Consider the following 288,358-nt stretch of genomic DNA (forward strand, 5'->3'; position numbering starts at 1 on the left):
CTGGGGATTTATCAATCTTAATGTTTTTAAGAAGATCCAGCACTTCTTCGTCCTTAATCTCCACATTGTCCAGCACACAGGCCCACTCTACTTCGACCTCATCCTGATCAAGATCCTTTTCACTTGTGAATACTGAAGCAAAGTATTCATTTAGGACCTCCCCAACCTCCAGGCACATGTTGCCCTCTTTATCCTTTAGTGGTCCCACCTTCATTCTCATCATCCTCCTATTCTTCACATACGCATAGAACGCCTTGGGGTTCTCCTTAATCCTACATGTCAAGGCCTTCTCATGCCCCCTTCAAGCTCTCCTAAGTCCTTTCTTTAGCTCCTTCCTGGCTACCCTATTTTTCTCATAAGCCCCTCCTACTTCCTGCTTCTTCTATCTAACATATGCTTCCTTTTTCCTCTTGACGAGTTGCCTCACGAGTTTCATCAGCCACGGCTTCCTTTCCCTACCATTTTTTCCTTGCCTCAGTGGGACAAACCTATCCTGAACCCAGCTCAAGTGGTTCCTAAACTTCTCCTACATTACTTCTGTGCTTTCCCCTTTGAACATCTGTTTCCAATTTACTCTCGCTAGTTCCTGCCTCATCCCTTCAAAGTTAGCCCTTCCCCAGTTAGGCACTTTACCATTTTGTCTGATTTTATCCCTTTCCATAGCTATGCTGAAGCTAAGGGAGTTGTGGTCACTCTCACCAAAATGCTCCCCCACCAAGAGGTCTGTCACCTGACCAGGTTCATTACCCAGAACTAGATCCAGTATAGCCTCTCCTCTTGTCGGCCGGTCCACATATTGTGTCAGGAATCCTTCTTGAACACACCTGACAAATTCAGCCCCATCTATCCCCTTGCACTCAGGAGGTGCCAGTCAATATGAGAGAAGTTGAAATCACCCATAACTACTACCCTGTATTTCCTGCACCATTCTAAAATCTGCTTGCTTATCTGCTCCTCGGTGTCCCGAGGGCTATTTGGGGGCCTATAGACTACTCCCAGCACAGTGATTAATCCCTTCCTGTTTCTGACTTCCACCCAGACTGACTCCGTGGACACTCCTTCTGCAGTGTCCTCCCTTTATATAGCCATGATACTATCCCTGACCAGCAATGTCACTCCCCCCCCCCCTTTTCTACCTCCCATCCTATTCCTTTTAAAACACCTGAACCCCAGGACCTGCATCATCCAATCCTGCCCTTCCTCCAACCAAGTTTCAGTAATGGCCACATTGTAGTTCCATGTACTAATCCATGCTCTAAGTTCATCCTCCTTGTTCCTAATACTCCTAGCATTGAAATAGACACATTTCAACCCCTTTAACTGGCTACAATTATGTTCTGTCCCCTGCCTGTCCTTCCTCATCAACTCAGAACTCTAAGCATCATGCCCTTGTCCTTCTACCTTAATCCCTGCACTCACATTCTGATTCCCACCCCCTTGCCAAACTAGTTTAAACCCTCCTCAACAGCTCTATCAAACCTGCCCACCAGAATATTGGTCCCCCTGGGATTCAAGTGCAACCCGTCCTTTTTGTACAGGTCACACCCACCCCAAAAGAGGTTCCAATGATCCAGAAATCTGAATCCCTGCCCCCTGCTCCAATCCCTCAGCCACGCATTTATCCTCCACCTCACTCTATTCCTATTCTCACTGTCGCGTGGCACAGGCAGTAATCCCGAGATTAGTACCTTTGAGGTCCTGCTTTTCAACTTCCTTCCTAACTCCTTGTAGTCTTCTTTCAGGACCTCTTCCCTTTTCCCACCTATGTCATTGGTACCAATATGTACCACGACCTCTAGCTGTTTTCCCGCCCACCGCAGGATATCTTGGATGCGATCAGTAACATCCCAGACCCTGGCACCTGGGAGGCAAACTACCATCCAAGTTTCTTTCCTGCGTCCACAGAATCACCTGTCTGAACCCCTGACTACACAGTCCCCTATCACTACTGCCTTCCTCTTCCTTTCCCTACCCTTCTGAGCCACAGGGCCAGACTCTGTGCCAGAGGCACGACCACTGTCGCTTCCCCCAGGTAGGCTGTCCTGCCCCCGCCCTCCCCCCAACAGTACTCAAACAGGAGTACTTATTGTCAAGGGGTACAGCCACAGGGGTACTCTTGGAAGAGTACCTGACTCTTCCCCTTCCCCCTCCTGACTGTGACCCACTTGTCTGTCTCCTGTGGCCCTGTTGTGACCACCTGTCTGTAACTCCTCTCTATCACCTCCTCACTCTCTCTGACCAGATGAAGGTCATCGAGCTGCAGCTCCAGTTCCCTAACACGGTCCCTTAGAAGTTGCATCTCGATGCACCTGGTGCAGATATGGCCGTCCGGGATGCCGGGAGACTCCAGGACCTCCCACATCTGACACCGACCACAGAAAACTGGCCTCACACAAATACTACCTCCTTTAGCAATCAACAACTGCCTCACCTCGTCCCGTTCCTGCCGAAGCCCGTGGAGCCAAAGCTGCCCGCTGGATATGGCTGCCTTCTTTTTAAACTGGCTGATGTCATGTGCCTGCACAGTCTGTCCTCTCTCTTCCCCTGAGAACTCAAAATGTCTTCCCGCTGGAAATCCTTAGGTACTCTCCCGCTGCCTTCTTGTTCTGAATCCTAGTGGATGTAGTGGGTAGTGGATGTAATTTACTTGGATTTTCAGAAGGCGTTTGATAAGGTGCCACACAAGGCTGATTAACAAGATAAAATCCAATGGTGTTACAGGAATGATACTGGCATGGACAGAGGAATAGCGAATGGGAATAAAAGGGGTCTTTTCTGATTGGCTGCCAATGACTAGTGGTGTTCCTCAGGGAACAATATTGGGACCGCTACTTTTCATATTGTTTGTCAATGATTTAAAATTGATGGCTTTGTGCCAAAGTTTGGGGTAGGTAGTGCTAAGGAAGCAATGCATTTGCAGCAGGACTTAGACAAATTGGAAGGGACAAAAAAGTGGCAGATGGAATACAGTGTTTGGTAATGTACAACAGCGCATTTTGGTAAAAGGAAAAATAGTGCAGACTATTATGTCAATGGGGAGAAGGTTCAAACATCAGAGGTGCAGAAACACTTAGGAATCCTCATGCAAGAGCACCCAGAAGGTTGGTTTACAGGTTGAGAAGGCAAGTGCAATGTTGGCACTTAGTTCAAGGGGAATAGAATATAAAAGCAAAGAGATAATGCTGAGCCTTTATAAGACACTAGTCAGTCTGCACTTGGAGTATTGTCAACAGTTTTGGGCCCCATATCTCAGAAGGGATGTGTTGTGTTGGAGAGAGTCCAGAGGAGGTTCACAAGGATGATTCTGGGAATGAAGGGGTAAACATATGGGGAGCGTTTGGCAGCTTTGGGCCTGTACTCACTGGAATTTAGAAGAATGCAGGCAGGATCTTATTGAAAGTCACTAAATATTGAAAGGACTAGATAGGGTTGAGGTGGAGATGATGTTTCCTATGATAGGGGTATCCAGAACGAGAGGGCACAGCCTTAAAATTGAGGGGCGACCTTTTAGAACAGCATTAAGGAGGATTTTTTTTTTTAGCCAGAGTAGTGAATCTGTAGAACGCTTTGCCACAGACTGTGGCGGAGGCCAAGTCTGTGGGTATACTTAAGGTGAAGATTGATTGTTTCATGATTGGTCAGGGCATGAAAGGATATGGAAGAAGGGAGATGTATGGGGTTGAGTGGGATCCAGGATCAGCCATGATGGAATGGCAGAGCAGACTTGATGGGCTGAATGGCCTCATTCTGCTCCTATATCTTGTGGTTTTATGGACTTAACTGTACCCTAAAGGATTTTCAGTGACTGGAAATTTTCTTGTATCCATGGCCTGACTTATGTTTTTCAATAACCTTTTTGCAGAATTTGTTCATTTGTCCTCATGGTGTAGTTTTTGCCAGGATACTGACTCACCAGCAGATGGACCTTCCAGATACCAGTGCATTTTTACTGCAATCCATTGAAACACTTTGAATGCACACAGGTCTCCAAAAACAGATGTCTATTTAACTAATTATGTGATTTCTAAAACCAATTGACCGCACCAGTGATCATTTGGTACATCATATTAAAGTTGGGGGCTGGAGTGAATACTTATGCAATCAATTATTTTGTGTTTTATATTTGTAATTAATTCAATTGCTTTGTAGGGATCTGTTTTCAATTTGACATGAGTCTTTTTCTGTTGATCAGTGTCGAAAAAGCTGAATTCAATCCACTGTGATTCAATGTTGTAAAATAATAAAACATGAAAACTTTCAAGGGAGGTGAATACTTTTTTATAGGCACTGTATATTTGAAGAGAGGCTGGTTTCTGCAGTTTACAGTTTCAGCCAGAGCAGTTACCACACCAAGCCTTGATAGGATGCTTTTTCTGGTGTATTGAATAAAAAATGGGGAAGTTCTTTAGCCTCCTGAGGAAGTAGAGGCTCAAGTGAACTTTCTTGGCTGTGGCATCTACACAGTTGGACCAGGACAGACTGTTGATGGTGTTCATTTTTAGGAACTTGAAGCTTTCAACCCTCAAGTATATACGGAGTAGAATATGGGGCTAAGGATATGGCAGATATTCGTGGCAGGGTTACGACTGCCCATTTTTACAGATTCTGGTCTGTTCAAAGTCAGAGTTGAATTTACTGCCATATGCACTAAATTGCCATAGGTGCAATGAAATGCTTACCTGCAGCATCATGACAGGCCCAATGCATCATATAAGCTGCATTCACACAATTTTTTCAAGTAAGCACAATTAGAACAAATAAAACCAAAGTCCATTTTAGTACAAATTGGTCATGGTGTTTCTAAACTGCAGTAATTAAGGTTTTATCCTTGGTTCAAGAACCAAATGATTTAAGGGAAATAACTATTCTTTTACCTGGTGCTATGGGCCTCAGACTTCTGTACCTCCTGCCCAATGGCAGCTGCAAAAAGATGGCATGGTCCAGATGGTGGGAATTGTTGATGATAGATGTTGTTTTCTTCAGGCAGTACCTCCTGTAGACATTACCAGTGGTGGGGAGAGTGGTATCCACGATGCATTAGGCAAAGTACACTATTCCCTGCAATTCTTACATTTCTCCACATTCGAATTGCTGTAACAGACCATAATGCAACTAGTCAGGATACTTTCAACAATCCGTCTGTAGAAGTTTGTTCATGTTGGATGACAAGCTGAACCTCCTTAACCTCCTAAGAAAGTAAACACACTGGTGCATTTATGATTGATGATTGCATCCATATGCTAAGCACAGGACAGATTAGCTAATATGTTTTCACCATGAATTTAAAGTTGCTAACTCTCTCCACACTGATCCCCCAATGTACATTGGTGAATGTTTACCCTCCTCTTCCTTCCTAAGGTTTACAATTAGCTGATTCAGGAAATCAAGGATTGCAAAGAGAGGTATTGAGTCCCAACTCTAGGAGTTTGCTTGGACATAGTATTGAAGGCAAAGTTATCATCAATAAACACTAATCTATCGTGGGTGCTTTTACTGTCCAGATGGTGTATGCCATGGCACGTTTATTAAAAATGATTTATAGATTTTTGATTTTGATTATTAGCAGAATGAAATTTCAAATATATATTCAGATAAATATTAGAAATTTGATTTCTATACTGAAGTTCTGATTGTAAATTAGAGAAATCTACATGAAACTGGTTTGAACACTTATTGAACAGTTCTCTGCCTTTCCTGCCATCTAATGGCAGCTAACATTATTGCTTAGAACACAGAAACTACAAAGCATTTGCTATTGACAATAGAGTCACAAGAGACTTCTGATTCTAAACATGGAGTGAAAACCTGCTGGATGAACTCAGCAGGTCAGTCAGCATCCACGGAGGCAGGGGAATGGTAAAGACAATGCATCAGGACTGAGAATGCAGAGAGGAGATAGAGAAGAAAGAGGTGAGAGGGAGTAATGAAGCAGGAACTGGCAAGTAATACATGGAATCAGGTGAGGAGGGGTGATGATGAGTGGATGGAGCCTGGTGGGGGTAGGAGAAGGGTGGAATTGGAAGATGGGTAGCTAGGGGATAGGCAGCAACAAATAAGGAAAATAAAGCTAGCTGAGGAGAGGAGAGTGTGGAGGTAGAGACAAAAGCTGGAAGGTGATCTGAAACAAGAGGTTGCAGATACTAGAAATAAGTAAGGAAGTTGATAAGTGAAAACACCATCTTCCTTGCACTATGTTCAGCTCTTGGTCTCCTTGACAATATGAATACATCTAACAGGATGTTATTCATCAATTTAATGTCAGTTTTCAAAATCATAATACACAATAAGCTCATCTCTGAACTCTTGGGCTTGGAGCCCCCATCCACAACTGGCTTCTACACTTCCTGACAAGCAGAATTGGTCATAATCTTATCTCCACCTAGACACCTGCGGTCCCTGGGGTTGCATCCTTACTCCCTGTACGTCACTACTGTGTGGCCAGATACAATGCCAACTTGATCTTTAAGTTCACCACAGATCAACAACAATGATATGGAATACACGAATACAGAGTACATGAACCTGTGCCATGGTGTTAGAACAACTAGTCTTTGACATCAGCTGGACATTAACAGCTGGTTATTGGGCTAAGAAGTGGGGTGTGATGGGGGGAGGGGGATGAACACAATCTTTTCCTCAACTTTGGAGCTGCTGTAGAGTTTGTCAACAGCTTCAAGTTCTGAGGCACCCATATCATCAGCAACCTTAACTTCGAAGCTGGCATAGTGTATTTTTCCAGTCAATCACCGATGCATCACTTCCTACCATTTACCCTGTAAATTTTCAGAGGGCATTGCTTCAGAAGAGCTCATAGTATTGTTCAGGATGTCCGTCACAGGCCGTTCTGTCCCTCCTCTGCCTCCTGGGTGAAGAAACAGGAATTGGAAAGCCTCGACTTAAGAACTGCTTCTTCCCCTCTGCTATCAGATTTCCAAACAAATCACCTCTTTCATGCTGCCATGTTCTCAGACTCTTAACCCTATCTCTCTGTTATTTCATTATTGTCAAATCAAGTCAAATCACATGAAATTTATTGTCATCTGCACAGGTACAGGACAATTAAAAACAGAGTATACATATAAAAGACAGTGAAGAGAGAGAAAAAGTCTGCAAAAACAAGCAGGGCAAGTGCATGATAGTGCAAGAGGTGGTCAGCATGTTTCCTGAAATTAGCCTTGTAGGATTTCAGGCTTCTGAACCTCCTGCCAGAAGAAGCAAGAGAAGAGGACATGGGCCAGATGGTGGGGATCCTTGCTGATAGATGCTGCCTTTTTGAGGCAGTGCCTCTTGTCGATGTTGTCAATGGTGGTAAGGGGCTCTGTCTATAATGGACTGGGTGTGTCCACTACTCTGCAGCCTGTTGTAGGAGTTGCCTCATTGGGCCATGGCGGAACTGGTCAGGCCTCTCAACGGTGCATCTTTAGTGTTGTCACTTTAGCATTTTTCCTTGCAATTACCTCAGACTGTACGAGAATTTGTGCACTATTTTGTTGATTTGCACTCATCACTGTATTTATTATTACCATATATACTGTTTACTGTATACTGGGGAGGGAGATCGGTACCACTGGTTAATCCAGCTCAGACCCCACTGTGGAGGGAAAATTAAAAATTAAATCCCAGAGTGGAGTTTACATAATTCCTGAACACAATGCTAAGTGCTCGATGAGGCACTATTCCTCAACCTTACATTGGACTTAAATTGGAAAAGTTTGGAAAGACAAATCGAGAAGTCAAAATTGAACTGGAATTAAAGTAACAGGCAAATGGAAATGAAGGCCACTCATGCAGACTGAAGACAGGTGCTCTGCAATGTGGTTACCCAACTGAGTTTGCTCTTTCCAATAGAGAAAAGAACACATTGCAAACACTAAATGCAGCACATTAAATTGGAAAAAGTGTGATTGAACCAGTGCTTCAACTGGAAGGCAAACAAAAGAATATCTCTAGATTTTCTCATGTTTGTGATTTAACTGTATAACCATATAACAATTACAGCACAGAAACAGGCCATCTCGGCCCTTCTAGTCTGTGCCCACACTTACACTCACCTAGTTCCACTGGCCCGCACTCAGCCCATAACCCTTCATTCCTTTCCTGTCCATATACCTATCCAATTTTACTTTAAATGACAATACCGAACTCGCCTCTACCACTTCTACTGGAAGCTTGTTCCACACAGCTAATACTCTCTAAGTAAAGAAGTTCCCCCTCATGTTACCCCTAAACTTTTGCCCCCTAACTCTCAACTCATGTCCTCTTGTTTGAATCTCCCCTACTCTCAATGGAAAAAGCCTATCCACGTCTACTCTATCTATCCCCCTCATAATTTTAAATACCTCTATCAAGTCCCCCCTCAGCCTTCTACGCTCCAAAGAATAAATACCTAACTTGTTCAACCTTCCTCTGTAACTTAGGTGCTGAAACCCAGATAATATTCTAGTAAATCTTCTCTGTACCCTCTCTATTTTGTTGACATCTTTCCTATAATTCGGTGACCAGAACTGTACACAATACCCCAAATTTGGCCTCACCAATGCCTTGTACAATTTTAACATTACATCCCAACTCCTATACTCAATGCTCTGATTTATAAAGGCCAGCATACCAAAAGCTTTCTTCACCACCCTATCCACATGAGATTCCACCTTCAGGGAACTATGCACCATTATTCCTAGATCACTCTGTTCTACTGCATTCCTCAGTGCCCTACCATTTACCATGTATGTCGTATTTTGATTAGTCCTACTAAAATGTAGCACCTCACACTTATCAGCATTAAACTCCATCTGCCATCCTTCAGCCCACTCTTCTAACTGGCCTAAATCTCTCTGCAAGCTTTGAAAACCTACTTCATTATCCACAATGCCACCTATCTTAGTATCATCTGCATATCTACTAATCCAATTTACCACCCCATCATCCAGATCATTAATGTATATGACAAACATTGGACCCAGTACAGATCTCTGAGGCACACCACTAGTCACCGGCCTCCAACCTGACAAACAGTTATATTCTGTGAAGTCTCTTCCATGGATGCCTACCCTGAAGAAGTTTAAATTTTCCTGTCCTGCCAAAGAGTTTTGGTCCGAAATGTGGGCTGTACTTTTTTCCATATATGCTGCCTGGCCTACTGAGTTCCTTTAGCATTTTATGTGTGTGCTTCAATTGGAAGGACTGTTTATCCTGTTGGATGGTGGAAAGGGTTAAGATGAATATGTATACTGGCAGCACAACCAGCACTGTAGTCCAGTAGTTAGCGTAACACTTTACAGTGCCAGCAATCCGAAGATCAGGGTTTAATTCCCACAGCTCCCTTTAACAAATTTATACTTTTCCCCCCATGTCCAATGTGGGTTTTCTTGGGTGTTCCGCTTTCCTCCCACATTCCAAATGACATATTGGTTGGGGTTGCTAAGTCGTGGGCATGTTATATTGGCGTGAAAGCATAGCAACACTTTTGGGCCTTCCCCAGCATTTCCTCGGATAGTGTTGGTTGTTGACACAAGCAATTCAATTCACTTTATGTTTTGATGTACATTTAACAAATAAAGCTAATCTATAATCTGTGAGTTTCATTTGAGCAAGGTATTTCACTGCAACCTAGAGCATATGACATTAGACTAATTTGAATCTGATGGGCAGATGGAATGACTTGAGGGTAGGGATAGACACAATAGAGGAAATGCGTGGATGGGTAGCAGATGAAGCAGGTAGGCGTGCAGAACAAAACTGGGCAATGGGGGTGTATTGGAGTTGGGTCGTAAGAGAACCTGGCTAAAGAGAAAGAGAGAAAGGAACACCTGAAATTGAAATATTCGGTGTTCACACCATTCTTTTGTTTGCTATCCAGGTGGAACATGAGGTGGCAGTGCGGAGCTTATAGAAGACCAATCGTTGGGTTCCGGTGATGTCATCGTCCAGAATGGCAGCTTAAATCAAGAGCTCCTCTGGAAAAACGCATATTTTGCCCCGTTAATCCATCAAGTATAAGATCTTTCGAAAATACCTGAATTGATAAGGGGGACAAGAATGGAGATAAAAAAAGCATCACTGCAGAGCCTATGGAAGAGAGGGGTACAACGTGCGGCTCGTCTACCTGTGCACGTGGTGGTGAGGCTGACGCTGGGCCTCGTTCAGGCGAAGCGGCAAATATGATAAGGATTTTGGAAGAGATAAGGGAAATCCAAAAAGATATAAAACAGCAACTCAATGATATAAATTCAGAGCTCGCCAACACCAGTCAGAAAATAGTGGTGGCAGAGACATGAATTGAGAAGGTGGAAGATAGCATTCAAAACGTGGAACAGATACTAAGTAAGACAATAAAAATAAAAAATCAACAGGAAAGTAAATAGTTTGACCAAGAGGGAAGATTGCGACGGAAAAATATTAGATTTATAATGTTCCTGAAGGAGCGGAGGGGTTGTCGATGATGGAGTTTGCAGAAAAGTTGCTGCAGGAAGCGCTGGAGATTCCCTCAACTATGGAAATTGAAATTGAGAGGGTGCATCATGCACTCGTCCCGAGGCCTACCGGAGACAGAGAAAGTAAGCCGCACTCAATAGTGCTTAGATTCCTTTGATTCAAAAGTGAGGTGGAGATTTCATGAAGAAGAAGAGGGTGTTTTGGAACGGGAAGTTAATATACTTCCATCAAGATTACCCGCCGGCGGTCCTACAGAAACAGAAGGAATATTCCGAAGCGAAACGAGTTTTAAAGCGAGAAAAGATTAAATTCCAAACCCTGTACCCTGCTAAACTGAGGATGTTTTACGAAGAAGGCATACAGCTATATCAGATGGTGGAAGAAGCGACTGCAGACATGAACAACAGAGGATTGCCCGTTAGCATGGTCAGACCGAGGGAAAGCTTGGCTGAGCAGTTATCCCGATCTTCCTGGGAAATAGTAAGAGAATCGAGAAAGGATTCAGGGGACAGGAGGAGGGCGAGAGAAGGATATTAGGAAGAGACTGTGAGTTCTCTGATGACAGCCCTTAACGCCTCCAGAAGAGCCATAAGGTTTGGCTAACTTTAAAAGTGCTGATAAGCTAAACGGAAGCAAAAATAGACAATGATATACCTATCTCGAGAAATACGTATTATAATGGGGATTTTATATTACTAAATTTTTTTATTCATTCATTCACTCCTTTTTCCCCACCTAAATGAGAATACATATATGGGAGGAATACACAGGGAAATCATTTCTGTGTAATGGGCATAAATCTTTTTACTTACTTTTATAGGTACTGCAGCGGGGGCCCTCAACTCACAGGTAGGAGGGGCTATCCCCCACAGCTAGACATTTCTTCTAGCTCAACCCAGGGTCATCTAGAGACCCCAGCCTTGGAATCACACCTTCGTTACCTTTTTTTCCATTCGCGTTTCTTGGTTTTTATTTGTTCAGGGAGTAGATCGATTAATTTACATACTACAAATTTCAATGATATACTAACAGATAAATACACATGGCTAAGGACAAAGTAAAATTCATTTCTTTTAATGTCAATGGGCTGTTGAATCCAATCAAATGCAGTAAAATTCTATCAAAAATTAAAAAAGAACAAGCCCATGTAGTAGATTTACAGGAAACTCACTTAAGTGATAATGAGCATGGAAAATTAAAGAGAATGGGCTCACTAATTTGTTTTTCTCCTCATATAAATCAGGACATAGAAGAGGAGTTGCTATTCTCATCTCAAGCAAGCTAAATTTTGAAAAAGTATTCAAAATGGGAGATAAGGAGGGCAGATATATTCTGCTAGGGGTAATATAGATGGAAATCCAGTTACTTTATTAAATATAATAAATATAATAACCAGGAAGTGATATTAGTTTCTTCCAGAAAATTACTAATATTATGGTAACGGAAAAAAAAGGTCTCTTAATATGTGGGGGAGACTTAAATTTGCAATTACAACCAAAGCTAGACTCTTCCAATAGAAAATCTTATGAAACAAAGTCCTTACATAAGAAAGTTAATACACTTTTTGAGGATGTTGGTTTAATTGATATATGGAGGGACCTTTTCCCTGACAGAAGGGATTACACTCATTATTCTGCCCCCCATTCTGTATATACAAGAATAGACTATTTCATAACATTTGGAAAAGATAAAGACAAAATAATCACCTGTGGAATTGGGACAATAGATGTAAATGATCATGTAAATACTTTGTTGATTTTGACCTACAACCAAAGAATAGTATGTGGAAACTAAATTCAAGTCTACTCAATGATCCCTATTTTAAGGAACAAGTTAAAAAAGAAATTGGTCTTTACTTAGAATTCAATGATAATGGAGAGGTTTCACCTCCCATTTTATGGGATACTCTGAAGGCTGTCTTAAGAGGGAAAATTATAGCGATATCTTCATATCAGAAAAAAATAAGGAATAAAACATTAGAGGAATTACAAAATAAACTGAAGGAACTAGAAGAAAAACACAAATTGAGTTTGGCACAGGATACACTAGAGGAAATTTTAAAAACTAGGAATGAAATTAATAGTTTGGGTACACGAGAAATTAGAAAAAATTTAATGTTTCTGAAACAGAGACACTATGAAAGTGGATCTAAATCTATGAAAATACTGGCGTGGAAACTGAAAAAAAAAGATAGCAGAAAATACAATTCACAGAATTAGGGATCCAAGAATAAAAGTGATACAAAAAACCTAAGTGAAATTCAAGAAGCATTTGAAATGTTTTACAAAACTCTATATTTCAAAGTTCCAGGGGGAAGCATAACCCAGATTGACACCTTCCTGAATACTCTAGTTACCCACTTTAAGCAAAGGACAAAATAGAACGATGACTGCTGACATAACTGAAGCTGAACAAAAAACTGCAAATAGTAGGCTTAAATGAAGCAAGTCACCAGGATCAGATGGGTATACGGCAGAGTGGTACAAAGAATTTAAAAATGAGTTAATTCCTGTTCTACTCCCCACACTGAACTGGGCTCTAAAAAAGGCACAAATGCCACCCAGTTGGAAGGAAGCGATAATCTCAGCTATACCGAAAGAAGGCAAGGATAAAATGGAATGTGGGTCATTTAGACCAATATCCGTTCTTAATGTAGATTATAGATTATTTACCTCCATTATGGCCAAACGATTAGAAGAATTTCTACCCACACTGATACATAATGATCAGACAGGTTTTATACAACAACGCCAAACACAAGACAATATATGAAGCACACTTCACATTATGGATCATGTAAAAAAAAATGAAACTGAAGCAATAGTGATAAGCGTGGATGCTGAAAAGGCATTTGATTCCGTTAATTGGAATTTTCTTTACAGAGTTTTACATAGATTTGGTTTCCATGACACAATTATTAAAACTATACAGACACTGTATGACAATCCTACTACTAGGATTAAAATCAATGGATATTTATCAAATAGTTTTACCCTAGAAAGGGGCACGAGATAGGGTTGTGCATGGTCACCACTACTCTTCGCGTTATATCTGGAACCATTAGCTCAATACACCAGACAAAATGAAGATATCAGGCTGATTACTATTAAAGGGACAGAGCATAAATTGGCCTGTTATGCGGATGACATTTTGATCTATCTAGGGCAACCAACATACTCTTTACCTAAATTGATGCAATCCTTTGAACAATATGGTCGATTATCAGGATACAAGATCAACAAAGATAAAACCCAATTACTTTCATGTAACTATAGCCCACCAAGAGAAATTGAAAGTAGATACCCCTGGGCATGGCACACAGAATCTTTCAAATATTTGGGCATCATTATGCCAAAAGATTTAGCAAAATTATCAGAATGCAATTATCAGCCTATATATAAAAAAATAAGGAAGATTTAACAAGATGGAACCTAATTCTTTTTCTTGGTCTCAGTTCAAGTATTGAACCTATTAAAATGAATATACTGCCCAGACTAGGTCTCTTTCAGACCCTACCAACAGAGATTAACCAAAATTAATGTAATAAATGGAACAAGATGCTATCAAGATATATGTCAAGGTAAAAGGCCTAGAGTTCATCTCAAAACTTTGCAATTAGCCAAAGAAAAGAGGGAATGGGGCCTACCTTCTCTTAGAGATTATTATTTTGCAGCATGGTTGAGAGCTGTGATATGCTGGTATAACCCATCATATGATGCTCAATGGAAAAACATTGAGGAGAGGATACTTTCCATCCCCTACAGGCAATTTTGGCTGATAACAACCTACAAAGGTACATAAATACTATTGATAACCCGTGAGTGAAATGGACTCTTAAAGTATGGAAAACTATTATAAAATATAAACTATAGAGAGACATTGCAATTCTTAAATGGTGTGCATGTGACTCAGATTTTACACCGAATAAACTGGATGCCAGATTTAAGGACTGGACAGCTAAAGGAATAACAGCTATTTACAATATAATGAAAGAAGGAACACTGTTCAGTTTTGAAATGCTTAAAGAGAAACACTTATTAGAAAAACAAGACTTTTATCGGTATTTACAGATGCAACAATATGTTAATAGGACAGTTAAAAATGTAACCGAGGCAAGTACATGTCTGATAGAGCTATTTAGAAAAGCATATAATTCAGACAATGGTAGTAGAATCATTTCAAGCGTGTATAAGGGTTTGTCAAATCTTAAAACACATTCGACTTCATACATTAAAACAAAATGGGAGAAGGAAGGAGGGATAATTATATCTGAGGAAGAATGGACAATAATATGGAGGTATCAATGGAAGTGTACCAGTTCACAGAAATGGAGGGAGTTCGGGTGGAAAAACTTGATAAGATTTTTTATTACACCCTCTCAGAAATCTCGTTATGATAGTAACATCCCTGTTTGCTGGAGAAGTTGTGGAAATCAAAATACAAACCATTATCATATTTTCTGGGAATGCCCCGTTATCAAAGACTGTTGGAGTGGGATATGTAATACCCTACAAGACATCCTTAAATGTGAAATACCCTTAGAGAGTAAGACCATATATTTTGGGTATATACCTCAAGAATGGTTGAAAAGAGATAAGTATTTAATGAATATACTGCTGGTGGCTGGTAAAAAGGCACTTACCAGGAAATGGTTATCACAGGAGAGCCCAACTTTAAATGTACGGATGGAAATTACAATGGACATTTACAAAATGGAGAAGATAACAGCATCTGTTAGTCATAAGTTGGAACAATTTGCTTCACACTGGGAAAAATGGTTTAACTACATAACACCTCATAGGCCTGATCTTATTCTCACAAATCAATGAATATGTTGTAAAAGAAAATCACTCCCAACTTTGTACAGTTTTCTCCTTTCGTTTGTTCTCTTTCCTCTCTTTTCTATAAGTGTATACTTCAGATAAATATTATGTGGAGATTTGTGGCATATATGACTATATGATATAAGTACAATACCTGAAATACATCTTATGGAAATGTTTGTTTGATAACGAACTTCAATAAAAAATAAATTACATAAAAAATGAAAAATAGAGGGCTAAGCATTAGGGAAATTCTAGGCAATTTCTAGAGTAGGTTCACACAAAATACTCTGCAGATGCTGGGGTCAAAGCAACTTGCACAACACGCTGGATGAACTCAGCAGGTCGGGCAGCATCCATGGAAATGAACAGTCAATGTTTCGGGCCAAGACCCTTCGTCAGGACTGAAGAGGGAGGGGGCAGGGGCCCTATAAAGAAGGTGGGGGGAGGAGAAGGCTGGTAGGTGCCAGGTGAAAAGCCAGTAAGGGGAAAGATCAAGGGGTGGGGGAGGAGAAGCAGGCAGGAAAGGTGAAGAAGGAATGTAAGGGGAAAGCACTATGGGTAGTAGAAGGAAGTGGAACCATGAGGGAGGTGATAGGCAGCTGGAGGAGGAGGCAGAGTGGAACTGGGATGGGGGAAGGGAGGGGGAGGGAACTACTGGAAGTTAGAGAATTCCATGTTCATGCCAAGGGGCTGGAGACTACCCAGACAGTATATGAGGTGTTGCATAATGGAGGGCTTTGAGGCTTTCTTGAAGGGGAATTGAAGTGTATAAGGACTGGACATCCATAGTGAAAATGAAGCGGTTGGGCCTGGGGAACTGGAAGTTATTGAAGAGGTGGAGGGCATAGGATGTACCCTGGATGTAGGTGGGGAGGGACTGAACTATGGGTCTACCGGGACAGTCAGGCTTGTGGATCTTGGGGAGGAGGTAAAACCAAGCAGTGCGGGGTGTGGGAATTATGAGTTTTTTGACTAAGGATGGAAGGTCTCCAGAGTTGATAATGGGATGGTACGGCAGACAATGGTTTGATGTTTTTTGGTGGGATCCTGTTCCAGGGGTAAGTAAGAGGAGGTGTCAGAGAGCTGCCGTTTGGCCTCAGTGAGGTAGAGATCCGTCTGCCAGACGACTACGGCACTACCTTTGTCTGCCAGTTTGATTGTAAGGTTACATGGTTGGCACAACATTGTGTGCCGAAGGGCCTGTAATGTGCTGTAGATTTCTATGTTCTTTATCAGGTTATACTGTGGGGAGAGAAGGAAGCTGGTGTTTTGGATCAGGTACTACAGTAGGGAGAGGAACAAACTTATGTTTCAGATGGGATATTACTGTGGGGAGAGAAGCAAGCTGGTGTTTTGGATCCAATAGACCTGCAAACTGAGAAACAAACTCAACTTTCAGGTCAGACAATACAGTGGGGAAAGATACAAGCTGATGTCTCAGGTGAGGTAGTACTGCTGGCCGTGAAACAAGCTGATGTCTCAGGTGAGGTAGTACTGCCGGCCGTGAAACAAGCTGATGTCTCAGGTGAGGTAGTACTGCCGGCCGTGAAACAAGCTGATGTCTCAGGTGAGGTAGTACTGTCGGGAGTGAAACAAGCTGATGTTTCAGGTGAGGTAGTACTGTTGGGAGTGAAACAAGCTGTTGTTTCAGGTGAGGTAGTACTGTCGGGAGTGAAACAAGCTGGTGTTTCAGGTGAGGTAGTACTGCCGGCCGTGAAACAAGCTGATGTCTCAGGTGAGGTAGTACTGTCGGGAGTGAAACAAGCTGATGTTTCAGGTGAGGTAGTACTGTCGGGAGTGAAACAAACTGATGATTCAGGTGAGGTAGTACTGTCAGGAGTGAAACAAGCTGATGATTCAGGTGAGGTAGTACTGTCGGGAGTGAAGCAAGCTGATGATTCAGGTGAGGTAGTACTGTTGGGAGTGAAGCAAGCTGATGATTCAGGTCGAAGAGTTCTGAGGGAAAAGAAGCAAGCTGATGATTCAAGTCAGATTGTACTGTGGAGGGAGACATCAGCTGATGATTCAGGTCAGGTAGTTCTGTGGGGAGAGAAACCAGCTGATGTTTCAGGTCAGGTAGTACTGCAGGGAAAGAAACAAGCTGATGTTTCAGGTCAGGTAGACCCACGGGTAGAAAAACCAGTTGATATTTCAGGTTGGTGAGAATGGTGTAACGAAAATCAGCCAAGTTATATGTTTTTCTCTGCACATTTCTAACACCTGCATATATTTACTTGTCTCTGGGTTCAATGAGACTGCACTTGTAGAAAGAAGGGGGTATATTACTTTTATATATATCATTAGTTCTTTAATGAGAATGAAATCCTTTGGACATGTGGACTATGTTATAGGAGGTGGTGTGGAAACAGGCTGAGGCCCAACATATCAAAATTGCCAACCTGAGTTAGTCCCATTTGCCTGGAATGGCCCACATCTTGCTTAACGATTCCTATCTATGTGCCTGACTGAATGCCTTTTAAACATTGTAAAAGTACCTGCGTCCACTACTTTCTCTGACAGCACATTCCATATTCCCATCTCCTGTGTGAAAAACTTGCTCCTGGGTCTCCTTTAAGTCTTTCCCCTCTCTTCCATAATGGAGTGAGTGAGTCACAAAAACTAATCTGCTGGAGCATTTTGTTTAATGCAAGAAGGGGAACCCACTGGACAGTTTCATAGAATAATAGAGCACAGAAACAGGCCCTTCATTCACAATACAAAAGTAAATCCCACTACAGTGTATAGTCATCAAGCAAGACAGCAAGGAAACAAGTCCTCAAACCCACATTGACTATCTTGTATCTATTGATACTAGAATCAGAATCAGGTTTATCATCACCGGTATGTGACATGAAATTTGTTAACTTAGCAGCAGCAGTTCAATACAATACATAATCTAGCAGAGAGAAAAAAAAAAAAAAAAAATATGAACAAGTAAATCAATTACGTATATTGATTAAAACATGCAAAAACAGAAATACTGTACGTTAAAAAAATTGAGATAGTGTCCAAAGATTCAATGTCAATTTTCGGATAGCAGAGGGGAAGAAGCTGTTCCTGAATCGCTGAGTGTGTGTCTTCTGTACCTCCCACCTGATGGTAACAGTGAGAAAAGGGCATGCCCTGCGTGCTGGAGGTCTTTAATAATGGACACAGCCTTTCTGAGATACTGCTCCCTGAAGATATCCTGCCATTTACCAATACTTGGTCTATACTATACTACTCCTTGGTGATTCTAATGCTTGTATTGATACTGAAATGTTGTGGGAGTCCCTCAGCCGTAACACTAGTAATGAGAAAACAGCATGTTCCAGATTGTGAGGGTTCTTGAATGATGGATGCCACCTTCTGGAAGCAATCTGCTATGGTAGGGAGGGTTGGGCCTGTGATGGAGCAAGCCTCTGCCGCCTCTCTCGATCCTGTACATTGGAAACATAGAAAATAGATGCAGGAGTAGGCCATTCAGCCCTTCAAGCCTGCACCGCCATTCAGTATGATCATGGCTGATTATCCAACTCAGAACCCTGTACCTGCCTTCTCTCCATAACCCCTGATCCTTTTAGCCACAAGGGCCATATCTAACTCTCTCTTAAATATAGCCAAAGAACTGGCCTCCACTGTTTCCTGTGGCAGAGAATTCCACAGATTCACCACTCTCTGTGTGAAGAAGTTTTTCCTCATCTCAGTCCTAAAAGGCTTCCCCTTTATCCTTAAACTGTGACCCCTCGTTCTGGACTTCCCCAACATCGGAAACAAACTTCCTGCATCTAGCCTGTCCAATCCCTTTAGAATTCTATACGTTTCAATAAGATCCCCCCTCAATCTTCTAAATTCCAACGAGTATAAGCCTAGTCCATCCAGTCTTTCTTCATATGAAAGTCCTGCCATCCCAGGAATCAATCTGGTGAACCTTCTTTGTACTCCCTCTACGGCACGAATGTCTTTCCTCAGATTAGGGGACCAAAACTGCACACAATACTCCAGGTGTGGTCTCACCAAGGCCTTGTACAACTGCAGTAGAAATTCCCTGCTCCTGTACTTGAATCCTCTTGCTATGAATGCCAACGTAAGGGAGCTAGGGCTTTACTCTTTGGAGAGGAGGAGGATGAGAGGAGTCATGATAGAGGTGTACAAGATATTAAGAGGAATAAACAGAGTGGACAGCCAGCGCCTCTTCCCCAGGGCACCACTGCTCAGTACAAGAGGACATAGCTTTAAGGTAAGGGGAGGGAAGTTCAAGGGGGATATTAGAGGAAGGTTTTTCGCTCAGAGAGTGGTTGGTGCGTGGAATGTACTGCCTGAGTCAGTGGTGGAGGTAGATATACTAGTGAAATTTAAGAGACTACTAGACAGGTATATGGAGGAATTTAAGGTGGGGGGGTTATATGGGAGGCAGGGTTTGAGGGTCGGCACAACATTCTATGTTCTATACCATTTGCCTTTTTCACCGCCTGCTGTACCTGCATGCCCACTTTCAATGACTGGTGTACAATGATACCCAGGTCTCGTTGCACCTCCCCTTTTCCTAATTGGCCACCATTCAGATTTCTGTTTTCCTGTTCTTGCAACCAAAGTGGATAACCTCACATTTATCCACATTAAATTGCATCTGCCATGAATTTGCCCACTCACCTAACCAATCCAAGTCACCCTGCATCCTCCTCACAGCTAACACCGAGATGCTGCATTTAACTCCCTCATCTAAATCATTAATATATATTGTAAACAACTGGGGTCCCAGCACTGAGCCTTGCGGTACCCCACTAGTCACTGCCTGCCATTCTGAAAAGGTCCCATTTATTCCCATCTTTGTTTCCTGTTTGCCAACCAATTCTCTGTCCGCATCAATACCATACCCCCCAATACCATGTGCTTTAAGTTTGCACACTAATCTCCTGTGCGGGACCTTGTCAAAGCCTTTTGAAAATCCAAGTATACCACATCCACTGGCTCTCCCCTATCCACTCTACTAGTTACATCCTCAAAAAAATGCTATAAGATTCGTCAGACAAGATTTTCCTTTAACAAATCCATGCTGACTTTGTCCGATGATTTCACCACTTTCCAAATGTGCTGTTATCACATCTTTGATAACCGACTCCAGCATTTTCCCCACCACCGATGTCAGACTAACCGGTCTATAATTCCCCGGTTTCTCTCTTCCTTCTTTTTTTAAAAAGTGGGGTTACATTAGCCACCCTCCAATCCTCAGGAACTAATCCAGAATCTAAGGAGTTTTGAAAAATTATCACTAATGCATCCACTATTTCTTGGGCTACTTCCTTAAGCACTCTGGGATGCAGACCATCTGGTCCTGGGGATTTATCTGCCTTTAATCCCTTCAATTTACCTAACACCACTTCCCTACTAACATGTCTTTCCCTCAGTTCCTCTATCTCACTAGACCATATATGTCAAACTCAAGGCCCGCGGGCCAAATCCGGCCCGCAGTGGAATTATCTTTGGCCCGCGAGATAATATCTAATTACTATTAAAGCTGGCCCCAGTAATCGAAGCGCCTATGGCGTATGATATGGCTAATGCTGAGTTTATTCAGGTACCAGGTTTTCAGGGTTTTTAGTGTTTATTCAGCAGTCTTCTTCATAAGAAACGGAATTTGTAAAGTGAAACACTTTGTAGTTATAGCAGAGACTGAGACACATGAGAGCAGGCTGAAAAAACAGAGGCAACGAAAGCTGCGTTCGCATGCGTCCGACTGATCCGGCCCGCATGAAGCTGCATTTTGCTCAATCCGGCCCGTGACCTAAAATGAGTTTGACACCCCTGCACTAGACCCTCGGTCCCCTACTATTTCCGGAAGATTACTTATGTCCTCCTTAGTGAAGACAGAACCAATGAAGTTATTCAATTGGTCTGCCATGTCCTTGTTCCCCATGATCAATTCATCTGTTTCTGACTGTAAGGGACCTACATTTGTCTTTTTCCCTTTTCCTAATTAAGCTCTTTGTCCTCCTCTGCTGGACTCTGAATTTCTCCCAGTCCTTAGGTGTGTCGCTTTTTCTGGCTAATTTGTAGGTTTCTTCTTTGGAATTGATACTATCCCTAATTTCCCTTGTCTGCCACGGGTGCACTACCTTCCCTGGTTTATTCTTTTGCCAAACTGGGATGATTAATTGTTGTGGTTCATCCATGCGATCTTTAAATGCTTGCCATTGCATATCCACCGTCAACCCTTTAAGTATCATTTGCCAGTCTATCTTAGCCAATTCACGTCTCATACCTTCAAAGTTACCCTTCTTTAAGTACCTTTGTACCAGGCCCAACCTATGATGGAGTTCATCTTTCGAAATTTGGAACTATTTTTGGTGATATACCCAATTTGCTCAAACTCCTAACGCAGCAGAGCAACTCTTAGTGATTGTTTCTTTGTGTTGAGGCCAAGATATATCCGGAGATGTTAATCCTCAATGTGTGCTCCTCCTGAAGTCTGAAATTAATTCCTTAATCACGCTGACGTTGAGTGTGAGTTTGTTGTTGTCGCATAACTCAATCAGCCGATCTCATTCCTATACGCCTCCTGTTCTGCTTCACAGGGAAGGATTCCCACAGCGCCCTCGCCGCTGATAATTCTGCAAACAACCTGTCTTGGCTCCCTCCGCCCTCATTTACAACAATGCAGAGCGGGCTTTCCCGCTCTCGACACTGTTACAATACGACACACAACTTTGAAGTGGGTTGATAAGATGTACTGCGTGAGGAGCCGGTCTCTCGAATCGACTCCATTTCTCATTCGCATTTCGGATCTACCGCCTTTCCCTGGCGTTGGGCTCTTCTGCCCTCGCTCCACAGCCAATCAGCATACGTCACACCGACCAATCAGAAGACCCCATCATTTTGGGCGTCAGCGCCAATGGCGAGTGGCGTTGGTGCGATGTGGGTGGTGGCGTCTGCAGGAATGGTTGGTAGTTCTGTGTGTGGCGTGGGGCGATGTGGGTTGGGTATTGGGGATGTCCTGGTGATACTTGTATTGCGGTAATGGCTGACAGTCTGCATCGCAACTGAGCGAGGGATTGGCGGCTGCTTCAGGACGTGGTCTGAGTGCCCCATCCCCACTGCTAGTGTATTCTTGCAGCACTCACTCGATGGCATGTCATGTTTAACTGTGGGGAGGTGGGCAGGACATTTAAAGGGAGGAAGGGGCAACGCATTATAGACGGGAAGGTGGGCAAATGCAACTCATTGCGAATGGATACGTGTAAAAGTACAGCACATTACAGGCCCGAAGTCCCAAGGGGCTAGGAAATAATTGCAAGCAGATATCTTAAATAGTATCACTGCAAAAATAGTTTGAGAATTACATTGACATCACAGTTGCCCGGACGTGAATTTATTGAGAGAAAGAAACTTGAAACGTACAGTAAGCCTGAGCCATTTCATGTCCAATTAATTCCCTTATGAAGCTTGGTTATTTTTGAACCACAGGAAGCTAACAAAATCAGAAGTTAATTGTAACAACAAAAATCTCCTGGAAATATTTGCTGGGAAATAAATATCAGTATGGATGCTAGGAGGAATTTGCCTGCTCTTTGGGTTTGTGAATAATTCCTGGAAGTTGGAGAATCTGCTCAGAATAATAATGATGCAACATTTTCTACCCCTACAGAGTAAGAATCTAATGGCTACCAACCACTCCTTGACAGTGTCCGATCACACAGCAGATGAAGCTGTACGGTCCACGTGTGATGATGCAACAGTTTGTAAAAGGTAGGAATTGCAGTGATGCAGGAGGACTGGGACCCTCTGTCTGAAAACTTTGAATATGGAATGTATTCTATTCCTGATACCCTTGGCCATCCAATTCCTAAATAGACATTGAACCCATGTACACTACATCACTCTTATTACAAACGAGAAAATCTCCAGATGCTTGAAGTCCAAGCAAAATACACAAAATGTTGGAGGAACTCAGCAGGCCAGGCAGCATCGATGGTAAAGAGTACTGTCGATGTTTTGAGCCAAGACCCTTCAGCAGGACTGAAGAAAAAAAGATGATTTAAAAGGTGGGGGGAGGGAAATGAGAAACACAAAGTGATAGGTTAAACTGGGAGAGGAAGGGGTGAAGTAAAGTGCTGGGAAGTTAATTCATTAAAGATACAGGGCTGGAGAAGGGGAAAAACAACCTGGAAACTGCCTAAAATTTCCGTACTGCAAAGCCCTCTATTTTCTGACCTCCATGTACCTATCTAAGAATCTTGTAAAACACCCTATTGTATCAGCCTCTACCACTGTTGCTGGCAGTGTATTCCATGCACATACCACACTCTGTGTGAAAAACTTACCCCCAACACCCCCTTGTACCTATTTCCAAGCAGCTTAAAACTATGCCCCCTTGTGTTAGCCATTTCAAGCCCAGAGGAAAAGCCTTTGACTATCCATACAATCAATGTCTCTCATCATCTTGTACACTTCTATCAGGTCACCTCTCATCCTCCATCACTCGGAGTAGAAAAGGCCAAGTTCACTCAACCTATTCTCATAAGGGGCACACTCCAATCCAGGCAAAACCTTTGTAAATCTCTTCTGCACTCTTTCTATAGTATCCCCATCCTTCCTGTAGTGAGGTGACCAGAACAGAGCACAGTACTCCAAGTACTGAACAACTAGACACAGTACTCCATATACTGAACAACTAGACACAGTACTCCATATACTGAACCACTAGACACAGTACTCCATATACTGAACCACTAGACACAGTACTCCATATACTGAACAACTAGACACAGTACTCCATATACTGAACCACTAGACACAGTACTCCATATACTGAACCACTAGACACAGTACTCCATATGCTGAACCACTAGACAAAGTACTCCATATACTGAACCACTAGACACAGTACTCCATATACTGAACCACTAGACACAGTACTCCATATACTGAACCACTAGACACAGTACTCCATATGCTGAACCACTAGACACAGTACTCCATATGCTGAACCACTAGACACAGTACTCCATATACTGAACCACTAGACACAGTACTCCATATACTGAACCACTAAACACAGTACTCCATATACCTAACCACTAGACACAGTACAGTTGGCCCTCCTTATCCGCAAGGAATTGGTTCTAAGATCCCCTGCAGATGCCAAAAAACGCGGATGCTCAAGTCCCTTATTTAACCTGTCTCAGTGCGGTGGAATTTAGGAATCGGCTCAGCTCTGAATCCGCAGGGTTTATGTTAATGAAAATAATCACGATCACGATTGAAAATAAGGTGGAAGTAATAAAGCAATCGGAAAGAAGTGAAATGCCCCCGGTCACTGGAAAAGCATTAGGCTGCAGTTGGTCAACGATCGGAACAATTTTAATGGAGCATGTGAAAGGCCCTGCCCTGATGAAAGCTACAGTTATTACTAAGTAACGCAGTAGTTTAATTATTGAAATACATACATTTCTTAAGTGTTTTATATGCATAGAAAGGTAAAATATATACTATATACTAAGACAAACGTTTGACGAACTGACAGTAAATAATACCGGATGTACCTGTTCTGACTTCAAATCTGACTTAAAGACAGACTCAGGAACGGAAGTCGTTCATAACCCGGGGACTTGCCTGTACTTTTAAATCATCTCTAGATTACTTATAATACCTAATACAATATAAATGCTATGTAAATAGTTGTTATACTGTATTGTTTAGGGAATAATAACAAGAAAAATAATCTGTACATGCTCAAACAATGAGTGCTGGAGAGAGAACCTCCGGGTTTTCCTGATTCACGGTTGGTTGAATCCGTGCATGTGGAACCCGCGGATAAGGAGGGCTGACTGTACTCAATACTGAATCTTCTGAACCACTGAAATCAGACTAACTAGCCTAAATTTTCCTTTTTTCTGCTTCCCTCTCTTTTTGAACAGTGGAATGATATTTGCAATTTTCTAGTCCTCTGGAACCATTCCAGAATCTAGTGATTCTTGAAAGATCATTACAGTTGCCTCCACAATCTCTTCAGCTATCTATTTTGGAATCCTGGTGTGTACACGATCAGGTCCATGTCACTATCTACATTTAGACCTTTCAGTTTCTCAAGCACCTTGGTAATAGCAACTACACTCACTTCTGTCCCTGACCCTCTCAATATTCTGGCACATTGCTAGTGCCTTTCACAGTGAAGACTGATGCAAAATACTCATTAAGTTCATCCACCATTTTTTGCCCCTCATTTCTACCTCTCCAGCATCATTTTCCAGCAGTCCAATATGCACTCTTACCACTCATTTACTCTTTATATATCTGAAAATACTTTTGGTATCCTCTTTTATGTTATTGGCAAGCTTACGTTCATATTTCATGTTTTCTCTTCTTAATTTTTTTAGTTGCCTTCCATTGGTTTTTAAAAGCATCCTAGTCATTTAACTTCTCACTAATTTTTTCAATATTATATGCCCTCATTTTTTCATTTATGTTCTCTGACTTACCTTGTCAGCTATGATAGCCACATCTGCCCTTTAGAATACTACTTCATCTTTGGGAGGTATCTATCCTGTTCCTTTTGAATAGTCCCCAAAAACTCGTAATTGCTGTTCTGCCATCATCCATGATGGTGTCCCCTTCCAGTCAACTTTGACCAGCTCTTCCCTCATGCCTCTGTTATTCCCTTTTCTCTACTGTAATACTGGTAGGGTCAACTCTTCACTGGTTCCTAAGGGTTCTATTACCTTAAGCTTCCTTACCTAATCTAGTTTATTACACAACACCCAATTGAGAATTGTGTTTCCCCTCGTGAACAAAACCGCAAGCTACTCTGAAAAGCCGTCTCATAGGCATTTTACAAATTTCATCTCTTGGGATCCAGCGACAAAATAATTTTCCCAGTCTATCTGTATATTGAAATCCCTCCTTGACATTCGTAATATTGACCTTATTACTTAACTTTTCTATCTCCTGTTCTACTTTATAACCTGCATCCTGGCTACTGTTCAGAAGCCTGTATATAACTCCCATCAGGGTCTTTTTACCCTTGCAGTTTCTTAACTACCCACAAGGATTGCACATCTCCTGATCCTATGTCACTTCTTGAATACTGTTGTATTCAAATTTGACATTTAGATTGGCTGATTTAAATTCAAATCTGGGATACAAGGAAATACATTACAATTCTCTGATTCCCAGAGTTACTTTGACCCTACATGTCCTGTGAGGACTCATTCCATTGTCCTGCTGCTCCCCCACCAGTGCTTGTTTGTTAACCACTTTCCACACATTTTCTTTCACATACCCGACTGTCCCCCAGACCACTTTCCTGAATGAAACCAGCTTCCATATTCAGTGAATCATCCTTTGCCAGTCCAAGCCATTCCAGTACAATGATACTACCAAGTGTGTCATCATCCTCTTTCAACATTGTGTTGAGACTGTTCCCTCTGGGACAGTCTGATTGTCTTTCTCGTCACTGCCAACACCTCCGTCACTTCCCACAGCAACTGGAGGACATGCAGCATATATGTAGCCTAACACAGAAATTTAAAAAACAATATGTTTCAATTGTTCAATCAAGCATCTTGGAGGGAGAAGTAGAATGAAAGAAGGTCATCACCTGAAATGTTATTGTTTTACTCTCTTCATTAAATGCAGTCTCCTACCTTCCCACCATTCAGAGCCCCAAACATATTCAATGTGCTACCATGATCCATATCAGTTCAGCATGCTGTATTGTCTAACCATGGGCAAGCCAATAAATAATTAGATGACGATTTTTCAAAAGAATATCTGTCCCATATTAGAAAGAATATTCCCCTATTGTGTTGCTAACAAATCAGATTAGAGAGAGGAATGGTGTCCTGACTAATTGTCATTAGTCCTTGTGGCATTTCAGAATACAAGGATCTGCAGACATGCATCCAACAAATCTGTGTTTTCTGAGAAGGTTATTAAGAAAATTGCTGAAGGCAGTGTGATAGGCATGGAATACATGGATCTTGGCTATGGTAGGCTGGTCCAGAAATTTAGGGCAAATAGAATTGAAGGCATTTGGCAAACCAGATCCAAAACTGAGACAGAAGGCAGAGGGTTGTGGCGCAAGGTTGTTTTTCTGACTGGATGTCTGTAACCAGTGGTATACCACAGAAATTGCTGCTAGGACCTTTGTCATATCTTGGATGAGAATGTGGCCTGAGAAGTAAGTTTGCAAGGACATGTAAATTGGTGGAATTGCAGACAGTGAAAATGGTTACCTGAGGTTGCAGAGTGATATAGATCAGATAGAAAGTTGGACAGGGCTGTGGAAGATGGAATTTAATCCAGATATGTATGAGATGATTAGTTTTAGGTAGCCTAGTACGAACAAAATTATATAAAGTAAATCACCATGTTGATGTAAAGAGGGACGTTGGGGTTCAAGTTAACCCTCCGAAAATGGCAACACAGGGTAGTGAATAACATGTTCAAGTTTCTTGCAAGATGAGACAAAGTCAGCATGGTTTCCTTAAGGGAAGATTTTGCCTGATGAACCTGTTGGAATTCTTTGAGGAGATTACAAGTAGGATAGATAAAGAGGATGCAGTGGATATTGTATATTTGAACTTTCGGAAGGCCTTTGACAAGGTGTCACACATGAGGCTGCTTACCAAGTTAAGAGCCCATGGTATTACAGGAAAGTTACTGGCATCATTAAAGCATTGGCTGATTGGTAGGAGGCAGTGAGTGTGAATAAAAAAAATCCTTTTCTGGTTGGCTGCCAGTGACTAGCAGTGCTCTGCAGGGGTCAGTGTTGGGACTGCTTTTTATGCTGTATATTACTGATTTAGATGATGGAATAGATGGCTTTGTTGCCGAGTTTGCAGATGATATGAAAGTTGGTGAGAGGCAGGTAGTGTTGAAGAAACAGGTAGGCTGCAGAAGGACTTGGACAGAATAGGAGAATGGGCAAGGAAGTGTCAAATGGATACAGTGTTGGAAAATGCATGACCATACACTTTAGTAGTAGTAATAAATGTGCAGGCTGTTTTCTAAATGGGGAGAAAATCCAAAAAAATTCTGAGATGCAGAGACTTGGGAGTCTCCGTGCGAACACCCTGAAGGTTAACTTGCAGGTTGAGTCGGTGGTGAGGAAGTCAGATGCAATGTTCACATTTGTTTCAGGATGTCTAGAATACAAGAGCAAGGATGTGATCCTGAGGCTTTATAAGGCACTGGTGAGGCCTCACCTTGAGTATTGTGAACAGTTCTGAGTTGCTCATTTAAGAAATGATGTGCTGACATTGGAGAGGGTTCAGAGGAGATTCACAGGAATGATTCCAGGAATGAAAAGGAATGAAAAAGAACTGTCGTATGCGGAATGTTTGATGGCTCTGGGTCTGTACTCGCTGGAATTTACAAGGATGGGGGGGGGGTGGGGGGAATCACATTGAAATCTTTCAAATGTTGAAAGGCCTAGACAGAGTTGATGTGGAAAGGATGCTTCCCATGGTGCGGGCCAAGAAGGCACATCCTCAGGATAGAGGGGCATCCATTTAAAACAGAGATACAGAGAAATTTCTTTAGCCAGACGATGATGAATTTCTGGAATTAATTAGCACAGGCAGCTGTGGAGGCCAGGTTGTTGGGTGTAAAGCAGAGACTGGTAGGATCTTGTTTGGACACGGCATCAAAGGTTATTGGGAGAAGGCCAGGGATAGGGTTTAGAAGAGGGGGAAGGATCAGCCATAATTGAATGGCGGATCAGACTTGATTGGCCAAATGGCCTAATTCTGCTCCTATGTCCTATGTCTTACTGTCTTTTATCAGCAGGAATATTGAGTGTGAGATCTTGGACATCATGCTGTGCTGTACAAGACTTGAGTTCACCATACTTGCAATATTCTATACATAGAAACATAGAAAATAGGTGCAGGAGTAGGCCATTTGGTCCTTGGAGCCTGCACCGCCATTCAGTATGATCATGGCTGATCATCCAACTCAGAACCCTGTACCTGCTTTCTCTCTATACCCCCTGATTCCCTTTAGCCACAAGGGCCATATCTAACCCTCTTAAATATAGCCAATGAACCAGTCTCAACTGTTTCCTGTGGCAGAGAATTCCACAGATTCACCACTCTGTGTGAAGAAGTTTCTTCTCATCTCGGTTCTAAAAGGCTTCCCCTTTATCCTTAAACTGTGACCCCTCGTTCTGGACTTCCCCAAAATCGGAAACAATCTTCCTGCATCTAGCCTGTCCAATCCCTTTAAATTTTATACAGTTCTGGTCACCACATTATACTCAGATGTTGGTCATCTGAGAGAGTTTCACTGGCATGTTGCCTAGAATGGCGAGCTATAATTACAAGCAGATATTGGATTGTTTTCTCTGGACCACAGAAGGTTGAGGATTTTCTAAAACAACGATGGTCTGAGATAGGCCAGAGAGTCAGTCTTTTTCCAATGGTAAAACTAGGAAAGAGGAGAGGAAAGATGAGAGGAAAAAAGTTTAAAGGGGATGTTGGACAGGTGTTTCTACAAGAGGGTGGTGGATATGTGAATGAGGTGCAAAAGAAAGTGCTGGAGGCAGGTGTATTTGTGTGTCTTTTAAAAAAATCATGAAACAGGAATAGGAAGATAACGGATTGATATAGGCCAAATACAGGAAGATGGCCAGTATCTTTGTTGGCATGGGTAATTTGGGCTAAAGGCCCTGTTTCTGTGTTGTATATCTCTGTAATATTGTGAACACTCCACGATACCTATTGCTTCATATAGCACAGAGCAATGGCACATTTCACTAGTTATGTACAGAATCTTTTACACGAAATCTTGAATCTGCATCGAAGCTGCATATAAGATCTGATTTTAATTAAGATAAAGTGTAACGTTTCATTCATGAGTTCTAAATGTATTATTGTTAGTTACTGTTAGTGAAGAGGTAACCTTGAAGTAAGTTTCTGATGGTTCTAATTAAGTGGATTTTCTCATTGATATATCTCTTCTGCTTGTCAGATTTGCAGTGAGTCTGAATTACTGGAAGGATCCATACATACAGTACTTTACAAAGCAACCAAATGAAAGAAAAGCTCCTGAAATAAACAGAGGTAGGACCTTGCATCATTGCTACAATATGCTTGACTTTCCTTCCCATGTGTTGTTCTCATAATTTTTTCTCACGTTTTCTGTACTTTAAATGCATTGGATTCTTGCTGCTGTGCGGTTTCATGCATTGTTGTTTTCTGAGTCCTCTCAGTACTCATTGGTAATCAGATACATTCTATCTCCATCTTGAAAAGGCCAGTTTTACTTTCTCTTCCTCAATTCCAATTTCTTTATTTTGTTTTATATTTTTGGTTATATATCTGACACTTTGTGGTTTAAATTCAGAAACATATTAACAGAGACAGGTTGTGTTGACAAAAAATGTTTTGGGTTGAGAGTTTTTCGAAGGTTGTAATTTTTTTTAATCCCTTGGAAATCCTTTGTAGACAGACTTCCATCCTGCTGGCAGGCTGATATTTTATGTTAACTTTCTGCCTGCTGAGAAGCAGGTTGTTAAGAATCCTGACCACAGGGGAGGAGTAACCCTGGGGATTATAGGAGGGCTGGAGAAACCTTGATAGTAACAGGGTCATGAGAAACAGATATGCAGATTCTGGAAAGGTGTAATAATAACAGGGTTGTTGTGGTGGGAGATTTTCATTTCCCAAATATTGATTAGCATCTCCCTAAAGCAAGGGGTTTAGATGGGGTGCAGTTTGTTAGATGTGCTCAGGAAGGTTTCCTGACACAATATGTAGATATGCCTACAAGAGGAGAGGCTGTACTTGATCCGGTATTGGGAAATGAACCTGTTCAGGTGTCAGATATCTCAGTGGGAGAGCATTTTGGAGATAGTGGTCACAATTCTATCTCCTTTACCATAGAGCAAACACGAGGAAATCTGCAGATGCTGGAAATTCAAACAACACACACAAAATGCTGGTGGAACACAGCAGGCCAGGCAGCATCTATAAGGAGAAGCACTGTCGAAGTTTCGGGCCGAGACCCTTCGTCAGGACTAACTGAAAGGAAAGAACCCTCCGCACCAATCCCAACCTCACTATAAAACCCGCTGATAAGGGGGGAGCTGTTGTTGTCTGGCGTACTGACCTCTACCTGGCCGAGGCACAGCAACAACTCTCTGATACCTCCTCTTATTTACCCCTTGATCATGACGCCACTAAGGAGCACCAGGCCACTGTCTCCTATACCATCACCAACCTTATCAGCTCTGGGGATCTCCCATCCACTGACACCAACCTCATAGTTCCCACACCCCGCACTTCCCGTTTCTACCTCCTACCCAAGTTCCACAAACCTGCCTGTCCAGGTAGACTCATTGTCTCAGCTTGCTCCTGCCCCACCGAACTCATTTCTGCATACCTTGACACTGTTTTATCCCTCCTTGTTCAACCTCTTCCCACCTATGTTTGTGAGACTTCTCACGCTTTGAATTTTTTCAATGATTTTAAGTTCCCTGGCCCCACCGCCTTATTTTCACCATGGACGTCTAGTCCCTATATACCTCCATCCCCCACCAGGAAGGTCTCAAAGCTCTCCGCTTCTTTTTGGATTCCAGACCTAATCAATTCCCCTGTACCACCACTCTCCTCCGTCTAGCGGAATTAGTTCTTACTCTCAATAATTTCTCCTTTGGCTCCTCCCACTTCCTCCAAACCAAGGGTGTAGCCATGGGCACCCGTATGGGTCCCAGTTCTGCCTGCCTTTTTGTCGGCTTTGTGGAACAGTCCATGTTCCAAGTCTATACGGGTATCTGTCCACCTCTTTTCCTTCGCTACATCGATGACTGCATTGGCGCTGCCTCCTGCACACATGCTGAGCTCGTTGACTTCATTAACTTTGCCTCCAACTTTCACCCTGCCCTCAAATTTACTTGGTCCATTTCTGACACCTCCCTCCCCTTTCTTGATCTTCCTGTCTCCATCTCTGGAGACGGCCTAACTACTGATATCTACTATAAGCCTACAGACTCTCACAGCTACCTGGACTATTCCTCTTCCCACCCTGTCTCTTGCAAAAATGCTATCCCCTTCTCACAATTCCTCCGTCTCTGCCGCATCTGCTCTCAGGATGAGGCTTTTCATTCCAGGACGAAGGAGATGTCTTCCTTTTTTTAAAAAAGGGGCTTTCCTTCTTCCACCATCAACTCTGCTCTCAAATGCATCTCTCCCATTTCCCACACATCTGCCCTCACCTCATCCGCCCACCACCCCATTTAGGATAGGGTTCCCCTTGTCCTCACCTACCACCCCACCAACCTCCAGGTCCAACGCTTAATTCTCTATAACTTCTGCCACCTCCAATGGGATCCCACTACCAAGAGCATCTTTCCCTCCTCTCCCCTCTTTCTGCTTTCTGCAGGGATCGCTCCCTACGCGACTCCCTTATCCACTCGTCCACCCCATCCCTTCCCACCGATCTCCCTCCTGGCACTTATCCTTCTAAGTGGAACAAGTGCTACACCTGCCCTTACACTTCGTCCCTCACCACCATTCAGGGCCCCAGACAGTCCTTCCAGGTGAGGCGACACTTCACCTGTGAGTCGGCTGGTGTGGTATACTGCGTCCGGTGCTCCCAGTGTGGCCTTTTATATATTGGTGAGACCCGACGCAGACTGGGAGACCGTCTCGATGAACACCTACGCTCCATCCACCAGAGAAAGCAGGATCTCCCAGTGGCCACACATTTTAATTCCACATCCCATTCCCATTCTGATATGTCTATCCATGGCCTCCTCTACTGTCAAAATGAATCCAAACTCAGGTTGGAGGAACAACACCTTATATACTGGCTGGGTAGCCTCCAACCTGATGGCATGAACATTGACTTCTCTAACTTCTGTTAATGCCCCTCCTCCCCTTCTTACCCCATCCCTGACAATATTTAGTTGTTTGTTTTTTTCCTCTCTCTCTGCCCATCACTCTGCCTGTTCTCCATCTCCCTCTAGTGCTCCCCCCTCCCCCTTTCTTTCTCCCAAGGCCTCCCATCCCATGATCCTTTCCCTTCTCCAGCTCTGTATCATTTTCACCAATCACCTTTCCGGCTCTCAGCTTCACCCCACCCCCTCTGGTCTTCTATCATTTTGCATTTCCCCCTCCCCCCACTACTTTCAAATCTCTTGGTATCTTTCCTTTCAGTTAGTCCTGACAAAGGGTCTCGGCCCGAAACGTCGACGGTGCTTCTCCTTATAGATGCTGCCTGGCCTGCTGTGTTCCACCAGCATTTTGTGTGTGTCCTTTACCATAGCATTGGAGGGGGATAGGAACAGACAAGTTAGGAAGGCGTTTAATTGGAATAAGGGGAAATATGAAGCTATCAGGCAGGAACTTAGAAGCATAAATTGGGAACAGATGTTCTCAGGGAAATGTACGGAAGAAATGTGGCAAATGTTCAGGGGATATTTGCGTGGAGTTCTGCATAGGTATTTTCCATTGAGATAGGGAGAGGATGGTAGGGTACAGGAACCATGGTGTACAAGGGCAGTTGAAAATCTAGTCAATAAGAAGAGAAAAACTTACGAAAGGTTCAAAAAACTAGGTAATGATAGAGATCTAATAGATTATAAGGCTAGCAAGAAGGAGCAGAAGAGCCAGAAGGGGCCATGAGAAGGTCTTGGCGAGCGGGATGAAGGAAAATCCTGCATACTCGCTTTCTACGAGTAATGGAAGAGCAAGGTGTGAGAGAAAAGGACCAATCAAGTGTGACAGTGAACAAGTGTGTATGGAATCGGAGGAGATAACAAAAATGCTTAATGAATACTTTGCTTCAGTATTCACTACGGAAAAGGTTCTTGACGATTGTATTCATTACTTATAGCAGATTGAAAAAGCTTGAATATATAGACATTAGGAAAGATGATGTGCTGGAACTTTTGGAAAGCATCAAGTTGGCTAAATCTCCTGGACCAAATGAGATGTACCCCAGGCTACTATGGGAGGCGAGGGAGGAGATTGCTGAGCCCCTGGCATTGATCTTTGCATCATCAATGGGAACGGGAGAGGTTCCGGAGGATTGGAGGGTTGCAGATGTTGTTTCCTTATTCAAGAAAGGGAGTAGAGATAGCCCAGGAAATTATAAACCAGTGAGCCTTATTTCAGTAGTTGGTAAGTTGATGGAAAAGATCCTGAGAGGCAGGATTTATGAACATTTGGAGAAGCATAAACATTTATAATGATAAACATTTATGATTAGGAATAGTCAGCATGGCTTTGTCAAAGGCATGTCATGCCTGATGAGCCTGATTCAGTTTTTTGAGGATGTGACTAAACACATTGATGAAAGTAGAGCAGTAGATGTAGTGTATGTGGATTTCAGCAAGGTATTTAATAAGGTACCCCATGCAAGGCTTATTGAGAAAGTAAGGAGGCATGGGATCCAAGGGGTCCTTGCCTTGTGCATCCAGAATTGTCTAGCTCACAGAAGGCAAACAGTGGTTGCAGACGGGTTAAATTCTGCATGGAGGTCGGTGACCACTGGTGTGCCTCGGGAATCTGTTCAGGGACCCCTTGTCTTCATGATTTTTATAAATGACCTTGATGAGGAAGTGCAAACACGAGGAAATCTACAGATGCTGGAAATTCAAACAACACACAAAATGCTGGTGGAACACAGCAGGCCAGGCAGCATCTATAAGGAGAAGCACTGTCGACGTTTCGGGCCGAGACCCTTCATCAGGACTAACTGAAAGGAAAGATAATAAGAGATTTGAAAGTAGTGGGGGGAGGGGGAAATGCGAAATGATAGGAGAAGACCGGAGGGGGTGGGATGAAGCTAAGAGCTGGAAAGGTGATTGGCGAAAGTGATACAGAGCTGGAGAAGGGAAAGGATCATGGGACGGGAGGCCTTGGGAGAAAGAAAGGGGGAGGGGGGAAGCACCAGAGGGAGATGGAGAACAGGCAAATAACTAAATATGTCAGGGATGGGGTAAGAATGGGAGGAGGGGTATTAACGGAAGTTAGAGAAGTCAATGTTCATGCCATCAGGTTGGAGGCTATCCAGCAGGTATATAAGGTGTTGTTCCTCCAACCTGAGTTTGGATTCATTTTGACAGTAGAGGAGGCCATGGATAGACATATCAGAATGGGAATGGGATGTGGAATTAAAATGTATGGCCACTGGGAGATCCTGCTTTCTCTGGCGGACCGAGGGTAGGTGTTCAGTGAGACGGTCTCCAAGTCTGCGTTGGGTCTCACCAATATATAAAAGGCTACACCGGGAGCACTGGATGCAGCATACCACACCAGCCGACTCACAGGTGAAGTGTCGCCTCACCTGGAAGGACTGTCTGGGGCCCTGAATGGTGGCGAGGGAGGAAGTGTAAGGGCAGGTGTAGCACTTGTTCCGCTTAAGGATAAGTGCCAGGAGGGAGATCGGTGGGAAAGGATGGTGGGGGACAAGTGTACAAGGGAGTCGCGTAGGGAGCGATCCCTGCAGAAAGCAGAAGGGTGGGGGAGGGAAAGATGCGCTTGGTAGTGGGATACACCTGCCCTTGCAAGCGGAACAAGTGCTACACCTGCCCTTGCAACCCACCAATCTCCCTCCTGGCTCTTACCCTTGTAAGCGGAACAAGTGCTACACCTGCCTTTGCACTTCCTCCCTCGCCACCATTCAGGGCCCCAGACAGTCCTTCCAGGTGAGGCGACACTTCACCTGTGAGTCATCTGGTGTGGTATGCTGCATCCAGTGCTCCCGGTGTAGCCTTTTATATATTGGTGAGACCCAACGCAGACTTGGAGACCGTCTCACTGAACACCTATGCTCTGTCCAACAGAGAGAGCAGGATCTCCCAGTGGCCACACATTTTAATTCCACGTCCCATTCCCATTCTGATATGTCTATCCATGGCCTCCTCTACTGTCAAAATAAATCCAAACTCAGGTTGGAGGAACAACACCTTATATACCTGCTGGATAGCCTCCAACCTGATGGCATGAACATTGACTTCTCTAACTTCCGTTAATGTCCCTCCTTCCCTTCTTACCCCATCCCTGACATATTTAGTTTCGCCAATCACCTTTCCAGCTCTTAGCTTCATTCCACCCCCTCCGGTCTTCTCCTATCATTTCGCATTTCCCCCTCTCCCCCACTACTTTCAAATCTCTTCGTATCTTTCCTTTCAGTTAGTCCTGACGAAGGGTCTCGGCCCGAAATGTCGACAGTGCTTCTCCTTATCGATGCTGCCTGGCCTGCTGTGTCCCACCAGCATTTTGTGTGTGTTGATGAGGAAGTGGAGGGATTGGTTAGTAAATTTGCTAGTGACACAATGGGATCTTGGGGTCCAAGTGCATAGGACACTCAAAGTTGCTGTGCAGGTTGACTTTCTGGTTAAGAAGGTGTACAGTGCATTGGCCTTCATCAACCGTGGAATTGAGTTTAAGAGCCGAGAGGTAATGTTACATCTTTATAGGTCCCTGGTCAGGCCCCACTTGGAGTACTGTGTTCAGTTCTGGTCACCTCACTACAGAAAGGATGTGGAAACTATAGTAAAGGTGCAGAGGAGATTTACAAGGATTTACAAGGAGATTGCCTGGATTGGGGAGCATGCCTTATAAGAATAGGTTGAGTGAACTCGGCCTTTTATAACCATATAACAAGTATAGCACGGAAACAGGCCATCTTGTTTACTCTCACCTAGACCCACCAACCTTCACTCAGCCCATAACCTTCCATTCCTTTCCTGTCCATATACCTATCCAATTTTTTTTAAATGACAATGTCAAACCTGCCTCTACCATTTCTATTGGAAGTTCGTTCCACACAGCTACCACTCTCTGAGTAAAGAAGTTCCCCCTCGTGTTACCCCTAAACTTTTGCTCCCTAACTCTCAACTCATGTCCTCTTGTTTGAATCTCCCCTACTCTCAATGGAAAAAGCCTATCCACATCAACTCTATAAAAGCCTATCCTCCTCATAATTTTAAATACCTCTATCAAGTCCCCCCCAACCTTCTACGCTCCAAAGAATAAAAGCCTAACTTGTTCAACCTTTCTCTGTAACTTAGATGCTGAAACCCAGGTAACATTCTAGTAAATCTTCTCTGTACTCTCTCTATTTTGTAGATATCTTTCCTATAATTTGGTGACCAGAACTGTACACAATACTCCAAATTCGGCCTCACCAATGCCTTGTACAATTTTAACATTACATCCCAACTCCTAAACTCAATGAAAAAAATGAAAACACAAAGTGCTGGCAGAACTCAGCAGGCTAGACAGCATCTATGGGAGGAGGTAGTGACGATGTTTTGAGCCAAAACCCTTTATCAGGGTTCATCACCGCAACCCCATACTCAATGCTCTGATTTATAAAGGCCAGCATACCAAAAGCTTTCTTCACCACCCTATCCACATGAGATTCCACCTTCAGGGAACTATGCATCATTATTCCCAGATCACTCTGTTCTACTGCATTCCTCAATGCCCTACCATTTACCATGTATGTCCTATTTGGATTATTCCTACCAAAATGTAGCACCTCACACTTATCAGCATTAAACTCCATCTGCCATCTTTCAGCCCACTCTTCTAACTGGCCTAAATCTCTCTGCAAGCTTTGAAAACCTACATCATTATCCATAACGCCACCTATCTTAGTATCATCTACATACTTACTAATCCAATTTACCACCCCATCATCCAGATCATTAATGTTTATGACAAACAACATTGGACCCAGTACAGATCCCTGAGGCACACCACTAGTCACCGGCCTCCAACTTGACCAACAGTTATCCACCACTACTCTCTGGCATCTCCTATCCAGCCACTGTTGAATCCATTTTACTACTTCAATATTAATACCTAACGATTGAACCTTCCATGTGGAACCTTGTCAAAGGCCTTACTGAAGTCCATATAGACAACATCCACTGCTTTACCCTCATCAACTTTCCTCGTAACCTCTTCAAAAAATTCAATAAGGTTCGTCAAAGGTGACCTTTCACACACAAATCCATGTTGACTGTTCCTAATCAGACCCTGTCTTTAACCCTCGTGTTACCCCTAAACTTTTGCCCCCAACTCTCAACTTGTGTCCTCTTGTTTGAATCTCCCCTACTCTCAATGGAAAAAGCCTATCCACGTCAACTCTATCTATCCCCCTCATAATTTTAAGTACCTCTATCAAGTCCCCCCTCAACCTTCTATGCTCCAAAGAATAAAGACCTAACTTATTCAACCTTTTATATTATATTAGCATATTTTTACAAGAATTGAATGGGGGTACAAGAGTTGTATGGCACATCTGAACTCGTGCGTGAAAAAATTGACACACGGAATGTAAAAGGTTGGCCACCCTACCGGGGGTGGGAACCATAGTGAAGGGACCCAGGATAGGGCAGATGGTAAAAAAGCAAAGACAGAGTGTAACCAGACTGTCACGAAGGGCAGGCAGATGACAGGACAAAATTGCAGCCAGCAGGGTGAGAATCAGTGTATAAGGGATGCAGAATCAAAATGGGTAGCAAATATAGTACTCGGTGTTATATCTTAATTCACAAAGTATAAGAAATAAGGTGGATGATCTTGTTGCACTTTTACAGATTGTCAGATATGTTGTTGTGGCCATCACTGAATCATGGCTGAAGGATGTTTGTAGTTGGGAGCTGAATGCCCAAGGTTACACATTCTATTGGAGGAATAATAGTAGGCAGATGCGAGGATGGCGTGGCTCTGCTGGTAAAGAATGGCATCAAATCAGTAGAAAGATGTGACATAGGATCAGAAGATGCAGAATCCTTGTGGGTTGAGTTAACAAACTACAAGGGTAAAGGGACCCTATTGACAGTTTTTCCAGGCCTCCCAACAGCAGCTGGGATGTGGACCACAGATTACAAAGGGAAATAGAAAAGGCGAGTCAAAATGGGAGATGTCGATTGGGAAAATCAGGTAATGGATTGGTAATGAATCTAAAGAGAGTGAGTTTGTTGAAAGCCTACAAGATGGCTTCTTAGAGCAGTTTGTCGCTGAGCCTACTGGGGATTAGCTATTACGAGGGAATGGATTGGGTGTCATGTAATGAACCGGAGGCGATGAGGGAACTTAAGGTAAAAGAACCATCAGGTTACAGTGATCACAGTATAACCGAATTCAACTTGAAATTTGATAAGAAGAAAGTAAAGCCTGATATTGAAGTATTTCAGTGGAGTAAAGGAAATTACAGTGGTATGACAGAGGAGTTGATCAAAGTAAATTGGAAGGAGATGCTGGCAGGGATGACAGCAGAGCAGCAATGGTGGGAGGGTTTAAGAAGAAAAATAAGGAATGTACAGAATAGATTATTCCAAAATTTAGAAATTCTGAAATGGCAAAATAATACAACCATGGCTGACAAGGGAAGTCAAAGCCAAGTTAAAAGCAAAAGAGAGGGCATACAACGAAGCAAAAATTAGTGGGAAGATAGAGGATTGGGAAGATAGAGGATTGGGAAGCTTTTAAAAGCCACAGAGAGCAACTAAAAGAATCATTAGGAAGGAAAAGATGAAATATGAAAGAAGCCAGCAATCAATATCAAGCTTTTTCAAGCACGTGGAAAATAAAAGAGAAATGAGAGTGGATATAGGACCACTAGAAAATGAGGCTGGAGAAATAATAACGGGACGAGGAGATGGCAGATGAACTAAATGAGTACTTTACACCAGTCTTCACTGTGGAAGACATTAGCAGTGTGCCAGATGTTGAAGGGGTGACAGTTGAGGAGTTGAGGAGGACAAGTGTGAGGTGATGCATTTTGGAAGGACAAACCAGAAGACTGAATACAGGATTAATGGTCGGTTACTTAAGAGTGTGGATGAACAAAGGGACCTTGGGGTTCAAATCCATACATCCGTCAAGGTCGCTGCACAGGTTAATAGGGTAGTTAAGAAGGCCTATGGGATGCTAGGCTTCATTAACGGGGGATTGAGTTCAAGAGTAGAGAGGTCATGTTGCAACTCTACAAATCTCTGGTGAGACCGCACTTAGAGTATTGTGTTCAATTCTGGTCACCTTGTTATAGGAAGGATGTGGAAGCATAGAGAGGGTGCAGAGGAGATTTACCAGGATGTTGCCTGGATTGGAGAACAAGTCATATGAAGCAAGGTTAGCAGAGCTGGGACTTTTCTCTTGGAGTGTAGAAGAATGAGAGGGGACTTGATAGAGGTCTACAAGATTATGAGAGGCATTGATAGGGTGGATAGTTAGTACCTGTTTCCCAGGACACCAATAGCAAACACCAGAGGGCATCTGTACAAAATTAAGGGAGGGAAGTTTAGGGAAGACATCAGGGGTAAGTTTTTACATGGAGGGTTGTGAGTGCCTGAAATGACTTGCCAAGGATGGTGGTGGAGGCTAAAACATTAGGGGTATTTAAGAGCCTCTTGAACAGGCACATGGATGAAAGAAAAATGGAGGGTTATGAGGTAGTGTGGGTTTAGTACTTTTTTAAGGATTATATGGGTCAACACAACATGGAGGGCTGAAGGGCCTGTACTGTGCTGTGGTGTTCTATTGTTCTATGGGTGTGAGGGAAGAGAATGTCTGGGTAGTGCCAGAGGATTGAAAAATTGTAAATGCCACTCCACTTTTCAAGAAAGGACGAAGGCAGTGGAAAGGAGATTTTAGGCCAGTTAACGTAACCTCAGTGGTTGGGAAGATGTTGGAGTCAGTTGTTAAGGATGAGGTTATGGAGTGCATGGTGATACAGGACAAGATAGGACAAAGTGAGCATGGTTTTCTCAAGGGAAGATCTTAAATGACAAACCTGAAGGAATTCTTTGACGAGATTGCAAGCAGGATAGATAAAGAGGATGCAGTAGATATTGTATATTTGGACTTTCAGACAGCCTTAGGCAAAGTGCCACACATGAGGCTGCTTATGAAGTTAAAAGCCTATGGCATTACAGGAAAGTTACTGGCAAGCTTACAACATTGGCTGATTGGTAGGAGTCAGCGAGTGGGAATAAAAGGATCCTTTTCTGGTTGGCTGCCAGTAATTAGTGGTGTTCTGCAGGGGTCAGTGTTGGGACTGCTCCTTATGCTGTATATCAGTGATTTATATGATGAAATAGATGACTTTGTTGCCAAGTTTGCAGATGTTATGAAGATTGGTGGAAGGGAAGGTCGAGTTGAGACGGGTAGGGTGCAGAAGGACTTGGAGAGATTAGGAGAATGGGCAAGAAAATGGCAAACGGAATACAATATTGGAAGTGCATGGTCATGTACTTTGGTAGTAGAAATAAATATGCAGATTATTTTCTAAATTGGGAAAAAATCTAAAAATCGGAGATGCAAGGGGACTTGGGAATCCTTGAACACCCTAATGGTTAACTTGCAGGTAGAGTCGTTGGTGAGGATGGCAAATGCAATGTTAGTATTCATTTCAAAAGGTCAAGAATACAAGAACAGGAATGTGATGCTGAGGTTCTATAAAGCACTGGTGAGGCCTCACCTTAAGTATTATGAACAGTTTTGGGCTCCTTTTCTAAGAAAAGATGTGCTGGCATTAGAGAGGGTTCAGAGGATGTTCACAAGGGTGATTCCGAAAATGAAAGGGTTATCTATCATATGAGGGATGTTTGATAGTTCTGGGTCTATACTCACTGGAATTTAGAAGGATGAGGGAGAATCTCATTGAAGTCTTTTGTTGAAAGGCCTAGACAGAGTAGATGTGGAAAGGATGTTTCCCATGGTGGGGGAGGCTTGGACAAGAGGGCACAGCCTCAGGATAGAATTGAAATGCGAGAAATTTCTTTAGGCAGCCGTTGCAGAATTTGTGAAATTTGTTACCACAGGCAGCAGTGGAGACCCAGGTCATTGGGTGTGTTTAAGGCAGAGCTTGATAGGTTCTTGATTGGGCAGGGCATCAGAGGTTACGGGGAAAGGCTGGGGTAAATGGTTTGACATGGATATTGTGTTGAATGGATTAGTTCTGTGCTGTGTATGTCTGTCTCTGGATGTTCTCTCCTCCAGTGCTATTTACATCATGATGCAACTGGTGTGTTTGCATTGTGTCCCTTCAGGCAATTTGGATATCATTAGTAATGTACTGTGTCAGGTTGTGGAGATATTTGTCATTGCATCTTGCAGATTAAATGTTTGTTTGTATTGCATTTTGCTAGGATATGTTTTTGTTGTGCTTCACTGGTGTGCATCTTTGTGGCATTTTGCAGGAATGAATTTTCAATGCATTTCATTATGGTGCATTTTTTTGTTGCATTCAGAATGAGTGCATTGGGTAGCATGTCTGTCTTGTTTCATGCGTATGCATATCTGCTTGTGTCACATTTTGTTGGGTTATATTTGTTTTATGTTGTGCTAGGACAGGGGTCACCAAACTTTTTTGCACCATGGACCAGTTTAATATTGACAATATTCTTGCGGACTGGCTGACTGGTGTTAATCACGACCGGAATATAGGTGATATGTCAACTATAAGTCACTTATAAGTGGCTAATACACTCAATTTCATTTTTAAAAGGGTTTATCTAACGAATTTAATATTAAGCACACAGCACATATTTTCCTCGCATGAATATAGTGATAAGTCAATTATAACTCACTTATAAGTCAATAGCATCATAACATTTTAAGTAACATTTGGATATTAAACACACAGCGCATATTTTCCTTGTATGAACATATAGAATCATTGCAACACACCAGTGAGAGGACAAGGTAAGGGCCGGAGGTCCCTGTGCCGGGGCCGCAGCAGTCGCAGTCCGGAGAGAGCGACCAACCGAGCAAGGAGTGTGACAGGGTGCCCGCCCCCCCCCCCCCCCCCCCATAGGTAGGTAGGATCGATCGGCTGACAAAAGTTTGGCTCGAGGGATGACTTTCAGTAGATCTCAGCAAGGTAGCTGCTCTACTACTTACGAAACCCTGAGCCCGAATTAGGTCGTCTGCAAATATTTTAGCACCGGGTTCCCCACAAACATTCGTAGTGCTACACAGGTTTAGAGGCGGTGCCCATCTGTCCACACTCCAAGCCAGTAGCAACGGCACTTCTCGGCCGGTTACCCAAGGCCAACCAATGATCCCTGATGCGAGGGTGTCACTACGTTTAGACGACTGATGACTTCGTGTGGGTAATGACTTCACTTGTGTTCAAGTTCAACAGACGGAATGAGGAAAGGTGCAGCTGACTCATATCACTTCATATTGCCAAATCATATCATTTCCTTGGGGACCACTGTGCTAGGTTGTCACAATATTGCTGAGGTGTGCTTACTTCACTTGTCATCAGACACACTGGCATTGTATTTCATTGGATAGTCTTTCATTGGGCCATTTATGAGGCATCACACCAGAGGTTGTTTTGCTGCCATTCCAGCTGGTCATAATATCATTGCAATGCATTGGGGTATGTTTTCTTTGCAATGTGCTGGAAAATGTCTGGTTGTAGGTGGGAATGAATGTGGGGTTAAGTCAGGGAGCATGCATTTCATTGCACTGCTGATTCCATAGTACATACATTGCATTGGGGTACATTTATGCTGCATTACATCACATTGCATTGAGGCATATGCTTTTCCTTTTGTATTGGGACAAGTTCGCATCTTAATGTTTTACAGAGCTTGTGTCTGGTTGCACCAGGCAGTGAGGTTGCATCACATTGTCAGGGTCCATCTGTGTCACATTGCATTGGGATAATGTATCTCATTGCGTCATGTGGCATCCAGTAGTTATATTGCTTTGCATTGAGTGTTTTCATCACATTGTATTGAGGCATTTTTTTGTTGTATTTTGTTGGAATGAGGTGAGTTTACATTGCATTGTTGCATGTTGTGTAGGGGCATGTTTATGTCTTTTGTATCAGGGAACATTTGCACTTTGAGGTGGGAAGCATACCTCAGGAATAATACAGCACTGTGCAAAAGTCTTGGGCACATGTAAAAAAATTCTGTAAAACAGTTTTGTTGCATAATGCTGCAACACATTTGCTTCCATGAGCAATTGCAGCACATTGTATGGACAACAGGAGTGAGTATTGTTGTTTTATGGTGTATTTGCATATGATTACACAGGGGAGTATTTGCTTGATGTTGCTTCAGGTTGCATGGATTACATTTGCATAATATTTGGGGTCTGTTTTTGTTGTGTAACATCAGGACATTGTATCAGGTTGTCTGGGCTATTTCTGTTGAGTTGTAATGCATTATGTTTTCTCTCTTTATATCTGGATGCACTGCTTGTTATATTGCATTGGGATGTGTTTGTTTAAAATTGTTTTGGGGATATTTTGCTTAGGTTATATTATGGTGGATTTGGGTGAGCATACTTTGGGGTCTTTGTGTGGTCATTTTAGTTGGATCACATCAGTGTACCCTTGGGTTGTTAGGGCACATTGTATTAAGTTGTATTGTGGCATGTTTGTGTTGCAGTGCTTGCATATCAGGTTTTATCAGTTCACAATAGGTTCTGGTAATGCCAGGTACATCTACAGTGGAGCAATATGGGGTTCTTGTTGCAAAGTAGCCCTGACAGAGGTTAGCCATAAACTTGAACAAGGTTTAAAGGACTATTGGTCTACTCCTGCTTTTATGTATTACTTCCTTGGTTATATTGTGTACTTGAAAAGTAGTGACCCCTAGAATGTTTGATGGTGGGAAACTCATCTTGGAATTTGTTTTGAAGACCTGCTATTCTGCCTAAGTGACTTATTTTAATATATGCACCTAAGTGGTAATTATCAGATACTGTTTGGCATGTAACACCATAAAGCCAGAATCTCTCTTTGCTGACATTCAATGTAGAAAACCACACCAGATTCTTCTGCCTTTGAGGGTAAACTGAACTGCTGCATTTCTGGAAATCATCTAACACTGGATATTGGTTGTGTTAATTAAGTCTTGGGACAATATTTTTGCTCCTAAACTTCTATTTTTCTTTGCAGGTTATTATGCTCGTGTAAAAGCAGTGAATTTATTACTGGATGCTTTTGTAAAGAAAACCAACTGTGATTGTCAAGTTCTAAACCTGGGTGCAGGCCTGGACACAACTTTTTGGAGACTCAAGGTATTAATGGGCTAGTTATAGTGGTCATAATTTTTACATACATTAGTTAGTGGCTGTGTAGTTTGGGTGAAGTGATCAGTCAAACAACTAGTCAGAAACACTTCTCAAAAGAACTCTGCCCAAATACACCCAAAATGTTTACAATGTAATTCCACCATAATATAACCCAAGCAAAATATCCCCAGAACAATTTTAAACAAACACATCCCAATGCAATATAACAAGCAGTGCATCCAGGGAGGAAAATGTACTGCATTACAGAGGATCTTACTTACTTCTGGTGGACATGTCAAGTTTGAACGTAATCTATGCAATTGTAAACTGCCATGACTCCTTTGTGGGTAGTTCTTTGTATATTAGGACCTATGTACACCATACAGAACAAAAACAAACCCTTTGGCCCACCTTGTGAATGCTCACTATCATATACCAATGTATATTACAGAGAAATGACTTGGAGCAATGGGTCAAACAGTATCTGTGGAGACAAAAGGTTGCATGCTATTTCAGTTCCCCTTGCCATTCCTATATTGATTTGTTCTTGGTCTTCTTAAAGTCACAGGTGATGCCAAATGCAAATTAGATCAAATCTTCATACTCTGCTTGGGTAATTTGCACCCAATGGTCTGAAGATTGTTTTTCCCAATTTCAGGTAACCCACTCTCTCTGTTTCTTTCACACTTCCACCAGCCCACCCAAGTGTTGTCTTTGTTCACCTTTCCCCCCAGCCTCTTCTGCTCTATGAAAAATAAACATAGCCTATCTAAGTCTAATAACTGAAACACTCCAACCCAGAAAACAATGTGAATCTCCTCCAGTGCAATTACATCCTTTCTGGAGTATTGTGATCAGAACTGCATGTAGCTTAACTGATGTTTGATAATTTTGTAGCACGTCTACCAAGCTCTTGTATTCTATGCCCATTTAATCAAGGCAAGTATTCCATATGTATTCTTCATATGTCATCTGCCACTCTTAGGGGTATGCTGGCTTTACACCACATTCCCCCTGTTTTTCACTACTTACCCAGGTCCAGCCATTCAGGTTGTATATAGCAGCTGGCACGTACTAAGATTAAATTCCTTCTTTCATTGCTCCACCTAACTTAACAGCTGAACTGTATAACCCCATAACGTAAGGCTATCTCAGCCACCAATCAGACATACAAGCAGATGTGTAAACTTAAAGTTCCCAGCTTTACAGACTTCCAGTCAGAGGAGCAATACTCTGCAATTACCAATTACAAACCCAATTTAGATCCAATTTGCTAATTTAGCTTGGATTCTATGTGTTTCAATTTTTGATGCTCTCATTAAAATAAGGGTTTGCACCAGATGGCATGTTCGTTAGACAACGTTTTAGCAGTAACCTTAATCTGAGTGAATGAGTGAAAGTAAGAAACAGGGAGTAATCACTTTATTGGGTGCATTCCACACCCACACCCCAATATCAACAGAAACACTGAGATTATGAGGTAGATTTTGGAAAGATGAAAAAATAAAAGGGTTGTTCTTGTGACTTGAACTTCCCTAATATTCATTGGCACACCTCAGTGCAAAAAGTTTAGATGAAACGGAACTTCTTGCATGAATACAGAAAGGATGTTTGACACGGTATGTAGACAGGCTGACTAGAGGAGAGGCCATTGTGGATCTGGTACTAGACAGTGAATCTGGTCAGGTGACAGATCTCTTGGTGGGTGAGCATTTCAGAGACAGTTACCACAGCTCTCTGACATTTGCATAGCCTTGGAGAGAGAGGAGCAGACAGTATTGGAAAATATTTAATTGGGGGAGAGAAAATTATGATGAATTATGAAATTATGAAAAATATGAAAATTAGGTTGGAACTTGGTAATGGATGTACTCAAAGAAATGGACAGTACAGGAATGTATGCACATGATGCACATGGATTTTATTAAGAGCAACACACACAAAATGGTGGAGGAACTCAGCAAGTCAGGCAGCATCTATGGAAATAAATAAACAATTGATGACCCTTGTTCAAGACTGGCGAGGAAGATGTCAGAACAAAAGATGTAGGGGAGGAAGGATAGCTGGAAGATGATTGGTGAAGCCAAGTTGATAGGAAGGACTCTGATAGAAGACCATAGGAGAAAGAGCAAGGAGGAAGTGATTGGCAGGTAACAAGAGGTAAGGAGCCAGAGTGGGAAATAGAAGAAGAGGGGATGGGGAGGATTTTTTTTACTGGAAGGAGAAATCGATGTTCATGCCATCAGGTTGGAGTCTACTCAGATAGATTATAAGGAGTTGCTCATCCACCCTGAGGGTGGCCTCATCATGGTGCAAGAGGAGGCCATAGATTGACATGTAGACAATAGACAATAGGTGCAGAAGTAGACCATTCGGCCCTTCGAGCCTGCACTGCCATTCTGAGATCAATGGCTGATCATCTACGATCAATACCCGGTTCCTGCCTTGTCCCCATATCCCTTGATTCCCCTATCCATAAGATACCTATCTAGCTCCTTCTTGAAAGCATCCAGAGAATTGGCCTCCACTGCCTTCCGAGGCAGTGCATTCCAGACCCCCACAACTCTCTGGGAGAAGAAGTTTTTCCTTAACTCTGTCCTAAATGACCTACCCCTTATTCTCAAACCATGCCCTCTGGTACTGGACTCTTCCAGCATCTGGAACATATTTCCTGCCTCTATCTTGTCCAATCCCTTAATAATCTTATATGTTGCAATCAGATCCCCTCTCAATCTCCTTATTTCCAGCGTGTACAAGCCCAGTCTCTCTAACCCCTCTGCGTAAGACAGTCCGGACATCCCAGGAATTAACCTCGTGGATCTACGCTGCACTTCCTCTATAGCCAGGATGTCCTTCCTTAACCCTGGAGACCAAAACTGTACACAATACTCCAGGTGTGGTCTCACCAGGGCCCTGTACAAATGCAAAAGGATTTCCTTGCTCTTGTACTCAATTCCCTTTGTAATAAAGGCCAACATTCCATTAGCCTTCTTCACTGCCTGCTGCACTTGCTCATTCACCTTCAGTGACTGATGAACAAGGACTCCTAGATCTCTTTGTATTTCTCCCTTACCTAACTACACCATTCAGATAATAATCTGCCTTCCTGTTCTTACTCCCAAAGTGGATAACCTCACACTTATTCACATTAAAAGTCATCTGCCAAGTATCTGCCCACTCACTCAGCCTATCCAAGTCACTCTGAATTCTCCTAACATCCTCATCACATGTCACACTGCCACCCAGCTTAATATCATCAGCAAACTTGCTGATGTTATTCTCAATGCCTTCATCTAAATCGTTGATGTAAATCGTAAACAGCTGTGGTCCCAATACCGAGCCCTGTGCCACCCCACTAGTCACCACCTGCCATTCCGAGAAACACCCATTCACCGTTACCCTTTGTTTTCTATCTGCCAACCAGTTTTCTATCCATGTCAATATCTTCCCCCCAATGCCATGAGCTCTGATTTTACCCACCAATCTCCTATGTGGGACCTTATCAAATGCCTTCTGAAAATCGAGGTACACTACATCCACTGGATCTCCCTTGTCTAACTTCCTGGTTACATCCTCGAAAAACTCCAATAGATTAGTCAAGCATGATTTTCCCTTGGTAAATCCATGCTGGCTTGGCCCAATCCTATCACTGCTATCTAGATATGCCACTATTTCATCTTTAATAATGGACTCTTGCATCTTCCCCACTACTGATGTTAGGCTGACAGGACGATAGTTCTCTGTTTTCTCCCTCCCTCCTTTCTTAAAAAGTGGGATAACATTAGCCATTCTCCAATCCTCAGGAACTGATCCTGAATCTAAGGAACATTGGAAAATGATTACCAATGCATCCGCAATTTCCGGGAAAGGGAATCGGAATTAAAATGCTTGGCCACCCACCAGGAAGTTCTGCTTTGACAGATGGAGCGAGGTGCTTAATGAAGTGGTTCCCCCAATTTACAATGGGTCTCACCAATGTAGAGCAGGCTGCATCGGGAGCAGCAGATTATCCCAGCAGATTTTCAGGTGAAGTATTGCCTCACCTCAAAGGACTTTGTGACCCTGAATGGAGGGGAGAGAGGTGGTGAATAGGTAGGTGTAGTTCTTTGGCTACTTGCAGGGATAAATGCCAGGAGAGTGATTAGTGGGGAGGATCAAATGCACATGGGAATCACGGAGGGAGCAATCCCTGCAGAAAGAGGGGGAGGTGTTTAGTGGTAGGATCCCTTTGGAGATGGTGGACCTTTCAGAGGATGATGTGTTGGATGTGGAGGCTCATGGGGTGGTCAGTAAGGACAAGAGAAGCTCTATCACTGTTAAGGTGGCAGAAAGATACATATGTTCAGGAAATGTAGGAGATGAGGGTGAGGACAACTTCCACATTCAGAAAGTCACAAGGCATGGGATTTAGGAAACATGTCTGCATGGATTCAGAATTGGCTTGCCTAGAGGCGGCAAAGGGTGGTAGTAGATGGAGGGCAGTGTTCCACAGAGATCTGTTCCGGGATGCCTGCTCTATGTAATTTTTATAAATAACTTGGATGGGGAAGTGGAATGGTGAGTTAGTAAATTTTCAGATGATGAGGGTTGGTGGTGGTGTGGATAATGTAGAGGGTTGTAATTTACAATGGAACGTTGATAGGATGCAGAGCTGGGTTGAGAAGTGGCAGATGGTTTAATTATGGAAGAGTGTGAAGCGATTCATTTTGGAAGCTTCAACTTGAAGGTAGAATACAGATTGAATGGCAGGATTCTAGGCAGTGTGGAGGAACAGAGGGATCTTGAGGTTCATATCCATTAATTCCTCAAACTTGCAGTGCAAGTTGATAGTGTGGTTAGAAAGGTATGTGGTATGTTGACATTAATTGAGTCGCGGAATTGAGTACCATCATAGAGCATAGAACAGTACAGCACAGGAACATGCCCTTCAGGCCACAATGTTTCTAAAAAGTAAATCAATCTCACCCCCTAATAAAACTAATGCCTCCTACCTATATGATGTCCATATCCATCCATCTTCCTCACATCTGTGTGTCTATCTAAATGTCTCTTAAAAGCCTCTAATGTATTTGCCTCTACAACCATACCATGCAGCGCATTTCAGGCATCCACCACTTTCTGATTAAAAAAAAATTTACCCCCACATCTCCCTTGAACCTACCCCCTTTCACCTTCAATGCATGCCCTCTGGTATTAGACATTTTGACCCTGGGAAAACGATATTCCCTGTCTACTCTATCAATGCTTCTCATAATCTTATACACCTCCATCAGATCTCCCCTCAGCCTCCACTGATCGAAAGAAAACAACTCAAGTTTGTCCAGCCACTCATATAGCACATGCACTCTAAACCAGGCAGAATCCTGGTAAACCTCTTCTGCACCCTCACCAAAGCCTCAATATCTTTTCTATAGTAGGTGACCAGAGCTGTATGCAATACTCGTGGCCTAACCAGTTATATAAAGTTGCAACATAACATCTTGACTTTTGAACTCAATGCCTCAATTAATAAAAGCAAGCATTTCATAAGCCTTCTTCACCATCTTTCGGCTGGTGTATCCACTTTCATGGAGCTATAAACTTGGACCCCAAGATCTCTCTGCTTAGCAACATTGTTGAAGGTCTTACCCTTAACAGTGTACTATCTCCTTGCATTTGCCCGACCAAGATGCAACACCTCACTTTTATCTAACTTAAACTTCATTTGCCATTTCTCTGTCCATATCTGCGTCTGATCTGTATCACTCTTTATACTTTGCCAGTTTTCTATACTATCCACAATTCCACCAATCTTGATACCATATGCAAACTTACTAACCCACTCATCTACATTTTCATCCAGGTCACTTATATACATCACAAACAGCAGAGGTTCCAGCACAACACTGCTAATTACAAACCTCCAGCTCAAATAAGTACCTTCAACCACTACCTTCTGTCTTCCAGTTCTGAATCCAAAGAGTCAATTTGCTGTGGACCCCATGTATCTTAATCTTCTGCATTAGCTTCCCATGAGGGACTTTGTCAAATGCCTTATTAAAATCCACCTAGCGACCTCCACTGCCATATCTTCATCAATCTATCTTGTCACCTTGTCAAAAAACTCACAATCAAGTCGGTAAGACATGACCTGCCCCACACAAAGCTATACCAGTCCCTAACTATGCCACGAGTTTCCATATATCCCATCCCTAAGAATTTTCTCCAGCAATTTCCCTGCAACTGACATGAGGCTGAACTCTTCTTTGTCCTTGACCTCTAACATATTTGTACACTAAGCGCTGATCTGATCCTTAATGTCCTTTTCCTTGGTAAATACTGAAGCAAAGTACTCTTTAAGTACCTCACTCACATTCTCTGTATCCAAGCAATGTTCCCCTTTTTATCCTTGAGTGGTCCTACCCTCTCCCTAGTTACCCTCTTGCTCTTGATATATGTATAGAATGCCTTTATCCTACTTGCCAAGGAATTTTCATGCCCCCTCCTGGCTTTCCTATTCCCTTTTTAGTTCTTTTCTGGCTTCTTTATAATCCTCATGTGCTCCATTTGATGCTAACTTCAGAAGGTTCACATACTTCCTCTTTTTCTTCTTGACTCAATTCATCACCTCTCTGGACATCCAAGGTTGTCTAATCTTTCCATCTGTTTTCTTCCTTCTAACAGGGACATACAGTACCTTTCCTGTACTCTGTGCAATTGATCTTTAAACGCCCTTCAGATGTCTGATGTGGACTTGCCAGAAAAAAGGTGTTTCCAATTAACTCTTCTTAGTTCCTGCCTAATGCCCTTATACTTTGCCCTACTTTAATTTAAAACTCTCCCGCAAAGGCTATCCTGAAAGTTAAGGAGTTGTGGCCATTGTTCCCTAACTGCTCACTCACTGAAAGATCAGCCACCTGGCCATGTTCATTGCAGCCCCTCCTCTCTTTGGACCATTCACACGTTTATTTAATAAACTCTGTCGGATACACTTAACAAAATCTGTCCTATCTAAACCCCTTGCACTCAGAAGGTCCCAATTTATATTAGGGAAATTCCCCCATGACAACAACCCTGTTATTTTTACAAATTTCCTTAATCTGCTCACATATCTGTTCCTCAATGTTCCAATGGCAATTGGGAGTTCAAAAGTAATGAGGTAATATTGCACCTCTTTAAAAAAAAAACTCTGGTTAGACTACACTTGGAAGTTTTGTGTTCAGTTCTGGTTGCCTCATTATAGGAAGGATGTGGAAGCTTTAGGGAGGGTATAGAGGAGATTTACCATGATGATGACTGGATTAGAGAGCATGTCTTATGAGGATAGTTTGAAATTGCTATATGGTTTTTCTGTTTCAAGAGAAGGTTGACGTGAGGTGACTTGGCAGAGGTGTACCAGATGATAAGAAGCATAAATCTAGTGGATGGCCAGAGACATTTTCCCAAGGTAGAAATAGATAATACAAGGGAGAGGAAAGTATGTGGGGATGTCCAGTAGGGTTTTTTATACAGAGTGGTAGGTGTGTAGATCTCCCTGCCAGGGTTGGTAGTAGAGGTAGATATATAGGGCATATTTAGGAAACTCTTAGATAGGGATAGAGATGAAAGTAAAATGGAGGGCTATATTGGAAGGAAGGTTAGATTGATCTTGGACTGAGTTAAAGGGTCATCACAACATGGTGGGCCAAATGAAAATTGAATTTATTGTTATGGGTGTAACCTGGATTGTATGAGGATAAAATGGCTTTAATATTCTTGCATACATCTGGATTTCTCTCTGAAAGACACCTGATAGTTGATTCAAGCACTTTGCCAATAAGTAGTTGAACCTTATAGTGCTCTTTTAAAAGAGCACTATGTCCCAGGCTACTTCATAGGAATATTCTGCAAATGATTTTGACACTGAGCCAGTGCTTGAAAGTTTGGTCCAAGAGTCCGGATTTAAATGATATTATTATGGTGGAGGAGGAAAGAGGTGGTGAAATCAGGGTAGGGTTCTGTGTGCTTAACAATGGTGAAACATGGAAATTCAGGATTTATCAAGAGGTCTGAAATGAATGTGGATTAGCCTTCAATCTTGATCTGAACATGGGACAGTGCAGCACAGTAGAGGTTCTTCAGCCCATGATATTGTGCTGACTTTATAGCCTACTCCATGATCAATCTAACACTTCACCCTCACAAAGCCCTCCATATTTCCTTTATCCATTTGCCTTTCTAAGAGTCTCTTAAATCTCCCTCATGTATACACCTCTACCACCACCCTGACTATGTGTTCCATCACTCTGTGTATAAAAAAAATCCTTCCTCTGCCATCTCCTCTATATTTTGCTCCAATCACTGCAAAATTATGTCCTCTTGTATTAGCCATTTCCTGGGAAAAAGGCACTGTCTGTCCACACTACCTATGTATCTTATTGTCTTCTGCACCTCTATCATGTCACTTCTCATCCTCCTTTGCTCCAAAAAGAAAAGCCCAAGGTTGTTCAACCCCTCTTCAAAGAAGTGATCACTAATCCAGGCAGCATCCTGGTAAATCTCTTCTGCACTTTTCTAAAGCTTCCATACCATCTGCTGTTATCCCTGTTCAAGGCTATGATAAAGGGCTTTGTTGTCACTGTCTCCAACATGCTCACTCCAACATGGTCCTGCTTTTTACCTTTTCTTTTTCCAATATTTTTATTAGTTTCTACATAGAAGAATACAGAGTACAAGAAAGTGTATATTAAAGGTCAAAAAAGATATTAAAAAACTACCAATTACATTACATCTGTTCATAATAACAATCTCATTACCCCGTATTCACATAAGTTAATCAATAGTTATATTGAAATATACTAATTTATTACAAATAAATCTAACCCCTACCAAGACCGAAGCTGTTCATTAAGGAGAAAAGAAGATAAAATACCTTCTCATATAATAAAAATTAATAATAGCCAACACCTGAGTTTAAACAACGAATTGAAGGTTTTGAAAATAATTCAGAAAAGGTCCCCACAATGTTTGAAAGTCTTGAGATTCAGAAATTGAACAACGAATCTTCTCTAAATCTAAACATGACATAATGTTGCATAACAATTGAGCATGAGTAGGAGGAAAAACATCTTTCCATTTAAACAAAAGCGTCTTCCTAGCTATAAGAGAGATAAAGGCCAAAATATGTAAATCAGATGCCTTCAGCTTAATATCTTGTCCTGCAACAATACCGCATAGGGCTGACAGATGGTTTGGCTTAAAATTGACTTCAAAAAGTAAGGAAAAAGTTTGAAAAACTTCCTTCCAATATTTTTCAAGATTCGGACAAGTCCAAATCATATGAATAAATGAAGCTTCTCCATTATTACATCTGTCACAGTAGGGAGATACATCTGAATAAAAATAAGAATAAGCTTATCCTTAGACATATGAGCTCTACGTACCACCTTAAATGTATGATGAGTGAATGACGAGCACATAGCGATGAAGTATTAACCAGCTTAAAAATTTCATTCCAAGTTTCCTCAGATATTGATGTCTGTAAATCTTGTTCCCAGAGATTCTTAATTTTGTCTGAAGGAACATTCCTCATCTCCAGTAGCGTACCGTAAATATTAGATATTGAACCATTATGAAAAGGTGTCAAACTAAAAATTACGTCCAGTAAGTTCTTATCTGAGCTTATAGGAAATGTACATAATTGAGATCTTAAAAAGTCTCTGATTTGTAAATATCTAAAAAGGTGAGTATTGGGTAAGTTATATTTAGCTGACAATTGCTCAAATGGAAAAAGGTTTCTTCCAACAAACAGATCCCAAAAACATTTAATACCCAACCTGTCCTATTCTTTAAAAAACTATATCAGTCATGGAGGGTTTAAAAAAATTAGAATAAATGGTACTTGAAAGGGAAAATCTCAATAAACCGAAGTGTTTTCCAGATTGTATCCAGATCCTCAGAGTATGTTTAACTATTAAATTATCAGTTACTTTACTTACAGCTGAAGGAAGTGAAAATCCAAGAAGAGAAATAGTAGAAAATTTATTAACAGAGTTAGCTTCTTAAGAACCCATACCGGTCAGTCTACACCATTAGTATAAAATAGCCAAAACGTAAGATATCGTATATTAATTGCCCAGTAATAAAACCTAAAATTAGGTAAGACTAAACCTCTAGACTTTTTAGATTGTTGAAGATGAACTTTATTTAAACGAGGACGTGTATTTTTCCATATATAAGAGGATAAAATAGAATCAAGAGAGTCAAAAAAGGATTTAGGAATAAAAACGGGTAAAGCCTGAAAAAGATATATAAATTTAGGTAGAATATTCATTTTAATAGAATAAATTTGTCCTATCAGCGATATTTTTACATGATTCAATAAAGTAAGAAAGTTTTCTTTAAACAGGTGTTCGTAATTCTTAGTGACTGTTACACCCAAATAAGTAAATTAATTCCTTACAACTTTAAAAGGGAGATTAGTATTAATTGATACCAAATTATTTAAAGGAAATAATTCACTCTTATGTAGGTTCAGTTTATATCCTGAAAACTGGCTAAAATGGGAGAGTAAAGAAACTATGCAAGGTAACGAGGTATCAACATTAGAGATACACAGCAATATGTCATCAGCGTAAAGCGAAATTTTGTGAGTAATACCTCTCCTTAAAATACCACAGATATTAGATTCTTGAAAAGCAGTGGCAAGAGGTTCTAAAACTAGATCAAAGAACAAAGGGCTCAACCGACAGCCTTGTCTAGTTCTGCAATGAAGATTAAATGGTTTGGAATTTTGAAAATTAGTAACAACTCGAGCAGAAGGAGATAGATAAAGCAATTTAATCCACTGAGTAAAATCTGGTCCAAAATTAAATTTTTCTAAGGTTTTAAATATTCATTCAACCCGATTGAAGGCCTTCTCAGCATCTGAGGATATTACACGTTCTGATATCTCCTGGGAGGGAGAATAAATAACATTTAATACATGGCTTATATTAAAATGGGAATGTTGGTTTTTAATAAATCCAGTCTGATCATCAGAAATAATAGAAGGTAGAATATTTTCAATCCTACGAGCCAGAACTTTAGAAAGGATTTTAGTATCAACATTGAGTAATAAAATTGGCTTATATGAAGAGCATTCAGTTGGATCCTTGTTCTTCTTTAGGATAAGGGAAATAGAGGCTTCATGGAAAGATTGAGGCAAGCTACCCAATTTGAAAGAATCCAAAAAGACTAAGGGTAACTGTGGTATAATTAATGGAAAAAAAGCCTTATAAAATTCTCCAGAAAATCCATCTGGACCCAGAGCCTTCCCCGAGTGTAATGAACATATAGCCTTGGCAATTTCCTCATAAGAAATGGGTTGATCCATCTGTTTACAATTATCTGCAGAAAGTGCAGGGATAGTTAATTGATGTAGAAAATTATTCATTACAGTATTTAGGGGAATCAGAACTATAAAAGTTTAGAATAGAATTCTCTAAAGTTATCATTTATTTCAGAGTGATCAGTTGTCCTATCACCATTAGTTTTGCAAATTTCTTTAATTTGCCTTTTAACTACAGAAGTTTTTAATTGGTTGGCCAATACTTAGCCTGATTTATCTCTGTGAATGTAAAATTGAGTTTTATCTTTAAGAAGTTGACTTTCAATTGGATATGTTAACAGAAGATCATATTTAGCTTTAACTTCAACTCATCTTTTATATAAAACAGGATCTGGAGCTATAGCATATTTTTGATCTAATTGTTTCAGTTGATTGGCTAATTCAGTTCTTTATTAGTTTTATTCAACACTCGCAGTATAAGAAATAATTTGTCCTCTAATATAGGCCTTGAAAGTATCCCACACAATAAGATTAGAAGTGGCTTCCCTTTTAGTAAATACGTAAGTACGTCCCTCCTCACAGATCTCCCACCTGGTACTTACCCCTGCAAGCGTAAGTGCTTCACCTGTCCCTATACCTCCTCTCTTAACAACCATTCAGGGCCCCAAACTGTCCTTCCAGATGAGGCAACACTTCACTTGTGAGTCTGTTGGAGTCATCTATTGCTTCCAGTGCGGCCTTCTTTACATCGGCAAGACCCTACGCAGATTGGGGGACCGCTTCGTCAAGCACCTCCGCTCCGTCCGCCACAACAGACAGGATCTCCGGGCTGCCACCCACTTAAACTCTGCTTCACATTCCCATTCGGATATGTCCATACATGGCCTCCTCTACTGCCATGATGAGGCCAAACTCAGGTTGGAGGAGCAACACCTCATATACTGTCTGGGTAGTCTTGGTATGAACATCGAATTCTCCAACTTCCGGTAATTCCCTCCCTCTCCCTTCCCTCATCCCACTTTCACTCTGCCTCTTCTTCTAGCTGCCTATCACCTCTCTCATGATTCTGCCGCCTTCTTCTACCCATAGTAGTGCCTTCCCCTTACATTCCTCCTTCACCTTTCCTGCCTATCCCCTCCCTGCTTCCCCTCCCCCACCCCTTGATCTTCCCTCTGATTGGTTTTTCACCTGGCACCTTCCACCCTCCCCTCCCCCCACCTTCTTTATAGGGCCCCTGCCCTCTCCTCCTTCAGTCCTGACAAAGGGTCTTAGCCTGAAACGTTGACTGCTCATTTCAACGGATGCTGCCCGACTTGCTGAGTTCATCCAGCTTGTTTGTATGTGTTAAATTATTACTGATCTTGGTCTATCTCTGTTAGAAGGTCTAAACACGGGAGACCTGTGAGCTCAATCAATCATAGGCAAAGACCCCAAAATTTATGAATAGTTATTGAATCGTATCACAGACCCCTATTCAAATACCAGTGTTATAATATATTTGGAAAAGTATGATCAGGCTTTTTCATTATTGACTTTAATAGCCATCTTGTTGTTTATTCAATAATATCATTAGCCCAATGTCTTAAGAAATTTCTTTATAGGAACAGAATTAGGCCATTCAGTCCATTGAGTCTGCTCCATCATTTCATCATGACTGATCCATTTTCCTTCTCAACCCCATTTCCTGCCTACTCCCTGTAACCTTTCACACCCTGATTAATCAAGAACTTAACATCCTCCACTGTAAATAAACCCAATGACCTGGCCTCCACATCCACCTGTGGTCGTGAATTCCACGGATTCACCACCCTCTGGCTAATGGAATTCCTTCTTATCGCTGTTCTAAATGTGCATCCCTCTGTTCTGAGATTGTGTCCTCTGGTCGTAGAGTCCCCCACAATAGGAAACATCTTCTCCACATTCACTCTTGCTAGGCCTTTCAACAATGATTTTAATATAGGCACAAAAGAGACTGCAGATGCAGGAATCTGAAACAGAAAACAAACTACCGGACGAACTCAGTGTACAAGTAATCCACACCCTTGTGTTTGCTTCTCTGTTCTGATCCAACCAGGTTCTCTAACCCTAGCAGTTCTAACCCTAGCATATCTCTAAGCAGTAGAGATATGATTTACTAGGTTACTCTCTCTAACCCTCGCTCCTATGTGTCTACCAACCTCTTGCCACAATCAGCCCAGTTTCTTTTTCCTCTGCTGCCTGGATGTACCTGTTTTATCATCCACATATTCATTGCTGTCCCTTCCCTAATCTGCTCATCATCCCTTCTTATCTGGTTCCACTTTACACGTTCCTTGCTAGTCAGATTCTAGAATTTGCAATCCTTTTTTGTCATCTCCCAGCCTCTGTCTGTACCTCCACTCAGTCCATAATCCCCTCCTCACCCACCAGCTCCTGCCTCACACCTCCCACTCACTTCTTTATACTGGCTTCTGCATTCTCAGTCCTGATGCAGGGTTTCAACCTAAATATCAACATAAGACCATGACATAGGAGCAGAATTTCCTTCTGCCTCCAGAAATCCTCCCTAACCTGCTAAGTTTCTTAAGTAGTTTTTTTTTTGCTCCATTACTAGGCTATGTATTACCAGGAAGTTTATTCATCATAATGGTTTGAGTTTTAAAATGGACCTAATTTTGAATGTTAAGCTGACTTTACATTATTACCTGATTTTTATTTTGGTAAGCGTAGTGTGAATGTGTGCATGATGATTCCTGTTATGGAATCTTAATAACTACCGTTGAAGTGGAGCTGGACTCCAGATTAAATAATTATGTCATCTGATTAATATTGCATTATAGAAGTTTTATTGCTGTAGAGTAAATTATTTCTGATTACGTATGTGTCCAACTGGGCAACAAAACTCAATGTCTTTTGAAACAAGCACTTGAGGTCACATGTAACCTCACTTTTTCCAGCTAATTTAAAAAAAAAAATTTTAATTGTAAACTGTAATATTGTCCCAACACAGCTATCACTTTCAGATCCTTCTGTAAATTAATTCTTCTGAATATTTAAGACAATCATTCACATGAGGTACTGGTATTAAATAAAGCACAAAAAGCTGGTATGCAGGTACGGCAAGTATTTGGGGAAACAAACAGTTTCATTGCTAGAGGGAATTGAATAGAATAATTAAGAGGTTCTACTTTAGTTATATCAGACATTGGTGAGACAGCATCTCTTTGGACTGTATAAGAGTTGTTAATTAAGTTAAGATATTGTTTTGTTAGGAGCAGTAGAGATATGATTTACTAGGTTAATACCTGGAATGGGCAGGTTTCCTTAAGCAGGACTAGTTCCAGAGACACTTGCAAGTAACTCACCTTACTGACTTGGAAATATATCACCATTCTTTCATTAACTCTAGTTTAAATCCTGGAACATCCTATCCTTTGAGTATCTTAGATGATTGATTGCTGTGTTGCAAGAGGTTGTTCACCAGCACCTCAAGCACAACTGAGCTTGGTCAAGGAATACTCTCCTTCCGAATGGTGTCACATTCCAAGAAATAAGTAGAGGTAATATTAGTGGCAGAACAGATAAGCTGACAACACTATTATGACAGAACTGAGTACTATCTGGTTATAACTGTATATTTTTGCAATCACATATAATAAAATATGCCCTTTTAAGTTAAGATAAAACTTTATTTATCCTAAAGGAAATTATTGTTGCAAGGTTGCTCAGTCAGAAGTGTGAAAAAGAATACTGTCAAGTACCCATAACGGTTTAAATGAACCAGCAGCAATAGACCACACCTGGAGTCTGGTTTTGATATTAAAACCGCTATCTTTATTTATATCTACTTATTATAGCAACCTAAACAATAATCAAAAGTTAACAGTTTTATGAGTATACATACATTTAAATATAACTCCCAAACTATTGAGCTCGGTGGGGGGGGGGGGGGGGGGAGTGTGCACCAGGCTTAAAATCTTGAGATGGCAGGGTATGAAAATTCAGTTCATCCACAGATTCAATGGTGTGAGAGATATTTGTAATCCAAGGTGAATGTCAAGAAGGCATTTGTGTCGTATTCCACAGGTTCCATGGTGGTAAAAAGGGATAACAATCGCCATAGGTTTTATCCATTGTCGTTCCAAATCCAATTATGAATTATCACAGGGGTACCGTCTTCAAAGGGAACTACCACCCAGGCAAGGCTTAACACATAGGTAGATTCCACAAGATTGCCCCAATCACACAATGTGATAGCCACTTACCGATGTGCTGGGTCGATGCTCAACCCACCCTTGTGAGCACTTGAAAGTTCCAACCAGTGACTCCTTAGTCACTGGCTTCCTTCCATTGTCCGACTCCAAATGTGACTGACTGTGTGTGAGTGAGTGTCCTTGCCTAAAGCAAAACAAGCTGTGGAGTCAAATAGTTCCAACCCCCTCCCTCTCAGGAGCAGAGAAAGCCGGTGGCTGACGTCACTCAAGCACTCTCTCTTAAAAATGACAGTCTATGGCAAGATAAACCTAGGGGTTCGTCACACTTCCCCCCCAAAAAAAGAAAATTTTGACCAACGAGCAAAATTTTAACTACAAACTAAAGAATTTAAAACAATATATATATGATTATCATGTAACACATTGCAGAAGCATATACAAATACCAATTTTTTTTTTCTTGAACTTACCGTAGGATCTGGACAGACTATCTGCAATGATATTGTGTTAGCCTTTCACATGCTTTATTACCATATCATATTCCTGCAAAATCAGACTGTGTGGTTGAACTGGAGTCTGATTAACCATTTTCTTTAACCATGTATATGCAAACATCCATCCTAGGGATAGGGTAAGTATCTGTTTTTGTTACTGCATTTACCTTCCCATAATCAGAACAAAATCTAATGCTATCGTCAGGTTTGGGCACAATAACACAGGGTGAGGCCCAATATGATGTTGACAGCCTGATCATACCATTTTTCAGCATATATTCAATCTCCTGCTCAGCCAATTTACTCTTTTCTACGTTCATGCAATAGGGGTGCTGCTTAGTTGGGTGAGCTTGACCAGCATCTACGTTATGCACAGCGGCTGACATTTATTTGGGTACATTAGGAAACGAATCTTCAAACTTTAGAATTAATTCTTTCAGTTGTTGTCGTAGCTTTGGCTGCAAATGGACCAATTCATTATCAATGTTTTATAAAATAACTGAATTCGTAAGCCTCACTGAGACTATGTTTGGCTTGTTAAAATTCTCAGACGAGTCAGTTATCCCATTCTCAGGCCCTCTAGTTTCACATGTTCCCACAACAACGCTCACAGATCATATTTACATGTACATGTAACACCTGTGTGGGTTTTCTTCGATCGGGTGTTTTAATAACAAAATTCAAAGCATCAGTTTTAGAGATTATTTTGTATGGCCCGCTAAACTTTGCTTGGAGCGGATTTGTCAACATTGGAAATAACACAAAAACTTTGTCTCCCACGTGATATGTCCTTTCTCGAGCTTGCTTATCATACCAAGATTTCATTTTGTTTTGAGAATTCTGTAGGTTTTGTCTTGCAAGGCTACAGACCTGGTGCAATTTATTTTTGAACTCCAAAACATTAGCTTAACGAGCTAACATGCACTTTTTCATCAGTCCACTGTTCCATCAGCAAGGTCAAAGGTTCCCTCATTCTGTGACCAAATACAAGTTCAAATGGACTAAAACCCAGTGATTCCTGCACTGATTCTCCTACGGCAAATAGGAGCAAATGTACCCCCTCATTCCAGTCTTTTCCATTCTCAATACAGTGTGTACGTGTTCTCAGTGTGTCTTAATCATTGTTTTGAGGGTAGAATGAAATCTTTCTAAAGCTCCTTGTGATCCTGGATGGTACACAGACGATGTAATTTGTTTAGCTCCCAGTTCACAAACTACCTGCTGGAATAATCCTGATGTAAAATTACTGCCTTGGCAGATTGAATTTCTTTAGGCAAACTGAACAAAGTAAAAAAAACTTGATGAGAGCCTTCACCACAGTTTTAGCTTTAATATTTCTGAGAGATATTGCCTCTGGGAATCTGGATGCAGTGCACATAATAGTTAACCGATACTGATGGTCAGCTGTTGTATTTGTCAATGGGCCAACACAATCCACTATAACTTTGGAAAAAGGTTCACCGAATGCAGGTATAGGCCGACGTAGGGCCACTGGGATGGCCTGATTAAGTTTACCCACAACTTGGCAAGTGTGACAGGTTCTGCAAAAGGTCACAACATCTTTCCTCAGATTAGGCTGGTAAAATTCTTACCTAATCCTGTTTACAGTTTTATTCACCCCAAAGTGTCCACCTAAAGGCATACTGTGAGCCGAAGTTAAAATTTCAGTCCTGTAGACTTTAGGAACTACAACTTGGTGAACAATTGCCCATTCTTCATTCACAGGTACAGTAGGTGGTCTCCACTTCCTCGTCAAAACCCCATCCTTGAGATAGTACCCTACTGGCACTTTTTTAATCTTATCATCTGAGAGAGCTGTTTCTTTTAAAGCTTCAATCTTAGGATCTGGATTTTGTTCTGCTACAAACTCCTTCCTAGACAAAGATAAACCTTTCTCATCAGACTTACTCCTTGAATCCTGTTGAAACAATGAAGGCAGAAAAGTCCCTGACAAATCATTATCACCTAATTCCCGATTTTGGCTATCCTGGGCATCAGAACTGTGCTGCACAGAACCATCTGGGTTGGCAGACATTTTAATCATGCTTTGTGTTACTGCGTAGGCAGGATAAATATCAGCATCCATCTGTGGGTCATCAGTGGCAAGCTTATTTGTCCATTGCACTGCTGGATAAACTTCACCACCTGCTATGTCATTTCCTAACAACAAAGAAACACCCTTCATCAGTAACTTGGGTTGGATCCCTATCTTGACAGGTCCAGAAGACAATCCAGACTTCAAAATTACCTTATGCAGAGGTACAGAGACAGTACCTTTCCCAATACCTTTAATAAGATTTACCTCATCAGTTTTAGTCTCATTACCAAACTTTAGAAAACTGTCTAATATAAGTGACTAAGAAGCCCTGGTGTCTCGAAAAATTTTCACTGGAACCCGGGGTTGACTCCTCATTCACTGACACCAACCCTTCTGATATAAAAGGATTGAATCCCTTCTTAACTGGGTCAGACCTTAAGTAAGCCTCAGCAGAATGTTCAGAACCCGGTGGGTTTTTAGATGCTTTGGCATACTGAACACAGTCATTTGGGACTGCCTTCTTTTCCTTTTTCCTTCTCTTCTTCAGAACGGAACAGTTAGTCATCATGTGACCAGCTTTCTTACAGAAGTAACAAGTAAGACTGGAAGATTTTTCCTTTGACCGCTTCCCTTCATCCTTACTCTTGTCACTAGTTCCCAATTTAATTTCTGGTTTACCCTGCGGGTTATCCCTGCTACTCTTTTGGAAGCTCTTATTCGGGGTAAACTTAGCCTTGTGGGTTAAAGCAAACTCATCTGATAATCTAGCAGACTCCCATAAAGTGGCAGCATCCTTTTCATTTAAATATCATCAGGGACACACCTTTTGAATTCTTCAATCAAAACCAACTCTTTCAAGCTGTTAAAATCATCATCTACATTCTTAGATGTGCACCAACGATCAAAATACACAAGCTTCTCAAAAACAAATTACACATAAGTCTGGGTCATAGACTTCTTCAAATTTCTAAACCTTTGTCTATAAGCTTCCGGAACCAACTCATAAGCTTTAAGCACGGCCCGTTTCACAGTATCATAATTAGCTGCATTTTCAAATGATAGGGCCGAATAAGCTTGTTGGGTTTTACCCTTAAATACACTTTGTACCAAACAGGCCAGTTTCTTTTTGGCCAATTTTGACTCTGAGCCACCTTTTCAAAATGCAATAAGTATTTATCAATTTCTGCTTCATCAAATGGAGGTACCAATTTAACCTCCCAACTGGCACTAAACCCATCGCCAGGGTCTAGCACTAGACTTCCTTGCTGCAATCTTTCCATCTTTTCCAGCTCAAACCGCCTCTGTCTTTCTGCCTCTGCCCTATGTTTTTCAGCCTTGGGCTGTTGTACTCGTAATTCATACTCGAACTGTTGCTGTCTTCGCCTATCCTCAGCATCCATCTTTAATTTTTCCATCTGATACTGGAGCTCAAGCTCAGCAGGTTTACCCTCTAGAAACAATTCCAACTCTTCAGCTGGAAACACATTCTCGGATACATAATACTCAGCTATTATCCTCTGCATCTGTGCCCTCTTCATAAACGACTTCACCTTAAGGTTTAACTTCTTAGCAATCATCATCAACTCAACCCTCCTGGCATCCTCTAATGCCTCCGCCAGAAATTTTTTAACGTCCATTGCTGCTGATTTTCCCTCACAAACAAATCAAAAGGGATTTCCCCAAACAAATCAATTCCCCAATCAATCAATAAGACCCAAATTCGTCCATATCCCAGACAAGGCTCCAACTTTGTTACGTACCCGTAATGGTTTAAATGAACCAGTGGCAATAGACTATGCCTGGAGTCTGGTTTTGATGTTAAAACCACTATCTTTATTAGTATCTACTTAATATAGCAACTTAAAACAAGAATAATCAAAAGTTAAGTGTTACGAGTATACATGTGTGTAAATATAGCTCCCGAACTATTGAGCTCTGTGGGAGGGTGGGGGGCACCAGGCTTAAAATCTTGAGATGGTAAGGTATGAAAATTCAGTTCATCCACAGATTCAGTGATGTGAGAGAGATATTTGTAATCCAAGGTGAATGTCGAGAAGGCATTTGTGTCGTATTCCACAGGTTCTCTGGTGGTAAAAAGGGATAACAATCGCCATAGGTTTTATCCATCATTCCAAATCCATTTACGAATTATCACCAATAGTAGCTTATCATATCTTCAAAGGGAACTACCACCCAGGCAAGGCTTAACACATAGGTAGATTCCACAAGATTGCCCCAATCACACAACGTGATAGCCACTTATCAATGTGCTGGGTCGATGCTCAACCCACCCTTGTGGGCACTTGAAAGTTCCAACCAGTGACCCCTTAGTCACTGGCTTCCTTCCATTGTCCGACTCCAAATGTGACTGACTGTGTGTGAGTGAGTGTCCTTGCTTAAATCAAAACAAGCTGCAGAGTCAAAGAGAAACATAGAAAACCCTCAGCACAATGCAGGCCCTTCGGCCCACAAAGTTGTACCAAACATGTCCCTACTGTAGAAATTACCAGGATTACCTATATCCCTCAATTTTACTAAACTCCATGTACCTATCTAAAAGTTTCTTAAAAGATCCTATCGCATCCACCTCCACCACCGTTGCTGGCAGCCCATTCCATGCAATCAGCACACTCTGAGTAAAAAGCTTACCCCTGACATCTCCTCTGTACCTACTCCCCAGCACCTTAAACCTGTGTCCTCTTGTGGCAACCATTTCAGCCCTGGGGAAAAAGCCTCTGACTATCTAATGATCAATGATCATTATCTTGTACACCTCTATCAGGTCACCTCTCATCCACCTTCGCTCCAAGGAGAAAAGGCCGAGTTCACTTTACCTATTTTTTTTTGAATTTTTTTTTATTGAAGTTCATCATCAAACAAACATTTCCATAAGATTTATTTCAGACATTGTACAGAAATAACATATAATCATACGTATCACAAATCTCCACAAAGTATTTATCTGAGGTATACACTTATAGAAAAGAATGGAAAGAAAAAACAAGCAAAAGAACTATGTACAAGTAGGGAGTGATTTTTTTTAACAACATATTCATTGATTTGTGAGAATAAAATCAGGCCTATGAGGCATTATGTAGTTAAACCATTTTCTCCAGTATGAATCAAATTGTTCCAACTTGTGATTAACAGATGCTGTTATCTTCTCCATTTTGTAAGTGTCCATTGTAATTTCCATCCATGCATTTAAAGTTGGGCTCTCCTGTGATAACCATTTCCTAGTAAGAGTCTTTTTACCAGCTACCAACAGTATATTCATTAAATATTTCTCTCTTTTTAACCATTCTTGAGGTATATATCCAAAATATATGGTCTTACTCTCTAAAGGTATTTCACATTTAAAGATGTCTTGTAGGGCATTGTGTATCCCCCTCAAATATTTTTTGATAACAGGGCAGTCCCAAAAAATATAATGATTTGCATTTTGAATTCCACAATTTCTCCGGCAAACAGGGAAGTTATTATCATAATGGGATTTCTGAGAGGGTGTAACAAAATATCTTATCAAGTTTTTCCATCCAAACTCCCTCCATTTCTGTGAACTGGTACACTTCCATTGATACCTCCATATTGTTGTCCATTCTTCCTCAGATATAATTATCCCTCCTTCCTTCTCCCATTTTGTTTTAATGTATGAAGTCGAATGTGTTTTAAGATTTGACAATCACTTATACATGCTTGAAATGATTCTACTACCATTATCTGAATTATATGCTTTTCTAAATAGCTCTAACAAGCATGTACTTGCCTTGGTTACATTTTTAAGCGTCTTATTAACATATTGTCGCATCTGTAAGTACCGATAAAAATCTTGTTTTTCTAATAAGTGTTTCTCTTTAAGCATTTCAAAACTGAACAGTGTTCCTTCTTTCATTATATTGCAAAGAACTGTTATTCCTTTAGCTGTCCAGTCCTTAAATCTAGCATCCAATTTATTTGGTGTAAAATCCGAGTCATATGCACACCATTTAAGAATTGCAATATCTCCCTCTAGATTATATTCTTTTATAGTAGTTTTCCATATTTTAAGAGTCAATTTCACCCATGGGTTATCAATAGTATTTATGTACCTTTGCAGGTTGTTATCAGCCAAAATTGCTTGTATGGGGATGGGAAGTATCCCCTCCTCAATGTTTTTCCATTGAGCGTCAAATGATGGGTTGCACCAACATATCACAGCTTTCAACTGTGCTGCAAAATAATAATTTCTAAGAGAAGGCAAGCCCCATCCCCCCTTTTCCTTTGCTAATTGCAAAGTTTTGAGACGAACTCTAGGCCTTTTACCCTGCCAAATATACCTTGATAGCATCTTGTTCCATTCATTGAATTGATTTTGATTAATCTCTATTGGTAGGGTCTGAAAGAGATATAACAGTCTGGGCAGTATATTCATTTTAATAGACTCAATCCTTGAACTGAGACTGAAAAAAGGAATCAGGTTCCATTTTGCCACATCTTCCTTAATTTTTTTTATATAAAGGCTGATAATTACATTCTGATAATTTTGCCAAATCTTTTGGCATAATGATGCCCAAATATTTGAGAGACTCTGTGTGCAATGCCCAGGGGTATCTACGGTACTTTCAGTTTATCTTGGTGGGCTATAGTAATATGAAAGTAATTGGGTTTTATCTATGTTGATCTTGTATCCTGATAATTGATCATATTGTTCAAAGGATTACATCAAATTAGGTAAAGAGTATGTTGGTTGCCCTAGATAGATCAAAATGTCATCCGCGTAACAAGCCCATTTATGCTCTGTCCCTTTAAAAGTAATTCCCCTGATATCTTCATTTTGTCTGATGTATTGAGCTAATGGTTCCAGATATAATGCGAAGAGTAGCAGTGACCGTGCACAACCCTGTCTCGTGCCCCTTTCTAGGGTAAGATTATTTGATAAATATCCATTGATATTAATCCTAGCAGTAGGATTGTCATATAGTGTCTGTATAGTTTTAATAATTGTGTCTTGGAAACCAAATCTATGTAAAACTCTGTAAAGAAAATTCCAATTAACCGAATCAAATGCTTTTTCAGCGTCCAAGCTTATCACTGTTGCTTTAATTTTATTTTTTTGTATATGATCCATAATGTGAAGTGTCCTTCGTATATTGTCTTGTGTCTGGCGTTGTCGTATAAAACCTGTCTGATCGTTACGTATCAGTATGGGTAGAAACTCCTCTAATCGTTTGGCCATGATGGAGGTAAATAATCTATAATCTACATTAAGAACGGATATTGGTCTAAATGACCCACATTCCATTTTATGCTTGCCTTCTTTCGGTATAGCTGAGATTATCGCTTCCTTCCAACTGTGTGGCATTTGTGCCTTTTTTAGAGTCCAGTTGAGTGTGGGGAGTAAAACAGGAATTTACTCATTTTTAAATTCTTTGTTCCACTCTGCCGTATACCCATCTGATCCTGGTGACTTGCTTAATTTAAGCCTACTAATTGCAGCTTTTAATTCAACTTCAGTTATGTCAGCAGTCATCCTTCTATTTTGTTCTTCGCTTAAAGTGGGTAACTCTAGAGAATTCAAGAAGGAGTCAATTTGGGTTATGCTTCCCCCTGGAACTTCGGAGTATAGAGTTTTGTAAAACACTTCAGAAGCTTCTTGAATTTCACTTAGCTTATTTTTTAACATTTTCGTTCTTGGGTCCCTAATTCTATGAATTATATTGTGCTATCATTTTTTTTCAGTTTCCACGCCAGTATTTTCATAGATTTTGATCCACTTTCATAATGTCTCTGTTTCAGAAACATTAAATTTTTCCTATTTCTTGCGTAGCCAAACTATTAATTTCATTCCTAATTCTTTTAATTTCCCCTAATGTATCCTGTGCCAAATTCAATTTGTGTTTTTTCTCTAGTTCCTTCAGCCTATTTTGTAATTCCTCTAATGTTTTATTCCTTATTTTTTTCTTATATAAAGATATCACTATAATTTTTCCTCTTAATACCGCCTTCAGAGTATCCCATAAAATGGGAGGTGAAACCTCTCCATTATCATTAAATTCTAAGTAGAGACCAGTTTCTTTTTTAATTTGTTCCTTAAAGTACAGATCATTGAGTAGATTTGAATTTAGTTTCCAAATAGTATTCTTTGGTTGCGGGTCAAAATCAACAGATAGATCTATAGGTGCATGGTCATTTACATCTATAGTCCCAATTCCACAGGTGTTTATTTTGTCTTTGTCTTTTCCAAATGTTATGAAATAGTCTATTCTTGTATATACAGAATGGGGAGCAGAATAATGAGTGTAATCCCTTCTGTTGGGGGAAAGGTCCCTCCATATATCAATTAAACCAACATCCTCAAAAAGTGTATTAACTTTCTTATGTAAAGATTTTGTTTCATAGGTTTTTCTATTGGAAGAGTCTAAGTTTGGTTGTAATTGTAAATTTAAGTCTCCCTCACATATCAGGAGACCTTCTGTTTCCGTTACCATAATACCAGTAATTTTCTGAAAGGAACCAATATCACCTCCCGGGGGTGTGTATGTATTCAATAGAGTAACTGAATTTCCGTCTATATTTCCCCCTTACCAGAATATATCTGCCCTCTTTATCTCCCATTTTGAATACTTTTTCAAAATTTAGCTTACTTGAGATAAGAATAGCAATTCCTCTCCTATGTCCTGATTTATATGAGGAGAAAAACAAATTAGTGAAGCCCATTCTCTTTAGTTTTCTATGCTCATTATCACTTAAATGAGTTTCCTGTGAATATACTACAAGGGCTTGTTCTTTTTTCATTTTGGATAAAATTCTCTCACGTTTGATTGGATTTAATAGCCCACTGACATTAAAAGAAATGAATTTTACCTTGTCCTTAGCCATCTGTATTTATCTGTCAATGTATCATTGAAATTAGAATAAAACTTGATCGATCTACTCCCTGAACAAATAAGAACCAAGAAACACAAATAATAACAAAAATGGCAACGAACGTGTGATTCCTAGGCTGATGTCTCTAGTAGATGACCCTGCGTTGAGCTAGAGGAAATGTCTAGCTGTGGGGGATAACCCCTGCTACTTGTGAGTTGAGGGCCCCCATTGCAGTATTCATAAAAGTCAATGAACAAATCCATTACACAGAAAAGATTTCTCTGTGTACATACATACACACCCCACACCCACACACACACATATACTCATTTTGGTGGGGGAAAAAGGAGTAAGTGAGTGAATAAAGAATAACAACTAAGTAATATAAAATACACATTATAATAACTATTTCTCGAGATAGGTATATCACCGTCTACTTTTGCTTTCATTTAGCTTCGCAACACTTTTAAAGTTAGCCAAACCAAATCTTCTGGAGGGGGTGAGGACTGTCTTTGGGAAACTCCCGGTCTCTTCCTGATATACTTCTCTCGGCCTCCTCCCGTCTCCTGCCTTCTGGATTCTCGTACTATTTCCCAAACGGAGTGGGATAATTCCTCTGCCAGGCTTTCCCTCGGTTTGGTCACGCTGACGGGCAACCCTCTGGCCTTCATGTCTGTAGTCGCCTCTTCCACTGTCTGGTACAACCGCGTCCCGTCGTCACAAAACACTCGAAGTTTAGCAGTGTACGGAGTTTGAAATCTAATCTCTTTTTGCTTTAGTACTCACTTTACTTCAGAGTATTCTTTACGTTTCTGCAGGGCCGCGTGGGGGTGGGGGGGGGGCTGTAATCTTGGTCGAAATATATTACTTTGTCATCTAAAAACACGCTCTTCTTACCCCAGGCCCTTCGTAGAATCTCTGCCTTGGTGCTGTAACAAAGAAATTTATTTATTATTGAACGTGGCTTATTGTGGGTAGACTAACGTGCTATGCGTCCTCTCGATTTCCAGCTCCATAGCCGAGGGAAGCTCTAGTGCGTCCTGCAGCAACTTCCCCACAAACTCCGTCATAGACGAGCCCTCCGCTCCTTCGGGAACGTTGTAGATTCTGATATTTTTCCACCGTGATCTTCCCTCCAGGTCAAGCAGTTTACCTTCTTGGTGATTTAATACTTTTATCATCTTACTCAGTATTCATTCAACGTTTTGAACATGATCTTCCACCTTCTCAATTCGGGTCTCTGCCACCGCTATTTTTTGATTGACGTTTGCGAGCTCTGACTTAATATCATGTAGCTGCTGCTTTATTTCTTTCTGGAACTCCTTTATCTCTTTCAGGATTTCGATCATCTTCGCCGCTTCGCCTAAGCGAGGCCCAGAGTCCGCCTTGCTAGCACGCGGTTGGGTAGGAGAGCCGCTCGCTGCACTCCTCTCGGCCGCAGGCTCCGCAGTGTCGCTTTTTTTATTTCCATTCTTTTTCCCCATTCTTGCCCCCTTTTCAGTTCAAATATTTTTTGAAAAATACCATATTTGATGGGTTAACGAGGCTTCATACATGTTTTTCCAGAGGAGCTAGTGACTTAAGCTGCCATTCTCGACGATGACGTCACCAGAAACCTCCACTTTACTTATTCTCAAAAGACATGCTCCTCAATCCAGGAAACATCCTTGTAAATCTTCTCTGCACCCTTTCAATGGCTTCCACATCCTTCCTATAGTGAGGCAACCAGAACTGAGCACAGTACTCCAAGTGAGGTCTGACCAGGGTCCTATATAGCTGCAACATTACCTCTCGGCTCCTAAATTCAATTCCACGATTGATGAAGGCCAATACACCATACACCTTCTTAACCACAGAGTCAACCTGTGCAATTGCTTTGAGCGTCATATGGACTCGTCGGACCCCAAGATCCCTCTGATCCTCCACTCTGCCAAGAGTCATACAATTAATACTATAATCTGCCATCGTATTTGACCTACCAAAATGAATCACTTCACACTTAACTGGGTTGAACTCCATCTGCAACTTCTCAGCCCAGTTTTGCATCCTATCAATGTCCTGCTGTAACCCCTGACAGCCCTCCACACTATCCACAACACCCCCAACCTTTGTGTCATCAGCAAACTTACTAACCTATTCCTCTGCTTCCTCATCCAGGTCATTTATAAAAAATCATGAAGAGTAAGAGTCCCAGAACAGATCCCTGAGGCAATCCACTGGTGACTGACCTCCATGCAGAATATGACCCATTTACATATGACTATTGGGTGGTATTATAGATCACCCAATAGTCAGCGAGAATTGGAGGAGCAAATCTGAAGAGAGATAACAGACAACTGCAGGAGACAGAAAGTTGTGATTGTAGGGGATTTTAATTTTCCACAGATTGATTGGGACTCCCATACTGTTAAAGGTCTAGATGGGTTAGAGTTTGTGAAATGTGTTCAGGAAAGTTTTCTAAATCAATATATAGATGTACCAACTAGGGAGGATGCAATATTAGATCTATTAGGAAATGAGTTAGGGCAGGTGACGGAAGTGTGTGTAGGGGAACACTTTGGTTCCATTGATCATAATGTCATTAGTTTCAACTTGATCATGGATAAAGATAGATCTGGTCCTCGGGTTGAAGTTCTAAACTGGAAAAAGGCCAAGTTTGAAGAAATGAGAAAGGATCTAAAAAGCGTAGATTGGGACAGGTTGTTCTCTGGCAAGGATGTGATTGGTAAGTGGGAGGCCTTCAAAGGAGAAATTTTGAAAGTGCAGAGTCTGTATGTTCCTGTCAGGGTTAAAGGCAAAACGAATAAGAATAAGGAACCTTGGTTCTCGAGGGATATTGGAACTCTGATAAAGAAGAAGAGAGAGATGTATAACATGCATAGGCAAGAGGGAGGAAATAAGATGCTTGAGGAGTATAAAAAGAGTAAGAAAATACTTAAGAAAGAAATCAGTAGGGCTAAAAGAATTTATGCGGTTGCTTTGGGCAGTCAGGGTGATGGATAATCCTGAGAGCTTCTACAGGTATGTTAAGAGCGAAAGGGTAGTAAGGGATAAAATTGGTCCTCTTGAAGATCAGAGTGGTAGAACCATAGAACACTATGGCACAGTACAGGCCCTTCAGCCCTCCATGTTGTGCTGACCCATATAATCCTTAAAAAAAAAGTACTAAACCCACACTACCCCATAACCCTCCATTGTTCTTTCATCCATGTGCCTGTCCAAGAGGCTCTTAAATACCCCTAATGTTTTAGCCTCCACCACCATCCCTGGTAAGTCATTCCAGGCACTCACAACCCTCTGTGTTTTTAAAAAAAAAAAAAACTTACCCCTGATGTCTCCCCTAAACTTCCCTCCCTTAATTTTGTACATATGCCCTCTGGTGTTTGCTGTTGGTGCCCTGGGAAACAGGTACTGACTATCCACCCAATCTATGCCTCTCATAATCTTGTAGACCTCTATCAAGTCCCCTCGCATTCTTCTACACTCCAAAGAGAAAAGTCCCAGCTCTGCTAACCTTGCTTCATACGACTTGTTCTCCAATCCAGGCAACATCCTGGTAAATCTCCTCTGCACCCTCTCCATAGCTTCCACATCCTTCCTATAATGAAGTGACCGAATTGAACATAATACTCTTAAGTGCGGTCCTACCAGAGATTTGTAGAGTTGCAACATGACCTCTCTACTCTTGAACTCAATCCCCCTGTTAATGAAGCCTAGCATCCCATAGGCCTTCTTAACTACCCTATCAACCTGTGCAGTGACCTTGAGGGATGTATGGATTTGATCCCCAAGGTCCCTTTGTTCATCCACACTCTTAAGTAACTGACCATTAATCCTGTACTCAGTCTTCTGGTTAGTCCTTCCAAAATGCATCTCCTCACACTTGTCTGGATTGAACTCCATCTGCCATTTTTCTGCCCAACTCTGCAGCCTGTCTATATCCTCTTGTAACCTTCGACCACCTACAGCTCCTCCACTCTTCGTGTCAACTACAAACTTACTCACCCATCCTTACGCCTCTACATCCAGGTTATTTATAAAAATCACAAATAGCAGGGTCCCAGGACAGATTCCTGCGGCACTCCACTAGACACCAACCTCCAGGCAGAGTACTTTCCTTCCACAACTACCCTCTGCTTTCTTCCTTTAAACCAATTTTTTATCCAAACAGCCAAGGTTCCACTTATCCCATGCCTCATGACTTTCTGGATGAGTCTCTCATGAGGGACCTTGTCAAATGCTTTGCTAAAGTCCATGTAGACCACATCCACTGCCCTACCTTCATCAATTTCTTTTGTTACCTCAGCTATGTATGGAACCAAAAGAAATGGGAGAGATATTAAATGGGTTTTTTGCATCTATATTTACTAAGGAAATTGGAATGGAGTCTATGGAAACAAGGCAAACAAGTAGGGAGGTCATGGAATTTATACAGATTAAAGAGGAGGAGGTGCTTGCTGTCTTGAGGCAAATTAGAGTAGATAAATCCCCAGGACCTGACAGGGTATTCCCTTGGACCTTGAGGGAGACTAGTGTTGAAATTGCAGGGGCCCTGGCAGAAATATTTAAAATGTCGATATCCACAGGTCAGGTTCCAGAGGATTGGAGGATAGCTCATGTAGTTCCATTGTTTAAAAAAGGCTCATAAAGTAAGCCGGGAAATTATAGGCCGGTAAGTTTGACATCGGTAGTAGGTATACTAAAAGATAGGATTTACAAGTATTTGGATAGACAGGGACTTACTAGAAACAGTCAGCATGGCTTTGTGCGTGGTAGGTCATGTTTAACCAATCTATTAGAGTTTTTCGAGGAAGTTACCAGGAAAGTGGATGAAGGGAAGGCAGTGGATGTTGTATACATGTACTTCAGTAAGGCCCTTAACAAGGTCCCGCATGGGAGGTTAGTTAGGAAGATTCATTTGCCTGGTATACATGGAGAGGTAGTAAATCGGATTAGAAATTGGTTCAATGGAAGAAGTCAGAGAGTGGTAGTGGAGGATTGCTACTCTGAGTGGAGGCCTGTGACTAGTGGTGTGCCACAGGGATCAGTGCTGGGTCCATTGTTATTTGTCATCTATATCAATGATCTGGATGATAATGTGGCAAATTGGATCAGCAAATTTGCTGATGGTACAAAGATTGGAGGTGTAGTGGACAGTGAGGAAGGTTTTCAAAGCTTGCAGAGGGATTTGGACCAGTGGGAGGAATGGGCAGAAAAATGGCAGATGGAGTTTAATGCAGACAAGTGTGAGGTATTGTACTTCGGAAGGTCAAACTAAGGTAGAACATACAAGGTAAATGGTAGGACACTGAGGAGTGCAGTAGAACAGAGGGATCTGGGAGTACAGATACATAATTCCCTAAAAGTGGTGTCACAAATAGATAGGGTTGTATAGAGAGCTTTTGGCACATTGGCCTTTATAAATCAAAGTATTGAGTATAAGAGTTGGAATGTAATGGTGAGGTTGTGTAAGACATTGGTGAGACCAAATTTGGAGTATTGTGTGCAGTTTTGGTCACCTAATTACAGGAAGGATATTAATAAGGTTGAAAGAGTACAGAGAAGGTTTACAAGGATATTGCCGGGACTTGAGAAACTGAGTTACAGAGAAAGGTTGAATAGGTTAGGACTTTATTCCCTGGAGTGTAGGAGAATGAGGGGTGATTTGATAGAGGTGTATAAAATTATGATGGGTATAGATAGAGTGAATGCAAGCAGGCTTTTTCCACTGAGGCCAGGGGAGAAAAAAACCAGAGGTCATGGGATTAGGGTGAAGGGGGAAAAGTTTAAAGGGATCATTGGGGGGGGGGGCTTCTTCATGCAGAGAGTGGTGGGAGTGTGGAATGAGCTGCCAGATGAAGTGGTGAATGCGGGCTCGCTTTTGACATTTAAGAAAAACTTGGACAGGTATATGGATGAGAGGGGTTTGGAGGGATATGGCCCTGGGGCAGGTCAGTGGGACTAGGCAGAAAAATGGTTTGGCATAGCCAAGAAGGGCCAAAAGGCCTGTTTCTGTGCTGTAATGTTCTATGGTTCTACAACCACACTTTGCCTTCTGTGGGCAAGTCAGTTCTGGATCCACAAAGCAATGTCCCCTTGGATCCCATGTCTCCTTACTTTCTCAATAAGCCTTGCATGGGCTACCTTATCAAATGCCTTGCTGAAATCCATATACACTACATTTTCTGTTCTTCCTTTATCATTGTGTCTAATCACATCCTCAAAAGATTCAATCAGGCTCGTAAGGTATGATCTGCCCTTGACAAAGCTATGCTGACTAATCCTAATCATATTATACCTCTCCAAATGTTCATACATGCTGCCTCTCAGGATCTTCTCCATCAACTCACGAACCACTGAAGTAAGACTCACTGGTCTATAATTTCCTATGCTATCTCTACTCCCTTTCTTGAATGAAGGAAGAACATCCGCAACCCTCTAATCCTCAGGAACCTCTCCCGTCCCCATTGATGATGCAAAGATCATTCCCAGAGGCTCAGCAGTTTCCTCCCTTGCCTCCCACAGTAGTCTTGGGTACATTTTGTCCAGTCCCGGTGACTTATCCAACTTGATGCTTTCCAAAAGTTCCAGAACATCCTCTTTGTGAATATCTACATGCTCAAGCTTTTCAGTCCGCTGCAAGTCATCACTACAATCACTAAGATCCTTTTCCATAGTGAATACTGAAGTAAAGTATTCATTAAGTACCTCTGCTATCTCCTCCGGTTCTATACACACTTTCCCACTGTCACACTTGATAGGTCCTATTCTTTCTCATCTTATCCTCTTGCTCTTCACGTACTTGTAGAGTGCCTTGGGGTTTTCCTTAATTCTGCCTGCCAAGGCCTTCTCAAGGCCCCTTCTGGCTCTCCTAATTTCCCTCTTAAGCTCCTTCCTAGTAGCCTTACAATCTTCTAGATCTCTAACATTACCTAGCTCTCTGACCCTTTTGTAAGCTTTTCTTTTCTTCTTGACTAGATTTATTACAGCCTTTGTACACCAGTGTTCCTGTTCCCTACCATAACTTCCCTATCTCATTGAAACATACCTATACAGAACTCTACACAAATAACCCCTGAATATTTGCCTCATTTCTTCCGTTCTTTTCCCTAAGAACATGTTTCCAGTTTAAGCCTCCAATTCCTGCCTGATAGCCTCATAATTCCCCTTACTCCAATTAAATGCTTTTCTAACTTGTCTGATCTTACCTCTCTCCAATGCTATTGTAAAGGAGATAGAATTATGATCACTATCTCCAAAATGCTCTCCCACTGAGAGATCTGACATCTGACCAGGTTCATTTCCCAATACCAAATCAAATACAGCCTCTCTTGTAGGCTTATCTACATATTCTGTCAAGAAACACACCTAACAAACTCCACCCCATCTAAACCCGTTGCTCGTGGGAGATGCCAATCGATATTTGGGAAATTAAAATCTCCCATCACGACAACTCTATTCCGCCCCCTTGCTCTCTCAGTAAGAATCAAACAGGAAACGAGAAAGCTGGCGGCTGATGTCACTTAAGCACTCTCTCTTAAAAATGACAGTCCACAGCAAGATAAACCTAGGGGTTTATCACAATACAAAATGTGCAATATAAAGTAATAGTGCAAAGTACAGATGTGCAATGAAACCATATACTTGTATACTTAAGGAGGAGGAGTTGTAGAGTCTTTGAGCCACAGAAAGAAAGGATTTCCTGTGGTGTTCAGTGGTGAACCTCGGTGGAATCAGTCTGTTATTTAAGGTGCCCCTCTGTTTGTCATGGAGGGGGTGAGAGGGATTGTCCATAATGCTCCATACATTTTGCAGCATCCTTCGCTCAGAGAGAACCACCAGGGAATCCAGTTCCACCCCCTGAACCGAATCAGCATTACTGATGAGCTTGTTGAGCTGCTTGGCATCAGCTGCTCTCACCCTGCTGCCCCAGCAGACTACAGCATAGAACAGAATGCTGGCCACCAATGAGTCGTAGAATGTCTGCAGCATAGTACTGCAGACATTAAATGACCGGAGCCTCCTCACGAAGTACAGTTGGCTTTGTCCCTTCTTGTACGGACCCCGGTATTTGTAGTCTCAGAGGACTTCCACATCTGATCCCTTGATGGTGGTGAGAATTCAGGTTTTTTTCACCTTCCTGAAGTCCACCACCACCTCCTTTGTCTTAGTGATGTTCAGCTGCAAAGTCAAAGACAAAAAAAAGTACTTTTATTTTGGGGTATTCACATCTATAAGACATAGAAGCAGAATAAGGCTATTTGGACCATCAAGTGTGTTCCGCCATTCAATCATGGCTGATCCTTTTTTACCCTCCTTGACCCCATTTCCCTGCTTTCTCCCTGTAAACTTTGATACCATGTCCAATCGGGAACCTATCGATCTCTGCCTTAAATATATCCAACAACCTGGCCTACACAGCTGCCTGTGGTAACAAATTCTACAAATTCACCACACTCTGGCTAAACTCTGAGTCTGTGCCCTCTTGTCCTAGACTGTCCCACCACGGGAAACAACCTCTCCATATCTACTGTCTAGGTCTTTTAATATTCGAAAGGTTTCAATGAGATCCCCCCTCATCGTTCTGAATTCCAGCAAGTACAGATCAAGAGCCATCAAACGTTCCTCATATGATAACCCTTTTCATTCCCGGAATCACTCTTGTGAACTGCCTCTGGACCCTCTCCAATGCTAGCACATCTTTTCTTAGACGAGGAGCTCAAAACTTGTTCACAATACTCAAGGTGAGGCCTCAACAGTGCCATATACAGCCTCAGCATCACATCCCTGCTCTTGTATTCAAGACCTTTTGAAATGACTGCTAACGTTGCATTTGCCTTCCTCACCACTGACACGACCTGCAACAAATCTGCCCACAAGAATATTGGTCCCTTTTGTACAGATCATACCTCCACCAGAAGAGTTCCCAATAATCCTAGAAACTGAAGCCCTGCCTCCTGCACTAGCTTCTCTGTTGGTTAACTCAGTGAATTGTGGTGCCAGTGCAGTACTTTAGAAGTGTGGTGACAATTGTTAATAGAGGCAACGTGGTAGCTAAATTGTGTGTCCTGTAATAACCACACTGACTATTTCTCAGTGTGGTTTGAAGGTCCTTCATACAATTCCTACTTGATCAGAAGACTTTAAATAAATAGAACCACATGCTTAAGTGCAAAAAAGAAAACCCATGGAAATCTGAAACAGAAAATACTTGAAAACCTATGGAATTAATGTTTCAGGTCAGTAATCTTTCATTCAATGAAATTAAGTGTTCGGTGAAAGCCTGACTGTTAGGTGTTTTTAGCTTGAATCCATCATCTCCTTGACATGTATATTCAAACTATTTCCCCTGTGTTAAATGTGTATTTATCTGTTTTTTTTTCAAACTCAGGATCAAAACATCCTTCCAAAAAAATACTTTGAAATTGACTTTCCAATGATTGTCATGAGAAAAATACACTTAATTAAGTAAGTTCATTTGATTGTTAATTCACAACTTTATTTATAATTTTATATCTTTTCAGGAGCAGGGCATATAGTATTTACATAGTATAACAATATAACATGTCATAGATTCATGTAATAGATTGTTTATTCTGAAGGTAGAGAATGAGAAATTTTCTCATAAACTCGATTTCCTGTTTCAATGAACATGATTTTCTGAAATTATGCACTTCCCTAGAGGTGGTGCTGCAGTGCTGTTAATTAACTGAGGAATCAACAACTGATGATAAAGGCAATCATCCTTTTGTATTGAACAAGGAGATGTGTACCAAATGTTGAGAATACAGCAGATGTTATTTTTTAATAAAAGTGCATTGGGACCAATTCTGCCTGGGAGACAAACTATTTATATCTCAATTTAAGAATCATTGGGAATCTTTACTTTCTTCTTTAATTCATTGTACAGTCGGCCCTCCTTATCTGCGGATTCCGCATGCGCGGATTCAACCAACCGCGGAACGGGAAAACCCAGAAGTTCACTCCTGATGAAGGGTTTCGACCTGTAACGTCGTCACTACCTCCTCCCATAGATACCGTCTGGCCTGTTGAGTTCTGCCAGCATTTTGTGGTTTTAGTTCTCTCTCCAGCACTCATTGTTTGAGCATGTACAGACTTTTTTCTTGTCATTATTCCCTAAACTATACAGTATAACAACTATTTACATAGCATTTACATTGTATTAGATATTGTAAGTAAATCTAGAAATGACTTGTAAGTACAGACAGTCCCCGGGTTATGAATGAGTTCTGTTCCTGAGTCTGTCTTTAAGTCGGATTTGAAATCCGAACAGGTACATCCTGTATTATTTAGCGTCAGTTAGTCAAACATTTTTCTTAGTATATAGTACATATTTTACCTTTCTATGCATATAAAACACTTAAGAAACATACGTATTTCAATAATTAAACAATAATTACTAAGCGTTGCTTAGTAATAATTGTAGCTTTCATCGAGGCAGGGCCTTTCAAATGCTCCATTAAAATTGTTCCAATCATTAACCGACTGTAGCCTAACGCTTTTCCAATGACTGATGGTGTTTCACCTCTTTCCGATCACTTTATTACTTCCACCCTATTTTCAATTGCGATCGTGATTATTTTTGTGAAAAGAAACGCCACGGATTCAGAGCTACGCAGGGTCCTAATGTCCACTGCTCTGAACATGTTAAATAAAGTCCGGGGTTCCGTTAGTTCCTAAAGACCATCGCACTGCTTCAGGTTAAATAAGGGACTTGAGCATCCACGATTTTTGGTATCCGTGGGGGGTGGGGGGGGTCTCGGAACCAATCCCCTGGGGATAAGGAGGGCTGACTGTATCTTCTTTTTACCAGTAGACACTTTAGCATTTTGAAAGATAAATGTTTACTAACTTTTCAAAATTTGCCAAAATGCCTTTTGCACATCTATTATAGCTACTCTTAATTACCCTAGGTACTTATGAAAAATAAATAATGTAATTCCATACTGTGTTGTCTGGAAGCTGAACATTAATGTAAACTTTTGAATTACTGAGAACATAGAATAGTACAACACAGGAATGGGCCCTTAAGCCCACAGTGTTCTTTATTTATTTGTCACGAGGCAAATGCATGGTTTTATACTGAGAATCTGCTGGCGGCAGCCTGCGAGTGTTGCCATGGTTCCAGTGCAAACATTGCATGCTCACACTTGCTAACCCTAACTTGTATGCCTTTGGAATGTGGGAGGAAACCAAAACACCCAGCGGAAACCCATGTAGTCACGGGGAGAACTTAGTTAAATCCTTTTATTTTTGAGCAGAGCTATCATATTGATAACCCCCAGTGCAACTTTATTATTTAAGGAGAGATAGTGGTCAGAGCTGCAGTGTTGATTTGTTATTTCCTTTATTCCCAGAAAGCTTTTCAAACATACTACGTCAGGGTTTAAAACAGTAACTGCAGATGTGGTAAATTGATATTAAAATCAAATCTACAGAGGATCATCACTCTGCTTCAAATTTTGCAAAAGTCAGTTATATAATCATCGGATAAACTGAAGTACCTATCAGCTCAAAACAGCTTCTGCTGATGAGCTAGACTTGGGGAGAGCTGTTAAATTTTTACTATTCCCAATTAATGTTAAATCAATAGCAATAGATGGGTTGGGTAATTCAGCTAACCAGAATCTACTGATGCAATTTAGAGAGTTGTACACTCTGCAAAATCTGCTTGTAGCTAATATTCTTTTGTTTAAAAATTTTGTCTAAAGAAGGTAATAAAATGGCAGTGGAATGGACAAATGCAACTACTGTAAGGATGTTTTTGTAAATTTATAATACTTTGAGCAATCAGAAATTTAATTTGAGGGAAAAGGTATTTATGTACAAAAATAATTCTCCAGTGATTAAAGACACAAACAAGAAAATTTTCAGATGCTGGAAATCCAAGCAATACACATAAGTGCTGGAGGAACTCAGCAGGCCAAGCTGTGGCCAAGCATCTATGGGAAAAAGTACAGTTGATGTTTTGGGCCGAGACCCTTCAGCACTTCTCATCTTTTTTTCTCCAGGTCCTGCTGAAGGGTCTCGGCCAGAAACGTTGACTGTATCTTTTTCTATAGATGATGCCTGGCCGGCTGAGTTCCTCCAGCAATTTGTATGTTTCTCTGATAATTGTTAGTCTATGGTTAGGATTGACACAGGTTATGTTTATATTGATTTGATTTAATTTTTGCATAGGAGGTAGGTTTAAGGATATATGTATGAATAATATGCATAGCAAATAGCATGTTTTCTAATTTTGAGTATGTACATTTGGGCATGTCACTTGAATTTTGAATAGATTCAAAGATTTGGATTACTGTTGCTAAACAACTGAGAGATATTGTTTTGAAACTTAAATTGTGTATCTGCTGTTCCAGATATTTTTGTGAATGATGCTGTTGATATTATTAATTTGGCATTTTGATATTTTTTGGGCTGAGTCATCTACCTTTGAAATATTTTCTTCTGTAAACCGATTAAAGTATTGTATCATTGTCAATAAATGATATTTAACTCTTTACTCTTTCCTCTAGAACAAAGCCTCCACTGTTAAAGCCAATTCTAGAAACCCATTCAAGTAGTAGCCTGCTGATAGGTGAGAAAGAAAAAGAAATATTTTTGATGTCTGCTCTCCCTCAAATATTATTGGTGCTTAAATGGCTAACATGATCTGTTGTTTGGTCCAAGGGTACAATTGTTCCCTGAACTAGGCCATAAGAGATCAGAATGGAATTAGACCATTTGGCCTGTCGAACCTGCTCTACCATTTCCATCATGGCTGATTTATTATCCCTCATGACCTCATTTTTCTGCCTTCTCCCTGTAACCTTTGATACCCCTACCAATCAAGAACCTATTAATCTCCACTTTAAATATACCCATTGACTTGGCCTCCACAAGTTGTCCGTGGCAATGAATTCACCACACTTTTATTGACATACTTTTATTGAAGTCGTACCTGTAGGAAACATCCTCATGTCCACTCCAGGCATTTCAATATTTGATAAATTTCAATGAGATCCTTCATCGTTCTTCTAAACACCAGCGAGCACAGGTGCAAGCCATCAAATGCTCCTCATACATGAACCCTTTCATTGCCAGGATAATTTTTATGAACCTCCTCTGGACCTTCTCCAATGCCAGTACATCCTTTCTTAAAAAAGGGGCCCAAAATTGCTCTCAATCCTCCCAGTGGTTTGTTCAATGCCTTATAAGGCCTCAGCATTATATCCTTGCCTTTAAATTGTAGTCCTCTCAAAATGAATGCTAACATTGCATTTGCCTTTCTTACCACTGACTGAACCTGCAAGTTAGCCTTTAAGGAATCCTGAACACAGACTCCCTTTTGCACCTCTAAATTCTGAATTTTCTCCCTGCTTAGAAAATAGACTAATCTTTTATTCCTTCTACCAAAATGCACGACTATACACTTTCCTACACTATATTCCATTGCCACTTTGCCCATTCTCCTAATCTGTCTTGTCCTTCTGCAGACTCCCTTGCTTCCTCAACACTTTGAACCCTCTACATGTTTTCATGTTGTCTGCCAACATGTTCACAAGGCCATCAATTCTGTCATCCAAATCATTGACGTATAAAGTGAAAAAAAATGGTCTCAACACTGACTCCTGTGAAACACCAGCAGTCACTGGCAACCAACTAGAAAAGGCCCCCTTTATTCCCACTCTTTGCCTTCTGGTACTTAGCCAATCTTCAACCCATGCTAGTATCTTTCTGATAATATCATGAGCACTTATTAACTAGCTGGACAAATTATTGTGCATAACAGTTGATCCAGTCCTACTGAAAGCCATATCTTATACCACAAAACATGGAGTTACATTTTTCAATTCTAGTCCTGAATTTGGACAATTAGATTAGTTATGCAACTTCAGCATGTTTGGTTTTTAAATGATATTGCGTGAATATATTATGCTCGTTGGTTACTACTTTTTCATCGTGTCTAGCTTGATGTGATAGGAGAGGTTGCAGACTCTCCAATGTGTTTCAGCACAGCAAACTATTTAACTTCAGATCTCTGCCAATGATGTTGGGCAATTAAAATTATTTTTTATATTTTTGAACTGCATTTGTAGTAATCATGAAGAATGTTCAGTTAAGATATTAACTTTGACAACTTGTCAGATGGTTGCAGCATGGACTCTGATCATTATACCATTGTTGGGCAAGATCTCCGTGACCTCCCCACGCTGTTGGAAAGATTGAAGAAATTTGGTCTGGATACAAAGTAAGTACATCCTGATTCTTGTCACTATCCTGCTACAACACTAACTCCAATAAAATCACAGAACTTTGACTGTGCATTATGATCTCAACTCCCCCTCTGTGGGCATCTGTAGATAGGTTTACACCATGAAAAGTAGGAAGAGGGGAAGGGCATTTGATACTTAAGTCTGTTTCTTCCTTCTTTAACATCATGGTGGATAGGGAGAAAGTAAAGTCTGATGTTGCAGTATTTCTGTGGAGTAAAGGAAATAACAGTGGTATGAGAGAGGAGTTGGCCAAAGTAAATTGGAAAGAGATGCTAGCAATGGTGACAGCAGAGCAGCCATGCCATGTGTTTCTGGGGAAAAAAAGGAAAGTGCAGGATAGCTGTATTCCAAAAACAAAGAGATACTCAAATAGCAAAATAGTACAACCGTGGCTGACAAAGGAAGTCAAAGCTGATGTGAAAACAAAAGAGAGGGAATAAAACAAAGCAAAAATTAACAGTAAGGTAGAGGATTGGGAAGCATTCAAAAACCTATGGAGAGCAACTAAAAGAATCATTATGAGGGAAAAGATGAAATATGAAAGCAAGCTAGCAAACAATATCAAATCTGATAGTAAAAGCTTCTTCGAGTAAGTGAAAAATAAGAGAGAGATGGGAGTGGATATAGGATCACTAGAAAATGAGGCCGGAGAAGTAGTAAAGGAGGACAAGGAGATGGCTGATGAAAGAAATTAATATTTTGCATCAGTCTTCACTGTGGAAGACACGAGCAGTGTGTCTGATGTTGAAGGGTGTGAGGATAGAGAAGTGAGTACTATGACAAAGGAGAAAGTGCTCAAAAAGCTGAAAGATCTAAGGGTACTTAAGTCAATAGACGCAGGAGTAGGCCATTCGGCCCTTTGAGCCAGCACCGCCATTCAATGTGATCATGGCTGATCATCCACAATCAGTACCCTATTCCTGCCTTCTCCCCATATCCCTTGACTCCGCTATCTTTAAGAGCTCTATCTGACTCTTTCTTGAAAGCATCCAGAGAATTGGCCTCCACTGCCTTCTGAGGCAGAGCATTCCATAGATCCACAACTTTCTGGGTGAAAAAGTTGTCACCCAGACCAGATGAACTGCACCCTTGGGTTTTGAAAGAGGTAGCAGTAAATATTGTGGAGGCATTCGTAATGATCATTCAAAAAAACCATTGGACTCTGGCATGGTGCCAGAGGACTGGAAAATTGCAAATATCACTCCACTCTTTAAGAAAGTAGGAAGGCAGCAGAAAGGAAATTATAGACCGGTTAGCTGGACCTCAGTGATTGGGAAGATGTTGGAGTCAGTTGTTAAGGAGAGGTTATGGAGTACTTGGTGACACAGGACAAGATAGAACGAAGTCAGCATAGTTTCCTTAAGGGAAAATTATTTGAGGAGATTACAAGTAGGATAGATAAAGGGGATGCAGTGGATATTGTATATAAGGACTTTTAGAAGGCCTTTGACAAAGTGCCACACATGACGCTGCTTACCAAGTTAAGAGCCCATGACATTTCAGGAAAGTTACTGGCAAGCTTAGAACATTGGCTGATTGGTAGGAGGCAGTGAGTGAGAATAAAAGGATCCTTTTCTGGTTGGCTGCCAGAGACTACAGAGGTGTTCCACAAGGTTCGGTGTTGAGACTCAAAATATTGTGCCAGCCATGTAACCTACTCTAGAAGTTGACTGAAATTTCACTACCGCATAGCCCTCTATTTTTCTAAGCTCTATGTACCTATCTAAAAGTCTCTTAAAAGACCCTATTATAATCGCCTCTACTACCTTCTGGCAGTGCATTCCATGAACCCACCACTTTGTGTGGAAAAACTTACCTTGGACATCCCCTCGTACCAACTTCCAGGTACTGTAAAACGAACGTAAATTCCGGTGTATAAGCCAAGAATTTGGCCCTAAATTTTGGTCCTAAAATTAGAGGGTCGGCTTATACAGAGGGTGCCAACTTTGGAAAAACGAATACACGGAAGGCAGCTCCTGTTAATTGGCTGTTTTTGAGTCAAATTGGTTCCGCTGTCGATGCATGAATTCTTTGTCTAAACTCACATCTAGTGGCTGAAGCACGGACATCAAACCACCGGGGATGACTGAAATGTCCGTATTTTCAGCTTTCAATGCTGCTTTTGTCTCACCTGACAAGTGTGCTTTGAACATGTCCCAGACAAGTAGCAACTTTTCCTTCCTGACACCTTCGGGACGTCAATGCCACACCTCTTTAATCCACTTCAAGCAATCTGCTTCATCTATCCAGTAGCGTTCTTAAACATAAACAACACCCCGTGGGAATTTTCTGAGCAATCAAACACAAGATCACATCTATTTATAAATCAGGTGCACCAACTTTGTGTAGCTTTGAAATTTTCGCTGACCTCACGGTGTTTTTCGTCCCATTTCAACGCTTGAACTCGAATCATTTCTCTGGTAACAACGTATCCAGACGATCGCTGGTGATTCACCCACTCTAAAACTTTTTCTTCCAGCTCTGGCCGCTGACGTTTCCTGCAGTTTGCATATTTCGTCTTTGGCATTTCCCTCAGCGTGTCCTCTGCGTTTTGCCACTCTCTCACTCTCTCTCGTTTACACTAAACTTCTTAGCAGCTGCAGAATTATTCGTTCCTTTAGCAAAATCAACAACCTTCAGCTTGGAGCCAGCGTCATATCGCATTTGTTTTAATCTTTTGTACATGGTGGTCGCAAACTCAATACTGAGTACACGTACTGATCCTGCCACCCCGTGTTATGTTTTAACGAGATTACTATGGGCGCTAAATGGTTTCACGGGGGTTACATTTCAGAGGATTCTTTTCCATTGGAAACCTAATCCAAAATTTCTCTCCCTGATTTATTTATTAAGCATTCACCTATAACGCTCTACTATGTGTAGGCCTGTTTTCTTAGCAGGTGCTAGTTCACAAAATTTCCAGGGTCCGGATCCGGCAAAGCTGTGTACTGGCATATGAGATCTTGTGATCGTTTCTGGTTAAATCAAAAACCTCTTCAAAAGGGGTCGGCTTATACCCCAGGCTGTGCAACATTTCTATTTTAAAGGTTGAGTTCTGAAGAATGTAGATTTTGTTATGGATATTTCACAGAATCAAGAAAGGGAATAAACAGTTTACATTTCAGACAGCGATTAAGTTGGTGGGTGTGGTCATCATGTTTGGTATTTGTGCAGAAGAAGTTCCATCCTTACTCCAGGATACTTCTTTCCATTGTGCAACACCATCCCTCTTCCAATGAAGTAGAAATGAAACCAATCTTGTCGTTCCAAAACTGAACATTTGGATACTAAGAAATTGGGAGAGCAAAGAAGGCCGCTGAAATGTCTGAAGTATCTAAAGACAGGATGTTTTCTAGAGCATGTTAAGATTACAAAAGAGATTTTTAATATCTTAGTGGGCATGAAGAAGGTGGATAAGTCCCCGGGTCCTGGTGAAATATACCCGAGGCTTCTATGGGAACCAAGGGGAAAAACAAACTGCTGAGCCTCAGTCAGAGGAATTTGCATGTTTGCTAGCTGCTTATGAGTTGCTGGATCACTGGAGGGCAGCCAGTGTGGTACCTGAATTCTAAAATGGCAGCAGGGATAAGCCTGTTAATTAAAGGCCGGTATGACAGTGGATGGAAAGTTATTGAAGATGTTTCAGAGGATTAATCTACAAATGGAAAGAAGTGATTAATCAGCATGTCTTTGTTGTTGGGAGAACCTGTCCAGCTAATTAATTAAGTTTTTTGAAGATGTTAAAAATATATGGATGAGGTTGCTATTGATATGGTTTACATGGACTTTAATAATATCTTTGACCATTGTGAAAAGGTTGGAACCCAAAGCATTCAAAGTAAGTGGACAAATTGAATCCAAAGTTGGTTTGATAATAAGAGACAGAGGATGATGCTGGAGGATTGTTTTTGTGATTAGAGGTCAGTGGCCAGAGTTGTCATTTATCATACACTTTAACGATCTTGATCTGAATGCAGAAGCTATGAATAGTAAAGTTACAGATACCATGGTAATTGGTGATACTGTCAATAATGAAGAAAGTAGTCTTAGGCTGCAGAACAATAGTGATTAGATGCTAAATTCAGTGGAGCAATAGCAGATGGTTTTTAATTGTGATAAGTATAAAGCAATGTACCTTGTGAATCTAATAAGGACTGAGGGCAGCATATATACAGTGAATGGTAAGGGCATAGGGGGAATTGAGGAACATTAGTCCCTAGGCCATTGTGTACAAGTTGATAAATCCCTAAAAGTATCAGTAGGGGTGAATAAAGTAATGAAGCAGGTTCATGGTATATTACCAAAAAAAACCACAAAATGCTGGCAGAGCTCAGCAGGCCAGACAGCATCTATGGGAGGAGGTAGTGACGATGTTTCGGGCCGAAACCCTTCATCAGGAGACGTTTCAGGTTTCGGCCCAAAACATTGTCACTACCTCCTCCCATAGATGCTGTCTGGCCTGCTGAGCTCTGCCAGCATTTTGTGTTTTTATTTATTTCCAGCATCTGCAGATTCACTCGTGTTGTCATGGTATATTACCTTCATTAGTTAGGGCACAAAATGGAAATGCAGAGATCAAAAGTTTGTTTAACCACTTTCTCAGTACTGGGAATGAAATTGAAAAAGTCTGTTAAGGTGAAAAGAGAGTGCGAAATTGGGGCAGGGTGGGTATTTCTGATGGGGTAAAAACCAAGGTGAAATTGCGATACTCTAAATAAGGGTCTCTGATTGATGAGTCAGTGGGAGCAGTAACAGTGAGAATATGGACATAGTTGTGAAATGCAGAACATACCCACAGATACAGACACAGCAACACACACAAAATGCTGGAGGAACTTAGCAGGCCAGGCAGCATACAGCCAACATTTTGGGTCGAGACCCTTCAGCAGGACTGGAGAAAAAGATGAGTAAAGTTAAAAAAGTGGAAGGGGGGGAGGAGAAACACAAGATGATAGGTAAAACCAGGAGGTGGAGGAGTGAATTACTGGGAAGTTAATTGGTGAAAGAGATACAAGGCTGGAGATGGGAGAATTTAACAGTAGACGACAGAAGGCCATGGAAGAAATAAAAGTGGGGAGAAGCAGCAGAGGAAGGTGATGGGCAGGCATGGAGACAAGGTGAGAGAGGGAAAAGGGGACGGGGAATGGTGAAGGGGAGGACATTGCCAGAAGTTTGAAAAATCGAAGTTCATTCCATCAGGTTTGAAGCTACCCAGATAGAATATAAGGTGTTTTCCTCCAACTTGAGTGTGGCCTCATTGTGACATGGATAGACATAGAAACATAGAAAACCTACAGCACAATACAGGCCCTTCGGCTCACAAAACTGTGCCAAACTTGTCCTTACCATAGAACTATCTAGGCTGACCCGTAGCCCTCTATTTTTCTAAGCTCCATCTATCCATCCAGGAGTCTCTTCAAAGACCCTAACGTTTCCACCTCCACCACCACTGCTGGCAGCCCATTCTCATGCACCCACCACTCTCTGCGTTTATTTAAAAAAAAAATATTACCCCTGACATCTCCTCTGTACCTACTTCCAAGCACCTTAAAAATATGTCCTCTTGTGTTAGCCATTTCAGCCCTGGGAAAAAGCCTCTGACTATCCACATGATCAATACCTCTCATCATCTTATACACCTCTATCAAGTCACCTCTCATCCTCCGCCGCTCTAAGGAGAAAAGGCCAAGTTCACTCAACCTTTTCTCATAAGGCATGCTCCCCAATCCAGGAAACATCCTTGTAAATCCCCTCTGCACCCTTTCTATGGTTTCCATGTCCTTCCTGTAGTGAGGTGACCAGAACTGAGCACAGTACTCCAAATGGGGTCTGACCAGGGTCCGATATAGCTGCAAAATTACCTCTCAGCTCTTAAACTCAATCCCACAATAGATGAAGGCCAATGCACTGTTATGCCTTCTTAACCACAGAGTCAACCTGCATAGCAGCTTTGAGTGTTCTGTGGACTCGGACCCCAAGATCCCTCTGGTTCTTGACACTGCCAAGAGTCTTACCATCAATGCTATATTCTGCCAGCATATTTGGCCTACCAAAATGAACCACTTCACACTTATCTGGGTTGAACTCCATCTGTCACAACTCAGCCCAGTTTTGCATCCTATCAATGTCCCGCTGTAACCTCTGACAGCCCTCCACACTATCAACAACACACCCAACCTTTGTGTCATCAGCAAAGTTGCTAACCCATCCCTTCACTTTCTCAGCAAACACGAGGAAATCTGCAGATGCTGGAAATTCAAACAACACACACAAATTGCTGGTGGAACACAGTAGGCCAGGCAGCATCTATAAGGAGAAGCACTGTCGACGTTTCAGGCCGAGACCCTTCATCAGGACTAACTGAAAGGAAAGATAGTAAGAGATTTGAAAGTAGTGGGGGAATGGGGAAATGCGAAATGATAGGAGAAGACTGGAGGGGGTGGGATGAAGCTAAGAACTGGAAAGGTGATTGGCGAAAGTGATACAGAGCTGGAGAAGGGATAGGATCATGGGACGGGAGGCCTCGGGAGAAAGAAAGGGGGAGGGGGGAAGCACCAGAGGGAGATGGAGAACAGGCAAATAACTAAATATGTCAGGGATGGGGCAAGAAAGGGAGGAGGGGCATTAACAGAAGTTATTGAAGTCAATGTTCATGCCATCAGGTTGGAGGCTACCCAGCCGGTATATAAGGTGTTGTTCCTCCAACCTGAATTTGGATTCATTTTGACAGTAGAGGAGGCCATAGATAGACATATCAGAATGGGAATGGGACGTGGAATTAAAATGTGTGGCCACTGGGAGATCCTGCTTTCTCTGGCGGACCGAGGGTAGGTGTTCAGTGAGACGGTCTCTCAGTCTGCGTTGGGTCTCACCAATATATAAAAGGCCACACCGGGAGCACCGGACGCAGTATACCACACCAGCCGACTCACAGGTGAAGTGTTGGCTCACCTGGAAGGACTGTCTGGGGCCCTGAATGGTGGTGAGGGAGGAAGTGTAAGGGCAGATGTAGCACTTGTTCCGCTTACAAGGATAAGTGCCAGGAGGGAGATCGGTGGGAAGGGATGGGGGAGGACGAGTGGACAAGGGAGTCGCATAGGGAGCGATCCCCGCGGAAAGCAGAAGGGGGGGAGGGGAAGATGTGCTTGGTAGTGGGATCCCGTTGGAGGTGGCGGAAGTTACTGAGAATTAATGCTGAGCTCGTTGACTTCAATAACTTTGCCTCCAACTTTCACCCTGCCCTCAAATTTACCTGGTCCATTTCCGACACCTCCCTCCCCTTTCTTGATCTTTCTGTCTCCATCTCCGGAGACGGCTTATCTACTGATATCTGCTATAAGCCTACAGTCTCTCACAGCTACCTGGACTATTCCTCTTCCCACCCTGTCTCTTGCAAAAATGCTATCCCCTTCTCACAATTCCTCCGTCTCCGCCGCATCTGCTCTCAGGATGAGGCTTTTCATTCCAGGATGAAGGAGATGTCTTCCTTTTTTAAATAAAGGGGCTTCCGTTCTTCCACCATCAACTCTGCTCTCAAATGCATCTCTCCCATTTCCTGCACATCTGCCCTCACCCCATCCACCCGCCACCCCACTTCGGGTTAGGGTTCCCCTTGTCCTCACCTACCACCCCACCAGCCTCCAGGTCCAATGTATAATTCTCTGTAACTTCCGCCACCTCCAACGGGATCCCACTACCAAGCACATCTTTCCCTCCCCCCCCCCCCCCCCCCCTTCTGCTTTCTGCAGGGATCGCTCCCTACGCGACTCCCTTGTACACTTGTCTCCCACTATCCCTTCCCACCGATCTCCCTCATGGCACTTATCCTTAAGCGGAACAAGTGCTACACCTGCCCTTACACTTCCTCCCTCACCACCATTCAGGGCCCCAGACAGTCCTTCCAGGTGAGGCGACACTTCACCTGTGAGTCCGCTGGTGTGGTATACTGCTTCCGGTGCTCCCAGTGTAGCCTTTTATATATTGGTGAGATCCGACGCAGACTGGGAGATCGTCTCGCTGAACACCTACACTCGTTCTGCCAGAGAAAGCAGGATCTCCCAGTGGCCACACATTTTAATTCCACGCCCCATTCCCATTCTGATATGTCTATCCATGGCCTCCTCTACTGTCAAAATGAATCCAAACTCAGGTTGGAGGAACAACACCTTATATACCTGCTGGATAGCCTCCAACCTCCAACATTGATTTCTCTAACTTCCGTTAATGCCCCTCCTCCCTTTCTTGCCCCATCCCTGACATATTTAATTATTTGCCTGTTCTCCATCTCCCTCTGGTGCTTCTCCCCCCCCCCCCCCCTTTTCTCCTGAGGCCTCCTGTCCCATGATCCTTTCCCTTCTCCAGCTCTGTATCACTTTCGCCAATCACCTTTCCAGCTCTTAGCTTCATCCCACCCCCTCCGGTCTTCTCCTATCATTTCGCATTTCCCCCTCCCCCCACTACTTTCAAATCTCTTATTATCTTTCCTTTCAGTTCGTCCTGATGAAGGGTCTCGGCCTGAAACGTCGACAGTGCTTCTTATAGATTTAGCCTGGCCTGCTGTGTTCCACCAGCATTTTGTGTGTGTTCCTTCACTTCCTCATCCAGGTTATTTATAAAAATCACGAAGAGTAGGGGTCCCAGAACAGATCCCTGAGGCACACCACTTGTCACTGGCCTCCATACAGAATATGACCCATCCACAACCACTCTTTGCCTTCTGTTGGCAAGCCAATTCTGGATCCACAAAGCAATGTCCCCTTGGCTCCCATGCCTCCTTACTTTCTCAATAAGCCTTGCATGGGGTACCTTATCAAATGCCTTGCTCAAATCCATATACACTACATCTACTGCTCTACCTTCATCAATGTGTTTAGTCACATCCTCAAAAAATTCAATCAGGCTCATAAGGCACAACCTGCCTTTCACAAAGCCATGTTGACTATTTGTAATCATACTGTGCCTCTCCAAACGTTCATGAATCCTACCTCTCAGGATCTTCTCCATCAACTTACCAACCACTGAAGTAAGACTCACTGGTCTATAATTTCCTGAGCTATCTCTACTCCCTTTCTTGAATAAGGGAACAACATCTGCAGCCCTCCAATCCTCCGGAACCTCTCCTGTCCTCATTGATGATGTAGAGATCATCGCCAGAGGCTCAGCAATCTCCTACCTCGCTTCCCACAGTAGCGTGGGGTACATCCTGTCTGGTCCCAGTGACTTATCCAACTTGATGCTTTCCAAAAGCTCCAGCACATCCTCTTCCTTAATATCTACATGCTCAAGCTTATCAGACAGCTGCAAGTCATCCCTACAATCGCCAAGATCCTTTTTCGCAGTGAAAACTGAAGCAAAGTATTTATTAAGTACCTCTGCCATCATCTCCGGTTCCATACACACTTCTCCACTATCACACTTGATTGGTCCTATTCTCTCATGTCTTATCCTCTTGCTCTTCATATACTCGTAGAATGCCTTGGGTTTTCCTTAATACTGTCGCCAAGGCCTTCCCATGGCCCCTTCTGGCTCTCCTAATTTTGTTCTTAAGCGCCTTCCTGCTAGCCTTATAATCTTCTTGATCTCTGTCATTACCTGCTTTTTTGAACCTTTTGTTAGCTCTTCTTCTTGACTAGATTTACAACAGCCTTTGTACACCACGGTTCCTGTACCGTACCATCCTTTCCCTGTCTCATTGGAATGTATCTATGCAGAACCCCACACAAATATCCCCTGAACATTTGCCACATTTCTTCCGTATGTTTCCCTGAGAGCATCTGTTTACAATTTATGCTTCCAAGGTCCTGCCTAATAGCCTTATCTTTCCCCTTACTCCAATTAAACGTTTCCTGAACTTGTTTGTTCCTATCCCTCTCCAATGCTGTGGTGAAGGAGATAGAATGCTGATCACTATCTCCAAAATGCTCTCCCACTGAGAGTCCTGACACCTGACCAGGTTCATTTCCCAATACCAGATCAAGTACAGCCTCTCCTCTTGTAGGCTTATCTACATATTGTGTCAAGAAACCTTCCTGAACACACCTAACAAACTCCACCCCATCTAAACCCCTCATTCTAGGGAGATGCCAATCAATATTTGGGAAATTAAAATCTCCCACCACAACAAACCTGTTATTATTACTCCTTTCCAGAATCTGTCTCCCTATCTGATCCTCGATGTCCCTGATACTATTGGGTGGTCTATAAAAGACACCCAGTAGAGTTACTGACCCCTTCCTATTCCTAACTTCCACCCACAGAGACTCCGTCAACAAACCCTCCATGACTTCCTCCTTTTCTGCAGCCGTGACATTATCTCTGATCAACAGTGCCACACTGCCATCTCTTTTGCCTCCCTCTTTGTCCTTTCTGAAACATCTAAAGCCTGGCATTTGAAGTAGCCACCCCTGCCCCTGCGCCATCCAATTCTCTGTAATGACCACAACATTATAGCTCCAAGTGCTGATCCACGCTCTAAGCTCATCGGCTTTATTCATAATACTCCTTGCATTAAAATAGACACATCTCAAGCCATTGGTCTGAGTGCATCCTTTCTCTATCACCTGCCTATCCTCCTTTTGACATGTGTCTCCAAGCTTTCTCTATTTGTGAGCCAACCTCCCCTTCCTCTGTCACTTCAGTTCGGTTCCCACCCCCCAGCAATTCTAGTTTAAACTCTTCCCCAATAGCCTTTGCAAACCTCCCCACCAGGATATTGGTTCCCCTCAGATTCAAGTGCAACCCGTCCTTTATGCACAGGTCACACCTGCCCCAGAAGAGGTCCCAATGATTGAGAAATCTGAATCCCTGCCCCCTGCTCCAATCCCTCAGCCATGCATTTATCCTCCACCTCATTCTATTTCTATACTCAGTCACGTGGCACAGGCAGTAATCTCGAGATTACTACCTTTGAGATCCTGCTTCTCAACTTCCTTCCTAACTCCCTGTAGTCTGCTTTCAGAACTTCCACCCTTTTCCTTCTGATGTCATTGGTACCAATATGTACCACGACCTCGGGCTGTTCTGCTTCCCACTTCAAGATATCGTGGACGCGATCAGAAACATCCTGGATCCTGGCACCTGGGAGCCAAGCTAGCATCTGTGTTTCTTTACTGCGTCTACAGAATCGCCTGTCTGACCCCCTAACTATAGAGTCCCCTATCATTGCTTCCATCCTCTTCCTTTCCCTACCCTTCTGAGCCACAGGGCTGGACTCTGTGCTGGAGGCACGGCCACTGTTGCTTCCCCCAGTTAGGCCGTCTCCCCCAACAGTACTCAAAGAGGAGTACTTATTCTTAAGGGGGACAGCCACTGGGGTACTCTTTGGCATCTGCTTCTTGCCCTTCCCTCTCCTGACTGTACCTACTTACCTGTCTCCCCAGGCCTCGGAGTGACTACCTGCCTGTAGCTCCATATCGGATTGGGAATAGGAAATGGAATTAAAATGGGTGGCCACTTGGAGATGCCCCTTTTGCTAGCAGACAGAGCATAGGTGCTCGGCGAAATGGTATCCCAATCTACGTGGAGCCTCAGTGATATACTGGAGGTCATATAGTGAGCACTGGATGCAGTGTATGATCCCAACAGATTCGCAAGTGAAGTGTTGCCTCACCTGGAAGGACTGAATGGTAGTGAGGGGGAGGCATAGGGACAGGTGTAGCACTTGTTCCACTTGCATGGATAAGTGCAAGGAGGGAGATCAATGGGGAGGAACGAATGGACAAGGGAGTCGCATATGGAGAGATCCCTGCAGAAAGCAGAATATGGGTGGGGGTAGGTGGGAGGGAAAGATGAGCTTGGTGGTGGGATCCCTTTGGAGTTGGCGTAAGATGGGGAGAATTATGTGCTGGACACAGGTTGGTGGGGTGATAGGGGAGAACACCCCACAAGATGATAGATGAAACCTGGAGGCTTCCTGGCCTAGCCTGCTGAGTTCCTCCAGCATTTTGAGTATGTTCCTTGGATTTCCAGCATCTGCAGATTTTCACTTGTTTGAGATACAGACACAGATCAAGTTAACTGAAATTGTAAAATTCAGCATCAAGTCCAGAAGTCTGCAAAGTGCCTGAAGATGAAATATCATCTTTTGGCTTGTATTGGGGCTGCAATTATGCAGGAAGCCAGAGATCGGAGTGGGATGGAGAATTAAAGTGACTGGAACAGGCTTAGGGTTGTCCCTCTGGACTGACTGCAAGTGCTCTCTGTAAAGGGTCACCCAATCTGTATTTGGTTTCTCTAGTGTAGAAGAGGCCAAAATGTGAACATTGGATTGGAAGAACAAGCAACCTGCTTCACCTGGAAAGACTGCTTGGGTCCTTGGACCCAGTGGTAAGGGAAGAACTGAAAGGGCAAGCGTTGCATCATCTGTAGCTGAAAGGGAGCATGCTATAAGAATAGGTGCCTGGTGGGAACAAAAGAGTGGGTAGGGAGTTGCCAAACAAATGATCCCTTTGAAATGCTGAAAGGGGAGGAGAGAGATGATGTTTGGTGGTGGTGTTGCTCTGTCTCTCTACCAGAGGACTTAAGGTTCAGACGGAGGGAATAATTGTCAAACACAGTTTACTTAAAAGTACATACTGTACTATTAAGCAAGCTTGTGTCACTCAGTTGAACTACAGAGCCCTGCTTATAGAGCTTGGGAAAATCTGCAAATCAAATGAGCCCCAAATACTGTCTGGGGCTACTTGTTAAACATTTGTTATCACATACATACTCCGATTGTTGCTAAGCATCTTGATAAGGGTACACAGAGCAGCTTTCTCATGCAACAAACACTCCTTTGTTCTTACTTTATTGTCACAGTTAGCAGATTAGTTATCGTGCATCATTATTAGCCAAGCTGCCAATAAGTCAGTTAGGTTTTAGTGCTTTTAATTCTGCATATAATTCCTCATTCCCTCCTTTTATCGTTCCATGTCAACTAGGATTATCAATATAGGGGTTGTTGTACATCTTAATTTTCATATTCGTGTAAGAAGGGTGGATAGTAACCCTTGGGATAAGCTGAAGGGCTTTCCGTGTCATCGTAGTCTCCATCCTCATCACTTGCACCTTGGTATCTCTGAGGTCCCCTTCCTTCTAGTGGGACTCTGTGTGTAAATATCCCTGTGGGTACAGGGCAAAAGCACCGGCTGACAAGGGGCCAGAAACATCACAGAAGTGCAGTAAGTATGCGTACTCCTGTGATGATAGTGTAATGTAGCAGTATACCACTCCATCCTGGAAAGATGCCACTGAAGGGCCACCATCCCCTTTTGAGCTAAAGCCATGTAGGTTGGCCCCGATTTTCTGGATTTTATTTACCTCTGTTTGAATGTGAATTGAGAGAGAGGTAATGTTCTCTGATTCATCTGGGATGTAGATGCAGCATTCTTGTCTTATAATTGCATATGCACCTCCTTTTTCAGCCAGAACAAAACCAAAGGCCATTCGGTTCTGTAAAACTGTCTGTTGTCGTGCCATCATTTCTGCGTCCATGGCCTTAGCGGTACTATTGGTCATCTCCAAAACTCTGGCTAGGTTGATTATTTCCCTTGAATTGCGGGGTGCCCAGTAGAAGGGGAAAGCTATTATCCAAAAGTGCTCTTTTTGTGAGATTCCTTGCTTTTGCCGTAGGAGGGAAGGGTGCTGGTCCAGGGTTTTCAGCATTTGCATGTGGGGTACAAGCTAAGCCAGGAAGCAGCATCCCATCCAATTTCTGCTCTCTTGTTGAGTGTCCCATTGGCTAGCTGTCTCTCCTGGGAGCCACAAGTTGGCCTTTTTCCTGCAAACCGATTGAGTTCCATTCAAGTGGCGTGGTGGTTCAGCCATTGTGTGAATAGCACAAGTACTATTGCCCAGAAAGTAAGTCCCCTGACTTTGAAATTACAGCAGCAGATAGTATTTGCTGGTTGGTCAGATTTAACAGTGGTGGAGGGCCATGATGTCTGACCTCCCCATCTGTTGGCTTTTTCCAGGGGGATGAATGTACTAACCACCAAAACAATGGCACCCACAGTCCCCAATCATATCACTGATGCAATTCTGGGCCTCACTAATCTGAGTGTCATTAGAAAAGGTCCAGACTGACTGTTGTTCACTGTTGTTTTGCGGAATGGCTATTAGGGGAACCCCTATCTTCCCATGGGGAGGAATCGCTTATTACTACAGCAAAGCAACAGGAAGGTGTTTGACTTGGTTACTACAATACAAGCACTGAAGATTACAAGTATAGACAGTAATAGTTTAGTCATGAATGCACGCATTTGACGTGTCTTGGATATGTCTATTTCAGAAGTCCTTGTAGCTTGACTGCCATCGGAGTGGTCAGTAACACTTGGTAGGGCGCTTTCCAGCGAGGCTCAAGCTTTTTTCTAAGATGGTTCTTTATAAGAGCAAAGTCTCCTGGGTGAACTCTCTGTTCATTTTCCAGTTCCTCTCCTTCCCAGTGAATGTAAGAATGGAGAGATTTGGTTAGTGCCAGGATATACCCTATAATTTCATTCAACATTTGATTCAGGTCCATCTCGTGGTAATTCTGGGGTCAGCAAGACAGCCTTCCGGGGGTTCTTAACGGTCCTCCATATACTATTTCAGCTGCAGACAGACCATGTTTGGTCTGATACGAGTTTTCATTTGGAACAATGAAAAGCATTTTGAGCCAATTTTGACCAGTTTCCTGTCCTAGTTTAGCCAATTTGTCTTTCAGAATCCCATTAGCCCTTTCAATCAGGCCAATGGCTTGCAGTCTGTGGGGACAATGGAATGTCCATTTAATACCCAGAGTCTGGCATAGTTGGGTATTAATCTCACCCACAAAATGAGGGCCATTGTCAGAGACAACTTGCTCCACTACCCCGAATCTGGGAATGATATCTTTCAACAAAATATGCACCATGGTATCGACTTTGTTATCTGTGATGGGATATGCTTCAACCCATCTACTAAAAACATCAAGAATTACAAGACAATACTTATAACAGTGCACACGCGGTAATTCGATAAAATTGAGTTGTAGTTGGCAGAAAGGGTATCTTGGCAATGGAGTATATCCCTTTGGGCATGGGGTGCCTTTTCCTGGATTATGTTCTTGGTCTATCAGACATCGTCTGGCAACATTCTCTGCTACTTTCTCAAGGTCCGGGCTCCACCATGATTCCAAACATTGCCTTACTATTTCCCTCCTTGCTAAGGTGAGTATTGGTATGTACAAGATCTACAGTATAGCCCAGTATGGTTTCAGGTACACAGACCTGATGGGCAGAAGTAAGCCAGAAGTCCTTGGTCGGTGAGTGAAAAACATCCAGCCAATTTCCAGGTGACTTTCTCTTTCTCAGAGGTGTCCCTCTGTAAAACACGCACATTCTCAATTCTAGGCTTACTACACTTTAATTTGGAAATGGGGGATTCAGATTTTCCCGGTGATTTGTCCTTTGGGAAACAATCAATGCTCTGGTAAGGGCAGCTTGTTTCGCAGCTGAGTCAGCTGTTATTTCCATGGTCAATCTCAGTAGTACCTTTAGTGTGTTCAGAGCATTTAATAATGGCCAATTGTGAAGGAAGACAGATGGCGGACAAAAGGTGGTCGATGTTAATTATTAGTGATGGGCATACCAGAGGACCCCTACATAACCCCTAGCTTTCCAAAGTTGGCCGAAGTCATGAGCAACTCCAAAGGCATATCTAGAGTCTGTAAAAATACTGGCTGATTTCCCAGTGGCTATGATGCATGCTCTAGTGAGTGCAAAGAGTTCAGCTTGCTGTGCCGAGTGAGGAGAAAGAAAGGAAGCAGACTCCACGGTTTCTATGTCGGAAACAACCGCATAGCCTGCACGGCACTGGCCTTGGTTATCTGATAAAAGAGCTCCCATCTACATAGAAGACTAAGTCGGGGTTAGCGAAGGGGACGTCAGTAAGGTCAGGCCGGACTTATGTCAATTGGTGATTTATTGTTGCACAATCATGGGACAGTGAATCTAGATGCTCAGGCGGGCATTCTGAAAAGGTGGCTGGGTTCACAGAAGAACAGGGGGAAAAAAAGAAGGACCTCATATCTAGTGCAGCGGGCATGCATAAGGCCTTGAGTTTGATGGATGTTCATCAGGGCAGCTATGTCATGAGAGGTGAGTATGCCCACTGGCTCTCATGAAGGGGGAATTTGAGTACAGGGAGGTCAGCTGGAACATGCCAGATTGAGTTTCTTGGAGAAGCAGGCAACAGGTTGTTGTTGATCCCCATGGCTCTGGGATTGGACAGCAGTGGCATACCTGTCCTTGATTGTCTCATAGAGTGCAAAACGGTCATCATAGGGCCTGGCACAAGCAGGGGTGCGATATCAGGGCTTGCTTAAGGGAAGCAAAATCCTGTTGGGCCTGATCTGAGAGTTGAAAGGGTCTCACACTTGGGTGAGGAATAAGGGGTTAGGGACTTGGTGAGCAGGACAACATCGTGAATCCAAGTGTGACAGAAATTGACAAGGCCCAGGAATTTACCCATCTGAGTTGGGGTAGGTAATTATCAATGGGGGTTAATTAGCACGTCGAGGATTGAATTTGGTTACTTTTGGTCAATTAAGATCTGTACTACATTGGTGACACACTTGATAACAGAACCTTTTAAAAACAAATAAATTTTTCTTTCTGACAAACTAACACACTGGATTTTTTTTTAAAAAGTGTAATGTAGTTCCCTTGTCAAGAATTGGACACCAAAAATCAACCTTTTCTCACAAGGAAAGAAAACAAATATTAAAATATAGAAGATTACTCTAGCCACCCAGTGAAATGTTATGTACTACGATTTAAATGATTTCTTTCCCTTTAGCTGGCCTCCGTGGTTTGCTTTGAAGGACTGAACTATGATACTTCTTTCTGACAAGGCTACAGATTATTAATACAGCTATAATGATAAATACTGAACGTTCTTATCTGTTTTACAACTTTCCTAGAAATGCTTTGACTTTGTGAACTACTAACTAATTTTAATTGGCTTTCTGAAGCTTGAGTGGATTCTGACCAGTTCATATTGTTGACTTTAACCCTGTCGGCCACCTTGCTGGGCAGGGCTTGGAGGAGGAGAGCACAGTAGTGTGGGGACTGGTTCCCTGCTGCGTACAGCGGATCTCCCGATTGTGCAGAATAAACAGCCTTAAAGTGTTCTCGGAAATCATCAGGGGTCTCACCTTTCCTGGGTTTACTCTCTAAGACCTTTGTTACATCTATGGAGGGGGCCAGAATGTGAGACCATTTATTTTCAATCACCTGCGGTTCGGTGTACCCATCACAATTAACTGGCCATAGTTGCCATGTCCGAGCCAAGTGGTGAATCGTGTCTGATCAGTGGAGTAAGGGCGGCTATAGCCAGAAGGAACAAATCTCGGAAGTTAGCAGAATAAATAGGACAGTTCTTAAATAACTGCAGAACTCTTGGGATTCAGCCTTTTTTGTCGGGTGGTATTCAGTATACCACAGAGTTTGGAAGGGGTCCATGGTTTATAGATTTCCATAGTAGGTGCTTGTCCCACCACTCAGCTTATGGGTTAGGAATGATCCACATGGGCAATTGATACTGAGTCTGTATTGGTCCTGGTAAAACCAATGGCCTTGTTCAGGGTCCAGTCCGGGAGAGGTCCAGTCTGACTGCGTGTGCGGACAGAAACGGGAATTGGGCTTCCTAACTGTTCTGGAGGATCTACATCGGTCGGTGGTGATGCAGTGACAGTCGAGTTGGCAACTGGGGCACCAGGGCGAGATCCATAAGGGACGGGGAACCTGACCATGGTAAAACAGGTGCTGACGCAGCTCTGGATGGTACTGCGGGATTATCAGGTCCATTCCCAATCGTCATCAGTATCATTTGGGAAATCAGTCGGTATGTCTGGATATAAGCGGAGTACCCCAGAATTATTTTTATTCTCTGTTTCCCTTTTCCCTTTATTCGTTTGTCCATGGTGAGTGTGTTTTGTCTTTGGTACAATTTCTTACTTTGTTTCTGTCCCTTATTCCATTCTTCACAAATCGCTCTCAACTCTTGCCAACCCCTAGGATTGCCTCTTTTGTCACGTACGTCTATCCCTCTTCGCTTAACATTATCAGTCCAACAATTTAATTTATGTCAGTCTTTTACTTATGCTTCTTGTCACCATGGCCAATCAGGTGACCATACACTTTCCCTGCCTTCCCTTTCCATATTCCCTGTTCCACCTGCCAAATTAAATTTAAATCAAATGTACCTCCTGCAGGCTAGTTGTCTTTTCCCAAATGTTTAGACAATTGGAACATTTGTCTCAGTTGCTTTTCATTGTCTGGATATTTGTCTATTATTTTCTTTAACGGACTACTCCCCTCTCTTGTCTAAGTGCACACCCATCGTATTCTGGGGGACTTGAACCACCCGCCTTGACTTACTAGGAGACTCAAACTTCTCAATTATTCTGGCAGACTTGAACCGCCCATCTTGACTTTACTATTCCAGGGACTTGAACTGCTCATCGTGACTTACTGGAGGACTTGAACTTCTCAGTTATTCCTGGGGACTCGAACCACCCACCTCCTCTTTCCGGAGCATTCGAACCACCCATCTCCTCTATTCCCTTGGGGTCCCGTCAGTGGATTTTCCCTGCCAAAATGAGAGAACAAACAGAGTCGTCAGAGAGCAGAGAGGAACCAAGGTTAAAGCTCACCTTGTGGGCCCATTCGTCCACTTCAGTTTTGGCGAGAGGTCTACCACATATTGGGACCCAACTCGCTGTGCCAAGATGGCGATCTGCCTCTCTACCAGAGGACTTTAGGTTCAGACCCAGGGAGTAATTGTCAAACACAGATCTTAAAAGTACATAATATACTCTGAACGTTGCTAGGCATTTTGATAAGGGTACACAGAGCAGCTTTCTCATGCAACAAACACTCCTTTGTTCTTACATTTTTTTCAAGTTAGCAGATTTGTTATCGTGCAACATTATTAGCCACGGTGCAATTAAGTCAGTTAGGTTTTGTTTTAGCGCTTTTAATTCTGCATATAATTCCTCAATCTCTTTAAAGGTGGAGGAAAATGATCTATTGAATGTGGGCCTAATGGGTGGAAGGTGAAGTCTAAGGGAACTGTACCTTCTGTCCTAGAGGAGTGAAGGTGAGAACAGAGGTGTAGGAACTGAATGAGATGCAAGTCTTAGTTAACAATGGTAGAGGGAAAACTGCAATTCAGGAAGAAAGATACTCTCTCAACATCTTAAAAAGTATCTGAAAGAGCTCTTGAATTGCCCATGCATAGAAGGCCATGGGCAAAATGCTGGTAACTGGGATTAGTACGGATGGGTGTCAGGTGGTCAGCATGGACAAAGTCAGCTGTCAGGCCTGTTTCTGGCTGTGTGCCGCTCTGACTCATGGTCTGGCATTATGTATTTGGTGAATTTGACCTTTCAGCAGAAAGGAAAAAGATCTGTTTTTAGATAAAATCACTGCAATGGTGAGTGATGATATTGGCTCAGAAGCTCATATGGTACAATCAGTTTGAGTGGAGATAAGAAATGATAAGGATCAGAAGTCACCGAGGGAGTAGTGTATATAAACCCCACAAATTGTAGTTATTCGGTATGACAGAGTGTAAATGTTAAAAAATGCAGTTGTAAAGTAAGGTACTGCAAAAATTTTGGGCTATTTTAATTATTAGTTGGACAGACCAGACAGGCAACGGTGGGCTTGAGAACCAACTATTAGATTATTTCATTGGAATGGTCTTACCGAGCAATGGGTTGCGGGGATGGGCCACTCTACATCTAGTCTTGTGTAATTAGATACAATTAGTTCATTATCACTTAGTGAAAGATCCCTTTGAAAGAGTGATTATCGCATATTGGTGTTTTAAATTCAGCTTGAGGGTGAGAAATTTAAGGCTACGTCTGCACTACACCAGATGAATCTGTAACCAAAGCTTTCTCTCTTCGTTTTTACCCTTCGGGTGTTTTCGTCCCCCGAAACCAGAGCTTTTCAGAAACGCTGTCCAAGGTGTGTAATTTTGAAAAGGCCACTTAGGCAGATCAGTGTGGACGGGGTTACCAGGGATATCTGAAAAAGCTGTCAGACGGCAGCGCGCCATTTCATTGTTTTCCTGAATGCAACCCCCTACACAATCTAACAATTTCAGAACAGACTACAACGAGACTGAAACCAGAAGAGTTAGAAATGTACTCATCAAATACTTTGACCCATAACTTACTGAATAAATAAGTGTACTCACTTGCCCTATTTTCTGTCCTTGCTCGTATGAAGGTTGTTTACCTACTTATGCAAGTACTTCTCTGACAATAGATGTGTAACAGCCTAATGTAACATCGTATGGAAATACAAGATAATACTGATGCAGACATGTTTTAGACATTTAACAAGGAGCTTTATTAATGCAACAGAGTTAGTCAGTTTTTCAGTGTTTGTCGTCAGCCAGTTCATACTGTCCGTGAACTCCCTGTCGGTTGCCTCCATACGCTCCAGTATTTGTTTTTTTTTACTCTTAAGTCCTCCTGCGCGAGAGTCAACAGCTGCCCATTGTTTAAGTTTTTCTAGTCTGTAACTGGACAAACGTGCACCGTCTTTCACAGCAAGATTCGACACCAAACATGTCACTTGTTTTCTGTAGATGTGTCCTGCGCATGCGCAGTAGGAGGAGATTCGCCAAAATCTCCATTTCAATGTGGACGGAAATATTTTTAAAAACGCATAGTGTGGATGCCTATTGTTTTTACGCCTATTGTTTTTAATTTTCAAAATTATCCGGTCTAGTGTGGATGTAGCCCAAGTTTTAAACTAGTACCCGAAGGCTATCATGATGCTATGAAGACAGATATAGTGTATGAATCAAATAGATTAAATGGTAAAAGGGTTAAACAGCAATGGTGGTCATTTTAAGATATATTGTGGAGAGAAAGAGGTCCTCTGAGATGCATACACTGCCTGTGGCTGAGGAAATTAAGAATGAGATCGAATTTGAAGAAAAAAACATGCAGTGTTGCAAAGATTTTTAGTTTAGTAGTTTTTAGAAACCAGCAAATCGGGACTTAAAAAGGTAACAAGGAAGAAGATGAGATTTAATAAGTGAATGGGTAAGAGCTTCTACAGAAAACCAGAGGGTTACAATAGAAAATTTTGACCCCTTGGAAGGCAAATCTTGGATTTTAAATGGGAAATAAGTAAATTATAGAGATTAATTCCAAATGAGTATTTTGAATCTTATTTCTACTGGAAGACAATACAGCCATCTCGATAATATCTAATCAACAGAGAAACACAAAACACTATGAGTTCAGAAAAGCTACAAAGCAAACAAATGGAGCTCAAAGCCATTAAATTCCCCGGGCCTGATGGACTGCATCTTTCTTAAAAAAAAATGAAAGACATTCAAGATGCATTAATCTACATCTTCTTAAGAGCTTTGTCACCTTTTTCTTTTTTAAAATATTTATTTATTTATTAAACTTTAGAAAATTACAAAGAATAAATGTGATAAAATAGTGAGAAAAATAATATTAACCCTCCCCCCTCCCCTTAACCCTCTCCCCCTTAACCCTTATCTAAAGAAAGAAAAAAAAAGAGAAAGATTGCCTGGATATCAGAGGATCCCCACATGCTCCATGGAGTTCAAAATAATTTTAATATTTATTTTTACTTTCCCCAATTACTTTATAATTTTATCTTCAAAGGACCTATGTATTTAATCCTATCTTTTGTAAGTATGGGAGCCAAATTTTCAAAAATATATTCATTTCTTAGATTGTAAGTAATTTTTTCAAGTGGAATACAACTATGTATTTCATTATTCCAACGATCCATAGTTAAATATAAATCAGATTTCCAAGTAACTGCAATAACTTTTTTGGCTACTGCCAATGTAATTTTTATAATTTTTTTCTGATACTTATTCAATTTAAGTTTCGGTATTGTCCCTTCAATGTCTCCTAATAAAAATAATACTGGACTATGTTGGAGTTGTACTCCAGTAATTTGTTCCAATAAAAGTCTTAGATTTATCCAAAATGGTTGAATTTTAAAACAAGACCAAGTAGAATGTAAAAAAAGTACCAATTTCTTGATTACATCGGAAACATCGGTCAGACATATTTGAATTTACCGTAGATTCCGGATTATAAGCCGCTACTTTTCCCCCACATTTTGAACAGCTTTGAACTCTGCGGCCTATAATCCAGAGCGGCTAATACATGTTTTTTTTTTCATGCCGCCTCGTAAACATTTTGCCTCGTAACAGTAGACCAATAAAATTGATGAGTAGTTCACAGAGGTCCAATGAAATTGTACGATAAATCAAGCGCACTTTCACAATTAAATTATTGTAAATCAGTCATTTGTACTCACCCTCATCAACATGGAAAATACTCGAAGCAAGACCCGAGCGCGTCAGACCCGATTAGACCCGATCGCATTGCGCAAGCGTCAGACCCGATTAGACCCGATCGCATTGCGCAAGCGTGTCAGACCGATTAGACCCGATCGCAATGCGCAAGCGTCAGACCCGATTAGACCCGATCGCATTGCGCAAGCGTGTCAGACCCGATTAGACCCGATCGCAATGCGCAAGCGTCAGACCCGATTAGACCCGATCGCATTGCGCAAGCGTCAGACCCGATTAGACCCGATCGAAAACGCTGCTTTTAAGTTAAAGTCGATCAATAACTTTTCCTGGTAGGCTGCAATATATATATTTTTACCAGTCGCTAGGAGATATTGGAATGTTGTTCGTGCTGTTCAGTAAAAAAGTATATGCAACGTAATTTGTGTTACCGATACGTATGTATATTTAAAAGTAGCGGTGCGGCCTAAAATCCGGTGCGGCCTTTACAATTAAAAAATTGATTTTATTTCTAAAATTAGAGCCTGCGGCTAATAATCAGGTGCGCTCTGTAGTCCGGAATCTACGGTAATCTATTTATTTTCTGTGGTATATATAATTGATGTAAAAAATTATATTGTATTAATCTAAGTCGAACATTTATTGTATTTCTCGTACTATCAGAATATAATCTTGACCAGTTTTTTCCATCAATTTTAACATTCAAATTTTTGTCTTGATTTATGAATTCCTGATTTAATAGTCTGTTTTTGAATCAAATTATACATACAAGATGTAAATTTTTTAATTTTTCCTTTTTGAATTAATATTTCTATTTCACTAGGTTTTGGCATCAACATTGTTTGACCCAGCTTTTCTCATAAATAAGCCTTTAATTGAAAATAACAGAAAAGAGTGTTATTTGATATTTTATATTTATTGTTTAATTGATCAAACGACATCAATATACCTCCAAAACAATCACCTATATATTTAATTCCCTTTTGGAACCAATTATGTAAAAGTTTATTATCCATTGCAAAAGGAATAAGCCTATTTTGAATTAAAGTTCTTTTTGCTAATAAAGATTTCTTTATCTCATCATCCATATTTACCTTATTCCATAAATCAATCAAGTGTCTTAATATAGGAGATTCTTTTTTTTTCCCCGTATCCATTTGGATTCCCATTTATATATAAAATCTTCTGGTATGTTTTCTCCTATCTTATCTAATTCTATTCTAATCCATGCCGGTTTTTCTTCATCAAAAAAAGACGCAATAAATCTAAGTTGATTTGCTTTATAATAATTCTTGAAATTTGGAAGTTGTAATCCTCCTAAATCAAATTTACATGTCAATTTTTCTAATGATATTCTTGACATCTTTCCTTTCCAAAGAAATTTCCTTACATATTTATTCAGTTCTTGAAAAAACTTCTGAGGTAATTGTATTGGTAAAGTTTGAAATAAATATTGCAATCTAGGAAATATATTCATTTTTACAGCATTAACTCTACCTATTAATGTTATTGGTAACATCATCCATTTATCAAGATCCTCTTTTATTTTTTTTAATAATGGCAAATAATTTTGTTTATATAAATTTTTTACATCATTATCAACTCTAATACCTAAATATTTTATCCCATTTATTGACCATTGAAATTGAGTTACTAATTGACATTGATTATAATTTCCTTTGGTAAGGGGTAAAATTTCACTTTTATCCCAATTTACTTTATACCCTGATACTTTCCCATATTCTTCCAATCTAAAAGATAATCTTTGCAAAGATTGCAATGGGTTTGTTAAATAAATCTAAACATCATCAGCAAATAAATTAATCTTATATTCTTCTTGATTAACTCTAATGCCCCCAATGTCTGAATCTGTTCTGATTAATTCAGCTAATGGTTCTATTGCCAATACAAATAAAGCAGGTGATAATGGGCAGCTTTGTCTAGTTGACCTCGTTAAGCAAAATGGTGTTGAAATCTGACCATTTGTAACTACTTTAGCTTGAGGATTAGTATTTAAGGTTTTAATCCATTGTATAAAAGATTTTCCTAACTCATATTTTTCCAATACCTTAAATAAAAAATCCCATTCCAATCTATCAAATGCTTTTTCTGCATCCAAAGCAACTGCCACACTCATTTCCTCTCTTTTTTTGTGCCAAAGGAATTATACTAAGTAACCGGGTTATATTATCCATTGATTGTCTGTTTTTAATAAAACCTGCTTGATCCATATGTATTAATTTTGGTAAATATTTAGATATTCTATTAGATAAAATTTTTGCTATTATTTTATAATCTGTATTCAACAAAGAAATAGGCCTATATGATGTTGGTTTTAAAGGATCTCTATCTTTTTTTGGCAATACAGTTATGAACGCTGTTAAAAAAGATTGTGGGAGTTTATGCATTCTTTCCACTTGGTATATTAATTCCATAAAAGGAGGAATTAATAAATCTTTAAATTTTTTATAAAATTCAGGAGGAAAACCATCATCTCCTGGGGATTTATTACTCTGAAGTGATCCTAAAGCTTCTTCAACCTCTTTTAATGTAAAAGGCATATCTAATCCTTTCTGTTCTTCCAAATTTAATTTTGGAAGGGTTATTTGTGATAAAAATTTATCTATCTCAGCAATCTTATTTTGTGATTCTGATTGATATAGTTCAGTATAAATTTTTTTTAAAGTTTCATTAATTTCTAAAGGTTTATAAGTAACCTTATTTACACTTGTTCTAATTGCATTTATTGTTTTAGAAACCTGTTCTGTTTTCAACTGCCAAGCAAGAATTTTATGTGATCTTTCACCTAATTCGTAATATTTCTGTTTAGTTCTCATAATTACTTTTTCTGTTCGATATGTCTGGAGTGTATTATATTGTAGTTTTTTATTAACAAGTTGTCTTCGTTTTTCTTCTGTCATATATCTTTGAGATTCTTTTTCTAACTTTATGATATCTTTTTCCAATTGATCTATTTCTGCCATGTATTCCTTCTTAATTTTAGATGTATAACTTATAATCTGACCCCTTAAATATGCTTTCATCGCTTCCCATAATACAATTTTATCCTCAACTGAATGTAAATTTGTATCCAAAAAAAATTAAATCTGTTTTTTCATAAAATCACAAAAATCTTGACGTTTTAATAAAATTTAATTAAATCTCCATCTATAAATTGATTCCTCCTTATCCATCATTATCATTGTCATTATCAAGGGGGAATGATCTGACAGTATTCTTGCTTTATATTCCACACTTTTCATTCTATCTTGAATATTTTTTGATAATAAAAAAAAGTCAATCCTTGAGTAAGTTTTATGTCTATTTGAATAAAATGAATAATCTCTTTCTCTTGGATTAATTTTCCTCCATATATCAATCAGGTTTAAATCTTTCATTAATAATAAAGTTAGTTTTATTACTTTTGATTTTGTAGCAATTTTAGTTGACCTTTCCAAAACTGGATCTAAACAAAAATTAAAATCTCCACCTATTAATATTTTATCATGTGCATCAGCCAAGTTCAAAAAAACTAATTGTATGAATTTTGCATCATTTTCATTTGGTGCATAAATGTTCATAAAAGTCCATAATTCTGAAAAAATTTGACAATGTATAATCACATATCTTCCCCAGAATCAATTATTACATTTTGTATTTTAATTGGTAAAGATTTATTAACCAAAATTGCAACTCCTCTCGATTTTGAATTAAATGAAGCTGCAATGACATTTCCAACCCAATCCCTCGTTAATTTCTTATGTTCTGTTTCTGTTAAATGTGTTTCTTGTAAAAAAGCTATATCTCCTTTCATTTTCTTAATATATGTTAAAACTCTTTTTCTTTTCACAGGTCCATTAATTCCATTAACAGTAAAACTTAAAAAATTAAGTAAATTAATCATTCATAATACCTTGGGAACTCTTTAAAATTCTCCATGTTGCTATGAGTTTCTCCCCAACCATCCAGGCAAAAAAGAAGAAAAATAGAAGAAAGATAACTAATATATAAGAAAAAAAAACAAAGTACCCCCCCCCACTAATGTTGCGAATAAAAAGAACACAACATTACCCCCCCCCCCCCATTTTACGGGTCATGGCAATCGCCATGATTGTACACGTGAAACTCGCAACCATCGATCAGGAGCTCTTCCAGCTCCCCCGCAAAAAAAAGAAAATATATTAGTGAAGAAAAAAAAAGAAAATGTCTCTACTCCCAATTAATACTCCTCAACTATTTTTTTTTATAAATGTCCGTCAAGTCCAACCTTGTTTCAGTCTTCATCATTAGTCCATTTCATTTCTATAATTCTTTACTTCTCTTTGTGGACATCAGGTAATTCTTGTACAAATTTCTCCGCTTTCCGGTAGTCAACAAAAAATCTTCTTTCTTCGTTATCCAGGAAAATTATCAATTTTGCTGGATAGCTCAATAAAAATTTATAGCCCTTTTCCCAGAAAGATTTTTTCACTGGGTTAAATTCCTTCCGCCTCTTCAGAAGATCGTAATTATGTCTGGATAAAAAAAAACTCTTTTCTCTCCTATTATCAATGGCCCATTTCTCTTTTTAGCACCTTGAATAGCTGCCTTCAAGATCATTTCTTTATCTTGATACCTTAAGCATTTTATCAAAATTGATCTTGGATTTTGATCTTGTTGAGGTCTTGGTCTTAAAGCTCTGTGTGCTCTTTCAATTTCAATTACTTGGCTTCCTTCTTTCATTTCCAACATTTTCGGAATCCATTCTTGAAAGAATTTTATTGGATTTTCTCCCTCTGTACCTTCCATAAGACCAACAATTTTGATATTATTTCGTCTACTAGAGTTTTCAAGCGCATCTATTTTTTCCAACATCCGTTTTCTTTCTATTGTCCAGGCAAGATTATTGTCTTTTATCTATTCTTTCAGTCTTTTCTTCCACTTTTACTTCCATCTCTTTAACTTTATTATCCATCTTCTTTTGTTTTTCCACCACATTATCGAGTGTATTCTGCATCCTTCTTACAGCTTTTAATTCATTCATAATATATATCAGGATATCTTTAATGTCTCCTTTAATCTCTTCCTTCTTTTCCTCTTCTTCTTCCTCTGAATTTCCCAAAGAGTCTGATTCCACTTCCGATTCACTTCCAGCCGTAGTTGGGATTTGTAGTTTTGTTAATATCTGTTCATGCATACTTTCGCGCATGCGTTGTTCTTGCCGTTTCTTCTTAGAGACTGCCGATATTGCTGCAACTTCCTGTCCCGCATCATCAGAAGTGCCATGCACTTCGCCGGGAGGAGATCCAACTTGAGTCCGAGGCTTTGCTGAGACGGTTAGGCCTTTTTCCCCGCTGATTTGCGCAGTCTTCGAAGTAGTAGCTTTCTTCTGTTTCGGTTTAGGAGCCACATCAAAAGATAATCCTGAGTTACTTATAAATAGTTTCTAGTAGATATTTGTTAACTCCTCTTCATTTAAACCCTATTTCATTACTTTTTACGAGGGAGCTGGATTCCCAACGTCTCGATCCTACGTCATCACGTGACGCCCCCCCCCCCCCCCGTCACCTTTTTCTAAGGATTTGAATGAATTTTTTTACCACGAGAGCCACAGCATCCTCTCTGCCTCCTCTGCACCCTCAGGCAGGTGCCTGTCCCTTTGATACAATGTTAAGCACCCACTATGAACTTATTTCAGCCAGGATTCATGCATTCATATATAACACCATTTTTGATTTTGCTCCATGTTACTCTTCAACTCATTCAGCTGACCCTAATTTTGCCCTGTCATCTGCCTGTACTGTAGCTTTCTACACACTCAGTCTACTTGTATACCAACTTTCCCATTCTCATTTTCCTGCCAAACTAATTTAAGCCCTCTCTAAGATCGTTGATGTAACTAAGTTGTGAGGAGGACACAAAGAACCTACAGAGGCTAAATAAGCAGAAAAATGGAGTGCTATGTGAGAGAAACAGGTTATTGATCTGGGAAGGAAGAATGTAGAAATATATTACTATTTCATTGGAATGAGATTACAAAAACTTTCAATACAAAGTGAACTAGCAGTCCCAGTCCCAAGACATCAGGCATGAAACATTAACAGCAGGTACAACAGGTAATTCAGATAAATGGAGCTATTGGAATGTAGGCCTTTATTGCCAGAGGTGCAGGGTATAACAGTAAGTGTGATGTAGTTTTGAGACTGTACTCCATAAATAGAACATAGAAATCTACAGCACGTTACAGGTCCTTCAGCCCACAATGTTGTGCTGACCATGTAATCTACTCTAGAGACTGCCTAAAATTACCCAAGTGCATTGCCCTCTATTTTTCTAAACTCCATGTACCTATCTAAGGACCCTATTGTATCCGCCTCCATCACCGTGGCCGGCAGTATTTTCCATGCACCTACCACTCTCTGGAAAAACTTACCCTGACATCACCCTTATACCTACTTCCAAGCACCTTAAAACTATGCCCTATCGTGTTAGCCATTTCAGCCCTGGGAAAAAGCCTCTGGCTGTCCACATGATCAATGCCTCTCATCTTATACACCTCTATCAGGTCACTCTCATCCTCTATCGTTCCATGTACAAAAGGCCAAGTTCACTCTATTCTCATATGGCATGCTCCCCAATCCAGGCAACATCCTTATAAATCTCCTCTGCACACTTTCTATAAGAGTGTCCACCCTTCCTGTAGTGAGGTGACCAGAACTGAACACTACTGCAAGTGGGGTCTGACCAAGGAATTATTTTGCTGCATCATTACCTCATGGCTCCTGAACTCAGTGATGAGCATGTCATTTAAGGAAACATCAGGCTTATGTCAATGAGAGTTTGAAAGAATGGGCGAAGGACCTTAGGAAATATACAAAATTCTGAGGAATTTTATGGGGTTCAAAGTAAATTCATTATCAAAGTATGTGCAGTTTCAAGAAAAAAAGTTTGTGAACGCTATGCAATTCCCTGGTTTTCTGCATTAATTACTCATAAAATGTTGTCTGATCTTCATCTAAGTCACAATAATAGACAAACCCAATTAGCCTAAACTAATAACACACAAATAATTGTACTCAGTACTGAGTATACCATTTAAACAATCACAGTCTATTTTCAAAAAAGTTTGTGAACCTCTGGGGTAATGCCTTCTACAAAAATCAGGTGTTGCAATCAATGAGATGAGATTGGAGGTTAGGTTGTCGAGGTGCCCTGCCCTATATGTTTTTTTTAAAAAAAGGCACGCAAAATCAAGTTATTGACATTGCTTGCTCTTCTCAAAAAAGATCTGTTTATATTCACTATGCCTCGATCAAAGCAACTTTCAGAGGACTTTAGAAGAAGAATTGTAGAGATGCATGATTGGACAAGGCTACAAAAGCATTTCTAAAGATCTTAATATCCATTAGACCACTAAGAGAAATTGTCCACAAACAGAGGAAATTCAGTGCTGTTGCTACCCTCCCTGGGAGTCGGTGTCCTGCAAAGATCACACAAAGAACACAACTTGCAATGCTGAAGAAGGTGAAAAAGAACCCAAGGGTAAAAGCAAAAGAACTGCTTGTTAACGTCTTTGTCATGTGTCCACTATAAGAAAAACATTGAACAAGAATGGTGTTCATGGAAGAAGAACACAGGAAACCACTGCTTTTCAACAAAACATTGCTGCACGTCTCAAGTTTGCAAAAGATAACCTGGATGTTCCACACTACTTCTGAGATAATGTTCTGTGGACAGATGAGACAAAAGTTAAACCTTTTGGCAGAAATGTTTGAAGGAAAAAGGGCACTGTACACCAAAACCTCAACCCGACTGTGAAGCATGGTGGAAGGAGCTTCATGGTTTGGGGCTGCTTTGCTGTCCCAGGGCCTGGACAGCTTGCAATTGTTGGGAAAAATGAAATCAATATCATATCAAGACATTTTACAAATGAATGTCAGGGTAGTGGTCCGTCACCTGAAGCTTAATAGAGGTTGGATGATGCGACAAGACAATGATCTGAAACATGAGTAAATCGACAAAAGAATGGTTTAAAAATAAATTCATGTTTTGGAATGGCCAAGTCCGAGTCCTGACCTTAACCCAATTGCGATGCCTTGGCATAACCTGAAGAGGGCTATTCGTGAAAGGTATCCTAGAAATACTGATGAACTGAAACAATTTTGTATGGAGGAATGGTCTAAAATTCTTCCTTGCCTTTGTGCATGTCTGATCAGCAGCTACAGGAAATGTTTGGTTGAAGTTATTGCTGCTAAAGGAGGTTCAACAGTTATTAAATACAAGGGTTGACATATGTTTTCCAGCCTGGACTATGAATGATTAAACAATGTGTTCAATAAAAACATGAAAATTACAATTGTTTGTGCGTTACTAGTTTAGGCAGATTGTGTTAGTCTATTATTGTGATGTAGGTGAAGATCAGATCACATTTTATAGTTAATTATTGAAGAAAAACAGGTAATTGCAAAGTGTTCACAAACTTTTTCTTGCAACTGTATATATCACCATATGCTACCCTCAGATTCATTTTCATAGGCATTCACAAAGCAATACAATCAAGTCAATGAAAAGCTGACTGACGAACAACCAGTGTGCAAAAAAAGACAAATTGACCAAATAAAAAAGTTAACAGTGATAAAGCAATTATACTTAGAACTTGAGTTGTTGAAAGTGAGTTCATAAGTTGTGGAATCAATTCAGTGTTGAGATGAATGAAGTTGTCCATGCTGATTCAGAAGATTGATTGTTGAAGGATAATAACTCTTCCTGAATCTGGTGGTGTGGATCCAAGGCTTCTGTATCTCCTGCCAGTTGCTAGTAGTGAAAAAAGAATATGGGCTGATGGCGGGAGGAGTCAAGCTGCTATCTTGGTGATGTGGTCAGTGTTGGGGAGGGCTTTGCCTGTGATGGGCTCAGTTGTATTCAGCATTTCTTGTATATGTTTGTTCTTGAACATTGGTGTTTCCATACTATGGCTACATCCACACTACACCAGATAAATCCGTAACCGAAGCTTTTTCTCTTCGTTTTTACCCTTCATCCACACTAAAATGGCGTTTTCGTCCCCTGAAACCGGAACTTTTCAGAAACGCTCTCCAAAGTGTGTATTTTTGAAAACACCGGATTGGCCAGATCAGTGTGGACGGGGTAACCAGAGGAATCTGAAAACGCTGCCAGACGGCAGTGCGCCATTTCATTGTTTTCTTGAACGCAACCTAACAATTTCAGAACATTCGGCAATGAAACTGACTCCAGAAGAGTTAGACCCATAACTTACTGAATAAATAAGTATACTCACTTTGCCTTGTTTTCTGTCCTTGCTTGTATGAAGATGGTTTACCTTCTATGCAAGTACTTCTCTGACAATAGATGTGTAACAGCCTAATGTAACATTGTATGGAAATACAAGATAACACTTTTGCAGACATGTTTTATACATTTAACGAGGTGCTTTATTATGCAACAGAGTTAGTTTTTCAATGTTCGTCGTCAGCCAGGTCAATCTGTCCGTGAACTCCCTGTCGGTTGCCTCCGTACACTCCAGTATTTGTTTCTTTTTACTTATAAGTTCTCCTGCACGAAAGCCAACAACTGTCCATTGTTTTAAGTTTTCCTAGTCTGTAACTACACAAACACGCACTTTTACGGCGAGATTCAACACCAAACATGTTGCTTGGTTTTGGTAGATGTGTCCTGCGCATGCGCAGGAGGAGGAGATTTGTTGAAATCTCCGTTTCAATGTGGATAGAGGTATTTTTAAAAACGCATAGTGTGGCTGCCTATCGTTTTAATGCAAAACTGGCGTTTTCAAAATTATCCGGTCTAGTGTGGATGTAGCCTACGCTGTGATGCAACCAATTAGGATACTTTCCACTATAGAAGTTTGTCAAAGTTGTAGATGACATGCTAAATCAGTGCAAACTTCTAAGAAAGTAGAAATGCTTTCGTGGCTTCTTTGAAATTAATGATACTTGTATGTTGGTCCCTGGATAGATCCTCTGAAGTGATATCACCAAAGAATTTAAAGTTACTAACCCTCTCCACCTCCAGTCCCCTGATGAGCTTATGAACCCCTGGTTTCTTTCTCTTGTAGTCAATAATCAACTCTTTGGTTTTGCTGACATTGAAAGTTTTTGTCGTGGTAGTAAATCAACCAGATTTTCAGTCTTCCTTCTATGTGCCAATTTGTCACCAGCTTTGATTCAACCAATAATGGTGGTGGTGTCAGCATACTTAAATATGGCATTGGAGCTGTACTTCGCCTCACAGTCATAAGTGACTGTGTAAGTTGAGTGTGGAGTCGAGCACAGTCTTATGGTGCAGTTATGGAGGATATGATGGTAATTATGGAGGATATGATCTATAAGTGTGGAAATCGAGGATCTGGTTGCACAAGGAGTTATTAAGGCTTGGAGCTTGTTGATTAGTTTTGAGAGGATGATAGTGTTGAATGCAGAGCTATAGTCAATGAGTATACTTATGCATGCATCTTCATTGTCCAGATGTTCCAGACCTGAGTGAAGAGCCAATGAAGCACATGTTCTTGTGGTTCAGGATTAAGGTGGAGGATAAGTATGGGAGTTAAGAGGGTTGTCCACTTAAGATGGAGAGCAAGAGTTGCCTTTTATGTCTCTTTGATCTCTCTTCCCCATTATCAACATCCTTATGACAGTCCTTTGCTATTTTCAATTAGTAAAGCCGCTTCCTTTTTCATTTGTATGTCCTTTACAAACAGCAGATACACCGGAACACATGTAATACTATTGGTCACCATTCCACAATGTTTCTACAACTACTTTTAAATTCAGCATATCTTCCTCCATTTGTACTTAGGTTTTTCTAGTTTCTTGCAAATTTTGTGCATTCAGAATGTTTTTTTTTTCCTTTTTTCCTTGGTGGTTAACGTGCATTTTTACATTCAGGCATTGTCCCTTCGTATTAGCCACTGCCTAGATATTGCTCTTTTATCTGTGTCCTTAACTGATGTAAATGTGTGACTTTACTCACTTCTGAATCCTCCTCTTGATGTGGTCACTTAAGGTTCAGGTTGAGACCCACTCTGAGACTTGACCAGTGAAGTATTGAAGGGACCTCTTTCTGAGGAAGTATTTAACAAAGGCCCCAACTTGGAAAAATGTAAATAGTTCCACAGGGTCAGATTCCAGGCCAGTATTTATCCATTTGTAACATCACAGAAAGCACAATTTATCTTCTCCTCACGTTGCTAACTCTGACCACATAAATTGGCTTGGATTACACTTCACAAGAGTCAAGTATTTGTTGTGAAACATTTGGGAAGTCCACGTGCCATGAAAAGGTACTATGTAATAACAAGCTTTTATTTTTAAAGCAGGGCTTTAAACATTGTCTATTTTTATAAATAAAATGTGTTCTATATAAATTGTGCAGTTAATGTTGAGATAGCATTGTCATAATTGATGTATAAAATTGGAAGACTAATGAGACAGTATAGTACACATTAATTAACATTGCTTTCTGTGATGCTTTTACAATTCTTAAGTCTTGGCTTTATTTCTTTGTTACCAATTAAATAGCCTCTGGGGTCTTTAATCATTCTGTGTGGGAAAAGTTGAATTGTTCATTATTATGAAGGTACACCTGATTGCCTCTTCAATGATTAATGAATCTGTTTTGATAATTGCTGTTGTGTTTAGACAAATCTATTCACTCTTTGGATGAAGTGATATTATTAGGCAAGCTTTTCAGGATCATTAGTCATGCTGTAGCATTAACTAGTTTTTGTGACAAAATAACAAGAATTTTTGGCTTTATGTGGGGGAGGACATATGTCTTGCACACTCAACTGAATTTTTTGAAGAGGTAGCAAAGATGATTGGTAAGTGCAGAACAGTGGATTTTGTCTGCATAGACTTCAGTAAAAAAAAATTCAGGATCTCTCATGATAGGCTTTTTCTGAAGATCAAGGCATGTGGGAGACATGGAGGCTTGATAGGTTCAGTTCAGAATCAACCATTAACAGCAGAGGGTAGAAGTGGAAGGGTGCTAACCTGACTAAAGGTCTGTGACCAGTAACGTTCTGCAAGAATCAACGCTTGGATCTCTCACCATAAGATATAGGAACAGATTTATGCCATTTGGCCCATTAGGTCTGCTCTATCATTTCATCAGGGCTGATCCATTTCCCTCTCAACCCCAGTCTTCTGCCTTCTCCCCATATCTCTTCATGCCCTGACAAATTAAGAACCTATCAACCACTGCTTAAATATACCCCATGACTTGGCCTCCAGAGCCACCTGTGGCAACACATTCCGCAGATCTGGCTTAAGAAATTCTTCCTCATCTTTCTTTTAAATGGATATCTGTTATTCTGAGGCTATGTCCATTGGTCTCAGAATCCCCCAGAATAGGAAACACCCTCTGCACATCCACTTTCTTGAGGCCTTTCAACATTCGATAGGCTTCAATGCGATTCCCCCTCATTCTTTTGAATTCCAGTGAGCACATGCCCAGAGCCATCAGTCACTTTTTATATTCATTCCCGGAATCATTTTTGTGAACCTCCTTTGAACCCTCTCCAATGTCAGTACATCCTTCTTAGTTAAGGGGCCCAAAACTGCTCATGATAAATGTCAATGATTTGGATATGGGGTCTTCCAAGGGAGGCCTCAACAGTGCCTTATGAAAACTCAAAATTATGTCCTTGCTTTATATTCTAATCCTCTTGAAATGAATGCTAACATCTCATTTACTTTCCTCCTCATCATATTATGATCACTGCTTCCTAAGGGTTCACCTTAGGCTCTCTCATCAATTCTGGTTCATTGCACAAAACCTAATCCAGAATAGCTGATCCCCTAGTGGACTCAACCACAAGCTGCTTTAAAAAGCTATCTTGTAGGCATTCTACAAATTCCTTCTCTTGGGATCCAGCACCAATCTTATTTTCCCATTCTATCTGCGTATTTAAATCCCCCATGATTATCATAACATTGCTGTTTAAACATTGCTGTTTAGACATTGCATTTTCTATCTCCCATTGTAATTTGTAGCCCACATTTTTGCTACTGTTTGTAGGTCTATATATAACTCCCATCAGGGTCCATATAACAATTACAGCGTGGAAACAGGCCATCTTGGCCATTCTAGTCCATGCCGAATGCTTACTCTCACCTAATCCCACTGACCTGCACTTAGCCCATAACCCTCCATTCCTTTCCTGTCCATATACCTATCCAATTTTGCTTTAAATGACAATACCAAACCTGCCTCTACCACTTCTACTGGAAGCTCATTCCACACAGCTACCACTCTCTGAGTAAAGAAATTTCCCCTCGTGTTACCCTTAAACTTTTGCCCCCTAAGTCTCAACTCATGTCCTCTTGTTTGGATCTCCCCTACTCTCAATGGAAAAAGCCTATCCACGTCAACTCTATCTATCCCCCTCATAATTTTAAATACTTCTATCAAGTCCCCCCTCAACCTTCTACGCTCCAAAGAATAAAGACCTAACTTGTTCAATCTTTCCCTATAATTTAGGTGCTGAAATCCAGGTAACATTCTAGTAAATCTTCTCTGTACTCTCTCTATTTTGTTGACATCTTTCCTATAATTTGGTGACCAGAACTGTACACAATACTCCAACTTCGGCCTTACCAATGCCTTGTACAACTAAAAGGTCTTTTTACCCTTGCAGTTTCTTAGCTCTTCCCACAACGGTTCTACATCTTTCAATCCTATGTCACTTCTTTCTAAGGATTTGACTTCATTTTTTTTTTTACCAACAGAGCCATGCTAACCCCTCTGTTTTCCTGCTTGTCTTTTAGATGCAGTGTGTATCCTTGGATGTTAAGCTCCCAGCTATGATCTTCTTTCAGCCATGATTCAGTGATGTCCTCAACATCATACATGATGATCTGTTACTGTGCTACAAGTTCATCTACCTTATCCTATATGCTGCATGCATTCAAATTCAGTCCTGAATTTATCACCCTTTTTAATTTTGTCTGCCTATTACATTGCAACTCATCCGGTTGATTGCAATTTTGTGCTATCATCAGCCTGCCTTTGCTAGCAGTCTCACTACACACTGTCTGTGTTTGTAAACCAGCTACTCCACTTTCACCCCTATCACTCCAGTTCCTATTCCAATGCCAAATTAGGATTAAACCCAAACAGCTCTAGCAAACCTGCCTTGAAGGATATTGGTCCCCCTTCAGCTTCAGGGGTAACCCCTCCCTTTTGTACAGGTCATAGATTCCCTAGAAAAGGTTCCAGTGATTCAGAATCTGAACCCCTGCTCACAGCACCATTCCTCAGCCACCTATTTATCTGCCAAATGCTCCTATACTTGCCCTCACTGCTGCGTGAGACAGGCAGAAGTCCAGAGATTACAATCCAGACGTCTTTTTCAGCTTTCTACCTGGTGCCCTAAAATCTCTCTTCAGGACTTTCTCACCTTTCATAGAGTACCTGTGCTATTGGTGCCAATATGTACCTAGACTTATGGCTGCTCCCCCTTTCCCTTTAGAATTTTGTGAACCCGATCTGAGATGACCCTAACCCTGGCACTTGCGAGGCAAAATATCATTGTTGGTGTCTTTTACGCATCTACAGTATCTCAACTCTATTGCTCTAACTATGGAATTTCCTACAGACCTCTTCTGAGCTGCAGTGCCAGACTCTGTGCCAGAGACCCAGTCAATACTGGTAATAAGTTCCCCTCAACAGAATCCAAAATGGTATATTTATTATTGAGGTGAACTATCACAGTGGTATTCTATACTGGCTGCCCATTTCCCTTTCTTCTGCTGGTAGTCACTCAGTTACCTGCCTCCTGTAACCTAGGAGTGACTATCTCCCTGCAACTCCTATCTTTCATTTCCTCAGTATGAGCTGAAGATCATTGAGCTGTAGCTCCAGTTCCTTAACACATTTCCTGAGGAGCTGCAGTTCGGTGCACCTGGTGCAGATGTGGTTATTTGGGAGGCTAGCAGACTGCCAGAATTCCCACATCTCACACAGAGAACACAAAAGACCCATTCTCTCTGCACTAATTGCCCTAAAGACACAATATATAATTCGGATGAAAATATAGATAAGTTTGCAGTAGACACAAAAAATTGGCAGTGTTTTGGATTGTGAAGATGTTTTCAAAGAATATAGCAGGATATAGACCAGTTGGAAATATTGGTAGAAAATGGCAGATAGAATTTAATCAGGACAAATAAAAGGTGGTGAACTTTGGGAGGTCAAGTGTAAGAGGAAAGTATATAGCAAGATCATTAGGAGCATGATTGTTCTTTCAATGTTATACTTAGAAATACATTTCCAAAAAAATATTAGTCAGCCACAGGCATTCAGGATGTTGGGGCCATGGAGCTCCAGTTATACTCTGCTGGAGGCTACTTACCTCTCACAAGATCAGGTCCTTGAGCTCTTCATATTTAGAGAAAGTAAGTGAGGGTTGCTGGACACCATAGGATGTGAGACTGGACAGTATACCAATCCCAGGAACATCCTGTCAAGTAACAAGAAAAAAAGCTGGAGGATTTCAGCATGCATCAACATCATCATCCATGAAGGGAAATAGACTTCAGATGAATGGTCCTGATGAAAACATTAACTGTCCATTTCCTTCCACAGATGCTCCCTGACCTGCTGAGTCCCTCCAGCAGCTTGTTTCTTTTGGTTCCAGAGTCTGCAGTCTCTTGCACCCCATCTTTCTTGGCTGTTTTCGTCACTTTGATTTTAGACCTTAAAATATAAGAGCAGAATCAGGCCATTTGGACCATCAAGATTTTATGCTTTGAATTATTATAAAGCTTTTATTTCAAAGAAGAGTAGGAAAATTATGCCAGCTATCATGACCTTCATTTGTCTCTCAGTCAGCATTATTGTACAAGAGATTATTTGGTCACTTTTATGGGAACTTGCAATTCAAGAAGTGCTCAACCTATTGAGATGTGCTTTGAAACATGCAGGAGGGATGTTAAGATGTCTTTTGTACACTGGTTGAAAGCTCAAGTTGATGTGGTCTTTCATTGATTCTGTTATGCTTATTCATGGATTTATTGAGTATGCCCAGAAGAAAATGAATCTTGGTTGTGTATGGTAACATATGTACTTTGATAATAAATAAATTTAGTTTGAATTTTGAACTTTAAGAAGGAAATTAGGAGGGCAAAAATGAAGGTCATGAAATACCCTTGGCAGGGAAAAGTAAGTCATTCTGTAAGAATATTGTAAGCAAGAGTATACCCAGGTCAAAAATAGGTCTCTTTAGGGGCCAGGGACCAGAGGGGTAATCTATATGTTGAGTCAGGGGAGTGGGTGAGGTACTGAACAAATACTTGTCCTCCTCCTTGGTTCATACAGACATTCTGAAAAGCAAGTTTAGGGAGCATGGAGAAATTGATTGACTGGAGCATAGAGAAATTAAGAAGGTTGAGTTGTTTAAGCTTTGGAACACAAAAGAGTGGATAAATTCCCAGGGGCAAGTCAGATCTATCCCACCATACTAGAAGTAGTGGGTGAAGATAACTAGGCCAGACAAGTATCTATATCTTCATTAGCCACATGAGATTTATCCAAAACTGGAGAATAAATAATATTTGTCCTTTATTTGTGAAGAGCATTGGGAATATAGCAGGTAACTACAGACTAGAGAGCCTTGGGTCAATTGTTCACAGATTATTGGAGAAATTCTAAGGGACATGAATCATCTACACTTGGAAAAACAGGACTGATTAAGTTAGGCAATGCAGCTTCTTGAGGGGTCTTCCTTTCTCATTAAGTGCTTTTTAGAGGTATAAAGTGATTGAAGGCTGGGTGGTAGATAATGTCTATATGAAATGTAATAAGGCATTTGACAAGGTCACACATGGTGGACTGATCCAGAAGATTAAAACACAAAGTAAGTACCGGTAAGCCAATTGGAACCAAAGTTGGCTTGCTGATAAGAACCAGAAAGAATTGATGGAAGAATGTTTTTTTTCCTGATGGAAGTCTCTGTCTGGTGATATAATTCAGGAATTAGTGCTGAGACCTTTGCAGTTTGTAGTATATTTTGACTTGGATAGGAAACTAGTAACTTCGTGGATGACATAAAAATTGGTGGTGGTGTTCATAGTGATAAAGGTTACAGCAGAATACATATCAGTTGGGAAACTGGCTGGAGCACTGCTAGATGAAAATTAATCTCAAGTTGAGGTGAAGTATTTTGGAAAGCGGTAGGATTGATACTGTAAATAGTAGGACACTAAGGAATTTTGATGAACAGAGAAGATTCACCAGGATGTTACCTTAATTGGAGATCTTAGTTACGTGGAGAAAAGTCCAGCCTGAAAAAAGTGCATAAGTACTTTGTCCACTTAGATGCATACTGCTGCCATCTGTTTAGTTCCACAGACAATAACTTTGCTCATTTGGCTACTATATAGTACTTAGTCTTTTTAAAGAATGTACCCATAACATCACGTGCACTACCTCACTAACCCTTTCCAAGGAGCTAGATTTAATCCCTCGTTAATTATTTATTCTATATAGGGGACTCTGAAGGTGTTTTATTTTCCTGTTAAGACATTGATCATATGGATAGTCAGAGGCTTTTTCCCAGGGCTGAAATGACTAGCATGAGAGGGCACAGTTTTAAGGTGCTTGGAAGTAGGTACGGAGGAGATGTCAGGGGTAAGTTTTTTACACAGAGAGTGGTGAGTGCGGGGCAAGTCGCAGCAAAGTTCGCAGCACAAAGCACAGCAGCTGGGGGTAATCTCACTGTGGAGAGAGGAGCCCCCAGACTACCTGGGCCAGCGTTTAAATTGTGTGAACCTGCACTACGAACTGGGCCCCGCTGTTGCAAATTGTTCGGTGTCTAGATTTCACTGCTGGAGAAGCGGTTTTCAACCTCTCCAAATCAGTTCAGCACTTAGAGCGATCCAACCTGGCTCAACTTTCGACATCCTGCCTTTCTGATCTCTCTGGGATGATATTTAGATTTCTGAAATTAATTATCTTAGCTGTGTACTGTTAAATGTTTAAGCTATGTTAGCAGCCCTCTTGATGCAGTCCGTATATTTTTGTTTCATGAATATAAGATATTCTCTTAAATGGGGAGTACAATTAATGTTGCTCTCTTTCCCTACAATGTCAAACTGGCAAAGTCACAAGGAAAAAACAAAGCATTTCAATAATGAGATTAAGTTATTGGATCAGATTACGACTTCCTTCATTCTCTCCCTCCTCCAATTGGCACTGCTTCTGGAACATACACAGCTAATTTACATTTATGCTTCATTCCCTCCTCACTCAATAAACAATCATTTTTACTTTATTCCTGCTTTTAAAAAAACTTATTTGAAGTTACAAAATTCTCATATTGTACTTTTCCATTATCTCACAGACATTCATCCATGAACCCCTCGGCCTTTATCCTGGTGAAGGGAACACCGTGTGATTCATTGTATAGTCTTACAATTGGTGTCAGTCATTGTTTGCATTTTTTCAATGCCTTCATTTTTTTCCCCCAAGTAATCCAGTATGTTTGGGATTTTAATAGAGCTAGATTAACTGAACTCTGAATTATTGGGTGTTCTATTTGTAGCTCAATCCTCATTGAATTTGCTATTTTTAAAGACCATAAGATGTAGGAGCAGAATTAGGCCTTTTGGCCATAGCTGATCCAATTTTCTTCTCAGCCACAATCTCCTGCCTTCCCCCTGTATCTCTTCATGCCCTGACTGATCAAGAATCCATCAATCTCTGCCTGAAGTATACATAATGACTTGGCCTCCACAGCTGCATGTGGCAACAAATTCCACAGATTCACCACTCTCTGGCTAACAAAATTCTTCCTCATCTTCATTCTAACAGGACGCCCTTCCATTCTGAGGCTGTGTCCTCTGGTCTTAGACTCTCCCACCATAGGAAACATGCTGTCCACATTCACTCTATCAAGGCCTTTCACCATTCGGTAATTCAATTAGGACACCCCTCATTCTTCTAAATTCTAGTGAATAGAGGCCCAGAGCCAACAAATGCTCTTCATGTGACAAGCTTTTCAATCCTGGAATCATTTTCGTGAACCTCTTTTGAGCCCTCTCTGTTTTAGCATATCCTTTCTAAGATAAGTGGCCAAAAACTGCTCATAAGATACCTGTGCTTTATAAAGCCTCAACATTACATTCTTGCTTTTATATTCTAGTCCTCTTAAAATGGTTGCCAACCTTGCATTTGCCTTCCTCACCGCAGACTCAGCCTGAAATTAACCTTCAGGGAATTCTGCACAAGGACTCCCAAATCCCTTTTTCCCTCAGTTTCTTTGTAGTTTCTCTCCATTTAGAAAATATTCAACCTTCATTTTCTCTACCAAAGTGCAAGATCATGCACTTCCCAACACTGTTTCCATCAGCCATTTTTTTGTCCATTCGCCTAATCTATCTGTCCCTCTCTAGCCTCTCTACTTCCTCAAAACTACTGCCCCTCCACCTGTCTTCATATTGTCTGCAAACTTTTCAACAAAACCATCAATTCCATCATCCAAATCATCAACATATAATGTAAAAAGAAACAGTCCCATAACAAACCCCTGTGGAACACCATTAATCAGCTAGAAAAAACCCCCTTTATTCCCACATTTTGCCTCCTGCCAATCAGCTGCTGCTTTATTCATGCTAGAATATTTCCTGTTATACCTGGGCTCATAGCTTGTTGAGCAGCCTCGTGTGGCACCTGTCAAAAGCCTTTTGAAAATCCAAGCACACAGCATCAACCAATTCTCCTATGTCTATCCTGTTTGTTATTTTTTCAAAGAATTCCAACAGATATGCCAAGCAACTTTTTCACGTGAGGATGATAATAAATAGTCTGGTGGTGCAAGGGAGTTCAGGAACTGGGCCACTGTGTGTTAGTGTGCGGGAATCGGGTCCCTGGTGTGTTAGAGGGAACGTGGGAACCAGAGCCTTGGTGAGTGGAAGGAGAGTGCAGGAACTCGAGCCCCCAGTATGTTAGAGGGAGTGTGGCAAACATTACCTGATGAGCCTGATGGTGAACGATTGAGATTTCCAAAAAATCAGATAGGGATGATAGAACATAGCATAGTACAGCACATTACAGGCCCTTCGGCCCACAATGTTGTGCTGACAAACCCTGCCTCACATATAACCCCCCACCTTAAATTCCTCCATATACTTGTCTAGTAGTCTCTTAAACTTCACTAGTGTGTCTGCCTCCACCACTGACTCAGGCAGTACATTCCACGCACCAACCACTCTCTGAGTGAAAAACCTTCCTCTAATATCCCCCTTGAACTTCCCTCCCCTTAACTTAAAGCCATGCCCTCTTGTACTGAGCAGTGGTGCCCTGGGGAAGAGGCGCTGGCTGTCCACTCTGTCTATTCCTCTTACTATCTTGTACACCTCTATCATGTCTCCTCTCATCCTCCTTCTCTCCAAAGAGTAAAGCCCTAGCTCCCTTAATCTCTGATCATAATCCATACTCTCTAAACCAGGCAGCATCCTGGTAAATCTCCTCTGTACCCTTCCCAATGCTTCCACATCCTTCCTATAGTGAGGCGACCAGAACTGGACACAGTTCTCCAAGTGTGGCCTAACTAGAGTTTTATAGAGCTGCATCATTACATTGCGTCTCTTAAACTCTATCCCTCGACTTATGAAAGCTAACACCCCATAAGCTTTCTTAACTACCCTATCTACCTGTGAGGCAACTTTCAGGGATCCGTGGACATGTACCCCCAGATCCCTCTGGTCCTCCACACTGCCAAGTATCCTGCCATTTACTTTGTACTCTGCCTTGGAGTTTGTCCTTCCAAAGTGTACCACCTCACACTTCTCCGGGTTGAACTCCATCTGCCACTTCTCAGCCCACTCCTGCATCCTATCAATGTCTCTCTGCAATCTTTGACAATCCTCTACACTATTGACAACACCACCAATCTTTGTGTCATCTGCAAACTTGCCAACCCACCCTTCTATCCCCACATCCAGGTCGTTAATAAAAATCACGAAAAGTAGAGGTCCCAGAACAGACCCTTGTGGGACACCACTAGTCACAACCCTCCAATCTGAATGTACTCCCTCCACCACAACCCTCTGCCTTCTGCAGGCAAACCAATTCTGAATCCACCTTGCCAAACTTCCCTGGATCCCATGCCTTCTGACTTTCTGAATAAGCCTATCGTGTGGAACCTTGTCAAATGCTTTACTAAAATCCATGTAGCTCACATCCACTGCACTACCCTCATCTATATGCCTGGTCACCAATATCAGGCTTGTTAGGCACGATCTGCCCTTCACAAAGACATGCTGACTGTCCCTGATCAGACCATGATTCTCTAAATGCCCATAGATCCTATCTCTAAGAACCTTTTCCAACAGCTTTCCCACCACAGACGTAAGGCTCACTGGTCTATAATTACCTGGACTATCCCTACTACCTTTTTTGAACAAGGGGACAACATTCGCTTCCCTCCAGTCCTCCGGTACCATTCCTGTGGACAACAAGGTCATAAAGATCCTAGCCAAAGGCTCAGCAATCTCTTCCCTCGCCTCGTGGAGCAGCCTGGGGAATATTCCGTCAGGCCCCAGGTTCTTATCCGTCCTAATGTATTTTAACAACTCCAACACCTCCTCTCCCTTAATATCCAACATGCTCCAGAACATCAACCTCTCTCATATTGTACTCACCATCATCAAGTTCCCTCTTATTGGTGAATACTGAAGAGAAGTATTCATTGAGGACCTCGCTCACTTCCACAGCCTCCAGGCACATCTTCCCACTTTTATCTCTAATCAGTCCTACCTTTACTCCTTTCGTCCTTTTGTTCTTCACATAATTGAAGAATGCCTTGGGGTTTTCCTTTACCTTACTCGCCAAGGCCTTCTCATGACCCCTTCTTGCGCTTCTCAGCCCTTTCTTAAGCTCTTTTCTTGCTACCCTATAATTCCTCAATAGACCCATCTGATCCTTGCTTCCTAAACCTCATGTATGCTGCCTTCTTCCACCTGACTAGATTTTCCACTTCACTTGTCACCCATGGTTCCTTCACCCTACCATTCTTTATCTTCCTCACCGGGACAAATTTATCCCTAACATCCTGCAAGATATCCCTAAACATCGAACACATGTCTGTAGTACATTTCCCTGCAAAAACATCATCCCAATTCACACCTGCAAATTCTAGCCTTATAGCCTCATAATTTGCCCTTCCCCAATTAAAAATTTTCCTGTCCTCTCTGATTCTATCCTTTTCCATGATAATGTTAAAGGCCAGGGAGCGATGATCACTGTCCCCCAGATGCTCAGCCACTGACAGATCTGTGACCTGACCTGGTTCGTTACCTAATACTAGATCTAGTATGGCATTCCCCCTAGTTGGCCTGTCAGCATACTGTGACAGGAATCCATCCTGGACACACTTAACAAATTCTGCCCCATCTAAACCCTTGGAACTAATCAAGTGCCAGTCAATATTAGGGAAGTTAAAGTCACCCATGATAACAACCCTGTTAGTTTTGCACTTTTCCAAAATCTGCCTCCCAATCTGCTCCTCGGTATCTCGGCTGCTACCAGGGGGCCTATAGAATACCCCCAGTAGAGTAACTGCTCCCTTCCTGTTCCTGACTTTCACCCATACTGACTCAAAAGAGGATCCTGCTACATTACCCACTCTTTCTGCAGCTGTAATAGTATCCTTGAACAGTAATGCCACCCCTCCTCCCCTTCCCCCCCCCCCCCTTTATCCCTTTTAAAGCACTGAAATCCAGGAATATTGAGAATCCATTCCTGCCCTGGTGCCAGCCAAGTCTCCGTAATGGCCACTACATCATAATTCCATGTATGTATCCAAGCTCTCAGTTCATCACCTTTGTTCCTGATGCTTCTTGCATTGAAGTACACACACTTTAGCCCTTCTACCTTACTACCTTTATACCCTTTATTCTGCTGCTCTTTCCTCAAAGCCTCTCTATATGTTAGACCTGGCTTTACTCCATGCACTTCTTTCACTGCTCTATCGCTCCGGGTCCCATCCCCCTTGCAAATTAGTTTAAACCCTCCCGAACTATGCTAGCAAACCGACCAGCAAGGATATTGCTCCCCCTCGAGTTCAGGTGCAACCTATCCAATCTGTACAGGTCCCACCTTCCCCAGAAGAGATCCCAATGGTCCAAAAATCTAAAACCCTGCCCCCTGCACCAACTCCTCAGCCCCACATTGGAGCCATCTCCTCCAATTCTACTCCAATTATATTCCAATTGTGGTTCAAAACAGCCTTGTAGGCCATCAATCAAGTGTTTTACTCCCAATGAAGCATTCTCTCCAATTCATTTTTTCTGCTTGTTTCTTTACCTTTTAATTTGTATTTTCTTTACATAACTGTCTATTTACCTTTAAAAGCAATTAAACATAGGCACTGATTTTCCAGACATGAAGACATTTTTCATTACACACTGGCTCTGGATCCCTACTTCACCTGCTTCAAGCAGGCTTCAGCTGTATCAGTGCCTAAGAAGGACATAGTAACCTGCCTCAATGATTACCATCCAGTAGCACTTACATCCACAGTGATGAAGTGTTTTGAGAGGTTGGTGATTAAGCATTTTAACTCCTGCCCAAGAAGTGACTTAGATCCACTCCAATTTGCCTACTGGAGCAACAGGTCCACGGCAGTTGCCATTTCATTGGCTCTTCACTCAACTGTGGAACATCTGGGCAGCAAAAATGCATATATCAGGCCGCTCTATCAGCTGCAGTTCGGCATTCAATACCATCGTTCCCACAAAATTAATTAATAAGCTTCAAGACCTTGGCCTCAATACTTGTTTGTGCAATTGGATCTTGGATTTCTTCAGTCATTTTGGATTGGCAACGACGTGTCCTCCACAATCTCCATCAGCACAGCTGCACCACAAGGATGTGTGCTTGGAGCCCTCCTCTACCCGCTTTACACATTATGATTGTGTGGCTGAGCACAGGCCAATGCCATATTGAAGTTTGCCAATGACATCGCTGTCATAGGCCGAATCAAAGATGGTGATGAATCTGCATATAGGAGGGAGATTGAAAATCTGCCTCAGTGGTGCCCAACGATGACAACTCACTCAATGTCAGCATGCCAAGGAGCTGATTACTGAATTCAGGAGGAGGAAACGTAAAGTCCATGAGCCAGTTCTCATCAGTGGATCAGAGGTGGAGAGATCAGCTTTTTAAATCCCTCAGTGTTATCATTTATCATTTTGCAAAGATTCGGCATGTCATTAAAACTTTGACAAACTTCTGTAGATGTGTTGTGGAGAGTATATTGACTAGCTAAGCAAGTAGAGCAGGGGACTAAGCACACAGCCTTGTGGTGCAGCTGTCCTAATGGAGATGATGGACGAGATGACATTGACAATCTGAATTGACTGGGTCTCCTTCACAGCTTGGTATGGAAGCGCCAATGTCCTTTAATGAAAAATCTTGTGACCAATGAAATTATGATATTGCAGCCATTGTTGAGACTTGGTCGCAGGAGGTGCAGCTCATTATTCTGGGGCTCAGTGGTTTTAAAGTCGAGGGATTGAAAGGGGAGGGGTGGTGATACTAGTCAGGGAAAATATCACAGCAGTGCTTTGTCAGGACAAACTGGAGGACTTGTCTTGAGGCTTTATGAGTGGAACTGAGGAATAAGAGGTATGACCATGTTAATGGGGCTATATTATAGACCACCCAACCATCTGCAGGATTTAGAGGAACACATTTGTAGAGAGATCGCAGGCTGTTGCAAGAAACATGAGGTTGTTAACTTCCTACATATTGACTAGGATTCCCATTCTGTAAAAGGACTAGATGGGATAGAGTTTGTCAAATGTGTTCAGGGAAGTTTCTTTAGTCAGTATCTAGAAGTCCCAATGAGAGAATGTGGGATACTTGATTTGCCATTGGGGATGAGACAGGACAGATGACAGAAGTTCGTGTAAGGGAATATTTTGCATCTAGTGAACACAATGCCATTAGTTTCAAAGTAAATATGCAAGCAGATAGCGTGTTGAGTTTCTAAATTGGAGAAAGGCAGGCTGTTTTCTGGCAAAGGTGTACTTGGTAAGTGGGAGGCCTTCAAAAGTGACATTTTGAGAATACAAAGATTGTATGTGTCCAAATAAAAGGGAAAGGTAAACATAATTTTTGAGATATTGAGGCCCTTGTTAAGAATAAAAGTTAGTGCATAGCAGATAAGCAGGTAGGAGCAAATAGGTACTTAAGGAGTATAAGAATTACAAGAGAACACTTAAGAAAGAAATCAGGAGCGCAAAAAGAAGGGATGAGGTTTTCGTAGTAGACAAGGTGGAGGAGAATCCTGAAGGATTCTGTAGGTATGCTAAGAGCCAAAGGATTGCAAGGGACAAAATTAGTCTTCTGGAAGATCAGAATGGTAATCTATGCATGGAGCCAAAAGAGATCGAGATCTTGGAATGTATTTTTTGCATCTGTATTTACTTGGGAGACGGACCCGGAATCTGTAGAAGTAAGGTATGGGAGCAGTGAGGTCATTGACCCCATGCAAATTACAGAGGAGGAGGGGTTTGCTGTCTTGAGGCAAATCAGGGTGGATAAATTCCCAGGGCCTGACAAGGTGTTTCCTCAGACCTTGTGGGAGGCAAGTGTAGATAATGCAAGGGCCCTAGCAGAGATATTTACAATATCCTTAGCAACAGGTGAGATACTGAAGGTCTGGAGGATAGCTAAATGTTGTTCCACTGTTTAAGAAAGGCTCTAAAAATAAACCAGGAAATTATAGGCCGGTGAGCCTGACATCAGTTGTGGGAAAGATATTGAAATGTATTCTAAGGGATATGAGTATTTGGATAGATAGAGTCTGACTAGGAATAGTCAGCATGGCTTTGTGCATGGTAGGTCATGTATGGAGTTTTTTGAGGAAGTTACCGGGAAGGCTGTGGATGTCTCCATGGACTTTAGCAAGGCATTTGACAAGGTCCCACATGGGAGGTGGTCAAGAAGGTCAGCATTCAGGATGAGGTAGTAAATTAGATTAGATATTGGCTCTGTGGGAGAAGCCAGAGAGCGGTAGTAGTTGGTTGCCACTCTGGTGGCTTGTGACAAGTAGAGTGCCACAGAGATCAGCTCTGGGTCCATTGTTGTTGTGTCATCTATGTCAATGATCTGGAGGTAATGTGGGTAACTGTATCAGCAAATTTGCAGATGACACCCAAAATTGGGAGTGTAATGGACAGTGAGGAAGACTATCAGAGCTTGCAGGGGGATCTGGACTAGCTGGGAAAATGGGCTGAAAAATGGCAAAAGTTGTTGCACTTAGGTAGCACCAACTGGGGTAGATTTTACACAGTGAATGGTAAGGCACTGAGGAATGCAGTAGAACAAAGGGATCTGGATATATAGGTCCATAATTCATTCGAAGTAGTATCACAGGTAGATAGGGTGGCAAAGAAAGCTTTGGGCACATTATCCTTCATACATCAAAGTTTTGAGTACAGGAGATGGGATGTTATGTTGAAGTTGTATGAGATGTTGATGAGCCCTAATTTGGAGTATTGTGCAGTTTTGGTCATCTACCTACAGGAAAGATGTAAATAAGGTTGAAAGAATGCAGAGAAAATTTAGAAGGATATTGCCAGTACTGGAGGACCTGAGTTATAAAGTAAGATTGAATAGGTTATGACTATATTTCATAAGACCATAAGACGTAGGAGCAGAATTAGGTCATTAGGCCTGTTGAGTCTGTTCCACCATTCAGTCATGGCTGATTCTTTTTTACCCTCTTCAGCCTCAATCCCTGGCTGCCTTCTTGTAATCTTTGATGCCATGTCCAATCAAGAACCTGTCAAGCTCTGTCTTAAATACACCCAGTGACCTGGCATCCACAGCTACATGTGGTAACAAATTCACCACTCTCTAGCTAAAGAAATTTCTCTGTATCTTTGTTTTAAATGGACACCCCTCTATCCTGAGGCTGTGCCCTCTTGTCCTGGACTCCCGCACCATGGGAAACATCCTTTCCACATCTACTCTGTCTAGGCCTTTCAACAATCGAAGGTTTTCAATGAGATCCCCCTCCTCATCCTTCTAAATTCCAGAGAGTACAGAGCCAGAGCCAACAAATGTTCCTTGTATGATGACCCTTTCATTCCTGGAATCATCCTTGTGAACCTCCTCTGGACTCTCTCCAATTCCAGCACATTATTTCTTAGATAAGGAGCCCAAAACTGTTCACAATACTCAAGGTGATGCCTCACCAGTGCCTTATAAAGCTTCAGCATCACATCCCTGCTCTTGTATTCTAGATCTCTTGAAATGAATGCTAACATTGCATTTGCCTTCCTCAGCACCAACTATACCTGCAAGTTAACCTTTAGGTTGTTCTGCACAGGGACTCCCAAGTTCCTTTGCATCTCAGATTTTTGGATTTTCTTCCTATTTAGAAAATATTCTGCGCATTTATTTCTACTGCCAAAGTGCTTGACCATGCATTTTTCAACATTGTATTTCATTTGCCACTCTCTGAATCAGTCTGAGTCCTTTTGCAGCCTACCTGTTTCCTCAACACTAGCTGCCTCTCCACCAATCTTCATATCTGCAAACTTGGCAACAAAGCCATCTATTCCATCATCTAAATCATTGCTAATACAGCATAAAAAGACGCAGTTCCAACACCGACCCCTGCGGAACACCCCTAGTCACTAGCAGCTAACCAGAATAGGATCCTTTTTTTCCCACTCGCTGCCTGCTACCAATCAGCCAATGCTCTAACCGTGCCAGTAACTTCCCTGTAATACAATGGGCTCTTAACTTGGTAAGCAGCCTCGTGTAGCACTTTGTCAAAGGACTCCTAAAAGTCCAAATATACAACATCCACTGCATTCCCTTTATCTATCCTACTTGTAATCTCCTCAAAGAATTCTAACTAGTTTGTCAGACAAGACTTTCCTTTAAGGAAACCATGCTGACTTTGTCCTATCTTGCCCTGCGTCTCCAAGTACTCCATAACCTCATCCTTAACAATTGACCCCAACATCTTCCCAGCCACTGAGGTCAGGCTAACTGGTCTATAATTTCCTTTCTGCTGACTACCCTCTTTCTTAAAGAGTGGAGTGACATTTGCAATTTTCCAGTCCAATGATTTTTGCAAGATCATTGCTAATACTTCCACCATCTCTACTGCTACCTCTTTCAGAACCCTAGGATGCAGTTCATCTGGTCGGGGTGACCTATAGGTCTTTCAGTTTTTTGAGCACCTTCTCCCTTGTATTAGTAACTGCACTAATTTCTCTTCCTTCACTCCCTTCAACATTTGGTGCACTGCTAGTGTCTTCCACAGTGAAGACTAATGCAAATTACTCATTTAGTTCATCTGCCATCTCCTTGTCCCCTGTTATTATTTCTCTGGCCTCATTTTCTTGAGGTCCTATATCCACTATTATCTCTCTCTTATTTTCTACATACTTGGAAAAGCTTTTACTATTCATTTTGATATTGCTGGCTAGCTTGCTTTCATATTTCATCTTTTTCCTGCTTAAGACATAGAAGATTGAGGGGAGATTTGATTGAGGTGTACAAAATTATGAGAGGTATAGATTAGGTAAATGCAAGCAGGCTTTTCATTCTGAGGTTACGTGAGACCACAATGAGATGTTATGGGTTAAGGGTGAAAGATAAAATGTTTAAGGGGAACATGAGGGGGACCTTCTTCAGTCAGAGGGTCATGAGAGTGTGGAGCGAGCTGACTGCAAGTGGTGCATACAATCTCAATTTCAATGTATAAGAGAAATTTGGAGGGGTATGGCAGGTTATGGTCCAGGTGCAGATTGAAGTGACTAGATAGATACATACCGTAGATTCCGGATTATAAGCTGCTACTTTTTTCCCACATTTTGAACAGCTTTGAACTCTGCGGCCTTTAATCCAGAGCGGCTAATACATGGTTTTTTTTCATGCCGCCTCGTAAACATTTTGCCTCGTAACAGTAGACCAATAAAATTGATGAGTAGTTCACAGAGGTCCAATGAAATTGTACGATAAATCAAGCGCACTTTCACAATTAAATTATTGTAAATCAGTCATTTGTACTCACCCTCATCAACATGGAAAACACTCGAAGAAAAGCATTGTGCTGCCTTTATGGCAGTTACTTAGTTTATAATATTTTCGCTTAGTAATTCATTTGTTAGTTAAAGTTAGAAGTGTTTTAACTATATTTGTTTTCTGTACTACATCCCGGGATGCTATGACGTCACACTCGGTTTCGCCGCGTCTTGTGGGATATATACGGGAAGGTGGGGGCATTACGCGAGCGCATCAGACCCGATTAGACCCGATCGCGTTACGCGAGCGCATCAGACCCGATTAGACCCGATCGCGTTACGCGAGCGCATCAGACCCGAGCGCATTAGACCCGATCGCGTTACGCGAGCGCATCAGACCCGAGCGAAAACGCTGCTTTTAAGTTAAAGGCGATCAATAACTTTTCCTGGTAGGCTGCAGTATATATATTTTTACCAGTCGCTAGGAGATATTGGAATGTTGTTCGTGCTGTTCAGTAAAAAAGTATATGCAACGTAATTTGTGTTACCGATACGTATGTATATTTAAAAGTAGCGGTGCGGCCTAAAATCCGGTGCGGCCTTTACAATTAAAAAATTGATTTTATTTCTAAAATTAGAGCCAGCGGCTTTTAATCAGGTGCGCTCTGTAGTCCGGAATCTACGGTACATACTTTATTGATCCCAAAGGAAACTTCAGTATCACAGTAGCATTGCAAGTGCACAGATATACAAATGTTAGAAGAGAAGTAAGAAAGAATAAAATAGTTACCTCAAACAGTCTAACAAGAAGGGGGTCATCACTTCCCCCCTCCTCATTATAGAATCTAATGGCTGAGGGTAAGAATGACTTCATATTGCACTCTTTACAAGCAGCGCAGTTGTCTTAGTTTGTTACTAAAAGCTCCTCTGAACAGCCAAGGTGGCATGCTGAGGGTGAGATGCATTGTCTAGAATTGCCAGGATTTTCCGTAGAGTCTTTTGTACTACCACAGCCTCCAGTGTGGCCAGTTTGACTCCTATAACAGAGCCAGCGTTTTAATCAGTTTATTGAGCTTGTTGGCATCACCCGTGTTTGTGCCATTGCCTCAGCACACTATGCATGGAAGATTGCACTGGTGACAACAGACTGCTGGAACACGGGAAGGAGAGGCCTGCATACTCTAAAGCACCTTAGTCTCCTCAGGAAGTAGAGGCGACTCTGGCCTTTCTTGTGCACAAAAAGGGTTGGTGTTCCTCTCAAGTCTATCATCCAGGTTCTTGTCAGTCCTCACCATCAACAGTGATAGGGAGCAGTGCAGGCTTAGTCTTCCCAAAGTCCATCACTTTCAGCATTTAACAAAATCTTCCACCAGGACCCTATATTCATTCTCCCATCCACCCTTTATACACCCAACTTTTGCTGAGTGATCAGAACACTTCTGTAGAAGACTTGACTCAGTGTTGTGTCAAAAGTCTGAGATTTTTTCAGGATAAATAGGAAGGGAGCTTATTCAGTCCCATCTAGAGCCCTAGTACTGCTTATAACTATGTCTGACACACAGCTCTGAAACCACACAAACTGTGGTCTGTCAGTCAAGTAGTCCATTATCCAGGATACAATGGAAGTACCAACCTGCATTGAACAGAGCTTTTCCCCCCAGCAATGAGGACTGTATGGTATTGAAGGCACTTGAAAAATCAAAAAAGATGGTCCTCACAGTGCTGCAGTGCCAGGCAGTTTAAATGGTTTGGTACAGACCAGATGGGCCAAACGGCCTGTTTCTGTGGTGCATTTTTCTATGACTCTCTGACTCAGTCCATCTCAGGTAAAGCCCTCCGCACTATTGAACACATCCACACAAAACATTGTCACAGGAAAGCTGCATCCATCATCAGGGACTCCACTACCCAGGCCATGCTCTCTTCTCACTGCTGCCATCAGAAAGAAGTTAGAGGAGCCTCAGGACCCACCCCACCAGGTTTAGGAACTATTATTACCCCTCAGCCATCAGGCTTTTGAACAAAATGCGATCACTTCACTTGCGCCATCATTGAAATGTTCCCTCAACCTTTATCTCAGTTTCTTGATATTTATTGCTTATTTATTTATTATTGTTATTTCTTTCTTTTTGTATTTGAACAGTTTGATTTCTCTTGCCCTCTGATTGAACACCCAAGTTTGTGCAGTCTTTCATGGACTGTATTATGGTTACTATTCTATTATGGATATATTTAGTATGTCCCAAGAATGAATCTCAGGGTTGTATCTGGTGTCCTATATGTACTTTGATAATTTACTTTGAACAAGGTATTTGCTAAATATATCTGCACACAGGGCATTATCAACGTCAGAAAGTGTTTGTATATTTCTTGTCTCTGTTATGTATTTGCATATTTTCTGCTGTGTAAGAGGAAACATTATGTGTCAAATGTCTCATGCTTTTAATACACTAATTAGATGACTGTTAACAAAGTTTGACCCCTGTTCTCAATTGATATTTGCAGTTTAGGAATCATGTGGGTTTTGGTACTTTATAAAGTTGCAGACACTTGATGTATCACTATTTTCTACTTGATGTCTTGTTCTTGGCACAAGCATGTTAACTCTCCTTTATTTCACCTAGGTTGCCAACATTGCTAATTGCAGAATGTGTTCTTGTCTATATGACACCTGAGCAATCTGCAGAATTGATAAATTGGGCATCAAGTACTTTCAGTACCACCATGTTTATTAATTATGAGCAGGTAATAATATTGATAATTTTCCTAATCTAACTTCTAAAAAGTTAGATTTTTTAGGAAGCCTGTTTCTTTTACATGCTATTGAAAGGGGAAAGTTTAACTTTAATTCAGCAATGTTATAGTGTTGTGTGGATTATGAATATGCTGCGTACTATGTAGATATTTGGAAAGATAATTGTGACTTATACTAAAGCTTTTGAAATACGCTATATTTTAAAATTGAATAATTTCAGCTATGATTTTAATAGTTATATGTAGTTCTTTATTTCAAAGCATATAAAGTATTAGAATTACAGGAGATCCCTGGGTTTTGGATGCACTGACTGACAAAAATCAAACTCCCATTCATTTTTAAAGAATCTTTTTCAAGGTAATACTACTATTCATAATAAAGTGTTTCATTAATGAGTGGAAACATTAGTTTCATTAGTTTAATTATTGTAGTGCTAGTGTGTTTATTCAATGAAATAGAAGAATTATAGCAAGTGTTGTAGGAATGATATATTCATGGCTATAGAAAATAGGTGTTCCTGACATGCAGAGAAGTTAGTTTGCAGGATCGCTGCAACTCTCAGGATCAGAACTCAAAATGCAAATCAAGGACTAACTGTATAGTATATAGGTGGCAAATGCTACTGTTAGCAGTTCTGCTGCCTCCCTGCTCCAGAGACCCAATTTCAATCCTGACCTTCAATGCTGTCTGTGTTGAGTTTGGATATTTTCCTTGTGTCCGTGTGAAGTTTCCCTGGGTGCTCTGGTTTCCTCTCACATCCCAAAGACCTAGAGGCTGGTAGGTTAATTGCTGTTATAAGTTACCCCTAGTGTAGGTGAGTGGTAGGAGCTGATGGTTTGTGGGGAGAATAAATTGGGTTAGTGGAGGATTAGTGTGTGTGTGTGTGTTTTGCAGGCACAGCCTTGGTGGCTGAAGGGTTTATTGCTATGCAGTATGAATCAACAATATTTTTCTATTGTTTGTGTTACTGATAGTCACATGAACTTAAATCTTCTGCCAGAGCAGGTTGTAATGTTTCTAGCTTTGAAGTCACTGGTTCATTATAAATAATGTTCTCATTTCAAATGTTTCAGGTGAATATGACTGATCGCTTTGGCCAGGTGATGATAGAAAATTTACAGCGACGGCAGTGCAACCTTGCAGGAGTTGATGTCTGTCACACTCTGGAGACGCAGGTTTGTACAGCTTTGTTGTTTAATATTTGCATACCAAGGGCAATTTTGATATACTTTCATTAAATGCTAATAAGTAACAATAACATTCATCTTGCGTTTTTAAAATCATGTAAGATCATTTGATAACAAGATCATCTGTGGGGCAGATCGATTCAGATATGTTTGTAAAGATCTCATGGTACAACTTGAACAAGAATAGGAACTTCCCTTTAACTATGGGCCAACATTGCTCCAACACCACGGTCCAAAACAATCATCATTTATCTTACTAGTATGTATTGTATATTTTTCTCACAGAATGCCTAGAATTTGTTAATGCACTCCAAAATAAAGGCATTTTGAGTAACAGGATAGGATGTTCAAATACAAATGTTCTTTTTATATTACATTTTAGATAATTTTGCAGCCATATTATAGTACAGCCCTGGACATTATTTATTTTGAAATCCATGTCAATTTTGTTGCCAGTTTATACTAAATGTCCTCCTGCTGTGTGTCTAAGATTTACCAAACTTCCTGATTCCACGATTACCCCTGGTAGCCTGTTCTAGGCACCTACTGCTCTCTTTTTAGAAAAAGCATAACTTGCTGCTCATATCACCTTTTAGCTTCTATTCCCCCCGCCCCCACCCCCAACTTTAAAAGCATATCCTCTGAAGTTTGACATTTCTACCCTGAGGAAAAGATTCTGATTGTGTACCCAATGTACTTAGCTGACTGGTGGTGTAGTGGCATCAGCACCGGCCTTTGAGGTGAAAGGTTCCAAGTTCATATTCATCCAGCTCCTTGCATGCTTTTCACCTGTGCTGGGTTGAGTGTTAAAGCTAGCAACTCGGTCTCTTAAAAAACAGTCAAGTGCTACGTAAGCAGCAAAAGTGCCGCCCAGTGCACCATAAGGTGTGAAAAGCAACAACAACAAACCCTGTATATTGCTTCTCAATTTAAAAAACCTCTTGGTGGTCTCCCCTCAACATCCGACCATCTGGAGAGAACAACCCAGGTTTATACAACCTCCCCTTGTAGCTCGTACCTTCAAATCTAGGCAGCATCCTGGTAATCCCTTCTGCACCCTCTCTACATCCTTACTGTAGTGAGGCTACCAGAACTACCACAGCACTCCGAGTGTGGTCTGACTGAAGTTTTACATAACTGCAGCATAACTTCCTTACTCTTATACTAAACACTCCCACAAATAAAGGCAAAGATGCCATATGTCTTCTTTACCACCTTATCCACTTGTTTAGTCACTTTCACTGAAGTACGAGCCTGGACCCCAATAGCCCTTTGTACCTCAGTGCTATTAAGGGTACTACCATTAATATTTCTTCCATTTGTACCACCAAGGTGCATCACCTCACATTTGCCCAGATTAAAATCCATCTGCTACTTCTCTAACCGTATCTAATTGATCTATTTTCCAATGTACTTACTGATGGACCTTTACACTGTCCGCAACAACACCCAGCTTAATGTACAAATATGCTCATGCACCTGTCGACATTTCATTCAAATCATTAGTAAAGCAGAAACCCCAGCACCAATCCTAGCAGAACGTTATCTTTTTTCTTTGCTGATTTTGCTTTTTGTGTGGAGGGGGGAAGTTGATGTCTTTTCTTTCATCAACCCCCATGGTCTTTCTGTATTTCATGGCTGTCTGCAGTAGACAAATATCAGAGTAGTATTGTACATTAGGAAGACTAATCCTGCAGTGCTCCCTGTTACTGTTGATGGTGAGGACCTACAAGTACCTGGGCGTGAACCTGGATGACAGACTTGAGTGGAGCACCAACAAAGAGTACAAGATGGGCTAGAGTCGCCTCTACTTCCTAAGGAGACGGAGGTCCTTTGGAGTATGAAGGCCTCTCCTTCACATATTCTACCAGTTTGTTGTCGCCAGTATGACCTTTTATGCAGTGGTGTGCTGGGCAATGGCATCAACACAGGTGATGCCAACAGTCTCAATAAACTGATTAGAAAGACTAGCTCTGTTATAGAAGTCAAACTGGACACACCGAGGGCTATGGTAGAACAAATAGGATGTAAATAATAGGATGCAAAACTGGGCTGAGAAGTGGCAGATGGGGTTCAACCCAGATAAGTGTGAGGTGGTTCATTTTGGTAGATCAAATGTGATAGCAAAATATAGTATTAATGGCAAGACACTTGGCAGTGTGAAAAATCAGAGGGATCTTGGGGTCTGAGTCCATAGAACACTCAAAGCTTCTACGCAGGTTGACTCTGTAGTTAAGAAGGCATACAGTGCATTGGCCGCCATCAATCGTTGGATTGAGTTTAAGAGCCGTGAAGTAATGTTGCAGCTATATAGGACCCTGGTGAGACCCCACTTGGAGTACTGTGCTCAATTCTGGCCGCCTCACTACAGGAACAACATGGAAACCATAGAAAGGGTGCAGAAGAGATTTACAAGGATGTTGCCTGGATGGGGGAGCATGCCTTATGAGAATGGGTTGAGTGAACTTGGCCATTTCTCCTTGGAGCAACAGAGGATAGAAGTGTATAAGATGATAAGAGGCATTGATCTTGTGGATAGTCAGAGGCTTTTTCCCAAGGCTGAAATGGCTAGCACAAGAGGGCATAGTTTTAAGGTGCTTGGATGTAGGTACAGAGGAGATATCAGGGGTAAGTTTTTTTACACAAAGAGTGGTGAGTGCATGGAATGGGCTGCCGACGGTTCTGGTTGAAGCGGAAACGATAGGGTCTTTTAAGAGACTCCTGGATGGATACATGGAGATTAGAAAAATAGAGCGCTATGGGTAAGCCTGGGCAGTTCTAAGGTAAGAACATGTTCAGCACAGCTTTGTGGGCCAAAGGGCCTGTATTGTGCTGTAAGTTGTCTATATTTCTAAAAGACCCTACAGGAACCCCTGGCAATTCTGAACAATGTGTCTCACCCTCTGCATGCCACCTTGTCTGAAAAGAAGAGCACTTTTAGTAATAGACTAAGACAACCACACTGCTCGTAAGGAGCACATTCTTACCCTCGGCTATTAGGCTCTATAATGAGTCAACCTATAGCAGGGGAAGTTGTACTCCTGTTAGACTGTTTGAGGAAACTTAATTTTTATTCTTTCTTACTTCTCTTTTGATATTTGTATATCGGTGCACTTGAAGTGCAACTGTGACTGTGTGGATTTCCTTTGTACATTCTCCCTGTGACTGTGTGGATTTCCTTCTGGTGCTCCAGTTTCCTCCCACATTCCAAAGACTTAGGGATTTGTAGGTTAATTGGTCATATGGATGTAATTGTGCAGCACAGGCTCATCGGACATGAATAGCCTATTACTGTGCTATATCTCTACATAAAATCACTGGTCATGTTCTCCAGCCAGAATAACAGCCTTCCACCCCTACTTTATCTTTTGTGGGCAAGGCAGTTCCAAATACAAACTTGCAATTCACCCAAGATGCCATACATCTTTATCTTCTGAATCAGACTGCCATGGGGGACCTTGTATACTGCCTAACCCTCATCAAGTTCCTTTGTCAGCTCCACATAAAACTTGTTCAAATTTGTAAGGCAAGACCTGCTCTTCACTGCGTAATTCCATACTGACTGTGTCTAGGCAGTCATGCCTTTGTGGATATACATAAACCCCATCTTTCACTGTCCTCCCCAGTGCCTTCCCTACCATTGACATGAAGTTCACTGAACTAGAATACCAGAGAGGCCAACTTCTGGTACAGCTACAATAAGCAAATGGATAAGCAATAATTTATTAAAACTAAATGAAGATAAAACTCTTAGTTGATTTTGTAGCCAAATGAGATAAACTTGGGAACTTGGCTCCCCTTGTAAAATCAGAAGTAACAAAACTGGGTGTTAACCTTGATTCAGATTTGAATTTTAAATCCCACATAATGAAAGTGACCAAAGTATCATTTCTACACTTATGAAATATTTCAGAGCTTCGTCCATTTCTGTTACGCAACAATGCTGAAAAATTAGTTTGTGGCTTTATATCGAATAGAGTGGATTGCTGCAATACACATTATATTGGCCTTCCAAAGCAATCTACTCATTCAACTTATTCAGAATTCTGCTGCTAGAGTCTTAACTAAAACCTAGATGAGGGAACATATCAATCCTGTCCTAACTACTCTGCATTGGCTTCCTGTATCTTTTAGAATTGATTTTTAAGCTCTCTTAATTGTTTTTAAAGCTCTTAATGGTCTGGGATTGGGGTACATCACAGAATCGTTTTTGTTTTATAATCCTGCTTGAGCTCCCATCTCTCAAGCTTAAAATTTAAATGATCTCCCTCAAAAGAAAATTAGCAGGTCAAGTTTTTTAACTGCACTGCTAAACTGTGGAACTGAATACTTAAAACTAAAAGGGCGCAAACTCAGTTGACATTTTTAGGAACCAGATCAAAACATATTTATTTAATCTTGCTTTTAATTAATATAATTTTGTCTTTTATTTATATGTTTAAACTTTATCCCATTGTAAAACACTTCAAACTTCATCATTTGGATGAAAACAGCTCTATAACTATTATTGTAATATTTTCATTTTTTCTCATCTGAAACTAGTAAAGCTTGAGATACAGGCATAGTCAAGCACACTCATTTCTTAATTGTGAGGAACTATTTTAGTGATGTTTTAGTATTGTGGGTTTCTGGTGATTTACGTAAATATTGCCGCATAGAGCTAATTCTTTAACGCTATTGTGTAGTTACTTTGGAATGATACTACCATTGTATACCTTGTTCATGTTCCATAGTCTTTCAATTTCCTCTTTTAATTCATCATATTTCTGGTGTTTTTCACTTACTGATTTCTGTATGTTATGTGTGTTTGGAATGGCTGTATCTATTATGTAAGATGTTCTTGCTTGTTTATCTTGTAATATTACATCTGAAGTGTTATGGATGGCCCTATCTAATAATGATTGTTTGTAATATAATTTGTGGGATTCTGACTCTAAAACTAGATCAGGCTTGTACCTATAGTAAGGTATGGTGTTTTTTATGAGTTTGTATTTTAAAACAAGATTTTGGTGAATAATGTTTGCCATTTGATTGTGTCTGTATAAGTACCGTAGATTCCGGACTACAGAGCGCACCTGATTAAAAGCCGCTGGCTCTAATTTTAGAAAGAAAATCAATTTTGTACTTGTACAGGCCGCACCGGATTTTCGGCTGCAGGTGTCCCACGTTGTAATATGAGATATTTACACAGAAAGATATTACACGTGAGGATTTTTTAACTTTTAATTAAATCCATATGGTAACATAAACAAATACATATTGCAAATGCTTTTTTTCGAACCGTGCCTGTAACGCGGCTACTTTTAAATATACGTTGCGTATACTTTTTTACTGAACAACATTCCAATATCTCCTAACGACTGGTAAAAAATATATATACTGCAGCCTACCAGGAAAAGTTATTGATCGCCTTTAACTTAAAAGCAGCGTTTTGGCTCCGCCGCTCGCCCCCCGCCTTCCCGTTTATCGCAAACCGGCATTTTTCCCACAAGACGCGGCGAAACCGGGTGTGACGTCATAGCATCCCGGGATGTAGTACAGAAAACAAATATAGTTAAAACAGTTCTAACTTTAACTAACAAATGAATTACTAAGCGAAAATATTATAAACTAAATAACTGCCATAAAGGCAGCACAATGCTTTTCTTCGAGTGTTTTCCATGTTGATGAGGGTGAGTACAAATGACTGATTTACAATAATTTAATTGTGAAAGTGCGCTTGATTTATCGTACAATTTCATTGGACCTCTGTGAACTACTCATCAATTTTATTGGTCTACTGTTACGAGGCAAAATGTTTTTGGCGGCATGAAAAAAACCATGCATTAGCCGCTCTGGATTAAAGGCCGCAGAGTTCAAAGCTGTTCAAAATGTGGGAAAAAAGTAGCGGCTTAAAATCCAGAATCTACGGTAATCAAATTGAGTTAAACAGCTGCAGGATGCTGTATTGTGTAGAATTTTATAAGGTTTCTCTTGGCATTTTCTGCATTTATTATCTTTTATTATGTATTTTTGATCATTTTTTGTGTGAACCACCTTGTCATGTATTGCCACATGACAAGGTCTACATTTGCCTCTGTTGCCTCTGTTGCCTCTGTTTCTGGACGAGGTCTCCAACTCTGAGTCAAGCATTTGATACTACCTTGTCAACACCTAGACTGCTCAGATCATGGAGCGTCATGCTCTTCCATTGGTTAACTTTTCCTTCTAAAGTTAATTTCTTCATTTTTCTGGGTTGTGCTTTCATTTATGTTTAGAGGTGTGTACTTATCAGAATTGTATTTGCTTCTCTAAAGTGTTAAATCATCTTTTTGTTGATATCCTTATAAGTGTTATCTGACTGTAGTGTGATGTTTTTATGTCCATTATTCCTCTTCCTCCTTCTGTCCTAGGTATTGTAAATCAAAGTGCATTCGAGTGTACAGTGTTTTCTACAACTTGCCATTTCAGTTCATATTCTTCATTGTAAATTTTTCAGATCAGTTTCAGACCAAGATATTACTCAAAAGAATACGTTATGCTGGGTATAGCAGAAGTGTTTATTGCCTTTGTTATATTTGGTAGATTTTCTTAAGCCTTGAAGTAAATTCTGTCGAAAGTTTTCCCTTTATTGAGCAGTGATGTATTTTCTTTGCTTGTTGATATCCCAGATACTTGTATCCTGCTGCTCTGTTTTTTATTATTATTACTGAGATTATTCCTATTTCATTCTTAAACAAAGGCACATTTGCTACTCTCCAGTCCTCTGGGACCTCAGCTGTTGCTAGTAAAGACACAAAGATTTTGTCAAAACCCCAGTAATTTCACTTGTTCCTTCTAGTGTTCTGGGATAAATGCCATCGGGCCCTGGGAACTTATCCACCTTAATCAGTACTATCTTCTTAATTTTGAAATGCCGCAGTACATTAGCATTTCCCACTCTGCCTTCACTATCATGCAAATCCTTCTCTGTAAGTATCAACACAGCACAACATAAAGTATTCATTTTGTACCTCAGCCACTTGCTCTGACTCCTAAGCACAAATTCCTTCCTTTATTCTTAAATTGACCCACTCTCTCCTTTAGTTATCCTGTTTTTCCTAAGTATAAAATGCCTTAGAATTCTTCTTGATATAGCTCACCAAAGATATTTCATGCACCCCTTTGGCCTTCCTTTTCGACTACTATTTTATATTCTGCAAGGGTCCAGTCTGAGTGCTCCCAATCAATGCCACCTTAGCTCTGTAATTCCCCCTTCCCCACTTAGTATTTTCACACAAGATCTGAATTTTAATCCTTACTCATAACTAACTAATATGTTATGGTCACTATTCCCAAGAGCTTTGCCCGCTATCAGTTCTGTTCCCATCTGTTCCTAAATATTGAATAGCTTTGTTAATAAGATGTGTAACTGCATCTCATCAAATCATTCTTCCTTTACAGAAGAACCGGTTTCTTTTGAATGGCTGGGACAATGTGAATGCCTTGGATATGATGACTGTTTATAACAGTTTACCACAAGTAGATGTTCAAAGGTACATTTAATGTAGATGTTTTTTTTTTGTAGGATTCACAGGGCAACAGTGAAATGCTTTAAATGCTGAAAATCTGAATCAAATCAGAAAATGCCAGTAACATTCAGCAGGTTGGGCAGCATCTGTTGAGAGAGAAACAGTTAATGCTTCAGGTAGCAGACCCTTCATCAAAGCACTAGCACCAGCATCCTTTACAGAATGTAAAGCCCATAAATAGAGACATTTACATAAAACAGTTAGGTATAGTGTAACAGTTAACATTGTGTGATTACAGTGCCAGTGACCGGGATTCAATCCCGCTGCTGTCTATAAGGAGTTTGCATGGTCCCCCCCATCACTATCTGCGTTTCTTGCAGGTGTTCCAGTTTCTTCCCACATTCCAAAGATGTACAGTTAGTAGGTTAATGGTGACATAGGTGTAATTGAGTGGCACAGGCCCTTTGGGGCGGGAGAGCCTATTACCATGCAGTATCTTTAAATTTTACTAGCGTATTATTGCTTTTATTATGATGGCTTTGGGGTTAGAGTTCCCTGAGTTTCCACTTTCACTAATGCTGGTGCTAGATACTGCCCTGTTATTATTACATCCAGTGCAAGAGTACTTTTAAACCATGGGTTAGTTCATCCATTCAGTAACTTTACTATTTTAGATTAGACTGTTTCTCCTAACCTTATTGGTCTTCCCTAGGATAGAGCAACTTGAATTCTTGGATGAGAAGGAGCTTTTACAGCAGCTACTGCAGCACTATTGCATCTGCTGGGCCACAAAAGATAGTGAAGATTTTGGTAATTATTTTTTCCACATAATATTCACCCTATAGAGATGATTGTTGACAGTAGAACTTTGTTCATGTGTGGATGTGAAGCTAGGATGAGCTCAGTTTCTGGTTACTGGACTGAGTTCTAGTACTCAGCCCAATGGTTTTGAAGAGCAACCAGAGGCAGCCTGGAGTTCTACTTGAGAAAGGACACAATGGCCAACATCTCCTACTCTGAAGGGAAAAAAAACAGCTATCTTGGACACATTATTTGGAAACATAAGTAGGGTATGGGTCAGTGTGAAGGAATAGCAAAACAAAGGGCCCAGAAATCTCATATGTTTTGGTGAGTTAATTTTATCTATCTTTGATAGTTTTATTTTTCATTATTGTAGTGGGTGAATGTAGTCATGCGCATGTTAACTCAGAAGGAAGTTGCAGAGAAAATGGGATTGGAGCCACTAAAGGATTAGCAGCAGCACATTGCTTATCCTTGCATAGTGAAGCAGATACAATAGGAACAGACAGTGTGACTAAATGTATTGATTTTAATGTTCATGGAGTGAGCTCTTCATGCGGTGGATTATTCCACAATCCATGCTATTTGGGACGCACAGTAGTGTAATGGGTAGAGTGACATTATTACAGCTTAGGGTGGGTGTCACAGTTCAGTGTTCAATCCTACCATCCTCTGTAAGGAGTCTCCAAGGGTCCTCCCCATGGAATGTGTGAGCATTCAAGTTATTTCCAAAGACGTACTGGCTAGGTTAATTAGTCATTGTAAATTGTCCCTTGATTGGGTTAAGATTAAATTGGAGTTTTTAGGGATTGCTGAGCAGTGCAGTTTGAAGGGCCTGAATAGCCTTTTCTGTGCTGTATCTCTAAATAAATGTATGCAGTGTTCAAAGACAGCTATCTGATAATCTCAGCATAATAGCTAGAAAAGAAATCAAGTTAATATTTTTTATAAGTGCACTGCTAAAATTTCTTCTTTAAGGTGCAAGTGAATAGAAATAAAAATGAACGTGGGAGTATCGTGGTCTTGAATTACGGACAGACAGATTTGATGTACAATGTGTCCTACAGTGAACTACCATCCTTAATTACCACCCACTGTACTCCCACATATGTAAATGTCTTTTCTATGTTTTCAGGTATTGGTGACATTATGTTTGGGAGCATTTGATTTCCATTGACAAGCTACTTCAAGCCTGAAATGACAAATCCTGCAATTAGTTTGCATGAAAAACAAAATCTACTAAAGCTGTAATGGGACAGTGCCTTTGTGATTAAGTGTTTGTTGATGTGCAACAGAAAAGGTTGATATTAAACCATTTTGTGAACAAAGCCTATAATGTATGTCATTTAACAAGCTATTGTTTTGCATTAAAAATGATTATTTTTTAAATTTGTGACAGCCACAAAATTCTGAGTTGCAATCAAAATGTTAAAAGTATCGGGTTTGCTAGTATACCATCAATTATTTTTCATTAATTCACAAAAACAGTGTGCCTCAAATGCTATAGATGATGAACATTTCTGCACAGTATTACGGATTATTTGAATGAGAAATTTTATTTGGGATATATCTGCACTGACACATGAACTGGTGAGCTGATGTGTGAACTGATATGATTAATGCTGGTAATAGCCTGTACCTTACAGTTGACACTGGCAGACTGTACCCACTGAATTGAGAGCAAACCTTCAGGCAACTGCTGGACCATCAATAAAAGTGAAGAATCATATTATTAAAAATTTACAAAACACTTTATAAAAAATCCTGGGAAGCAAACTATAGATGCTGGTAAAATAATTATTACATTGTTTAAAATTAGAAGAAAAGGAAATTACCTTGCAATTACTTGCCTGCCTCCCCAAAATTGTTGTTCTCTTAACATAATACGGCTGATTTTTCAGCGTAAGCCTCAGTTTTGGGAATTGTATGGAAGTTTCCACTTGCTGCATAATTGTCCAGAGGAGCAATTAGCTGAGCAGAATTTCAGGAATTCTGCCCCTGCAGGGGAACCCCATATGTTCCCACAATTGCCTGGGTAGCAACTATCATAGTGTCAGCTTTTTAGTAAGTTAAATTGCTTTTGTTATTATCTAATATGTACTCTATATATCTAAACTGCCCATGTCAGTCCATATTACATTAGTTTGATTGGTTCATTGCACACACTGATTAGTCAGTTGGCATTAACTGTGGCTTACTCATCAGTGCACTCATCCCAGGTTCACTCACTCCAGCAACTTGAGTACTAAAAGTTTGGCTCATGCTTCAGTACTGAGGAGGTGCTGTATGGCTGGGAGCTTTTTGCTATATCCTTCATTGTCATGGATAAATTTAAAGGCTAGGTATGGTGTTAGAGTTGGCTATTGAATCCCTAGAGTTGCCGTTAAAAGCTATAGCACATTGTGATTTCAGGGACATTGCTAATTAAGTCATTCATTAGTGTGTTTGTCAGGAAGTGGCCCAGATTAATGTTTGAGATGCACCACAAGCACTTAAGGTCGATCTACATCGAACACCTATTCAAAACAACTGAGGCTTGAGTGCTCCATTGCAAGGCTCATTTATGCTCAAGTAATGACTGTAGTTATCTCCTTATGTTTGAAAAATAATGCCCGTTTATACCAGTAGCAACAGTCAGTCTGCTAGTTCAATCATTTTTGGATCTATTAGTTGGATTAAAATAAAACAGCTATCAATGCTGTTTTCTTCAAAGTGCCAGATATGAATGAAGTAGATAAATCTGTTAACATAAGCAAAAGCATTCTGTTTCATGTTCATGTATTTTGTTTGTAAAGGCCAGAGCTGATCAATAATAAAAAAATAGAAACAGATACTGGGAAATGCTCATTATTCACTAAGAAGAAAGACACGTTCAAAGAGCAAGAGAGAAATATACTCGAGTATTTTGAAATTAAGAAGGAAACACTGAATCTGATGAGATGTACCCCAGATTGCTACGGGGAGGGAAACATGAGAGGAGATTGATGGGGATCTATTGGACAGTTTTGCATCTTTGTTGCTCATAGGTGAGATGCAAGTTGATTAGAGGATAGCCAATCTTTTTCCTTTGATCAAGAATGACAGCAAAATAAGACACGTTAGTGGTAGGGAAAATGCTGGAAAAAAAATCTTAAGGGATGGGATTTATTTTCACAGAAAGGTAGAAAACATAGAAAACCTACAGCACAATACAGGCCCTTCGGCCCACAGAGTTGTGCCTAACATGTCCCTACCTTAGAAATTACTAGGGTTACCCATAGCCTTCTATTTTTCTAAGATCCACCTACCTATCCAAAAGTCTCTTAAAAGGACCTATCGTATCCGCCTCCACCACCGTTGCCGGCAGCCACCCATTCACCACTCTGTGCGAAGAAAACGTACCTCTGACATCTCCTCTGTAGCTGCTTCCAAGCACCTTAAAACTGTGCCCTCTCATGTTAGCCATTTCAGCCCTGGGACAAAACCTCTAACTATCCACACGATCAATGTCTTTCATCATCTTATACATTCTATCAGGTCATCTCTCATCCTTCACTGCTCCAAGGAGGAAAGGCCGAGTTCACTCAACCTGTTTTTATAAGACGTGCTCCCCAATCCAGGCAACATCCTTGAAAATCTCCTCTACACACTTTCTGTGGTTTCCAAGTCCTTCCTGTAGTGAAGCGTCCAGAACTGAGCACAGTACTCCCAAGTGGGGTCTGACCAGGGTCCGAAATAGCTGCAACATTACCTCTTGGCTCTTAAATTCAATTCCACGATTGATGAAGGCCAATACATCGTTTGCCTTCTTAACCACAGAATCAACCTGCATAGCTGCTTTGAGTGTCCTATGGACTCGGACCCCAAGATCCCTCTGATCCTGCCAAGAGTCTTACCATTAATACTACCAAAATTTGACCTACCAAAATGAACCATCTCACACTTAACTGGGTTGAAGTCCCATCTGCCACTTCTCAGCCCAGTTTGCATCCTATCAATGTCCCGCTGTAACCTCTGACAGCCTTCCACACTATCCACAATACCCCCAACCTTTGTGTCATCAGCAAACTTACTAACCTATCCCTCCACTTCCTTATCCAGGTCATTTATAAAACTCATGGAGAATAAGGGTGCCAGAACAGATCCCTGAGGCACACCACTCCATGCAGAATATGATTCGTCTACAACCACTCTTTGCCTTCTGTGGGCAAGCCAGTTTTGGATCCACAAAGCAATGTCCTATTGGATCCCATGCCTCCTTACTTTCTTAATAAGACTTGCATGGGGTACCTTATCAAATGTGTTGCTGAAATCCATACACATTACATCTACTGTTCCTCCATCAATGTGTTTAGTCACATCCTCAAAAAATTCAATCAGGCTGGTAAGGTACGACCTGTCTTTGACAAAGCCATGCTAACTATTCCTAATCATATTATACCTCTCCAAATGTTCATATACCTGCCTCGCAGGATCTTCTCCATCAACTTACCAACCACTGAAGTGAGACTCACTGGCCTTTAATTTCCAGGACTATCTCTACTCCCTTTCTTGAATAAGGGAACAACATCTGTAACCCTCCAATCCTCCGGAACCTCTCCATTGACCATTGATGATACAAAGATCATTGCCAGAGGTTCAGCAATCTCCTCCCTCGCCTCCCACAGTAGCCTGGGGTACATCTATCTCGTCCAGGTAACTTATCCAACTTGATGTTTTCCAAAAGCTCCAGCATATCCTCTTTCTTAATATCTACATCTCAAGCTTTTCAGTCCGCTGCAAGTCATCGCTACAATTACCAAGATCTTTTTCCATAGTGAATACTGAAGTAAGGTATTCATTAAGTACCTCTGCTATTTCCTCTGGTTCCCTACACACTTCCCCACTGTCACACTTGATAGGTCCTATTCTTTTACGTCTTATCCTCTTGCTTTTCACATACTTGGGGTTTTCCTTAATCCTGCCCACCAAGGCCTTCTCATGGCCCCATCTGGCTCTCCTAATTTCCTTCTTAAGCTCCTTCCTGTTAGCCTTATAATCTTCTAGATCTCTAACATTACCTAGCTCTGAACTTTTCGTGAGCTTTTCTTCTTCTTGACTAAATTTACTACAGCCCTTATACACCACAGTTCCTGTCCCCTACCATAACTTCCCTGTCTCACTGGAGCGTACCTATGCAGAACTCCACACAAGTATCCCCTGAACACTTGCCACATATCTTCTGTACCTTTCCCTGAGAACGTGTCCCAATTTAAGTTTCCAAGTTCCTGCCTGATAGTCTCATAATTCCCCTTACTCCAATTAAACGCTTTTCTAACTTGTCTGATCCTATCTCTCTCCAATGCTATTGTAAAGGAGATAGAATTATGATCATTATCTCCAAAATGCTCTCCCACTGAGTGATCTGACACCTGACTAGGTTCATTTCCCAATACCAAATCAAATACAGCCTCTCCTCTTGTAGGCTTATCTACATATTGTATCAAGAAACCTTCCTGAACACACCTAATAAACTCCACCCCATATAAACCCCTTGCTTTAGGGAGATTCTAGAGTTATAAAAAACTACATAAAAAGTCCTTCGACCCATCTAACCCACGTCAAATCATTTGAACTGACTAATGTGTCATGACCATAATTTTTTTAAATCCTAGATCATAGACCATAAGACAAAGGAGCAGAAGTCGGCCATTCGGCTCATCAAGTCTGTTCCACCATTTCATCATGAGCTGATCCAATCTCCCCTTTAGTCCCATTCCCCCGCCTTATCACCATAACCTTTGATGCCCTGACTACTCAGATACCTATCAATTTCTGCCTTAAATACACCCAATGACTTGGCCTCCACTGCCACCCGTGGCAACAAATTCGATAGATTCATCACCCTCTGGCTAAAAATTTTTTTCGCATCTCTGTTCTGAATGGGAGCCTTGCAATCCTTAAGTCATGTCCTCTTGTACTAGACTCCCCCACCATGGGAAACAACTGCCACATCCACTCTGTCCATACCTTTCAACATTCAAAATGTTTCTATGAGCTCCCCCCTCATTCTTCTAAACTCCAAGGAGTACAGTCCAAGAGCAGTCAAACGTTCCTCATATGTGAACCCTCTCATTCCCGGAATCATTCTAGTGAGTCTTCTCTGAACCCTCTCCAATGTCAGCACATCCTTTCTTAAATAAGGAGCCCAAAACTGCACACAGTATTCCAAGTGAGGTCTTACCAGTGCCTAATAAAGCTCAACATCGTATCCCTGCTCCTATACTCTATTCCTCTAGAAATGAATGCCAACATTGCATTCGCCTTCTTAACCACTGACTCAATCTGGAGGTTAACCTTAAGGGTTAAGGTTAAAGAAAGAGGACTCCCAAGTCCCATTGCATCTCAGAACTTTGAATTCTCTCCCCATTTAAATAATAGTCTGCCCGTTTATTTCTTCTACCAAAGTGCATGACCGTACATTTTCTGACAATGTAATTGTCAAACTATTACATTCTTTGCCCATTCCCCCAATCTATCCAAGTCTCTCTGCAGACTCTCTGTTTCCTCAGCACTATCTGTGTATCATCAGTAAACTTAGCCACAATGCCATCTATTCCATAATCCAAATCGTTGATATACAACGTAAAAAGAAGCAGCCCCAACACGGACCCCTGTGGAACACCACTGGTAACCAGTAACCAGCAGCCAACCCTTTATTCCCACTCTCTGTTTCCTGCCAATCAACCAACGCTCTATCCACGTATGTAACTTTCTCATAATTCCATGGGCTCTTGTTTAGCAGCCTCATGTGCGGCACCTTATCAGAGGCCTTCTGAAAATCCAAATACACAACATCCACTGCATCTCCCTTGTCTAACCTACTTGTACACGGCACATTATGATGATGAACCCCATTGCCCTGCACTTAGACCACAGCCCTACATACCCCTCGCATTCATGTACGTATCCAGACTTCTCTTAAATGTTGGTATCAAAATCACATCCACCACGTGCTGGCAGTTTGTTCCACATTCTCACCACCCTCTGAATGAAGACATATCCCCTCATGTTCCTTTTGAACATTTCACTTTTCACCCATGACCTCTAGTTGTAGTCTCACCAACTTTGGTGGAAAAAGTCTGCTTACATTTACCCTAATAACCCTCATAATTTTGTATACCTCTATCAATGCACGTGAAAGCTACTGTTTGTGATTAACACTGGATTGTGGGTCAATTCTCTGCTTTTGTTGCCTAGGGAAAGACCTCAGAGATATATACCAACTGAGGTAAAAGTCAACAATAATGCTGATTTAGGTTTTTCTGTGTTTTCTACAAAATTCGTGAGTAGCCTTAACTTTGCATTTTCATACATTTAACATTTTAGATTTATAACATGATGTTCAGTATTCAGCAATTAGATTTCAGGGGCTGAAAATCTGAATGTATTTCACCAGCAGCATACCTTTCATGATCGAGTCTATGGAGGATGCCAAGTCAAAATTATTCCACTTGTCTTCTGCTATTGTGGCAGTGGGTGATTGGGAGAAACACGATGAAATTAACCCAGCTGGTCAACAAAGTGCCTTTCCCAGTCATCTGTAATGACATCATTATGAATTGGAGCACAACACAAATCTAATCTGCTGATGCATTCTCTGGTAGTTCCCATTAAATGACAGCTCATGCTTTACAATTGTTGTGTCTTCATTGTCATACAATTTCAGGTCAAGCAGAACTGTAAACACTAATGATTTAAATATATTGTCCTCATGGAGAGAATCTTGAACTATCCATGAGGAGGAAAATATCAGCAGAGTACTGATTCTTATGAGAAAGCTACATTTTTCCTCTATATAAATCTCACAATGGTTTGGTCTGTCACTGACACTGGTTTCCTTGAGGAACAGTGAGGATCTGAGACCATAAGATAGATATAGGAGCAGCATTAGGGCATTTGGCCCATCAAGTCTGCTCCATTTCAACATGGCTGATCTGTTTTTCCTCTAAGTCCCAATCTCCTGCCTTGTTCCTATATCTCTTCATGCCCTGGCCAATCAAGAATCTATCAATCTCTTCCTTAAATATACATTAAGACTTGGCCTCCTCAGCTGCCCCATGGCAATGAATTCCACAGATTCATCACTGTCTGGCTAAAGAAATTCCTCCTCATCTCTGTTCCAAAAATGCCCCTGTAGTCTGAGGCTGTGTCATCTTGTCTGTGACTCTTCCACCATAGGAAACATCCTCTCCACATCCACTCTATCAAGGCCTTTCACCATTTGATAGGTTTCAATGAAGTCATCCCTTATTCTTCTCATTAGCAGTGAATACAGGCCCAGAGCCACCAAACCCTCTTCATATGACAAGCCATTCAATCCTGAATCATTTTCATGAATCTCCTTTGAACTCTTCATTTTCAGCACATCCTTTCTAAGTGGCTCACAATTCTTCAAGTGAGGCTTCAACTGTGCTTAATAAAGTTTCAACTTTACATTCTTGCTTTTATATTCTTGTCTTCTTGAAATGAATGGTAACATTGCATTTGCCTTCCTCACCACACAAATTAACCTTTAGGGAATCCTGCACAAGGACTCCCAAGTTCCTTTGCACCTCTTTTTTTTTGTATTTTCTCTCCTTTAAAAAAATAGTCAACCCTTTCATTTCTTCTACCCAAGTGCATGACCATGCACTTCCCGACACTATTCCATCTGTCATTGCTTTGCTCTTTCTCCTAATCTGTCTAAATCTTTCTGTAACCTTTCTACTTTCTCAAAACTACCTGCTCATCCAAATCCTTGGCATATAAGGTAAAAAGAACCGATCCCAACACAGACCCCTATGGAACATCACTAGTCACCGGTAGCCAGCCTGAAAAAGCTTCCTTTATTACCACACTTTGCTTCCTGCCAATCAGCCACTGCTGAGTGTGTGGAAGATTTCTTTTTAAAGTGCAGATGCCTGGACATCTTAAACAGAAACTGAATGTTCTGGAACTACTCAGCAAGTTAGGCAGTGTCTGTGAAAAGTGAAATATTTCAGGTTGTATGAGCAGAAGTTAGTGTGGAGTTTGACTGAAGTTCTTGGTCTATGTTGGAGTCCAAGAATACCCCACACTGCACCGAATGCAGATGGTGTCTGCAAAGGAATGAGGTTAATAGTTTGTTAATGTAATCTTTTGACAATGTTTTATCTTAGTATAATGTGCTAAATCTTTAAACTTTTCTTTCTTTTATTTGCAGTTTTTTTTGTTAAAAACTGTCACAATGTCTTGAAATTGTGGAGAGTTGTGAACTTTGCACAGCACATCACGGAAACCAGCCTCTCCTCCACAGAATCTGTACATTGACCCTGCCTCAGTAAAGCAGTCAGAATAATAAAGGCCTCACCCACCATGGACAGTCTGTCTTTCCCCTCTTCAGAGATTGAGATTGATAGGTTCTTGATTGGACATGGCATCAAAGGTTATGGGGAGAAGGCCAGGAACTGGGGTTGAGGAGGAGATTAAAAAAAAGGATCAGCCATGACTGAATGGCGGAGCAGACTTGATGGGCCAGATGGCCTAATTCTGCTCTTATGGTCTTATGATCCACCTTACTTGATTTGACCACAGCATCTGCAGTGTACTGTTTACTGTTAACATTTTACCTTGCCCCTCCTCAATGCACTGTGTATGAATACAGGTGTCCCCTGTTTTACGAATGTTCGCTTTGTGCCACTTCACTTTTACAAAAGACCTACATTAGTAACCTGTTTTCACATTACAAAGAGGATTTTCGCTTTTACAAAAATTTTTCCCATATAAGTTAATAGTTCTTCGCTTTACGCCATTTCGGCTTAAGAAAGGTTTCGTAGGAACGCTCTACCTTTGTAAAGGGGGGGGGGAACACCTGTAGTAGGAAAGTGGAATCTTAACTGCCCGGGTGCTTGGGATGTTATGACCCCAGCCCCCTCCTTTGTGAGAATCGCAAGAGCCCTAGTGAAGGGGGGGGTCAATGACCCAAGAGAAGAGAGAGATACGTGCGGTGTCCCTCGTTTCATGGCGAGGCAAAAGCTGGCGACTGTGGTCATTGTCTCGTGGAGACACCTTTGTGAATTGGAAACTGTACTACGTGTATACCCTCAGGGCAACGTGGGTGGAGAGATGGAGAGAGATTGCATCATCCCAACCTAATTGACATCTGAGACCCCGTGAGTTCAGATAAAAGAGGGGTTGTAAAGACGGCCCCCCAGACGCACCAGAAGACACGCTAGAAATCCTGTGACAGCGTTTAATAGCGACAGCCGGTGGTGGGGTTCGTGTGCGTCTTTTCCTTGCCTGGGATTGGCGACCTCACCACGGAAGAACGGCTTAGCTACAGGAGAGGCCACAAGTGAGCGTCCATTCCCCAACGAGACTCCGACGGATCGAACTCATAAAGGTTGGAAAAACCCGTCCGGGTAACTGTCCCATTCAATCTCTATCTCTCTCTCTCTAACAAAAGTGCACCACCGCGACACCACAAAAGACGGCAGCTGGTGGAACTGCAGTGACCGCAAGAGACTTTCAGATATACAGCGGACAATATATACATTACCCCTAGACAACGATAGAGCTTATTTCTTATTGATTATTACTATACCTGCGCTTTAGATTGAGTATTGACGATGTATGTTATCTGAAAGTTTGTATTAACCTTACTTTTGTGCCCCTTTATAAAATAAAACGTTTAAAAATGGTACCATCAGACTTCAGCGGACCTCTCTATCTTTGCTGGTAAGTGATCCAGTTACGGGATACGTAACAGGGAGCAGAGACAGATGTGTTCCTATTTCCTTCACACTGTGTGGGACTGAATTTCATGTTAGGTTTGTAAATGTAAAATGTGTTGACTTATTTGAGTGAATTGTGGGATGCCTCATACAGTTGTTTCTAAAGCAATGCCTGCCCTTGTGAGGAGTGCCAGTGTGCTCATTCTGAACATCTTGTACTAAATTGGGCATTAATTCTTTCCCCCCTCTCTCCAGGTCATCCTTCCATAACATACTCAATTCAAACAGTGGAACTTTGTTATTTATATTCATTTAAGGAATGTGGCCTCACAGATCAAGCTAAAATTTAATTTATCCATCCTTAGTTGTCATTGAGAAGGTGGTGGTAAGCTGTCTTCGTAAACCACTGCAGACCTTCAATGCTGTTAGGGCGGGAGTGCAAGATTTTGACCAAATGATGGTGAAGGAACAGCAATGTATTTCTGTTCTGGTGATAAGTTTTCTGAGTAATGGTCAGTTTGAAATTGTTGTGTACTTCCTGCTTTAACATTGGTACACTGCATAGTTAAGAGTACTTGACAGGTTCAAATATTGGGATCCACATGAAGTTCTTCAGGATGTCCAGCTCATATGTGAAAATCTATTCATGTCTCGTGTAATGTTCCAGCCTCATCATTTTAATGTGATGAATATTCCATCAGCCGAAGGTGATTTTCAACCAGGTTTGGTCAGGATTCTGCATGTTATTGTTTTAATCTGTCTCTACTGTCACGTTAGGAACTTGAGCTGCCTCAATGATTTTGCCTGGGCTATAATCAAATATCCAGGCCACTGTACTTTTTATTCACTCTGGTCCTTAAATGTGATGTTGCACACGGTGTCAAGCTACGTCAATGTCAGTCTCTGCTCATTCACTTTCATCACAACAACTAATTGTTCTAGAGCTATGAACTATCTGCTGAAGGAACTCTTCAGCGGTTGAGCAGTAGCTGTGCGGAGATGTGGGTGATGCCTGCGGGGAAGGAAATGTCACTGCACTGCTCTCTTAAACATGAGAGTCAGGATACACAACTGTCACTACAAGAAAAGTCAAAGCCAAAGAGAGGGCAAAATGGAGCAAAAAATTAGGAAGTTAGAGGTCTGGGAAGCTTTCAAATACCAGTGGAAGGCAACTAAGAAAAGTCATTGAGAAAGTAAAAATGGAATGCTAATGTAAGCTAGCCAATAATATTAAAGAGGACACCCGAAGTTTCCTCAAAAACATAAAGTGTAAAAGAGGTGAGAGTGGATATTGAACCTCTGTAAAGTGATGCTGGAGAGGTAGTAATGGGTGACAAGGAAATGGGCATATAAACTGATTAAGTATTTTGCATCAGTCTTCACTGTGGAAGACACTAGTAGTATGGTAGAAGTTCCGGGTGTCAGGGGTAATGAAGTGTGGGAAGTTACCAGAACTAGAGAGAAGGTGCTTGGGAAACTGAAAGTTCTGAAGGCAGATAAGTCATCTGGACAAGAAGGTGTACAGCCCAGGATTCTGAAGGAGGTGGCTGAAGAGATTGTGGAGGCATTAGTAATTATCTTTCAAGAATCACTAGACTCTGGAATGGCTCTGGAAGACTATCATTCTGCTCTTCAAGAACAGACAGAGGCTGAAGAAAGGAAATTATAGGCCAGTTAGTCTGACCTCAGTGGTTGGGAAGATGTTGGAGTTGATTGTTAAGTATATGGTTTTGAGGTATTTGGAGGCACGTGTAAAATAGGTCGTAGTCAGCATGGTTTCCTTGGGAAAATCTTGCCTGATGTATCTGTTGGAATTCTTCAAAGAAATAACAAGCAAAATAGACAAAAGAGAATCAGTGGATGTTGTGTACTTGGATTTTCAGAAGGCCTTTGAGAAGGTGTTAAACATGAGGCTGCTTAACAAGTTAAGAGCCCGTGGTAATACAGGAAAGACACTAACATGGATAAAACATTGGCTGATTGGCAGGATACAAAGAGTGGGAATAAAGGGAGCTGTTGGTTCCACAGGGGTCTGTGTTGGGACTATGTCTTTTTATGTTGTATGTCAATGAATTGGATGATGGAATTGATGGCTTTGTTGCCAGGTTTGTAGATGATACAGAGATAGGTCAAGGGGCAGGTAGTTCTGAGGAAGTACAGAGGCTACATAAGGACTTGGACAGATTGGGAGTATGGACAAAAGTGGCAGATGGAATACAGGGTCAGGAAGTTTATGGTCATGCACTTCAGTAGAAGAAATAAAAGTGTAGACTATTTTCTAAGTAGAAAATTCAAAAAAACTGAGCTGCAACAGGACTTGGAAGACCTTGTGCAGGATTCCCTCAAGGTTAATTTGCAGGTTGAGTCTGGTGAAGAAGGCAAATGCAATGTTAGCATTACTTTCAAGAGGACTAGAATATTAAAACAAGGATGGAACATTGAGACATTGAGACTGGTGAGACCTCACTTGGAGATTTTGAGCAGGTTTGGGCCCCTTGTTGAAGAAAGGAAGTGCTGACGTTGGAGAAGGTTCAAAGGAAGTTCACAAAAATGATTCTGGGATTGAAAAGCTTGTTATAGGAAGAGGGTTTGATGGCTCTGGGCCTGTATTCACTGCTATTCAGAAGAATAAGGGGTAACCTCACTGAAACCTATGAATGTTGAAAGGCTTCAATAGCGCAGATGTGGAGAGGGTGGGGGAGTTTAAGACCAGAGAACACAGCCTCAGAGGGCATCCTTTTAGAACAGAGATGAGGAAGAATTTCTTTAGCCAGAGAGTGGTATATTTGTGAATTTTGTTGCCACAGGTGGCTGTGGAGGCGAAGTCATTGGGTATATTTAAGTCAGAGATAGATAGATTTTTGGTTAGTTAAGGTATGATACACCCCAGGTTGTTGTGGGAATTGAGAGAAGAGATTGCTGGAGCATTAGCTATGATCTTTGAATCCTCTTTGGCTACAGGGGATGTGCTGGAGGACTGGAGAATGGCAAATGTAGTTCCCTTGTTTAAAAAAGGTAATAGGGAGAAACCTGGGAACTATAGACCAGTGAGTCTTAAGTTGGTGGTCTGCAAACTACTGGAAAGGATTCTTAAGGATAAGATCTATGAGCATTTGGAGAAGTACAGTCTACTCATGGATAGTCAACATGGCTTTGTGAAGGGAAGATAGTGCCTCATGAGCCTGATTGAGTTTTTTGAAGAGGTAACAAAAGAAATTGATGAGGGTAGGGCAGTGGATGTGGTCTACATGGACTTTAGCAAAGCATTTGACAAGGTCCCTCATGAGAGACTCATCCAGAAATTCATGAGGCATGGGATAAGTGGAATCTTGGCTGTTTGGATAAAAAGTTGGCTTAAAGGAAGAAAGCAGAGGGTAGTTGTGGAAGGAAAGTATTCTGCCTGGAGGTTGGTAACTAGTGGAGTGCCGCAGGGATCTGTCCTGGGACCCCTGCTATTTGTGATTTTTATAAATGACCTGGATGTAGAGGTAGAAGGATGGGTGAGTAAGTTTGCGGATGACACGAGGATTGGAGGAGTTGTGGGTGGAGCTATAGATGGTCAAAGGTTACAAGAGGATATAGACAGGCTGCAGAGTTGGGCAGAAAAATGGCAGATGGAGTTCAATCCGGACAAGTGTGAGGTGATGCATTATGGAAGGACAAACCAGAAGACTGAGTACAGGATTAATGGTCAGTTACTTAAGAGTGTGGATGAACAAAGGAACCTTGGGGTTCAAATCCATACATCCCTCAAGGTCGCTGCACAGGTTAATAGGGTAGTTAAGAAGGCCTATAGGATGCTAGGCTTCATTACAGGGGGATTGAGTTCAGGAGTAGAGAGGTCATGTTGCAACTCTACAAATCTCTGGTGAGACCGCACTTAGAGTATTGTGTTCAATTCTGGTCACCTCATTATAGGAAGGATGTGGAAGCTGTGGAGAGGGTGCAGAGGAGATTTACCAGGATGTTGCCTGGATTGGAGAACAAGTCATATGAAGCAAGGTTAGCAGAGCTGGGACTTTTCTCTTTGGAGCGTTGAAGAATGAGAGCGGACTTGATAGAGGTCTACAAGATTATGAGAGGCATAGATAGGGTGGATAGTCAGTACCTGTTTCCCAGGGCACCAATAGCAAACACCAGAGGGCATATGTACAAAATTAAGGGAGGGAAGTTTAGGGGAGACATCAGGGGTAAGTTTTTTACACAGAGGGTTGTGAGTGCCTGGAATGATTTGCTAAAACATTAGGGGTATTTAAGAGCCTCTTGGACAGGCACATGGACGAAAGAAAAATGGAGGGTAATTGGGTAGTGTGGGTTTAGTACTTATTTTTAGGGATTATATGGGTCAGCACAAGATGGAGGGCTGAAGGGCCTGTACTGTGCTGTAGTGTTCTATGGTATAATAGGATATGGTGAGAAGGAAGGAGGTTTGGACTGAGAGGGAATTTGGATCAGCCATGATGAAATGGTGGAGCAGACTTGATGGGCTAAATGGCCTAATTCTGCTCTTGTATCTTATGGTCGTATGATACCCCATACTGACACTGATACCAGCAATGGTACTTATCAAACACTGGGCGTTGACATCCACCAACAATACCCACAAGTGTCCCCAGTAATGGGCACCAATATCCAATATTAATACCAAAGAATATCGCTTATAAGCAGTCAAACCTATTACTGATGTCCATCAAAGCACATTGATACCCCACAATGACACACAATGATGAACATTATTACAAACAGGTGAATGCCAGCTGACTGGAAGACAGCAAAAGTGGTACATTTATTCAAACCAGCAGCTGGAGTAAGGCAGGTGAGGTTAGTGGTAGAGCAACTACTAGCTAAAATTAAACTGCTCTTGGAAAGGCAGGGGTAGATCAGGAGGACCCAGCACAGCCTAGTTGTCATCAAGACAAGTTGGCCATTTGGATCTATAGTTCATTGGATAATATAAACAGAAGATGATGTTGGAGATTTACTTTTGTTTTTGGAGGCCTCTGATCAGCTCTGTGCTGGGATCAGATACATGATGCTTGCACTTTATAAAGGAAGGAAGGTCTTGATACAAGTCAAGTCAAGTCACTTTTATTGTCATTTCAACCATAACTGCTGGTACAGTACATAGTAAAAATGAGACAATGTTTTTCAGGACCATGGTGTTACATGACACAGTACAAAAACTAGACTGAACTACATAAAAAAAACCCACAGAGAAAGCTACACTAGACTATGGACCTGCACTGGACTGCATAAAGTGCACAAAAACAGTGCAGGCGTTACAATAAATAATAAACAGGACAGTAGGGCAAGGTGTCAGTCCAGGGTCTGGGTAATGAGGAGTCTGATAGCCTGGGGGAAGAAACTGTTACATAGTCTGGTCGTGAGAGCCTGAATGCTTCGGTACCTTTTCCCAGATGGCAGGAGGGAGAAGAGATTGTATGAGGGGTGCATGGGGTCCTTCATAATGCTGTTTGCTTTGCAGATGCAGCATGTAGTGTAAATGTCCGTGATGGTGGGAAGAGAGACCCCGATGGTCTTCTCAGCTGACCTCATTATCCGCTGCAGGGTCTTGCAATCTGAGATGGTGTATGTATGAAACTCTGTGCAGTTCTGTTCACTATAGGAAGGATGTGATAGTGCTGTAGAGGATGTAGAAGACATTCACTCAGATGTCCTGAAGTTAACTGTGGACATCAAGAAGGGGTGGTCAGGAGAACACACAACAGTCCTCTTTGAGGGATCAGTAGTAGAAAGGGTGAAGAGCTTCAAGTTCCTTGGCATCAACATCTCAGAGGATCTATCCTGGTCCAGTACTCTGGTACATTCACAAAGAAGGCATGCCAGTGGTTATACTTCATCAGGGAGGTAGTCACCCCGCGGTTGCAGGAGGCAAGAAACTGAGTGACTATCAGAAGGAAGGAAAAGGGGCATTCCCTGCAGAATACCCCTGTGGCCATTCCTCTCAATAATAAGTATACCACTTTGGATTCTGTTGAGAGGGGTGACCTACTGGGGGAATCTACCTACTTGGCAATGAGTCTAGTGCTCTGGCTCAGAAGAGGTGAAGAGCACTGCAGTGGTGATAGGAGATTCCATAGTCTGAGGAATAGAAATGAGAGTCTGTGGGCACTGGATGGTGCCAGGGCCAGGGATGCCTCAGATGGGTCCATGGCATTTTAAAGGAGGTGGATGAGCAGCCAGAAATCTTGGTATATATATTGACACCAGTGATATTGGTTGGAGCGATGAGGAAGCCCTGAAAGGTTTTAGGAAGCTTGGTAGAAAGCTGAAAATCTGGACCTCCAGGGTAGTAATCTCTGGATTGCTCACGGTGCCACATGCCAGTGAGGGTAAGAATAGAGATGAGAAAGTCTGCAGATACTGGAAATCCAAGCAACACATACAAAATGCTGGAGGAGCTCAGCAAGCCAGTCAGCAAGAGTAAACAATTGACATTCATTCTTTTCCATGGATGCTGCCTGCCCTGCAGAGTTCCTACAGCATTTTGTGAGGTTAAGAATAGGATGATTTGGCAGATGAATGTATGGCTAAGGAGTTGGAGTGGGGGCAGGGCTTCAGATTTCTGGGTCATTGGGATCCCTTCTGGGGAAGGTAGAACCTGTAAAAAAGGGACGGATTACACTTGAAGCTGAGGGGGGCAATACCCTAACAGGCAGGTTTGCTGAAGTGTTCAGGGAGGTTTAAAATAATTTGGCAGGGGGATTGGAACCTATAAATAGAGCTGAGGAAAAGTAGTTAGCGAACAGACAGAGACCGATTCTTTTTAAATTATATTTCAACTTCCCTCATATTGACTGACACCTCCTGAGTGCAAGGGGGATAGATGGGGCTGAATTTGTCAGGTGTGTTCAAGAAGGATTCCTGACACAGTATGTGGACCGGCCGATGAGAGGTGAGGCTATACTGGATCTAGTTCTGGGTAGTGAACCTGGTCAGGTGACAGACCTCTTGGTGGGGGAGCATTTTGCTGAGAGTGACCACAACTCCATTAGCTTCAGCATAGCTATGAAAAGGGATAAAATTAGATGAAATGGTAAAGTGCTTAACTGGGGAAGGGCTAACTTTGAAGGGATGAGGCAGGAACTAACGAGAGTAAACTGGAAACAGATAATCAAAGGGGAAAGCACAGAAGTAATGTGGGAGAAGTTTAGGGACCACTTGAGCTGGGTTCAGGATAGGTTTGTCCCACTGAGGCAAGGAAAAAAATGGTAGGAAAAGGGAACCGTGGCTGACGAAACATGTGAGACAACTCGTCAAGAGGAAAAAGGAAGCATATGTTAGATATAAGAAGCAGGAAGTAGGAGGGGCTTATTAGAAATATAGGGTAGCCAGGAAGAGGCTAAAGAAAGGACTTAGGAGAGCTCGAAGGGGGCATGAGAAGGCCTTGGCATGTAGGATTAAGGAGAACCCCAAGGCGTTCTATGCATACCATAGAACCATAGAACACTACAGCACAGTACAGGCCCTTCAGCCCTCCATGTTGTGCCGAACCATATAATCCTTAAAAAAAAGTAATAAATCCACACTACCCCATTTTTCTTTCATCCATGTGCCTGTCCAAGAGGCTCTTAAATACCCCTAATGTTTTAGGCTCCACCACCATTCATTGGTAAATCATTCCAAGCACTCACAACCCTCTGTGTAAAAAACTTACCCCTGATGTCTCCCCTAAACTTCCCTCCCTTAATTTTGTACATATGCCCTCTGGTGTTTGCTATTGGTGCCCTGGAAAACAGGTACTGACTATCCACCCTATCTATGCCTCTCATAATCTTGTAGACCTCTATCAAGTCCCCTCTCATTCTTCTACGCTCCAAAGAAAAAAGTCCCAGCTCTGCTAACCTTGCTTCATATGACTTGTTCTCCAATCCAGGCAACATCCTGGTAAATCTCCTCTGCACCCTCTCCATAGCTTCCACATCCTTCCTATAATGAGGTGACCAGAACTGAACACAATACTGTAAGTGCGGTCTCACCAGAGATTTGTAGAGTTGCAACATGACCTCTCTACTTTTGAACTCAATCCCCCTGTTAATGAAGCCTAGAATCCCATAGGTCTTCTTAACTACCCTATCAACCTGTGCAGCGACCTTGAGGGATGTATGGATTTGAACCCCAAGGTTCCTTTGTTCATCCACACTCTTAAGTAACTGACCATTAATCCTGTACTCAGTCTTCTGGTTTGTCCTTCCATAATGCATCACCTCACACTTGTCCGGATTGAACTCCATCTGCCATTTTTCTGCCCAACTCTGCAGCCTGTCTATATCCTCTTGTAACCTTTGACCATCTATAGCTCCACCCACAACTCCTCCAATCTTCGTGTCATCCGCAAACTTACTCATCCATCCTTCCACCTCTACATGCAGGTCATTTATAAAAATCACAAATAGCAGGGGTCCCAGGACAGATCCCTGCGGCACTCTACTAGTTACCGACCTCCAGGCAGAATACTTTCCTTCCACAACTACCCTCTGCTTTCTTCCTTTAAGCCAACTTTTTATCCAAACAGCCAAGGTTTCACTTATCCCATGCCTCATGTCTTTCTGGATGAGTCTCTCATGAGGGACCTTGTCAAATGCTTTGCTAAAGTCCATGTAGACCACATCCACTGCCCTACCCTCATCAATTTCTTTTGTTACCTCTTCAAAAAACTCAATCAGGCTCGTGAGGCACTATCTTCCCTTCACAAAGTCATGTTGACTATCCATGAGTAGACTGTACTTCTCCAAATGCTCATAGATTCTATCATTAAGAATCCTTTCCAGTAGTTTGCATACCACCGACGTAAGACTCACCGGTCTATAGTTCCCAGGTTTCTCCCTATTATCTTTTTTAAACAAGGGAACTACATTTGCCATTCTCCAGTCCTCCGGCACTTCCCCTGCAGCCAAAGAGGATTCAAAGATCATGGCTAATGCTCCAGCGATCTCTTCTCTCAATTCCCACAACAACCTGGGGTGTATCATATCCGGCTCTGGGGATTTATCAATCTTAATGTTTTTAAGAAGATCCAGCACTTCTTCTTCCCTAATCTCCACATTGTCCAGCACACAGGCCCGCTCTACTTCGACCTCAGCCTGATCAAGATCCTTTTCACTTGTGAATACTGATGCAAAGTATTCATTTAGGATCACCCCAACCTCCTCCGCCTCCAGGCACATGTTGCCCTCTTTATCCTTTAGCGGTCCCACCTTCGTTCTTGTTATCCTCCTATTCTTCACATATGCATAGAATGCCTTGGGGTTCTCCTTAATCCTACATGCCAAGGCCTTCTCATGCCCCCTTCGAGCTCTCCTAAGTCCTTTTTCTATCTCCTTCCTGGCTACCCTATATGGAGAATTTTGACAGGAACATTCCGATCTTCTGGCTTCAACCGGAAAACTGGCAAATTTGGCATGTGGCACTCTAATACATAAGGCATAGAAACCCAGCGGTCAGCCAACTTAAGCTCCTTACTTCAGGTCAGGGTCTTCTAAAGAACCTTTAAAAGTTATCAAAGATGGAAATAGAGCTGTTTCCAAAGATGCAAGCAAAAGAGTCACCGTTTACTACCATCTTGACTTTGCTCTGCCCTCCAGGCATCAGTTGAGAGAACTTGATCTTTTTCTGGTTTCCTTAGTTTTGTTTGGTAGCTGAAATGCTGTGAGCTCGTAAGCTTTTTGCAGTTCTTTCCTCCTATCAGACATATATTTGAGATTTGTCTTCTGCGATCAGTCCTCACCAGTGGTTTCAAAGTAAAGATCACAGGTAAGCTTGCTTCACGTCCAAACATCAAATAGTATGGCAAGTCGTCATTCCCTTAAGGTTGAGAACTAGGTGATAAATTGAGGCTAGTATTGGAACTAGTTCGCTCTCTAATTTTTTCAGAATAGGGTTGTCCGGCCCAGAACCAGACCAACCCACCCTGTCCATGCTGACCATTAAATACCATCTGTACTAATCCCACTTGGTTAGTTAGCATCACCCTGGTGGCTGGTAAGATTTTAGAGTCCATCATTAAGGATGAAATTTCTGAGTGTTTAGATGTATTTGGTAGGATACACGGTTTTTGTTAAAGCCCTTAACAAATTTGAATTCTTTGAGGAGCTAGCATGACAAAGGAGAGTTAGTAGGCATTATTTATTTGTATTTTCAGAAAGCCTTTGACAAGGTGATGCACACAAGGCTGCTAAACAAGGTAAGAGTGCATGGTACCAGCTATGATAGAAGATTGGATGACTGGCAGAAGTCATTACGTGGGGACAAAAGGGCCCTACTCAGGGTGACTGAGTGACCAGTGGAGTTCTGCAGGGGGGCAGCGTTTGGGCTGGAACATTTCACTTTATGGTTTATGATATGGTAGAAGGAAATGATGACAAGCTTGTAGGTGATACCAAGATAGCTGGAGGAGCAAGTAGTGTTGCAGACAGGGAGTATGCAGAAATATATGGACAGATTCGGTGAGGGCAAAGAAATGACAGATGGAATATATTGCAGGAAAGTGTCGGGTTATGCTCTTTGATAGGGAGAATAAAGGTATAGACTATTTTCAAATGAGGAGAAAATTTAGAAATCTGAAGTGCAAAGCAACTTGGAAGTCTTACTCAAGGATAACAGATCTTGTTGGTAGCAAAGAAGACAAATGCAATGATGTGATGCATTTTGAGAGGACTAGACTAGACAAACAAGGATGTACTGGGAAGGATTGTAACATGTTGGTCAGGTTGCTTTTGGAACATTGTGAGAAAGTTTGAACCCCATATCTGAAAATGATGTGCTGGCCCTGGAGAAGATTAGCAAGGATGATCATAGGAATGATAAGTCTCTGCACTTGTACTTAATGGTGTTCAGCAGGAAGAAAGGGGATCCTGTTGTAACCCACCAGACCCTCAAAGCCTGTATAGAGTGGAGGTGGAGAGGATGTTCCCATTTGTAAAAGAGTCTAGAATCTGAAGGCATTGTCTGAGAATAAAGAGATGTCCGTTAAGATAAAGAGACTAAGATGAAGAGAAATTTCTTCAGCCAGAAGGTGATGAATCTGTGGAACTTGCTGAGGCCAAGTCATTGGATGTATTTTAAGTTTCAAGACAGCCCAGGTGATAGACGACAATATTTTGTGGGCAGCTCACAAAAGATATGCATCTTCTGAACTGTTATGGCTGTGTCTGCTGCCTGTAATTTCTCTTTAAGAAACACACTTTTGAATGATCATTCTAAGTCTACAGTGATCTTACAATCTCCTGCTGAGCCTGAAGGATTCAGCTAACTCTCAGGGATGCTGGTATTGAGTGGATGATCATCTTAGAAAGTGAGGTTATCAGGACAGACTGAAGTGACAGGGAACATGACCAACACTGACCAGTGTCCCCCTGGCCAACATGATCAACAGTCCCTGGCCAACATGACCAACACTGATCAGCATCCCCCTGGCCAAAATACCATTACTGGAAAGCAAGAGAGCGGACCTTAGGGTAAGATTGCTGTATTGGAGAGAAATGAGAGATTGCTGCATTCACTGTTTCATGGAGTATGGGGCTCAACCCCTATCCCCCCCCCCACCCCCCACCGACTCTGGACTCTACACTCTTGCCTGAGGGATTCTCAATGCACTGGATGGATCACACGGTGGCATCAATAAGGTGCAGAGACAGCGGCATCTGCTTCACGATAAACACATCAAGGTGCTTAGATGTAGCAGTCTTGTCTCATGCTTGTTCTTCCAACCTGGAACTTCTTTGGGCCAGTACTCACTGTAGATCAGAAGAATTAGGAGGGATTTCATTGAAACCTATTGAACATTGAAAGACATAGATAGAGTGTGCAGGGAGGATGCTCTCTATAGTCGAGGAGTGTAGGACCAGATGGTGCAGCCTCAGAATAGAGGGAAGATACAGAATTAGAATTAAAGAATGCTGTTGTGTAATTCAGTAATATTTGAGCAATCTTGTATACATTTTGTTTGATTAAGCATTCTTGTTCATTTAAATAATTATGGGTTTAATGTATAAATATGTGATCACGATACCATGTGATATGTGCACACCTCACTTAAAGTAAACGCAAAGTGAGACCTGCAGTTTGGACTCCCATGTCTTCCTTTGAATTTGTTTTGAAGTTACAAAACATATTAAATGCCCCTTTAGAACAATGGTGAGGAGGAATTTCTTTAGCCAGATGATGGTGAATCTGTGAAATTCATTGCCACAGACACCTACAGAGGCAAAGTCTCTGGGTATATTTAAGGTGGAGATTGATAGGTTCTTGATTAGTAATGGCATCAAATGTTACAGGGAGAAGGCGAAAGACTGGGATTGTGAGGGATAATACATCAGCCATGATGGAATGGCGGAGCAGTCTCAACGGGGCAAATGGCCTAATTCTGTTCCTATGTCTTACTGCCTAATGTTTGAAGGGATCTGTTCTCCACTAATAAAAAGGAGGAAAACACAAAATGCAGGAGAAACTCAGCAAGTCAGATAGCATTTATGGTGAGGAATAAACTGTCGACATCTCAAGCAGAGAATCTACATCAGGAATGGAAAGGAAGTGGGCAGAAGCCGGAACAAGAAGGTGGAGGGAGGGGAAGAAGTAGAACTAGGTGATACCAGATAGGTGATAGCAGATGAGGGGGAAGGTGGGTGGATGAGAGAGGAGGGATGAAGTAAGAAGGAGTCTGATAGGAGAGGAGGAGTCTGATAGGTGGAAGAGGTAAAGGGCTGAAGAAGGAGTCTGATAGGAGAGGACAATGGACCATGGGAGAAAGGGAATAAGGAGAGGCATCCGAGTGATATGATGGGTGGGTGAGAAGGGGGAATGGAAAAAGGGAGAAGAGAGAATAAGCCTTTCCTCACCACCTCCCTCTGCAACACTGAGCCTACTGCAGTCTTTGAGCCCGCAATAACATTGGCTTCGTATATCCATGTCCTTGCAATGAATGACCATATCTGACTGAAGAATGAATCCTCACCAATGGGTCATTTGCACCAAACGGAACTAACTGTAGCAGAGGGTTTCCAGTGTGGTCGAGGACCTCTCGGCTGAGACCAAGAAGGGTCTCTCTTGTACACAGGACAGCTCAGGCACAAATTGTTCGAACACATGCTGGAAAAGACAGAGAATCCTAAGGAAGGGGACAAACCCACAGGCTCCATCACCAACATCAATGGGATCAGCCACCTCTGGACCAACACTGCCCAAATCTCACAGTATGTCAGCGCACCACCCCTTCCACTCCGAGGCAATCAGCTCCTCTGGCTGCTTCAGTTAATGAGAATAGCAATGTGTTCATGGATTACAGTAATCTGTTCTCTGGTTCAGAGGAGCATCTACTGAGGGCAAGGACATCTTCACGACCACACCCTCTTCCCATTGCAGAGCTCTGACTGAAGGGACTAACACTTCCTGTATGGGCCACCTTCTGTGTCGAGGGGACCTACTTCTTTGTCTGCAGGGTCTCATACACTGTTAGGATGCAGTCCCTGCATTTGACACCTATTGCAGATGGACAGGACACCTCCAACCACAGCACTATTTCCCTTGTAATTTCACATTGAACTTCACTCCTGCATCTCAGCCTTTTGGTACTGGAATTTAGATTCAAGTTCATTGTCATCTGACTGTACACGAAACAACGTTCTTCCAGACCACGGTGCACCCACATAAAATATTTGACACACACAGCACCTAAACCAAAACATTATCATAAATGAGTTAATAAAATATAATTAAAAATTCATGCAGCACCAGTGAACAGTAAACAGAACAGTTGTGACAGTTACTTGAAAATAAATCAAAACCACCGAGAGACTAGGCCAGGGTACTTGACACTGTATGATGCACTGCCGAATAACAAATTTCCAAATTGAAAAAGGCATGTTCGATCCTTTATTACGAAACAAGCAAAGACAAACAATCTTGTTGTGATAAAAAACTAACAAAACTAAATTAGTGATAGTGTTTAAATCAGCATAACTAAACATTCTAATTGGTGATACAACTAAGCGTAATTAAGGGTCGAACTAAATTAGCATCCCAATTAGTGATCTTACAGTTAGCGTAACTAATTAGCATATTTAAGCAACGTTAACGATTGAATAGCAGTTTAATAATGCTCCAATTAATGCACAACAAAAAGTATCACTCTCCACTAGAATAAACTAAACTAACAAAAACTGGAGTATGTAATTTGCTTCATTTGCTTCTAACACACCCCAACCCATGTGACAGATTATCATAATAAATGCGTCACAAATGGCAATACAGACAGAAAATAGATAAATGGTTCCTTCAAAACAACATCTTAATTATTAGACTATAATAATTACAACTACATACTATTAAAATAGCAGACATGAAATCTTCAAGGACAAACACCTTAACATTTATACAAAAGTCCTCTTTCTTCTTTCTTCTTCCAGTCAAGTCACAGAACAGTCATCTAGGCCAGAGGTCATCTTGGCCTAGTACAGAGTGACCTTTGCCACTACTCTCTGTCAAGTCAAGGTTCTGAAGCTCCTAAAGCTGTAGCTCCTCAAACCTCTGCCCCCTGTAGAAGACAAATCTTGGCTATCAGCCTGTCCAGACAGCTGGTCTTGGTCTTGATGCGCACCTGCCACACAAATTCTCTTCTGTCTGGAAAGACTTGAATGACTCTTCCTATGACCCATCAGTTTCAAGGCACTGTATCATCAACTATTGTATAAGCACAATATCTCCTGGGACGTTTCTGAATTTCCTGTACTTCTTGACCCACTGTTTCCAAAACAAACTTGATGTTTATTGGCCCTGCTTCCATCTACGATGAGCATAAATGTCCTTCTTTTGGAACTCTCATGATGGTAAGGATGGTGAGGTCTTCAGAACTAACAGATGGTTTGGTGTTAGTGCTTCCAAATCATTGGGATGGGAGGATGCTTTAGTAATTGGATGACAGCCTCTACTTCACAAAGGACTCTGTGAAATCTCTCTTCATCAGGATTCTATACCTTCATGGTGGAATTGAGGACCTTTCACACAGACCTGATCAATCTTTCCATATTCCTCCATGATGTGAATCAGCTTGGGGGTTAAAATTCTACTTAATTCCTTTTTGAAGAAAGACGTCACTGATCTGTGAATGATTCAACTTCTCAATGGCTTCTTGCAACTCATGCTCAGCTCCTAAAAGTTTGTCTCATTATCAGAGCACTGTTCACAAACCTGTCCTCATCTTGCTATAAAGTGTCGAAGTGCATTTACAACCAAAAACTGTGACTAAAGAAGATGCCACTTTAACATGATCAGCTTATGTAGCTAGACAGGTAAATATGACCCCATGCTTCTTCACAGTACTCCTTCTGCTCTTCACCTCAAAAGTTCCAAGGTAGTCCACTCCTGCATGTATAAACGGAGGTTCATCTGGGGAGATCACGGCCAGAGTTTGATCTGTTCTGTGCTGGCATCCTGGAGCAGTGTGCAACCATCAAAACAGCACACTTAGACAGTGTTCTTCTTATAGCTGTACTAGCACTGGGAATCCAGTATTTTTGATGCAACCTGGATAACGTGGTTATAGAACATAGAACATAGAATAGTACAGCACATTACAGGCCCTTCGGCCCACAATGTTGTGCCGACCCTCAAACCCTACCTCCCATATAACCCCCCACCTTAAATTCCTCCATATACCTGTCTAGTAGTCTCTGCAACTTCACTAGTGTATCTTCCTCCACCACTGACTCAGGCACTTATGACCACCATATCCCACCTCTTGATGTACATGCTTCAGAATGAGGTCTGAGATATGAAGATCCTTTTCCAGAACAAAAGGATGTTCAGACTCTTCAGGCATGGCTGCCCTACTAAGCCATCCACCAACTCTCACAGGCTGACGAAGATACTGACACCCATGTCTCATTTTTCAGGAACGTTTTTGCCTTCAACCCTCTAGAGGCAACATTTGCAGGGTTATGAGGTGTTTATATACCTCCATTGAGATGCCTGTGAGACCTTTTGAATTTCCGAAACTCTGTTTTCAACAAAGAGTTGGAACCTGGAAGTTTCATTTTGAAATGCTTCATCACAGAAGTACTATCAGTCCTAAACACTGAGTCTTGAATTTACATGTGCCACTCCTTCCTCCACAATATGTCCAATTGTCTTGTAGCAGTGGAGAGCTCCACATGAGGGATGGAAACTGACTTCAACGGAGCTACCCTAGATTTTCCCATGATAAAGGCACTGAGTACCCGAGAGTGCATGTTGTGCAACAACAGGTAGGCCACTGCTCCATAGCCATCTTCACTTGCACCTGTAAAAAGGTGTAACTGCAGCAGTAGTTTCTCCACAATCCAGGGGTTTCAAACATCTAACAACCTTGAAGTCTTCCAGTGGCAGAGGTTATCCAGCCAGCTTATCCACTTATGAATAACTGATGTAGGTATTGTGTCATCCCAGCCAAGTCCTTTCTTACAGGATCTTCTTAGCAGATAGCACCACTGAACTTAAGATTGCTAAAGGATCACAGGTGGAACTAACTGTGGAGAGGATCTCCCTTCTGGTGAATGATCTATCTTGAAATTATCAGCCTGAATGCACCATTGCCCACCCGGTACTCTCTCCACTGAAGATATATCTTGATCCAAATCCAAATAATTTATGTCTTTCACTCTTTGCTCTTCTGGTATCACAGCTAGCATGCTATATTTGATGTTTAACCACTTTGTGAGTTGAAAGCCAATTCTAGCACAAATGGATTCAAAATCATAATAGAGAGACTCCACTTCTTCCTCAGAGGACACTGGCACAAGACAGTCATCAACATGGAAGCAATGCAAAACTTATCTACCAACTCGCAGGTGAACTGATCTCATTGTCTTCTGTGCATTTCCTAAGAGTGAAGTTGGCGCAGCTCAGTGATGAAGTTGCTCCAAAGAAACGTAACACCACTCTAAGTACACTCTATGTTGGCTGAAGTCACCATCAGGCCACCAGGGAAACCTCAGCAGAACTGCATCTTCCACTGCCACTTTAACCTGATGAAACATTAATTCAATGTCTGCCATGATCACCACTGGTTCTTTTCTGAGTCTGGTTTTGACTCCAAACAGTGAGCTAGTAAGATCTGGTCCCTGTAAAAGCTGAGCGTTAAGTGATATTTCCTGAAAAGTCACTCCACAGGCAAACATACATGGTTTCCCTTCTCTGGGGTGACAAAAACCATGATGTGGAATATACCAGACTTCCCCATCACAGTGTTCCAGATCCTCTGCTGGCACTCTTTCGGATAACCTTTGGAGATGACATCCTTCATGAAAGCTGCGTAGCCAGTGTGAAATGACAAATCCTTCTTAAAATTCCTCCTTAGAATTAGAGCATGCTGTTAGCAATCTTCCTGTTATTTGGCATTATAACCTCCTTCTTTCTCAAAGGTAAACTAATCTGGTAGTGGCCATCCTTCAGTTTTGTGCAATTTGTAACCAGCTCCAAGAACTTGTGACCGTCTCTTGACAAGCCAGGTTGCTCATCCTGACTGCACTCAGGGAAATCTGCCTTGAACTGCTGCTGCCAAAGCTCACCCAAGTTCAAAACTGAGATGCTGTTAACTGTCAGCTCTGGCTGTGCACACTCTTCCATCACCAAGGTCATCTTTCAGTGGTCCATTCACAGTCCAACCCAACAATGTTCTGACTGAACAGGGTCCATCATTAACACTGTGAATCACTTGCAATGGCTCCAATGTTTCAGACATACTTGTCCCTAACAGCAGCTCAATTTCTGAATGTATCTTTGGCAAATGGACATTTTCCATAAGACCAGAAGACATAGAAGCAGAATTAGGCCATTCAGCCCATCAAGTCTGCTCCGCCATTCGATCATGGCTAATCCCAGATTCCACTCAACCCCCTACACCTACCTTCACACCATATACTTTGATACCCTGACCGATCAGGAAACATTCAACTTCCACTTTAAATATACCCACAGACTTGGACTCCACCACAGTAGTGGCAGAGCATTCCACAGATTCACCATTCTCTGGATAAAAAATCTTCCTTACCTCTGTTCTAAAGGGTCACCCTTCGATTTTGAGGCTGTACATTTAAGTTCTGGATTCCCCCACTAGAGGAAACATCCTCTCCACATCCACCATATCTCACATCCTTTCAACAATTGGTAGGTTTCAATGACATTCCTCTGCATTCTTCTAAATTCCAGAGAGTACAGGCCCAAAGCTGCCAAACCCTCCTCATATGTTAACCCCTTCATTTCCAGAATCATCCTTGTGAACCTCCTCTGGACTGTATCCAATAACAACACATCCGTTCTGAGATATGGGGCCCAAAACTGTTGACAGTACTCTAAATGCAGCCTGATTAGTGTCTTATAAAGCCTCCGCATTATCTCCTTGCTTTTATATTCTTTTCTCCTTGAAATAAATGCCAACATTGCATTTGCCTTCTTTACCACAGACTCAACCTGTAAATTAACCTTCTGGGAGTCTTGCACAAGGACTCCTAGGTCCCTCTGTACCTCTGATGTTTGAAAATTCTCCCCATTTAGATAATAATCTGCACTATTGTTCCTTTTACCAAATTGCATTATCATACCCTTCCCAACACTGTATTCCATCTGCCACCTGTCTCTTTTTTGCCCATTGTTCCAATTTGCCTTAGTCCTGCTGTAATCACTACCTACCCCTCCACCTATCTTCACATCATCCACAAACTTTGCCACAAAGCCATCAATTCCATTACCTAAATTATTGACAAACAATGTGAAAAACAGCGGTTCTAATACTGACCCCTGAGGAACACCAGCCAACCAGTAAAGGCCCCTTTTTTTCCCACTTGCTGCCCCCTGCCTGTCACCCATTCCTCTATCCTGTAATGCCATAGGATTTTATCTTGTTAAGCAGCCTCATGTGTGGCTCCTTATCAAATGCCTTCAGAAAATCCAAGTAAATGACATCTTCTGCCTCTCCTTTGTCCACCCTGCTTGTTACTTCCTTGAAGAACTCTTAACAGATTTGTCAGGCAAGATTTCCCTTTGCAGAAACAATGAAACCAGAAACCAAACTGATTTTATCATTAGTCTCCAAGTACCTCAAAACCTCATCCTTAATAATAGACTCTTAACACTTTCCCAACCACTGATGTAGTCTATCTGATCCAGGTGACCTATCCACCTTACAACCTTTGAGCTCACCTAGTATTTCTTCCTTTGTGACAGCAACGGCACTCACTCCTGCTCCCTGACACTCAGGGACCTCTGGCACACTGCTGTTGTCTTCCACAGTGAAGACAGATACAAAGTACCCATTAAGTTCATCTGCCATTTCTTTGTCCCCCATTACTACCTCACCAGCATCATTTTTCAGTGCTCCAAAAGCAACTTTCACCTCCCTTTTGCTCTTTATATGACAGAAAAATCTTTGTATCCTGCTTTATATTATAGTGTAGTCTGACCTTATATTTCATTTTCTCCCCTTCCCCCCTTTTGTTGGATTTTAAAAGCCCCCCCAACCATCCAACTTCCCACTCACTTTTGCCACCTTATGGTTTCAGGTGAGACCATCCCTGGAAATCCCTCTGTTGTGGAATGTTCCATTTGTGGACAGGCATACTGCCCTACCGGTAGATGATAGTTAGTTCACAATAGTTTTCACTATCTAAGCCAGCCACTTCCAATCCTGAAAAATTGTAGCTACTCATGATCTCCTCTTGACCCATGGTGTGTAGGAGAATTCGTGTCCTTTTTCCTGTGAGGTTGAGCTTGTTCATGAGGCCCACTGTGCAGAACACTGCTGGATTTCCTTGATCTAGAAAAACATGAGTAACTACTGTCTTGTTACCCTTCTTAGACTTCACTTGTACTGGAACTGTGGAAAGTTTGTCATCATAAACACCAGTGCCTGTAAGACCACTGGATACCAGGGTACTACACACTGCTGTGTCTGATTCTTTCTCTACTTGTTTTGGCTCTGCTCCCCCTTTCATCAGAGTGTATGCTGAGACACCTGAAAGATGTTTCCAGCAATCCTTGCTGATGTGTCCTGACCAAAAACAGCAAAATTAGACACCATTTTCTTTTAGGAAGGCAATCTTCTGACTATGAGTCCTTTACTCCAACTAAAGACATGAATCCAATGTGTGTTCACCCTCGCAGAACAGTTACATTCCTTTAGTTAATGAGACCATTTCTCTTCCATTCGTTCCTGATTCAGTTTAGCTTTACTTCCCACAGTGGCCACATATAGGGTAATATTTTATGCAATTGACATATTGGGAGGCCTGTCCAGCTCAAGCATGTACTGCATTTCTCCCATGACATTGCAACAGCCTCTAAGAAAGAGACTAGTCTTGAAGAGCTTTCACATCTTCAGCTTTGATGTGTATCCAAGAAAGAGCCTTTTGCATTTAGGTAGATGAAATTTTCTGCATATTACCAAAGTGTTCGTGTGGTAAAGATTTAGCTTTTATATATTCTTTCTTAGGGTCGACAGCTGGCAACTTCTGACCAGTTCTGTAGGGTGACTTCAAGTGTACTGTTTAAGGAAATAGAGACAGTCACTGTAGCTATCAGTCTTGCCTTCAACATTGTTTCAAAAGCCCTTATGAATGCATAATACTGCAATGGATCGTCATTGAAGATTTGACTCTTTCTTTCAGCAAAGATATTTCATAATACATTGCTGTCATTTCATTTTACTTTCTCATGATGTCAATAATAACTTCTTGACCTCTATCATCTGAAACAGGAGTTTCCATGCTGTGCGTCAATGAGCACTTTGGGCTGTTGGATATGAATGACATGGGTTCAGGGTGCCTCATTAGCACAGGCTGAGAGTAAACAGCCTGAACTAACTCATGGGGGCTTTGTTCATGTTTCACAGACACCTGAGGAACAAATAAATCAGCATTGACATTGGGTGCTTTTCTTTTTCAATTTAGAAACTCATGCCATTGGTCTGTCACTTTTAACATTCACCACACTTGAACCACAAACAAGAGAAAATCTACAGATGCTAGAAAACCAAGCAACACACATAAAATGCTGGAGGAACTCAGCAGGCCAGGCAGCATCTATGGAAATGAGTATGGTTGACATTTCGGGCCGAACATTGACTGTACTTTTTTCCATAGATGCTGCCCGACCTGGTGAGTTCCTCCAGCATTTTGTGTGTGTTGAAGCTCTCAGCACATTCACTTTTGCCTTAAGTACAGCAATTTCTTCATCTAACTTAAGCTGTTTCTTCTTTTTCCATAGCTGCTCCTCTTGGTCTTCTAGCACATGTTTGTATAAACAATAATCATTGATGTGCAATTAATGTAGCTAAATCATCCTCTGCTTTAATGCATGCAGAGGTGGTAGATTCAGAAGATTTTCTTCCTAAAGCAGAGCTTCAAGCGTTGACATTAGACACACTGTCATTCGGTTTCGTATTATCCTGAGGTCACCTGCTCTATGCATAATCAAAACATGCCTTGGAATTTGAGAAACATTGTGTGATGGAATATGAGACATATATTCACTTTTTGCAGCAACATGACCTTTAATGTAACATGCTTGGTTCAACCAATGTTTCACATTCCCTATGAATGCACTACTATTGCATCAATGCTTGAAAACATCCATTTGTTTCTCCCTGCTCAAGCTTGGGAAGTAATGAGATTAGCATGTGATGTTGCTTAGCAACAGCCTCACAGAGATTATCGAAGTCCTCAAGACATAATTGCTCTTGTAACACATTTTCTTTCATTGTCATAAAATCAGTAATTAATGCATTAAACCTTTAATTTTGTTCACATTTGTTTCATTCTCCCTTTGAAGAATTTCAATTGGATTACCCTTAGCTTTAATTTCTCTTTTGCAAGCCTCATCTGCAGGCTTGTCGGCACCAATTCCATGCTTCGATATACTCATGTTATTTTTCTCATGACTTGCAATTAACTCTGTTGGCTTGCAGCACCACCGATATTCAATTCAATAAACGTCGTCAACAAACAAACTGTCCACACATCCACAGAGCTTAAACCAAACTGAACAAACAGCTTTCAATTCAAATGTTGGCAACTGGCATATTTCAGCACTACAATAAAACAAAGCAAACACCACAGGTTTGAGTAACGGCTTGAGTAACAGGTTTGAGGACGGGCAGTGCTGACCATTCAAAATTGTGTTCGAACCACAATTACACAGCATCAATCAACAAAAGGTAACTTTACTTGCCGCAAGCAGCTCCAGTTCAGCCAAGAGGTCTGAGACAATCCTTTGCCATTGATTGGTGTTCATTCTGTGTAACTTTTATTTGTTGACAAAATGTAGCGGTTACTTGTAAACAAACCAAAACTGCTGAGGGGCTAAGCCAGGGTACTCAACACTGTGTGACGTGTTTCCAAATAACAAATTTCCAAATCCAAAATGGTACGTCCGATCCTTTATTACAAAACCAGCAAAGACAAACAATCTTGTAGCAATAAAAAACTAACAAAACTAAATTAGCGATACATAGTGTTCATATCAGTGTAACTAAGCACTCTAGTTAGTGATATAACTAAGTAATACAAAGCATAATTTATGGTGGAAGTAAATTAGCATTCCAATAACGTTCCAATTAGCATTTCAATTACAAAGTTAACATAAGTAATTAGTGTATTTACGCGGTCTATTAACATTCCAATTAATGATTGAATTTTGAAGTTAGTAATGTTATTAGTGAATGTTAATGTTATTAGCCTAATAATATTCCAATTAATACTCAACAAAAGAATCATTCCCTGTGGCTTACACACTCTCCACTAGACTAAACTAAGCAACTAACAAAATGAGAGTACATAAATATACTCATTTGCTTCTACCACACCCCAACCCAGATTTTCATTATAAATGTGCATAAACTATAATACAGACTCTTGGCTCCTAAACAACTTGCTGACCTCGTGATGAGAACTTGGAGCTAGCAGCGTATTCATTAGTCTTACAGTCTGAGGGATAAAGTTACACCTTCCGGTACTTCTAGTCCTGATGCTTCTCTACCTCTTTCCTGATCATAGTGGGTCAAAGAGATTGTGGGATAAGTGGTGAGGACCTCTAACAATGCCTCATCTGCAACACTCCTGGTAAATGTCACAAATATGGGGAAGGGGGACCCCGATGATCCTTGGTGGTTTTTACTGTCCTCTGTAAGCTCTTATGGTTCACAGAACATAGAACAATACAGCACAGTACAGGCCCTTTGGCCCACAATGTTGTACTGACCCTTAAACCCTGCCTCCCATATAACCCCCTACCTTAAATTCCTCCATATACCTGTCTAATAGTCTAAATTTCAATACCTTCAGCTTCTGTACCACACAATGATACAACACTTTTGATGGTGCTCCTACAGAAAGTTGTTAGAATGGAGGTGGGGAGTCTTGCATGCCTCAATCTGCTCAGAGAGTATAGATGTTGCTTACCTTCTTGAATAGTGAAGAAGTGTTATGAGTTCACGTTAGATCATTCGTTATTCTCACAACAGGGAACGTTGTGCTCTTCACTCTCTACCGCAGAGCCATTGATATGCAATGAAGAGTGATCGATCTGTGCCTTCCTGAAGTCCACAATCATCTCTTTGGTCTCATCCACATCGAGAATCAGGTTGTCGTTCTTGCACCATTTGACAAGCCTCTCTACCTCCTGACATTGTTGCTGATGAGGCCAACCACTGGAGTATTATCAGCTAACTTGATGATGCAACTTGAGCTGAATCTGACAGTGCAGTCATGTGTCAGTAGGGTGAGCACACAACCCTAGGGGACACCAGTGCTCAGTGTGATGGAGCTTGAGATGTTGCTGCCAACTTGGACTGACTGAGATCCAAGATCCAATTACAGAGAGGGGTGTTGAGCCCCAATGAGGTCTGTTAATATACCAGCCTCTGGGGGATGGTTGTGTTAAACACCAAGCTGAAGTTGATGAACCGCATCCTAGGCATCGTTTTCTAAGTGGGAAGGATGGAGTGGAGGTCTGAAGCTATGGCATCATCAATGCACCAGTGTGAGCAGTAGGCAAACTGGAAAGAGTCTATTGTAGCCAGAAGCTGGCATTTTATGTGATCCATTACCAGCCGCACAAAGCATTTCATTATTGTTGAAGTCAGTGCCACTGGTAATCGTTTCGGCCAGTTCATTCAGTTCTCTCTTGGGTACTGAAATGATGGTGTTTGCCTTGAAGCCTGCAGGGAAAATGGACTGTTTCAAAGAGGTGTTAAAGATGTGTGTTAAGACCTCTGTTAGCTGATCTGCACAGCCCCTCAGTATGTCATCAGCACCGCAGCTTTGCTTGGGTTTACTCTGGCTAGGATCCTCCTAGAGGCATATTTATAGACATTTTTGCTTTAAATATACAGTTAAACTGTCATTAATATTCTTTTTTCTCACTCAGCCCTTCCCCACAACTCTTTTTATCTCTTTGAAGTCCTTGTGTTGATTACTTCTGCAGAGATCCAGAGAGAGACCCTTCACAGTCAGTGAGCCATGGAGGGAAACACCTCTTTTCCACACCAGTCCTTTAGCTACATTAGCCTTCCTAACATGCTTATGCCAGAATGTACACCATATGTATATTAATCTGCCAAATATCTTTATTTATCTCAAGAACTGCCCAAACAGCACCTCTTCCATATGTTTCAATCTTGGTGGTTCAAAAATGGTCAGAACTCTTCCTTCCTAATCCTTTCAAGAAGCTTCAGGATATTCTTCATCCTGGCATCAAATCAGTGACAGGAAGACTATTAGGAACCTTGGCCCTGCTTGCAAAGGACATGATCTGGCCCGAATTCTCATTCTGTAGTGAAAGTCAATAAATCACAGTTGCTGGGAATCATAAATAAAACAAGAAAATGTTAGAAACTCCCAGCAGGTCAAATCAGGCAGCATCTGTGAGAGAGAAACAAAGTTAATGTTGTAGATTGTTGACCTATGTATAATCCCAAACAGGTAAGGCAGCCAGTGTGTCCCAACATATGCTGAGCCTCATTCTCCACAACTCTTCTATCAGCATGTTGTTATAGAGTCATATATTACAGATAAAGGCCTTGACCCAACACGTTGGTACTGACCCTATTTTATTCTTCTCACATCCCATCAACTCTCACCCTTCCTCCTCTCCATTCTATCTCTTCCCATATGTTCTCCCTCTTCAGAATGTAACCTTCTGTCCCTCAGGAATTCCATATTGAGTCTCACTTGATGTGCCTGTGGCCTGGAGCTCAAGGTCTCCATTCCCAGACAATACTCTTAGCTTTTGGATAGGGCTCAATGTTTCTTGATCTTAGGATTTTCTCTCAACTATTAGGTGCCAGAACTTGAAATACATTGACAATGCTCACCTCCTCATGGACTCGCAAACCCTTTATATTGTCTGCTCTGGTCATAATGGACCAAGAGTTGCCATTAGTGTCCTGATCAGTTTCTGCTGGGCACTGTTAACAGCAAATTGTTGGAGGACAATGAATCCTAACCCTATGAAGAACATCAAGGGAGATCAAAAAGTAACTATAGGTTTCCCCCGCTATTTGAAGGTACAGCGTTCCTATGAAACAGTTCGTAAGCCGGAATGTTGTAAAGTGAAGAAGCAATTACCATTTATTTATATGGGAAACTTTTGTGAGTGTTCGCAGACCCAAAAAATAACCTACCAAATCATGCCAAATAACAAAACCTAAAATAACAGTAACATATAGTAAAAGCAGGAATGATCTGATAAGTACATGGCCTATACAAAGTTGGAATACTTTTCTGCAATTATTGCAGCACTGTCCACAGTAGCGAAAATCTCACACAAGCACTCTTGGCAGCACTAGCGGCAAAAACACACAGTACAAGCGCTCTTGGCAGAAGCACTCTTTCCAATAACCTTTAAGCTATGAAGCTGCCAAATCAAACCAAATAACACATAAAAATACATAGCCTATATAAAGTAAAAATAATGTACGTCCAGTGTAGTTTCACTTACCAGAATCGGGAAGACAGTGAGCACACTGATGATGGTGTGTTAGGCTGAGTTGGCGGAGGTTGGAGTGGTGGGAGGTAGAGGACACTGGGGTGTCATCTCATCATCGTCTGTTTCCATCAGGGCAGGCAGGTCACCTTCTTCTATGTCTGCCTGCCTCGATGTCAAAGGTCGAGTTTTGTCATCCGCTGTGGCTGATGTGGAAAGCTTGAAAAACAACAGTATGCCTGACTGCTTAGCCTCATGCATTTTTCTATCTTACAGTTCTTTGTAAGCACTCAAACCATCCTGCAGCAATGCCCTAAACCTACGTACCCTTTCAAAATTAAAGTCATACTTTTCTGCAATCATTGCAGCGTTGACAATCGCAGCTTCCCATTCAGTTCCTGGAGGACTTCACGTTCACTACTGCATTTGGCTTCAATTGTTATCCTTTCCTCTTCATCAGCTCTTCATCTGTCAATTCTTGGTCATGGGATGCCAAAACCTCTTCAACATCATCTTCATCAACTTCCACAAACCCTTAGCCAAACTCACTATATCCTTACTTTGTTCACCATGATCGAAACGCTTTATTATGTTTAGTTTTACGCTGTGTAGCACCCTTATGTGCTCTTTTAGACTTTTCCGATACCTTAGAACTCATCTTGCTAACGGATGCACAAAACAAATTGACATAAAGCACAGATGCTCACAGGCACGTGTTTAAGCAATGCCGGCTAGAATGCAGTTCTGGGGAGGAGCTTGGCTGCTTGGCGCGTGCTGCCTTTTTTCGTAACAGTGAAAACACCTTCTGTTAGCGAAAACAGGTAACTAATGTAGGTCTTTTGTAACAGTGAGGTGTCATAAAGCGAACGTTTGAAAAACAGGGGACACCTGTATAACTATTTACATTTACTGATGCCACCTCTCTGCAGTTGTTTAATTGTCTTTGTCTATTTCCATCAGACCCAATGTCATAATTAAATTTACTTTTCTGATTGGGCTCATCAAATATGGCCTCTAAGGTAGAGAACTGTTATATAATTATTTCAAACCTGTTTCAGCTCTATCTCTAAGATGAGAGGCACTGAAAAATTGGCAATTATTCAAAAATGTTAAAATATTACTCATCAAACAACGCATCTAAACTCTTATGCAAAAATTTATTTTTCTGAACAACAAGCTTTCCCAGAGTTCAGAATACCAACAGCAGTTATTACGGAGTGTTCTTACACACTGTTACAATGAAATGACCTATACCATGGTCTCCTTAAGTCCCTCATTTGAAATAATTAATTACCATTTGAAGGCCTAAATAATTATATTGCAATTTAAAAATTCAAGTCTCGTTGGTTTGATATGCATTATTGCATAAGTTCAGAAATGTGGGCAGTTGTGTAAGTAAACTGATGACGCATTCAATTGCGTATTCATTAAAGTATTGAGCTCCATTAGTAACGCAGTTTTTTCTGGGAATATGAGAGGTCTTTTGGCTACAAGACAAAGGCCTTGGTCACCTCTACCACTCTGTGGTCTTTACATTATTTTATTCCCAAAGGTATTCAGAACCAATAAAACAATTTGAGCAGATGCTTAGCTCCTTCAGGATTACTACTGATTTGGCCATTTCACAATCTCAGTATCTCTCTTTTATCTAATGACACACTCCCACTGAAAAATACGTCTTACCTTCTATTCCACAGCTTAATTGATGCTGACAAGAAAAAAGTAACAGTTGTACCTCATCTAGCTGTTTCTCCTCCACATTTCAGCTTAGAACATAGAAATGAAGCATTCATAAATGTTTCAAAAACAAAATATAGAGTGAATTTCCATAGGGAAGAATTTTGAAAACTCTAAATTATAATTACTTATTTTAAAGAATTTGGACACTTAACTAATAGGTCAGGAGCTAGAGATTTTGCAATAAGCAACTTCAGGTGAGGATTTAGAACATAGGACAGTTCTGCACCTAGAACATTCTTTTACACCCACTCCAAAGTACAACATAGGAACAGGCTCTTCAGCCCACATTGTTGTGTCAAACCAACTAAATTAGTAATCTAATGGCTAACTAATCTCTTCTGCCTACACAATATCCTTCCATTTTCCTCACATTCATGTACCTATCTAAACACCTCTTAAGTTTCTGCCACTATCATCACCCCAGGCAGCTTATTCCAGGCACTTGCCACTCTCTGGATAAGAAACTTACCCCTCATATCTCCTTTAAAATTACCCCCCCTCACTATAAATGCATGGCCTTCTAGTATTAGACATTTCACTCCTTGGAAAAAGATATTGTCTATCTGCTGTATCTATGCCTGTCATAATCTTATGAATTTCCATCAAATCTCCCGTCAGCCCCCACCACTCAGAAAAAAAGCACCCCAAATTTGCTCCTAATGAGGCCATGGTTTTCCAAATACTCATAAATCCTATCCCTAAGAATTACCTCCAGTAACTTTCCTACCACTGACATGAGGCTCACTGGTCTATGATTTCCAGGATTATCCCTTGTTCCCTTCCTTAATAATGCAACAATGTTAGCTACTCACCTTATCCTTGGTAAGTACTCAGTAAGGACCTCACCCATTTCCCCTGTATCCCCCTTTATCCTTCAGTAGTCCTAGTTATCCTCTTGTTCTTGATGAATGTATAGAATACCTTGGGTTTCTCTTAATTCTACTTGCCAAGTATGTGTTGTGCTCCACCTGGCTTTCCTAATTACCTTCTTGAGTTCTTCTCTGACTTCTCTGGCAGATGGAGTTCAACCCAGATGAGTGTGAAGTGGTTCATTTTGGTAGGTCAAATATGATGGCAGAATATAGTATTAATGGTAAGACTCTTGGCAGTGTGGAGGATCAGAGGGATCTTGGGGTCCGAGTCCAAAGGACGCTCAAAGCATCTGTGCAGGTTGACTCTGTGGTTAAGAAGGCATACGGTGTATCGGCCTTCATTAATCGTGGAATTGAATTTAGGAGCTGAGAAGTAATATTGCAGCTATATAGGACCCTGGTCAGACCCCACTTGGAGTACCGTGCTCAGTTTTGGTCACCTCACTACAGGAAGGATGTGGAAACCATAGAAAGGGTGCAGAGGAGATTTACAAGGATGTTGCCTGGATTGGGGAGCATGCCTTATGAGAACAGTTTGAGTGAACTCAGCCTTTTCACCTTGGAGTGATGGGGGATGAGAGGTGACCTGATAGAGGTGTATAAGATGACGAGAGGCATTGATGGTGTGGATAGTCAGAGGCTTTTTCCCAGGGATGAAATGGTTGCCACAAGAGGACACAGGTTTAAGGTGCTGGGGAGTTGGTACAGAGGCGATGTCAAGGGTAAGGTTTTTATACAGGGAGTGGTGAGTGTGTGGAATGGGCTGACAGCAATGATGGTGGAGGTGGATATGATAGGATATTTTAAGAGACTTTTGGATAGGTACATGGAGCTTAATAAAATAGAGAGCTGAGGGTAAGCCTTGGAATTTCTAAGGCAGGGACATGTTCAGCACAACTTTGAGGGCCAAAGGGCCTGAATTGTGCTGCAGGTTTTCTATCTTTCTTTATAAACAACAAAGACTCTGTTTCAGTCTAAGCTTTACACTTTTCTGCTTTTTTTTCTGGTCTAAGTTATTCTTCTCCCTCGATATCAAGCTTCTCTTACCATTCCGTCCTTCTCCTTCCTTCTTACTGGAAAATACCTGTCCTGAACTCTGTGCAGTTGGTCTTTAAACACCCTTCACTCCTCTCATTTAGAAAAGGACGTCTGAGAATCAGAACGGGAGTGCTGCAGTAGCCATTTTGATTTTTTCTTCTCATCGGGGTTAAGAGAGGCGAGACTGCGCAGGCGTGTGACGTTGGGCAGTGAAGCGCGGAAGATTTAAAAGGACAGAAATCCTGATTCGGGTTTAATTTGGAGAAGGAAGTCTGAGAGTCAAAGCGGGAGTGCTGCGGGAGCCATTTTGATTTTTTCTTCTCATCGGGGTTAAGAGAGGCGAGACTGCGCAGGCGTGTGACATTGGGCAGTGAAGCATGGAAGATTTAAAAGGAACACAGCCTTATACAGTAGACAGCGGAATGAGCCAGGAGCAGAGTGAAAGCTTAAGGGCTTTGGCTCAACAGGCTTAGGCAGAAACGGGCCAGGCAAGATAGGTTTAATTTTCAATTTTTCCTGTCATTTGAGGAAAGGGGGAATTATGAGTGTGAGGGCAGCTTGTTGTTCTCAGTGTCGAACGTGGGAGGTCCTGGAGTTTCCTAGCCTCCTGGACATCCATATCTGCCCCAGGTGCACCAAGCTGCATCTCCTAATCTCAGTGAATATCTGTTCCTCAATGTCCCAGTGGCCGTTGTGGGTCTGTAGTACAACCCCATCAGAGTGATTTCACGCTTCCCGTTCCTGTGTTCCACCCATATACTGTACACTCAGGGGATGACACCTCCATTATGTCCCCTCTAAATGCAGCCTTGAGATTGTCCCTAATTAGTAGTGCAACTCCTCCAGCTCTCTATCTTTTCTAAAACATCAAAACCCTGTGACATTAAGCACCCATTCCTGTCCCTCTCTCAACCAAGTCTTTGTTATGGCCACAACATCATAGTTCCATGTACTGATCCATACTGTAAGTTTATCATCTTCATCCACAATGGTTGGCTCGCATCCGTCTGTCTTGAAGGACGATGGGTGATGATGATCATCATCACAGGCCTGGGGGGAAGGTATGGAGATCCTGAGATGCCCAGTCGTCACGATCCCCCTCTCGGCCTCATCAGTGTAGTCCAAAGGAAAGCTTATGAAGCAATACGTTTGGCACCAGCTAGGAGCTGCTGGAAGGATGTTCAATGACGTCCAGTCACCTCAGGGGCTCCACTCCAGATTTGCCATCCGGGTTTACTCCCATAGCCTTCATCTCTCCCGAAGCTGCCCACAAGGTAGTGGGGCTATTTACCCATAATACTCCTAGAATCAAAATACAACACTTCAAACTATCCACCCCATTGTATCAACTACTTTGCTCCCACCTGTTTTTACTGGCCTTGACACCTACTGTCCTCTCCATCTAACACACACAAAATGCTGGAGGAACTCAGCAGGCCAGGTAGCATCTGTGGAAAAGAGTAAACAGTTGATGATTTGGACCGAGATGATTTGTCAGGACTGGAAACAAAAGATGAGAAGTTAGATCAAGAAGGTGGGGTGAGGGGAGGAAGAAGTGCATGGTGGTAGGTGATCGGTGACACCGGGGTATTGGAGGAGAGGAGAAGTAAAGGACAGCGAAGTAAATTGGTGAAAGAGATGAAGGGCTGGAGAGGGGAAATCTGATAGGAAAGGGTAGAAGGCCATGGAAGAAAGGGAAGGAGGAGGAGTACCATAGAGAGGTTAGGGCAGGTAGATAAGAGAGGGAATTGGGAATGGGGAATGTGAAGGAAAGGGGGAAGGGGCAATTTCCAGATGTTTGAGAAATCAATGTTCATGCCATCAAGTTGGAGGCTTCCCAGGTGGAATATAAGGAGCTGCTCCTCCAACCTGAGAGTGGCTTCATCGTGGCAGTACAGGAGGCCATGGACTGACATTTCAGTATGGGAATGGGAAGTGGAACTGAAATTGGTGGCCATCAGGAGATCCTGTTTTTTCTGGCGGACAGTAGGTGTTTGGTGAAGCAGTCTCCCAAACTACATCGGGTCTCTCCATCTGCCCACTTTTTGACCTGGTGCTCTGGTTCCCAAACCCTTGCCAAACTCTGGATGTAAAGTTTGATAATGTATTCCATGTGGAAAGAAATCTATGTCCCACTTGTATTCTGCCAATCTAACCTTTAGATCTAATGAATCTCTAAAGTGACACAGGATTACTCTTACGGCATTTGGAAATAAGTATTGCAGTGATCAAGCCAGTATAAATCCCTGTTTGCTTTGACAATGTATGAAAATTGGGTATGTTGTACTGTTGTAGTGATCAACGATAAGCAACAATCATGGTTCCACCCTCTTTACAGCTACATCATCAAGAGCACATTGGGCCATCTTCACAGCATCCAGCCACTTCACTGGTACCGAACAATTGCCAATGATCAGAGAAATGCTACAGCATTTGTGATCTGCAGAGTACAATTTACTGAACTGCTCTTGCTGAATTTAGGACTGTCATCAATAACAAGACTGCATGCAAATCACTCTCAACACACACAAAGACATTCCCAGTTCGCTGATAAAAAAAGAGAGAAATGATGAGATGGTCATACATACGGTTAAGCATTGGAGTAATTTCCAAGAATCGCTGCCTCAAGCAGACCCAGAACAGCACTGATCTGTTCAGTCTTTGAGCACAATCACTGACCCGTTCACTCCCTAAACACAAATACTGATCCATTCAATCCCTGAGCACAATCACTGACCCGTTCACTCCCTAAACACAAATACTGATCCATTCACTCCCTGAGCACAATCACTGACCCGTTCACTCCCTAAACACAAATACTGATCCATTCACTCCCTGAGCACAATCACTGACCCGTTCACTCCCTAAACACAAATACTGATCCATTCACTCCCTGAGCACAATCACTGACCCGTTCACTCCCTAAACACAAATACTGATCCATTCACTCCCTGAGCACAATCACTGACCCGTTCACTCCCTAAACACAAATACTGATCCATTCACTCCCTGAGCACAATCACTGACCCGTTTAGTCCATGAACAAAATCACTGACCTGGTCATTCCCAGAACAGAATCAGTGACACGTTCACTCCCTGAACACGATCACTGACCCGGTCAGTCCTTGAACTCCATAACTGACTTGGTCAGTCTCTAAACAGAATCACTGACCAAATAGGTCTCTGAACACGATTAGTGACACGGTAAGTCGATGAACACAATTACTGACGTGTTTGATCCCAGAACAGTATCACTGACCCGTTCACACCATGAACACAATCACTGACCCTTTCACTCTCTGACACAAGAACTAACCCGTTCAGTCCCTGAACACAATTATCAATCCAGTCTCTGAACAGAATCACAGACCCGTTCAGTCTCTGAACACAATCACTGACCCGGACAGTCTCTGAACACAATCACTGACCTGGACAGTCTTTGAACACAATCACAGACATGTTCAGTCTTTCAACACAATCACTGACCCGATCAGTCTCTGAACACAATCACTGACCCGGTCAGTCTCTGAACACAATCATTGACCTGGAGAGTCTTTGAACACAATCACTGACCTGGTCAGTCTCTGAACACAATCACTGACCTGGTCAGTCCCTGAACACAATCACTGATGCGTTCAGTCTCTGACAAAAGAACTGACCCGGTCAGTATCTGAACACAATAACTGACATGTTCAGTCTCTGAACACAATCACTGACCCGGTCAGTCTCTGAACACAATCACTGAAATGTTCAGTCTCTGAACACTATCACCGACATGTTCAGTCTCTGAACACAATCACTGACCCGGTCAGTCCCTGAACACAATCACTGACCTGGAGAGTCTTTGAACACAATCACTGACCTGGTCAGTCCCTGAACACAATCACTGACATGTTCAGTCTCTGAACACAATCACTGACGCGGTCAGTCCCTGAACACAGTCACTGACCCGGTCAGTCCCTGAACACAATCACTGACATGTTCAGTCTCTGAACACAATCACTGAACCGGTCAGTCTTTGAACACAATCACTGACCTGGTCAGTCTCTGAACACAATCACTGACCCGGTCAGTCCCTGAACACAATCACTGACATGTTCAGTCTCTGAACACAATCACTGAACCGGTCAGTCCCTGAACACAATCACTGACCCGGTCAGTCCCTGAACACAATCACTGACATGTTCAGTCTCTGAACACAATGATTGACCCGGTCAGTCTCTGAATACAATCACTGACCCGGTCAGTCCCTGAACACAATCACTGACATGTTCAGTCTCTGAACACAATCACTGACCCGGTCAGTCCCTGAACACAATCACTGACATGTTCAGTCTCTGAACACAATCACTGACCCGGTCAGTCCCTGAACACAATCACTGACATGTTCAGTCTCTGAACACAATCACTGAACCGGTCAGTCCCTGAACACAATCACTGACCCGGTCAGTCCCTGAACACAATCACTGACATGTTCAGTCTCTGAACAAAATGATTGACCCGGTCAGTCTCTGAATACAATCACTGACCCGGTCAGTCCCTGAACACGATCACTGACAAGTTCATTCTCTGAACACAATCACTGACCCGGTCAGTCCCTGAACACGATCACTGACATGTTCAGTCACTGAACACAATCACTGACATGTTCAGTCTCTGAACACAATCACTGACCCGGTCAGTCCCTGAACACGATCACTGACATGTTCAGTCACTGAACACAATCACTGACATGTTCAGTCTCTGAACACAATCACTGACCCAGTAAGTCCCTGAACACAATCACTGACCCGGTCAGTCTCTGAACACAATCACTGACCCGGTCAGTCCCTGAACACAATCACTGATGCGTTCAGTCTCTGACAAAAGAACTGACCCGGTCAGTATCTGAACACAATAACTGACATGTTCAGTCTCTGAACACAATCACTGACCCGGTCAGTCTCTGAACACAATCACTGAAATGTTCAGTCTCTGAACACAATCACTGACCCGGTCAGTCCCTGAACACAATCACTGACCTGGAGAGTCTTTGAACACAATCACTGACCTGGTCAGTCCCTGAACACAATCACTGACATGTTCAGTCTTTCAACACAATCACTGACCCGATCAGTCTCTGAACACAATCACTGACCCGGTCAGTCTCTGAACACAATCATTGACCTGGAGAGTCTTTGAACACAATCACTGACCTGGTCAGTCTCTGAACACAATCACTGACGCGGTCAGTCCCTGAACACAATCACTGACATGTTCAGTCTCTGAACACAATGATTGACCCGGTCAGTCTCTGAATACAATCACTGACCCGGTCAGTCCCTGAACACAATCACTGACATGTTCAGTCTCTGAACACAATCACTGACCCGGTCAGTCCCTGAACACAATCACTGACATGTTCAGTCTCTGAACACAATGATTGACCCGGTCAGTCTCTGAACACAATCACTGACCCGGTCAATCCCTGAACACAATCATTGACCTGGAGAGTCTTTGAACACAATCACTGACCTGGTCAGTCTCTGAACACAATCACTGACCCGGTCAGTCCCTGAACACAATCACTGACATGTTCAGTCTCTGAACACAATCACTGAACCGGTCAGTCCCTGAACACAATCACTGACCCGGTCAGTCCCTGAACACAATCACTGACATGTTCAGTCTCTGAACACAATGATTGACCCGGTCAGTCTCTGAATACAATCACTGACCCGGTCAGTCCCTGAACACAATCACTGACATGTTCAGTCTCTGAACACAATCACTGACCCGGTCAGTCCCTGAACACAATCACTGACATGTTCAGTCTCTGAACACAATCACTGAACCGGTCAGTCCCTGAACACAATCACTGACCCGATCAGTCCCTGAACACAATCACTGACATGTTCAGTCTCTGAACACAATCACTGACCCGGTCAGTCCCTGAACACAATCACTGATGCGTTCAGTCTCAGACAAAAGAACAGACCCGGTCAGTCTCTGAACACAATCACTGACATGTTCAGTCTCTGAACACAATCACTGACCCGGTCAGTCCCTAAACACAATAACTGACATGTTCAGTCTCTGAAAACACTCACTGACATGTTCAGTATTTGAACACAATCACTGACATGTTCAGTCTCATAACACAATCACTGACCCGGTCAGTCTCTGAAAACAATCACTGACATGTTCAGTCTTTGAACACAATCACTGACATGTTCAGTTTATGAACACAATCACTGACCCGGTCAGTCCCTGAACACAATCACTGACATGTTCAGTCTCTGAACACAATCACTGACCCGGTCAGTCCCTGAACACGATCACTGACATGTTCAGTCACTGAACACAATCACTGACATGTTCAGTCTCTGAACACAATCACTGACCCAGTAAGTCCCTGAACGCAATCACTGACCCGGTCAGTCTCTGAACACAATCACTGACCCGGTCAGTCCCTGAACACAATCACTGACATGTTCAGTCTCTGACAAAAGAACTGACCCGGTCAGTATCTGAACACAATAACTGACATGTTCAGTCCCTGAACACAATCACTGACCTGGAGAGTCTTTGAACACAATCACTGACCTGGTCAGTCCCTGAACACAATCACTGACATGTTCAGTCTCTGAACACAATCACTGACCCGGTCAGTCCCTGAACACAGTCACTGACCCGGTCAGTCCCTGAACACAATCACTGACATGATCAGTCTCTGAACACAATCACTGAACCGGTCAGTCTTTGAACACAATCACTGACATGTTCAGTCTTTCAACACAATCACTGACCCGATCAGTCTCTGAACACAATCACTGACCCGGTCAGTCTCTGAACACAATCATTGACCTGGAGAGTCTTTGAACACAATCACTGACCTGGTCAGTCTCTGAACACAATCACTGACCCGGTCAGTCCCTGAACACAATCACTGACATGTTCAGTCTCAGAACACAATCACTGAACCGGTCAGTCCCTGTACACAATCACTGACCCGGTCAGTCCCTGAACACAATCACTGACATGTTCAGTCTCTGAACACAATCACTGACCCAGTAAGTCCCTGAACACAATCACTGACCCGGTCAGTCTCTGAACACAATCACTGACCCGGTCAGTCCCTGAACACAATCACTGATGCGTTCAGTCTCTGACAAAAGAACTGACCCGGTCTGTATCTGAACACAATAACTGACATGTTCAGTCTCTGAACACAATCACTGACCCGGTCAGTCTCTGAACACAATCACTGAAATGTTCAGTCTCTGAACACTATCACTGACATGTTCAGTCTCTGAACACAATCACTGACCCGGTCAGTCCCTGAACACAATCACTGACCTGGAGAGTCTTTGAACACAATCACTGACCTGGTCAGTCCCTGAACACAATCACTGACATGTTCAGACTCTGAACACAATCACTGACCCGGTCAGTCCCTGAACACAGTCACTGACCCGGTCAGTCCCTGAACACAATCACTGACATGTTCAGTCTCTGAACACAATCACTGAACCGGTCAGTCCCTGAACACAATCACTGACCCGGTCAGTCCCTGAACACAATCACTGACATGTTCAGTCTCTGAACACAATGATTGACCCGGTCAGTCTCTGAACACAATCACTGACCCGGTCAGTCCCTGAACACAATCATTGACCTGGAGAGTCTTTGAACACAATCATTGACCTGGAGAGTCTTTGAACACAATCACTGACCTGGTCAGTCACTGAACACAATCACTGACCCGGTCAGTCCCTGAACACAATCACTGACATGTTCAGTCTCTGAACACAATCACTGAACCGGTCAGTCCCTGAACACAATCACTGACCCGGTCAGTCCCTGAACACAATCACTGACATGTTCAGTCTCTGAACACAATGATTGACCCGGTGAGTCTCTGAATACAATCACTGACCCGGTCAGTCCCTGAACACAATCACTGACATGTTCAGTCTCTGAACACAATCACTGACCCGGTCAGTCCCTGAACACAATCACTGACATGTTCAGTCTCTGAACAGAATCACTGAACCGGTCAGACCCTGAACACAATCACTGACCCGGTCAGTCCCTGAACACAATCACTGACATGTTCAGTCTCTGAACACAATCACTGACCCGGTCAGTCCCTGAACACAATCACTGATGCGTTCAGTCTCTGACAAAAGAACAGACCCGGTCAGTCTCTGAACACAATCACTGACATGTTCAGTCTCTGAACACAATCACTGACCCGGTCAGTCCCTAAACACAATTTACTGACATGTTCAGTATTTGAACACAATCACTGACATGTTCAGTCTCATAACACAATCACTGACCCGGTCAGTCTCTGAAAACAATCACTGACATGTTCAGTCTTTGAACACAATCACTGACATGTTCAGTTTATGAACACAATCACTGACCCGGTCAGTCCCTGAACACAATCACTGACCCGGTCAGTCCCTGAACACAATCACTGACATGTTCAGTCTCTGAACACAATGATTGACCCGGTCAGTCCCTGAACACGATCACTGACATGTTCAGTCACTGAACACAATCACTGACATGTTCAGTCTCTGAACACAATCACTGACCCAGTAAGTCCCTGAACACAATCACTGACCCGGTCAGTCTCTGAACACAATCACTGACCCGGTCAGTCCCTGAACACAATCACTGATGTGTTCAGTCTCTGAACACTATCACCGACATGTTCAGTCTCTGAACACAATCACTGACCCGGTCAGTCCCTGAACACAATCACTGACCTGGAGAGTCTTTGAACACAATCACTGACCTGGTCAGTCCCTGAACACAATCACTGACATGTTCAGTCTCTGAACACAATCACTGACGCGGTCAGTCCCTGAACACAGTCACTGACCCGGTCAGTCTCTGAACACAATCACTGACCTGGTCAGTCTCTGAACACAATCACTGACCCGGTCAGTCCCTGAACACAATCACTGACATGTTCAGTCTCTGAACACAATCACTGAACCGGTCAGTCCCTGAACACAATCACTGACCCGGTCAGTCCCTGAACACAATCACTGACATGTTCAGTCTCTGAACACAATGATTGACCCGGTCAGTCTCTGAATACAATCACTGACCCGGTCAGTCCCTGAACACAATCACTGACATGTTCAGTCTCTGAACACAATCACTGACCCGGTCAGTCCCTGAACACAATCACTGACATGTTCAGTCTCTGAACACAATCACTGACCCGGTCAGTCCCTGAACACAATCACTGACATGTTCAGTCTCTGAACACAATCACTGAACCGGTCAGTCCCTGAACACAATCACTGACCCGGTCAGTCCCTGAACACAATCACTGACATGTTCAGTCTCTGAACAAAATGATTGACCCGGTCAGTCTCTGAATACAATCACTGACCCGGTCAGTCCCAGAACACAATCACTGACCCGGTCAGTCCCTGAACACAATCACTGACCCGGTCAGTCACGGAACACAATCACTGACATGTTCAGTCTTTCAACACAATCACTGACCCGGTCAGTCCCTGAACACGATCACTGACATGTTCAGTCACTGAACACAATCACTGACATGTTCAGTCTCTGAACACAATCACTGACCCAGTAAGTCCCTGAACACAATCACTGACCCGGTCAGTCTCTGAACACAATCACTGACCCGGTCAGTCCCTGAACACAATCACTGATGCGTTCAGTCTCTGACAAAAGAACTGACCCGGTCAGTATCTGAACACAATAACTGACATGTTCAGTCTCTGAACACAATCAGTGACCCGGTCAGTCTCTGAACACAATCACTGAAATGTTCAGTCTCTGAACACAATCACTGACCCGGTCAGTCACTGAACACAATCACTGACCTGGAGAGTCTTTGAACACAATCACTGACCTGGTCAGTCCCTGAACACAATCACTGACATGTTCAGTCTCTGAACACAATCACTGAACCGGTCAGTCTTTGAACACAATCACTGACATGTTCAGTCTTTCAACACAATCACTGACCCGATCAGTCTCTGAACACAATCACTGACCCGGTCAGTCTCTGAACACAATCATTGACCTGGAGAGTCTTTGAACACAATCACTGACCTGGTCAGTCTCTGAACACAATCACTGACGCGGTCAGTCCCTAAACACAATTTACTGACATGTTCAGTATTTGAACACAATCACTGACATGTTCAGTCTCATAACACAATCACTGACCCGGTCAGTCTCTGAAAACAATCACTGACATGTTCAGTCTTTGAACACAATCACTGACATGTTCAGTTTATGAACACAATCACTGACCCGGTCAGTCCCTGAACACAATCACTGACCCGGTCAGTCCCTGAACACAATCACTGACATGTTCAGTCTCTGAACACAATGATTGACCCGGTCAGTCCCTGAACACGATCACTGACATGTTCAGTCACTGAACACAATCACTGACATGTTCAGTCTCTGAACACAATCACTGACCCAGTAAGTCCCTGAACACAATCACTGACCCGGTCAGTCTCTGAACACAATCACTGACCCGGTCAGTCCCTGAACACAATCACTGATGTGTTCAGTCTCTGAACACTATCACCGACATGTTCAGTCTCTGAACACAATCACTGACCCGGTCAGTCCCTGAACACAATCACTGACCTGGAGAGTCTTTGAACACAATCACTGACCTGGTCAGTCCCTGAACACAATCACTGACATGTTCAGTCTCTGAACACAATCACTGACGCGGTCAGTCCCTGAACACAGTCACTGACCCGGTCAGTCCCTGAACACAATCACTGACCTGGTCAGTCTCTGAACACAATCACTGACCCGGTCAGTCCCTGAACACAATCACTGACATGTTCAGTCTCTGAACACAATCACTGAACCGGTCAGTCCCTGAACACAATCACTGACCCGGTCAGTCCCTGAACACAATCACTGACATGTTCAGTCTCTGAACACAATGATTGACCCGGTCAGTCTCTGAATACAATCACTGACCCGGTCAGTCCCTGAACACAATCACTGACATGTTCAGTCTCTGAACACAATCACTGACCCGGTCAGTCCCTGAACACAATCACTGACATGTTCAGTCTCTGAACACAATCACTGACCCGGTCAGTCCCTGAACACAATCACTGACATGTTCAGTCTCTGAACACAATCACTGAACCGGTCAGTCCCTGAACACAATCACTGACCCGGTCAGTCCCTGAACACAATCACTGACATGTTCAGTCTCTGAACAAAATGATTGACCCGGTCAGTCTCTGAATACAATCACTGACCCGGTCAGTCCCAGAACACAATCACTGACATGTTCAGTCTCTGAACACAATCTCTGACCCGGTCAGTCACGGAACACAATCACTGACATGTTCAGTCTTTCAACACAATCACTGACATGTTCAGTCTCTGAACACAATCACTGACCCGGTCAGTCTCTGAACACAATCACTGACATGTTCAGTCTTTCAACACAATCACTGACATGTTCAGTCTCTGAACACAATCACTGACCCGGTCAGTCTCTGAACACAATCACTGACATGTTCAGTCTTTCAACACAATCACTGACATGTTCAGTCTCTGAACACAATCTCTGACCCGGTCAGTCACGGAACACAATCACTGACATGTTCAGTCACTGAACACAATCACTGACATGTTCAGTCTCTGAACACAATCACTGACCCGGTCAGTCTCTGAACACAATCACTGACATGTTCAGTCTCTGAACACAATCACTAACCCGGTCAGTCCCTGAACACGATCACTGACATGTTCAGTCACTGAACACAATCACTGACATGTTCAGTCTCTGAACACAATCACTGACCCAGTAAGTCCCTGAACAAAATCACTGACCCGGTCAGTCTCTGAACACAATCACTGACCCGGTCAGTCCCTGAACACAATCACTGATGCGTTCAGTCTCTGACAAAAGAACTGACCCGGTCAGTATCTGAACACAATAACTGACATGTTCAGTCACTGAACACAATCACTGACATGTTCAGTCTCTGAACACAATCACTGACCCAGTAAGTCCCTGAACACAATCACTGACCCGGTCAGTCTCTGAACACAATCACTGACCCGGTCAGTCCCTGAACACAATCACTGATGTGTTCAGTCTCTGAACACTATCACCGACATGTTCAGTCTCTGAACACAATCACTGACCCGGTCAGTCCCTGAACACAATCACTGACCTGGAGAGTCTTTGAACACAATCACTGACCTGGTCAGTCCCTGAACACAATCACTGACATGTTCAGTCTCTGAACACAATCACTGACGCGGTCAGTCCCTGAACACAGTCACTGACCCGGTCAGTCTCTGAACACAATCACTGACCTGGTCAGTCTCTGAACACAATCACTGACCCGGTCAGTCCCTGAACACAATCACTGACATGTTCAGTCTCTGAACACAATCACTGAACCGGTCAGTCCCTGAACACAATCACTGACCCGGTCAGTCCCTGAACACAATCACTGACATGTTCAGTCTCTGAACACAATGATTGACCCGGTCAGTCTCTGAATACAATCACTGACCCGGTCAGTCCCTGAACACAATCACTGACATGTTCAGTCTCTGAACACAATCACTGACCCGGTCAGTCCCTGAACACAATCACTGACATGTTCAGTCTCTGAACACAATCACTGACCCGGTCAGTCCCTGAACACAATCACTGACATGTTCAGTCTCTGAACACAATCACTGAACCGGTCAGTCCCTGAACACAATCACTGACCCGGTCAGTCCCTGAACACAATCACTGACATGTTCAGTCTCTGAACAAAATGATTGACCCGGTCAGTCTCTGAATACAATCACTGACCCGGTCAGTCCCAGAACACAATCACTGACCCGGTCAGTCCCTGAACACAATCACTGACCCGGTCAGTCACGGAACACAATCACTGACATGTTCAGTCTTTCAACACAATCACTGACCCGGTCAGTCCCTGAACACGATCACTGACATGTTCAGTCACTGAACACAATCACTGACATGTTCAGTCTCTGAACACAATCACTGACCCAGTAAGTCCCTGAACACAATCACTGACCCGGTCAGTCTCTGAACACAATCACTGACCCGGTCAGTCCCTGAACACAATCACTGATGCGTTCAGTCTCTGACAAAAGAACTGACCCGGTCAGTATCTGAACACAATAACTGACATGTTCAGTCTCTGAACACAATCAGTGACCCGGTCAGTCTCTGAACACAATCACTGAAATGTTCAGTCTCTGAACACAATCACTGACCCGGTCAGTCACTGAACACAATCACTGACCTGGAGAGTCTTTGAACACAATCACTGACCTGGTCAGTCCCTGAACACAATCACTGACATGTTCAGTCTCTGAACACAATCACTGAACCGGTCAGTCTTTGAACACAATCACTGACATGTTCAGTCTTTCAACACAATCACTGACCCGATCAGTCTCTGAACACAATCACTGACCCGGTCAGTCTCTGAACACAATCATTGACCTGGAGAGTCTTTGAACACAATCACTGACCTGGTCAGTCTCTGAACACAATCACTGACGCGGTCAGTCCCTAAACACAATTTACTGACATGTTCAGTATTTGAACACAATCACTGACATGTTCAGTCTCATAACACAATCACTGACCCGGTCAGTCTCTGAAAACAATCACTGACATGTTCAGTCTTTGAACACAATCACTGACATGTTCAGTTTATGAACACAATCACTGACCCGGTCAGTCCCTGAACACAATCACTGACCCGGTCAGTCCCTGAACACAATCACTGACATGTTCAGTCTCTGAACACAATGATTGACCCGGTCAGTCCCTGAACACGATCACTGACATGTTCAGTCACTGAACACAATCACTGACATGTTCAGTCTCTGAACACAATCACTGACCCAGTAAGTCCCTGAACACAATCACTGACCCGGTCAGTCTCTGAACACAATCACTGACCCGGTCAGTCCCTGAACACAATCACTGATGTGTTCAGTCTCTGAACACTATCACCGACATGTTCAGTCTCTGAACACAATCACTGACCCGGTCAGTCCCTGAACACAATCACTGACCTGGAGAGTCTTTGAACACAATCACTGACCTGGTCAGTCCCTGAACACAATCACTGACATGTTCAGTCTCTGAACACAATCACTGACGCGGTCAGTCCCTGAACACAGTCACTGACCCGGTCAGTCCCTGAACACAATCACTGACCTGGTCAGTCTCTGAACACAATCACTGACCCGGTCAGTCCCTGAACACAATCACTGACATGTTCAGTCTCTGAACACAATCACTGAACCGGTCAGTCCCTGAACACAATCACTGACCCGGTCAGTCCCTGAACACAATCACTGACATGTTCAGTCTCTGAACACAATGATTGACCCGGTCAGTCTCTGAATACAATCACTGACCCGGTCAGTCCCTGAACACAATCACTGACATGTTCAGTCTCTGAACACAATCACTGACCCGGTCAGTCCCTGAACACAATCACTGACATGTTCAGTCTCTGAACACAATCACTGACCCGGTCAGTCCCTGAACACAATCACTGACATGTTCAGTCTCTGAACACAATCACTGAACCGGTCAGTCCCTGAACACAATCACTGACCCGGTCAGTCCCTGAACACAATCACTGACATGTTCAGTCTCTGAACAAAATGATTGACCCGGTCAGTCTCTGAATACAATCACTGACCCGGTCAGTCCCAGAACACAATCACTGACATGTTCAGTCTCTGAACACAATCTCTGACCCGGTCAGTCACGGAACACAATCACTGACATGTTCAGTCTTTCAACACAATCACTGACATGTTCAGTCTCTGAACACAATCACTGACCCGGTCAGTCTCTGAACACAATCACTGACATGTTCAGTCTTTCAACACAATCACTGACATGTTCAGTCTCTGAACACAATCACTGACCCGGTCAGTCTCTGAACACAATCACTGACATGTTCAGTCTTTCAACACAATCACTGACATGTTCAGTCTCTGAACACAATCTCTGACCCGGTCAGTCACGGAACACAATCACTGACATGTTCAGTCTTTCAACACAATCACTGACATGTTCAGTCTCTGAACACAATCACTGACCCGGTCAGTCTCTGAACACAATCACTGACATGTTCAGTCTCTGAACACAATCACTAACCCGGTCAGTCCCTGAACACGATCACTGACATGTTCAGTCACTGAACACAATCACTGACATGTTCAGTCTCTGAACACAATCACTGACCCAGTAAGTCCCTGAACAAAATCACTGACCCGGTCAGTCTCTGAACACAATCACTGACCCGGTCAGTCCCTGAACACAATCACTGATGCGTTCAGTCTCTGACAAAAGAACTGACCCGGTCAGTATCTGAACACAATAACTGACATGTTCAGTCTCTGAACACAATCAGTGACCCGGTCAGTCTCTGAACACAATCACTGAAATGTTCAGTCTCTGAACACAATCACTGACCCGGTCAGTCCCTGAACACAATCACTGACCTGGAGAGTCTTTGAACACAATCACTGACCTGGTCAGTCCCTGAACACAATCACTGACATGTTCAGTCTCTGAACACAATCACTGACATGTTCAGTCTTTCAACACAATCACTGACCCGATCAGTCTCTGAACACAATCACTGACCCGGTCAGTCTTTGAACACAATCACTGACATGTTCAGTCTTTCAACACAATCACTGACCCGATCAGTCTCTGAACACAATCACTGACCCGATCAGTCTCTGAACACAATCACTGAACCGGTCAGTCTTTGAACACAATCACTGACATGTTCAGTCTTTCAACACAATCACTGACCCGATCAGTCTCTGAACACAATCACTGACCCGGTCAGTCTCTGAACACAATCATTGACCTGGAGAGTCTTTGAACACAATCACTGACCTGGTCAGTCTCTGAACACAATCACTGACGCGGTCAGTCCCTGAACACAATCACTGACATGTTCAGTCTCTGAACACAATGATTGACCCGGTCAGTCTCTGAATACAATCACTGACCCGGTCAGTCCCTGAACACAATCACTGACATGTTCAGTCTCTGAACACAATCACTGACCCGGTCAGTCCCTGAACACAATCACTGACATGTTCAGTCTCTGAACACAATGATTGACCCGGTCAGTCTCTGAACACAATCACTGACCCGGTCAATCCCTGAACACAATCATTGACCTGGAGAGTCTTTGAACACAATCACTGACCTGGTCAGTCTCTGAACACAATCACTGACCCGGTCAGTCCCTGAACACAATCACTGACATGTTCAGTCTCTGAACACAATCACTGAACCGGTCAGTCCCTGAACACAATCACTGACCCGGTCAGTCCCTGAACACAATCACTGACATGTTCAGTCTCTGAACACAATGATTGACCCGGTCAGTCTCTGAATACAATCACTGACCCGGTCAGTCCCTGAACACAATCACTGACATGTTCAGTCTCTGAACACAATCACTGACCCGGTCAGTCCCTGAACACAATCACTGACATGTTCAGTCTCTGAACACAATCACTGAACCGGTCAGTCCCTGAACACAATCACTGACCCGATCAGTCCCTGAACACAATCACTGACATGTTCAGTCTCTGAACACAATCACTGACCCGGTCAGTCCCTGAACACAATCACTGATGCGTTCAGTCTCAGACAAAAGAACAGACCCGGTCAGTCTCTGAACACAATCACTGACATGTTCAGTCTCTGAACACAATCACTGACCCGGTCAGTCCCTAAACACAATAACTGACATGTTCAGTCTCTGAAAACACTCACTGACATGTTCAGTATTTGAACACAATCACTGACATGTTCAGTCCCTGAACACGATCACTGACATGTTCAGTCACTGAACACAATCACTGACATGTTCAGTCTCTGAACACAATCACTGACCCAGTAAGTCCCTGAACGCAATCACTGACCCGGTCAGTCTCTGAACACAATCACTGACCCGGTCAGTCCCTGAACACAATCACTGACATGTTCAGTCTCTGACAAAAGAACTGACCCGGTCAGTATCTGAACACAATAACTGACATGTTCAGTCCCTGAACACAATCACTGACCTGGAGAGTCTTTGAACACAATCACTGACCTGGTCAGTCCCTGAACACAATCACTGACATGTTCAGTCTCTGAACACAATCACTGACCCGGTCAGTCCCTGAACACATTCACTGACCCGGTCAGTCCCTGAACACAATCACTGACATGATCAGTCTCTGAACACAATCACTGAACCGGTCAGTCTTTGAACACAATCACTGACATGTTCAGTCTTTCAACACAATCACTGACCCGATCAGTCTCTGAACACAATCACTGACCCGGTCAGTCTCTGAACACAATCATTGACCTGGAGAGTCTTTGAACACAATCACTGACCTGGTCAGTCTCTGAACACAATCACTGACCCGGTCAGTCCCTGAACACAATCACTGACATGTTCAGTCTCAGAACACAATCACTGAAACGGTCAGTCCCTGTACACAATCACTGACCCGGTCAGTCCCTGAACACAATCACTGACATGTTCAGTCTCTGAACACAATCACTGACCCAGTAAGTCCCTGAACACAATCACTGACCCGGTCAGTCTCTGAACACAATCACTGACCCGGTCAGTCCCTGAACACAATCACTGATGCGTTCAGTCTCTGACAAAAGAACTGACCCGGTCTGTATCTGAACACAATAACTGACATGTTCAGTCTCTGAACACAATCACTGACCCGGTCAGTCTCTGAACACAATCACTGAAATGTTCAGTCTCTGAACACTATCACTGACATGTTCAGTCTCTGAACACAATCACTGACCCGGTCAGTCCCTGAACACAATCACTGACCTGGAGAGTCTTTGAACACAATCACTGACCTGGTCAGTCCCTGAACACAATCACTGACATGTTCAGACTCTGAACACAATCACTGACCCGGTCAGTCCCTGAACACAGTCACTGACCCGGTCAGTCCCTGAACACAATCACTGACATGTTCAGTCTCTGAACACAATCACTGAACCGGTCAGTCCCTGAACACAATCACTGACCCGGTCAGTCCCTGAACACAATCACTGACATGTTCAGTCTCTGAACACAATGATTGACCCGGTCAGTCTCTGAACACAATCACTGACCCGGTCAGTCCCTGAACACAATCATTGACCTGGAGAGTCTTTGAACACAATCATTGACCTGGAGAGTCTTTGAACACAATCACTGACCTGGTCAGTCACTGAACACAATCACTGACCCGGTCAGTCCCTGAACACAATCACTGACATGTTCAGTCTCTGAACACAATCACTGAACCGGTCAGTCCCTGAACACAATCACTGACCCGGTCAGTCCCTGAACACAATCACTGACATGTTCAGTCTCTGAACACAATCACTGACCCGGTCAGTCCCTGAACACAATCACTGACATGTTCAGTCTCTGAACAGAATCACTGAACCGGTCAGACCCTGAACACAATCACTGATGCGTTCAGTCACTGACAAAAGAACAGACCCGGTCAGTCTCTGAACACAATCACTGACCCGGTCAGTCCCTAAACACAATTTACTGACATGTTCAGTATTTGAACACAATCACTGACATGTTCAGTCTCATAACACAATCACTGACCCGGTCAGTCTCTGAAAACAATCACTGACATGTTCAGTCTTTGAACACAATCACTGACATGTTCAGTTTATGAACACAATCACTGACCCGGTCAGTCCCTGAACACAATCACTGACATGTTCAGTCTCTGAACACAATCACTGACCCGGTCAGTCCCTGAACACGATCACTGACATGTTCAGTCACTGAACACAATCACTGACATGTTCAGTCTCTGAACACAATCACTGACCCAGTAAGTCCCTGAACACAATCACTGATGTGTTCAGTCTCTGACAAAAGAACTGACCCGGTCAGTATCTGAACACAATAACTGACATGTTCAGTCTCTGAACACAATCACTGACCCGGTCAGTCTCTGAACACTATAACTGACATGTTCAGTCTCTGAACACAATCACTGACCCGGTCAGTCCGTGAACACAATCACTGACCTGGAGAGTCTTTGAACACAATCACAGACCTGGTCAGTCCCTGAACACAATCACTGACATGTTCAGTCTCTGAACACAATCACTGACCCGGTCAGTCCCTGAACACAGTCACTGACCCGGTCAGTCCCTGAACACAATCACTGACATGTTCAGTCTCTGAACACAATCACTGAACCGGTCAGTCTTTGAACACAATCACTGACATGTTCAGTCTTTCAACACAATCACTGACCCGATCAGTCTCTGAACACAATCACTGACCCGGTCAGTCTCTGAACACAATCATTGACCTGGAGAGTCTTTGAACACAATCACTGACCTGGTCAGTCTCTGAACACAATCACTGACCCGGTCAGTCCCTGAACACAATCACTGACATGTTCAGTCTCTGAACACAATCACTGAACCGGTCAGTCTCTGATAAAAGAACAGACCCGGTCAGTCTCTGAACACAATCACTGACATGTTCAGTCTCTGAACACAATCACTGACCCGGTCAGTCCCTAAACACAATAACTGACATGTTCAGTCTCTGAAAACACTCACTGGCATGTTCAGTCTCTGAACACAATCACTGAACCGGTCAGTCCCTGTACACAATCACTGACCCGGTCAGTCCCTGAACACAATCACTGACATGTTCAGTCTCTGAACACAATGATTGACCCGGTCAGTCTCTGAATACAATCATTGACCCGGTCAGTCCCTGAACACAATCACTGACATGTTCAGTCTCTGAACACAATCACTGACCAGGTCAGTCCCCGAACACAATCACTGACATGTTCAGTCTCTGAACACAATCACTGACCTGGTCGGTCACTGAACACAATCACTGACATGTTCAGTCTCTGAACACAATCACTGACCCAGTAAGTCCCTGAACACAATCACTGACCCGGTCAGTCTCTAAACACAATCACTGACCCGGTCAGTCCCTGAACACAATCACTGATGCGTTCAGTCTCTGACAAAAGAACAGACCCGGTCAGTCTCTGAACACAATCACTGACATGTTCAGTCTCTGAACACAATCACTGACCCGGTCAGTCCCTAAACACAATAACTGACATGTTCAGTCTCTGAAAACACTCACTGGCATGTTCAGTCTCTGAACACAATCACTGACCCGGTCAGTCCCTGAACACAATCACTGACATGTTCAGTCACTGAACACAATCACTGACATGTTCAGTCTCTGAACACAATCACTGACCCAGTAAGCCCCTGAACACAATCACTGACCCGGTCAGTCTCTAAACACAATCACTGACATGTTCAGTCTCTGAACACAATCACTGACCCGGTCAGTCCCTAAACACAATAACTGACATGTACAGTCTCTGAAAACACTCACTGACATGTTCAGTATTTGAACACAATCACTGACATGTTCAGTCTCATAACACAATCACTGACCCGGTCAGTCTCTGAAAACAATCACTGACATGTTCAGTCTTTGAACACAATCACTGACATGTTCAGTTTATGAACACAATCACTGACCCGGTCAGTCCCTGAACACAATCACTGACATGTTCAGTCTCTGAACACAATCACTGACATGTTCAGTCTCTGAACACAATCACTGACCCGGTCAGTACCTGAACACGATCACTGACATGTTCAGTCCCTGAACACAATCACTGACATGTTCAGTCTCTGAACACAATGATTGACCCGGTCAGTCTCTGAATACAATCACTGACCCGGTCAGTCCCTGAACACAATCACTGACATGTTCAGTCTCTGAACACAATCACTGACCCGGTCAGTCCCTGAACACAATCACTGACATGTTCAGTCTCTGAAGACAATCACTGAACCGGTCAGTCCCTGAACACAATCACTGACCCGATCAGTCCCTGAACACAATCACTGACATGTTCAGTCTCTGAACACAATCACTGACCCGGTCAGTCCCTGAACACAATCACTGATGCGTTCAGTCTCAGACAAAAGAACAGACCCGGTCAGTCTCTGAACACAATCACTGACATGTTCAGTCTCTGAACACAATCACTGACCCGGTCAGTCTCTGAAAACAATCACTGACATGTTCAGTCTTTGAACACAATCACTGACATGTTCAGTTTATGAACACAATCACTGACCCGGTCAGTCCCTGAACACAATCACTGACATGTTCAGTCTCTGAACACAATCACTGACATGTTCAGTCTCTGAACACAATGATTGACCCGGTCAGTCCCTGAACACGATCACTGACATGTTCAGTCACTGAACACAATCACTGACATGTTCAGTCTCTGAACACAATCACTGACCCAGTAAGTCCCTGAACACAATCACTGACCCGGTCAGTCTCTGAACACAATCACTGACCCGGTCAGTCCCTGAACACAATCACTGATGTGTTCAGTCTCTGAACACTATCACCGACATGTTCAGTCTCTGAACACAATCACTGACCCGGTCAGTCCCTGAACACAATCACTGACCTGCAGAGTCTTTGAACACAATCACTGACCTGGTCAGTCCCTGAACACAATCACTGACATGTTCAGTCTCTGAACACAATCACTGACGCGGTCAGTCCCTGAACACAGTCACTGACCCGGTCAGTCCCTGAACACAATCACTGACCTGGTCAGTCTCTGAACACAATCACTGACCCGGTCAGTCCCTGAACACAATCACTGACATGTTCAGTCTCTGAACACAATCACTGAACCGGTCAGTCCCTGAACACAATCACTGACCCGGTCAGTCCCTGAACACAATCACTGACATGTTCAGTCTCTGAACACAATGATTGACCCGGTCAGTCTCTGAATACAATCACTGACCCGGTCAGTCCCTGAACACAATCACTGACATGTTCAGTCTCTGAACACAATCACTTACCCGGTCAGTCCCTGAACACAATCACTGACATGTTCAGTCTCTGAACACAATCACTGACCCGGTCAGTCCCTGAACACAATCACTGACATGTTCAGTCTCTGAACACAATCACTGAACCGGTCAGTCCCTGAACACAATCACTGACCCGGTCAGTCCCTGAACACAATCACTGACATGTTCAGTCTCTGAACAAAATGATTGACCCGGTCAGTCTCTGAATACAATCACTGACCCGGTCAGTCCCAGAACACAATCACTGACATGTTCAGTCTCTGAACACAATCTCTGACCCGGTCAGTCACGGAACACAATCACTGACATGTTCAGTCACTGAACACAATCACTGACATGTTCAGTCTCTGAACACAATCACTGACCCGGTCAGTCCCTGAACACGATCACTGACATGTTCAGTCACTGAACACAATCACTGACATGTTCAGTCTCTGAACACAATCACTGACCCAGTAAGTCCCTGAACACAATCACTGACCCGGTCAGTCTCTGAACACAATCACTGACCCGGTCAGTCCCTGAACACAATCACTGATGCGTTCAGTCTCTGACAAAAGAACTGACCCGGTCAGTATCTGAACACAATAACTGACATGTTCAGTCTCTGAACACAATCAGTGACCCGGTCAGTCTCTGAACACAATCACTGAAATGTTCAGTCTCTGAACACAATCACTGACCCGGTCAGTCCCTGAACACAATCACTGACCTGGAGAGTCTTTGAACACAATCACTGACCTGGTCAGTCCCTGAACACAATCACTGACATGTTCAGTCTCTGAACACAATCACTGAACCGGTCAGTCTTTGAACACAATCACTGACATGTTCAGTCTTTCAACACAATCACTGACCCGATCAGTCTCTGAACACAATCACTGACCCGGTCAGTCTCTGAACACAATCATTGACCTGGAGAGTCTTTGAACACAATCACTGACCTGGTCAGTCTCTGAACACAATCACTGACGCGGTCAGTCCCTGAACACAATCACTGACATGTTCAGTCTCTGAACACAATGATTGACCCGGTCAGTCTCTGAATACAATCACTGACCCGGTCAGTCCCTGAACACAATCACTGACATGTTCAGTCTCTGAACACAATCACTGACCCGGTCAGTCCCTGAACACAATCACTGACATGTTCAGTCTCTGAACACAATGATTGACCCGGTCAGTCTCTGAACACAATCACTGACCCGGTCAATCCCTGAACACAATCATTGACCTGGAGAGTCTTTGAACACAATCACTGACCTGGTCAGTCTCTGAACACAATCACTGACCCGGTCAGTCCCTGAACACAATCACTGACATGTTCAGTCTCTGAACACAATCACTGAACCGGTCAGTCCCTGAACACAATCACTGACATGTTCAGTCTCTGAACACAATGATTGACCCGGTCAGTCTCTGAATACAATCACTGACCCGGTCAGTCCCTGAACACAATCACTGACATGTTCAGTCTCTGAACACAATCACTGACCCGGTCAGTCCCTGAACACAATCACTGACATGTTCAGTCTCTGAACACAATCACTGAACCGGTCAGTCCCTGAACACAATCACTGACCCGATCAGTCCCTGAACACAATCACTGACATGTTCAGTCTCTGAACACAATCACTGACCCGGTCAGTCCCTGAACACAATCACTGACATGTTCAGTCTCTGAACACAATCACTGAACCGGTCAGTCCCTGAACACAATCACTGACCCGATCAGTCCCTGAACACAATCACTGACATGTTCAGTCTCTGAACACAATCACTGACCCGGTCAGTCCCTGAACACAATCACTGATGCGTTCAGTCTCAGACAAAAGAACAGACCCGGTCAGTCTCTGAACACAATCACTGACATGTTCAGTCTCTGAACACAATCACTGACCCGGTCAGTCCCTAAACACAATAACTGACATGTTCAGTCTCTGAAAACACTCACTGACATGTTCAGTATTTGAACACAATCACTGACATGTTCAGTCTCATAACACAATCACTGACCCGGTCAGTCTCTGAAAACAATCACTGACATGTTCAGTCTTTGAACACAATCACTGACATGTTCAGTTTATGAACACAATCACTGACCCGGTCAGTCCCTGAACACAATCACTGACATGTTCAGTCTCTGAACACAATCACTGACCCGGTCAGTCCCTGAACACGATCACTGACATGTTCAGTCCCTGAACACGATCACTGACATGTTCAGTCACTGAACACAATCACTGACATGTTCAGTCTCTGAACACAATCACTGACCCAGTAAGTCCCTGAACGCAATCACTGACCCGGTCAGTCTCTGAACACAATCACTGACCCGGTCAGTCCCTGAACACAATCACTGACATGTTCAGTCTCTGACAAAAGAACTGACCCGGTCAGTATCTGAACACAATAACTGACATGTTCAGTCCCTGAACACAATCACTGACCTGGAGAGTCTTTGAACACAATCACTGACCTGGTCAGTCCCTGAACACAATCACTGACATGTTCAGTCTCTGAACACAATCACTGACCCGGTCAGTCCCTGAACACATTCACTGACCCGGTCAGTCCCTGAACACAATCACTGACATGATCAGTCTCTGAACACAATCACTGAACCGGTCAGTCTTTGAACACAATCACTGACATGTTCAGTCTTTCAACACAATCACTGACCCGATCAGTCTCTGAACACAATCACTGACCCGGTCAGTCTCTGAACACAATCATTGACCTGGAGAGTCTTTGAACACAATCACTGACCTGGTCAGTCTCTGAACACAATCACTGACCCGGTCAGTCCCTGAACACAATCACTGACATGTTCAGTCTCAGAACACAATCACTGAAACGGTCAGTCCCTGTACACAATCACTGACCCGGTCAGTCCCTGAACACAATCACTGACATGTTCAGTCTCTGAACACAATCACTGACCCAGTAAGTCCCTGAACACAATCACTGACCCGGTCAGTCTCTGAACACAATCACTGACCCGGTCAGTCCCTGAACACAATCACTGATGCGTTCAGTCTCTGACAAAAGAACTGACCCGGTCTGTATCTGAACACAATAACTGACATGTTCAGTCTCTGAACACAATCACTGACCCGGTCAGTCTCTGAACACAATCACTGAAATGTTCAGTCTCTGAACACTATCACTGACATGTTCAGTCTCTGAACACAATCACTGACCCGGTCAGTCCCTGAACACAATCACTGACCTGGAGAGTCTTTGAACACAATCACTGACCTGGTCAGTCCCTGAACACAATCACTGACATGTTCAGACTCTGAACACAATCACTGACCCGGTCAGTCCCTGAACACAGTCACTGACCCGGTCAGTCCCTGAACACAATCACTGACATGTTCAGTCTCTGAACACAATCACTGAACCGGTCAGTCCCTGAACACAATCACTGACCCGGTCAGTCCCTGAACACAATCACTGACATGTTCAGTCTCTGAACACAATGATTGACCCGGTCAGTCTCTGAACACAATCACTGACCCGGTCAGTCCCTGAACACAATCATTGACCTGGAGAGTCATTGAACACAATCATTGACCTGGAGAGTCTTTGAACACAATCACTGACCTGGTCAGTCACTGAACACAATCACTGACCCGGTCAGTCCCTGAACACAATCACTGACATGTTCCGTCTCTGAACACAATCACTGAACCGGTCAGTCCCTGAACACAATCACTGACCCGGTCAGTCCCTGAACACAATCACTGACATGTTCAGTCTCTGAACACAATCACTGACCCGGTCAGTCCCTGAACACAATCACTGACATGTTCAGTCTCTGAACAGAATCACTGAACCGGTCAGACCCTGAACACAATCACTGACCCGGTCAGTCCCTGAACACAATCACTGACATGTTCAGTCTCTGAACACAATCACTGACCCGGTCAGTCCCTGAACACAATCACTGATGCGTTCAGTCACTGACAAAAGAACAGACCCGGTCAGTCTCTGAACACAATCACTGACCCGGTCAGTCCCTAAACACAATTTACTGACATGTTCAGTATTTGAACACAATCACTGACATGTTCAGTCTCATAACACAATCACTGACCCGGTCAGTCTCTGAAAACAATCACTGACATGTTCAGTCTTTGAACACAATCACTGACATGTTCAGTTTATGAACACAATCACTGACCCGGTCAGTCCCTGAACACAATCACTGACATGTTCAGTCTCTGAACACAATCACTGACCCGGTCAGTCCCTGAACACGATCACTGACATGTTCAGTCACTGAACACAATCACTGACATGTTCAGTCTCTGAACACAATCACTGACCCAGTAAGTCCCTGAACACAATCACTGACCCGGTCAGTCTCTGAACACAATCACTGACCCGGTCAGTCCCTGAACACAATCACTGATGTGTTCAGTCTCTGACAAAAGAACTGACCCGGTCAGTATCTGAACACAATAACTGACATGTTCAGTCTCTGAACACAATCACTGACCCGGTCAGTCTCTGAACACTATCACTGACATGTTCAGTCTCTGAACACAATCACTGACCCGGTCAGTCCGTGAACACAATCACTGACCTGGAGAGTCTTTGAACACAATCACAGACCTGGTCAGTCCCTGAACACAATCACTGACATGTTCAGTCTCTGAACACAATCACTGACCCGGTCAGTCCCTGAACACAATCACTGATGCGTTCAGTCTCAGACAAAAGAACAGACCCGGTCAGTCTCTGAACACAATCACTGACATGTTCAGTCTCTGAACACAATCACTGACCCGGTCAGTCCCTAAACACAATAACTGACATGTTCAGTCTCTGAAAACACTCACTGACATGTTCAGTATTTGAACACAATCACTGACATGTTCAGTCTCATAACACAATCACTGACCCGGTCAGTCTCTGAAAACAATCACTGACATGTTCAGTCTTTGAACACAATCACTGACATGTTCAGTTTATGAACACAATCACTGACCCGGTCAGTCCCTGAACACAATCACTGACATGTTCAGTCTCTGAACACAATCACTGACCCGGTCAGTCCCTGAACACGATCACTGACATGTTCAGTCCCTGAACACGATCACTGACATGTTCAGTCACTGAACACAATCACTGACATGTTCAGTCTCTGAACACAATCACTGACCCAGTAAGTCCCTGAACGCAATCACTGACCCGGTCAGTCTCTGAACACAATCACTGACCCGGTCAGTCCCTGAACACAATCACTGACATGTTCAGTCTCTGACAAAAGAACTGACCCGGTCAGTATCTGAACACAATAACTGACATGTTCAGTCCCTGAACACAATCACTGACCTGGAGAGTCTTTGAACACAATCACTGACCTGGTCAGTCCCTGAACACAATCACTGACATGTTCAGTCTCTGAACACAATCACTGACCCGGTCAGTCCCTGAACACATTCACTGACCCGGTCAGTCCCTGAACACAATCACTGACATGATCAGTCTCTGAACACAATCACTGAACCGGTCAGTCTTTGAACACAATCACTGACATGTTCAGTCTTTCAACACAATCACTGACCCGATCAGTCTCTGAACACAATCACTGACCCGGTCAGTCTCTGAACACAATCATTGACCTGGAGAGTCTTTGAACACAATCACTGACCTGGTCAGTCTCTGAACACAATCACTGACCCGGTCAGTCCCTGAACACAATCACTGACATGTTCAGTCTCAGAACACAATCACTGAAACGGTCAGTCCCTGTACACAATCACTGACCCGGTCAGTCCCTGAACACAATCACTGACATGTTCAGTCTCTGAACACAATCACTGACCCAGTAAGTCCCTGAACACAATCACTGACCCGGTCAGTCTCTGAACACAATCACTGACCCGGTCAGTCCCTGAACACAATCACTGATGCGTTCAGTCTCTGACAAAAGAACTGACCCGGTCTGTATCTGAACACAATAACTGACATGTTCAGTCTCTGAACACAATCACTGACCCGGTCAGTCTCTGAACACAATCACTGAAATGTTCAGTCTCTGAACACTATCACTGACATGTTCAGTCTCTGAACACAATCACTGACCCGGTCAGTCCCTGAACACAATCACTGACCTGGAGAGTCTTTGAACACAATCACTGACCTGGTCAGTCCCTGAACACAATCACTGACATGTTCAGACTCTGAACACAATCACTGACCCGGTCAGTCCCTGAACACAGTCACTGACCCGGTCAGTCCCTGAACACAATCACTGACATGTTCAGTCTCTGAACACAATCACTGAACCGGTCAGTCCCTGAACACAATCACTGACCCGGTCAGTCCCTGAACACAATCACTGACATGTTCAGTCTCTGAACACAATGATTGACCCGGTCAGTCTCTGAACACAATCACTGACCCGGTCAGTCCCTGAACACAATCATTGACCTGGAGAGTCATTGAACACAATCATTGACCTGGAGAGTCTTTGAACACAATCACTGACCTGGTCAGTCACTGAACACAATCACTGACCCGGTCAGTCCCTGAACACAATCACTGACATGTTCCGTCTCTGAACACAATCACTGAACCGGTCAGTCCCTGAACACAATCACTGACCCGGTCAGTCCCTGAACACAATCACTGACATGTTCAGTCTCTGAACACAATCACTGACCCGGTCAGTCCCTGAACACAATCACTGACATGTTCAGTCTCTGAACAGAATCACTGAACCGGTCAGACCCTGAACACAATCACTGACCCGGTCAGTCCCTGAACACAATCACTGACATGTTCAGTCTCTGAACACAATCACTGACCCGGTCAGTCCCTGAACACAATCACTGATGCGTTCAGTCACTGACAAAAGAACAGACCCGGTCAGTCTCTGAACACAATCACTGACCCGGTCAGTCCCTAAACACAATTTACTGACATGTTCAGTATTTGAACACAATCACTGACATGTTCAGTCTCATAACACAATCACTGACCCGGTCAGTCTCTGAAAACAATCACTGACATGTTCAGTCTTTGAACACAATCACTGACATGTTCAGTTTATGAACACAATCACTGACCCGGTCAGTCCCTGAACACAATCACTGACATGTTCAGTCTCTGAACACAATCACTGACCCGGTCAGTCCCTGAACACGATCACTGACATGTTCAGTCACTGAACACAATCACTGACATGTTCAGTCTCTGAACACAATCACTGACCCAGTAAGTCCCTGAACACAATCACTGACCCGGTCAGTCTCTGAACACAATCACTGACCCGGTCAGTCCCTGAACACAATCACTGATGTGTTCAGTCTCTGACAAAAGAACTGACCCGGTCAGTATCTGAACACAATAACTGACATGTTCAGTCTCTGAACACAATCACTGACCCGGTCAGTCTCTGAACACTATCACTGACATGTTCAGTCTCTGAACACAATCACTGACCCGGTCAGTCCGTGAACACAATCACTGACCTGGAGAGTCTTTGAACACAATCACAGACCTGGTCAGTCCCTGAACACAATCACTGACATGTTCAGTCTCTGAACACAATCACTGACCCGGTCAGTCCCTGAACACAGTCACTGACCCGGTCAGTCCCTGAACACAGTCACTGACCCGGTCAGTCCCTGAACACAATCACTGACATGTTCAGTCTCTGAACACAATCACTGAACCGGTCAGTCTTTGAACACAATCACTGACCCGGTCGGTCACTGAACACAATCACTGACATGTTCAGTCTCTGAACACAATCACTGACCCAGTAAGTCCCTGAACACAATCACTGACCCGGTCAGTCTCTAAACACAATCACTGACCCGGTCAGTCCCTGAACACAATCACTGATGCGTTCAGTCTCTGAACACAATCACTGACCCGGTCAGTCCCTGAACACAATCACTGATGTGTTCAGTCTCTGACAAAAGAACTGACCCGGTCAGTATCTGAACACAATAACTGACATGTTCAGTCTCTGAACACAATCACTGACCCGGTCAGTCTCTGAACACTATCACTGACATGTTCAGTCTCTGAACACAATCACTGACCCGGTCAGTCCGTGAACACAATCACTGACCTGGAGAGTCTTTGAACACAATCACAGACCTGGTCAGTCCCTGAACACAATCACTGACATGTTCAGTCTCTGAACACAATCACTGACCCGGTCAGTCCCTGAACACAGTCACTGACCCGGTCAGTCCCTGAACACAATCACTGACATGTTCAGTCTCTGAACACAATCACTGAACCGGTCAGTCTTTGAACACAATCACTGACATGTTCAGTCTTTCAACACAATCACTGACCCGATCAGTCTCTGAACACAATCACTGACCCGGTCAGTCTCTGAACACAATCATTGACCTGGAGAGTCTTTGAACACAATCACTGACCTGGTCAGTCTCTGAACACAATCACTGAACCGGTCAGTCTCTGATAAAAGAACAGACCCGGTCAGTCTCTGAACACAATCACTGACATGTTCAGTCTCTGAACACAATCACTGACCCGGTCAGTCCCTAAACACAATAACTGACATGTTCAGTCTCTGAAAACACTCACTGGCATGTTCAGTCTCTGAACACAATCACTGAACCGGTCAGTCCCTGTACACAATCACTGACCCGGTCAGTCCCTGAACACAATCACTGACATGTTCAGTCTCTGAACACAATGATTGACCCGGTCAGTCTCTGAATACAATCATTGACCCGGTCAGTCCCTGAACACAATCACTGACATGTTCAGTCTCTGAACACAATCACTGACCAGGTCAGTCCCCGAACACAATCACTGACATGTTCAGTCTCTGAACACAATCACTGACCTGGTCGGTCACTGAACACAATCACTGACATGTTCAGTCTCTGAACACAATCACTGACCCAGTAAGTCCCTGAACACAATCACTGACCCGGTCAGTCTCTAAACACAATCACTGACCCGGTCAGTCCCTGAACACAATCACTGATGCGTTCAGTCTCTGACAAAAGAACAGACCCGGTCAGTCTCTGAACACAATCACTGACATGTTCAGTCTCTGAACACAATCACTGACCCGGTCAGTCCCTAAACACAATAACTGACATGTTCAGTCTCTGAAAACACTCACTGGCATGTTCAGTCTCTGAACACAATCACTGACCCGGTCAGTCCCTGAACACAATCACTGACATGTTCAGTCACTGAACACAATCACTGACATGTTCAGTCTCTGAACACAATCACTGACCCAGTAAGTCCCTGAACACAATCACTGACCCGGTCAGTCTCTAAACACAATCACTGACATGTTCAGTCTCTGAACACAATCACTGACCCGGTCAGTCCCTAAACACAATAACTGACATGTACAGTCTCTGAAAACACTCACTGACATGTTCAGTATTTGAACACAATCACTGACATGTTCAGTCTCATAACACAATCACTGACCCGGTCAGTCTCTGAAAACAATCACTGACATGTTCAGTCTTTGAACACAATCACTGACATGTTCAGTTTATGAACACAATCACTGACCCGGTCAGTCCCTGAACACAATCACTGACATGTTCAGTCTTTGAACACAATCACTGACATGTTCAGTCTCTGAACACAATCACTGACCCGGTCAGTACCTGAACACGATCACTGACATGTTCAGTCCCTGAACACAATCACTGACATGTTCAGTCTCTGAACACAATGATTGACCCGGTCAGTCTCTGAATACAATCACTGACCCGGTCAGTCCCTGAACACAATCACTGACATGTTCAGTCTCTGAACACAATCACTGACCCGGTCAGTCCCTGAACACAATCACTGACATGTTCAGTCTCTGAAGACAATCACTGAACCGGTCAGTCCCTGAACACAATCACTGACCCGATCAGTCCCTGAACACAATCACTGACATGTTCAGTCTCTGAACACAATCACTGACCCGGTCAGTCCCTGAACACAATCACTGATGCGTTCAGTCTCAGACAAAAGAACAGACCCGGTCAGTCTCTGAACACAATCACTGACATGTTCAGTCTCTGAACACAATCACTGACCCGGTCAGTCTCTGAAAACAATCACTGACATGTTCAGTCTTTGAACACAATCACTGACATGTTCAGTTTATGAACACAATCACTGACCCGGTCAGTCCCTGAACACAATCACTGACATGTTCAGTCTCTGAACACAATCACTGACCCGGTCAGTCCCTGAACACGATCACTGACATGTTCAGTCACTGAACACAATCACTGACCCGGTCAGTCCCTGAACACGATCACTGACATGTTCAGTCACTGAACACAATCACTGACATGTTCAGTCTCTGAACACAATCACTGACCCAGTAAGTCCCTGAACACAATCACTGACCCGGTCAGTCTCTGAACACAATCACTGACCCGGTCAGTCCCTGAACACAATCACTGATGTGTTCAGTCTCTGACAAAAGAACTGACCCGGTCAGTATCTGAACACAATAACTGACATGTTCAGTCTCTGAACACAATCACTGACCCGGTCAGTCTCTGAACACAATCACTGAAATGTTCAGTCTCTGAACACTATCACTGACATGTTCAGTCTCTGAACACAATCACTGACCCGGTCAGTCCGTGAACACAATCACTGACCTGGAGAGTCTTTGAACACAATCACAGACCTGGTCAGTCCCTGAACACAATCACTGACATGTTCAGTCTCTGAACACAATCACTGACCCGGTCAGTCCCTGAACACAGTCACTGACCCGGTCAGTCCCTGAACACAATCACTGAGATGTTCAGTCTCTGAACACAATCACTGAACCGGTCAGTCTTTGAACACAATCACTGACATGTTCAGTCTTTCAACACAATCACTGACCCGATCAGTCTCTGAACACAATCACTGACCCGGTCAGTCTCTGAACACAATCATTGACCTGGAGAGTCTTTGAACACAATCACTGACCTGGTCAGTCTCTGAACACAATCACTGACCCGGTCAGTCCCTGAACACAATCACTGACATGTTCAGTCTCTGAACACAATCACTGAACCGGTCAGTCCCTGTACACAATCACTGACCCGGTCAGTCCCTGAACACAATCACTGACATGTTCAGTCTCTGAACACAATGATTGACCCGGTCAGTCTCTGAATACAATCATTGACCCGGTCAGTCCCTGAACACAATCACTGACATGTTCAGTCTCTGAACACAATCACTGACCCGGTCAGTCCCCGAACACAATCACTGACATGTTCAGTCTCTGAACACAATCACTGACCCGGTCGGTCACTGAACACAATCACTAACATGTTCAGTCTCTGAACACAATCACTGACCCAGTAAGTCCCTGAACACAATCACTGACCCGGTCAGTCTCTAAACACAATCACTGACCCGGTCAGTCCCTGAACACAATCACTGATGCGTTCAGTCTCTGACAAAAGAACAGACCCGGTCAGTCTCTGAACACAATCACTGACATGTTCAGTCTCTGAACACAATCACTGACCCGGTCAGTCCCTAAACACAATAACTGACATGTTCAGTCTCTGAAAACACTCACTGGCATGTTCAGTCTCTGAACACAATCACTGAACGGGTCAGTCCCTGTACACAATCACTGACCCGGTCAGTCCCTGAACACAATCACTGACATGTTCAGTCTCTGAACACAATGATTGACCCGGTCAGTCTCTGAATACAATCATTGACCCGGTCAGTCCCTGAACACAATCACTGACATGTTCAGTCTCTGAACACAATCACTGACCCGGTCAGTCCCCGAACACAATCACTGACATGTTCAGTCTCTGAACACAATCACTGACCCGGTCGGTCACTGAACACAATCACTGACATGTTCAGTCTCTGAACACAATCACTGACCCAGTAAGTCCCTGAACACAATCACTGACCCGGTCAGTCTCTAAACACAATCACTGACCCGGTCAGTCCCTGAACACAATCACTGATGCGTTCAGTCTCTGACAAAAGAACAGACCCGGTCAGTCTCTGAACACAATCACTGACATGTTCAGTCTCTGAACACAATCACTGACCCGGTCAGTCCCTAAACACAATAACTGACATGTTCAGTCTCTGAAAACACTCACTGGCATGTTCAGTCTCTGAACACAATCACTGACCCGGTCAGTCCCTGAACACAATCACTGACATGTTCAGTCACTGAACACAATCACTGACATGTTCAGTCTCTGAACACAATCACTGACCCAGTAAGTCCCTGAACACAATCACTGACCCGGTCAGTCTCTAAACACAATCACTGACATGTTCAGTCTCTGAACACAATCACTGACCCGGTCAGTCCCTAAACACAATAACTGACATGTACAGTCTCTGAAAACACTCACTGACATGTTCAGTATTTGAACACAATCACTGACATGTTCAGTCTCATAACACAATCACTGACCCGGTCAGTCTCTGAAAACAATCACTGACATGTTCAGTCTTTGAACACAATCACTGACATGTTCAGTTTATGAACACAATCACTGACCCGGTCAGTCCCTGAACACAATCACTGACATGTTCAGTCTCTGAACACAATCACTGACCCGGTCAGTACCTGAACACGATCACTGACATGTTCAGTCCCTGAACACAATCACTGACATGTTCAGTCTCTGAACACAATGATTGACCCGGTCAGTCTCTGAATACAATCACTGACCCGGTCAGTCCCTGAACACAATCACTGACATGTTCAGTCTCTGAACACAATCACTGACCCGGTCAGTCCCTGAACACAATCACTGACATGTTCAGTCTCTGAAGACAATCACTGAACCGGTCAGTCCCTGAACACAATCACTGACCCGATCAGTCCCTGAACACAATCACTGACATGTTCAGTCTCTGAACACAATCACTGACCCGGTCAGTCCCTGAACACAATCACTGATGCGTTCATTCTCAGACAAAAGAACAGACCCGGTCAGTCTCTGAACACAATCACTGACATGTTCAGTCTCTGAACACAATCACTGACCCGGTCAGTCCCTAAACACAATAACTGACATGTTCAGTCTCTGAAAACACTCACTGACATGTTCAGTATTTGAACACAATCACTGACATGTTCAGTCTCATAACACAATCACTGACACGGTCAGTCTCTGAAAACAATCACTGACATGTTCAGTCTTTGAACACAATCATTGACATGTTCAGTTTATGAACACAATCACTGACCCGGTCAGTCCCTGAACACAATCACTGACATGTTCAGTCTCTGAACACAATCACTGACCCGGTCAGTCCCTGAACACGATCACTGACATGTTCAGTCACTGAACACAATCACTGACATGTTCAGTCTCTGAACACAATCACTGACCCAGTAAGTCCCTGAACACAATCACTGACCCGGTCAGTCTCTGAACACAATCACTGACCCGGTCAGTCCCTGAACACAATCACTGACATGTTCAGTCTCTGACAAAAGAACTGACCCGGTCAGTATCTGAACACAATAACTGACATGTTCAGTCCCTGAACACAATCACTGACCTGGAGAGTCTTTGAACACAATCACTGACCTGGTCAGTCCCTGAACACAATCACTGACATGTTCAGTCTCTGAACACAATCACTGAGCCGGTCAGTCCCTGAACACAGTCACTGACCCGGTCAGTCCCTGAACACAATCACTGACATGTTCAGTCTCTGAACACAATCACTGAACCGGTCAGTCTTTCAACACAATCACTGACATGTTCAGTCTTTCAACACAATCACTGACCCGATCAGTCTCTGAACACAATCACTGACCCGGTCAATCCCTGAACACGATCACTGACATGTTCAGTCTCTGAACACAATCACTGAACCGGTCAGTCCCTGTACACAATCACTGACCCGGTCAGTCCCTGAACACAATCACTGACATGTTCAGTCTCTGAACACAATCACTGACCCAGTAAGTCCCTGAACACAATCACTGACCCGGTCAGTCTCTGAACACAATCACTGACCCGGTCAGTCCCTGAACACAATCACTGATGCGTTCAGTCTCTGACAAAAGAACTGACCCGGTCTGTATCTGAACACAATAACTGACATGTTCAGTCTCTGAACACAATCACTGACCCGGTCAGTCTCTGAACACAATCACTGAAATGTTCAGTCTCTGAACACTATCACTGACATGTTCAGTCTCTGAACACAATCACTGACCCGGTCAGTCCCTGAACACAATCACTGAACTGGAGAGTCTTTGAACACAATCACTGACCTGGTCAGTCCCTGAACACAATCACTGACATGTTCAGTCTCTGAACACAATCACTGACCCGGTCAGTCCCTGAACACAGTCACTGACCCGGTCAGTCCCTGAACACAATCACTGACATGTTCAGTCTCTGAACACAATCACTGAATCGGTCAGTCCCTGAACACAATCACTGACCCGGTCAGTCATTGAACACAATCACTGACATGTTCAGTCTCTGAACACAATGATTGACCCGGTCAGTCTCTGAACACAATCACTGACCCGGTCAGTCCCTGAACACAATCATTGACCTGGAGAGTCTTTGAACACAATCATTGACCTGGAGAGTCTTTGAACACAATCACTGACCTGGTCAGTCTCTGAACACAATCACTGACCCGGTCAGTCCCTGAACACAATCACTGACATGTTCAGTCTCTGAACACAATCACTGAACCGGTCAGTCCCTGAACACAATCACTGACCCGGTCAGTCCCTGAACACAATCACTGACATGTTCAGTCTCTGAACACAATGATTGACCCGGTCAGTCTCTGAATACAATCACTGACCCGGTCAGTCCCTGAACACAATCACTGACATGTTCAGTCTCTGAACACAATCACTGACCCGGTCAGTCCCTGAACACAATCACTGACATGTTCAGTCTCTGAACAGAATCACTGAACCGGTCAGACCCTGAACACAATCACTGACCCGGTCAGTCCCTGAACACAATCACTGACATGTTCAGTCTCTGAACACAATCACTGACCCGGTCAGTCCCTGAACACAATCACTGATGCGTTCAGTCTCTGACAAAAGAACAGACCCGGTCAGTCTCTGAACACAATCACTGACATGTTCAGTCTCTGAACACAATCACTGACCCGGTTAGTCCCTAAACACAATTTACTGACATGTTCAGTATTTGAACACAATCACTGACATGTTCAGTCTCATAACACAATCACTGACCCGGTCAGTCTCTGAAAACAATCACTGACATGTTCAGTCTTTGAACACAATCACTGACATGTTCAGTTTATGAACACAATCACTGACCCGGTCAGTCCCTGAACACAATCACTGACATGTTCAGTCTCTGAACACAATCACTGACCCGGTCAGTCCCTGAACACGATCACTGACATGTTCAGTCACTGAACACAATCACTGACATGTTCAGTCTCTGAACACAATCACTGACCCAGTAAGTCCCTGAACACAATCACTGACCCGGTCAGTCTCTGAACACAATCACTGACCCGGTCAGTCCCTGAACACAATCACTGATGTGTTCAGTCTCTGACAAAAGGACTGACCCGGTCAGTATCTGAACACAATAACTGACATGTTCAGTCTCTGAACACAATCACTGACCCGGTCAGTCTCTGAACACAATCACTGAAATGTTCAGTCTCTGAACACTATCACTGACATGTTCAGTCTCTGAACACAATCACTGACCCGGTCAGTCCGTGAACACAATCACTGACCTGGAGAGTCTTTGAACACAATCATAGACCTGGTCAGTCCCTGAACACAATCACTGACATGTTCAGTCTCTGAACACAATCACTGACCCGGTCAGTCCCTGAACACAGTCACTGACCCGGTCAGTCCCTGAACACAATCACTGACCCGGTCAGTCCCTGAACACAATCACTGACATGTTCAGTCTTTCAACACAATCACTGACCCGATCAGTCTCTGAACACAATCACTGACCCGGTCAGTCTCTGAACACAATCATTGACCTGGAGAGTCTTTGAACACAATCACTGACCAGGTCAGTCTCTGAACACAATCACTGACCCGGTCAGTCCCTGAACACAATCACTGACATGTTCAGTCTCTGAACACAATCACTGAACCGGTCAGTCCCTGTACACAATCACTGACCCGGTCAGTCCCTGAACACAATCACTGACATGTTCAGTCTCTGAACACAATGATTGACCCGGTCAGTCTCTGAATACAATCATTGACCCGGTCAGTCCCTGAACACAATCACTGACATGTTCAGTCTCTGAACACAATCACTGACCCGGTCAGTCCCCGAACACAATCACTGACATGTTCAGTCTCTGAACACAATCACTGACCCGGTCGGTCACTGAACACAATCACTGACATGTTCAGTCTCTGAACACAATCACTGACCCAGTAAGTCCCTGAACACAATCACTGACCCGGTCAGTCTCTAAACACAATCACTGACCCGGTCAGTCCCTGAACACAATCACTGATGCGTTCAGTCTCTGACAAAAGAACAGACCCGGTCAGTCTCTGAACACAATCACTGACATGTTCAGTCTCTGAACACAATCACTGACCCGGTCAGTCCCTAAACACAATAACTGACATGTTCAGTCTCTGAAAACACTCACTGGCATGTTCAGTCTCTGAACACAATCACTGACCCGGTCAGTCCCTGAACACAATCACTGACATGTTCAGTCACTGAACACAATCACTGACATGTTCAGTCTCTGAACACAATCACTGACCCAGTAAGTCCCTGAACACAATCACTGACCCGGTCAGTCTCTAAACACAATCACTGACATGTTCAGTCTCTGAACACAATCACTGACCCGGTCAGTCCCTAAACACAATAACTGACATGTACAGTCTCTGAAAACACTCACTGACATGTTCAGTATTTGAACACAATCACTGACATGTTCAGTCTCATAACACAATCACTGACCCGGTCAGTCTCTGAAAACAATCACTGACATGTTCAGTCTTTGAACACAATCACTGACATGTTCAGTTTATGAACACAATCACTGACCCGGTCAGTCCCTGAACACAATCACTGACGTGTTCAGTCTCCGAACACAATCACTGACATGTTCAGTCTCTGAACACAATCACTGACCCGGTCAGTACCTGAACACGATCACTGACATGTTCAGTCCCTGAACACAATCACTGACATGTTCAGTCTCTGAACACAATGATTGACCCGGTCAGTCTCTGAATACAATCACTGACCCGGTCAGTCCCTGAACACAATCACTGACATGTTCAGTCTCTGAACACAATCACTGACCCGGTCAGTACCTGAACACGATCACTGACATGTTCAGTCACTGAACACAATCACTGACATGTTCAGTCTCTGAACACAATCACTGACCCAGTAAGTCCCTGAACACAATCACTGACCCGGTCAGTCTCTGAACACAATCACTGACCCGGTCAGTCCCTGAACACAATCACTGATGCTTTCAGTCTCTGTCAAAAGAACTGACCCGGTCAGTATCTGAACACAATAACTGACATGTTTAGTCTCTGAACACAATCACTGACCCGGTCAGTCTCTGAACACAATCACTGAAATGTTCAGTCTCTGAACACTATCACTGACATGTTCAGTCTCTGAACACAATCACTGACCCGGTCAGTCCCTGAACACAATCACTGACCTGGAGAGTCTTTGAACACAATCACTGAACTGGTCAGTCCCTGAACACAATCACTGACATGTTCAGTCTCCGAACACAATCACTGACCCGGTCAGTCCCTGAACACAATCACTGATGCGTTCAGTCTCTGAACACAGTCACTGACCCGGTCAGTCTCTGAACACAATCACTGACATGTTCAGTCTCTGAACACAGTCACTGACCCGGTCAGTCCCTGAACACAATCACTGACATGTTCAGTCTCTGAACACAATCACTGAACCGGTCAGTCCCTGAACACAATCACTGACCCGGTCAGTCCCTGAACACAATCACTGACATGTTCAGTCTCTGAACACAATGATTGACCCGGTCAGTCTCTGAACACAATCACTGACCCGGTCAGTCCCTGAACACAATCACTGACATGTTCAGTCTCTGAACACAATCACTGACCCGGTCAGTCCCTGAACACAATCACTGACATGTTCAGTCTCTGAACACAATCACTGACCCGGTCAGTCTCTGAACACTATCACTGACATGTTCAGTCTCTGAACACAATCACTGACCAGGTCAGTCACTGAACACAGTCACTGACCCGGTCAGTCCCTGAACACAATCACTGACATGTTCAGTCTCTGAACACAATCACTGACCCGGTCAGTCCCTGAACACAGTCACTGACCCGGTCAGTCCCAGAGCAGAATCACTGACGTGTTCAGTCTCTGAACACAATCACTGACCCGGTCAGTCTCTGAACACAATCACTGACCTGGAGAGTCTTTGAACACAATCACTGACCTGGTCAGTCTCTGAACACAATCACAGACCCGATCAGACACTGAACATAATCACTGACATGTTCTGTCTCTGAACACAATCACTGACCCGGTCAGTCCCTGAACACAATCACTGACATGTTCAGTCTCTGAAAACAATGATTGACCCGGTCAGTCTCTGAACACAATCACTGACCCGGTCAGTCACTGAACACAATCTCTGACCCGTTCAGTCCCTGAACACAATCACTGAACCGGTCAGTCCCTGAACACAATCACTGACCCGGTCAGTCCCTGAACACAATCACTGACATGTTCAGTCTCTGAACACAATGATTGACCCGGTCAGTCTCTGAACACAATCACTGACCCGGTCAGTCCCTGAACACAATCACTGACATGTTCAGTCTCTGAACACAATCACTGACCCGGTCAGTCCCTGAACACAATCACTGACCCGGTCAGTCCCAGTGCAGAATCACTGACGTGTTCAGTCTCTGAACACAATCACTGACCCGGTCAGTCTCTGAACACAATCACTGACCTGGAGAGTCTTTGAACACAATTACTGATCTGGTCAGTCTCTGAACACAATCACAGACCCGATCAGACACTGAACATAATCACTGACATGTTCAGTCTCTGAACACAATCACTGACCCGGTCAGTCCCTGAACACAATCACTGACATGTTCAGTCTCTGAAAACAATGATTGACCCGGTCAGTCTCTGAACACAATCACTGACCCGGTCAGTCACTGAACACAATCTCTGACCCGTTTAGTCCCTGAACACAATCACTGACATGTTCAGTCTCTGAACACAATGATTGACCCGGACAGTCTCTGAACACAATCACTGACCCGGATAGTCACTGAACACAATCACTGACCCGGTCAGTCCCTGAACACAATCACTGACCCGGTCAGTCCCTGAACACAATCACTGACATGTTCAGTCTCTGAACACAATGATTGACCCGGTCAGTCTCTGAAAACAATCACTGACCCGGTCAGTCCCTGAACACAATCACTGACATGTTCAGTCTCTGAACACAATCACTGACCTGGTCAGTCCCTGAACACAATCACTGACATGTTCAGTCTCTGAACACAATCACTGACCCGGTCAGTCCCTGAACACAGTCACTGACCCGGTCAGTCCCTGAACACAATCACTGACATGTTCAGTCTCTGAACACAATCACTGACCCGGTCAGTCCCTGAACACAATCACTGACATGTTCAGTCTCTGAACACAATCACTGACCTGGTCAGTCCCTGAACACAATCACTGACATGTTCAGTCTCTGAACACAATCACTGACCCGGTCAGTCCCTGAACACAGTCACTGACCCGGTCAGTCCCTGAACACAATCACTGACATGTTCAGTCTCTGAACACAATCACTGACCCGGTCAGTCCCTGAACACAGTCACTGACCCGGTCAGTCCCAGAGCAGAATCACTGACGTGTTCAGTCTCTGAACACAATCACTGACCTGGAGAGTCTTTGAACACAATCACTGACCTGGTCAGTCTCTGAACACAATCACTGACCCGGTCAGTCCCTGAACACAATCACTGACATGTTCAGTCTCTGAACACAATTACTGACCCGGTCAGTCCCTGAACACAGTCACTGACCCGGTCAGTCCCAGAGCAGAATCACTGACGTGTTCAGTCTCTGAACACAATCACTGACCCGGTCAGTCTCTGAACACAATCACTGACCTGGAGAGTCTTTGAACACAATCACTGACCAGGTCAGTCTCCGTACACAATCACAGACCCGATCAGACACTGAACATAATCACTGACATGTTCAGTCTCTGAACACAATCACTGACCCGGTCAGTCCCTGAACACAATCACTGACATGTTCAGTCTCTGAAAACAATGATTGACCCGGTCACTCTCTGAACACAATCACTGACCCGGTCAGTCACTGAACACAATCACTGACCCGTTCAGTCCCTGAACACAATCACTGACATGTTCAGTCTCTGAACACAATGATTGACCCGGACAGTCTCTGAACACAATCACTGACCCGGTTAGTCACTGAACACAATCACTGACCCGTTCAGTCCCTGAACACAATCACTGACATGTTCAGTCTCTGAACACAATGATTGACCCGGTCAGTCTCTGAACACAATCACTGACCCGGCCAGTCCCTGAACACAATCACTGACATGTTCAGTCTCTGAACACAGTCACTGACCCGGTCAGACCCTGAACACATTCACTGACATGTTCAGTCTCTGAACACAATCACTGACATGTTCAGTCTTTGAACACAATCACTCACATGTTCAGTCTCTGAACACAATCACTGACCCGGTCAGACCCTGAACACAATCACTGACATGTTCAGTCACTGAACACAATCACTGTCATGTTCAGTCTCTGAACACAATCACTGACCCAGTATGTCCCTGAACACAATCACTGACCCGGTCAGTCACTGAACACAATCAATGACCCGGTCAGTCCCTGAACACAATCACTGACCCGGTCAGTCCCTGAACACAATAACTGATGCGTTCAGTCCCTGAACACAATCACTGACATGTTCAGTCTCTGAACACAATCACTGACCCGGTCAGTCCCTGAACACAGTCACTGACCCGGTCAGTCCCAGAGCAGAATCACTGACGTGTTCAGTCTCTGAACACAATCACTGACCCGGTCAGTCTCTGAACACAATCACTGACCTGGAGAGTCTTTGAACACAATCACTGACCCGGTCAGTCTCTGAACACAATCACTGAAATGTTCAGTCTCTGAACACTATCACTGACATGTTCAGTCTCTGAACACAATCACTGACACGGTCAGTCCCTGAACACAATCACTGACCTGGAGAGTCTTAGAACACAATCACTGACCTGGTCAGTCCCTGAACACAATCACTGACTTGTTCAGTCTCTGAACACAATCACTGACCGGGAAAGTCCCTGAACACAGTCACTGACCCGGTCAGTCCCTGAACACAATCACTGACATGTTCAGTCTCTGAACACAATCACTGAACCGGTCAGTCCCTGAACACAATCACTGACCCGGTCAGTCCCTGAACACAATCACTGACATGTTCAGTCTCTGAACACAATCACTGACCCGGTCAGTCACTGAACACAATCACTGACATGTTCAGTCTCTGAACACAATCACAGACCCGGTCAGTCCCTGAACACAATCACTGACATGTTCAGTCACTGAACACAATCACTGACATGTTCAGTCTCTGAACACAATCACTGACCCAGTAAGTCCCTGAACACAATCACTGACCCGGTCAGTCTCTGAACACAATCACTGACATGGAGAGTCTTTGAACACAATCACTGATCTGGTCAGTCCCTGAACACAATCACTGACCCGGTCAGTCCCTGAACACAATCACTGACATGTTCAGTCTCTGAACACAATCACTGACCCGGTCAGTCCCTGAACACAGTCACTGACCCGGTCAGTCCCAGAGCTGAATCACTGACGTGTTCAGTCTCTGAACACAATCACTGACCCGGTCAGACACTGAACATAATCACTGACATGTTCAGTCTCTGAACACAATCACTGACCCTGTCAGTCCCTGAACACAATCACTGACATGTTCAGTCTCTGAAAACAATGATTGACCCGGTCAGTCTCTGAACACAATCACTGACCCGGTCAGTCACTGAACACAATCACTGACCCGATCAGTCCCTGAACACAATCACTGACATGTTCAGTCTCTGAACACAATGATTGACCCGGACAGTCTCTGAACACAATCACTGACCCGGTTAGTCACTGAACACAATCACTGACCCGTTCAGTCCCTGAACACAATCACTGACATGTTCAGTCTCTGAACACAATGATTGACCCGGTCAGTCTCTGAACAGAATCACTGACCCGGCCAGTCCCTGAACACAATCACTGACATGTTCAGTCTCTGAATACAGTCACTGACCCGGTCAGACCCTGAACACATTAACTGACATGTTCAGTCTCTGAACACAATCACTGACATGTTCAGTCTTTGAACACAATCACTCACATGTTCAGTCTCTGAACACAATCACTGACCCGGTCAGTCCCTGAACACAATCACTGACATGTTCAGTCACTGAACACAATCACTGTCATGTTCAGTCTCTGAACACAATCACTGACCCTGTAAGTCCCTGAACACAATCACTGACCCGGTCAGTCTCTGAACACAATGATTGACCCGGTCAGTCTCTGAACACAATCACTGACCCGGTCAGTCCCTGAACACAATCACTGACATGTTCAGTCTCTGAACACAATCACTGACCCGGTCAGTCCCTGAACACAATCACTGACATGTTCAGTCTCTGAACACAATCACAGACCGGGTCAGTCCCTGAACACAATCACTGACATGTTCAGTCACTGAACACAATCACTGACATGTTCAGTCTCTGAACACAATCACTGACCCAGTAAGTCCCTGAACACAATCACTGACCCGGTCAGTCTCTGAACACAATCACTGACCTGGAGAGTCTTTGAACACAATCACTGACCTGGTCAGTCCCTGAACACAATCACTGACCCGGTCAGTCCCTGAACACAATCACTGACATGTTCAGTCTCTGAACACAATCACTGATGCGTTCAGTCTCTGACAAAAGAACAGACCCTGTCAGTCTCTGAACACAATCACTGACATGTTCAGTCTCTGAACACAATCACTGACCCGGTCAGTCCCTGAACACAATCACTGACATGTTCAGTCTCTGAACACAATTACTGACCCGGTCAGTCCCTGAACACAGTCACTGACCCGGTCAGTCCCAGAGCAGAATCACTGACGTGTTCAGTCTCTGAACACAATCACTGACCCGGTCAGTCTCTGAACACAATCACTGACCTGGAGAGTCTTTGAACACAATCACTGACCAGATCAGTCTCTGTACACAATCACAGACCCGATCAGACACTGAACATAATCACTGACATGTTCAGTCTCTGAACACAATCACTGACCCGGTCAGTCCCTGAACACAATCACTGACATGTTCAGTCTCTGAAAACAATGATTGACCCGGTCAGTCTCTGAACACAATCACTGACCCGGTCAGTCACTGAACACAGTCACTGACCCGGTCAGTCCCAGAGCAGAATCACTGACGTGTTCAGTCTCTGAACACAATCACTGACCCGGTCAGTCTCTGAACACAATCACTGACCTGGAGAGTCTTTGAACACAATCACTGACCAGGTCAGTCTCTGTACACAATCACAGACCCGATCAGACACTGAACATAATCACTGACATGTTCAGTCTCTGAACACAATCACTGACCCGGTCAGTCCCTGAACACAATCACTGACATGTTCAGTCTCTGAAAACAATGATTGACCCGGTCAGTCTCTGAACACAATCACTGACCCGGTCAGTCACTGAACACAATCACTGACATGTTCAGTCTCTGAACACAATGATTGACCCGCACAGTCTCTGAACACAATCACTGACCCGGTTAGTCACTGAACACAATCACTGACCCGTTCAGTCCCTGAACACAATCACTGACATGTTCAGTCTCTGAACACAATGATTGACCCGGTCAGTCTCTGAACACAATCACTGACCCGGCCAATCCCTGAACACAATCACTGACATGTTCAGTCTCTGAACACAGTCACTGACCCGGTCAGATCCTGAACTCATTCACTGACATGTTCAGTCTCTGAACACAATCACTGACATGTTCAGTCTTTGAACACAATCACTCACATGTTCAGTCTCTGAACACAATCACTGACCCGGTCAGTCCCTGAACACAATCACTGACATGTTCAGTCACTGAACACAATCACTGTCATGTTCAGTCTCTGAACACAATCACTGACCCAGTCAGTCCCTGAACACAATAACTGATGCGTTCAGTCCCTGAACACAATCACTGACATGTTCAGTCTCTGAACACAATCACTGACCCGGTCAGTCCCTGAACACAATCACTGACATGTTCAGTCTCTGAACACAATTACTGACCCGGTCAGTCCCTGAACACAGTCACTGACCCGGTCAGTCCCAGAGCAGAATCACTGACGTGTTCAGTCTCTGAACACAATCACTGACCCGGTCAGTCTCTGAACACAATCACTGACCTGGAGAGTCTTTGAACACAATCACTGACCAGGTCAGTCTCTGTACACAATCACAGACCCGATCAGTCACTGAACACAATCACTGTCATGTTCAGTCTCTGAACACAATCACTGACCCTGTAAGTCCCTGAACACAATCACTGACCCGGTCAGTCTCTGAACACAATGATTGACCCGGTCAGTCTCTGAACACAATCACTGACCCGGTCAGTCCCTGAACACAATCACTGACATGTTCAGTCTCTGAACACAATCACTGACCCGGTCAGTCCCTGAACACAATCACTGACATGTTCAGTCTCTGAACACAATCACAGACCGGGTCAGTCCCTGAACACAATCACTGACATGTTCAGTCACTGAACACAATCACTGACATGTTCAGTCTCTGAACACAATCACTGACCCAGTAAGTCCCTGAACACAATCACTGACCCGGTCAGTCTCTGAACACAATCACTGACCTGGAGAGTCTTTGAACACAATCACTGACCTGGTCAGTCCCTGAACACAATCACTGACCCGGTCAGTCCCTGAACACAATCACTGACATGTTCAGTCTCTGAACACAATCACTGATGCGTTCAGTCTCTGACAAAAGAACAGACCCTGTCAGTCTCTGAACACAATCACTGACATGTTCAGTCTCTGAACACAATCACTGACCCGGTCAGTCCCTGAACACAATCACTGACATGTTCAGTCTCTGAACACAATTACTGACCCGGTCAGTCCCTGAACACAGTCACTGACCCGGTCAGTCCCAGAGCAGAATCACTGACGTGTTCAGTCTCTGAACACAATCACTGACCCGGTCAGTCTCTGAACACAATCACTGACCTGGAGAGTCTTTGAACACAATCACTGACCAGATCAGTCTCTGTACACAATCACAGACCCGATCAGACACTGAACATAATCACTGACATGTTCAGTCTCTGAACACAATCACTGACCCGGTCAGTCCCTGAACACAATCACTGACATGTTCAGTCTCTGAAAACAATGATTGACCCGGTCAGTCTCTGAACACAATCACTGACCCGGTCAGTCACTGAACACAGTCACTGACCCGGTCAGTCCCAGAGCAGAATCACTGACGTGTTCAGTCTCTGAACACAATCACTGACCCGGTCAGTCTCTGAACACAATCACTGACCTGGAGAGTCTTTGAACACAATCACTGACCAGGTCAGTCTCTGTACACAATCACAGACCCGATCAGACACTGAACATAATCACTGACATGTTCAGTCTCTGAACACAATCACTGACCCGGTCAGTCCCTGAACACAATCACTGACATGTTCAGTCTCTGAAAACAATGATTGACCCGGTCAGTCTCTGAACACAATCACTGACCCGGTCAGTCACTGAACACAATCACTGACATGTTCAGTCTCTGAACACAATGATTGACCCGCACAGTCTCTGAACACAATCACTGACCCGGTTAGTCACTGAACACAATCACTGACCCGTTCAGTCCCTGAACACAATCACTGACATGTTCAGTCTCTGAACACAATGATTGACCCGGTCAGTCTCTGAACACAATCACTGACCCGGCCAATCCCTGAACACAATCACTGACATGTTCAGTCTCTGAACACAGTCACTGACCCGGTCAGATCCTGAACTCATTCACTGACATGTTCAGTCTCTGAACACAATCACTGACATGTTCAGTCTTTGAACACAATCACTCACATGTTCAGTCTCTGAACACAATCACTGACCCGGTCAGTCCCTGAACACAATCACTGACATGTTCAGTCACTGAACACAATCACTGTCATGTTCAGTCTCTGAACACAATCACTGACCCAGTCAGTCCCTGAACACAATAACTGATGCGTTCAGTCCCTGAACACAATCACTGACATGTTCAGTCTCTGAACACAATCACTGACCCGGTCAGTCCCTGAACACAATCACTGACATGTTCAGTCTCTGAACACAATTACTGACCCGGTCAGTCCCTGAACACAGTCACTGACCCGGTCAGTCCCAGAGCAGAATCACTGACGTGTTCAGTCTCTGAACACAATCACTGACCCGGTCAGTCTCTGAACACAATCACTGACCTGGAGAGTCTTTGAACACAATCACTGACCAGGTCAGTCTCTGTACACAATCACAGACCCGATCAGACACTGAATATAATCACTGACATGTTCAGTCTCTGAACACAATCACTGACCCGGTCAGTCCCTGAACAGAATCACTGACATGTTCAGTCTCTGAACAGAATCACTGACATGTTCAGTCTCTGAAAACAATGATTGACCCGGTCAGTCTCTGAACACAATCACTGACCCGGTCAGTCTCTGAAAACAATCACTGACATGTTCAGTCTTTGAACACAATCACTGACATGTTCAGTTTATGAACACAATCACTGACCCGGTCAGTCCCTGAACACAATCACTGACGTGTTCAGTCTCCGAACACAATCACTGACATGTTCAGTCTCTGAACACAATCACTGACCCGGTCAGTACCTGAACACGATCACTGACATGTTCAGTCCCTGAACACAATCACTGACATGTTCAGTCTCTGAACACAATGATTGACCCGGTCAGTCTCTGAATACAATCACTGACCCGGTCAGTCCCTGAACACAATCACTGACATGTTCAGTCTCTGAACACAATCACTGACCCGGTCAGTACCTGAACACGATCACTGACATGTTCAGTCACTGAACACAATCACTGACATGTTCAGTCTCTGAACACAATCACTGACCCAGTAAGTCCCTGAACACAATCACTGACCCGGTCAGTCTCTGAACACAATCACTGACCCGGTCAGTCCCTGAACACAATCACTGATGCTTTCAGTCTCTGTCAAAAGAACTGACCCGGTCAGTATCTGAACACAATAACTGACATGTTTAGTCTCTGAACACAATCACTGACCCGGTCAGTCTCTGAACACAATCACTGAAATGTTCAGTCTCTGAACACTATCACTGACATGTTCAGTCTCTGAACACAATCACTGACCCGGTCAGTCCCTGAACACAATCACTGACCTGGAGAGTCTTTGAACACAATCACTGAACTGGTCAGTCCCTGAACACAATCACTGACATGTTCAGTCTCCGAACACAATCACTGACCCGGTCAGTCCCTGAACACAATCACTGATGCGTTCAGTCTCTGAACACAGTCACTGACCCGGTCAGTCTCTGAACACAATCACTGACATGTTCAGTCTCTGAACACAGTCACTGACCCGGTCAGTCCCTGAACACAATCACTGACATGTTCAGTCTCTGAACACAATCACTGAACCGGTCAGTCCCTGAACACAATCACTGACCCGGTCAGTCCCTGAACACAATCACTGACATGTTCAGTCTCTGAACACAATGATTGACCCGGTCAGTCTCTGAACACAATCACTGACCCGGTCAGTCCCTGAACACAATCACTGACATGTTCAGTCTCTGAACACAATCACTGACCCGGTCAGTCCCTGAACACAATCACTGACATGTTCAGTCTCTGAACACAATCACTGACCCGGTCAGTCTCTGAACACTATCACTGACATGTTCAGTCTCTGAACACAATCACTGACCAGGTCAGTCACTGAACACAGTCACTGACCCGGTCAGTCCCTGAACACAATCACTGACATGTTCAGTCTCTGAACACAATCACTGACCCGGTCAGTCCCTGAACACAGTCACTGACCCGGTCAGTCCCAGAGCAGAATCACTGACGTGTTCAGTCTCTGAACACAATCACTGACCCGGTCAGTCTCTGAACACAATCACTGACCTGGAGAGTCTTTGAACACAATCACTGACCTGGTCAGTCTCTGAACACAATCACAGACCCGATCAGACACTGAACATAATCACTGACATGTTCTGTCTCTGAACACAATCACTGACCCGGTCAGTCCCTGAACACAATCACTGACATGTTCAGTCTCTGAAAACAATGATTGACCCGGTCAGTCTCTGAACACAATCACTGACCCGGTCAGTCACTGAACACAATCTCTGACCCGTTCAGTCCCTGAACACAATCACTGAACCGGTCAGTCCCTGAACACAATCACTGACCCGGTCAGTCCCTGAACACAATCACTGACATGTTCAGTCTCTGAACACAATGATTGACCCGGTCAGTCTCTGAACACAATCACTGACCCGGTCAGTCCCTGAACACAATCACTGACATGTTCAGTCTCTGAACACAATCACTGACCCGGTCAGTCCCTGAACACAATCACTGACCCGGTCAGTCCCAGTGCAGAATCACTGACGTGTTCAGTCTCTGAACACAATCACTGACCCGGTCAGTCTCTGAACACAATCACTGACCTGGAGAGTCTTTGAACACAATTACTGATCTGGTCAGTCTCTGAACACAATCACAGACCCGATCAGACACTGAACATAATCACTGACATGTTCAGTCTCTGAACACAATCACTGACCCGGTCAGTCCCTGAACACAATCACTGACATGTTCAGTCTCTGAAAACAATGATTGACCCGGTCAGTCTCTGAACACAATCACTGACCCGGTCAGTCACTGAACACAATCTCTGACCCGTTTAGTCCCTGAACACAATCACTGACATGTTCAGTCTCTGAACACAATGATTGACCCGGACAGTCTCTGAACACAATCACTGACCCGGATAGTCACTGAACACAATCACTGACCCGGTCAGTCCCTGAACACAATCACTGACCCGGTCAGTCCCTGAACACAATCACTGACATGTTCAGTCTCTGAACACAATGATTGACCCGGTCAGTCTCTGAAAACAATCACTGACCCGGTCAGTCCCTGAACACAATCACTGACATGTTCAGTCTCTGAACACAATCACTGACCTGGTCAGTCCCTGAACACAATCACTGACATGTTCAGTCTCTGAACACAATCACTGACCCGGTCAGTCCCTGAACACAGTCACTGACCCGGTCAGTCCCTGAACACAATCACTGACATGTTCAGTCTCTGAACACAATCACTGACCCGGTCAGTCCCTGAACACAATCACTGACATGTTCAGTCTCTGAACACAATCACTGACCTGGTCAGTCCCTGAACACAATCACTGACATGTTCAGTCTCTGAACACAATCACTGACCCGGTCAGTCCCTGAACACAGTCACTGACCCGGTCAGTCCCTGAACACAATCACTGACATGTTCAGTCTCTGAACACAATCACTGACCCGGTCAGTCCCTGAACACAGTCACTGACCCGGTCAGTCCCAGAGCAGAATCACTGACGTGTTCAGTCTCTGAACACAATCACTGACCTGGAGAGTCTTTGAACACAATCACTGACCTGGTCAGTCTCTGAACACAATCACTGACCCGGTCAGTCCCTGAACACAATCACTGACATGTTCAGTCTCTGAACACAATTACTGACCCGGTCAGTCCCTGAACACAGTCACTGACCCGGTCAGTCCCAGAGCAGAATCACTGACGTGTTCAGTCTCTGAACACAATCACTGACCCGGTCAGTCTCTGAACACAATCACTGACCTGGAGAGTCTTTGAACACAATCACTGACCAGGTCAGTCTCCGTACACAATCACAGACCCGATCAGACACTGAACATAATCACTGACATGTTCAGTCTCTGAACACAATCACTGACCCGGTCAGTCCCTGAACACAATCACTGACATGTTCAGTCTCTGAAAACAATGATTGACCCGGTCACTCTCTGAACACAATCACTGACCCGGTCAGTCACTGAACACAATCACTGACCCGTTCAGTCCCTGAACACAATCACTGACATGTTCAGTCTCTGAACACAATGATTGACCCGGACAGTCTCTGAACACAATCACTGACCCGGTTAGTCACTGAACACAATCACTGACCCGTTCAGTCCCTGAACACAATCACTGACATGTTCAGTCTCTGAACACAATGATTGACCCGGTCAGTCTCTGAACACAATCACTGACCCGGCCAGTCCCTGAACACAATCACTGACATGTTCAGTCTCTGAACACAGTCACTGACCCGGTCAGACCCTGAACACATTCACTGACATGTTCAGTCTCTGAACACAATCACTGACATGTTCAGTCTTTGAACACAATCACTCACATGTTCAGTCTCTGAACACAATCACTGACCCGGTCAGACCCTGAACACAATCACTGACATGTTCAGTCACTGAACATAATCACTGTCATGTTCAGTCTCTGAACACAATCACTGACCCAGTATGTCCCTGAACACAATCACTGACCCGGTCAGTCACTGAACACAATCAATGACCCGGTCAGTCCCTGAACACAATCACTGACCCGGTCAGTCCCTGAACACAATAACTGATGCGTTCAGTCCCTGAACACAATCACTGACATGTTCAGTCTCTGAACACAATCACTGACCCGGTCAGTCCCTGAACACAGTCACTGACCCGGTCAGTCCCAGAGCAGAATCACTGACGTGTTCAGTCTCTGAACACAATCACTGACCCGGTCAGTCTCTGAACACAATCACTGACCTGGAGAGTCTTTGAACACAATCACTGACCCGGTCAGTCTCTGAACACAATCACTGAAATGTTCAGTCTCTGAACACTATCACTGACATGTTCAGTCTCTGAACACAATCACTGACACGGTCAGTCCCTGAACACAATCACTGACCTGGAGAGTCTTAGAACACAATCACTGACCTGGTCAGTCCCTGAACACAATCACTGACTTGTTCAGTCTCTGAACACAATCACTGACCGGGAAAGTCCCTGAACACAGTCACTGACCCGGTCAGTCCCTGAACACAATCACTGACATGTTCAGTCTCTGAACACAATCACTGAACCGGTCAGTCCCTGAACACAATCACTGACCCGGTCAGTCCCTGAACACAATCACTGACATGTTCAGTCTCTGAACACAATCACTGACCCGGTCAGTCACTGAACACAATCACTGACATGTTCAGTCTCTGAACACAATCACAGACCCGGTCAGTCCCTGAACACAATCACTGACATGTTCAGTCACTGAACACAATCACTGACATGTTCAGTCTCTGAACACAATCACTGACCCAGTAAGTCCCTGAACACAATCACTGACCCGGTCAGTCTCTGAACACAATCACTGACATGGAGAGTCTTTGAACACAATCACTGATCTGGTCAGTCCCTGAACACAATCACTGACCCGGTCAGTCCCTGAACACAATCACTGACATGTTCAGTCTCTGAACACAATCACTGACCCGGTCAGTCCCTGAACACAGTCACTGACCCGGTCAGTCCCAGAGCTGAATCACTGACGTGTTCAGTCTCTGAACACAATCACTGACCCGGTCAGACACTGAACATAATCACTGACATGTTCAGTCTCTGAACACAATCACTGACCCTGTCAGTCCCTGAACACAATCACTGACATGTTCAGTCTCTGAAAACAATGATTGACCCGGTCAGTCTCTGAACACAATCACTGACCCGGTCAGTCACTGAACACAATCACTGACCCGATCAGTCCCTGAACACAATCACTGACATGTTCAGTCTCTGAACACAATGATTGACCCGGACAGTCTCTGAACACAATCACTGACCCGGTTAGTCACTGAACACAATCACTGACCCGTTCAGTCCCTGAACACAATCACTGACATGTTCAGTCTCTGAACACAATGATTGACCCGGTCAGTCTCTGAACAGAATCACTGACCCGGCCAGTCCCTGAACACAATCACTGACATGTTCAGTCTCTGAATACAGTCACTGACCCGGTCAGACCCTGAACACATTAACTGACATGTTCAGTCTCTGAACACAATCACTGACATGTTCAGTCTTTGAACACAATCACTCACATGTTCAGTCTCTGAACACAATCACTGACCCGGTCAGTCCCTGAACACAATCACTGACATGTTCAGTCACTGAACACAATCACTGTCATGTTCAGTCTCTGAACACAATCACTGACCCTGTAAGTCCCTGAACACAATCACTGACCCGGTCAGTCTCTGAACACAATGATTGACCCGGTCAGTCTCTGAACACAATCACTGACCCGGTCAGTCCCTGAACACAATCACTGACATGTTCAGTCTCTGAACACAATCACTGACCCGGTCAGTCCCTGAACACAATCACTGACATGTTCAGTCTCTGAACACAATCACAGACCGGGTCAGTCCCTGAACACAATCACTGACATGTTCAGTCACTGAACACAATCACTGACATGTTCAGTCTCTGAACACAATCACTGACCCAGTAAGTCCCTGAACACAATCACTGACCCGGTCAGTCTCTGAACACAATCACTGACCTGGAGAGTCTTTGAACACAATCACTGACCTGGTCAGTCCCTGAACACAATCACTGACCCGGTCAGTCCCTGAACACAATCACTGACATGTTCAGTCTCTGAACACAATCACTGATGCGTTCAGTCTCTGACAAAAGAACAGACCCTGTCAGTCTCTGAACACAATCACTGACATGTTCAGTCTCTGAACACAATCACTGACCCGGTCAGTCCCTGAACACAATCACTGACATGTTCAGTCTCTGAACACAATTACTGACCCGGTCAGTCCCTGAACACAGTCACTGACCCGGTCAGTCCCAGAGCAGAATCACTGACGTGTTCAGTCTCTGAACACAATCACTGACCCGGTCAGTCTCTGAACACAATCACTGACCTGGAGAGTCTTTGAACACAATCACTGACCAGATCAGTCTCTGTACACAATCACAGACCCGATCAGACACTGAACATAATCACTGACATGTTCAGTCTCTGAACACAATCACTGACCCGGTCAGTCCCTGAACACAATCACTGACATGTTCAGTCTCTGAAAACAATGATTGACCCGGTCAGTCTCTGAACACAATCACTGACCCGGTCAGTCACTGAACACAGTCACTGACCCGGTCAGTCCCAGAGCAGAATCACTGACGTGTTCAGTCTCTGAACACAATCACTGACCCGGTCAGTCTCTGAACACAATCACTGACCTGGAGAGTCTTTGAACACAATCACTGACCAGGTCAGTCTCTGTACACAATCACAGACCCGATCAGACACTGAACATAATCACTGACATGTTCAGTCTCTGAACACAATCACTGACCCGGTCAGTCCCTGAACACAATCACTGACATGTTCAGTCTCTGAAAACAATGATTGACCCGGTCAGTCTCTGAACACAATCACTGACCCGGTCAGTCACTGAACACAATCACTGACATGTTCAGTCTCTGAACACAATGATTGACCCGCACAGTCTCTGAACACAATCACTGACCCGGTTAGTCACTGAACACAATCACTGACCCGTTCAGTCCCTGAACACAATCACTGACATGTTCAGTCTCTGAACACAATGATTGACCCGGTCAGTCTCTGAACACAATCACTGACCCGGCCAATCCCTGAACACAATCACTGACATGTTCAGTCTCTGAACACAGTCACTGACCCGGTCAGATCCTGAACTCATTCACTGACATGTTCAGTCTCTGAACACAATCACTGACATGTTCAGTCTTTGAACACAATCACTCACATGTTCAGTCTCTGAACACAATCACTGACCCGGTCAGTCCCTGAACACAATCACTGACATGTTCAGTCACTGAACACAATCACTGTCATGTTCAGTCTCTGAACACAATCACTGACCCAGTCAGTCCCTGAACACAATAACTGATGCGTTCAGTCCCTGAACACAATCACTGACATGTTCAGTCTCTGAACACAATCACTGACCCGGTCAGTCCCTGAACACAATCACTGACATGTTCAGTCTCTGAACACAATTACTGACCCGGTCAGTCCCTGAACACAGTCACTGACCCGGTCAGTCCCAGAGCAGAATCACTGACGTGTTCAGTCTCTGAACACAATCACTGACCCGGTCAGTCTCTGAACACAATCACTGACCTGGAGAGTCTTTGAACACAATCACTGACCAGGTCAGTCTCTGTACACAATCACAGACCCGATCAGTCACTGAACACAATCACTGTCATGTTCAGTCTCTGAACACAATCACTGACCCTGTAAGTCCCTGAACACAATCACTGACCCGGTCAGTCTCTGAACACAATGATTGACCCGGTCAGTCTCTGAACACAATCACTGACCCGGTCAGTCCCTGAACACAATCACTGACATGTTCAGTCTCTGAACACAATCACTGACCCGGTCAGTCCCTGAACACAATCACTGACATGTTCAGTCTCTGAACACAATCACAGACCGGGTCAGTCCCTGAACACAATCACTGACATGTTCAGTCACTGAACACAATCACTGACATGTTCAGTCTCTGAACACAATCACTGACCCAGTAAGTCCCTGAACACAATCACTGACCCGGTCAGTCTCTGAACACAATCACTGACCTGGAGAGTCTTTGAACACAATCACTGACCTGGTCAGTCCCTGAACACAATCACTGACCCGGTCAGTCCCTGAACACAATCACTGACATGTTCAGTCTCTGAACACAATCACTGATGCGTTCAGTCTCTGACAAAAGAACAGACCCTGTCAGTCTCTGAACACAATCACTGACATGTTCAGTCTCTGAACACAATCACTGACCCGGTCAGTCCCTGAACACAATCACTGATATGTTCAGTCTCTGAACACAATTACTGACCCGGTCAGTCCCTGAACACAGTCACTGACCCGGTCAGTCCCAGAGCAGAATCACTGACGTGTTCAGTCTCTGAACACAATCACTGACCCGGTCAGTCTCTGAACACAATCACTGACCTGGAGAGTCTTTGAACACAATCACTGACCAGATCAGTCTCTGTACACAATCACAGACCCGATCAGACACTGAACATAATCACTGACATGTTCAGTCTCTGAACACAATCACTGACCCGGTCAGTCCCTGAACACAATCACTGACATGTTCAGTCTCTGAAAACAATGATTGACCCGGTCAGTCTCTGAACACAATCACTGACCCGGTCAGTCACTGAACACAGTCACTGACCCGGTCAGTCCCAGAGCAGAATCACTGACGTGTTCAGTCTCTGAACACAATCACTGACCCGGTCAGTCTCTGAACACAATCACTGACCTGGAGAGTCTTTGAACACAATCACTGACCAGGTCAGTCTCTGTACACAATCACAGACCCGATCAGACACTGAACATAATCACTGACATGTTCAGTCTCTGAACACAATCACTGACCCGGTCAGTCCCTGAACACAATCACTGACATGTTCAGTCTCTGAAAACAATGATTGACCCGGTCAGTCTCTGAACACAATCACTGACCCGGTCAGTCACTGAACACAATCACTGACATGTTCAGTCTCTGAACACAATGATTGACCCGCACAGTCTCTGAACACAATCACTGACCCGGTTAGTCACTGAACACAATCACTGACCCGTTCAGTCCCTGAACACAATCACTGACATGTTCAGTCTCTGAACACAATGATTGACCCGGTCAGTCTCTGAACACAATCACTGACCCGGCCAATCCCTGAACACAATCACTGACATGTTCAGTCTCTGAACACAGTCACTGACCCGGTCAGATCCTGAACTCATTCACTGACATGTTCAGTCTCTGAACACAATCACTGACATGTTCAGTCTTTGAACACAATCACTCACATGTTCAGTCTCTGAACACAATCACTGACCCGGTCAGTCCCTGAACACAATCACTGACATGTTCAGTCACTGAACACAATCACTGTCATGTTCAGTCTCTGAACACAATCACTGACCCAGTCAGTCCCTGAACACAATAACTGATGCGTTCAGTCCCTGAACACAATCACTGACATGTTCAGTCTCTGAACACAATCACTGACCCGGTCAGTCCCTGAACACAATCACTGACATGTTCAGTCTCTGAACACAATTACTGACCCGGTCAGTCCCTGAACACAGTCACTGACCCGGTCAGTCCCAGAGCAGAATCACTGACGTGTTCAGTCTCTGAACACAATCACTGACCCGGTCAGTCTCTGAACACAATCACTGACCTGGAGAGTCTTTGAACACAATCACTGACCAGGTCAGTCTCTGTACACAATCACAGACCCGATCAGACACTGAATATAATCACTGACATGTTCAGTCTCTGAACACAATCACTGACCCGGTCAGTCCCTGAACAGAATCACTGACATGTTCAGTCTCTGAACAGAATCACTGACATGTTCAGTCTCTGAAAACAATGATTGACCCGGTCAGTCTCTGAACACAATCACTGACCCGGTCAGTCACTGAACACAATCACTGACATGTTCAGTCTCTGAACACAATGATTGACCCGCACAGTCTCTGAACACAATCACTGACCCGGTTAGTCACTGAACACAATCACTGACCCGTTCAGTCCCTGAACACAATCACTGACATGTTCAGTCTCTGAACACAATGATTGACCCAGTCAGTCTCTGAACACAATCACTGACCCGGCCAATCCCTGAACACAATCACTGACATGTTCAGTCTCTGAACACAGTCACTGACCCGGTCAGACCCTGAACTCATTCACTGACATGTTCAGTCTCTGAACACAATCACTCACATGTTCAGTCTCTGAACACAATCACTGACCCGGCCAATCCCTGAACACAATCACTGACATGTTCAGTCTCTGAACACAGTCACTGACCCGGTCAGACCCTGAACTCATTCACTGACATGTTCAGTCTCTGAACACAATCACTGACATGTTCAGTCTTTGAACACAATCACTCACATGTTCAGTCTCTGAACACAATCACTGACCCGGTCAGTCCCTGAACACAATCACTGTCATGTTCAGTCTCTGAACACAATCACTGACCCAGTATGTTCCTGAACACAATCACTGACCCGGTCAGTCACTGAACACAATCAATGACCCGGTCAGTCCCTGAACACAATCACTGACCCGGTCAGTCCCTGAACACAATAACTGATGCGTTCAGTCCCTGAACACAATCACTGACATGTTCAGTCTCTGAACACAATCACTGACCCGGTCAGTCCCTGAACACAGTCACTGACCCGGTCAGTCCCTGAACACAATCACTGACATGTTCAGTCTCTGAACACAATCACTGACCCGGTCAGTCCCTGAACACAATCACTGACATGTTCAGTCACTGAACACAATCACTGTCATGTTCAGTCTCTGAACACAATCACTGACCCAGTATGTTCCTGAACACAATCACTGACCCGGTCAGTCACTGAACACAATCAATGACCCGGTCAGTCCCTGAACACAATCACTGACCCGGTCAGTCCCTGAACACAATAACTGATGCGTTCAGTCCCTGAACACAATCACTGACATGTTCAGTCTCTGAACACAATCACTGACCCGGTCAGTCCCTGAACACAGTCACTGACCCGGTCAGTCCCTGAACACAATCACTGACATGTTCAGTCTCTGAACACAATCACTGAACCGGTCAGTCTTTGAACACAATCACTGACATGTTCAGTCTTTCAACACAATTACTGACCCGATCAGTCTCTGAACACAATCACTGACCCGGTCAGTCCCTGAACACGATCACTGACATGTTCAGTCACTGAACACAATCACTGACATGTTCTGTCTCTGAACACAATCACTGACCCAGTAAGTCCCTGAACACAATCACTGACCCGGTCAGTCTCTGAACACAATCACTGACCCGGTCAGTCCCTGAACACAATCACTGATGCGTTCAGTCTCTGACAAAAGAACTGACCCGGTCAGTCTCTGAACACAATCACTGACCCGGTCAGTCTCTGAACACAATCACTGAAATGTTCAGTCTCTGAACACTATCACTGACATGTTCAGTCTCTGAACACAATCACTGACCCGGTCAGTCCCTGAACACGATCACTGAAATGTTCAGTCACTGAACACAATCACTGACATGTTCAGTCTCTGAACACAATCACTGACCCAGTAAGTCCCTAATCACAATCACTGACCCGGTCAGTCTCTGAACACAATCACTGACCCGGTCAGTCCCTGAACACAATCACTGATGCATTCAGTCTCTGACAAAAGAACTGACCCGGTCAGTATCTGAACACAATAACTGACATGTTCAGTCTCTGAACACAATCACTGACCCGGTCAGTCCCTGAACACGATCACTGAAATGTTCAGTCACTGAACATAATCACTGACATGTTCAGTCTCTGAACACAATCACTGACCCGGTCAGTCCCTGAACACAATCACTGACATGTTCAGTCTCTGAAAACAATGATTGACCCGGTCAGTCTCTGAACACAATCACTGACCCGGTCAGTCACTGAACACAATCACTGACATGTTCAGTCTCTGAACACAATGATTGACCCGCACAGTCTCTGAACACAATCACTGACCCGGTTAGTCACTGAACACAATCACTGACCCGTTCAGTCCCTGAACACAATCACTGACATGTTCAGTCTCTGAACACAATGATTGACCCGGTCAGTCTCTGAACACAATCACTGACCCGGCCAATCCCTGAACACAATCACTGACATGTTCAGTCTCTGAACACAATCACTGACCCGGTCAGTCACTGAACACAATCACTGACATGTTCAGTCTCTGAACACAATGATTGACCCGCACAGTCTCTGAACACAATCACTGACCCGGTTAGTCACTGAACACAATCACTGACCCGTTCAGTCCCTGAACACAATCACTGACATGTTCAGTCTCTGAACACAATGATTGACCTGGTCAGTCTCTGAACACAATCACTGACCCGGCCAATCCCTGAACACAATCACTGACATGTTCAGTCTCTGAACACAGTCACTGACCCGGTCAGACCCTGAACTCATTCACAGACATGTTCAGTCTCTGAACACAATCACTGACATGTTCAGTCTTTGAACACAATCACTCACATGTTCAGTCTCTGAACACAATCACTGACCCGGTCAGTCCCTGAACACAATCATTGACATGTTCAGTCACTGAACACAATCACTGTCATGTTCACTCTCTGAACACAATCACTGACCCAGTATGTTCCTGAACACAATCACTGACCCGGTCAGTCACTGAACACAATCAATGACCCGGTCAGTCCCTGAACACAATCACTGACCCGGTCAGTCCCTGAACACAATAACTGATGCGTTCAGTCCCTGAACACAATCACTGACATGTTCAGTCTCTGAACACAATCACTGAACCGGTCAGTCTTTGAACACAATCACTGACATGTTCAGTCTTTCAACACAATTACTGACCCGATCAGTCTCTGAACACAATCACTGACCCGGTCAATCCCTGAACACGATCACTGACATGTTCAGTCACTGAACACAATCACTGACATGTTCTGTCTCTGAACACAATCACTGACCCAGTAAGTCCCTGAACACAATCACTGACCCGGTCAGTCTCTGAACACAATCACTGACCCGGTCAGTCCCTGAACACAATCACTGATGCGTTCAGTCTCTGACAAAAGAACTGACCCGGTCAGTCTCTGAACACAATCACTGACCCGGTCAGTCTCTGAACACAATCACTGAAATGTTCAGTCTCTGAACACTATCACTGACATGTTCAGTCTCTGAACACAATCACTGACCCGGTCAGTCCCTGAACACGATCACTGAAATGTTCAGTCACTGAACACAATCACTGACATGTTCAGTCTCTGAACACAATCACTGACCCAGTAAGTCCCTGATCACAATCACTGACCCGGTCAGTCTCTGAACACAATCACTGACCCGGTCAGTCCCTGAACACAATCACTGATGCATTCAGTCTCTGACAAAAGAACTGACCCGGTCAGTATCTGAACACAATAACTGACATGTTCAGTCTCTGAACACAATCACTGACCCGGTCAGTCTCTGAACACAATCACTGAAATGTTCAGTCTCTGAACACTATCACTGACATGTTCAGTCTCTGAACACAATCACTGACCCGGTCTGTCCCTGAACACAATCACTGACCTGGAGAGTCTTTGAACACAATCACTGACCTGGTCAGTCCCTGAACACAATCACTGACATGTTCAGTCTCTGAACACAATCACTGACCCGGTCAGTCCCTGAACACAGTCACTGACCCGGTCAGTCCCTGAACACAATCACTGACATGTTCATTTTCTGAACACAATCACTGAACCGGTCAGTCTCTGAACACAATCACTGACATGTTCAGTCTCTGAACACAATCACTGACCCGGTCAGTCTCTGAACACAATCACTGAAATGTTCAGTCTCTGAACACAATCACTGACCCGGTCAGTCCCCGAACACAATCACTGACATGTTCAGTCTCTGAACACAATCACTGACCCGGTCAGTCCCTGAACACAGTCACTGACCCGGTCAGTCCCTGAACACAATCACTGACATGTTCAGTCTCTGAACACAATCACTGACCCGGTCATTCCCTGAACACAATCACTGACATGTTCAGTCTCTGAACACAATCACTGACCCGGTCAGTCCCTGAACACAATCAGATGACATGTTCAGTCACTGAACACAATCACTGACATGTTCAGTCTCTGAACACAATCACTGACCCAGTAAGTCCCTGAACACAATCACTGACCCGGTCAGTCTCTAAACACAATCACTGACCCGGTCAGTCCCTGAATACAATCACTGATGCGTTCAGTCTCTGACAAAAGAACAGACCCGGTCAGTCTCTGAACACAATCACTGACATGTTCAGTCTCTGAACACAATCACTGACCCGGTCAGTCCCTAAACACAATAACTGACATGTACAGTCTCTGAAAACACTCACTGACATGTTCAGTATTTGAACACAATCACTGACATGTTCAGTCTCATAACACAATCACTGACCCGGTCAGTCCCTGAACACAATCACTGATGCGTTCAGTCTCTGACAAAAGAACTGACCCGGTCAGTCTCTGAACACAATCATTGACCTGGAGAGTCTTTGAACACAATCACTGACCTGGTCAGTCTCTGAACACAATCACTGACCCGGTCAGTCCCTGAACACAATCACTGACATGTTCAGTCTCTGAACACAATCACTGAACCGGTCAGTCCCTGAATACAATCATTGACCCGGTCAGTCCCTGAACACAATCTCTGACATGTTCATTCTCTGAACACAATCACTGACCCGGTCAGTCCCCGAACACAATCACTGACATGTTCAGTCTCTGAACACAATCACTGACACGGTCAGTCCCTGAACACAATCACTGACATGTTCAGTCACTGAACACAATCACTGACATGTTCAGTCTCTGAACACAATGATTGACCCAGTCAGTCTCTGAATACAATCATTGACCCGGTCAGTCCCTGAACACAATCTCTGACATGTTCATTCTCTGAACACAATCGCTGACCCGGTCAGTCCCCGAACACAATCACTGACATGTTCAGTCTCTGAACACAATCACTGACACGGTCAGTCCCTGAACACAATCACTGACATGTTCAGTCACTGAACACAATCACTGACATGTTCAGTCTCTGAACACAATCACTGACCCAGTAAGTCCCTGAACACAATCACTGACCCGGTCAGTCTCTAAACACAATCACTGACCCGGTCAGTCTCTGAACACAATCACTGACCTGGAGAGTCTTTGAACACAATCACTGACCTGGTCAGTCTCTGAACACAATCACAGACCCGATCAGACACTGAACATAATCACTGACATGTTCAGTCTCTGAACACAATCACTGACCCGGTCAGTCCCTAAACACAATAACTGACATGTACAGTCTCTGAAAACACTCACTGACATGTTCAGTATTTGAACACAATCACTGACATGTTCAGTCTCATAACACAATCACTGACCCGGTCAGTCTCTGAAAACAATCACTGACATGTTCAGTCTTTGAACACAATCACTGACATGTTCAGTTTATGAACACATTCACTGACCCGGTCAGTCCCTGAACACAATCACTGACATGTTCAGTTTCTGAACACAATCACTGACATGTTCAGTCTCTGAACACAATCACTGACCCGGTCAGTACCTGAACACGATCACTGACATGTTCAGTCACTGAACACAATCACTGACATTTTCAGTCTCTGAACACAATCAACTGACCCAGTAAGTCCCTGAACACAATCACTGACCCGGTCAGTCTCTGAACACAATCACTGACCCGGTCAGTCTCTGAACACAATCACTGACCCGGTCAGTCCCTGAACACAGTCACTGACCTGGAGAGTCTTTGAACACAATCACTGACCTGGTCAGTCCCTGAACACAATCACTGACATGTTCAGTCTCTGAACACAATCACTGACCCGGTCAGTCCCTGAACACAGTCACTGACCCGGTCAGTCCCTGAACGCAATCACTGACTTGTTCAGTCTCTGAACACAATCACTGAACCGGTCAGTCCCTGAACACAATCACTGACATGTTCAGTCTCTGAACACAATGATTGACCCGGTCAGTCGCTGAACACAATCACTGACCCGGTCAGTCCCTGAACACAATCTCTGACATGTTCATTCTCTAAACACAATCACTGACCCGGTCAGTCCCCGAACACAATCACTGACATGTTCAGTCTCTGAACACAATCACTGACACGGTCAGTCCCTGAACACAATCACTGACATGTTCAGTCACTGAACACAATCACTGACATGTTCAGTCTCTGAACACAATCACTGACCCAGTAAGTCCCTGAACACAATCACTGACCCGGTCAGTCTCTAAACACAATCACTGACCCGGTCAGTCTCTGAACACAATCACTGACCTGGAGAGTCTTTGAACACAATCACTGACCTGGTCAGTCTCTGAACACAATCACAGACCCGATCAGACACTGAACATAATCACTGACATGTTCAGTCTCTGAACACAATCACTGACCCGGTCAGTCCCTAAACACAATAACTGACATGTACAGTCTCTGAAAACACTCACTGACATGTTCAGTATTTGAACACAATCACTGACATGTTCAGTCTCATAACACAATCACTGACCCGGTCAGTCTCTGAAAACAATCACTGACATGTTCAGTCTTTGAACACAATCACTGACATGTTCAGTTTATGAACACATTCACTGACCCGGTCAGTCCCTGAACACAATCACTGACATGTTCAGTTTCTGAACACAATCACTGACATGTTCAGTCTCTGAACACAATCACTGACCCGGTCAGTACCTGAACACGATCACTGACATGTTCAGTCACTGAACACAATCACTGACATTTTCAGTCTCTGAACACAATCAACTGACCCAGTAAGTCCCTGAACACAATCACTGACCCGGTCAGTCTCTGAACACAATCACTGACCCGGTCAGTCTCTGAACACAATCACTGACCCGGTCAGTCCCTGAACACAGTCACTGACCTGGAGAGTCTTTGAACACAATCACTGACCTGGTCAGTCCCTGAACACAATCACTGACATGTTCAGTCTCTGAACACAATCACTGACCCGGTCAGTCCCTGAACACAGTCACTGACCCGGTCAGTCCCTGAACGCAATCACTGACTTGTTCAGTCTCTGAACACAATCACTGAACCGGTCAGTCCCTGAGCACAATCACTGACATGTTCAGTCTCTGAACACAATGATTGACCCGGTCAGTCGCTGAACACAATCACTGACCCGGTCAGTCCCTGAACACAATCACTGACATGTTCAGTCTCTGAACACAATCACTGACCCGGTCAGTCCCTGAACACAATCACTGACATGTTCAGTCTCTGAACACAATCACTGACCCGGTCAGTCTCTGAACACTATCACTGACATGTTCAGTCTCTGAACACAATCACTGACCCGGTCAGTCCCTGAACACAATCACTGACCTGGAGAGTCTTTGAACACAATCACTGACCTGGTCAGTCCCTGGACACAATCACTGACATGTTCAGTCTCTGACCACAATCACTGACCCGGTCAGTCCCTGAACACAGTCACTGACCCGGTCAGTCCCTGAACACAATCACTGACATGTTCAGTCTCTGAACACAGTCACTGACCCGGTCAGTCCCAGAGCAGAATCACTGACGTGTTCAGTCTCTGAACACAATCACAGACCCGATCAGACACTGAACATAATCACTGACATGTTCAGTCTCTGGACACAATCACTGACCCGGTCAGTCTCTGAACACAATCACTGACATGTTCAGTCTCTGAAAACAATGATTGACCCGGTCAGTCTCTGAACACAATCACTGACCCGGTCAGTCTCTGAACACAATCACTGACCCGGTCAGTCCCTGAACACAGTCACTGACCCGGTCAGTCACTGAACACAATCTCTGACCCGGTCAGTCACTGAACACAATCTCTGACCCGGTCAGTCACTGAACACAATCACTGACATGTTCAGTCTCTGAACACAATCACTGACCCGGTCAGTCTCTGAACACAATCACTGACCCGGTCAGTCCCTGAACACGATCACTGACATGTTCAGTCACTGAACACAATCACTGACATGTTCAGTCTCTGAACACAATCACTGACCCAGTAAGTCCCTGAACACAATCACTGACCCAGTCAGTCTCTGAACACAATCACTGACCCGGTCAGTCCCTGAGCACAATCACTGATGCGTTCAGTCTCTGACAAAAGAACTGACCCGGTCAGAATCTGAACACAATAACTGACATGTTCAGTCTCTGAACACAATCACTGACCCGGTCAGTCTCTGAACACAATCACTGACATGTTCAGTCTCTGAACACAATCACTGACCCGGTCAGTCCCTGAACACAATCACTGACCTGGAGAGTCTTTGAACACAATCACTGACCTGGTCAGTTCCTGAACACAATCACTGACATGTTAAGTCTCTGAACACAATCACTGACCCGGTCAGTCCCTGAACACAATCACTGACCTGGAGAGTCTTTGAACACAATCACTGACCTGGTCAAACCCTGAACACAATCACTGACATGTTCAGTCTCTGAACACAATCACTGACCCGGTCAGTCCCTGAACACAGTCACTGACCCGGTCAGTCCCTGAACACAATCACTGACATGTTCAGTCTCTGAACACAATCACTGACCCGGTCAGTCCCTGAACACAATCACTGACATGTTCAGTCTCTGAACACAATCACTGACCCGGTCAGTCTCTGAACACTATCACTGACATGTTCAGTCTCTGAACACAATCACTGACCCGGTCAGTCCCTGAACACAATCACTGACCTGGAGAGTCTTTGAACACAATCACTGACCTGGTCAGTCCCTGGACACAATCACTGACATGTTCAGTCTCTGACCACAATCACTGACCCGGTCAGTCCCTGAACACAGTCACTGACCCGGTCAGTCCCTGAACACAATCACTGACATGTTCAGTCTCTGAACACAGTCACTGACCCGGTCAGTCCCAGAGCAGAATCACTGACGTGTTCAGTCTCTGAACACAATCACAGACCCGATCAGACACTGAACATAATCACTGACATGTTCAGTCTCTGGACACAATCACTGACCCGGTCAGTCTCTGAACACAATCACTGACATGTTCAGTCTCTGAAAACAATGATTGACCCGGTCAGTCTCTGAACACAATCACTGACCCGGTCAGTCACTGAACACAATCTCTGACCCGTTCAGTTCCTGAACTCAATCACTGACATGTTCAGTCTCTGAACACAATCACTGACCCGGTCAGTCCCTGAACACAGTCACTGACCCGGTCAGTCACTGAACACAATCTCTGACCCGGTCAGTCACTGAACACAATCTCTGACCCGGTCAGTCACTGAACACAATCACTGACATGTTCAGTCTCTGAACACAATCACTGACCCGGTCAGTCTCTGAACACAATCACTGACCCGGTCAGTCCCTGAACACGATCACTGACATGTTCAGTCACTGAACACAATCACTGACATGTTCAGTCTCTGAACACAATCACTGACCCAGTAAGTCCCTGAACACAATCACTGACCCAGTCAGTCTCTGAACACAATCACTGACCCGGTCAGTCCCTGAGCACAATCACTGATGCGTTCAGTCTCTGACAAAAGAACTGACCCGGTCAGAATCTGAACACAATAACTGACATGTTCAGTCTCTGAACACAATCACTGACCCGGTCAGTCTCTGAACACAATCACTGACATGTTCAGTCTCTGAACACAATCACTGACCCGGTCAGTCCCTGAACACAATCACTGACCTGGAGAGTCTTTGAACACAATCACTGACCTGGTCAGTTCCTGAACACAATCACTGACATGTTAAGTCTCTGAACACAATCACTGACCCGGTCAGTCCCTGAACACAATCACTGACCTGGAGAGTCTTTGAACACAATCACTGACCTGGTCAAACCCTGAACACAATCACTGACATGTTCAGTCTCTGAACACAATCACTGACCCGGTCAGTCCCTGAACACAGTCACTGACCCGGTCAGTCCCTGAACACAATCACTGACATGTTCAGTCTCTGAACACAATCACTGACCCGGTCAGTCCCTGAACACAGTCACTGACCCGGTCAGTCCCAGAGCAGAATCACTGACGTGTTCAGTCTCTGAACACAATCACTGACCCGGTCAGTCTCTGAACACAATAACTGACCTGGAGAGTCTTTGAACACAATCACTGACCTGGTCAGTCTCTGAACACAATCACAGACCCGATCAGACACTGAACATAATCACTGACATGTTCAGTCTCTGGACACAATCACTGACCCGGTCAGTCCCTGAACACAATCACTGACATGTTCAGTCTCTGAACACAATCACTGACCCGGTCAGTCCCTGAACACAGTCACTGACCCGGTCAGTCACTGAACACAATCTCTGACCCGGTCATTCACTGAACACAATCTCTGACCCGGTCAGTCACTGAACACAATCACTGACATGTTCAGTCTCTGAACACAATCACTGACCCGGTCAGTCTCTGAACACAATCACTGACCCGGTAAGTCCCTGAACACGATCACTGACATGTTCAGTCACTGAACACAATCACTGACATGTTCAGTCTCTGAACACAATCACTGACCCAGTAAGTCCCTGAACACAATCACTGACCCGGTCAGTCTCTGAACACAATCACTGACCCGGTCAGTCCCTGAACACAATCACTGATGCGTTCAGTCTCTGACAAAAGAACTGACCCGGTCAGTATCTGAACACAATAACTGACATGTTCAGTCTCTGAACACAATCACTGACCCGGTCAGTCTCTGAACACAATCACTGAAATGTTCAGTCTCTGAACACTATCACTGACAATTTCAGTCTCTGAACACAATCACTGACCCGGTCAGTCCCTGAACACAATCACTGACCTGGAGAGTCTTTGAACACAATCACTGACCTGGTCAGTCCCTGAACACAATCACTGACATGTTAAGTCTCTGAACACAATCACTGACCCGGTCAGTCCCTGAACACAGTCACTGACCCGGTCAGTCCCTGAACACAATCACTGACATGTTCAGTCTCTGAACACAATCACTGACCCGGTCAGTCCTGAACACAGTCACTGACCCGGTCAGTCCCAGAGCAGAATCACTGACGTGTTCAGTCTCTGAACACAATCACTGACCCGGTCAGTCTCTGAACACAATCACTGACCTGGAGAGTCTTTGAACACAATCACTGACCTGGTCAGTCTCTGAACACAATCACAGACCCGATCAGACACTGAGCATAATCACTGACATGTTCAGTCTCTGAACACAATCACTGACATGTTCAGTCTTTGAACACAATCACTCACATGTTCAGTCTCTGAACACAATCACTGACCCGGTCAGTCCCTGAACACAATCACTGACATGTTCAGTCTCTGAACACAATCTCTGACCCGGTCAGTCCCTGAACACAATCACTGACATGTTCAGTCTCTGAACACAATCACTGACCCGGTCAGTCCCCGAACACAATCACTGACATGTTCAGTCTCTGAACACAATCACTGACCCGGTCAGTCCCTGAACACAATCACTGACATGTTCAGTCACTGAACACAATCACTGACATGTTCAGTCTCTGAACACAATCACTGACCCAGTAAGTCCCTGAACACAATCACTGACCCGGTCAGTCTCTAAACACAATCACTGACCCGGTCAGTCCCTGAACACAATCACTGATGCGTTCAGTCTCTGACAAAAGAACAGACCCTGTCAGTCTCTGAACACAATCACTGACATGTTCAGTCTCTGAACACAATCACTGACCCGGTCAGTCCCTAAACACAATAACTGACATGTACAGTCTCTGAAAACACTCACTGACATGTTCAGTATTTGAACACAATCACTGACATGCTCAGTCTCATAACACAATCACTGACCCGGTCAGTCTCTGAAAACAATCACTGACATGTTCAGTCTTTGAACACAATCACTGACCCGGTCAGTCCCTGAACACAATCACTGATGCGTTCAGTCTCTGACAAAAGAACTGACCCGGTCAGTCTCTGAACACAATCATTGACCTGGAGAGTCTTTGAACACAATCACTGACCTGGTCAGTCTCTGAACACAATCACTGACACGGTCAGTCCCTGAACACAATCACTGACATGTTCAGTCTCTGAACACAATCACTGAACCGGTCAGTCCCTGAACACAATCACTGACCCGGTGAGTCCCTGAACACAATCACTGACATGTTCAGTCTCTGAACACAATGATTGACCCAGTCAGTCTCTGAATACAATCATTGACCCGGTCAGTCCCTGAACACAATCTCTGACATGTTCAGTCTCTGAACACAATCACTGACCCGGTCAGTCCCCGAACACAATCACTGACATGTTCAGTCTCTGAACACAATCACTGACCCGGTCAGTCCCTGAACACAATCACTGACATGTTCAGTCACTGAACACAATCAGTGACATGTTCAGTCTCTGAACACAGTCACTGACCCAGTAAGTCCCTGAACACAATCACTGACCCGGTCAGTCTCTAAACACAATCACTGACCCGGTCAGTCCCTGAACACAATCACTGATGCGTTCAGTCTCTGACAAAAGAACAGACCCGGTCAGTCTCTGAACACAATCACTGACATGTTCAGTCTCTGAACACAATCACTGACCCGGTCAGTCCCTAAACCCAATAACTGACATGTTCAGTCTCTGAAAACACTCGCTGACATGTTCAGTATTTGAACACAATCACTGACATGTTCAGTCTCATAACACAATCACTGACCCGGTCAGTCTCTGAAAACAATCACTGACATGTTCAGTCTTTGAACACAATCACTGACATGTTCAGTCTCATAACACAATCACTGACCCGGTCAGTCTCTGAAAACAATCACTGACATGTTCAGTCTTTGAACACAATCACTGACATGTTCAGTTTATGAACACAATCACTGACCCGGTCAGTCCCTGAACACAATCACTGACATGTTCAGTCTCTGAACACAATCACTGACCCGGTCAGTACCTGAACACGATCACTGACATGTTCAGTCACTGAACACAATCACTGACATGTTCAGTCTCTGAACACAATCAACTGACCCAGTAAGTCCCTGAACACAATCACTGACCCGGTCAGTCTCTGAACACAATCACTGACCCGGTCAGTCCCTGAACACAATCACTGATGCGTTCAGTCTCTGACAAAAGAACTGACCCGGTCAGTATCTGAACACAATAACTGACATGTTCAGTCTCTGAACACAATCACTGACCCGGTCAGTCTCTGAACACAATCACTGAAATGTTCACTCTCTGAACACTATCACTGACATGTTCAGTCTCTGAACACAATCACTGACCCGGTCAGTCCCTGAACACAATCACTGATGCGTTCAGTCTCTGACAAAAGAACAGACCCGGTCAGTCTCTGAACACAATCACTGACATGTTCAGTCTCTAAACACAATCACTGACCCGGTCAGTCCCTAAACACAATAACTGACATGTACAGTCTCTGAAAACACTCACTGACATGTTCAGTATTTGAACACAATCACTGACATGTTCAGTCTCATAACACAATCACTGACCCGGTCAGTCTCTGAAAACAATCACTGACCCGGTCAGTCCCTGAACACAGTCACTGACCCGGTCAGTCACTGAACACAATCTCTGACCCGGTCAGTCACTGAACACAATCTCTGACCCGGTCAGTCACTGAACACAATCACTGACATGTTCAGTCTCTGAACACAATCACTGACCCGGTCAGTCTCTGAACACAATCACTGACCCGGTCAGTCCCTGAACACGATCACTGACATGTTCAGTCATTGAACACAATCACTGACATGTTCAGTCTCTGAACACAATCACTGACCCAGTAAGTCCCTGAACTCAATCACTGACCCGGTCAGTCTCTGAACACAATCACTGACCCGGTCAGTCCCTGAGCACAATCACTGATGCGTTCAGTCTCTGACAAAAGAACTGACCCGGTCAGAATCTGAACACAATAACTGACATGTTCAGTCTCTGAACACAATCACTGACCCGGTCAGTCTCTGAACACAATCACTGACATGTTCAGTCTCTGAACACAATCACTGACCCGGTCAGTCCCTGAACACAATCACTGACCTGGAGAGTCTTTGAACACAATCACTGACCTGGTCAGTTCCTGAACACAATCACTGACATGTTAAGTCTCTGAACACAATCACTGACCCGGTCAGTCCCTGAACACAATCACTGACCTGGAGAGTCTTTGAACACAATCACTGACCTGGTCAGTCCCTGAACACAATCACTGACATGTTCAGTCTCTGAACACAATCACTGACCCGGTCAGTCCCTGAACACAGTCACTGACCCGGTCAGTCCCTGAACACAATCACTGACATGTTCAGTCTCTGAACACAATCACTGACCCGGTCAGTCCCTGAACACAGTCACTGACCCGGTCAGTCCCAGAGCAGAATCACTGACGTGTTCAGTCTCTGAACACAATCACTGACCCGGTCAGTCTCTGAACACAATAACTGACCTGGAGAGTCTTTGAACACAATCACTGACCTGGTCAGTCTCTGAACACAATCACAGACCCGATCAGACACTGAACATAATCACTGACATGTTCAGTCTCTGGACACAATCACTGACCCGGTCAGTCTCTGAACACAATCACTGACATGTTCAGTCTCTGAAAACAATGATTGACCCGGTCAGTCTCTGAACACAATCACTGACCCGGTCAGTCACTGAACTCAATCTCTGACCCGTTCAGTCCCTGAACACAATCACTGACATGTTCAGTCTCTGAACACAATCACTGACCCGGTCAGTCCCTGAACACAGTCACTGACCCGGTCAGTCACTGAACACAATCTCTGACCCGGTCATTCACTGAACACAATCTCTGACCCGGTCAGTCACTGAACACAATCACTGACATGTTCAGTCTCTGAACACAATCACTGACCCGGTCAGTCTTTGAACACAATCACTGACATGTTCAGTCACTGAACACAATCACTGACATGTTCAGTCTCTGAACACAATCACTGACCCAGTAAGTCCCTGAACACAATCACTGACCCGGTCAGTCTCTGAACACAATCACTGACCCGGTCAGTCCCTGAACACAATCACTGATGCGTTCAGTCTCTGACAAAAGAACTGACCCGGTCAGTATCTGAACACAATAACTGACATGTTCAGTCTCTGAACACAATCACTGACCCGGTCAGTCTCTGAACACAATCACTGAAATGTTCAGTCTCTGAACACTATCACTGACAATTTCAGTCTCTGAACACAATCACTGACCCGGTCAGTCCCTGAACACAATCACTGACCTGGAGAGTCTTTGAACACAATCACTGACCTGGTCAGTCCCTGAACACAATCACTGACATGTTAAGTCTCTGAACACAATCACTGACCCGGTCAGTCCCTGAACACAGTCACTGACCCGGTCAGTCCCTGAACACAATCACTGACATGTTCAGTCTCTGAACACAATCAGTGACCCGGTCAGTCCCTGAACACAGTCACTGACCCGGTCAGTCCCAGAGCAGAATCACTGACGTGTTCAGTCTCTGAACACAATCACTGACCCGGTCAGTCTCTGAACACAATCACTGACCTGGAGAGTCTTTGAACACAATCACTGACATGTTCAGTCTTTGAACACAATCACTCACATGTTCAGTCTCTGAACACAGTCACTGACCCGGTCAGACCCTGAACACATTCACTGACATGTTCAGTCTCTGAACACAATCACTGACATGTTCAGTCTTTGAACACAATCACTCACATGTTCAGTCTCTGAACACAATCACTGACCCGGTCAGTCCCTGAACACAATCACTGACATGTTCAGTCTCTGAACACAATCACTGACCCGGTCAGTCCCTGAACACAATCACTGACATGTTCAGTCTCTGAACACAATCACTGACATGTTCAGTCTCTGAACACAATCACTGACCCAGTAAGTCCCTGAACACAATCACTGACCCGGTCAGTCTCTGAACACAATCACTGACCCGGTCAGTCCCTGAACACAATCACTGATGCGTTCAGTCTCTGACAAAAGAACTGACCCGGTCAGTATCTGAACACAATAACTGACATGTTCAGTCTCTGAACACAATCACTGACCCGGTCAGTCTCTGAACACAATCACTGAAATGTTCAGTCTCTGAACACTATCACTGACAATTTCAGTCTCTGAACACAATCACTGACCCGGTCAGTCCCTGAACACAATCACTGACCTGGAGAGTCTTTGAACACAATCACTGACCTGGTCAGTCCCTGAACACAATCACTGACATGTTAAGTCTCTGAACACAATCACTGACCCGGTCAGTCCCTGAACACAGTCACTGACCCGGTCAGTCCCTGAACACAATCACTGACATGTTCAGTCTCTGAACACAATCACTGACCCGGTCAGTCCCTGAACACAGTCACTGACCCGGTCAGTCCCAGAGCAGAATCACTGACGTGTTCAGTCTCTGAACACAATCACTGACCCGGTCAGTCTCTGAACACAATCACTGACCTGGAGAGTCTTTGAACACAATCACTGACATGTTCAGTCTTTGAACACAATCACTCACATGTTCAGTCTCTGAACACAGTCACTGACCCGGTCAGACCCTGAACACATTCACTGACATGTTCAGTCTCTGAACACAATCACTGACATGTTCAGTCTTTGAACACAATCACTCACATGTTCAGTCTCTGAACACAATCACTGACCCGGTCAGTCCCTGAACACAATCACTGACATGTTCAGTCTCTGAACACAATCACTGACCCGGTCAGTCCCTGAACACAATCACTGACATGTTCAGTCTCTGAACACAATCACTGACCCGGTCAGTCCCCGAACACAATCACTGACATGTTCAGTCTCTGAACACAATCACTGACCCGGTCAGTCCCTGAACACAATCACTGACATGTTCAGTCACTGAACACAATCACTGACATGTTCAGTCGCTGAACACAATCACTGACCCAGTAAGTCCCTGAACACAATCACTGACCCGGTCAGTCTCTAAACACAATCACTGACCCGGTCAGTCCCTGAACACAATCACTGATGCGTTCAGTCTCTGACAAAAGAACAGACCCTGTCAGTCTCTGAACACAATCACTGACATGTTCAGTCTCTGAACACAATCACTGACCCGGTCAGTCCCTAAACACAATAACTGACATGTACAGTCTCTGAAAACACTCACTGACATGTTCAGTATTTGAACACAATCACTGACATGTTCAGTCTCATAACACAATCACTGACCCGGTCAGTCTCTGAAAACAATCACTGACATGTTCAGTCTTTGAACACAATCACTGACCCGGTCAGTCCCTGAACACAATCACTGATGCGTTCAGTCTCTGACAAAAGAACTGACCCGGTCAGTCTCTGAACACAATCATTGACCTGGAGAGTCTTTGAACACAATCACTGACCTGGTCAGTCTCTGAACACAATCACTGACCCGGTCAGTCCCTGAACACAATCACTGACATGTTCAGTCTCTGAACACAATCACTGAACCGGTCAGTCCCTGAACACAATCACTGACCCGGTGAGTCCCTGAACACAATCACTGACATGTTCAGTCTCTGAACACAATGATTGACCCAGTCAGTCTCTGAATACAATCATTGACCCGGTCAGTCCCTGAACACAATCTCTGACATGTTCAGTCTCTAAACACAATCACTGACCCGGTCAGTCCCCGAACACAATCACTGACATGTTCAGTCTCTGAACACAATCACTGACCCGGTCAGTCCCTGAACACAATCACTGACATGTTCAGTCACTGAACACAATCACTGACATGTTCAGTCTCTGAACACAATCACTGACCCAGTAAGTCCCTGAACACAATCACTGACCCGGTCAGTCTCTAAACACAATCACTGACCCGGTCAGTCCCTGAACACAATCACTGATGCGTTCAGTCTCTGACAAAATAACAGACCCGTTCAGTCTCTGAACACAATCACTGACATGTTCAGTCTCTGAACACAATCACTGACCCGGTCAGTCCCTAAACCCAATAACTGACATGTTCAGTCTCTGAAAACACTCGCTGACATGTTCAGTATTTGAACACAATCACTGACATGTTCAGTCTCATAACACAATCACTGACCCGGTCAGTCTCTGAAAACATTCACTGACATGTTCAGTCTTTGAACACAATCACTGACATGTTCAGTCTCATAACACAATCACTGACCCGGTCAGTCTCTGAAAACAATCACTGACATGTTCAGTCTTTGAACACAATCACTGACATGTTCAGTTTATGAACACAATCACTGACCCGGTCAGTCCCTGAACACAATCACTGACATGTTCAGTCTCTGAACACAATCACTGACATGTTCAGTCTCTGAACACAATCACTGACCCGGTCAGTACCTGAACACGATCACTGACATGTTCAGTCACTGAACACAATCACTGACATGTTCAGTCTCTGAACACAATCAACTGACCCAGTAAGTCCCTGAACACAATCACTGACCCGGTCAGTCTCTGAACACAATCACTGACCCGGTCAGTCCCTGAACACAATCACTGATGCGTTCAGTCTCTGACAAAAGAACTGACCCGGTCAGTATCTGAACACAATAACTGACATTTTCAGTCTCTGAACACAATCACTGACCCGGTCAGTCTCTGAACACAATCACTGAAATGTTCACTCTCTGAACACTATCACTGACATGTTCAGTCTCTGAACACAATCACTGACCCGGTCAGTCCCTGAACACAATCACTGATGCGTTCAGTCTCTGACAAAAGAACAGACCCGGTCAGTCTCTGAACACAATCACTGACATGTTCAGTCTCTGAACACAATCACTGACCCGGTCAGTCCCTAAACACAATAACTGACATGTACAGTCTCTGAAAACACTCACTGACATGTTCAGTATTTGAACACAATCACTGACATGTTCAGTCTCATAACACAATCACTGACCCGGTCAGTCTCTGAAAACAATCACTGACATGTTCAGTCTTTGAACACAATCACTGACATGTTCAGTTTATGAACACAATCACTGACCCGGTCAGTACCTGAACACGATCACTGACATGTTCAGTCACTGAACACAATCACTGACATGTTCAGTCTCTGAACACAATCAACTGACCCAGTAAGTCCCTGAACACAATCACTGACCCGGTCAGTCTCTGAACACAATCACTGACCCGGTCAGTCCCTGAACACAATCACTGATGCGTTCAGTCTCTGACAAAAGAACTGACCCGGTCAGTATCTGAACACAATATCTGACATGTTCAGTCTCTGAACACAATCACTGACCCGGTCAGTCTCTGAACACAATCACTGAAATGTTCACTCTCTGAACACTATCACTGACATGTTCAGTCTCTGAACACAATCACTGACCCGGTCAGTCCCTGAACACAATCACTGACCTGGAGAGTCTTTGAACACAATCACTGACCTGGTCAGTCCGTGACCACAATCACTGACATGTTCAGTCTCTGAACACAATCACTGAACCGGTCAGTCCCTGAACACAATCACTGACCCGGTCAGTCCCTGAACACAGTCACTGACCCGGTCAGTCACTGAACACAATCTCTGACCCGGTCAGTCACTGAACACAATCTCTGACCCGGTCAGTCACTGAACACAATCACTGACATGTTCAGTCTCTGAACACAATCACTGACCCGGTCAGTCTCTGAACACAATCACTGACCCGGTCAGTCCCAGAACACGATCACTGACATGTTCAGTCACTGAACACAATCACTGACATGTTCAGTCTCTGAACACAATCACTGACCCAGTAAGTCCCTGAACTCAATCACTGACCCGGTCAGTCTCTGAACACAATCACTGACCCGGTCAGTCCCTGAGCACAATCACTGATGCGTTCAGTCTCTGACAAAAGAACTGACCCGGTCAGAATCTGAACACAATAACTGACATGTTCAGTCTCTGAACACAATCACTGACCCGGTCAGTCTCTGAACACAATCACTGACATGTTCAGTCTCTGAACACAATCACTGACCCGGTCAGTCCCTGAACACAATCACTGACCTGGAGAGTCTTTGAACACAATCACTGACCTGGTCAGTTCCTGAACACAATCACTGACATGTTAAGTCTCTGAACACAATCACTGACCCGGTCAGTCCCTGAACACAATCACTGACCTGGAGAGTCTTTGAACACAATCACTGACCTGGTCAGTCCCTGAACACAATCACTGACATGTTCAGTCTCTGAACACAATCACTGACCCGGTCAGTCCCTGAACACAGTCACTGACCCGGTCAGTCCCTGAACACAATCACTGACATGTTCAGTCTCTGAACACAATCACTGACCCGGTCAGTCCCTGAACACAGTCACTGACCCGGTCAGTCCCAGAGCAGAATCACTGACGTGTTCAGTCTCTGAACACAATCACTGACCCGGTCAGTCTCTGAACACAATAACTGACCTGGAGAGTCTTTGAACACAATCACTGACCTGGTCAGTCTCTGAACACAATCACAGACCCGATCAGACACTGAACATAATCACTGACATGTTCAGTCTCTGGACACAATCACTGACCCGGTCAGCCTCTGAACACAATCACTGACATGTTCAGTCTCTGAAAACAATGATTGACCCGGTCAGTCTCTGAACACAATCACTGACCCGGTCAGTCACTGAACTCAATCTCTGACCCGTTCAGTCCCTGAACACAATCACTGACATGTTCAGTCTCTGAACACAATCACTGACCCGGTCAGTCCCTGAACACAGTCACTGACCCGGTCAGTCACTGAACACAATCTCTGACCCTGTCAGTCACTGAACACAATCTCTGACCCGGTCAGTCACTGAACACAATCTCTGACCTGGTCAGTCCCTGAACACAATCACTGACATGTTCAGTCTCTGAACACAATCACTGACCCGGTCAGTCTTTGAACACAATCACTGACATGTTCAGTCTTTCAACTCAATCACTGACCCGATCAGTCTCTGAACACAATCACTGACCCGGTCAGTCTTTGAACACAATCACTGACATGTTCAGTCTTTGAACACAATCACTGACCCGGTCAGTCTCTGAAAACAATCACTGACATGTTCAGTCTTTGAACACAATCACTGACATGTTCAGTTTATGAACACAATCACTGACCCGGTCAGTCCCTGAACACAATCACTGACATGTTCAGTCTCTGAACACAATCACTGACCCGGTCAGTCCCTGAACACGATCACTGACATGTTCAGTCACTGAACACAATCACTGACCCGGTCAGTCCCTGAACACGATCACTGACATGTTCAGTCACTGAACACAATCACTGACCCGGTCAGTCCATGAACACAGTCACTGACCCGGTCAGTCACTGAACACAATCTCTGACCTGGTCAGTCCCTGAACACAATCACTGACATGTTCAGTCTCTGAACACAATCACTGACCCAGTAAGTCCCTGAACACAATCACTGACCCGGTCAGTCTCTGAACACAATCACTGACCCGGTCAGTCCCTGAACACAATCACTGATGCGTTCAGTCTCTGACAAAAGAACTGACCCGGTCAGTATCTGAACACAATAACTGACATGTTCAGTCTCTGAACACAATCACTGACCCGGTCAGTCTCTGAACACAATCACTGAAATGTTCAGTCTCTGAACACTATCACTGACAATTTCAGTCTCTGAACACAATCACTGACCCGGTCAGTCCCTGAACACAATCACTGACCTGGAGAGTCTTTGAACACAATCACTGACCTGGTCAGTCCCTGAACACAATCACTGACATGTTAAGTCTCTGAACACAATCACTGACCCGGTCAGTCCCTGAACACAGTCACTGACCCGGTCAGTCCCTGAACACAATCACTGACATGTTCAGTCTCTGAACACAATCACTGACCCGGTCAGTCCCTGAACACAGTCACTGACCCGGTCAGTCCCAGAGCAGAATCACTGACGTGTTCAGTCTCTGAACACAATCACTGACCCGGTCAGTCTCTGAACACAATCACTGACCTGGAGAGTCTTTGAACACAATCACTGACATGTTCAGTCTTTGAACACAATCACTCACATGTTCAGTCTCTGAACACAGTCACTGACCCGGTCAGACCCTGAACACATTCACTGACATGTTCAGTCTCTGAACACAATCACTGACATGTTCAGTCTTTGAACACAATCACTCACATGTTCAGTCTCTGAACACAATCACTGACCCGGTCAGTCCCTGAACACAATCACTGACATGTACAGTCTCTGAACACAATCACTGACCCGGTCAGTCCCTGAACACAATCACTGACATGTTCAGTCTCTGAACACAATCACTGACCCGGTCAGTCCCCGAACACAATCACTGACATGTTCAGTCTCTGAACACAATCACTGACCCGGTCAGTCCCTGAACACAATCACTGACATGTTCAGTCACTGAACACAATCACTGACATGTTCAGTCTCTGAACACAATCACTGACCCAGTAAGTCCCTGAACACAATCACTGACCCGGTCAGTCTCTAAACACAATCACTGACCCGGTCAGTCCCTGAACACAATCACTGATGCGTTCAGTCTCTGACAAAAGAACAGACCCTGTCAGTCTCTGAACACAATCACTGACATGTTCAGTCTCTGAACACAATCACTGACCCGGTCAGTCCCTAAACACAATAACTGACATGTACAGTCTCTGAAAACACTCACTGACATGTTCAGTATTTGAACAGAATCACTGACATGTTCAGTCTCATAACACAATCACTGACCCGGTCAGTCTCTGAAAACAATCACTGACATGTTCAGTCTTTGAACACAATCACAGACCCGGTCAGTCCCTGAACACAATCACTGATGCGTTCAGTCTCTGACAAAAGAACTGACCCGGTCAGTCTCTGAACACAATCATTGACCTGGAGAGTCCCTGAACACAATCACTGACATGTTCAGTCTCTGAACAGAATCACTGAACCGGTCAGTCCCTGAACACAATCACTGACCCGGTGAGTCCCTGAACACAATCACTGACATGTTCAGTCTCTGAACACAATGATTGACCCAGTCAGTCTCTGAATACAATCATTGACCCGGTCAGTCCCTGAACACAATCTCTGACATGTTCAGTCTCTGAACACAATCACTGACCCGGTCAGTCCCCGAACACAATCACTGACATGTTCAGTCTCTGAACACAATCACTGACCCGGTCAGTCCCTGAACACAATCACTGACATGTTCAGTCACTGAACACAATCACTGACATGTTCAGTCTCTGAACACAATCACTGACCCAGTAAGTCCCTGAACACAATCACTGACCCGGTCAGTCTCTAAACACAATCACTGACCCGGTCAGTCCCTGAACACAATCACTGATGCGTTCAGTCTCTGACAAAATAACAGACCCGGTCAGTCTCTGAACACAATCACTGACATGTTCAGTCTCTGAACACAATCACTGACCCGGTCAGTCCCTAAACCCAATAACTGACATGTTCAGTCTCTGAAAACACTCGCTGACATGTTCAGTATTTGAACACAATCACTGACATGTTCAGTCTCATAACACAATCACTGACCCGGTCAGTCTCTGAAAACAATCACTGACATGTTCAGTCTTTGAACACAATCACTGACATGTTCAGTCTCATAACACAATCACTGACCCGGTCAGTCTCTGAACACAATCACTGAAATGTTCAGTCTCTGAACACTATCACTGACAATTTCAGTCTCTGAACACAATCACTGACCCGGTCAGTCCCTGAACACAATCACTGACCTGGAGAGTCTTTGAACAGAATCACTGACCTGGTCAGTCCCTGAACACAATCACTGACATGTTAAGTCTCTGAACACAATCACTGACCCGGTCAGTCCCTGAACACAGTCACTGACCCGGTCAGTCCCTGAACACAATCACTGACATGTTCAGTCTCTGAACACAATCACTGACCCGGTCAGTCCCTGAACACAGTCACTGACCCGGTCAGTCCCAGAGCAGAATCACTGACGTGTTCAGTCTCTGAACACAATCACTGACCCGGTCAGTCTCTGAACACAATCACTGACCTGGAGAGTCTTTGAACACAATCACTGACATGTTCAGTCTTTGAACACAATCACTCACATGTTCAGTCTCTGAACACAGTCACTGACCCGGTCAGACCCTGAACACATTCACTGACATGTTCAGTCTCTGAACACAATCACTGACATGTTCAGTCTTTGAACACAATCACTCACATGTTCAGTCTCTGAACACAATCACTGACCCGGTCAGTCAGTGAACACAATCACTGACATGTACAGTCTCTGAACACAATCACTGACCCGGTCAGTCCCTGAACACAATCACTGACATGTTCAGTCTCTGAACACAATCACTGACCCGGTCAGTCCCCGAACACAATCACTGACATGTTCAGTCTCTGAACACAATCACTGACCCAGTAAGTCCCTGAACACAATCACTGACCCGGTCAGTCTCTAAACACAATCACTGACCCGGTCAGTCCCTGAACACAATCACTGATGCGTTCAGTCTCTGACAAAATAACAGACCCGGTCAGTCTCTGAACACAATCACTGACATGTTCAGTCTCTGAACACAATCACTGACCCGGTCAGTCCCTAAACCCAATAACTGACATGTTCAGTCTCTGAAAACACTCGCTGACATGTTCAGTATTTGAACACAATCACTGACATGTTCAGTCTCATAACACAATCACTGACCCGGTCAGTCTCTGAAAACAATCACTGACATGTTCAGTCTTTGAACACAATCACTGACATGTTCAGTCTCATAACACAATCACTGACCCGGTCAGTCTCTGAACACAATCACTGAAATGTTCAGTCTCTGAACACTATCACTGACAATTTCAGTCTCTGAACACAATCACTGACCCGGTCAGTCCCTGAACACAATCACTGACCTGGAGAGTCTTTGAACACAATCACTGACCTGGTCAGTCCCTGAACACAGTCACTGACCCGGTCAGTCCCTGAACACAATCACTGACATGTTCAGTCTCTGAACACAATCACTGACCCGGTCAGTCCCTGAACACAGTCACTGACCCGGTCAGTCCCAGAGCAGAATCACTGACGTGTTCAGTCTCTGAACACAATCACTGACCCGGTCAGTCTCTGAACACAATCACTGACCTGGAGAGTCTTTGAACACAATCACTGACATGTTCAGTCTTTGAACACAATCACTCACATGTTCAGTCTCTGAACACAGTCACTGACCCGGTCAGACCCTGAACACATTCACTGACATGTTCAGTCTCTGAACACAATCACTGACATGTTCAGTCTTTGAACACAATCACTCACATGTTCAGTCTCTGAACACAATCACTGACCCGGTCAGTCAGTGAACACAATCACTGACATGTACAGTCTCTGAACACAATCACTGACCCGGTCAGTCCGTGAACACAATCACTGACATGTTCAGTCTCTGAACACAATCACTGACCCGGTCAGTCCCCGAACACAATCACTGACATGTTCAGTCTCTGAACACAATCACTGACCCGGTCAGTCCCTGAACACAATCACTGACATGTTCAGTCACTGAACACAATCACTGACATGTTCAGTCTCTGAACACAATCACTGACCCAGTAAGTCCCTGAACACAATCACTGACCCGGTCAGTCTCTAAACACAATCACTGACCCGGTCAGTCCCTGAACACAATCACTGATGCGTTCAGTCTCTGACAAAAGAACAGACCCTGTCAGTCTCTGAACACAATCACTGACATGTTCAGTCTCTGAACACAATCACTGACCCGGTCAGTCCCTAAACACAATAACTGACATGTACAGTCTCTGAAAACACTCACTGACATGTTCAGTATTTGAACAGAATCACTGACATGTTCAGTCTCATAACACAATCACTGACCCGGTCAGTCTCTGAAAACAATCACTGACATGTTCAGTCTTTGAACACAATCACTGACCCGGTCAGTCCCTGAACACAATCACTGATGCGTTCAGTCTCTGACAAAAGAACTGACCCGGTCAGTCTCTGAACACAATCATTGACCTGGAGAGTCTTTGAACACAATCACTGACCTGGTCAGTCTCTGAACACAATCACTGACCCGGTCAGTCCCTGAACACAATCACTGACATGTTCAGTCTCTGAACAGAATCACTGAACCGGTCAGTCCCTGAACACAATCACTGACCCGGTGAGTCCCTGAACACAATCACTGACATGTTCAGTCTCTGAACACAATGATTGACCCAGTCAGTCTCTGAATACAATCATTGACACGGTCAGTCCCTGAACACAATCTCTGACATGTTCAGTCTCTGAACACAATCACTGACCCGGTCAGTCCCCGAACACAATCACTGACATGTTCAGTCTCTGAACACAATCACTGACCCGGTCAGTCCCTGAACACAATCACTGACATGTTCAGTCACTGAACACAATCACTGACATGTTCAGTCTCTGAACACAATCACTGACCCAGTAAGTCCCTGAACACAATCACTGACCCGGTCAGTCTCTAAACACAATCACTGACCCGGTCAGTCCCTGAACACAATCACTGATGCGTTCAGTCTCTGACAAAATAACAGACCCGGTCAGTCTCTGAACACAATCACTGACATGTTCAGTCTCTGAACACAATCACTGACCCGGTCAGTCCCTAAACCCAATAACTGACATGTTCAGTCTCTGAAAACACTCGCTGACATGTTCAGTATTTGAACACAATCACTGACATGTTCAGTCTCATAACACAATCACTGACCCGGTCAGTCTCTGAAAACAATCACTGACATGTTCAGTCTTTGAACACAATCACTGACATGTTCAGTCTCATAACACAATCACTGACCCGGTCAGTCTCTGAAAACCATCACTGACATGTTCAGTCTTTGAACACAATCACTGACATGTTCAGTTTATGAACACAATCACTGACCCGGTCAGTCCCTGAACACAATCACTGACATGTTCAGTCTCTGAACACAATCACTGACATGTTCAGTCTGTGAACACAATCACTGACCCGGTCAGTACCTGAACACGATCACTGACATGTTCAGTCACTGAACACAATCACTGACATGTTCAGTCTCTGAACACAATCAACTGACCCAGTAAGTCCCTGAACACAATCACTGACCCGGTCAGTCTCTGAACACAATCACTGACCCGGTCAGTCCCTGAACTCAATCACTGATGCGTTCAGTCTCTGACAAAAGAACTGACCCGGTCAGTATCTGAACACAATAACTGACATGTTCAGTCTCTGAACACAATCACTGACCCGGTCAGTCTCTGAACACAATCACTGAAATGTTCACTCTCTGAACACTATCACTGACATGTTCAGTCTCTGAACACAATCACTGACCCGGTCAGTCCCTGAACACAATCACTGATGCGTTCAGTCTCTGACAAAAGAACAGACCCGGTCAGTCTCTGAACACAATCACTGACATGTTCAGTCTCTGAACACAATCACTGACCCGGTCAGTCCCTAAACACAATAACTGACATGTACAGTCTCTGAAAACACTCACTGACATGTTCAGTATTTGAACACAATCACTGACATGTTCAGTCTCATAACACAATCACTGACCCGGTCAGTCTCTGAAAACAATCACTGACATGTTCAGTCTTTGAACACAATCACTGACATGTTCAGTTTATGAACACAATCACTGACCCGGTCAGTACCTGAACACGATCACTGACATGTTCAGTCACTGAACACAATCACTGACATGTTCAGTCTCTGAACACAATCAACTGACCCAGTAAGTCCCTGAACACAATCACTGACCCGGTCAGTCTCTGAACACAATCACTGACCCGGTCAGTCCCTGAACACAATCACTGATGCGTTCAGTCTCTGACAAAAGAACTGACCCGGTCAGTATCTGAACACAATATCTGACATGTTCAGTCTCTGAACACAATCACTGACCCGGTCAGTCTCTGAACACAATCACTGAAATGTTCACTCTCTGAACACTATCACTGACATGTTCAGTCTCTGAACACAATCACTGACCCGGTCAGTCCCTGAACACAATCACTGACCTGGAGAGTCTTTGAACACAATCACTGACCTGGTCAGTCCGTGACCACAATCACTGACATGTTCAGTCTCTGAACACAATCACTGAACCGGTCAGTCCCTGAACACAATCACTGACCCGGTCAGTCCCTGAACACAATCACTGACATGTTCAGTCTCTGAACACAATGATTGACCCGGTCAGTCGCTGAACACAATCACTGACCCGGTCAGTCCCTGAACACAATCACTGACATGTTCAGTCTCTGAACACAATCACTGACCCGATCAGTCCCTGAACACAATCACTGACATGTTCAGTCTCTGAACACAATCACTGACCCGGTCAGTCCCTGAACACAATCACTGACCTGGAGAGTCTTTGAACACAATCACTGACCTGGTCAGTCCCTGAACACAATCACTGACATGTTCAGTCTCTGAACACAATCACTGACCCGGTCAGTCCCTGAACACAGTCACTGACCCGGTCAGTCCCTGAACACAATCACTGACATGTTCAGTCTCTGAACACAATCACTGACCCGGTCAGTCCCTGAACACAGTCACTGACCCGGTCAGTCCCAGAGCAGAATCACTGACGTGTTCAGTCTCTGAACACAATCACTGACCCGGTCAGTCTCTGAACACAATCACTGACCTGGAGAGTCTTTGAACACAATCACTGACCTGGTCAGTCTATGAACACAATCACAAACCCGATCAGACACTGAACATAATCACTGACATGTTCAGTCTCTGGACACAATCACTGACCCGGTCAGTCTCTGAACACAATCACTGACATGTTCAGTCTCTGAAAACAATGATTGACCCGGTCAGTCTCTGAACACAATCACTGACCCGTTCAGTCCCTGAACACAATCACTGACATGTTCAGTCTCTGAACACAATCACTGACATGTTCAGTCTCTGAACACAATCACTGACCCGGTCAGTCCCTGAACAGAATCACTGACATGTTCAGTCTCTGAACACAATCACTGACCCGGTCAGTCCCTGAACACAATCACTGACCTGGAGAGTCTTTGAACACAATCACTGACCTGGTCAGTCCCTGAACACAATCACTGACATGTTCAGTCTCTGAACACAATCACTGACCCGGTCAGTCCCTGAACACAGTCACTGACCCGGTCAGTCCCTGAACACAATCACTGACATGTTCAGTCTCTGAACACAATCACTGACCCGGTCAGTCCCTGAACACAGTCACTGACATGTTCAGTCTCTGGACACAATCACTGACCCGGTCAGTCTCTGAACACAATCACTGACATGTTCAGTCTCTGAAAACAATGATTGACCCGGTCAGTCTCTGAACACAATCACTGACCCGGTCAGTCCCTGAACACAATCACTGACATGTTCAGTCTCTGAACACAATCACTGACCCGGTCAGTCCCTGAACACAGTCACTGACCCGGTCAGTCCCAGAGCAGAATCACTGACGTGTTCAGTCTCTGAACACAATCACTGACCCGGTCAGTCTCTGAACACAATCACTGACCCGGTCAGTCCCCGAACACAATCACTGACATGTTCAGTCTCTGAACACAATCACTGACCCGGTCAGTCCCTGAACACAATCACTGACCTGTTCAGTCACTGAACACAATCACTGACATGTTCAGTCTCTGAACACAATCACTGACCCAGTAAGTCCCTGAACACAATCACTGACCCGGTCAGTCTCTAAACACAATCACTGACCCGGTCAGTCCCTGAACACAATCACTGATGCGTTCAGTCTCTGACAAAAGAACAGACCAGGTCAGTCTCTGAACACAATCACTGACATGTTCAGTCTCTGAACACAATCACTGACCCGGTCAGTCCCTAAACACAATAAATGACATGTTCAGTCTCTGAAAACACTCACTGACATGTTCAGTCTCTGAACACAATCACTGACCCGGTCAGTCCCTGAACACAATCACTGACATGTTCAGTCACTGAACACAATCACTGACATGTTCAGTCTCTGAACACAATCACTGACCCAGTAAGTCCCTGAACACAATCACTGACCCGGTCAGTCTCTAAACACAATCACTGACCCGGTCAGTCCCTGAACACAATCACTGATGCGTTCAGTCTCTGACAAAAGAACAGACCCGGTCAGTCTCTGAACACAATCACTGACCCGGTCAGTCTCTAAACACAATCACTGACCCGGTCAGTCCCTGAACACAATCACTGATGCGTTCAGTCTCTGACAAAAGAACAGACCCGGTCAGTCTCTGAACACAATCACTGACATGTTCAGTCTCTGAACACAATCACTGACCCGGTCAGTCCCTAAACACAATAACTGACACGTACAGTCTCTGAAAACACTCACTGACATGTTCAGTATTTGAACACAATCACTGACATGTTCAGTCTCATAACACAATCACTGACCCGGTCAGTCTCTGAAAACAATCACTGACATGTTCAGTCTTTGAACAAAATCACTGACATGTTCAGTCTCATAACACAATCACTGACCCGGTCAGTCTCTGAAAACAATCACTGACATGTTCAGTCTTTGAACACAATCACTGACATGTTCAGTTTATGAACACAATCACTGACCCGGTCAGTCCCTGAACACAATCACTGACATGTTCAGTCTCTGAACACAGTCACTGACATGTTCAGTCTCTGAACACAATCACTGACCCGGTCAGTACCTGAACACGATCACTGACATGTTCAGTCACTGAACACAATCACTGACATGTTCAGTCTCTGAACACAATCAACTGACCCAGTAAGTCCCTGAACACAATCACTGACCCGGTCAGTCTCTGAACACAATCACTGACCCGGTCAGTCCCTGAACACAATCACTGATGCGTTCAGTCTCTGACAAAAGAACTGACCCGGTCAGTATCTGAACACAATAACTGACATGTTCAGTCTCTGAACACAATCACTGACCCGGTCAGTCTCTGAACACAATCACTGAAATGTTCACTCTCTGAACACTATCACTGACATGTTCAGTCTCTGAACACAATCACTGACCCGGTCAGTCCCTGAACACAATCACTGATGCGTTCAGTCTCTGACAAAAGAACAGACCCGGTCAGTCTCTGAACACAATCACTGACATGTTCAGTCTCTGAACACAATCACTGACCCGGTCAGTCCCTAAACACAATAACTGACATGTACAGTCTCTGAAAACACTCACTGACATGTTCAGTATTTGAACACAATCACTGACATGTTCAGTCTTTGAACACAATCACTGACATGTTCAGTGTATGAACACAATCACTGACCCGGTCAGTACCTGAACACGATCACTGACATGTTCAGTCACTGAACACAATCACTGACATGTTCAGTCTCTGAACACAATCAACTGACCCAGTAAGTCCCTGAACACAATCACTGACCCGGTCAGTCTCTGAACACAATCACTGACCCGGTCAGTCCCTGAACACAATCACTGATGCGTTCAGTCTCTGACAAAAGAACTGACCCGGTCAGTATCTGAACACAATATCTGACATGTTCAGTCTCTGAACACAATCACTGACCCGGTCAGTCTCTGAACACAATCACTGAAATGTTCACTCTCTGAACACTATCACTGACATGTTCAGTCTCTGAACACAATCACTGACCCGGTCAGTCCCTGAACACAATCACTGACCTGGAGAGTCTTTGAACACAATCACTGACCTGGTCAGTCCGTGACCACAATCACTGACATGTTCAGTCTCTGAACACAATCACTGACCCGGTCAGTCCCTGAACACAGTCACTGACCCGGTCAGTCCCTGAACACAATCACTGACATGTTCAGTCTCTGAACACAATCACTGAACCGGTCAGTCCCTGAACACAATCACTGACCCGGTCAGTCCCTGAACACAATCACTGACATGTTCAGTCTCTGAACACAATGATTGACCCGGTCAGTCGCTGAACACAATTACTGACCCGGTCAGTCCCTGAACACAATCACTGACATGTTCAGTCTCTGAACACAATCACTGACCCGATCAGTCCCTGAACACAATCACTGACATGTTCAGTCTCTGAACACAATCACTGACCCGGTCAGTCCCTGAACACAATCACTGACCTGGAGAGTCTTTGAACACAATCACTGACCTGGTCAGTCCCTGAACACAATCACTGACATGTTCAGTCTCTGAACACAATCACTGACCCGGTCAGTCCCTGAACACAGTCACTGACCCGGTCAGTCCCTGAACACAATCACTGACATGTTCAGTCTCTGAACACAATCACTGACCCGGTCAGTCCCTGAACACAGTCACTGACCCGGTCAGTCCCAGAGCAGAATCACTGACGTGTTCAGTCTCTGAACACAATCACTGACCCGGTCAGTCTCTGAACACAATCACTGACCTGGAGAGTCTTTGAACACAATCACTGACCTGGTCAGTCTCTGAACACAATCACAGACCCGATCAGACACTGAACATAATCACTGACATGTTCAGTCTCTGGACACAATCACTGACCCGGTCAGTCTCTGAACACAATCACTGACATGTTCAGTCTCTGAAAACAATGATTGACCCGGTCAGTCTCTGAACACAATCACTGACCCGTTCAGTCCCTGAACACAATCACTGACATGTTCAGTCTCTGAACACAATCACTGACCCTGTCAGTCCCTGAACACAGTCACTGACCCGGTCAGTCACTGAAAACAATCTCTGACCCGGTCAGTCACTGAACACAATCTCTGACCCGGTCAGTCCCTGAACACAATCACTGACATGTTCAGTCTCTGAACACAATCACTGACCCGGTCAGTCCCTGAACAGAATCACTGACATGTTCAGTCTCTGAACACAATCACTGACCCGGTCAGTCCCTGAACACAATCACTGACCTGGAGAGTCTTTGAACACAATCACTGACCTGGTCAGTCCCTGAACACAATCACTGACATGTTCAGTCTCTGAACACAATCACTGACCCGGTCAGTCCCTGAACACAATCACTGACCCGGTCAGTCCCTGAACACAGTCACTGACATGTTCAGTCTCTGGACACAATCACTGACCCGGTCAGTCTCTGAACACAATCACTGACATGTTCAGTCTCTGAAAACAATGATTGACCCGGTAAGTCTCTGAACACAATCACTGACCCGGTCAGTCCCTGAACACAGTCACTGACCCGGTCAGTCCCAGAGCAGAATCACTGACGTGTTCAGTCTCTGAACACAATCACTGACCCGGTCAGTCTCTGAACACAATCACTGACCCGGTCAGTCCCCGAACACAATCACTGACATGTTCAGTCTCTGAACACAATCACTGACCCGGTCAGTCCCTGAACACAATCACTGACCTGTTCAGTCACTGAACACAATCACTGACATGTTCAGTCTCTGAACACAATCACTGACCCAGTAAGTCCCTGAACACAATCACTGACCCGGTCAGTCTCTAAACACAATCACTGACCCGGTCAGTCCCTGAACACAATCACTGATGCGTTCAGTCTCTGACAAAAGAACAGACCCGGTCAGTCTCTGAACACAATCACTGACATGTTCAGTCTCTGAACACAATCACTGACCCGGTCAGTCCCTAAACACAATAAATGACATGTTCAGTCTCTGAAAACACTCACTGACATGTTCAGTCTCTGAACACAATCACTGACCCGGTCAGTCCCTGAACACAATCACTGACATGTTCAGTCACTGAACACAATCACTGACATGTTCAGTCTCTGAACACAATCACTGACCCAGTAAGTCCCTGAACACAATCACTGACCCGGTCAGTCTCTAAACACAATCACTGACCCGGTCAGTCCCTGAACACAATCACTGATGCGTTCAGTCTCTGACAAAAGAACAGACCCGGTCAGTCTCTGAACACAATCACTGACCCGGTCAGTCCCTAAACACAATAACTGACATGTACAGTCTCTGAAAACACTCACTGACATGTTCAGTATTTGAACACAATCACTGACATGTTCAGTCTCATAACACAATCACTGACCCGGTCAGTCTCTGAAAACAATCACTGACATGTTCAGTCTTTGAACACAATCACTGACATGTTCAGTTTATGAACACAATCACTGACCCGGTCAGTACCTGAACACGATCACTGACATGTTCAGTCACTGAACACAATCACTGACATGTTCAGTCTCTGAACACAATCAACTGACCCAGTAAGTCCCTGAACACAATCACTGACCCGGTCAGTCTCTGAACACAATCACTGACCCGGTCAGTCCCTGAACACAATCACTGATGCGTTCAGTCTCTGACAAAAGAACTGACCCGGTCAGTATCTGAACACAATATCTGACATGTTCAGTCTCTGAACACAATCACTAACCCGGTCAGTCTCTGAACACAATCACTGAAATGTTCACTCTCTGAACACTATCACTGACATGATCAGTCTCTGAACACAATCACTGACCCGGTCAGTCCCTGAACACAATCACTGACCTGGAGAGTCTTTGAACACAATCACTGACCTGGTCAGTCCGTGACCACAATCACTGACATGTTCAGTCTCTGAACACAATCACTGAACCGGTCAGTCCCTGAACACAATCACTGACCCGGTCAGTCCCTGAACACAATCACTGACCCGGTCAGTCCCTGAACACAATCACTGACATGTTCAGTCTCTGAACACAATCACTGACCCGATCAGTCCCTGAACACAATCACTGACATGTTCAGTCTCTGAACACAATCACTGACCCGGTCAGTCCCTGAACACAATCACTGACCTGGAGAGTCTTTGAACACAATCACTGACCTGGTCAGTCCCTGAACACAATCACTGACATGTTCAGTCTCTGAACACAATCACTGACCCGGTCAGTCCCTGAACACAGTCACTGACCCGGTCAGTCCCTGAACACAATCACTGACATGTTCAGTCTCTGAACACAATCACTGACCCGGTCAGTCCCTGAACACAGTCACTGACCCGGTCAGTCCCAGAGCAGAATCACTGACGTGTTCAGTCTCTGAACACAATCACTGACCCGGTCAGTCTCTGAACACAATCACTGACCTGGAGAGTCTTTGAACACAATCACTGACCTGGTCAGTCTATGAACACAATCACAGACCCGATCAGACACTGAACATAATCACTGACATGTTCAGTCTCTGGACACAATCACTGACCCGGTCAGTCTCTGAACACAATCACTGACATGTTCAGTCTCTGAAAACAATGATTGACCCGGTCAGTCTCTGAACACAATCACTGACCCGTTCAGTCCCTGAACACAATCACTGACATGTTCAGTCTCTGAACACAATCACTGACATGTTCAGTCTCTGAACACAATCACTGACCCGGTCAGTCCCTGAACAGAATCACTGACATGTTCAGTCTCTGAACACAATCACTGACCCGGTCAGTCCCTGAACACAATCACTGACCTGGAGAGTCTTTGAACACAATCACTGACCTGGTCAGTCCCTGAACACAATCACTGACATGTTCAGTCTCTGAACACAATCACTGACCCGGTCAGTCCCTGAACACAGTCACTGACCCGGTCAGTCCCTGAACACAATCACTGACATGTTCAGTCTCTGAACACAATCACTGACCCGGTCAGTCCCTGAACACAGTCACTGACATGTTCAGTCTCTGGACACAATCACTGACCCGGTCAGTCTCTGAACACAATCACTGACATGTTCAGTCTCTGAAAACAATGATTGACCCGGTCAGTCTCTGAACACAATCACTGACCCGGTCAGTCCCTGAACACAATCACTGACATGTTCAGTCTCTGAACACAATCACTGACCCGGTCAGTCCCTGAACACAGTCACTGACCCGGTCAGTCCCAGAGCAGAATCACTGACGTGTTCAGTCTCTGAACACAATCACTGACCCGGTCAGTCTCTGAACACAATCACTGACCCGGTCAGTCCCCGAACACAATCACTGACATGTTCAGTCTCTGAACACAATCACTGACCCGGTCAGTCCCTGAACACAATCACTGACATGTTCAGTCACTGAACACAATCACTGACATGTTCAGTCTCTGAACACAATCACTGACCCAGTAAGTCCCTGAACACAATCACTGACCCGGTCAGTCTCTAAACACAATCACTGACCCGGTCAGTCCCTGAACACAATCACTGATGCGTTCAGTCTCTGACAAAAGAACAGACCCTGTCAGTCTCTGAACACAATCACTGACATGTTCAGTCTCTGAACACAATCACTGACCCGGTCAGTCCCTAAACACAATAACTGACATGTACAGTCTCTGAAAACACTCACTGACATGTTCAGTATTTGAACACAATCACTGACATGTTCAGTCTCATAACACAATCACTGACCCGGTCAGTCCCTGAACACAATCACTGATGCGTTCAGTCTCTGACAAAAGAACAGACCCGGTCAGTCTCTGAACACAATCACTGACATGTTCAGTCTCTGAACACAATCACTGACCCGGTCAGTCCCTGAACACAATCACTGACATGTTCAGTCACTGAACACAATCACTGACATGTTCAGTCTCTGAACACAATCACTGACCCAGTAAGTCCCTGAACACAATCACTGACCCGGTCAGTCTCTAAACACAATCACTGACCCGGTCAGTCCCTGAACACAATCACTGATGCGTTCAGTCTCTGACAAAAGAACAGACCCGGTCAGTCTCTGAACACAATCACTGACCCAGTCAGTCTCTAAACACAATCACTGACCCGGTCAGTCCCTGAACACAATCACTGATGCGTTCAGTCTCTGACAAAAGAACAGACCCGGTCAGTCTCTGAACACAATCACTGACATGTTCAGTCTCTGAACACAATCACTGACCCGGTCAGTCCCTAAACACAATAACTGACACGTACATTCTCTGAAAACACTCACTGACATGTTCAGTATTTGAACACAATCACTGACATGTTCAGTCTCATAACACAATCACTGACCCGGTCAGTCTCTGAAAACAATCACTGACATGTTCAGTCTTTGAACACAATCACTGACATGTTCAGTCTCATAACACAATCACTGACCCGGTCAGTCTCTGAAAACAATCACTGACATGTTCAGTCTTTGAACACAATCACTGACATGTTCAGTTTATGAACACAATCACTGACCCGGTCAGTCCCTGAACACAATCACTGACATGTTCACTCTCTGAACACTATCACTGACATGATCAGTCTCTGAACACAATCACTGACCCGGTCAGTCTCTGAACACAATCACTGAAATGTTCACTCTCTGAACACTATCACTGACATGATCAGTCTCTGAACACAATCACTGACCCGGTCAGTCCCTGAACACAATCACTGACCTGGAGAGTCTTTGAACACAATCACTGACCTGGTCAGTCCGTGACCACAATCACTGACATGTTCAGTCTCTGAACACAATCACTGAACCGGTCAGTCCCTGAACACAATCACTGACCCGGTCAGTCCCTGAACACAATCACTGACATGTTCAGTCTCTGAACACAATGATTGACCCGGTCAGTCGCTGAACACAATCACTGACCCGGTCAGTCCCTGAACACAATCACTGACATGTTCAGTCTCTGAACACAATCACTGACCCGATCAGTCCCTGAACACAATCACTGACATGTTCAGTCTCTGAACACAATCACTGACCCGGTCAGTCCCTGAACACAATCACTGACCTGGAGAGTCTTTGAACACAATCACTGACCTGGTCAGTCCCTGAACACAATCACTGACATGTTCAGTCTCTGAACACAATCACTGACCCGGTCAGTCCCTGAACACAGTCACTGACCCGGTCAGTCCCTGAACACAATCACTGACATGTTCAGTCTTTGAACACAATCACTGACATGTTCAGTCTCATAACACAATCACTGACCCGGTCAGTCTCTGAAAACAATCACTGACATGTTCAGTCTTTGAACACAATCACTGACATGTTCAGTTTATGAACACAATCACTGACCCGGTCAGTCCCTGAACACAATCACTGACATGTTCACTCTCTGAACACTATCACTGACATGATCAGTCTCTGAACACAATCACTGACCCGGTCAGTCTCTGAACACAATCACTGAAATGTTCACTCTCTGAACACTATCACTGACATGATCAGTCTCTGAACACAATCACTGACCCGGTCAGTCCCTGAACACAATCACTGACCTGGTCAGTCCGTGACCACAATCACTGACATGTTCAGTCTCTGAACACAATCACTGAACCGGTCAGTCCCTGAACACAATCACTGACCCGGTCAGTCCCTGAACACAATCACTGACATGTTCAGTCTCTGAACACAATGATTGACCCGGTCAGTCGCTGAACACAATCACTGACCCGGTCAGTCCCTGAACACAATCACTGACATGTTCAGTCTCTGAACACAATCACTGACCCGATCAGTCCCTGAACACAATCACTGACATGTTCAGTCTCTGAACACAATCACTGACCCGGTCAGTCCCTGAACACAATCACTGACCTGGAGAGTCTTTGAACACAATCACTGACCTGGTCAGTCCCTGAACACAATCACTGACATGTTCAGTCTCTGAACACAATCACTGACCCGGTCAGTCCCTGAACACAGTCACTGACCCGGTCAGTCCCTGAACACAATCACTGACATGTTCAGTCTCTGAACACAATCACTGACCCGGTCAGTCCCTGAACACAGTCACTGACCCGGTCAGTCCCAGAGCAGAATCACTGACGTGTTCAGTCTCTGAACACAATCACTGACCCGGTCAGTCTCTGAACACAATCACTGACCTGGAGAGTCTTTGAACACAATCACTGACCTGGTCAGTCTATGAACACAATCACAGACCCGATCAGACACTGAACATAATCACTGACATGTTCAGTCTCTGGACACAATCACTGACCCGGTCAGTCTCTGAACACAATCACTGACATGTTCAGTCTCTGAAAACAATGATTGACCCGGTCAGTCTCTGAACACAATCACTGACCCGTTCAGTCCCTGAACACAATCACTGACATGTTCAGTCTCTGAACACAATCACTGACATGTTCAGTCTCTGAACACAATCACTGACCCGGTCAGTCCCTGAACAGAATCACTGACATGTTCAGTCTCTGAACACAATCACTGACCCGGTCAGTCCCTGAACACAATCACTGACCTGGAGAGTCTTTGAACACAATCACTGACCTGGTCAGTCCCTGAACACAATTACTGACATGTTCAGTCTCTGAACACAATCACTGACCCGGTCAGTCCCTGAACACAGTCACTGACCCGGTCAGTCCCTGAACACAATCACTGACATGTTCAGTCTCTGAACACAATCACTGACCCGGTCAGTCCCTGAACACAGTCACTGACATGTTCAGTCTCTGGACACAATCACTGACCCGGTCAGTCTCTGAACACAATCACTGACATGTTCAGTCTCTGAAAACAATGATTGACCCGGTCAGTCTCTGAACACAATCACTGACCCGGTCAGTCCCTGAACACAATCACTGACATGTTCAGTCTCTGAACACAATCACTGACCCGGTCAGTCCCTGAACACAGTCACTGACCCGGTCAGTCCCAGAGCAGAATCACTGACGTGTTCAGTCTCTGAACACAATCACTGAACCGGTCAGTCCCTGAACACAATCACTGACCCGGTCAGTCCCTGAACACAATCACTGATGCGTTCAGTCTCTGACAAAAGAACAGACCCGGTCAGTCTCTGAACACAATCACTGACATGTTCAGTCTCTGAACACAATCACTGACCCGGTCAGTCCCTAAACACAATAACTGACACGTACATTCTCTGAAAACACTCACTGACATGTTCAGTATTTGAACACAATCACTGACATGTTCAGTCTCATAACACAATCACTGACCCGGTCAGTCTCTGAAAACAATCACTGACATGTTCAGTCTTTGAACACAATCACTGACATGTTCAGTCTCATAACACAATCACTGACCCGGTCAGTCTCTGAAAACAATCACTGACATGTTCAGTCTTTGAACACAATCACTGACATGTTCAGTTTATGAACACAATCACTGACCCGGTCAGTCCCTGAACACAATCACTGACATGTTCACTCTCTGAACACTATCACTGACATGATCAGTCTCTGAACACAATCACTGACCCGGTCAGTCTCTGAACACAATCACTGAAATGTTCACTCTCTGAACACTATCACTGACATGATCAGTCTCTGAACACAATCACTGACCCGGTCAGTCCCTGAACACAATCACTGACCTGGAGAGTCTTTGAACACAATCACTGACCTGGTCAGTCCGTGACCACAATCACTGACATGTTCAGTCTCTGAACACAATCACTGAACCGGTCAGTCCCTGAACACAATCACTGACCCGGTCAGTCCCTGAACACAATCACTGACATGTTCAGTCTCTGAACACAATGATTGACCCGGTCAGTCGCTGAACACAATCACTGACCCGGTCAGTCCCTGAACACAATCACTGACATGTTCAGTCTCTGAACACAATCACTGACCCGATCAGTCCCTGAACACAATGACTGACATGTTCAGTCTCTGAACACAATCACTGACCCGGTCAGTCCCTGAACACAATCACTGACCTGGAGAGTCTTTGAACACAATCACTGACCTGGTCAGTCCCTGAACACAATCACTGACATGTTCAGTCTCTGAACACAATCACTGACCCGGTCAGTCCCTGAACACAGTCACTGACCCGGTCAGTCCCTGAACACAATCACTGACATGTTCAGTCTCTGAACACAATCACTGACCCGGTCAGTCCCTGAACACAGTCACTGACCCGGTCAGTCCCAGAGCAGAATCACTGACGTGTTCAGTCTCTGAACACAATCACTGACCCGGTCAGTCTCTGAAC

The 288,358-nt window shown here is 43.4% G+C and overlaps 1 protein-coding gene across 5 annotated transcripts; it reads left to right on the forward strand.

The window, feature by feature from the left end:
• Positions 1 to 22,090: 22,090 nt before the first annotated feature.
• On the forward strand, positions 22,091 to 150,779 carry lcmt1 (leucine carboxyl methyltransferase 1). 5 transcript variants are annotated; one of them, XM_073061077.1, is made up of 12 exons: positions 22,091 to 22,176; positions 22,882 to 22,982; positions 30,207 to 30,298; positions 45,126 to 45,247; positions 79,490 to 79,566; positions 82,638 to 82,699; positions 84,250 to 84,352; positions 138,340 to 138,460; positions 139,544 to 139,645; positions 147,080 to 147,171; positions 147,860 to 147,957; positions 149,084 to 150,779. In XM_073061077.1, the coding sequence occupies exons 1-12, from the start codon at positions 22,129 to 22,131 to the stop codon at positions 149,113 to 149,115; spliced, it is 1,050 nt and encodes a 349-aa protein (XP_072917178.1). In that variant the 5' UTR covers positions 22,091 to 22,128; the 3' UTR covers positions 149,116 to 150,779. The 5 variants fall into 5 exon arrangements, with proteins under 5 accessions (XP_072917178.1, XP_072917180.1, XP_072917179.1 ...); XM_073061079.1 differs by lacking the exon at positions 22,091 to 22,176 and adding an exon at positions 22,196 to 22,338; XM_073061078.1 differs by lacking the exon at positions 22,091 to 22,176 and adding an exon at positions 22,198 to 22,363.
• Positions 150,780 to 288,358: the final 137,579 nt, after the last annotated feature.

Source organism: Hemitrygon akajei, chromosome 11 (assembly GCF_048418815.1).
Source record: "Hemitrygon akajei chromosome 11, sHemAka1.3, whole genome shotgun sequence".
Taxonomy (NCBI): domain Eukaryota; kingdom Metazoa; phylum Chordata; class Chondrichthyes; order Myliobatiformes; family Dasyatidae; genus Hemitrygon; species Hemitrygon akajei.

What these genes read in the sequence shown, in the direction of transcription:
- lcmt1 (XM_073061077.1), top strand. Translation starts at nt 22,129, where the DNA reads ATGGCGAGTGGCGTTGGTGCGATGTGGGTGGTGGCGTCTGCAGGAATG. An exon ending in TGGTGGCGTCTGCAGGAATG is followed by an intron (nt 22,177 to 22,881) that starts GTTGGTAGTTCT and finishes CTACCCCTACAG; the next exon opens with AGTAAGAATCTAATGGCTAC. An exon ending in AAATTTGGTCTGGATACAAA is followed by an intron (nt 84,353 to 138,339) that starts GTAAGTACATCC and finishes TATTTCACCTAG; the next exon opens with GTTGCCAACATTGCTAATTG.